At 42.6% G+C, this 288358-nt stretch overlaps 2 protein-coding genes, 1 long non-coding RNA gene and 1 pseudogene across 9 annotated transcripts; 2 read left to right on the forward strand and 2 right to left on the reverse strand.

The window, feature by feature from the left end:
* Window positions 1-287: 287 nt before the first annotated feature.
* ACER3 (alkaline ceramidase 3) lies at window positions 288-159621 on the reverse strand. Of its 3 annotated transcripts, none has more exons than XM_039462270.2 (11): window positions 159436-159621; window positions 85505-85615; window positions 64203-64255; window positions 53059-53111; window positions 42685-42766; window positions 37525-37560; window positions 29406-29464; window positions 15150-15251; window positions 13182-13286; window positions 4564-4609; window positions 288-4061 (listed from the first exon to the last, which is right to left on the reverse strand). In XM_039462270.2, exons 1-11 carry the CDS (start codon window positions 159536-159538, stop codon window positions 4008-4010), a joined length of 804 nt encoding a protein of 267 aa, XP_039318204.1. In that variant the 5' UTR covers window positions 159539-159621; the 3' UTR covers window positions 288-4007. The 3 variants fall into 3 exon arrangements, with proteins under 3 accessions (XP_039318204.1, XP_074256521.1, XP_074256522.1); XM_074400420.1 differs by having other exon boundaries at window positions 159453-159540; XM_074400421.1 differs by lacking the exons at window positions 64203-64255; window positions 159436-159621 and having other exon boundaries at window positions 85505-85594.
* Window positions 159622-165109: 5488 nt separating this feature from the next.
* LOC101047977 (melanoma inhibitory activity protein 2-like) lies at window positions 165110-167019 on the forward strand (annotated as a pseudogene).
* A 51005-nt stretch (window positions 167020-218024) lies between these two features.
* Window positions 218025-232888, reverse strand: TSKU (tsukushi, small leucine rich proteoglycan). 5 transcript variants are annotated; one of them, XM_074400423.1, is made up of 4 exons: window positions 232753-232888; window positions 229041-229417; window positions 228821-228949; window positions 218025-220580 (listed from the first exon to the last, which is right to left on the reverse strand). In XM_074400423.1, exon 4 carries the CDS (start codon window positions 220570-220572, stop codon window positions 219493-219495), a length of 1080 nt encoding a protein of 359 aa, XP_074256524.1. In that variant the 5' UTR covers window positions 220573-220580; window positions 228821-228949; window positions 229041-229417; window positions 232753-232888; the 3' UTR covers window positions 218025-219492. The 5 variants fall into 5 exon arrangements, with proteins under 5 accessions (XP_074256524.1, XP_039318178.1, XP_074256523.1 ...); XM_039462244.2 differs by lacking the exon at window positions 229041-229417; XM_074400422.1 differs by having other exon boundaries at window positions 228821-229417.
* A 193-nt stretch (window positions 232889-233081) lies between these two features.
* On the forward strand, window positions 233082-238274 carry LOC141584807 (uncharacterized). Its single transcript, XR_012518002.1, has 4 exons — window positions 233082-233133; window positions 233285-233496; window positions 237936-238115; window positions 238204-238274. It is a non-coding gene; the product is annotated as an uncharacterized LOC141584807 (long non-coding RNA).
* The last annotated feature ends 50084 nt before the right edge of the window (window positions 238275-288358 follow it).

The raw sequence follows: 288358 nt of genomic DNA on the forward strand, positions 1-288358 counted from the left end.
GAGTTTGAGACCAGCCTGACCAACATGGTGAAACCCTGTTTCTACTAAAAATACAAAAAAAATAGCTGGGTGTGGTGGTGCATGCCTGTAACTCCAGCTACTCAGGAGGCTGAGGCAGGGGAATTACTTGAATCCAGGAGGCGGAGGTTGCAGTGAGCTGAGATTGTGCCACTGCGCTTCAGCCTGGGTGACAGAATGAGATTCTGTCTCAAAAAAAAAAAAAAAAGGAAAAAAAGAAAAGAAAATAAAAAGAAAATTTCTAGTCAGCCGGATCAAGATGACATTCCTTTTCTTTTTTTTTTTTTTTCCCATTTTGCAGCTCCTTCCATAAAGGGGTTTAACTACTTTAAATCAAATTTTAGTCCTTATTTTTAAATAGTTAAAACATAGTGAATAAGCTATAATTGCAGACACTAAAAAACAAGACAAAGTGATCAAACTAATTGTAACACTGATAGGATGCAAAATGGAAGACGGAGGTAGATCTGCAAACAGTCACATAGGTGGAAATTCCAATTAGAAATGGTTCTCTTTGAAATGTCAGTTTTACATAAATGCTTATCCAGCAGCACATCATCAACCACAGGGCCAAAACAATTTATTGTCACATAAATATGGAGTTGGTAGCTAAAACTCAAATTTAACCAGAAATAATTGTTTTCGTGGGACTCATAAGACAACCTTAAATTGTTAGACACTTTTAGGGCATTGGCTAATTTGGAATTGGCTAGTATTATAATAGAACTTAATTTTTGCAGGCATTTAAGGATTTTCATGCATTATGTATTTGAAGTTTTTGTTTCTTAATTTTCTTTGAACTACATCTCTTCTCCTTATTATAAGAAAAACCCTCTTAGGGTAAGGGAAGACCAAATTAACTGTCCTGAAATTTTGCATTATGTTTAAAGCATAATATTTGATTTGCTTTTGTCAAACCAAATAATACTATTAGGGTTTTCATTTGTAGATTATTAAAAAATGTTTTTCCTGTTAATTATAAATGTATTTACTATCACAAGGATTAAAAAGATCAGTTCAGGTAGTAGGGATGTTTCATGAAACACCACAGTGGGGAAGGGGAGGGTAGAGTGACCAATCAGCTTAACCTTCTTTCACTAGCTGTTCCTTAAAAAAACAAAAATAAAAGCCAAATTGCTTTCAGTTTTTCAGAGTGAAAATGGAGGCACAAGGATATTCAAGTGCAAGCACATTGCTTCTTTCACATCCTCATAAAGTATTTTCTTTTTTTTTTTTTTTGAGATGGAGTCTTGCTCTGTCACCCAGACTGGAGTGCAGTGGTGTGATCTCGGCTCATTGCAGCCTCCGCCTCCTGGGTTCAAGCAATTCTTCTGCCTCCGCCTCCCGAGTAGCTGGGACCACAGGCGTGCATCACTATGCCCGGCTAATTTTTGTATTTTTAGTAGAGATGGAGTTTCACTATGTTGGCCAGGCTGGTCTCAAACTCTTGACCTCAAGTGATCCACCCACCTCGGCCTCCCACAGTGCTACGATTATAGGCATGAGCCACCGTGGCCAGCCTCACAAAGTATTTTCTAAAATATAATTTACTGTAGGGTTCACAGATGAGCACTTTTCACATTAGGTGATATGCAAACAAATCATTATTGGCTCAGCAGGAAACAGACTTTTTTGTACACTCTAGTTAACATGAAGTTTTCCACTAAAACAAATGACAGCGGGAGGGGACAGTAAGGAATCCAACCCTGTAATGTCCACCTAGAATCCAAGAAGGAAAAAATAAAGCCATTGAAAAGATAATTTAGCAATATCCTATAGGTCACCAGTGATTTCCATAAAATACTGCACAAAGTCTTGAGTGTTTTACTTAGTTGCTAAAACGAGGCACAGCTGACTTTTATATTAAGGAGCCTGGCTTCCCTTTCTGCTTTTCATTCTCCCAACAAAAACAAGGGTTTTCAAAGAATTGGCCAGTCTTACCCGTCACCTTGGGGTGGAGACAATTTTATTGAACAGGTGGCCACTGGTGGTGGTGAATAAAACACTCATTAAAACAAATTACTCTAAATGGCCTCAGTATCAAGGTGTGTTCTCTATACCCTTAATTTGACTTTAATCCTGCAGAAACTCAGTCTTACCATGTTTAACAGCATTGCCATGTAGGATATACCTTTATCCTACACGGTATATATATATATTATTTATGCCGAAGAATATCTAACTGAAAAGTATAAAAAGATAATGATGTAAAAAAAAATAGGAATTAAAAAATGTATCCTGGCTGATAGCCCAGGTAACTGCAGGTGAAATGTAGCCAGAAGTCAGAATCTTGGGGCAAAATTAAGTACAAAATCGAATGGTTTAGTTTTATACCCTCTTAAGACAAAACCAAAGTTCTCTTAATGTTTTGGAAAGTGTTTTTCTTCCTGGAGGATCATAAAAGCAGACGGAAGAATCAGTCTACTGGCTTGTTGGTGTGCTAAGGGAAGGGTGCCAACTTGATGTCCTTGGATACTTGGTTAATAAAACTGAAGCCAGTAGGTGAAGACAAACAACAGAACAGTTTTTGATTTTAAATTTGTATGAAGGCTACTTAATCCTGGAACAAATGACAAAAGTGTTTTACCATCTTTACATATGAAAAAATGATTTTCCTTTTGAAACTGTAGCTCAGGATTTAATCTTGAGTCATGTCACCATGTGGTAAAAACAATCTGGATTTTACAATAATTTACAAAAAGCAAAAAAAGTAATAAAAATGCTAAATGATGCAGAGCTACAAATATGATGATACATAAGCAGAGGGGTAAAATCAGATTTTTACTCCAGGCAGGTGTTATGTTTGTGAAAAGTGATGAAATTTGTTATACATTCAAATGCAAATTAGAACTAGCTGCCTTACGATGAGATTTTACTGTCATTTCTTAGCACCCTAATTTTTGTGGATTCTGTACAGAAACTTATATCTATTTCCTTCAGAAAATTAAGAAGCAGATATTTTAATATGTTTTATGTAAATAGGATCCTCATCATTTTAGCTTTAGTTAATGCAACACACTTCCCTGGGCACAACCATGACCTCTCTGAGAACTGGAAAATACTGCATAATTTAAAAAGTCAGAAAGTAATGACATTCCCTGACAACTTCAAATAAGTTATGTGAGGAGGATGAACTATGAGCAGTCTAGACCACCAGTTGTATTTGTCTAGTCATAAAAATGGTGACAACTTAAAGATCTGCAAAGATCAGAGGAACAGAGCTGGCTGAAGTTGCAGCATTCTATACATGTCCTCATGGAGCTTCAGAAAGGGATAAGCTGACCTACTCATTCTGGTTGGCTGTGGCCATAAGCAGACACCATAAATCCTGGGATGTGGTTAAGTACTGAACCAGGGGCAGGTCTGAGCTTGCTTATGACACTCCAACTAGCCCCAGAACAGATAGTGAAGAACTACACAGAATCCCACAGCTAGCTCTTTCTTCTTCCTCTTTTTTTTTCTTTAACCTTTGTGAAACATCCATGAGATTAATACAAAAACATTAATCAAATCTGATACAGCTGAGTGCTGGCTCACAGCTAACTATCTGGATATGCTCGATACGGAGTTTTGTTGGCCCTTAGCTGACTGTTTGCATTATTTAATCATATATTAAGAAAGGTATAATTCACATGCAACCCTTGGCAAAAAGAAAAAAAGGTTAATTTCTTATAACCATCACAAACTGTTAACCTGTTAAGAAAAGCCCAATTGTTTCTGCATTTGAGGTTGTACACACATCATCATCTCTGTTTCTTTATAAACTGGAGGGTGAAAGGGGGAGGGTGACAAATGAGAGGAAGCCATGAACGAAACACTCAGCAGGCCCCATTCCTCATTCTCTGTGCGGCTGGCGGCATTAGTCAGAAAGTCACTCCTCTGCTGTGACGGTCGTGACATATTTGAACTTGTAGATCTTTAAGGATTTCCTTATTTATTCTGCCAGGTCTGTGGTAGGTGCTTGTTTGTTTTCTTGGTGGAATGATTCATCAATGCTTCCTGAGAGGCTCAAACAGGATCACTGGCCAGATTCCAAAAAGAAACTGTTTGGGAACAAATTAGGACAGAATGAGAAAATATAAAATGGTTCCATGTTATCCTTGAAAAAGAATGAGAAAGAATACATGGGGCTATGACTATACGTAGGTTTGCTAGTGATTGTCCTGGTATTAGTAGCCTTGGCAGAGTATATTCCTTCTAGACTTGTACCAGATATCAGAGAGTATTTTTTATTGAGTTTATTTAAATTTATTATGCTTTGACTTTGTCAAGCATGAAGCTGAGCATATAAATTATCTCTGATCTTTAAAATATCTCTGCAGTGTAGTTACTAGCAGCTCGATTTTATTGTCAAAGAAGCTAAGGCTTAAAGAGAAGAGACTTGTCCAAGAACATGCAGTAGTAAATGAAAGATTCAATGCCTTTGGTTCCAAAGCCTGTGTTTGCTCCGCTACCTCTCCACACTCCCCTTTCTTCTTCCACCTCCGTCCTATACCCAGTATCCTACCCTCAGCACACACACACAGGATCTAAAAGTGGACTTACCTTCACTTTTGGCCTATATCTCAGGTAAAGTGTTCTTGTATACAAACTGAAAGAAAAGTAGGAGGGGGAAAGCTCTTCAGACTCATTTTTAATTCATGCAAACTGGCTTACTGAAAAACTTAACCATAGGGCTTCTGCATGTACAAAGAAAAAACAACATAAGTATATGCCTCATTTGTTCAGCAACTGTTTTTTTTGAGCACCTACTCTGCAAACTCTTTGCAAGATGCTATGGAACACAGAGAAATACTTAACTCACAGACTGGGACCTCAAGATGTGTGTAGTTTGGTAGTGAGCATTCTACTAATGCTTGATATGATTCATATCACAATTCGATATTCCATCTTTAAAGATACATGGTAGTAAGGATTATAGTATTCTTAGAATATTCTGAAATGTGTATATCAGCTCCATAAGGATTAAATTCAGGTATGAGGAAACCAGGAAGATCACAGAAAGTGATAAGAGAAAGTCTCCTTCATAGTATCCTTTAAAGTGAGTCACATCTGGACATGAAATAAAATTCTAAAATCAGTGCACACAGCAGAGTATAGTTGAATTGATTACTGAAAAATTCATTAAACTGTCCATAACATTCAGGAAAAAATAGTTTTATTATAATATACTATTTACATGTATCTGCATAGTAAAATACATTGTGATTACATATGCAAAACATAATTTTATAGTACCGGTTGAGCATCCCTAACCTGAAAAGCTGAAGTCAAAAATTTGAAACTTTTTTTGTGTGTGTGTGACAGAGTCTCGCCTTGTCCAAGCTGGAAAGCAGTGGTGTGATCTCAGCTCACTGCAAACTCTGCCTCCCGGGTTCAAGTGATTCTCCTGCCTCAGCCTCCTGCGGAGCTTGGACTACAGGTGCCCGCTGCCACGCCCGGCTAATTTTTGTATTTTTAGTAGAGATGGGGTTTCACCATATTGGCCAATCTGAAACTTTTTGAATACTGACATGATGCTAGAAGTGGAAATTCCACACCTGGCTGTATATGCAATCAAAATACTTATTGAAGGACAAGAGCAGTATGCATTCATAACAGAACAAGAAATCGTGTCACTTATACAACCCATGAGAGATGGCTAGGACAAAAACTGTTACTTCTTTTTTTTAGACAGATTCTCACTCTGTTGCCCAGGCTGGCGTGCAGTGGTGTGATCTTGGCTTGTTACAACCTCCCCTTCCTGGGATCAAGTGCCTCAGCCTCCTGAGTAGTGGGATTACAGGCACCTGCTACCATGCCTGGCTACTTTTTTGTATTTTTTTTTTTTCTGAGAAGGAAAAAAAAAAACCCTGTTGCCAGGCTGGAGTGCAGTGGCATGATATCAGCTCACTGTAATGTCCACCTTTTGGGTTCAAGCAATTCTCCTACCTCAGCCTCCTGAGTAGCTGGGACTACAGACACGCACCACCACGTCCAGGTAATTTTTTTTTTTTTTTGTATTTTATTAGAGATGGGATTTCACCATGTTGGCCAGGATGGTCTTGATCTCCCGACCTCGTGATCCACCACCTTTAGCCTCCCAAAGTGCTGGGATTACAGGCATGAGCCACTGTGCCCAGCCCAAAAACTGTTTTTAATGAGACAGATGACTGGAGGAAACATTTTAAAGAGTCACCAAGCAGAATGCCTCCTTTGCCCTAGAGGAGCTACTTCCTAGCCCCTCACCTGCTTCTGATATTTCAGAACATAGCACTGCAGGTGGAGACTGAACCTACAGCCCTTGTTGGTTGCTGCTGTTATCTGACAGCTGGTAGAGGTGTTCTGTGATGCTGCTGTGCTGCTTGGTCACCCTGAACACATTATTTTGTCACTGTATAAATGGTTTGTCATATTTTTTACTGTTATGTACTTATGTGAGAAAAAGTGTATTATGAAAATAATTGCTTATCAGTAGCATATAAGTTCAGTCAGGTATGGTAGTGATGCCAAACAACCACAGATTGTCCACAGGGGTGGCTGAGATAGCGATACCTTTGCTTTCTGATGTTTCACTGTACACTAGCTTTGTTTCATGTACAAGACTATTTTAAAATATTGTATGAAATTAGCCTCAGGCTATATGCATAAGGTATGTATCAAACATAAAAGAAAGTCATAATTAGATTTGGGTTCCATACCCAAGATATCTCATTATGTATAGCAAATATTCAAAAACAAAAACAAAATCCCCCAAACCTGAAACACATCTGGTCCCAAGAATTTTAGATAACGGACACTCAACCGGTATTTTAAACAAGGGAAAGGAAAGGGGAAAAAGCATGAGAGATGAATTTGTATAATTTAGTGTGGCTATAATGCCACTTTACTATACTCCAAACTGCAACTATAAAAAGGAGCATCAAATATTATTTTAGTAAGAATAATCTATTGTTTCAAAATACAACCAACCTTTAACAGTTTTTCACATTAATCCCTAGAATATAGTTGCCATCTTCCTCCTCCTCTTCAGGAAGAGTCCTCAACAAGGGCAGAGAAACCCTGGATTGAGTCTTTGCTGTTACCTCCACCACTCACAACGTTTGAAGTACTTATAAGGTGGGGAGAGGCACTGGAACAAGAGCTCTACATAATTTCATTCTTAAACTACTCTAACTAGGCGGGCCTTAATCCGATTTTGCACATGAGAAATGGTCTCAGAAAGGTCAAATATTTTATTCAAAGGACGATAGCTAGTAAATAATAGAAGCAGCCTTTGAATTGAAGTTCTGTCTAATCTTTTGCCAATATATTATACTTTATCTGGTTGGTGACCTGGGCAAGTCATTTCTCTCTGGGCCCCAGCTTTCTTTACCATCAGATGAAGAAGTTATGTTAGATGATTTCTAAGGTCTCCCAGATTGGTTTGGACAGACAGAAAACTCTGGGCTCAAATCCTGGTGATAACACTAATTGGCCATGAGCTCATGTACAAAGTATGTGACTTCTCTGAGCTTGTCTTTCCCTAAGCATAAAATAACACTGGCCTCATGAGGATTAAAAGAGGTAATATATATAAGGTGCCTAGTCCAGATGTGGCTATGAGCTTAAAATCCAACCTTTATTATGGAGATTTTCAAACATAAACAGAAGTACCCATCACATAAAGTTCAAAGTATCTCATCTTTCTCATATTTTTCTTCTCTTTCTCAGCATCTTTGGAGTTTCCTTTTATATTCCTGATACTGGTTATTTATACTTTTTCCTCTTTTCTTCTTGCTTAGTTGCACCAGATGTGCCAGTTATTAAGTTATTGTATCTCAGTTCCAAATTCACACTCTTTAAAAAAACAGCTATATTGAGGCATAATTGATATACAAAAAAGTGACACATATTTAATGTATACAATTTCATGAGTTTGGACATAAGCATACACTCATGAAACTATCACCACAATAAAGGTAATAAGCATATCCATCTCCAAGTTTCCTCCTGCTTCCTCTATTTTTGTGGTAAGAACACTTAATGTGAGATCTACCCTCTTAAAATCTTTTAAGTGCACAATACCATACTGTTACTTGTAGGCACTAAGCAGATCTCTAAAACTTACCATCTTGCATAACTGAAACTTTATACTAATTGAACAACAATTTCCCCCTCTTCCCAGCCTGTGGTAGCCACCATTCTGCTCTCTACTTCTATGAATCTGACTCTATTCGAGTCCACAGATAAGTGGAATCATACAGTATTTATCCTTCTGTGACTGGCTAATTTCACTTAGCATAGCTAATTTCACTTAGCATAATCTCCTCAAGGTTCATCCATGTTGTTACAGATAGCAGGATTTCCTTGTTTTTAAGGCTGAGTAATATTTCACTATCTGTTTATCCCACATTTTCTTTATCCATTCATCTGTCAAGGGATTTCTAAGTTGTTTCCACCTCTTGGCTATTGTGAATAATGCTGCAATGGAACATAGGAAAGTGGAAATCTCCTTGAGATCCTGATTTCAATTATTTTGGATATATACCCAGAAGTGGAATTGGTGGATCATATTGTAGTTTTAATTTTTTGAGAAATCATACTGTTTTCCATAGTGACTGCAGCATTTTACATTCCCACCAAAAGTGCACAAGGGTTCCAATTTCTCCACATTCTCATCAACATTTGTTATCTTTTATTTTTATCACAGTAGCCATCATGAGTGATATCTCATTGTAGTTTTAATTTGCATTTCCTTGATGATTAATGATGTTGGCCATATACCTGTTGGCCCTTTCTGTGTCTTCTTTAGAGAAATGTCTATTCAAGTCATTTGCCTATTTTTAATTGGTTATTATTTGCTCTTAAGTTGTAGGAACTCCTTATATAGTTTGGATATTAACCCCTTATTAGAATATATGCTTTGCAATTACCTTCTGACATTCTAGAGGTTGCCTTTTCCTGCTGATATTTCTTTTGTTCCTCTTGTCTATTTTTGCTTTTGTTTCCTGTATTTTTAATGTCATATCCAAGAAGTCATCACCAGGACCAAAGTCAAGCAGATTTCCCCTTATGTTTTCTTTCAGAAGTTTTACAGTTTCAGGTCTAATATTTAAGTCATTGATCCATTTTGAGTTGATTTTTGTATATAGTGTAAAGTAAGAGTCCAATTTCATTCTTTTGTATATAGATATCCAGTTTTCCCAATACCATTTGTTGAAAAGACTGTCATTTCCCCATTGTGCATTCTTGGCACCTGTGTAGAAGATCAGTTGAGAATATACGTGTGGATTTCTGGGTTCTATTCTGTTTCATTTGTCTGTATGTGTGTCTTTATGCTAGTACCACAGTGTTCTTTTACTTTAGCTTGGTAATAAAGGCATACCTTGGAGATATTGCAGGTTTGGCTCTAAATTTTAAAATAAGGAATATCACCATAAAGTGAGTCACATGAGTACTTTGGTTTCCCAGTGCTTAGAAAAGTTATGTTTACAGTATACTGTAGGCTATTAAGTATGCAAAAAATGCTAATGTCATCTAAGCCTTTAGCTAGAATCTTTTTGCTGATGGAGGGTCTTGACTTGATGTTGATGGCTACTGACTGGTAAGGATGGTGGTTGCTGAAGGTGGAAGTGGCTGTGCCAGTTTCTTAAAATAATATCACAATGAAGTTGGCTGCATCAATTGACTCTTCCTTTCACAAAATAATTCTTATAGCATGTGGTGCTGTTTGATAGCATTTTACCCACAGGACTTCTTTCAAAAGTGGAGTCACCTGTCAATCCTCTTAAATTCCACCACTGCTTTATAACTAATTTGATGCAATATTTTTAATCCTTCGTTGTCATTTTAACAATGTCCACAGTATCTTCATAGGAGTAGAGTCCATCTCAAAAAGCCACTTTCTTTGTTTATCCATAAGAAGCAAGTCCTTATCCATTAAAGTTCTATCATGAAATAGTAGCAATTCAGTCATATCTTCAGGTTCCACTTCTAATCCTAGTTCTCTTGCTATTTCTACCACATGTATGGTTACTTCCTTCACTTAAATCTTGAAGCCCTCAAAACCATCCGTGAGGGTTGGAATCAACCTCTTCCAAACCCCTGTTAATGTCAGCATCTTGCTCTCCCACGAATCATGAATGTTTTTAATAGCATCTAGAATGGTAAATCTTTTCTAGAAGGTTTTCGGTTTATTGCTCAGATCCATCAGGGGAATCACTATTGCTGGCAGCTATAGACTTATGCAATGTATTTTTTCTTTTTCTTATTTTTTTGGAGACAGAGTCTCGCTCTGTTGCAAGGCTGGAGTGCAGTAGCACAATCTCAGCTCACTGCAATCTCTGCCTTCTGGGTTCAAGTGATTCTCCTGCCTCAGCTTCCCAAGTAGCTGGGATTACAGGCATGTGCCACCACACCCAACTAATTTTTGTATTTTTAGTAAAGACAAGTTTTCACCATGTTGGCTTTGATCTCCTGACCTCGTCATCCACCAGCCTCAGCCTCCCAAAGTGCTGGGATTATAGGTGTGAGCCATCACACCTGGCCGAAATATATTTCTTAAGTAGTAAGACTTAAAAGTCAAAATTACTCCATGATCTATGGGCTGCAGAATGGAGGTTGTGTCATCAGGAATGAAAACAACATTAATCTTGCACATCTCCATTGGAGCTCTTGGGTAATCGGGTGCATTGCCAATGAGTGGTAATATTTTGAAGGGAAATCTTTCTTTCTGAGCAGTATGTCTCAATAGTGGGGTCAAAATATTCAGTAAACCATGCTGTAAATGGAAGTACTGTAATCTAGGCTTTGTTGTCCATTTTGTAGAGCACAGGTAGAATACCTTTAGTATAATTCTTAAGGGCCATAGGACTTTCAAAATAGAAAATGAGCTCTCATTTCAATTTAAGATCATCAGTTGCATTAGCTCCAAATGAGTCACAGCCTGTGCTCTGAAGCTAAGGATTGACTTCTCCTCTCTAGCTATGAAAATCCTAGATGCTGTCTTCTTCCAGTAGAAGGCTGTTTCATCTACATCGAAACTCTGTGGTTTAGTGTAGCCACTTTCATCAATAATCTTAGCTAGATCTTCTGGATAACTTGCTGCAGCTTCACTGTGCAAGTTTATGTTATAGAGATGGCTTCTTTCCTTAAATCTCATGAACCAACCTCAGCTAGCTTCAAACTTTTCTTCTGCAACTTCCTCACTTCTCTCAGCCTTCACAGAATTGAAGTGAGTTGGGGCCTTGATCTGGATTAGGCATTGTCTTAAGGCAATGTTGTGGCTGGTCTGATCTTTTATCCAGACTACTAGAAATTTCCACATATTAGAAATAAGGTCGTATCCCTTTTTTTTTTTTTTTTTTTTTTTTAATCGTTCGTGTGTTCTTTGGAGTAGCACTTTTAATTTCTTTCAAGAACTTTTCCTTTGCCTTCACAACTTGGCCAACTGTTTGGCACAAGAGGCCTACCTTTTGGCCTATCTCAGTTTTCAACGTACCTTCCTCACTAAGCTTAATCATTTCTAGCTTTTGATTTAAAGTGAGAGATATGCCACTCTTCCTTTCACTCAAACCCTTAGAGGCCATTGTAGGGTTATTAATTGGCCTAATTTCAGTTTTGTTTCCTCTTGGGGAATAGGGAGGCTGGAGGAGAAGGAGAGAATGGGGAATGGCCAGTTGGTGGAGCAGTCAGAACATACAACATTTACTAAGTCGACTGTCTTACATGAGTATGGTTTGTGGTACCCTAAAACAATTACAATAGTAACAGCAAAGATCACTGATCACAGGCCAGGCATGGTGGCTGTAATCCCAGCATTTTGGGAGGCCGAGGTGGGAGGATCACTTGAGGTTAGGAGTTTGAGACCAGCCTGGCCAATATGGTGAAAGCCCGTCTCTACTTAAAGCACAAAAATTAGCCAGGTGTGGTGGTGCATGCCTATAATCCCAGTTACTTGGGAGGCTGAGGCAGGAGAATCACTTGAACCCAGGAGGTGGAGGTTGCAGTGAGCAGTGATCATGCTACTGCACTCCAGTTTGGGGGAGACCCTGTCTTGGGGGGAAAAAAAAGATCACTGATCACAGAACCACCATAACAGATATAATAATAATAATATTGTCAGAATTATAAAAATAAGACACAGAGACATGAAGGAAACACATGCTGTTGGAAAAATGTCACCTATAAACTTGCTTGATGCAGGGTTGCCATAAACTTTGAACTTGTAAAAAACACAATACCTAAAATGTGCAAAAAAGTTATGCATGCTTGTTTATTTTGAAATCAAGAAGGGAGATGCTTCATGTCTATTCTTTTTCAAGATTGATTTGGCTACCTGTGGTCTTTTGTGATTCTATATGAATGTTAGAATTGTTTTTTCTATTTCTGTAACAAATGCCCTTGGAATTCTAAATGAGATTGCATTGGATCTGTAGATGGCTTTGGGTAGTATGAACATTTTAACAACTCTGTCTTTTAATCCATGAACACAAAATGTCTTTTCATTTGTTTGTGTCTTGCTTAACTTTTTATGAATGTTTTGACCTAGTTAGAATCTGTTCTTTTTCTTCACAACTCAGTCTTGGTCGGTTTCTAGGATATTGTCCATTTCTTCTAAGTCATCCAATTTGTTGGCATATAATTGCGTGATTCTTCTTATGTCTGTGGCATCATGGCAATGTCTCTTCTTTTATTTTTAATTTTATTTATTTGAGACTTCTTATTCTTTTTTTGTTAGTCTAGCTAAGGTTTGTCAATTCTGGTGATCTTTCAGTATCCCAACTCTTAGTTTCATAGATATTTAAACATTTTTCTATTTTGTTTATTTCTGCTCTGTTATTTCTTTCCTTCTGCCAAATGTGGGCTTAATTTGTTCTTAGTTTCCTAGTTCTTTGAGGTTTAAAGTCTTGTTGAGCTCTCTCTTCCTTTTAAATGTGGCATTAATTTCTATGAACTTCTCTTAGTACTGCTTTTGCTGCATCCCAAAAGTCTTGGTATGTTGTATTTTTGTTTTCACATGTCTCAAGGTATTTTCTAATTTTCTTTTGATTTCTTCTTTGACCAATGGTTGTTCAAGGGTGTACTATATTCATGTTTGTGAATTTTCTAGTGTTTAAAAAATATTTACGTCATCCTATTTAAAGAGTAAAGAAAAAAAAAAAAAACTCTAGTACTAAGCTAAAAAAGTCTCTATTTCCTACCTGAAAAGGATGTGAAGATAGGAACCAAGGCCAGTTAAAATATGCCACCATGCATGAAATTGTGTGGTAATACCTATGATAGGTGGTACCTTCTTTCGAAAGTCCCTGTGTGGAAAGGGGGAGAAAATCATCATGTTAAATAACTAATGCTGATAGTCTTAGAACTTCTATTTTGAAACGTCATTCTCAAATACGGCAGTTATTTAATTGCCTTAAGTTTCCTACAGTCAGCCACATTGTTATCCAAACTACATTCTGGGGAACGGTATTTAACAATGATAATTTATGGTTAATCTGTGTCATCTAAACCCTCATCCACTTCTCTCTCTCATATCTTTTTGAAGCAAATCCCAGATACTATATCATTTTATTTCTAATTATTTTAGTATGTATATCTAAAATATGAAAACCTCCATAAAATATAACCACATTTTCATACCTAAAAATAATAATCATTAATATCATAAAAAATATTCAGTTACCGACCAAAGTTCAAAATTTCTCATACTTTTTTTTTTTTTTAAAAACAGTTGGTTTCTTTGAATCAGAATCCAAAAAAGGCCAACACATTATATCTGGCTGATATATCTAAGTCTCTTAATCTATATGTTACTCCTTCCTCTTTTTTCTTTCCTGCCTCTGCTTTTTTTTTTTTGAGACAGAGTCTTGCTCTGTCACCCAGGCTGGAGTGCAGCAGCATGATCCTGGCTCACTGCAACCTCCACCACCCCAGTTCAAACAATTCTTCTGCCTCAGCCTCCCAAGTAGCTAGGATTACAGGGACACACCACTATGCTCAGCTAATTTTTGTATTTTTAGTGGAGACAGGGTTTCACCATGTTGGCCAGGTTGGTATTGAAATCCTGACCTCAAGTGATCTACCCTCCTCGGCCTCCCAAAGTGCTGCGATTACTGGCGTGAGCCACCATGCCTGGCCATGCCTCTATAATTTATCTGTTGAAGAGATCAGGTCATTCACTCTTTAGATTTCTTACGGTCTGAATTTTGTTGATTGCCTTCCTGTGGAACTGTTCAGTACATTCCTCTGTCCTCTGTTTATGCAAAATTGTTAGTTTACAGGATTTAGAGTTGGAATGATCTGCTAGTTTAACCTATTCAGTATGCTCATTTCATGAAAAATGAGGGCCAGAAGAACAGTGCCTAATGACAGACCAGAATCCAGAGACCTAAGTCTAAGATTCAAACTTCCATCAATATATGATTGCTGACAAGATGGTAAAAGGAACACTTGCTTTCTTAGAAAATAACATTAAGCATATGAAAGTATATATTTACATACATATATTTCTTTTTTCTTTCTTTTTTTTTTTTTTTGAGGTGGAGTTTTGCTCTTGTTACCCAGGCTGGAGTGCAATGGCGCGATCTCAGCTCACTGCAACCTCCGCCTCCTGGGTTCAGGCAGTTCTCCTGCTTCAGCTTCCTGAGTAGCTGGGATTACAGGCGTGCGCCACCATGCCCAGCTAATTTTTCTATTTTTAGTAGAGACGGGGTTTCACCATATTGACCAGGATGGTCTCAATTTCTTGACCTCATGATCCACCCGCCTCGGCCTCCCAAAGTGCTGAGATTACAGGTGTAAGCCACCACGCCCAGCCCTCATACATATATTTCATATGCTTATTACAAATCAGTCTTCTTTATTCAATGAAGCAGATCAGACAAGTTTCAAAGGAACAGCCAACATTTGACTAACTACATAGCTCTATGATGCACACACACATAAAACCCAAACCCTACAGAGGTTATGAAATATCCTCAGGTCCAAAATTTTAGGTAATTTAAACAGGTATTCCAAGAATTTAACTTCATTTTACTGTACATATCTTTTAAATGTCAACAACAGTAAAAATTCATTTCAGGGCACTACTATTTCTACACGTTTATAAAATTCTCTACTTAATAAAATGCTTCCAAAAATATTTCTGAAGTAATGAAAATATCTCTTACCTCAGTGAATCACAAAATATGTTATCTATATTCCAAAACAAAAATCCCAATAAAAATATACCCAAGGATGTGTAACCCAGTCCTCTAAGCCATGGATAAACCCTGTGGAGGGAAAAAAGAAAAGCAAAATAAAATTTTCTCAAGTCATGTCATAATCAGAAATTGAAGCCATCACTTTATTCCTTTTTTATAAGGGCTAGGATCTCACTATGTTGCCTAGACTGGTGTGCAGTGGCTATTCACAGGTGTGATCATAGTACACTCTAGCCTCGAGTTCCTGTGCTAAAGTAATCCTCTCATCTCAGTCTCCCGAACAGCTGGGAGTATAGACATGTGCTACCACGTCTGGCTAGAAGACATCACTCTCATAAGAAGGAAAAGTTTTTGTTTGTAGTAAATGCAGACCTATCAAATTTTCTAATAATTTGCCTACTATATATAGCCATTAAAAGGAGCTGAGAAATAGGCCACCAAGACTTTAATACACGTATTGGGAAGGTAATCTCAAAGCACCTGATAACTTTTTCAGTCTCATGGAATAGGCAGGGGGATAGTGGATTAGAATTAATGTAGATTGAGTCATATGTGCCATGTAAGCCAGTGTTAACACACACACACACACACACACACTCACACTCACTCACTCTCATTCAATAAATCACTTAATAATATATATGGAGTGCCTACTATGTACCAGGCATTGTTCTAAGCATTTCGGAAGGCAGGCCAATAGGTAAAGATTTTGTTCTCAAAGAATTTATAGTATAGTTGGGGGAGGTAAACAATTAAATACATAACTAATTATAATTGCTCTGAAGAAAAATAAGGCCTGATAAGGAGTATATGGAGGTATTATGTGGACGGGTGTGCATGTACACACACACCACACACAAAATGTTCAAATAATCCCTGTGAGGTGGGTGTTATTCTTTTAACTTTACTGATGAGGAAATTAAAGCTTGGTGAGATACTGAAAATAGTATCAGCTTACCTATGTTTTATAGCTTCAATGAGGTATAACCGATGTACATTAAAAGTATATATATTGAAAGTGTCTGTCTGATCAGTACATCTGTATACACCCAGGAAACTACCACAATCAAGATATCTACCACCTCCAAAACCTCAATTTGCATTTTTTAGAATGCTACATAAGTGGAATCATACCATATATACCGCTGATTGTATGGCTTCTTTCATTTGACTTAATTCTTTGAGATTCATTCATGTTATTATGTTATCAATACTTCATTTCCTTTTACTGCTGAGTAGGTACTCCATTGTATGGTCACAGCACAATTTATTTCTCTGTCCAAATGCAGGTTTCTAGTTTTGACTATCACAAATAAAGCAGCTATGAACATTCACAAAGAACAATTTGTATAGACATATGCTTTCATTTTTCTTGGGTAAACAGCTAGAAGAATGGCTGGGTTGTATGGCAGGTGAATATTTAATTTTTCAAGATACTGCTACACTTTTCCTAAGTGACTACCATTTTACATTCCCACTAGGCATGTATAAGTGTTCCAGATGTTTCACATCTTCATCAGCACTTGGTTTGAAGTCAGTCTTTTTCATTTTAGCTGTTTTAGTAGGTGTGTAGTGGTATTCATTGTGGTTTTAATTTGCATTTCCCTAATGACTAATGACTAATGTTTCTGAGCATCTTTTCATGTTGTTATTTACTATCCATATCTCTTCTTTGATACATTGTTGTTTGCCTTCTTATTATTCAGTTGTAAGAATTCTTTCTATATTTTACATGTAGATCCTTTCTTGGGTATATATTTTGCCATTAGTTTCTCCAAGTCTGTGGCTTACCTTTCATTTTCTGAATACTATCTTTTGAAGAACAAAAGTTTGAGATTTTGATGAAGTTCAGTTTTTTAATTTTTTGTCTATAGTTTGTGCTTTTTACTAATAAATCTTTGCCGAACCAAAAATATCTCCTGTATTTTCTTTTAGATGTTTTATAATCTTAGTTTTTACCTTTAGAGATATAATTTATATTTAGAAACAGAAGTCACTTCTATTAAATTTTTATGTTGGTGTGAGGTTGAAGTTCACTTTTTTTGGTCCTAAGAATATTCATTTATTCCAGCACAGTTTGTTGAAAAGATTATCTTTTCTCCACTGAATTACCTTGACATATTTATTGAAAATCAGGCCAGTATAAGTGTGTGGGTCAGTTTTTGGATGTTCTATTGATTTACATGTCATTCTTACCACCAACGCAACATTGTCTTGGTAGCAGCATATAAATCAAGCCTTGTAAGTAATACAACTTTGTTCATTTTCAAAAACTGTTTTGCCTATTCACAATCTTTTGCATCTCCATGTTAATATCAGAATCAGTTTTTCCATTTATACCAAAAAGCCTGCAGAACCTACAAATCAGTTTTGGAGTACAGGCATCTTAACAATATTGAATTTTCTAAACCATTAAGTGGTATATCTGTCCATTTATCTAGCTCTTCAATTTCTCACAACAAAAAACAAATTGTAGTTTTCAATATATAGATCTTACATATTTTGTTAAATTTAATCCTTAAACATTTAATGTATTTTATGTTACTGTAAATTGTACTTTATAAAATTTTACTAATAGTTCACTGCTAGAACACAGAAATATGCTTTTGAATACTGACTAGAATCCTGTAACTCTGCTAAATTTCACTTATTGCTTCTAACATTTTTTTTGTACATGTTCTGTGACCTTTTCCTTACATGATCATGTAATTTGCAAGTAAAATGTTAGGTAATAGAAGTAATTATAGTATATATCCTGTTTTATTCATGATTTTTAAAGGGATTAAAAAAACCATATCATGACTAGTGTTTTATATGCTATAGAATTTATAGGTTAAGAAAGTTCTCTTCTATTACTAGTTTGTAAAGGGTTTTGTTTTGTTTTATAACATAAATAGGTATTGAATTTTACAGAAAGCTTTAGTCTAAATCTTGGTATCATGTAATTTTTCTCTTTAATTTTCAATTTTAATTTTCTAAAAACTGGTCTGCCTCTGCCCTTTATTTTTAAAATATGGTAAATGGCAATAATAATTTTTTTCAAAATTTTCTAACTTAACTATAAGTATTTGCATGTAAGTGAACATAAAAGGTGATTAGTTTAAAAATGATCAGGAAAGCAATAATCTGGCCATGTATGGAAAAGGCATTATTACCACTGATGAAGGTTCTCAAGAGAAGACGAGCTTTAAAGAGTCACAGTCTGGCTTCAGCTTTTCAGAGGGTTTATCATAGTCCCTATTTGGGGAAGGCCAGAATGAGTCCCAAGAAACATAGGCCTCAACACAGTGAAGGCTTCTGGCAGTACAGCCTAGGTACTAAAATATGACAGGAATATGACCATTTGGGGTAGAGTGCTGTCTGTTTTCTGCTTCTAAACTTACTTACCATGGCCAATCTTCAGCTCTCAGGAGCAGTTCAAAGCAAAATTCTTCTGTGGGGGTGAAATGAATGTCTTTGGTTATCCAGGTAGCAGGGCATGAAGGAGAGAGCAAGAACATCAGCACATGGTGCATGCAAGGTTAAGCATAGATAAGATTCTGGGGACTTACTACCCATATAGTATCAGGTGTTAAGAGTGTAGAATACAGAAGGCATTCAACATATGTCTCTCTGTATCTCTCCCTCTCTATTGCACTGATTTGTTTTAGACTGGCTGCCTGTCTAGCATACAGCTTTCATCTGAGAAATCCCTTTCTGTCACCTACACCTTAGAAACTGCCTTTCTAAGGATCTCCTGTCTTGTATCCCATGCACTCCTCCTTTTTGAATTACTCTCATTTTGGTGTAACACATGTTTCAGTACATTTTGAGCAATATTTAATGGGATATAGGTTTTTTTTTTGAGATCTTGAATGTATGAAAAAAATATTCTTCTCTGTATTTTACTGATAGTTTGGCTGCCTGTAGAATTCTAGGTTAGAAATAATTTTCCTTTAGAAATTTGAAGGCACTGGTCTCCTAGTTCCAATGTTGCTTTGGCAAACCCAAAGCCATTCTGATTCCTGGTCCTTTGTATATATTCCTGCCTCTCAACTTACATATTTCTGGAATCCTCCCTTTTTCTAGGACTCTGAAACCGGCATGAGTCTATTTCCATTCATTGTGCTGCATATCCAGTGGACTCTTTCAGTCTAATAATGCATGCCCATCAATTATAGAATGTTTTCTTGAATTATTTTGGTAATTGCCTCCCTTCCATTTTCTCTGTTCTCTGCCTGTCTCCTTTTTTACATTGGTGCTTCTATACTGGCTCAACATTATCTATTCAGTAATATTCTTATTGAGTCTATTATATTTTCCATTTCTTTCTTTTTTTTTTTTTTTTGCCCTATACTGAGAGTGACTTCCTTAACTGTATTTTTTAAACACTTCAATTCAGCTTTTCATTTTATAATATTTTTTATTTTTTAAAAAATTAGAAAGTCTTGCTTTGTTGCCCATGCTAGAGTGTAGTGGTGTGATCATAGCTCACTGTAACTGCAAACTCCAGGGCTCAAGTAATCCTCTTGCCTCAACCTCTTGAGTAGTCAGGACTACAAGAGTGTGCCACCATGCCAAACTAATTATTATTATTTTTGGTAGAGACAGGGTCTCACAATGTTGCCTGCTGGGTCAAACTCCTGGCCTCAAATGATCCTCCCACCTTGGCCTCCCAAAGTGCTGGAATTATAGATGTAAGCTACTACACTTGGCTCATATTTTTAATTTTTAAGATTTTTAAAATTATCTGAATGTTTATTTTGAAAAATACCATCCTATTTTTGACTTATAGGCACAGTATATCTTTAGGAATATTAATAAATTAATGATATTTATTGTTTTGGAAGCTTTCATCTTCCTGCATAAGTTGGTTCCTCCTTACCTTATTATATGTTTTGGCCTCTACCTTTCATATTGGATTCATTCATCATGTGTGACACTGTCTCCTCATTTTTAATCATCTAAAAAGGGAGACTAAAAAGGTGACCATAAAAGCTCTAAGCATATGGTGGAGGTCTTTGGACTAGTAACCTTCACTGTAGGGCTATTTTGCTGGGACAGTTGTTGAGGCAATTCCCAATATCAGTGGTTTTAGGTCGTTTAGGCTGACCACATTCCCTAAAAGAACTTTCCTTTTTTTTTTTTTTTTTTTTGGTGCCCAGAGTTCTTTGGAGTCAGCATTCAGAATGTGTAACCCCACCCAGTTTCCCTGATTTCAGTATGTTATTCATATGCTCAATTATGCCTGGCAAAATTTAGTGTAGACACATTGTTTACCCTTTCCAGGGGATAAACCTTCAGACTTCTGTAATTACTCAGTGCTATGAAATAGATAAGGGGATATGGGTATCTAATAGCTTTTAACCAGTTCTCCTTATTTTAGATCTCTCTTCGATCTCCTTTTCCAAACTGCCTGTTACTGCTAATGCCTAATACTTGACAAAATCCTGTGATATAAACTGAAGGTTCCTGGCTCAGAATTTGGCTTTCTTGGGCCTGTTAAGGCAGTTAGCAGTAGTCCATCTACGTTCCAGCTTCTAAGATTTTATTGAGTCTTCTCCTTGTGGGCTTATGTCTTTTAAGTAAATTCCTTTGTTGTAGTTTTAGTGGAGTTTCAAAAGTGAACAAAATTAGTAAGTGATGTTTAGTAGTATGTTTCTGTTTTATCTTTCATTAATTTCTGCCCTTTATTTCCATTCTTCATTTCTCTTCAGGTTTACTCTATGGATCTGTTTTCTAATTCTTAGAAAAAAATTTTTAAAAGGGGTGATGCTAATCTTCTCTGTATTGTTCCAGTTTTAGTATATGTGCTGCCAAAGTGAGCTTTGTTTTCTAATTCCTGTAACTGAATGCTTAGTTCATTATTTTTCAGCCTATTTCTAATGTAAACATCTAATATTATAAATTTCCCTCAAAGAACCACTTCAACTATATTGTACTTAGAATGGAATCATAATGAAAATTCTACAAATCTAAGTATTTTAAAATTGCCATTATGGTTTCTTTTTTTACTCACGAGTATTTAGACATGTGATTTTAGGTTTCTAAAAATGTGGGCCATTTTGACTAATTCTGTTCTGTTTAAACTAGTTACACTGTAGTCAGAGAACATCTGTGCATGATACCAGTTCTTTTTTTTTTTTTTGAGACTGAGTCTCACTCTGTCACCCAGTTTGGAGTGTAGTGGTGTGGTCTCAGCTCACTATAACCTCCGCCTCCCAGGTTCAAGCAATTCTCCTGCCTCAGCCTCCAGAGTAGCTGGGATTACAGGTACCCACCACTATGCCTGGCTAATTTTTGTATTTTTAGTAAAGACAGCGTTTCACCCTGTTGGCCAGGCTGATCGCGAACTCTTGACCTCAAGTGATCCACCCACCTCGGCCTCCCAAAGTGCTGGGATTACAGCCATGAGCCACTTTGCCTGGCCAATGATACCAATTCTTTAAAGCAGAGGTCCCCAACTACTGGTCTGTGGCCTGTTAGGAACCAGGGTGCACAGAAGGTGAATGGTGGGTGATGAGCATTACTGCCTGAGCTCTGCCTCCTGTCAGATCAGTGGTGACATTAGGTTCTCATAGGAGCACAAACATTATTGTGAACTGTGCATGCAAGAGATTTAGGTTGTACACTCCTTATGAGAATCTAATACCTGATGATCTGTCACTGTCTCCCATCACCCTCAGATAGGAATGTCTAGTTGCAGGAAAATAAGCTCAGGACTCCCAATGATTCTATGTTATGGTGAGTTGTATAATTATTTCATTATATATTACAATGTAATAATAACAGAAATAAAGTGCACAATAAACGTAATGCTCTTGAATCATCCTAAAACCACCTCCCCACCCCAATCCATGGAAAAATGGTCTTTAATGAAACCGGTCTCTGGTGCCAAAATGGTTGGGGACTATTGCTTTAAATTTTGTCGAGCCTTGCTCTAAAGCTAATATCGAGTAGAATTATTAATCTATGCATGCTTGAGAAAGTTGTACATATTTTAAATATTAAGAGTATGAGATCATTTTGTTATTGTGTTACTCAAATTTTATCTATATCTATATTTTTTTGGTCTAAGTTACTCTGTTAAAGTATCTCGGTACGATGGAGCATTATCTATTTATCTTTGTAAATTCTGTCAATTTTTGCTTAAAATTTTCCATAAAAGTTTAGAATTGCCATTTCTTTTTGGTAAATTGAATCTTATTACTAATCTAGTGCACACATTTGTTTTAAATGATGCCTTAACTTTTTGTGGGTTATTAAAAGTTCTAGTCCAACTTTCTTTTGGATTCAGTTTTTAGAATTTTATTTACTCCTCCATGTTTTTGGAAGATATTGTAAAGTCAATTACCATTTTTAATGGTTACCAAAAATGCATATGTAAACATGAAAAGTAATCATTGTATATATTTTCTTCCCAAATAACAAGTTTCTTGCCTTATAAACTATGTAACTTTGATTATCCCCTTCCATTGTACGCTTTATTTTGTCCACTATTTTAGTTCCATTTTATATATTTTTTATTCTCTCAAATGACATATTATTTTAAGCAGTCACAATATTTTGTTCAGATATTACCCTTGGTTTATCATTTTATTCTCCTTTATTGTTCTTTCTTGCATCTCAGCTCTTCTGCCTAAAGAATATCTCTTAAAAAGTCTTTTAGTGGGGTATGTTAGCAAACTCCATTTTTGTTTTTCTCAAATTGTCTTCACCTTACCCTTGTTCTTAAAAGGTATCTGGTACAGAATTCTAAGCTGATGGTTGATTTCTCTCAGTACTTTAAAGGTAACAGTCCATATGTGTTTTGGCTTCCATGGTTGCTGTTGGTAAGTCTACAGACTGTTATTGCTTTGTTGGTAGTGTATGTGTGTGTGTGTGTATGTGTGCGTGTGTGTGTTTAATCTCTGAACGCTTTTAAGATCTTTGTCTTTGGATTTCAGCAACTTCAGTGTGCTTTTTCTACAGGTATCAATCAAGATTCAATTGTAGATAATAGTAACAACTAAATTGTAAGCAGAAAAGAATTTAATGCTTTCAATTTGAACAGAAATGCTGAATGAGCAAGATATAGGCTTTTCAGGAATGACTGATGAACACTAACACAGAAAAATCTTGCCAAAGGAACTTTATTCTTTGTCACAATTAAGAGGCTAGAGAATTGGGAAGCCTGTGGACCAACTTCTGCACCCAGCATCATACTATGTTAGTATAATTCACACATCAGGAAGCTGCCATCAGACCTGTTTGTACCAGTCATGATGCATACCCTAGATCCATACCAGTAAATGGATGTGTTACATACTACCACCTCTCTTCCCTCACTTAACTGGTTCTGAATTCAAGCCTCATGTCAATACATGTGATTGGCAGAAACTGAGTGTTATTTGGAATCTTACCTACAAAGGAAATACGGGAAATAAAGCTTTTATCCTTTTAGCATCTATAGTACTGGAAGGCATACTAGAAGGAGGTTGGAACAATGCTAATCTATCACATCTTCCACACCTGGGAAAGATTTCCATTTATTTGTCCTGCTTGGAATTTCTTGTTTTTGAAGCCGAGGAGTCATGTCCTTTGTCAGTTATAGAAAATTCTCAATTATCTCTTTAAATACCTCTTCTTCCCCATTTTTGCTATTCTCTCATTTTGGAAACACAATTAAATATTATTTCTCTGTAATGTTATCTGGCTTATTTCTTTAGGTCATCTTCCAGTTCCCTAATTATTTCTTAAGTTTTTAATTTCAACTATTTATTTATTTATTTATTTTTGAGATGGAGTCTCACTCTATCACCCAGGCTGGAGTGCAGTGGTGTCATCTCAGCTCACCGCAACCTTCAGCTCCTGGGCTCAAGTGATTCTCCTGCCTCAGCCTCCCAAGTAGCTGGGATTATAGGTGGCCACTATCATGCCAGTCTAATTTTTGTATTTTTAGTAGAGATAGGGTTTCACCATGTTGGCCAGGCTGGTCTCCAACTCCTGACCTCAGGTGATCTGCCCATCTTGGCCTCCCAAAGTTCTGGGATTACAGTTGTGAGCCACGGTGCCTTGTGGGTCAAGATGGCCGGGGGAGACCTATGCTAACTGGATCTAAATAATTATAAGCTTGCTTGGTTCAGAGTACACTGAAGTTTGTACACTGAACTACACTACATTGTTGGTGCAGTTAATTAGAAATCCAGCGGCAACAGGAGGCCTAAGGTAAAGACTATGCGAGTGCACAGTAACACCGGGGAACACCTCGGGGCGGTTGCAGAGCAGGGAATACTGCTCTGGTCCCATGGATGCCTCTTAACATAGAGACTGCATGAAGGCCTTGTAAAGAGGGCTTAGGCAAAGATCTCTGAGAAGGGAGGTGACCTCTGCTCCCAAGATCCGGGAGGGTCTTTGCAGATGGGAGCCGGCAAGGAGAAAAGCCTTGCAGGGCAGAGACCAAGGAACACCTCAGGCTCTGCATAGGTTCTCAGAATATGGAGTGATTTTAATTACTCTATGTCATCAATGCTCAGGAGATAAAAGCCCCTTCATGCACTGGGTATGGTCAGACCTGGTGGCTCCTAATCCGGTATACTTCTGATGCTGCTGTACCCTGATAACAATCAGTGATAAACTCAGAGCACTAGTTTAGCATGTCTTAGAAGGATCTCAAGTGCTCACCCCCACCCCATCTTACCTACCCCTTCACCCTCCACCTTCCACACCCATAAGATCAATGAGATCATGCACACAATAAAAGTGTTTGGAGCCTAGAGCTTGGGCGAACAGGTTCCCATGCTCACGTTGGTCCCCTGGACCCATGATGTAACTTCTACTCTTCTGTCTCTGTCATCATTTCCTTTTCTCAATCCCTCGTCACCGCCAGTACTAAGGGCACCCACTTACGGGGTGGCTGGTACCCAACAGCAACTGACTTTTTTTTTTTTTTTTTTTGGAGATGGAGTCTCCCCAGATGGTGAGAAATTAAGTAATCTTTCCCCTCCCAGATAAAGCTGTGGCCTAGTAAGGACTGGGAGCTCCCATCTCAGCCCAGCAGTTAATGAAGAACCTCTTCTCCCACTGGCTTGCCAACAGAAGCCAAGGAAGAGTACCTGGCAGTAATGAGGCGGTGCTCAGGGACCTGTGGGACTATAATAAAAAGTCTAAGTGTCTTGTTATTAGTGTCCTCCAGAAAGGGAGGAGAAAGAGAGCAGGGCTGAAAAGTATTTGATAAAATAATGGCAAAAAAGCTTCTAAATTTGTTAAAAAACAAAACAAAAGCAAAAAAACTCAGCAATTCCCAAACTAAAAGCAATAAATACACAAATTCATGATGCTGATCCAACCTCAAAACATAATTTTTTAAATTTTGTTTTGTTTTGTTTTTGTTTTTGTTTCCCCTTAAGAAACAGGGTCTTGCTCTGTTGCCCAGGCTGGAGTGCAGTGGCACAATCCTAGCTCACCGCAGCTTCAAACGCCTGTGCTCAAGCAATCCTCCTGCCTCAATCTCCCAAGCAGCTGGAACTACAGTTATGTATCACAATGCCTGGGCAATTTTTATTTTAGTTTTTAGAGGTGGAGTATCTCTGTGATGCCCAGGCTGGTCTCAAATTCCTGGCCTCCAGCGATCTTCCCACCTCAACCTCCCAAGTAATCTGGGATTACAGGCATGAGCCTGCTCAAACATGTTAAACCCAAAGAAATTCACATTAAGACAAACTATAGCTGAACTTATAAAAACTAAAGACAAAGGACAGACAAACAACATCTTACCATGAGGGAAAACATTTCAAATGATAAAGGATTTTTCATTAAAAAGAAATGTGTCAGAAGAAACCAAACCTGCTGAAATCCTGGTCTCAGGCTTCTAGCCTCCAGAACTATGAGAAAATAAGTTTGCTGTTTAAGCCACCCAGTCAAATGGTATTTTATTATATATAGCAGCCCTATCAAACTAGCATAGAGGGCAAATTCCACAACCTAATAAAAAAATCTCTAAAAAACATACAGCTAACATTTAACTTAATGATGAAAGGTTTTCCCCTAAAATTGGGAACAAGGCAAGAAGATCTGCTGTCACCACTCTTATTCAACATAGTCTTGGAAGTTCTAGTCAGGGCAATAAGGCAAAAAGGTACTAAAAAGTACACATATCAGGAAGGAGGATATAAACCATTTCTATTTGCACCAAATCTTAAAAACAAATCTACAGGGTTGGGCACGGTGGCTCACACCTATAATCCCAGCACTTTGGGAAACTGAGGCAGGCAGATCACGAGGTCAGAAGTTTGAGACCATCCTGGCCAACATGGTGAAACCTCATTTCTACTAAAAATACGAAAACTAACCAGGCATGGTGCGGGCACCTGTAATGCCAGCTACTTGGGGGAGGCTAAGGCAGGAGAATCACTTGAACCCTGGAGGCAGAGGTTGCAGTGAGCTGAGATCGTGTCACTGCACTCCATTCCGGGTGACAGTGAGAGACCCCGTCTCAAATAAATAAATAAATAAATAAATAAATAATAAAAAAACAAATCTACCAAAAATGCTCTCTTAGAACTGACTTCAACAAGGTGGCAAATAAAAGACAATCAGGGTGGGGTACGGTGGCTCATGCCTGTAATCCCAGCAATTTGGGAGGCCCAGGTGGGTGGATCACCTGAGGTCATCAGTTCAGGACCAGCCTGGCCAACATGGTGAAACCCTGTCTCTACTGAAAATACAAAAATTAGCCAAGTGTGGTGGTGGGTGCCTGTTGTCCCAGCTACTTGGGAGGCTGAAGCAGGAGAATTGCTTGAACCCGGGAGGTGGAGGTTGCAGTGAGCTGAGATTGTGCCACTGCACTCCAGGCTGGGTGACAGAGCAGGACTTCATCTCAAAGAGAAAAACAAACAAAACAAAAAGATAATCAATTGTATATCTGTATAATAGCAATGAACATGTGGACAATAAATATAATATCACTTATAATTGCTTTAAAAAATGAAAAACTACAAATTAAAGATCTAAATAAATCAAGAGACATACTACGTTCATGGATTGAACGACTCAATATTGTAAAGATGTCAACTCTCTGCAAATTGATATGCATATTTAATATAATTCCTAAAATCTCAACAAGGTTTTAAATTTAGACAATATTATTCTAAACTTTATCTGGAAAGGCAAAGGAACTTGAAAAACTAGAGCAATTTTGAAAAAGAAGGATGAAGTGGGAGGAATCAGTCTGTATGATTTGAAGACTTATTATACGGCCACAGTAATCAAGACTTTGAGGTATTGGTGAAGGGGGAAACATCTCAATCAATAGAATATAACTGAGATCCCTAAAACAGACCCACACAAATATACCCAAATAATTTTTGTCAAAAGTGCAAAAGCAATTCAATGGAGAAAGGACAGTCTTTTAAACTAATGGGTCTTAGAACAGTTGGACATCCACATGTAAAAAACAGAACCTCACCCTATGCCTCACACCTTATACAAAATAAACTGAAAATAAACTACAGACTTAAATGTAAAATCAAAACTGTACAATCTTTTAGAAAAAAACGTAGGAATAAATCTTTGGGATCTATAGGTAGATATAGAGTTTTTAGACTTGACACCAAAAACACAATCCATAAAAGGAAAATTGATAAATTTGACCTCATTGAAACTAAAAATGCTTGCTCATTGAAAGAGACGATGAAAAGTTATAGATTTGGAGAAAATATTCACAAATCACATATTTAACAAAGAATTAGAATCTCACAACTCAACTGTAAAAACAATAGAAACTGTCATTATCTCTTATAAAAAAAGAGAAACCAGGTAAAGACATGAGCAAAAATTTTTACCAGGGAGGACACATATACATATGGCAAGGTATGTTCAACATCATTAAACATTAGGAAAACACAAATTAAAAAAACCTTTATATTAGTACACACCAATCGGAATAAAATAAAAAATAGTGACACCATCGAATTCTGGTGAGGATGCAGAGAAACTGGATCACACTTATATTGTTAGTAGGAACGTAAAAATGGTAGAGCTACTCTGGAAAACAATTCAGCGGTTTTGAGAAAAACTAAAGATAAATTACTACAAATGCTAGCAATTTCATTCTGGGCATTTATTCCAGAGAAGTGAAAACTTGTGTTCACATAAAAACCTGCATTACTTACAACTGTTCATAGCAGCTTTATTCATGATTGCCCAAAACTGAAACAATCCAGATGTTACTCAACAGGTGAATGGTTAAACTGTGGTACACCTATACCATGGAATACTACTCAGCAATAGAAAGGAATGAATTATTGACACATTCAACAACTTGGATTACGCCAGAGAATTATGCTGAGTTCAAAATGCCAATTTCTAGGTTATATATTATATGATTCCATTTGTATAACATTCTTGAAATGACAAATCAGAAATACAGAACAGATTAAATGATCACCAGGGGTTAAGGACAAGGAGTGAGGAGTGAGGTGGGGCAGGAGGAAAGTGGGTGTGGTTATAAATGGGCAACACAGTCATCCTTCTGATGATGGAAATGTTTGTAGTACTTACTGGTTGTGATATCGTACAATAGTTTTGTAAGATGTTACAGATGGAGGATGTTGGTAAAGGATACATGGGATCTATTTTTTTTTTTTTTTTTTAACAAATGCATGCATTTCTACAATTATCTAGAAACTAAAAGTTTAATTAAAAAAAACAAAAGAACAAACTCACAAATCGTACTACTTATTTATTGAACACCTGTTGTATGGCAAGGCCCTATTTAAGGTAATCTCATGAATGTTATTTATTTAATTTTCATGAACTCCTAAAGATTATGCCCATTTCCCAAATACTCTTTCATGAAATACTAATTTTTTATAAAATTAATTGCCCTCCCAGAGAGGTATTATGTAAAAGGAATTCCCCAGTCAAGCAGGTTTAAAAAAACCATTTTTTTTTTAGCTGTAGGATTTTTAAGGTCTCTAATGTCTAATGAACTTTATAAATATTCAAAATGAGGCCATTACAGACAGCTTTCTTTAATTTTTCCACGTCTTTAATTTTGGAACCCTAGTTTTCACATGATGCTCATTAACAATTTGTCTGAAGACCCACTATTCCTTATAATATAACAATAAATGTTGGGTTATAGTTTTCTACCAACATCTCTACTGATGTGAGCTTTTATGTGTTATTTCAATTTAGTCTATAGATTTACTGTTATAGTCTGAATATACTTCAATCATAGTGCAGATGATCCAAACTACTTACCATGTAACGATATAAATAGATCGAAGTACTAATGTAAAGACCAACATTCCATACATGACCTAAATAGGAAAGGAAAATGTGGTTAATACAATCGTTATTCTTTGGCAAAGGAAGTCTGTTTTTCCTACCAAAATAGCCTTTCCAATTAAATGTAAATATCCTTCATTACATTTTAAAGAATAGAATTTTTAAAATGTGTTAAATCACTAAGTCATGCTAACTTCTGAGGAAAAGGGCCTGCTTAATTTTATTAAATAACCAATTAAATAACCAATATCAGAAGTTCTATATCAATTTTAACTCTGACTGGATCCATAAATTTTAAATATCTGCTGAAACCTGAACAAATGCTGTAATTTTGCTTCATATTCTCAAGCTCCCCACTTCTCTTTAGTTTTGCTTTCAGCACAAATACAGTATTTGTGCTTCCCATCTTATAACAGCATAAACCTGAATTCTTTTAACTCTTCTAAATCTGCATTCATATGCATCCTCCCCTGGCATTCTTTCTCATCTCTAGTCTCCAAAAAATAGGTGCCCACTTCTTGACCAAGGTTAATCTATTTTCCTGTGTTCTTTTTTCTATATGTTCCCACATCTTCCTAGCATTGGCTCTTCTTTCTCTTCTGTATTAAGCATTAGGTGAGTATTAGTACCTGGAAAATGGAACCTAGTGGGAAAATATTATTTAGCAAATACATATAAAGCCAGTAGTTGAGAAAGCACCATCCAGATCAAGAAATAAATCCTTGTTAACACCCTAGAAGTGCTGCACGTGTGTCTTCCCAGTCCAACCTTCTCTCTTCCTTCTTAGAGGAAACCACTCTTCTGGTTTGTATAATAAACATTTTCTTGCTTTTATTTATATAATTACTAATTTAAAGTGTCATCTACATATGCATTCCTAAGTAATAATATTGTTTGCTTTTGAGTTAAAATAGAATTTTGATTAAATTTTATTTTATTATTTTTTTTGAGGCAGGGTCTTTTGTCGCCTAGGCTGGAATGCAGTGGCATGATCATATCTTATAGCAGCCTTGATCACCCAGGCTCAAGCCATCCTCTTGCCTCAGCCTCCAAAGTAGCTGGGACTACAGGTGTGTGCGACCACATCCTGGTTAATTTTTTTTCTTTTTAGTATAGACAGGTCTCACTGTGTTGCCCAGGCTGGTCTCAACCTTACGTGGATGAGAGTACAAAAGAAGCTGTGTATGTGAATAGCTCTGGGTCTTCTGATGAGATAAAGATGCTACATCTGCTATAACTCTCATCTCGTGTCCTATAAAGCTAGGGAAACACAGTATTAGATTAAAGCTTATTGGAGTCTTATTGCCAGCATAAATCCATAACCACAGCTATACTGCTAAAAATGGTGAACAAGAAAGGCATAATCCCTATACTCACAGCAATTACAGTAAGGAGAGAGATAAGTAACCAGACAATTATTGTATTATAATTCTATGGCAGGAACTGTACAGAGCACTTTGTAAACACATAGGAAGGCCACCTAATCCAGACTTACACAGTTTAGAAAGTCTTTCTGGAGGATATGGTATTTAAAATTTTATACCTGAAGCTCATGTAGCAGTTAGTTACTTTAAAAGAAAGTGGAAGAGAGTGGTTGGCATAGCTTATATTCTAGAGACAAGAAGGAAAAAAGATCCTTATAGCATATTGTTGGAATATAGAATAGGAAAAATGGAGCCAGAGACCAGAAGTCAAATCTGACCTTTCAAGTCATGTTAAGGAGCTGGACTTTATATATGAGTAACAAAGGCCAGGTGTGGTAGCTCACGCCTGTAATCCCAGCACTTCGGGAGGCCAAGGCCAGTTGGAGAACAGCCTGGCCAACATGGTGAAACCCCACCTCTACTAAAAATGCAAAAATGAGCCAGGTGTGGCGGCAAACGCTGTAATCCCAGCTACTTGGGAGGCTGGAGCACGAGAATCACTTGAACCCAGGAGGCGGAGGTTGCAGTGAGCCAAGATTGCACCACTGCACTCCAGCCTGCGGGACACAGCAAGACTCTGTCTCAAAAAAAAAAAAAAAAAAAAGACTGGTGCGGTGGCTCACACCTGTAATCCCAGCACTTTGGGAGGCTGAGGCAGGCGTATCACCTGAGGTCAGGAGTTCGAGACCAGCTGGGGTGCCAACAGAGTGAAACCCCACCTTTACTAAAAAATACAAAAAATTAGCCAAGTGTGGTGGTGGGCACCTGTAATCCCAGCTACTCGGGAGGGTGAGGCAGGAGAATCACTTGAACCTGAGAGGTGGAGGTTGCAGTGAGCTGAGATTGCGCCATTGCACTGCAGCCTGGGCAACAAGAAAAAAAAGAAAAGAAAAGAATGGAAAGCCAATGAAGGTTTCACCAATAGATAACATGGTCAGACTCACGTATTAGAAAGATGTCCCTGTCCTGCTGAGTGGAGAATGAGAGGGAGGTGAGACTGACAGGAAATAAACCAATGATAACATGTTGCAGTAATCTAAGTGAGAGATGGGGACCTGAACTTGGGTAGTATCAGGGGAGATGCAGAGAAGTGGCTAGATTAGAGAGAGATTTAGGGTTCAGACTAATCATTAATTCGAGTAAGAGAGAGAGGGGAAAGACAAGGATGGTGGCCTGGTTTATGGCATGGACAGTTAGGTACGTGGCAAAATTAATTATTGGATTAGAGAATATATGAAAAGAAAGGGAGAAAAATGGTGAGTTCACTTCTGCAGATCAGAGTTTGATGCGCCAGTGAGATATCTAAGTAGAGATCTCTAGCAGAAGTTGGATACCTAGGTCTATAGTTTAAAAGAAAAATCAGAGCTGAAGAAATAGAACTGTCGGCATATAGGAATCAATGGGAAGGAATTTCTCAGGAAATATGTTGAACATATGAAATGATGGATTGGGAAAGAATCTATGCCTTGGCAATGTCATGGGACTTTTTCAAACTAACTTTCTCTTTCTCCAGAGCACCCCTACCCCATCCTTCTGATGCTCCCCACTGCTAGTGGCCTACCCAGTATTCATTCTCTCCTTCCAACTATAGAGAAACTGATTTTATTTGGCTGGAAGCATTTTCAGCTATATAAGCTTGATTCTCAACATATAGAGGTTTTCTTTTTTTTTCAATAAAAAAGGTGATAAAAGATATACTTTTCTGCTCCTTATAATTTTCATCTAATAATATGTATATTTTTATAGTGAAATTTTATCTTTCTATATTTAATAGTTTTTTTAAGTCTCCAAACTCTAAAGGCCGTAAAAATATTATTAGTGTTTTCTCTGCTAAAGCAACTAATAAGTTAAATCAGGATAACAACACAGAGAAAGATGGCCTGTAAATTTAGACACAGTTGTTAGGTAAGGCCTCTCTGCTAAGTTAACATTTAAGCAGAGACCTGAATGAAGTGAGGATATAAATCATGTAGATAGCTGGGGTACTGGTATCCTAGGCAGTGGAACATGAGTGCAAAAGTCCTAAAGTGGAAACATGCTTGTTGTGTTTGAAATATAAAGCAAGACTCAGTGTGACTGGGGAGAATGAGGGAGAGGCAAGTGGAAGGATATCCACCTACCCTCACATGGTTTTTCTTTTTTATAGCAGTTATCACCTTCTAACATGTTATGTATACTATATAATATAAATTTACTTGTTCTATCTGTAGTGTATTGTTTCATATCATCCTATAGCACTGGTTTTAAAAAAATCCTTTCTCAATGGACTACAGCAATAGAAATCAAACTTGTCTCTTTCCTTGGCGTTTTACTTTCTTCCTCCAGCCCTTAGGTAGCCTTTCAATGAATCTTTCTAAAATGAGAATCTGATTTGGTCGTACTGCAGCTTAAAACTCTTTAATGGCTCTTGACAGCTTATAATTTTCAGCATAGTATAAAGGGTTCCTCATGACCTAACCCCTCACCAGTAATCCATACCCATCTCCTATATCTAGGGCCAGCCATATCAAATATTTATAGTATACCCATGCTTTTAAAACTTTTCTACAAAAGTACTCCTAAATAGCAAAGAAAGGATGACTTATTCCCGACGGACAAAGATGGGAGAGGGACACTGAACACACAAACTTCTTTGAAGTTTCCAATTTCATCCTATAAATTCATGTGGTCATTGTAGTCAATTCTGTAACATAATTATATTTGTTTTAACTTTAAAAAGTTTAATCCCAGCTGGGCATGACGGCACGTGCCTGTAATTCCATCACTTTGGGATGTCAAAGCGGGCAGATCACTTGAGGTCAGAAGTTTGAGACCAGCCTGGCCAACATGGCAAACCCTGTCTCTCCTGAAAATACAAAAATTAGGCCAGGTGCAGTGGCTCACGCCTGTAATCCGAGCACTTTGGAAGGCTGAAGTGGGCGGATCACTTGAAGTCAGGTGTTCAAGACCAGCCTGGCCAACACAGTGATACCCCATCTCTACTAAAAATACAAAAATTAGTTAGCGTGTTGGTGCACGCCTGTATTCCCAGCTACTTGGGAGGCTGAGGCACAAGAATAACTTGAACCTGGGAGGCAGAGGTTGCAGTGAGCTCAGATCACACCACTGCACTCCAGCCTGGGTGACAAAGTGAGACCGTCTCAAAAAAAAGAAGAAGAAAAAGTTTAATCCCTACAATATAGTTGAATAAAATAAATGTTCTAGGAAAACAGGCATGTTCAGATGCAGTCAATGATTTTGTAAACACCTCAGCATGCTACCACAAATCCCTGGGTGAACTTGTACTCCTGTTTCATGTGCAAGTTACCAATTCACACTTCTTTACCTTAACACAGGGGTCCCCAACCCCCAAACTGGTACAGGTCTGCAGCCTGCTAGGAACTGGGCTGCACAGCAGGAGATGAGCTGCAGGCAGGTGAGCATTATTACCTCTTACTAAATCAGCAGTGGCATTAGATTCTCATAGGAGCACAAACCGTATTGTGAACTACACATACAAGGGATCTATGTTATATGCTTCTTATGCCTGATGACATGAGGTGGAACAGTTTCATCCCCAAACCATCCCCTGGCTGTTCCTTGAAAAACTGTCTTCCATGAAATGGGTCTCTGGTGCCAAAAAGGTTGGCGACTGCTGCCTTAACACACGGTTCTCTATGGATGGAATAGCCTTTCTCCACTTCTCTACCTGTGACATCTTGTTCATCTTCAGGACTCTCCTGAAGCCTCTCTCTGAGTCATTTAAGCAGACAGAGAAAATCCTTGTCTATATTACCACTGCTTTTATATATTTATTGTAAGACTTATGTACTGCAATTATTGATTAGACAATGATCTTCTTAAGATTAGTGGTCATATCTTATTTGCCTACGTATATTAATGTTAGTTAACATTATATTGAGTATTTATTATGTGACAAGGGTTTTATATGCATTATTTTATTCAATCCTCAAACTTAGGAGGTTATTATAGAGACACAGTACCGGTTCCTTGAAGGCAGGGCTTATTATTTTATTCACTAGTTTATGTATCTCTTGTACCTAGTACAGCACCTGGCACATTGAAGGCACTTAAAAAGGGTTTGTTGAGGCTGGACATGGTGGCTTACACCTGTAATCCCACCTGGGCCTCACTGATACAGTACAGAGGCTTCACTGATACAGAGGCTGAGGCAAGCAGATTACTTGAGCTGAGGAGTTTGAGAACTGCTGGGCAACATGGCAAAAACCGTCTCTACAAAAGTTGCAAAAGAACCTGTTTTAGTGGTATGTGCCTGTAATCCCAGCTACTTGGGAGGCTGAGGCGGGAAGATTGCTTGAGCCAAGGAGGTCAAGGCTGTAGTGAGCTGTGATCGAGCCACTGCAGCATTCATTACCTGAATGACAGCGCAAGGCCCTATTAAAAAAAAAAAAAAAAAAAGATGGGGAGATTGTTGAACAATGAGGAAACCAAAGTCCAAAGAGGTTAACTAACTTGTCTAGGTGTAAAGCTAGTAAGTGGAGGAGACTAGATTTTAAATCCAGGTCTGCTTGACTGTATGTAGATCATAGTCTTTGCTTTGCTGCCTCTCTGTCTCCAAATTCCAGCTCAGAATTTGGTACAGAGAAGATAGACAGAAGACATCTGTTGAATGAATGAATGTACTTTACCTTTAGATTACTTATTTGCTTCACCCTAGCATTCTCTTATTTCTTCATTTCTATATCCTGATTTTTAATCTCTAGGCCTAGGACACAAGCCACAGTGGGCATGGGTAGACCTAACTTTCATCCTTCTTCTCTTATCAGTAAATATTACTGCTATATACAGAGAAGAAAATATTTATTACTGGAAAAACACATGGATATTGCTCTAGGGGTAGTTACATTAAGAGTTGTTTTTTATTACATAGTGTCGAACAGTTCTAAAACACAAAATGAAAAATAGATGGTCATAAAACTTGTAAAAATTAACCCAGAATTTCCAAATTTTATATTTTTGTGGTCATGATTTTTCTTAGTAAAGGTAAACAAGAAGCTTATGAAAAGTATTGATACAAATTAACTTCTTTTATTATTATTTATCATTATTTTAAGACATAGTCTCACTATATTGCCTGGGCTGGGGTACAGTAACACAATCATAGTTCACTACAGCCTCAAACTCTTGGGCTCAAGGGATCCTCCCGCCTCAGCTTTCTGAATAGTTAGGAATACAGGCATGTTCCGTCATGCCCAATTAATTTCTTCTTCTTCTTCTTTTTTTTTTTTTTTTTTTTTGCTATGTTGCCCTCATTAGTCTTGAACTCCTGGCTTTAAACATTCTTCCCACCTCAGCCTCCCAAGGCACTATTATAGGCATAAGCCACTGTGCCTGGCCAACTTTGTTTTTTATACTGTTAATAAAACTTTCCAAATAAAAGAGCAATTACATACTGGCATCATTTCAAGTTACAATAAACAAGAAAGTGATGTCTTTTCTTTTTTTGAGACAGAGTCTCATTCTGTCGCCAAGGCTGGAGTACAGTGGTGCAATCCCAGCTCACTGCAACCTCCACCTCCTGGGTTCAAGCGATTCTCCTGCCTCAGCCTCCCGAGTAGCTGGGATTACAGGCATATGCCACCACACCCAGCTAATTCTGTATTTTTAGTAAAGATGGGGTTTCACCATGTTGGCCAGGCTCCTGCCCTCAAGTGATCTGCCTGCCTTGGCCTCCCAAAGTGCTGGGATTACATCATTTCTTTTCTATAGCATTTACTTTAGTTCATCTACCTGCAGCTGACCTGTAGAAAGGCAAGGCATAATAATGTGGTTATAGAATACATTTCAATAGCCAGATTCCAGTTAGATGATTATTGTATAGCTTGAATTGTAAAAGTTATAAGAACATTAGTAAATGTTTATATAAGCACAAAATACTTTAAAACTCTGGCACTTCTGCATAGTGTGCCTATTTATTCATTTTTGTTTGCTAGTTTGTTAAGAATGGTGAAAAGGAGTCAGACAAATTTAGGTTATAATCCTGGCTCTCCCCCTTAATAACTGTGTCACCCTAGGGCAAATTACTTAATATTTCTGAGTTCATTTTCCTTGAAATGTATATAATAATTCCCAATTAGTAGGACTATTGGTGAGATTAGAAGTCTGTGTAGTAATGAGCATAGTACCAGGCACATGGCAGCACTCAAAGACCCGTTTCTTTGTTTCACTCTGGTTTCATAAAGGCATGCACTTAAATCACTATTTACTACAATAAAGTTTCCTATGTCTGCTTCCTTCAATGTAAATCACCTCCCATGTCAAAAAATGCATTAAAATATATTAGGGGGAAAATATTCAAGGAATTTTCAGTCTATCTTTTCTAGATGTCATAAAAAGGCTTACGTGTATGTGCATAATGCTTCCTGTTCTTTCTGCTTATAATAGCAATGTTGCATCTGTTGCATTACTGAATACCAACAGCCATCTGGACCTGTGCATTGGCTATCCCAGGTATATTCCTGTTACCTACACTTGCGTCCTGTAGGCATTTGACTTTGTAACCTCTCTTTTAAACACTGAACTTCCTTAGAATGTCTACCATTTCATTTTAAAACATTTTATCTGCATATCATTTCTTAGACAAGGAAATCACAAAGCAGGCATTTATTATTAAACAATCTAATGTGTAATAATTTACAAAAAATTACCTGATGGAATATCGGCTCTTTTACCTTAAGGTAAACCTGCAAAATATTAGAAAAAACACATGTGAATGAAGTACATTATGAAGGGGGAAAAACCTATTCCAACTACTCTGTAAATCCCAAACCTCTCCTGCTTCCCCCATCCTACTTAGATTTGAATCTAGCCACGTAAAAGCAATCAGATCAAGTGGCATGCCACAGTGGGGCTAATATCTATAGGTAGACCTTAGTGCTAGCCCTGCTATGGTCAGTAGAGTGTTTTAGATCTGTTGTGGACTACTCCAGACTCTGCATCAGTATCAAGGAGGGATAAGGATACAAGGATACTCATGAGGAGTGAAGAGGTTATGCTGGCAATCCCTATAGCAGATCTGTTCTACAACAGAGAGAACACCAGACTGAGATATAGGAGTAAATTTCAAACTCTGCCACTTGCTTGCTACAAGCCTTGGGCAAGTTATTTAACTAAAAGATTCATTTATTCTCATCTGGATAATGAATAATAATAGTGGTGAGGAATGATAAGCTAAAATACCTGAAAGTATCTAGCACACAGTAGGCTCTCAGTAAGTGAAGACATTTAAAACAAATTTATTGTGCTTTCTTATGCTTCTGGAAATCTCTAACTAAACTTTCTAGATGTATTCACAGTTACACAGACCCTAGTTGTAGGTTCCAATGTCATGTGGATGATTAGGCTCAATGCCTACTCAAGATTTAACATGCATGTACTGCCCTGCAGGGACACAATTTTTAAATAATATGGTACAGGGGAATCAAAATTCAAGTCAACCCTGCTATGACTCTCATCACTTGCAAGACAAAGTTTACATTTCTTAGCCTAACATTCAAATCCTTCCATGACTCCTGCCTTTCTGTTTGGTCTCACTACTGTTTTCTTGTCTCCTCATCCAAGAGGCCAGAAAGTACTGTGCTTCCTCAGATGTGCTAGTTTCATGCTTCCATATCTTTAAACATGCTGCTCTCTACTTTGTTCAGAAATCCTCCTCTACTCATTACTCATCTTTTAGGATTCAACTAAAACTATACCTCCTTCTTGAAGCCTTTTCTGATCCTTTCTCTACATAGCAGAAGCCATTCACCCTCCTTTCTACCATTACTCTTCATGTATAAACTTTGTGGCATTTAATAGTTTGTTTCTCTCCCTACAAGACTATAATATCTTTGATAGTAAGTACTGGATTTAGATATTTCTACATCCTCATTTAATGTGGCAATTTCATAAAATTTTATTATTTGGCTATAAAATTTCTTACTTCTGGAGGAAGTTTCTACCATCAGTACAAAATAAACAAAAACCCAGATTATTTCCTTTAAGCACTATGAGCTTTAAAAGTATGATGTGCATGAGACATTATATATCTGTAACTCTAAACCCAGTAAGGGAGAATGCTTTTAATCTCTGAAATTTCTTGTTTCAAAATTTCCATTCATATAGGTAATGCTATCAGATTCCCATTGTTACCAATAAAAGAAATGCAAAAGGACATGCCTCTTAAAGACATTTTTTTAAGGCAAACAATTATGAAGTCCTTAGTATGTGTTAGGTATTAATTTTCACAACTATCATAAAATATATACTATTATTTTCTTCATTTAACAGATGAAGGAAACTAAGGCTGAGAGAGATTAAGTAATTTGCAAGGTCTCAAAGTTTCTAAGTAACCTGGATCCAAACTTAGATCTGATTTCAAAGTCTGTCTCTGCCACTAATTCTCTATATAAAGTTGATTGGCCAGGCAAGTCACTGAATCTCTGGACTTGATTCTCGTCTTTCATATTATAACAAGACTTCATTTCACCTCTGAAATTCTAAAATTCTTTAATGATTAGCCAGTATGTAGTTGATAAGGTTTGACTGTGTGCCAATCCAAAATCTCATCTTGAATTGTAATCTGAATTGTAATCCCCACGTGTTGCGGGAGGGACTTTGTGGGAGGTGAATATATCATGGGGGTGGTTCCCCCATGCTGTTCTCATCATGGTGAATGAGTTCTCATGAGATCTGATGGTTTTATAAGGAGCTTCTTCCTCCTTCACTCTACACTTCTCTCTCCTGCCACTATGTGAAGGACAAGGTTGCCTCACCTTCCATGATGACTGTAAGTTTCCTGAGGCCTCTCCAGCTATGCGGAACCGAGTCAATTAAACTTCCTTCTTCCTTCCTTTATAAATTACCCAGTCTTTTTGTTTGTTTGTTAGTTCGTTTTTGTTTTGTTTTGAGATGGAGTCTCCTTCTTTTACCCAGGCTGGAGTGCAGTGGTATGACCTCGGCTCACTGCAATCTCTGCCTCCTGGTTTCAAGCAATTCTCCTGCCTCAGCCTCCTGAGTAGCTGGGACTACAGGCATGTGCCACCACACCCAGCTAATTTTTGTATTTTTTTTTTTTCCAGTAGAGACAGGGTTTCACCATGTTGGTCAGGCTGGTCTTGAATTCCTGACCTCACAATCCTCCCGCCTCAGTCTCCCAAAGTGCTAGGATTACAGGCGTGAGCCACTGTGCCTGGCCTTGGATATTTCTTTACAGCAGCATGAGAATGGACTAATATAGTAGTTTAGGCTAAAGTAATAAGGAAACAAGTAAATAGTGTATATGTGCCCTGTCAACCTCCTATTCAACATCTCAAATAACTGAAATCTAGCTTCTGCCTCCACCAATTTACTACTGACAGCATCCTCATTAAGGTTACCTGGTCTTCTAACTGAAAATCTCTATTAGCATTCAATCTTCATTGTACTCATCCTTTCAGAGGCAACTGTTCTTCCATTTTTTCACTTCTAGAAATCTTTGTACTCCATGACATCAGGTTTTCCTAGCTTTCTTACATACCTGATTACTTGTTCTCAGTCTCTTTTGCTAGCTCCATTTCTTCCACCTTGTCCTCAAATGTGAGCATTTCATTAGGTTGTACTTTTAGTCTTTGTTTGTTTTAAGACAGGGTCTCGCTCTGTCACCCAGGCCAGAGTACAGTGGCACAATCATGGCTCACTGAAGCCTTGACCTCCTGAGCTCAAGTGATCCTCCCACCTCAGCTTCCTGAGTAGCTGGGACTATAGGTACATGCCACTACATCTGGCTAATTTTTTAAAAAGTTTTTTGTAGAGACGAGGTCTCACTATGTTGCCCAGCTGGTCTTGAACTCCTGGGCTCAAGCAATCCTCCCATGTAGGCCTCCCAAAGTGCTAGGATTACAGGTGTGAGCTACTGTGTCTGACCCTTTAAGTCATCTTAATGGTCCATGCTCCTTTTTCAGGTCATCTATTCTCACATTTTTAGTACTATCTATACTCTGACAGTTCCCAAATCTCCATCTTTAGTTCAGCTTAACTGTTAGGCCTCAGATGTCATTAATGTCAGGCTCCTCAATCTTAACACATTTCACATTGAATTTACCTTCACCCCTACCCCAGGTGCAAACATTCTTACTATCTGTCCTGCAGAAGACGTTCATCCTCCAAGTTTCCTGTTTTCATTAAGGACATGCTATCTATCCTGACAACCAGGTCAGGAGTCATTCTAGACAACTCCTTTTTACTCTACTTTCACCCCATCTACTATAAAGTGGGTCACATGTCCTGCAGTTTGTTATTTATGACAGTTTCTTTTCAACCCCACAGCTATATTACTTTCACCTGAGTCTCATATCTTGCTAAAGCAAATACAAGAGTCCCTGGGTCTAGCCTCATACTCCTCTAATCCAGCCTCCATAACCAGAGCAATCTTTCTAAAACACATATCTGAATATGTTTTTTCTTTAAACCAGTTCATGGCTCCACACTACTTTTTCTTTCTTTCTTTTTTTTTTTTTTTGAGACAGAGTCTTGCTCTGCCGCCCAAGCTGGAGTGCAGTGGCAGAATCTCAGCTCACTGCAGCCTCTGTCTCTTGGGTTCAAGCAATTCTCCCACCTCAGCTTCCTGAGTAGCTGGGATTACAGGGGCATGCCACCACACCCAGCTAATTTTTCCATTTTTAGTAGAGACAGGTTTCACCATGTTGGCCAGCCTGGTCACAAACTCCTGACCTCAAGTGATCCATCTGCCTTGGCCTCCCAAAGTGCTGGGATTACAGGAGGGAGCCACCGTGCCTAGCAGCTCCACACTACTTTGAGGATAAAAATTTGCTTAAACAAGTCATACAAGCATATTATAATCTGATATTTGTCTAATTCTATAGACTCATTCACTGCTCTTCCATTACCCTATGTTCTAGCCATATTAAATCTGGCCCAATTCTACCAGTGGTGATGACTTAATGAGACAGTAAAGGTACAGTACTTAGTTACAATATCTGGCATATAGTAAGTGATTAAAATGGTAGTTTACTATGTTGTTCCAAAGTTCTCTACTTATGAACAAACAATAGTGCTATCTACAAATGTTTCACCACACTCTTGCCCAGGGGCCTGATGAACTCCTAATCATCAGTTAAATTCTAGTTCAAGTGCCTCCTCTCTGAAGCTTTCCTTGACACATGCATGCGACCTTGACTGAACCACCTTTATCTCATCATTGTATGAGTAGTTTTTATCTCTATTATTGTAATTAGTATCTTTTGATGTAATTTTTTGTGTACATGCTTAAATTCTCTAATAGAATGAGCTCCTCACAGATAAGCAACTGCTTTTTAATCATCTCTGTATTTCTAGTGCCTGACATGGTAGGTTTTCAATATATGCTTGTTGAAATAAATATTTTCACAATATAAAATGCAATTTCCTTGAGGGAAAAAAGCATTAATGTAGGATTAGAAGTGACTAGCTGTCTCAACTTATTAGGGAAAAGTTAACCATTAAAATAGTCACATTAGGACCAATGGAGCTGAGCCAATCTCTCATTTTTAACAAATAGATGTGTCCATCTATGAGAAAAGTTAATTTTCTCCTATTGCTACTAAATATTTGCTTTTTTGCTTTCTCTCTTTAAAAACTAAACAGATTTTTAAAAGTTATTTCAATGACAGTGAGAAATAACATTTGAACAGGGAACAAGGCAGCAGTATTTGTCAGTACAATATTCTAGTTTTGTATAGAAAGATTTCAGTTTGATATCATGAAGCAAATACTGAAAGTAATATATGCCAAACTCCATAAATGGCAAATTTACATGCTTATTAATCTGTTAGAAACAAAATATGACTTACTGTGGTTACTATTAAACTGAATAGAACTAAGGTAAAAAGCAGATGGTAGTTTACTGAGTTCTTGATCTTGAAACATTCAAACCTTGAAAAAAAGAGAGAAAGAAACTTTTTAAAGAATATATAAGTAGGAACATAAATAGAATGCTGCTTTACCACTTGCCTGTATCTCTTGATGATCGGGTGATACCAATCATTTCTTTCCACTCATATTCTTTCTTTCCACTCAGATTCTTAGAAAACCTGTACTGCCTATTATCCTTTAAGAAGCTGGAAGGACTAGGAGTAGACACATGATGTAAACTGGGACAGTGAAAGACTCTCACCTGAAAGTCTGGAGTTTGGGAGCTAAGACTGAATCAATTCAGTATAGAGAGTCAGCTGGGTACAGTGGCCCATGCCTGTAATCCTAGAACTTTGGGAGGCCAATGCAAAAGGATCACTTGAGCGCAAGAGTTCAAGACCAGCCTGGGCAACAAAGTGAGACCCTGTGTCTACAAAACATAAAATAATTAGTGGGCATTGTGAAGCATGCTTCTAGTCCCAGCTACTTGGGAGGCTGAGGTGGGAGGAGAGTTTGAGCCTGGGAGAGAGAGGCTCCTGCCTGGGTGACAGAGCAAGACCCAGTTTAAAAAAAACACAACACTATAGCGAGTCAGTCATATGGACTCAAAGTCTTTGAGGCTGATGTTGGAGACAGCCAAATTGAATGAACAAGTAGGTGAATAAGCAGAAGTAATTTGCAGGGAGAGAAAAACATAGCAGATACAAAGATGTGAAGCCATGTGGAGAGGAAGGAATGGCAAAAAGAGGAGGAAAGAACCTGCCCTTCCAGTTCTAGTAAGGTGGGGCTGTACTTCCTGCTATTGGGTTCCATATAATTTCCTCATATCCTTACAGTAAGTAAATAATCTCTCCTAATTCAAGCTAGCTTGAATAGGTTTCTATATCTTGGAACTAATGATTCCCAAGAAACATTATTGTAGAAAATACCAATCTATTATAATTGTCTCTTTCCTTATCAGTCTCCCCAACTAGCCTGTGAATTCCCTGTGTGCAGGAATAAATCTTATTTTTTTCATATATCTAGCACAAAGATAGTGCTTGATACATAGGAGGTATGTGGTAAATAAGGAAATATGAACAAACAGTTGGCCGTCAGTGAGTACCCAATCCAACGTTTGAGTACTATGGTATAGGCAGGAAGAATGTTCTCTCAATTTACTAATTGGCTGTGGGAATTGGACCAACTTTTTTTTTTTTTTTTTTTTTTTTGAGGCGGAGTTTCACTCTTGTTACCCAGGCTGGAGTGCAATGGCGCGATCTCGGCTCACCACAACCTCCGCCTCCTGGGTTCAGGCAATTCTCCTGCCTCAGCCTCCTGAGTAGCTGGGATTACAGGCATGCGCCACCATGCCCAGCTAATTTTTTTTTTTTTTGTATTTTTAGTAGAGACGGGGTTTCACCATGTTGACCAGGATGGTCTCGATCTCTTGACCTTGTGATCCACCCGCCTCGGCCTCCCAAAGTGTTGGGATTACAGGCTTGAGCCACCGCGCCCGGCCCTGGACCAACTCTTATTTTCTTATTTGTAAGGAAAGGTTGTTAGACAGGCATTTTCTTTTTTTTTTTTTTAGACAGGCATTTTCTAAGATCTCTTTTACTTTTAAATTTTGTGACTTGGACAATGATAAAAATATTAAGGTGAAATATTAAGTTTTCAATTTTAAACTCTATTATTCCAAATTCTTAAGCAAGTTTATCTGTTAAGAAACCAAAGGTCTTTAGGAGGCCTGGCTTGTATTTATTACCATGGTTATTTCACTTTATTACATATAGTCACTTTCTTATCTGTCCCCTTTCTCAGACAATGAGTTCCTTGACTCTGTATCTACAGAGACTAGGATCATGCCTAAAATAAAGAAGGTTTTCCAGTACATGTTTCACAAACGAACAAGCATAAGCACACAGAAGGCAAGACAGATTTAAAAATCATTAGATGGCTTCGCATATTAGATATGTTCAAAGAATATCCTAAGGAATCAACAGAAAAATGAATAAGTTAGCAAGGTCATGGGATAAGAGGTCAATACACAAAAATCACTTGTATTTCTAAATGCTGGCTACAAACAACTGGAAAATACACCTTTTAAAAAGCAATACTATGGTAGAGTGTGGTGGCTCATGCCTGTAATTCCAGCACTTTGGGAGGCCCAGGTGGGCAGATTGCTTGAGGTCAGGAGTTTGAGACCAGCCTGGGCAACATGGCGAAATCCTATTTCTAAAAAAGTTCAGAAATTAGCTGGGCATGGTGGAGTGCATCTGTAGTCCCAGCTATTTAGGAGGCTGAGGTAGGAGGATAAGCTTGAGCTTGGGATGAGGAGGTTGTAGTGAGCCGAGATGGTGCCAATGCACTCCACCCTGGGTGAGAGCTAGACCCCGTGTCAAAGGAAAAAAAAGCAATACTATTGAAAATAGCATCCTAATCATGAAAAACATAGGGTTAAATTTAACAAAGATCTATTAACTAAAACATCACTGAGAAAAATTAAAGAAAACTAAATAAATGGAGAAATATACCACATTCATGGTTTAGAAGACGTAGTATTTTACAGTATTAACTGTCCTCAAACTGATCTATAGAGTCAATGAAATTACAATCAACCTTCTAGCAGGCTATTTTGTAGAAATTGACAAGCTGTCTCTAAAATTTATGTGGAAATGCAAAGGACCTAAAATTTCCAAATCTATATTGCAAAAGAACAAAATTGGAGGCCTTACTCTAACTGACTTCCAGATTTGCAATAAAGCTACAGTAACTAGACAGTATGAGGATACATGTAGTGATCAATAAAATAAAACAGAAAAAAGTATCAAGAAAATTTAATGTGGAAATAATAACATTCTCAAAAGATGGTTCTGGAACAACCAGATACTAGTAAGGAAAACATGATCTTTGACAAAATTAACTCAAAATGGATCATGGACCTAAATGTAAAATAAACAAACAAACAAAATATCTTTGATCCTGGGAAGGCAAAGATCTCTTAGCACACAAAAACACTATTCATAAACATTTTAAAAATAAATTGACTTTCATAACAATGTAAACTTCCGTTCTTCAAAAGACAATAAATGAAAAGACAAGTCACAGACTGGAAAAACATTTAAAATACAAACTTCTGACAGGACTTGAACCCAAAATGCATAAAGAATTTTTACAATTCAATACGAGAAAAAGCTACTTTATAAAAATGGGAAAAAGGTTTGGATAGTTAACACATACAAATGGACAATTAGCATATAAAAAGATGCACATCATCATTAGTCACTAAGACAATACAAACGAAATCACTACAGAGATAGTATATTATACTCACTAGAATGACTAAAATAGAAAAGACTGATAATACCAAGTCTTCGCCAGGATATGGAGCAAATGGAACTTTCATATATTGCCAGTTGTACCATAATAAGGTACAACTAAATTGAAAAACAGTGTGGCAGTTTCCTATAAAGTAAAACATATACTTACCATACAACACAGAAATTCCACTTCTAGGTATTTACCCAAGAGAAATGAAGACATAAATCCATATAAAGACTTGTTAACAGATGCACACAGTCCTTTTATTCATAGTAGCCCCAAACTGGCAACAACCTTAATGTTCAATATTGGTCAACAGTGTAATCACATAATGGAATACTGCTAATGATATATGTAACAACATAGGTGAATATATTCATCAAAAATAACTGGCAGATTAGTGCCCTCAAAAAATATTATACTGAATAAAAGAACCTGGTTACAAAGTGCACATATTGTATAATTTTTTTATATAAAATTCCAGAGCAGACAAACTAATCTATATTTATAGAAAGCAGATTGGTGGTGGCCTGGAGCTCAGGGTAGGAGTCAGTATTAACTGTAATGTGTCAGAAAAGAATGTTCTAAAGTGACAGAAATGTTCTGTTTCTCTTTTTTGACATAAAGGTAAATGGGGACACAGGAGTATACATTTGTCAAAACTCATCAAACCACACACTTAAACTGGGTGCATTTTATTACCTGTAAACTATGTGTCAATACAATGGATTAAAAATTAGTTCAACCTTTCATTTCCTTCTAAGTGTCACTTAAAGTGTACTATAGCAGGTTCTCTCTGAATGGGGGAATACCAGCATAAACAGATACTGCAGAAGATTGCTGAAAAAAGATTAGAATCCAGAGACAGTCTGAGAAACAAACGCTTTGCATGCTCTTTCTGTATATTCCTTTTTATACTCTGAGGTGGTAGCAACGATGAAACTTATGTTTTATTCTGTTTTATTCACTATGACAGTCAGGACACCATGCCCCGTTTTCATAGAATGGCAAGCTCTATCCTTTTCTACTCCACTCAACTTTGTATGTCTCAGGTGTAGTATTAATCATATCACATGAAAGCTGCTTGTTTCTGTTCTGTTTCCTTTACCAAACTATAAATTTCTTGAGGCAAAAGGACTATTTCTTACTTCATTTCCCAATCCCAGTGCCCATTCACAGTGCATGATACATGAATAACTTACAGTAAGTTTGTTTTATAAACAAATAAATCATTTATTTTAATCTTCGTGGGAAATTTATAAGTACTATAACCTCCACTTTTACAAGTGAAGGAACAAAGATTAAGTGACTCACTTAATTAAGCTCATTCAGCTAATAAATATCAGAGCTGAAAATTGAACTATAGCATCAGTATCCTTATCTTCTAAGTAATATCTGCTGTTCCCTAGCACTAAAACCCCCTTTTATTAGACAGAGTTTTGTTCTATCCCCCAGGCTAGAGGACAGTGGCAGCACAATCAGCTCATTGCAACCTCGACCTCCAGGGCTCAGGCAATCCTCCTGCCTTAGCCTCCTGTATAGCTGGGGCTACAGGTGTGCACCACCATGCAAGCTAATTTTTAAATTTTTTTTTTAGAGATAGGGTTTCACTATATTGCCTAGGCTCGTCTTGAACTCCTGGGCTCAAGCAATCCTCCTGCCTTGGCCTTCCAAAGTGTTAGTATTACAGATGTGAGCAACTGTGCCTGGCTCCTAGCACTAATACTTAAGAGTTCTTTGAATCCATTATATGATGGTTATCTAATTCTTTTCAATATAGTCACAATTGCTAACTCAAGAATATCTTCTCCTAAAGATATCTAAACATCAGAATAGTTTTTAAAATATGTTATTGCCAGGCATGGTGGCTCATGCCTGTAATCCCAGCACTTTGGGAGGCTGAGGCAGGCAGATCACCTGAGGTCAGTTCAATACCAGCATGGCCAACATGGTGAAACCCTGTCTCTACTAAAAATACAAAAATTAGCCGGGTGTGGTGGTGCACACCTGTAATCCCAGCTACTCGGGAGGCTGAGGCAGGAGAATCACTTGAACCTGGAAGGTGGAGTTTGCAGTGAGCTGAGATCACGCCACTGGACTCCAGCCTGGGCAACAGAGTGAGACTCCATCTCAAAAAAAAAAAAAAAAGTTATCAAAAGGAGTTTACCCCAAAGTATTTTTTTAGATCAAGGTAACAAACTGTGGTTCAAGAGCCAATCTCTTGGCCTGAGTCTGTTTCTTGTTAGTTTTTGTTTGTTGTTTTTCTTGAGACAGGGTGTCCCTCTGTTGTGCAGGCTGAAGTGCAGTAGCACAATCCTGGGAGCATGATTGCACAATCAGACAGCCTTAGCATCCTGGACCCAAGTGAGTCTTCCACCTCAGTCTCCCCAAGTAGGTGGGACCAGAGGCATGCACTATCATGCCTGGCTAATTTTTTAATTTTTGTAGAGATGAGGTCTCCCTATGTTGCCCAGGCTTATCTTGAACTCCTGGGCTAAAGTGATCCTCCCGCCTTGGGCTCCCAAAGTGTTGGGATTACATGTATAAGCCACTGTGTCCAGCTAAACCTGGGTTTTTTTTTGTTTTTTGTTTTTTGAGATTGTACTCTCGCCCAGGTGGGAGTACAATGATGCTACATTGACTCACTGCAACCTCGGCTCTCTGCAACCTCTGCCTCCCAGGCTCAAGTGATTCTTCTGCCTTAGCCTCCCTAGTAGCTGGGATTACAGGCATACGCCACTGTGCCCAGCTAATTTTTGTTTTTTGAGATGGAGTTTTGCTCTTGTTGCCCAGGCTGGAGTGCAATGGCGCAACGTCGGTTCATCACAACCTCTGCCTCCTGGGTTCAAGCAATTCTCCTGTCTCAGCTTCCTGAGTAGCTGGAATTACAAGCATCTGCCACCATGCCTGCCTAATTTTGTATTTTTTACTAGAGACAGGGTTTCTCCATGTTGGTCAGGCTGGTCTAGAACTCCCAACCTCAGGTGATCCACCCGCCTCAGCTTCCCAAAGTGCTGGGATTACAGGTGTGAACCACTGTGCCCGGCCTAAGTTTTTTTTTTTTTTTTTTTTTTTTTGAGACGGAGTTTCGCTCTTGTTACCCAGGCTGGAGTGCAATGGCGCGATCTCGGCTCACCGCAACCTCTGCCTCCTGGGCTCAGGCAATTCTCCTGCCTCAGCCTCCTGAGTAGCTAGGATTACAGGCACGCACCACCATGCTCAGCTAATTTTTTGTATTTTTAGTAGAGACGGGGTTTCACTATGTTGACCAGGATGGTCTCGATCTCTTGACCTCGTGATTCACCCGCCTCAGCCTCCCAAAGTGCTGGGATTACAGGCTTGAGCCACCGCGCCCGGCCCGGCCTAAGTTTTATATTTTTAGTAGAGACAGGGTTTCACCATGTTGGCTAGGCTGGTCTTGAACTCCTGACGTCAGGTGATCCACCTGCCTAGGCCTCCCAAAGTGCTGGGATTACAGGTGTGAGCCACCGTGGCCAGCCTAAACCTGTTTTTTAAAATAACATTTTACTGGAACATAGTGACATTCATTCATTTACATATTATCTATGGCAGCTTCCAAGCTACAACAGCAGAGCTGAAGAGTTGTAACAGAGACTCCTGTCCCATAATGCCTAAAATATTTACCATCTGGCACTTTACAAAAAAGTTTGCTGATCTCTATTCTACATCTTTTTTTCTTTTTTGAGACAGGGTCTCACTTTGTCACCCAGGCTGGAGTGTAGTGGTGCCATCTCAGCTCATCGTAGCCTCCACCTCCCGGGTTCAAGAAATTCTCCCACTGCAGTCTCTTGAGTAGCTGGGACTACAGGCACACATCACTACGCCTGATTAATTTTTTGTATTTTTAGTAGACATGGGTTTTCACCCTGTTGGCCAGGCTGCTGTTCTACATCTTCTTACCTAACTTTGAAATAGGGCTTGACACCATATAAATCATAGCAGCTAGATGGGCGTTCTTACTTTTATTGTTTCTGGCTAAAGATCAGTCTTAGTAAAGGTAAGAACCAACAGTGATATAGTGGTTATAGATCACTCAAAATAAAAGATAAAAAACTTTCAATTACTTTAGTGTGTACTATTAACTTTGTGAGTGGTATCATGAAATTCAAGTCTGATAAGAACTGCTTCAAATTGTGGCTCCACCACTTAAAAGTGTCTCAGGATCCTTAGGGTGTTGCTTTTCTAGCTGGAAACCTCTGTGGCTGATAGCACTTTTGCCTGAGTTTTGTTCCAGCCCACTGGGTTCATTCCACCCACTTGACCTTGCAGGCTGCATTTGGTTCATGCTACCAGCCTGTATCCCATGCCTGCCAACGGAAAGCCAGGTGTGTAATGGTCAGGAGTGCATGAATGAGCAAGGTTGGGGTCTGGCCACCATGCCCAGTCAGGCATACCAGCTGTTGTAGCAGGGTGGGCGGTTCCAGAAGCCAACACAGGCACTGGCTCCGTGCAACCCTGTGGTTTGATCAGATACACCATAAGCATCTTCCACTATGGGCACCCACATCTGGACAAGGGGAATGTGGTAGCACCTGGAAACCTGGAGATGCCAGAAACCAAAGAGCTCCAAAAAGGGTGTCACAGCCCTGTCTTGTGGAGCCCCTAGGTCTGGGCTCCCTGAAGGGCCACAGCTCATCTCTCCTTCTTGTCACCTGCAATGGGGCAAGAAGGGGAGAGGGGTATGTTTCAGCCCTGTTTGTGTTACAGCTCTTTCAGCCCACCATTCAGCACGTCCTGAGTTCTTGTCCTGTATCCAGGAAGGATGAGGTGTGCAGACAACTGAAGGCTGAACAGTCAGAGAGGAGCTTTATGAGTGACAGAAGAGCTCTTTGGAGACCTGAAGTGGATAGCTCCTATCTGCAGGCAGGTCATTCCAACAAATGTTCAGCTCTCAGTAGAGAGGAGACCCAGAGTGTGTAGCTCCTATTTGAGGTAGGTCCTCTGGTCATCTGTGTGAGTCTGCCTGGGTCTGGGGTTTTTATGGGCTTAGAAGGGAGGAAGTGAGTGCTGATTGATCCATGGCATGGTGGCCATGGAAGGGTTTGGAAAAAGCACCATAAATTCTCACTCTGGGCCACTAACTCCACCCAGAACTGGCAGCCTGGGTCTCAGGCTTCATGCTGTACCCAGCTTGAAGATGGAGCTTCACTAGGGATCTGCCCTTTTCTGCCCAGGAACCTGTCTGCCCCCTGCTGCCATCAACATATGGCCCATGGTGCCCAGGTTGTTCTTGCTGAGAAGTGCCTGCAGGCCCATGCCAAGTTGCCCTCAGTACCCCCTCAGCCCCCCTCTCATGCTAGTCAGTGCCCAAAGTCCAGAGGGGGCTGAGGTTGCAGGGGGCTGGCATGGCAGCACCACCCCAAGCACATGCACACCTGGCCAGGTTGCTACAGCATCTGGGCTCAGTCACAGTTTTGCTGTGCCCTGGAGTGGGCGCTGGGAGTGGAAAGAGGCCAAGCAGTGGGAGCAGGTACTTTCAAGCCTGCAAGGGTAAGGGGCTTCCTGGACCTCCAAGAGTGCAAGGATGCCCAGGTCCAGAGCTGTGGCTGGGGAGCTGTAGCTATGCCTGGGAGTGTGGGACTGCTGCCCCACCAACTCAGTAGTGGAGGGAGTTCCCACCTGTTCCTGGACCCTGCCAGCTTTGCCTCCCCTGCTACAGCTGGCATCTTTGCAGTAGCCGCTCCACCTTGGCTGCTGCTACCATCAAAAGCCTTGTTACTAGGGCCTGACTCAGGTATGCGGGTCCTTACATAAGCTAGTAATTTGTTGCCCCTCCAAACACATATTCTTAATATACTTGTCCAACATTTAGAGAAGGCTTATGCTGCAGGGTGATGGGTGAAGGCTTTCCTCTAATGTTCTCGGTGACTTATCTAGAGCCCAAACCTGCATACCCTAACTTACTCAAATAGAAGGCCTATAGCCAACCTCACCTTCCCTCCTTAGAAGGCACATTATTTGATCATGCACTACAGGAAGGGTCCCACTTCTGTACTTCTACCACATACCCAGGCAGCCTATTCAAAGTGTTCTTCCAACCTCTCCTTGAGAGGAGTTGTGATCACTGTAATTTTCTCCATCATGATATATTTCCAGGGATATTTTAGTGTTCCTTAGAGACTGTTTACCTGGACAATGGCCTGGCCAGTATGCTTTTAAATCAAACTCTGTTATTGTCCATGGACAAGTCACTACATCTCTCTTTGCTTTACTCCCTTGTCTATAAAATGGGGACAATATCCATTTATCTTGCACAATTGTTGAAAATTAGAGATGGCATTGTACACTGCCTAGCACAGTACAAAGTAGATAAATATTAGGATTTATTAATGTTACCATCATAATCATTTTTATCTTTCAAGATTGATTTGTTTTTCTTGAGATTCAGGAAATGCATATTAACTTGGTAATAAAGTAAGAATTAATACAGTAAGAAAACTTTGGAATGGGAGTGGTCTGTAAACTGTTTCCATATTTGTAAATAGCCAATCAAGTATATTCTCAAGTATATTCTTGAGAGCATTTAGTCTACCTTGGAATAAGAAAACAAGTATCTATTTAAAAGATAATTTCAAACAAAAAGGAGATTAAGTTGACGCAATCACTATACAACTAGAAGTGTACCTCACTTTTCTGGTAAGCTTCTTGTTAAACTATATTGTAGAATACAGAAACTTTATCTGAAAACTTTTATGGCACAATATGAAAATCTTTAAATTTGTACACACTGTTCACTTGGGAAAGGCAATTTACACAAATCAAGTTATTTAGATTCTATCTAAATTGGCTACAGGGTTTTGAGATCACAAAAGTTAATAACATTATTATAACTTCCCAGAAATTATACTCTACATTGATATCATAAAAGGTATAATCTTCTACATTATTACAATCTCCTAGTAATAGAAATGTGTTAGTTATATTACTCTACTATGAGGTGAATATAAATTTTAAAATATATCAAACAATGAAACTTTAAAACTACTTACATGCAGTAAACAAATATGCAACAGCTGTATATCATTGGGAGTTCATCCAATAGCTATAAGAAACAAAGATAGATAACAGGCTTGAATATCATGGAGTAGCAATCATTATGCAAATCAAAATAAAATATCAAAATGATGAAGATTTTCAGCTGTTATGCCAGGCACAGAGGCTCACACCTGTAATCCCAGCACTCTGGAAGGCCAAGGTTGGAGGATCACTTGAACTTAGGAGTTTGATTAACACAGTGATATTCTGTCTCTACAAAAACTTAAAAAAAAAAAAAAATCAGCAGGGCATGGTGGCACGTGCCTGTAGTCCCAGCTACTTGGGAGGCTGAGGTGAAAGGATCACTTGAGCCTGAGTGGCTGAGGCTGCAGTGAGCTGTGATTGCATCACTGCACTCCAGACTGGGCAACAGAGCAAGACCCTGTCTCAAAAAAAAAAAAAATGTTTCAGCTCTTATTTCATTTCTTTTACTAATTCTTTTTCACATATGTATCATCCAATTTACTCTGAGTGTATGTAGTTTACTGTTTTTGAACAAACAAGGTTATCATCCGAGCATCCTAACCTAAGCAGGGTGCCTGACTCACTAGTGCTGAAGGGCAGACTTGTCACCGTGCTGCTCGTATCATCTGGTATTATAAACTATGATACTGCACCTCCAGAAAAAAATGATGTCCATCATCTACCTATCAGTATTCTTTTGCATCTCCATCCTTCTTATATCATGTCAAATGGATAAAGTGTCCACTAACATACATAAAAAGAGATATTAATGGCCAGGGAAATAATTTTATTAATCCAAGTAAAGTATACCTCTTAAAAATAACATTTATTATTATTAGCAATGATAATAATAGTAATAATAATTATAGTCCTTATATGTTAAACTGCAAGCTGGACACTAAGCTAGGTATTGTAGATACCAATCTTACAGTCTATTTATCACTAGATATACATTTAATTAATTCTTTAATAGAATATCCACTACATGCCATGTAGTGTGTCAAGAGCTGAGGATACAATTTTAAGACACAGTTACTGCCCTCAAGGAGTTCACATTCTAATTAGAGGTTAAGGAATGAAAGCATGATTGAATATAGAGTAAGGATTGCAACAAAAGGGGCACACAGAAGCCAGAGAAGGTGATGGCAGGAATGAAATGAAATGGGGTAGTGGAGAAAGACATTCTAGGAAGTAGGAAGAGAGCTTATGTAGAGTGAATGATGTATTCTGGTAAATTATTAGAATAATGAAAATAACAACATTTATACAAGATCTTAAAGTTAACTGCTTTTAGTCATTATCTCATTTAATTTTTACAGTTCTAAGGTAGGTGCTATTATTATCTCCATTTCAAGATGAGAACACTGAAGTTGATATAGTTTCAGTAACTTGTCCAAGATCACAGAGGTAATTAGTAGCAGAGCCAGAATTTCAGTGGACTCCGGAGCATACCCCTATATTATGTTGCCTCCAAAACCTTTCCCTTGAATCACTTTTAAACATTCAAAACAGCTGGCAGAGAATCATGGTATACTGTAGCTAAATCTACCACAAATTTTATGATATGCAGAACATTAGTCTTTTGTCTTCCTTATTTTTCAGTTTTCATGTGTTAGCAGAATCTTACTACAGCCATTTGACATTTCCAGAATTTACTGAGGTAACTAAAGGGCCGGTTTTTGCAGACTTTCTATTTATTTATTTAGAGGGTAGGATATTAAAAGATCTACCTTCTCTGTATTATCTCATAGGCTTATCTAAACAGCCTATGAAAAGTAGCTGAAACAGTTGTTATCATCCTTTTTTATTCAGAGAGTCAACAAATATTTATTAAGCACTTACTAGGTGTCTGGCATTATGCAGTGCTGAAGACAGAATGGTCCTTAGCCTCATGTTGCTTTATAATCTTTCCGTAGAGAGAGACATTAAGCAGTTAATTGCACAAATACATATTTACTTATAATTATAAGTGCTATAAAGGATAAGCACAGAATATCACAATCATAAAATAGGCATCCTAACTTAGGGAATCATGGAAACCTTCACTGAAGAAGTGACACATAAAATAAAACCTCAAAAATGTGCAGAAGTGATTAAGGTAAAGCAGGACTGAGGGAAAAGGGGAAGCTGAAGTAAAGGAAACAGCACATGCAAAGGTCCTGTGGTAAGAACAAAATGTGAAGAACTGAAAGCCGAACAGTGTTGAAACTTATTTAGTGAGGGAGAGAAGAGATATAAAATGAGGGTGAAGAGATAAGGAGCAAACAGGTCAGGCAAAATATTTTAGATGGAAAGGAATTCCTAATTTCATCTGAAAAGCAATGGTAAGCCATTGAAAAGGTTTAAACTTGGTCATGGTGTGTTTTAAAATGTAGGTTTTATTATTATTCAGGTATGGTATGGCCAATAGATGAAGAGACAATTGCCATTGAAAAGACAGTCTGTTATTCACACTTCCAAGATGAGGGGGTAAACCATTCCATGTCACACATCATTACACAGGGAAGGACTGGGGAGGTCAGGAGGCAGAATAAATAAGGAAAAAGCATGGGTGAGAGCCTTTATTATGGTTTCCATGGGAATGGCAAGGCAAAGCAGGGTAAAGAGGTTTAGGATTGGCTAGTTTGAATAATTTCAGCAGGCTCTAGAGTATAGGCGCTATCTCTAGTTGTCTGGTACCTGTGATCAATTTAATATAGAGGTGAGGGGAAACAATTGTAAAGGATGGCTCCAGGTTTTTTGCCTAAACAGTTCAGTGGATGGTAACACAGTTTACAGAGATTATGAAAACACTGGCCGGGCATGGTTGCTCACACCTTGAATCCCAGCACTTTGGGAGGTCCAGGTGGGTGGATCATGAGGTCAGGAGTTCAAGACCAGTCTGGCCAACATGGTGAAACCCTGTCTCTACTAAAAATATAAAAATTAGCCAGGCACAGTGGCAGTTGCCTGTAATCGCAGCTACTCAGGAGGCTGAGGCAGGAGAACTGCTATGGCTTCCCCAAAATGCTGGGATTATAGGTGTGAGCAACCATGCCCAGCCCAAATATGAAAGTCTTATTTTAAAAGCGTAACCAACAAAACTATGACTGGTAAAAGAGGAGAGTTCAGGGAAAATAGGGTATGTGTCTGAAGATGAGTCTGGAGAGGTTGGCAGATACCAGATCACAAAGGTTGTGGTTCAAATTTATGAACTTGAACTGTGGGAAATATTAAAGTGGTTTAAAAAGTAACAAGCCATCTGGAGAGTGGGAACTATGTTTTACACAACTTTTACACAGCTCATCCATAACACATGTATAAGGTCTAGCAACACTGCTCAAAGAATGAAAATAATTAATTTTGTTTGTAGGAAAAGTAGTTCTGCTCCAGTGTGACAAATGGATGCAGGAGGCAGGGACACCAATTAGAAAGCAGTTACAGGAATCTGAGTTAGAGACAATGGTGGAGATGATGGATTAAGGTAGTGACAGTGGAGACAGGTAGAGATTGATGGATTCAAGCGTTATTATGAAAGTTGAATTAAGAGGTTTTAGTGTTGCAGAGGTGAGAAAGTAGGAAGAATTAAAGATGAGTCCCAGGTTTTTGGGCTTTGAGTATAAGGTGATTCCATTCACTGGAACAAGGAGTAAAGGAGAAACAAAGGTAGCATTTATAACTAAAACATTTATTATTTATATTATGTGTATATATAATAAAGTCCAAATTAGCTTATATTACTACCTAACATTTAAGCTATTTGTGTTTCATATTATAAACAAAGTTACAGGTGAACAAACATTTATCTTTGGTTTTCTTTTTTTTTTTTCTTTTTTTTTTTCTTTTGAGACAGAGTTTTGCTCTTGTTACCCAGGCTGGAGTGCAATGGCGCGATCTCGGCTCACCGCAACCTCCGCCTCCTGGGTTCAGGCAATTCTCCTGTCTCAGCCTCCTGAGTAGCTGGGATTACAGGCACGCACCACCATGCCCAGCTAATTTTTTGTCTTTTTAGTAGAGACGGGGTTTCACCATGTTGACCAGGATGGTCTCGATCTCTTGACCTCGTGATCCACCCGCCTCAGCCTCCCAAAGTGCTGGGATTACAGGCGTGAGCCACTGTGCCCGGCCTTTTGGTTTTATTTTCTAGGACAAAAGTATTTATTTTTACTTATGAATAATAGATGAATACATTCTTTTTTCACTAGCATTATTTTTTCTAATATCAAATATATTATTTGTTTAGAAAAAGTAGAAAAACACCAAGAGAAAAAATTAAGAATTGTTTTAATTTCAACTTCCCCGGGATTACCAGTAACCATATATATATCAGTTAATGAAAGTAAAAAAGAATTAGTTGAATAAACGCAAAGGAAATCCAGGAGAGGTCTACCAAAAACGTAAACCTTTTAAATTCCTAACACCATCAGTGCAAAACAAAGCCCTAAGATGAGTGAAGGAAACAAAAGAATACTAAACATGATATCAAAAAATTCAGATTCTATTCTTGTCCCTAACTTTCTATGTAACTTCTAGTCAAGTCACTTCCACTCTCTATGCCTGTTTTTCCATTTATAAAATCTGTGGATTGGAATAAATTTCAAAAATCTTTTCTACTATTAAAATTCTATGATTCTAAATTGTTATTTGAATGGAAAATGAAATTGTTAGGGAAATGTAATAATATTCTCTTGTAGCATTGAGTGAATATTTGAGATATTCGTTGCTATGAGCAATATTAGCCAGTTCTGGCACAAGACAGGTAGATAATTTTCATCTGGAATGAAATTTCTCAGAAAGTAAGGGGCAAGGGCTTTAAAATATTTGTGTGGGTGAGAGATTTTACAATGTTGGGCCATAGATTTCAAACTATGCAAGACAGGAAGAGAAGATGTGAGGCAAAATGTACTTCCTTTCAGTAGTTTTTCTATTGCTTATAAAATTGGGATCATATTACATAATGCTTTTATGTCATAACAGTTTTCTATGCCAGCAATCTTCAAAATATTATTTTTAAATGACTACAGTATAACTCAAAGATATATCATAGTATATTTAATAATCTCCCAATTGTTAAATATTTAGATAGTTTAAAAAATCTTTATCATGTGAAATACTGTGATAAATACCTTTGTAAAACATCTTTGTCCTGTCTCTTATTACTTCCTTAGAATGCAGTCTTAGGAGTATAAGTACTGGGTAAAAGAATATATATACTTTTTTTTTTTTTTTTTTTTTTTGAGATGGAGTTTCGCTCTTGTTACCCAGGCTGGAGTGCAATGGTGCGATCTCGGCTCACCACAACCTCCGCCTCCTGGGTTCAGGCAATTCTCCTGCCTCAGCCTCCTGAGTAGCTGGGATTACAGGCATGCGCCCCCATGCCCACCTAATTTTTTGTATTTTTAGTAGAGACGGGGTTTCACCATGTTGACCAGGATGGTCTCGATCTCTTGACCTCATGATCCACCTGCCTCAGCCTCCCAAGGTGCTGGGATTACAGGATTGAGCCACCGCACCCGGCCTATATATGCTTTTTCTATTTTAAAAATATTGAAATAATTTCAACTTACAGAAAAACTTGAAGTATAGTACAAAGAACTTTTTCCCCCTGAACCACTTGAGCAAGTTGCTGACAAGTGGTCCCATTAATCTCAAGTACTTTAGTGCATGTTTCCTTCAAGCAGAGATACTTACTTGTATTATAAGCCTTGACCAAATGGGATTTATCTCAGGAATGCAAGGCTGGTTCAACATGCAAATCAATCAATGCAATAAACCATATTAATAGAATAAATGAAAAAAAAAAAACCATGATCATTTCAAGAGATGCAGAAAGAAACTTTTGAAAATTCTAACATCTTTTAATAATTAAAATACTCAAATATCAGGAATATAAAGGAACTTCTTCAACCTAATCAAGAGCATCTACAATAAACTTCATAACCAACCTTATAATTAATGGTGAAAGACTGAAAAGCTTTACCCCTAAAGGAACAAGAGAAGGATATCTGCTCTTTCCAATTCTGTTCAACAGTTACTGGAGGGTCTAGCCAGTGCAATCAGGCAAGAAAAAGAAATAAAAGGCATCCGATTATTAAGGAAAAATTCAAACTATCTCTATTTGCAGATGGTATGGTCTTTTACACAGAAAACCCTAAGGAATGAACACACAAATGTTTTTAATTAGAGGTTAAAAACAAAAAGCCAAGTTCAGCAGAGTTGAATACAAAAAATAAAAGATCAAGATGCAAAAAATCATTGCTATTTCTATAAATTAGATAGGAGAAATCTGAAAATGAAATTAAGAAAACAATTCACTTGACTATAGCATCAAAAAGAAGAAAATCCTTACGAATAAATATAACAAAATAAGTCAAGACTTGCACACTAAAATGATAAAACATTACTTAACAAATTAAAGATTTAAATCAATGAGAAGACATCCTGTATTCATGGACTGGAAGACATAATATTAAGATGTCAGTACTCCCCAAAGTGATCTATGGATGATTCAACACAATTCCTTCAAAGTTCCAGCTACCTTTTTGTAGAAATTGACAAGCTAATCCTAAAATTTATATGAAAATGCAAGGGATCCAGAGTAGCTAAAACAATCTCAATAAAGAACAACACACTTGGAATATTCACACTGTCCAATTTCAAAACTTACTACAAATCTACAGTAATCAAGGCTATGTGGTAATAGCTTAAGAATAGATACATAAGTCAATAGAATATAATTGGGAGCTGATAAACTCACACATTCATGATCAGTTGGTTTTCACTAACAGTGCTAAGATAACTCAATAAGGAAAGAACAGTCTTTTCAACAAATGGTTTTGGGACAATAAGATATCCAAGTGCTACAGAATGAAGCTAGACCCCTACCTCACACCACCATAAATAATTAACACAAAATGGACCAATAACTAAATGTAAGAGCTATATTCTTAGACAAAAACACAGATATAAATCTTTATGACCTTGAGTTAGGCAATAGTTTTTTAGCTATGATACCGAAAATATAAGCAACCAAAGAAAAAAACCAGATAAAATGTACTTCGGCAGAACTGAAAACTATTTTTTGTATCAAAGGACACTACTAAGAAAGTGCAAAGACAGGACATCCATGCTGTAAGCCTGGCAAGCTGCAGGGCCCTGCTTGCCTCTGTCCCATGTGGTAGAACTTGGCATGTACAGGGGACCTGCCAAGGGAAGGAAGGGACTGGCACCTGATCCTGAGCTGGGGGCTCATGCTTCACTGGAGCTGGATAGAGGAGCTGAGGGTGTGGACAGGCATGAGGTATGGGCATGTCTGTCCCTTTGAGGACCAAGATCATGACCACCACGGAGCAAGCATCCCTGGGGTTCTCAGATAAAAGGTCCAACAGCCACCAAGGATCCAGTCAGGCTCAACAGGCTACTGCATCAGTTCCAGCAGAAAGCAGGGCTCGGCTGAAGGAGTGACACCACAGACTTGGGGCTCAGGAGGGTGTCTTAGTGTCTCACAGCTGCTATCACAAGTCATGCAGTGACTCAAAATGGCACAAGCTGATGACAACTGTGGAGGTCATACATCCAGAATGGGTCTCACTAGGCTGAAATCAAGGGGCTGACTTCAGAGGAATCCGTTTCCTGCCTTTTCCAGCTTGAGAGGCCCCACTCATGGCTGTCACCTGGGCAGGTACTCTGCTCCATGGGCCTGGCCTCACTTACAGGACTCCAAGAACAGCGCCAAAATCATCCTGAGAGCCCCCTGTGGTGTCACCATCACAACAAAGGAAGATTTGGGATGCACTGTAAACCCAGAAGCCCAGAGATGGAGATAGGAACCATCAGTCACTGCAGGGAAACTTGGGGGTCCCACACATACCTCTACAGGTGTCAGACCCTCAGATCGTCACCATCTTGGGAAGGGGATCAACAGTTAGCAGAGGACTCTGGACGACAGCAAGGAGCAGCAATGACACGGGTTCCTCCCAACCCCCTACCCTGTTCAGCCCCTCACCCCCGGCACATGGAGGAGTTGCCATGCCCCTGCCTCAGGAAGCCTCAAGGGAGACACACGTGCCCTCAGGATGCCCAGTTGGGGGCTCTCCACTGGAAAGCACTGGCAGAAACTGGTATCACCATGATAGTTCCAGGAACACCTGTATTTGATGTAAAAATGGCTGGCACCACGGTTCTTATAAATCTCTGCCTTTTTCCAGGAATTTTCATGAATATTCCATTCCTTGGTTAGAGGAATAAAGGTAGCAGCCCCAAACCCCACTGCATGACCTTCTCTCAAGTACACTTGCACTTCTTTTTCTTGAGTGTGTACCCAGGAGGCAAAGGTTGCAGTAAGCCGAGATTGTACCACTGCATGCCAGCCTAAGTGACAAGAGCGAAACTCCATCTCAAAAAAAAAATAATAATAATAATAAAATAAAAATATTTGACAGGGTTTGGTTTTTCCATTGTCATATATAATTTTGATTTGTCCCGTTAGTGATGATTAGCTTGCTTAAGATGTTTTCCACTAGGCTTCACCACTGTAAAGGTATTCTTTCTCCCCTTTTTAAGTATTTTGTGGAGAGGTACTTTGAAACTATGTAAATATACTGTTCAACATCAAACTTTTTCTTTATTCATTTATTCATACTCATGTATTATTTCATTTATACATCATTTATTTATTTATTAAAAACCACCGTGTTGGATAATAATACATCATTTATTATCTTAGTATGGACTCAGATTTCCTATATTACTCATTGGGTTATATTATTGCTATTATAACCCATTATTATTTATTTTGATGCTCAAATTGTCCCCGATTTGGCCAGCAGGAGCCCCTTCAAGTTGGCTTCAGTGTCCGTTTGACGTATTCCCGTAATTTTTTGAGCCATTCCATGTTTTTCTGTCATAAAAAGATGACTTAGGCTGATATTGTCCTTTTTTTTCTGCCCCGGCCCTTGGAATCAGCCCTGGTTTCTTTTAAAGAAGAATGACTTTTAGAAAACAAGATCTGAATGTTAGGTGTATTCTTTGGCTTTGGAGTTCCCTGTTCCCAGATCCTCTCATGGACAGAGCTTAAGAATATTATGTACATACATGTGCATTAAAATATTTAAGTATGTATACACATATATATAATATATACATAGGCATATCACATATATTTTCATATCTATATTTATGTCTATTATATATGTATGTATTAAACATACGAGTTTGCCCTGTTAAGTCGAATTTCAATTTGTCACCACACAGTACATTCTACTTTTCATCTTTTCCATATTTGCAACCAAACAGTAAGAAAACTGGCTCCCATTCTCCTTAATATATTTATTTATTTGATTAATTACCCTGTATGTAACAAGGAGTCCATTGCTACCTCTCCTTCTCCTAAGCAATGACCTTCTCACTCAATTCAGGCTTCAATACTTGGTACTGGGCTGCTGCACCTCCACTTAGATGGCCTCTTGACTATGCTTATGCTCTCAGATCCTGTACTGGGCCACTCTGCCATGGAGAAGTCACCCTCACCTTCCCAAGGTACCAAAACATGGCACAAAGCTGTCCTCACCATGTGGCACTCTCCCTGTCCCACTCAGATTCCAACTGCATGTCAAATGACCTCCCCCACTTATGGGGACACCCTTCTTATTCCTCATTGAGCTGTCCCCTTTGCATCAATACCTTTTCGACTCTGATCTCTAATACACTGTCCTAGGCTACCTTGATGTGCAAGTACCCACCTCACTCCTAATTAGGCTCTGACATCCTACACTGGACTATCTCCCTATGTTGACACTCTCTTTACCTGGCTCAAGTGCCAGTGTTCTGGGATGGATGGTCCCCACCTCATGTGTCTATCTATAAGTCACACACAGGTTTTGACACTCCAAGGTGGCTACTGAGCACTTGAAATAAGCCTAATTGAACCAAAATATATTGCAGGTATAAAATATAACCAGATTTAAGAATATGAAATACTTTATTCATAAATTTTTATATTGTTGATATATACTGAAGTAATATTTTAGATATACTGGGTTAAATAAAATATATTATTAAATTAATTTCACCAATTTCTGTGTACTTTTTTCGGTGTAGCTACTAGAAAAATTTAAATTACAAATGTAGCTCACATTTTATTTCTATTATTGTTCTAGAAGTCTCTACATTAGTGATGAGGAATCAAGAGATCAAAAAATTGAGGACTTGACATATAGGCCCTCCACAGAATAAGGGTGGAAACTAAAAATCTTCGGCTAGCTCTACAGGGGAGTCCAATCTTTTGGCTTCCCTGAGCCACACATAAAATGAACACTAACAATAGCTGATGAGCTTAAAAAAAAACCCTCATAATGTTTTAAGAAAGTTTATGAATTTGTATTGGGCTACATTCAAAGCCATCCTGGGTTACATACAGCTCAAAGGTTGGACAAGCTTGCCCTAAAGTCTTGCTGCCTAGAGGGACCCAGACCATTCAAATGGATGCCATAGAGACATGAAAGAATGCAGGTATCTTGGAATAAGAATATATTGTTCTGGTGAATTGATTATGTCTGTTTAAGATGTCTCCACATGACTCTACTCTCTAATGCTGCTCTCAATTGTATATGCCTGCACAGAGATGGTCAGAAAGCCCTATACTATTTGTACTTGTTTTCTTTTTTTTTTTTTTTTTTTTTTTGAGACGGAGTTTCGCTCTTGTTACCCAGGTTGGAGTGCAATGGCGTGATCTCGGCTCACTGCAACCTCCGCCTCCTGGGTTCAGGCAATTCTCCTGCCTCAGCCTCCTGAGTAGCTGGGATTACAGGCACGCGCCACCATGCCCAGCTAATTTTTTGTATTTTAGTAGAGACGGGGTTTCACCATGTTGACCTGGATGGTCTCGATCTCTTGACCTCGTGATCCACCCGCCTCAGCCTCCCAAAGTGCTGGGATTACAGGCTTGAGCCACCGCGCCCGGCATGTACTTGTTTTCTTTATGGACTCACCTGCTTATTTCTTTACTTCACTTAGTCAATTTGGATCCTCAGACTTGAAGTAAAAAACTCCAGAGATTATAAATCCCATCTTTTAGCCATAGTTATGTGCTTTTCTCAAATCTGAATTACCTCTGAATTAAGAGAAATAAGTATTTATCAATTTTGTCATTACTAACCTGCATTTCATATTTCAGAGTCATGTGGAAGCACCAGGATCCCATTCCTACCACTGAAATTAAAACAAACAAATAAAAAAACAATTAGCATGAAATTCTTTGTGGGTGGCCAAAGCGACTTGAGAAGATAAGACATTACAGCACTGAGTTAAGGATAATGAAGGTTATAAAGTCTAGTGGCAAGGTATAGCTGACTCCTGAGTAACTGCTGTAATTGATGAAATTTTGGTGTAGAAAAGAAGTACAATATAAGTTCTCTTAAATTCCCTCTACTAAGTGACTTTTACTAGACTAAAAATACTCCATTATTTCTGTAAAATATATTATCTGATGCTCAGAATAAGTTTTTTTTTTTTTTCTTTTTTTAAGACAGAGTTTGCTCTTGTTGCCCAGTCTGGAGTACAATGGCACAATCTTAGCTCACCACAACCTCTGCCTCCTGGGTACAAGCGATTCTCCTGCCTCAGCCTCCTGAGTAGCTGGGATTACAGGCATGTGCCACCATGTCTGGTTAACTTTGTATTTTTAGTAGAGACAGGGTTTCTCAATGTTGGTCAGGCTGGTCTCAAACTCCTGACCTCAGGTGATTCACCCGCCTTGGCTTCCCAAAGTGCTGGGATTACAGGTGTGAGCCACCATGCCCAACCTTCTCAGGATAAATTTTAATGCTCATAGCTGGTTAGCTACTCCTTTGCACTTCCGATCCAAATGGCTAAGGCGTATGCTTACTAAGAGCCGGTCAGTTTGTTCCTGAACCTGTTGATACCACTGTATTTGCTTATCAGAACTATGACTGCACAAAGAGTTGTTTCTCCAAGAACTATTTAAAATGTTTACAATAGACTCAATAAAAATGAATTGCTAGCTGGGTGTGGTGGCTCATGCTTGTAATCCCAGCACTTTGGGAGGCTAAGGCAGATCACCTGAGATCAGGAGTTCAAGAGCAGCCTGGCCAACATCATGAAACCCTGTCTCTACTAAAAATACAAAAATTAGCCAGGCGTGGTGGCAGGTGCCTTGTAATCCCAGCTACTCCAGAGGCTGAGGCAGGAGAATCATTTGAACCCAGAAGAAGGAGGTTGCAGTGAGCTGAGACTGGACCATTGCACTCCAGTCTGGGCAACAAGAGCAAAACTCTGTCTCAAAAAAAAAAAAATTATTGTTGAATTAGGTGTGACTGGATATCTATTACAGATTGGGAAAAATAGTAAAAATCTAAAAAGATTCTGTAGGCAGGGCACATTGGCTCAGGCCTGTAATCCAGCACTTTGGGGGGCTAAGGCTGAAGGATTGCTTGAATGCAGGAATTTGTGGCCAGCCTAGGCAACACAGCGAGACCTTATCTTTATTAATACATTTAAAAAAAAAATAAAAAAAATAAAAAGATTTGGTGTTCATGTCCTAAGTTCTTCCGAAGTGCCTCCATTTTAAATAAACTATTTTCATTTTAGGGCTTTATGTTTGTTTTTAAGGCAAAAAAGAGTAAGTAGAACTAAAATTAGGGTCTCTCATTCAAAGGTCATGCCCTATGTTAAATAATTGTCAAAGATTATATACAATAATATGTTTTAGCAAAAATAAAACTTCAGGCCATGTGCAGTGGTTCACACCTGTAATCCCAGCACTTTGGAGGCTGAGGCAGGCAGATCACTTGAGGTCAGGAGTTTGAGATCAGCCTAGTCAACATGGTGAAACCCCATCTCTGCTAAAAATACAAAAATTAGCCAAGCATGGTGGTGCACAACTGTAGTCCCAGATACTCAGGAGGCTGAGGCCGGAGGATCACTCGAACCTGGGAGATGGAGGTTGCAGTGAGTTGAGATTGTGCCACTGCACTCCTGCCTGGATGACAGAGTGAAACTCTGTCTCAAAAACAAAACAATAAAAATTAAAAACGAAACTTCATGTATATATGTATTCAATAATTCTATGCTTCAATATATCAAAGGTTTAATACCCAAAATTTAAAAAAATTCTATGCTTCAGCTTAAAAAAATTAACTGACCAAGTATCAGTCCCTACAACATCTAATGAAACTTTTTCTGTGATTCCATTTAGTTCAGAATTTACTGAGCACATCCTATTTCCCAAATTCAATTATAGATGCTGAGGTACAAAGATAAGATCCAGTCATTGGCCTTAATGAAACATACAGTCTAATAAAAGAGACAGTTAGATAAACAGACGGTGCCAGTACATGGAGATATGTGTTCAGTACCATGGAAGCACAGAGGAGGAAAGCTTGTGAAGGAAACCAAGAAGGCAAGCATGATGGTACAGATTAAACTTAAGGATACATAGGATTTAGCCCAACAAACATGGTAAGTAGGGGTGTCATTAAATAATTTGCATGAAGCCACCTGAGAAAAATTTCAAACTATATGTTATTCTTGCTTTTAAAAAAATCACTATATAAATTGTTATTGCATAATTTTTACTACTCAAAATGAAAAGGGAGAAATAAGATAGTTATTGCACTCATCTCATTAGAGAAATAAGGAAGTGGGGTGGTTTGTATCTTTTTTCCCAAAAAAAGTAATTAGAAAGAACAAAGGTGGATACATTATTCAATGTAAAGGAAAAAAAAGTTTAAGTTATTTAAAGTCACACTGTAACAACATATTATAAAGTTAAAAAAAGTGAAATGGGATGGTTATTCATCTTGAAAGCTAGAATGCCCTTATTCAAAGACTGTTTTCATCAAAATCTTTTCAAAATATTCTCTTGCTACTGTTAAATTATATAGCATGAAAAGTCTGATTATTTTCCCTGCTTTTGCTCACAGAACCATTAAATGTACTTTATAGACATCTCTACAATTTATTTCCTTTCAACAATGTGGGTAACATATAAAAAAGTATTCTGATGGAAAATCTATTCTGGTGGCTCCTAGGTTTACTCTTCCCTTTTCTTTGTTATTTTCCTTTCTTTTAAAAAGTACTCTCCCACAACTGACATTTCTAGACATTTAGAGTCCGAAAACATGTAAAGAATAGCATTCTCTATGCAATATTTTATATTTTGCCCCTTTAAAGCAAACCACCAAGTTTTGCTGAAGTTTATAAGGTTTATTGAGATATAATTCACATAAAATTCATATGTCTGGCATACAATAGGTATCAATGAATTTTATTTTCTGGTCTCTGACTCAAGCTATGAAAAATTCATGTACAAAGATGATATAACTAGATTTTGGGAGCAAGTTAGCTTATTTGCCAAGACAGAAAATTAAAAGCCCAAGAATTACAAGTTCCTTTTAAATCACATTATGGTTTACCATAATGCATAGAAGGGACCTAGAATACATGATACAAGGAGCAGGTCATGTTTCTATAAAGTGTCAAGGCATCAGCAGCCTGGTATATGACATAAAATCCACATAGTCAGAGCTTTTAGTGTTATTAGTACTGTCAAAACAATGCTAACTATGACTTCCAGGGCATGTGTGACTGTAGCTTTCCAAGTGAAGACAGCAGTCATAATAGAAACAAAATACACTATCATATTAGAGGGGAAGTAGAATACAGTGATTGAAAGCATGAGCCTTGGAAAGTTGTCCTAAGAAGTTTGGACTTTATGCTTATACTGATAAGAAGCCATTTAGGCCATTTAAAAGGAGCTTTTAAAATTGTTCCCCACCTACCCTCAGGGAACTGATCATTCTCTAATCTATCTTTTAACTAGTATGTAACCTTATTGTAGTAACCTACACACACACACACACACACACACACACACACACACAGAGCCAGAATGTAGCTACAGCAATAACAGACATGGTAATAGCAAAAATGAGACCAGATGTTATACTCTTGTATACCTTTTTTCTTAGAAAATAATTTGTTACTCAATTATCGTCTTATTCCGCTCCAGCCTAAAACCCTATGAAACATAAACCACAACTGAGGCTCACAGGAACCACATGAAGAGCCACTGCAGCTGCCTGCTTTCCACCTTAGGGAATTCTACCAAGCTACATACCTGGCAATCCTGTTCACTGACTACATGGACTACGCAGCTATCTGTGATTTCTGCATCTCTGGTTGGTCTTGTCCCTGAGTTTGGGCTACTAGGTTGAACATGTTTACTCAAAATGTAGTCTGAAAATCATACTTGCATATGCACAAGTACTAGAAACTATTAACCAAAAAATCAAAATCTTAGTTCTGCTGGATGATGGTATTATGAATATTTTTCATTGTTTTCCCAAATTTTTCTTCAATGTTACTATTTCATGAACTAAAAAGGAGATCACTAATATTTTTGGCAAACTGGACTAAAAAAGGGACAGGGGAATAAATGAGCTAGTAAGGAAGCTATGAAATGATTTCCAAAAATCCTTTCCATGGCACATTGATTTGATGCCTATTTCAATACTGGTATAATTGCTACAGTTTAAAAGGTTATTAGTCCAGCTTATAGTGTGCTAAAGCATCCACTCAATTTCTCCTTGATAAGAGGTATAATGTTGTTAAGATCACTTAAGGTGACTTGTATTTAGTCTGGAAGTGACAGGCTATAGATACGATCACACTAAACTTAATTAAGGTTGCTCCATGCAAAGAATTTCCAGTAGTCCTTTTCTTAGGAAATTGACTTTGGGTACCGGTGCTTCCCCATGTAGCCTTGCATACTGTAGTGTGCCCTCTCCTCATGGGAAGTTTCATAAATTCCTCTGGCTCTGGGAAGGTGTGTTGTTCCTCTTTTCATTGCCAGTACCTAAGAATATCAGGCACTTTGAAGGAAAAGAGGGAGAAATGGCTGACAAGACACAGTGTGTGTCTCCTCCACAGAGAGGAACCAGAATAGTAAGCAGATACATTTTTAAAAGATCATCTAGGAAAGAATACTAGGATTCACCATAGAAGTGCCAAGATGCAACAAAAGTAAATAAAGAGGGGTTCAAGGCAACTTGCCCAGCCGGGGACTGACTGAAAGCCTGGAGAGGCTCCTGGATATAAAAAAAACAAGAAGAGGGAAAGCCCCAGAGTTCCACACTCCAAAATGGGCTTTTACGATCTCGGCTAGGGAGAACCCCTCAACCCTGTGAACCTCAAGCCTGACACAGAAAGCTGTCTGGAGATTGCCCAGAGATGTTGCTCCAGAAAGGAAATCAACACAAAATCCCACAGGCATCTAAGACTAGAACAGTGTTGGCTAAACGCCATTGTGACAGCCTAGATACCAGGTATCTACAGATGAAGCTGCTGCTGCTACACCGCTCCAAGAAGGGGACGGGACACTGGGTGCTCCCATGTACCCCTGGGAGTGTCCTTACTGCCCTGCTTGGAGCTACTGTTGAGACTGAGATGCGAGTGGACCACACTCTCCAGAGCCTGTAGCTCACAGTGCTTACCTGGGAGAGGCCCAACTCTACCTAGTTCTGACCCTAAGCACCACATTGAGAGTTTAATGCTAGGCTGTGCCCCCGCCCTCAGGCTGAGTTTGGGCTGATGTGGCTGCAGCCACCACCTGGCCAAGGAATGACAGAGAAACTAAACTCTCCTACTCATCCTTAGGACAACACTCACCACCCTGCTATGGATTGCTGTGAAACTGAGACTCAAGCAGATTGTACTCCCCACAGCTTCTTGCCCATGCTCCCTTCCTGGAATGCACCCTTCCCTCCCTGGTCACAGGTCCAAGGCATTATTTAGAAAGTTTAATGCTGGGCTGTGCCTTGCCCTTGGGCTCAGTTCAAACTGATAAAGCTGCAGCTGCTGACTTGCTGAGGAGGGACAGGGAAACCAGGCTCTCTTAAATATAACAAGGATAATATCCACTACTCTGCTATAGACTGCTGTAAGACTGAGACTTGAGCAAACCACATTTCTCATGCTTGCCCATGCTATACACCTGAGAGGGGCCTTGCCCTCTCTGGTCACAGGCCCCAGCTAGCACCATTTTGAAAATTTAATGCAGGGCTATACCCTCAGCTTGAGTTTGAGGCTACCCAGCTGCAACCACCACCCAGCCAAGGGAGGCACAGGGAAACCAGACTCTCCTGCTCATAACTACGACAATACCTAACACCCTGCTTCAGGCAGCTGTGGGACTGAGGACTAGCCTGCCCAACCCATCACAGCTACCAGCAACGCCAACACAGATCACTTGGCTCCCGGTGGATTGCTCTAGTCCAGGACTAGATGGATTCACAGCCGAGTTCTACCAAGCATACAAAGAACTACTACCAATCTTTCTGAAACTATCCCAAAAAATTAAGGAGGAGGGAATTCTTCCTAATTCTACAAAGCAAGAATCATTCTGATACCAAAACCAGAAAAGGACACAAGAACAAAAAGAAAACTAAGACCAATAATGTATCTGATGAACATAGAAACAAAAAAACCTCAATACTAGCAAATACTAGCAAATCAAATCCAACAGCACATCAAAAACATAACACACCATGATCAAGTGGTATTTATCCCAGGGAGGCAAGGATAGTTAAACATGCAAATATGCAAATCAATAAATGCAAATCATCACATAAAAAGAACGAAGAACAAAAACCATATGATCACCTCAATCGATGCAAGAAAAGTATTTATTAAAATTCAACATCATTTCATAACAAAAGTCTCAACGAGGTATAGAAGGAACACAGATCAACATAATAAAGGCCATATACAACAAATCCATAGCCAACATCATACTTAATGGGGAAAAGTTGAAAGCATTCTCTCTAATAACTGGAACAAGACATGGATGCCCGCTTTCACCACTCATATTCAACATAGTATGAAAGTTCTAGCCAGAGCAATCAGGCAAGAGAAAAAAATAAAAGACATCCAAATTGGAAAAGAAGAAGTCAAATTAGCCCTATTTACTGACTATATGATCTTATATCTAGAAAATCCGAAAGACTCCACCAAAAAAAAACCTCTTAGATTTGATCAATGAATTCAGTAAAGTTTCAGGATACAAAAATCAATGTATATAAATCAATACTATTTCTATAAACCAACAATGATCTATTGGAGGGCCAAATCGAGAAGGCAATCCCATTTATGATAGTTAAATAATAATAATGATAATGATAATAAAATACCTAGAAATATATTTAACCAAGGAGATAAAAGATCTCTACAAGGAAAATTACAAAACACTGATGAAAGAAAACTGTAGAGGACACAGTTTCTTTCATCCCATGTTTGCCAATGGAAAAACATCCCATGCCCATGGATTAGAAGAATTAATATCATTAAACTGACCATACTGCCCAAATCAATCTACAGGTTCAGGGAAATCCCTATCAAACTATCAACGTCATTTTTCACAAAATTAGAAAAAAACTATCCTACGGTTCATATGAAACCAAGAAATAGCCAGAATAGCCAAAGCAATCCTAAGTAAAAGTGAAAAGAACAAGGCTAAGGCATCATATTACCTCAAGTGAAAAGAACAAGATTAAAAGCATCATATTGCCTGACTTCAAATTATACTGCAAGACTCTGTCTCAACAAATAATAATAAATATAAAATAAAAAATTAAAATTATCTAATTAATTTCTGTCTCCACTGCTAGACTATAAGCTCCAATGAAATTTGGTTTTGAGAATTATAACTGGAACATAATAGATAGTAAATATTTTTTAAATAAATTTTAAAATGACTAAATTCTTAGTGGATCTAGGCTCTAAACCAGAAACCTGATAAATTATTGTCTGTTCCTGAAATACTTCTCCAAAGAGTGAAAATTCCTACTTTTTTCTGCAAAATCTCTATCAACACCAACAACTAAATGCATAGTTAAGTGGTTGTTATGGGTTTTGGTCAAAAAATAAAAATACTGAAAATCTTGTTATGGTATTCAGCAAATATCCATGATTTGAAATAAAATCTCTGTTTCCAGGTAAAGTTGTGTTTCTCTCTTCTGCCCTTCTCTTCCCTCCTTTCTGTGTGTGTGTGTGTGTGTGTGTGTGTGTGTGTGTGTGTGTGTGTGTGTATGTGTGTGTGTACCTCCTTTCTGTGTGTCTGTATTCATTTTTTTCATTCACTTATCTATTGAACATTCCCATATGTTTAGTTTGTACCAGGTCTCACTGAATGCAGAAAGTCCAGAATAATAAAACTTAACCCTACTTTTAGGAAGCTTCATCTTACAGAAGGGACAGACACTTAAAAACAGATTATGACAGTACCACATACAGTGATGTAAGTGCAATCCAAAAAGTAAGAATAAGGTACAGAAGTAGCACAGAGGAAAAGGTCATTTACCACCAGAGTTGGTGGATAAGAAGAGAAGTCAGATAAATACTCCTGTAATTGCTACCCACTTCTGTTCCTAGCTTTACTTATTTCAAACCTCTTATTTATTAAGTTGCTTGGTATGCTATAGACTACACATACTATTGTCTATATATACTTATAGTTGATGATAGTATATCAATAAATCTTTTTAAATGCTCAGTAAATCTTTTAAAATAATTAAACATTTTTAAAATATTTTAACCCATTTCCCATTTAGAAAAAAATGTTACGAAAATATTACAGTGAACTCCCATACACCCTTAAATTAGATTTACTCATCATTAACATTTTACCATATTATCTTTATCTCTCAATATATTAAAAAAGTTGGCTGGGCACAGTGGCTGATGCCTATAATCCTAGCACTTTGGGAGGCTGAGGCGGGAGGATTGCTTGAGGCCAGGATTTCAAGACCAACCTTGCCAACCCCATCTCTGTATTAAAAAAAATTTTTTTTAAGTATATAAAATAAAGCAATAAACACATTGTTATGTTCTCAACTATTTGAAAGTAAGTTGTAGAGAGCATGACCCTTGACCCCTAAATACTTCAGCATGTATCTCCTAAGCATGGACATTCTCTTCTATAATCATAGTACAATAATCAAATTCAGAAAATTTATCATTAATGTATTATTATCTATTATAAAGTCTTTATTCAACTTTCACTGATTCATGCAATACTGTCCTTTAGAGCTTCTTCCCCTCGTGCCCCAACCCAGAATCTAATCTATGATTACATATTGCATTTAGCTGTCATGTCTCTTTTTAATCTGGAACAGTTCAAGATGAATTATTTGCTTTTCAGGACACTAACATTTTAGAAGCACATGGGACAGTTGGTTCATCAAACGCTCCTCAGTTTGCTTTTTTCTGGTTATTTCTCTTAATTTCATTCAGCACTTTTGGCAATAATACTGTATGATGTTTCCTTTTCAGTATATCACACCAGGAAGAACCTGCTGTCAGTTTGTACCTTTATTTTTGTTTTTTGTTGTTGTTTGTTTTTAGAGATAGCATCTCACTCTGTCACCCAGGCTGGAGTGCAGTGGCACAATCCTGGCTCACTGCAGCCTCTACCTCCTTGGCTCAAGGAATCCTCCTGCCTCAGCCTTCTGAGTAGTTGAGACTACAGGTATGCACCACCATGCCTGTCTAATTTTAAAGATTTTTATTTTGCAAAGACAAGGTCTCCCTATGTTGCCCAGGCCGGATGTACCATTATTAATGCTGTTAACTTTGATTACTTGAAAACCAGGTGGTATCTGCCAGATGTCTCCACTGTTAACATTCTACTCATTGTAAATAAAGAGTAATCTGTGAGGAGATACTGTGAAACTGTAATTATCTTGTTGACCAAACACTCTGACCTAATAGTTTTATATTCACTGATAACTCTTGCCTGAATCAGTTTATCATTCTGTTTACATTTATTAGTTGGCATTCTACTGTTTTGTTTTGTTTTTTTTAAGCTTTCTCTTCTCCATTTGTTTACTTTTTTAGAATCTTAGGAACTCATGGATTATTTTTATACCACGTGTTAAAATCTATTACTGTTATTTTTCAGATTATTAAGTTCAGATTGTCCTGGTTTGGCCAAATTGCCTTGTGTGTCACTTTGACATGAGTCTTTTTTTTTTTTTTTTTTTAAGCACTTTCTTACTTTCTGATAAGATGTTCCAGGCTCATCTTGTACTTTCCCTGCCTTAGCCCAGAAATTGGCCACTTCTCCAAGAAATTTTGGTTCCTTTCAGTGTGGAAAGACTTAAAAATCAAAGCCTAGCACTATTAATAGGTATGTTCATTGCTACTAAGGAGTCTTTGCTCCCAGGTGCTTTCGGACAATAGACCATTTGAATCAATTAAAAAAAAATCATGCTGCTTCCTCTAAGTCCAATCCAATACCACAGGATTTTTCCTTGCCTTCACTCATCCAAATCTGTATTTCCCTTCTTCCACAGTGAGAATCCCAGCTCCCAACAATATCAATATAGTTTTTCAAGGTCAGACACACTGGCTTATGCCTGTAGTCTGAACACACTGGGAGGCTAAAGCATGAAGATTGCTTGAGGCCAGGAATTCAAGACCAGCCTGAGCTATACAGGGAGACCCCGTTACTGTAAATAAATACATACATACATACATAAGCAAGCCAGGAATTCAAGACCAGCCCAGGCAACATAGGGAGACCCTGTTTCTACAAATAAATAATAATAAATAAGCAGGGTGTGGTGGTGTGCACCTGTAGTTCCAGCTATTTCAGAGGCTGAGGTGGGAGGATTGCTTCAGCCTGGGAGTTTGAGCCTGCAGTAAGCCGTGATAGCACCATTGCATTCCAGACTAGGTGAGAGAGCAAGACCCTGTCTTAAAAAACAAACAAACAAAAAAAAAAGTTTTTCATTTTATTTGCTTTTCTAATGCCATGGTTCAGGCCTGTAATCTTAGCATTTTGAGAGGCCAGTATGGGCAGACTGCTTGAGGTCAACAATGGGCAGATTGCTTGAGCCCAGGAGTTCCACACCAGCCTGGGCAATGTGGTGAAACCCTATCTCTAAAAAAAAAAAAAAAAAAAAAATTAGCCAGGCGTGGTGGTGCATGTTTGTAGTCCATTCACTTTTTTTCTTTTTTCTTTCTTTTCTTTCCACTTTTTTTTCTTTTTAAGAGACAGGGTCTCACTATTGATGCCCAGGCTGGTCTCAAATGCCTGGGCTCATGCAATCCACCTGCTTTGGCTTCCCAGGGATTACAGGCATGAGCCACCGCCCTCCGCCCCTTTTCACTCTTTAAGATAAATTCTTTTCATATGTAGGAAATGGGTGTGAAATAGTTTGGCTGTGTCCCGACCGAAATCTCATCTTGAATTGTAACTCCCATAATTGCCGTGTATTGTGGGAGGAATCCAGTGGGAGGTGACTGAATTATGGGGGCAAGTCTTTCCCATGCTGTTCTAATGATAGTGAATAAGTCTCACAAGATCTGATGGTTTTAGAAAATGGGAGGTTCCCTGCACAAGCTCTCTCTTTGCCTGCCACCATCCATGTAAGAAGTGACTTGTTCCTCCTTGCTTTCTGCCATCATTGTGAGCCCTCCCCAGCCATGTAAAACTGTAAGTCCAGTAAACCTCTTTTTCTTCCCAGTCTTGGGTATGTCTTTATCAGCAGCATGAAAACAAACGAATACAGGGTGTTTTGTTGTTGTTTTAGGAATTACTTTTCTATTAAGCCTTTTTCTGTACTCTTAGCCTCCCTCCTTTTTTTTTTTTTTCCTTACTTAAGCTTTTACTATCTGGTTTATTACTTTTAAATCATATTCTTATTACCTGCATAGTAACCAATGAATTTATTCTGCTTTGCCCTTTTTCTCTCTCCTTCTTTCATTTTAAAGATTGTATTCTTCCTGTTTTATCAGAACATATAGTTCACATACACTATTCTTTAGCCCTTAACCCCCTTCTGTTTTAGTTTTAGATCTATAGTTAAATATAGTAAACGTTCACCATTAGACATTTTGCCAACATTTTCCTAGTCTTCTCTTGACTGGACAGACGTTATCTCCTAGTACAGTGTGGCTGGTAGAGCTTTCTGCAGTAATGAAGATGTTCTATATTTGCACTACCCAATACAGTAGTCACAAGCCACATGTGGGTACTGAGCACTTGAAATGTGGCTAGTGTGACAAAGGATCTGAATTTTACATTTTATTTAACTGTAATTAATTTAAATTGCAACATGTGACTAGTAGCTACTAAACTGAACACTGCAGCAACAGTGAATTCATCAGGAAGGAGTCATGTGTACAGTATTCAATGAGTATTTGTAGGTTTAAAACTGTTTTTCTATAACTAGAGTACCTAGAGAACAACCTGGATGGAATATAAAATGCTTATACTTCCTCTTCATGTTTTAGAAAGTGCTGCTCCACTGGTATTTTCTTTGTATATTGCTGATAAGGTCTGATGCCAATCTAGTTTTTGGTCCCTTGTAAGTAATCAAGTCTTATTTCCAAGAGCTTTGAGAATATTTTCATTTTGCAATACAATAGTTTTACTAGGCAATGTCTCAAAATTGATCATTCTGTCATTTACCATGCAAAATTGCACCTGGTAAATATACAGACTATATACGTATATTGGATAAATATACATATGAAGGTCTTTTTTCATTTCCAGAAAGTTGTCTTGAATTACGCTTTTAAATATAATTTTGTTCCATTGGTTCCCCCTACTTCACCTGGGGACTCAAATTATATGCATGTTAGATCTTTTTTGCCTGTCTTCCATTTCAATCATTTTCTTTCTGACCCTTTTTATTTCTTTATCTGCTTTTAATTCTCTTGCTTGTGTCTCTGCCTTTCTACAACAGCCCTTATTAAATATTTAGTAGACTCCACGCTCCCTCAAGCACACTGTAATTTAGTCTTAATTTCTTTCCTAGGTTCAATGAATTCTAATTTTGTTTCTTCTTTTTTTTGAGGGGAGGAATGGAGCTATTTCTGTTATTAGTTTTTAAATTTTTGATTCATTTCACTGTTTGAGGCTAATTCAGTAAGTGTTGTATTACATCTTCCTTCTGTTTCATGGTTTGTTATGGGGAAGAAATTCTATCAGGCAAATGGTTTTGATTCTCATTTCTTGTTTTCATTTTATGCTAATTTTGTATGGAAATAGGTTGCATTTTGGGGAGTCTATTTTATAGAGAGAGTAAAGATTTTAAGTGCCTTACAAGATTCCTAATTCAAGACTGTCCACTTCAGTCAGAAGAGTGAAGTTTCATGTATATATATAATATGTATATATTCAGGGACCAAGGAAGGGAGAAGAGGTTCATATATTTTTAATTCTTTGTTTACAGTATGATTTTTTTTTCTTTTCTACACAGAAGTAAACTATTTATTGAAGTAAAAAGTATTCACACAAGTTTTTGAAACCAGGGTTGAAATAAAAGCATTTCTTCATGACACCAGTAATGCCTTGCTTTCTTTTTTTGGTTATACTTTAGGTTCCGGGGTACCTGTGCAAAATGTGCAGGTTTGTTATCCAGGTATACATGTGCCATGGTGGTTTGTTTCACCCATCAACCCATCATCTACATTAGGTATTTCTCCTAATGCTATCCTTCACCCCACACCCCTCCCCATGCAGGTCACAATGTGTGATGTTCCCCTCCTTGTGTCCATGTGTTCTCATTGTTCAACTCCTATGAGTGAGAACATGTGGTGTTTGGTTTTCTGTTCTTGTGTTAGTTTGCCAAGAATGATGGTTTCCAGCTTCATCCATGTCCCTGCAAAGGACATGAATTTGTCCTTTTTTATAGCTGCATAGTATTCCACGGCGTGTATGTGCCACATTTTCTCTATCCATTCTATCATTGATGCACATTTGGGTTGGTTCCAAGTCTTTGCTATTGTGAACAGTGCAGCAGTAAACATACGTGTGCATGTGTCTTTACAGTAGAGTGATTTATAATCCTTTGGGTATATACCCACTAATGGGAGTGCTGGGTCAAATGGTATTTCTGATTCTAGATCCTTGAGGAATTACCACACTGTCTTCCACAATGGTTGAATTAATTTACACTCCCACCAACAGTGTAAAAATTTTCCTATTTCTCCACATCCTCTCCAGCATCTGTTGTTTCCTGACTTTTTAATGAACGCCATTCTAACTGGCATGAGATGGTATCTCATTGTAGTTTTGATTTGCATTTCTCTAATAACCAGTGACGATGAGCATTTTTTCATGTCTGTTGGCCACATAAATGTCTTCTTTTAAAAAGTGTCTGTTAATATCCATCACCCACTTTTTGATGGGGTTCTGTTTTTTTTCTTGTAAATTTATTTAAGTTCCTGTAGATTCTGGATACTAACCCTTTGTCAGATGGATAGATTGCAAAATTTTTCTTCCATTCTGTAGGCTGCTTGTTCACTCTGATGATAGTTTCTTTTGCTGTGTAGAAGCTCTTTAGTTTAATTAGATCCCACTTGTCAATTTTGGCTTCTGTTGTCATAGCTTTTGGTGTTTCAGTAATGAAGTCTTTGCCCATGCCAATGTCCTGAACGGTATTGCCTAGGTTTTTCCTACAGTTTTTATGGTTTAGGGTCTTACGTTTAAATCATTAATCCATCTTGAGTTAATTTTTGTATAAGAAAGGAATTGTTTCAGCTTTCTGCATATGGCTAGCCAGTTTCCCCAACACCATTTATTAAATAGGAAATCCTTTCCCCATTGCTTGTTTTTGTCAGGTTTGTCAAAGGTCAGATGGTTGTAGATGTGCGGTGTTACTTCTGAGGCCTCTGTTCTGTTTCATTGGTCTATATCTCTGGTTTGGTACCAGTACCATGCTGTTTTGGTTACTGGAGCCTTGTAGTATAGTTTGAAGTCAGGTAGCATGATGCCTCCAGCTTTGTTCTTTTTGCTTAGGATTGTCTTGGCTATGCAGGCTCTTTTTTGGTTTGATATGAAATTTAAAGTCATTTTTTCAAATTCTGTGAAGAAAGTCAGTGGTAGTTTGATGGGGATAGCACTGAATCCATAAATTACTTTGGACAGTATGTCCATTTTCACAATATTGATTCTTCCTACCCATAAACATGAACTATTTGTTTCCATTTGTTTGTGTCCTCTCTTATTTCCTTGAGCAGTGGTGTGTAGTTCTCCTCAAAGAGGCCCTTCACATCCCTTGTAAATGGTATTCCTATGTATTTTATTCTCTTTGTAGCAACTGTGAATGGGAATTCACTCATAATTTGGCTCTCTGTCTGTTATTAGTGTATAGAAATGCTTGTGATTTTTGCAAATTGATTTTATATCCTGAGACTTTGCTGAAGTTGCTTATCAGATTAAGGAGATTTGGGGCTGAGACGATGGGGTTTTCTAAATAGACAATCACACCATCTATAAACAGAGACAATTTCACTTCCTCTTTTCCTATGTGAATATCCTTTATTTCTTTCTGTTGCCTGATTGCTCTGGCCAGAACTTCCAATACTATGTTGAATAGGAGTGGTGAGAGGGGATCCTTGTCTTGTGCCAGCTTTCAAAGGGAATGCTTCCAGTTTTTGCCTATCCAATATGATACTGGCTGTGAGTCTGTCACAAATAGTTCTTATTATTTTGAGATATGTTCCATCAATACCTAGTTTATGGAGAGTTTTTAGTATGAAGGGATGTTGAATTCTGTCGAAGGCCTTTTCTGTATCTATTCAGACAATCAAGTGGTTTCTGTCCTTGCTTCTGTTTATGTGATGGATTACACTTATTGATTTGCATATGTGGAACCAGCCTTGCATCCTGGGAATAAAGCTGACTTGATTGTGGTGGACAAGCTTTTTGATGAAGTGCTGGATTAGGTTTCCCAGTGTTTTATTGAGGATTTTCACATTGATGTTCCTCGGGGATATTGGCCTGAAATTGTCTTTCTTTCTTGTGTCTTCTGCCAGGTTTTGGTATCAGGATGATGCTGGCCTCGTAAAATGAGTTAGGGAGGAGTCCTTCTTTTTCTATTGTTTGGAATAGTTCCAAAAGGAATGGTACCAGATCCTCTTTGTATCTCTGGTAGAATTCAGCAGTGAATCCATCTGGTCCTGGACTTTTTTTGGTTGGTAGGCTATTAATTGCTGCCTCAATTTCAGAACTTGTTATTGGTCTATTTAGGTATTCAACTTCTTCCTGGTTTAGTCTTGGGAGGGTGTGTGTTCAGGAATTTATTAATTTCTTCTAGATTTTCTCATTTATTTGCATAAAGGTGTTTATGGTATTCTCTGATGGTAGTTTGTATTTCCGTGGGATCTGCGGTGATATCTCCTTTATCATTTTTTATTGCATCTATTTGATTTTTCTCTCTTCTTTATTAATCTAGTTAGCAGTCTATCTATTTTGTTGACCTTAAAAAAAAATAGCTCCTGGATTCACTGATTTTTTTGAAGGGTTTTTCATGATCTTAGTTATTTCTTGTCTTCTGCTAGCTTTTGAATTTGTTTACTCTTGCTTCTCTAGTCCTTTCAATTGTGATGTTAGGGTGCTGATTTTAGATTTTTGCCCACTTTCTCTTGTGGGTATTTAGTGCTATAAATTTCCCTCTACACACTGCTTTAAATATTCCCAGAGATTCTGATATGTTGCATCTGTGTTCTCAGTGGTTTCAAAGAATATCTTTATTTCTGCCTTCATATTATTATTTACCCAGTAGTCATTCAGTTTGTTCAGTTTCCATGTAGTTGTGTGGTTTTGAGTGAGTTTCTTAATCTTGAGTTCTAATTTGATTGCACTGTGGTCTGAGAGCCTGTTCGTTATAATTTCCATTCTTTTGCATTTGCTGAGGAGTGTTTTACTTCCAATTATGTGGTCAATTTTAGAATAAGTGCAATGCAGTGCTGAGAAGAATGTATATTCTGTTGATCTGGGGTGAAGAGTTCTGTAGATGTCTGCTAGGTCTGCTTGTCCAGAGCTGAGTTCAAGTCCTGGATATCCTTGTTAATTTTCTGTCTTGTTGATCTGTCTAATACTGACATTGGGGTGTTAGGTCTCCCACTATTATTGTGTGGGAGTCTGAGTCTCTTTGTAGGTCTTTAAGAACTTGCTTTATGAATCTGAGTGCTCCTGTATTGGGTATAGATATATATTTAGAATAGTTAGCTCCTCCTGTGGCATTGATCCCTTTATCATTATGTAATGCCCTTCTTTGTCTCTTTTGATCTTTGTTGGTTTAAAGCCTGTTTTATCAGAGACTAGGATTGCAACCCTTGCTTTTATTTTTTTTTTAATTTTATTATTATTATTATTATTATTTGATTTCCATTTGCTTGGTAAATCTCCCTCCATCCCTTTATTTTGAGCCTATGTGTGTCTTTGCATGTGAGATGGGTCTCCTGAACACAACACACCAATGAGTCTTGACTCTTTATCCAATTTGCTAGTCTGTGTCTTTTAATTGGGGCATTTAGCCTGTTTACATTTAAGGTTAATATTGTTATGTGTGAATTTAATCCTGTCATGATGCTAGCTGGTTATTTTGCCCATTAGTTGATGCAGTTTCTTCATAGTGTCAATGGTCTTTACAATTTTGTATATTTTTGCAGTGGATGGTACCAGTTGTTCCTTTCCAACTTTACTGCTTCCTTCAGGAGCTCTTATAAGGCAGGCCTAGTGGTGACAAAATCTCTCAGCATTTGCTTGTCTGTAAAGGATTTTATTTCTCCTTTGCTTATGAAGCTTCGTTTGGCTGGATATGAAATTCTGGGTTCAAAATTCTTTTCTTTAAGAATGTTGAATATTGGCCCCCACTCTCTTCTGGCTTGTAGGGTTTCTGCCGAGAGAGCCGCTATTAGTCGGATAGGCTTCCCTTTGTGAGTAACCTGACCTTTCTCTCTGGCTGTCCTTAACATTTTTTCCTTTATTTCAACCCTGGTGAATCTGATGATTATGTGTCTTAGGGTTGCTCTTCTCAAGGAATATCTTTGTGGTGTTCTCTTCATTTTCTGAATTTGAATTTTGGCCTGCCTTGCTAGGTTGGGGAAGATCTCCTGTACAATATCCAGAAGAGTGTTTTCCAACTTGGTTCCATTTTCTCCATTACTCTCAGGTACACCAATCAAACATAGATTGGGTCTTTTCACATAGTCCCATATTTCTTGGAGGCTTTGTTCATTTCTTTTCACTCTTTTTTCTCTAATCTTGTCTTCTCCCTTTATTTCATTGAGTTGATCTTCAATCTCTGATATACTTTCTTCTGCTTGATTGATTTGGCTATTGATACTTGTGTATGCTTCACGAAGTTCTTGTGCTGTGTTTTTCAGCTCCATCAGGTCATTTATATTCTTCTCTAAGCTGGTTATTCTAGTTAGCAATTTGTCTAACCTTTTTTCCAGGTTCTTAGCTTCCTTGCATTGGGTTAGAACATGCTCCTTTAGCTTGGAGGACTTTGTTATTACCCACCTTCTGATGCCTACTTCTGTCAGTTTGTCAGACACATTCTCTGGTCAGTTTTGTTCTCTTGCTGGTGAGGAGTTGTTATTCTTTGGAGGAGAAGAGGTATTCTGGCTTTTGGAATTTTCAGCCTTTTTGCCCTAGTTTCTCCTTATCTTTGTGGATTTCTCTACCTTTGGTCTTTGATGTTGGTGATGTTGATACTATTCTTTTCTGTTTGTCAGTTTTCCTTCTAACAGTCAGGCCCCTCTGCTGCATGTCTGCTGGAGTTTGCTGGACGTCCACTCCAGACTCTGTTTGCCTGGATATCACCAGCAGAATTTGCCTGGATATCACTAGCAGAGGCTGCAGAACAACAAGGATTGCTGCCTGTTCCTACCTCAGGAAGCTTCATCCCAGAGGGGCACCCGCCAGATGCCAACAGAGCTCTCCTGTATGAGGTGTCTATCGGCCTCTACTGGTAGGTGTCTACCAGTTTGGATACATGGGGGGGTCAGGGACTCACTTGAGGAGACAGTCTGTCCCTTATCAGAGCTTGAACACTGTGCTGGGAGAACTGCTGCTCTCTTCAGAGCTGTCAGTCAGGGACATTTAAGTCTGCTGAAGCTGCATCCACAGCTGCCCCTTCCCCCAAGTGCTCTGTCCCAGGGAGCTGCGGTGGGCTCCACCCAGTTCAAACTTCCTGGTAGCTTTGTTTACATTGTGAGGGTGAAATCACCTATTTAATCCTCAGCAATGGCAGATGGCCCTTCCCACACCAAGCTGACATCCCAGGCCGATCTCAGACTGCTGTGCTAGCAGCAATAACTTCAAGCCAGTGGATTTTAGCTTGCTGGGCTCTGTGTGGGTGGGACCTGCCAAGCCAGGCACCAGAGAGAATCTCCTGGTGTGCCGATTGTGAAGACCATGGGTAAAGCACAGTATCTGGGCTGGAATGCACCGTTTTTCCTGGTATAGTCTCTTGCAGCTTCCATTGGCTAGGAAAGGGAAATCCTCTGATCCCTTGCACTTCTAGAGTAAGGCAGCACCCCACTCTGTTTTGGCTCATTCTCCATGGACTGCACCCACTATCCAACCAGTCCCAATGAGATGAACTGAGTAGCTCAGTTGGAAATGCAGGAATCACCCACCTTCTGTGTCAGTCTTGCTGGGAGCTGCAGACCAGAGCTGTTCCTATTCGGTCCTCTTTCCCAGATAGCTTCCATAGGATCTTAATTCTCCCAAATTTTCTTCTTTCCTCTCACTAACATATCTCCAAAGGCACTTCCCCTTTTCTACTTCTCTCTTTCCCAGAAGTAATGCCTTTCTAAAACTGCCATCTTTGGTCTGACACACTTTTAGGTCTTTTACCTTTAGACAGTACTGTGATCCACCAGATCTTAGATGCCTTTCATAGATTCTGCCTTTATTGTGGAGTTTTATCTTTCTATTGCTCTTTTTGTCAGAATTAGGCCCTTGAGTTCTCTGTTCTTTTTTCCATATAGTTTTTCAAACATCTCCAAGTCTGAATCATTTAAAACAGTTCTGTTGGCATCTGGTGTTTATTTCTTATTTTAAAATAAATTAAAGTTCATAATATTCTTTCTCCTAGTAAGGCTGAAAGTGTGGGTTGTATGTAGTTCTATTTGTTTTTCTTATTTATCTGTATGGTTTTGTGGGAGAGTAAGTGGAAAAACTCTAACTTAGGAGGTCACCATTATCCTACGGCAATTAGAAGTATCTTAAATCTTTTTATTTTTATTGTTATTACCGATTGTGATTTGTTTATATTTTATAAACATCATGAAAACACCCAAGAAAAAAAGCAAAGGGATAAGTTTGTAGACTTAGATTATCTTCCTTTTGAAGATAAATCAAGTAACTTTCTTAAAATGCATATGAGTAACAGATTCTGAAATTAAATTCTCTCATATCTAATAAATAATCTAAGGTAGAATTTGACATGATTCACTATAGCTTACAGTTTTGGGATAATTAGAAGTCCTTTCTTTCAATGTGGAAATACTCACTATGAGGGAAAAAAAAAGAGCCTTTAGAGAATTATAAAAAAGAAATAGGGCCTGGACAGTGGCACACACCTGTAATCCCAGTACTTTGGGAGGCCAGGGCAGGAAGATCTTTTGATCTCGGGAATTTGAGATTAGTCTGGGCAACATGGCAAAATCCTGTCTTTACAAAAAAATACAAAAATCAGCCAGGTGTGGTGGCATATGCCTGTGGTCTCAGCTACTTGGGAGGCTAAGGTAGGAGGATCACTTGTTCCTGGGAGGTTGAGGCTGTAGTGAGCTGAGACTGTACCACTGCACTCCAGCCTGGGTGACAGAGTGAGACTCTGTCTCAAAAAAAAAAAAAAAAATAGAAAAGGAAAAAAAGAAACAATCTACTTTATTTGGTATTTTTTCTTTGTTATGATGATATAAGAACATGACAAAAGGCAGAAGTGATTTAACTACATTAAGCTCTGGTATAGCTGATTTACTCATCCATCTAGTACTTATTGAGGACCACTAAACTGCCAGACAATGGGGATGCAAAAAATGCTTAAGACACAGTCTTCTACCTCACAGACAAGTAGAACACATGTAAATCGCAAAAGGTTAGATGGCATCCTTTCCAAAAGGTTTAAAACTATGCAAAAGTATACTACGTATACTTTTAAGGCTATATACACACATACTATAAACATGAAAACATGAGAAAATGATAAGCATCAAATTTAGGATTTAGGTTAGCTCTTAGGGGATGGACTTTGAGGCTGAGGGGGATCCAATCAGGCAGGAATACAAAGGAGTTTCAATTTTACCTCTACTAATTTCCTTTAAAAAGAAAAATATCTGAAACAAATATTATAAACTGTTAGGATCTGACAAAGCTAGGTAGTAAGATATATGGGTATATGTTATATTATCTCTATTTTTTGTATGCTTAAAATATTTCCTAAGTTCTAAAATATTTTATTCAAAATGCAGTTCAATTCACTGGCAAGGTTTTTGGAGTTTCAACTAAGAAGCTTCAGAATATATTCAAGTTATGTAATAACACAAAATTGAAAACTGCTTTTAGAAATGCATGAGAAAAATGGACCATTTGAATACTGTACATTTCTTTAGATATAGTGTTATACATACCTGTGAGTGCTAAATAAGAAGCAATGTACCGTTTTTCCAGACCGTCTCTAACACTCTGAATTGCACCAAACATTGGAGGTATAATCATGATCAGGTTACTCACTGTATTCCCTTTAAGAGAAAAACACAAGAAGATATTTAGGTTAATTAACAGCACTTTAAATAAAGATACATTCATGTAGCCTTTAACAATAATTAAACAAGTAACTTCTCAGAAAGACATTGGAAAGATATTTTCAAGGTGCTGAAAAAAAAATTCTGTACTCACCAAAAATGTCTTACAATAATCCAAATAAAATAAACATACTTTCAGACAAATGAAACTAAAAATTTTCCACCAGCAAACCCACTAAAGGAAATTCTAAGTTCTAATGACAAGCAGGAAAAGGATCTCAGGAAGAACCTTAGAGATACAGTAAAAAATGAGTTGGGGAAGGCAGCCTACACCGATGCACTGAAACTGTGGTCCACGCATGCAGTATGACAAAATGAATATATAATTGGCTTAATTTTGTCACTGGGATAAAAAAGCAACAAATTGCAGTTTACATTTTGTATGTATCTTTTAACATTTCATTTTTCTAGTAATGTTTTAATTTCTAGTTTCTGTTTCTAGTAAAACGTAAGAGGCTTAGTCAATGGAACTTCATTTGATCTTTGCTCCTGTCTTCATAAAAACAAAGTGCAAACATGAATAGCAAATGAATAGCAAAAACCCCAGTAGAAGATATAAGTAGGTAAAATTGAGAAAGAAATGGCATTTTTTTTTGTTTATAAATTTGATTCTGAGTAGAATAAAGTGGCACAATATTTTCCAAATTTCAAAAGAACGATTTTCAGCAGAGATGCTAATATCAAGACAAATAATCAATTAACTGAGAGGTTGGAGGAAAACATTTTCAAACAGCCAAGGATTAAAATAATATACTTACAACATATATATTTTCTCTAGAATCAACTGGAGAATGTAATGACCTCAAACAAGGAAATTAACCATGAGAAAAGACACGAGTGCTAAGAAACATGGGCTGCAACACAGGAGAGAGGTAAAGAAAAGGCTCAAGACTGCAAAAGGACAAGAGACCACACTGTCCAAATTGCAGCAGAAGAACCAAGAACTGCAGGAAAGAAATTTCTGAGAAGAAAAAAGAAAAGGACAGACAATTTGATAGATTTAAAAATTTGTAAACAAACAAACAAAAAAATGCCAGTGGGCATTTGAGAGAAGTGTTGGAAAAGTTGTACTATAGCTCATTCAACCAGTCCTCTGTTACCATAAACATTCAGGTTATTTCCCGTTCTTACTCTCACATGCAATACTGCAATGAAGGTACAAGTGCAGGTACATCCGTAAAATAGATACACAAAAATGAGACTGCCAAGTCAAAAAATAAACACATCTATTGGCCCAAAAAGTAGTGAAAGGAAACATGGATGCATGATTCTTTTACAATGAATGAGAATGGGTATAATTTTATGTTCTTAAGGGCCATCTGTATTTCTTTTCTTATGAAATGTATTTCATGCCCTTTGCTACTTTTTCTATTGGTCTTTCCTTTTTCTATAAGAAGGAACCCTTCTTCTAAAAGGAATATTAATATTAGCCCTATGTATTTGCTGTGGACAAATTTTTGGAGATTTTTTTTAAATACAGAGTCTCCTTCTGTTGCCCAGGATGGAGTACAGTGACATGATCTCAGCTCAATGCAACCTCCGCCTTCTTGGTTCAAGATATTCTCCTGCCTCAGCCTCCCAAGTAGCTGGGAACATAGGTGCTGCATCATGCCCAGCTAATTTTTGTATTTTTAGTAGTCTGCATAGAAAGAAATATTACCATAGAGTACACTATTTGGCTTAGCAGTGCACATTATTTATATAGCCATATTGATATTATTGATGTTACAGCCTACTTATTTAATTTAAAAAAAAACTATGCTCTGACTTTATTGAGAAAATATAGCAGAGAAAGCAGGGATGGTATAGAAAAGCAAAATCCCCAACCACCATAACTAGAAGACAACAGACAATATCTTAAATTTACAGATCCAGAAATAGCACTATAATATAGTTATTTAGAAATCTGGAGCCAAATTATTAAAAAAATAAATAGTTGGCCAGGGACAATAGTTCACACTTGTAATCCTAGCACTTCAGAAGGCTAAGGTGGGAGGAGTGCTTGAGGCCAGGAGTTCTACAGCAGCCTGAGCAACATAGTGAGGTTCAATTCTACATACATACATACATACATACATACATACATAAAAACAAAGTTATTGTCAGACTTCTGTTTCCACACAAGATGAAGAAACAAGAACCAGATTTATCCTCTTACCTGAAATAAGGAGAAGAGAGGCAAAGAGGGAAGGGGAGGGGAGGGGAGACAAAATATATGAAACAACTATTTTCAAGACAATAGACATCAGGCAACAATTCCCAAGAAACCAAGAAACAAATGGAGGCCCCTAAAATTGCCCCTAACGTACTGCCTGGAGTACTCAAGCCACAGAATAAGGAGGGAGTACCCAGGGGGAGCTTGGCAGGCTCCCTGATGAGGAAACAAAGTGGAGACTTCAGGAAAACCAAGGTGACTAGATTTCATGGGCTACAGTATATGAGAGACAACTTCAGAGAGAAAGCACTCAGGAAATCTATAAAGGGTCCCCTAACTATTCAGCAGAAGATTGGTCAACAGATATATATGAGCAAACTACCTAAAGCCAGGAAAGAACCATAGTGAAAATATTAGAGGGAACAGTACCAGGTGCTCACACATAGCCAGAAACACTGCCTATTCCTACAAGCTGAAATAGTAAAATTTGTATCTTGCTGGACATTGAATAAAACAATCAAGAAGGCCTGACCTCAGTAATAGGGAATAGCTAGTACTAGACTGAACCCTGTTCCTGACGTACCTAACAAATCACAAAAGCAGAATCCAAAAGGATCAAACTGTTTCCAAGTAGCTTCATGAAATCCAGAACAAAATTCAAGACTATTTATAGTAATAAAAAATTATTCAGCACCTAGCAAAGCACATTGCCTCATATCCAATCAAAGATTACCAGGCTTACAAAAAAGCAGGAAACAGGGTCCATGAGGAAAATAATCAGTTGAAATCAACACAGAACAGATGTTGGAATTAGCAGACCAAGACTAAAACAGTTCATATAAAAGGCTAGAAAATGCAAACTAATCTATAGTGACAGAAAGCAGATCGGCGGTTGCTGGGGGAGAAATGGTGGGACAGTTTAATGGAGGAGGGCTCACAAAGAATAAAATAAAACTTGGAGGTGAAGGATATGTTCTATCTTGCTTGTGATGGTTTCAGAGGTATAAACCAAATGTCAAAATTTAATGTGTACACTTTAAATACGGTGCAGTTTTGTATACCAATTACCTCAATCAAGCTGGGTTTTTTTGGGTTGTTGTTAATTTTGCTTCTGGGACTAGAAATGGACACTGGGAAGGAAAGAAGGGTTGGGGAAGAGCACTGTCTTCTGGTTTTGTTAAAGTTATTTAGCATTATCTAGATTTTTATCTATTTGTTAATGTATTGCTTTGATAAAATAAAAATTAATACAGAAACCATTTAGGAAAGGGAGTAAGATCATTGGGAATAGTTTCATAGACATAAGATTTGAGCTAGACTCTGAAAGGAGAGAAAAAAAAGAAAAACCTGCTGAGGCTATTAAGTACCAGGTACTGAACTTCATATTTTACATGTGCTATCCTACTTGCTTCTCACAACCAATCTTGTGAAGTATTATTGTCCCTATTAAAAATAAACAGTAACAGTATACAATTCCAAGTTCTCACAATAAGCAAAAGGTGGAGGCAAGATTTTATTCCAGGTCTATCTGTCCTTATAACCAATGTTACTCTCACTAGATGTACTAGCACACTGTTCACACAGAGGGTGCTTATTAATTGTAATGTTTTAAAAATTATATCAAAGAGTATTTTACTCAGAATGTACTAAATGAATTCCAAACTGTACAAAGAATAAAGTGATTTGCCCAGGTGGAGTATGAAAATGTAAGGTGGGGAGCCAGACAGATTATACATATATATATATATATATATATATATATATATATATATATATATATACACAAACAGCAGTTATATATACAAACAGCAGTTATCAATAGCTTTAAGTAAACCTGTAGGGGATGTTGAATATTTTGCCATTCAGGAGTGCCCTAAGATTCAAACTAATGAAAATCTTTACTGATGACTAAGATCAAGCAATGGAAGCATGCCCAAATATACAGATAATATTAAATTTAGCTGAAATGTCAACTGCAAACCACAAATACAGTATTGTTAGAAAGAGTAAGGACAACCCTCAGAGAAAGTTCCAAAGACAGAGAGATGACAGTAGGCTATTCTGGGAGGAAAATCTCAATATACTACACCTCAAAGTAGTACTTAGAGGTAAAAATGGAAAGAGCTAGATAGTGGTCATCCTACTTTTATCTTCTTTAATTCAGCTTCTCCTATAATTTGCGGCACCCTAAACAAAACAAACATTAAAGCAGAGTAGAGACTAATTTAAAGGCATAGTTTACTAGATAAATAAAACACAATATATAAGGAATGGAATGACTGCTATCTTCAAATATCTGAAGGATTTTTAAGCTAAAGGTTAATGAGGCTGGTTATGACTCTAAAATATAAGAATTAAAATCAGTTAAGGTACAGAGAAGCAGATTTCTACTCATTATAGAGCAAAACATTCTAAAATTAAAGCTGTCAAAAAATGGAAGGCTGGATGTAGTGACTCACACCTGTAACCCTGGTACTTTAGGAGGCCAAGGCAGGAGGATCTCTTGATTCCAAGAGTTCAAAACCAGCCTGGGCAACATAACAAGACCATGTCTAAAAAAAAAACAAAAAACAAAAAACAAACAAGTAAACTACTTTATTAGACTATCAGCTATAACTATGAGGAATCATTTCTTATTCATCCTTTTATCCCTATCATTTGGCACATTACTAAGGACAGAGCAGGTACTCAGTAAAGTCTGGTAAAAATAATATATACTCATGCATGTATGCTTGCTTACACCTCTCAGGTAGAAGTTTCTCTTTTATCCTCTGGTTTTACTCAAAAAATTATGTGCTTCTTACTTTTTACATTTAATGATGGGTATAGTAGATGGCAGATTATTTATTTTAGAATGACCTCACTCTTTTCAAAAAGTGGCATATTTATTGAAAAAAAATTTAAGCAATTCAAAAAAAAAGTGTAAGAAGAGTTAAATAATTAAATATTCCAAAGCCCAGAAATTGTTATCATTAATGTTTGCTAAGCTTAACATGTACAGAGATGAATGGATGGATGAATTAAGAAAGAAAAGACGAAGTTTTATAGGAAAGAATTAAAAATACCTAAATTTAACAAAAGAAAGGGAAACTGAATATGAAAACTACTAAAAAGATTATAGTCCTGATTTTTACATGTTTAATTTTTGCAGCAAATGCTTCCTTGCTGTGAAACATGAAGAAATTCAGTCTTATATTTTCTCCCACCTCCTCTGCCTTACTTACAGATTTTTATTAGTAATTTCCACATTGTCAAGTAGTTTATGTTTCACGTTATCAAAGAACTACATTTTTTGCTTGCTTGGTTCATTATTTGTTTTGAGATAGTCTTGCTTTCTTGCCCAGGCCGGGGAACAGTGGCACAATCACAGCTCACTGCAGCCTCAATCTCCTGGGCTCAAGCAATCCTCTCACTTCAGTCTCCAGAGAAGCTGGGATGACAGATATGCACCATCACAGGCAGGAGATTTTTTTTAATTTTTTATAGAAATGGGTTTCCCCATGTTGCCCAGGCTGATCTCAGATTCCCGGCCTCAAGTGGTCCTCTTGCCTGGGCCTCCCAAGCACTGGAATTATAGGTGTGAGATACTGTGCAAGGCCTAAGGATCTATGTTCTGTTCTGCAAACCACATTTTCCATGCTTATTTTTTCTTCTTTTTTAAAAAAATATACCATAAAAGTCACCCTTTTAACATGTACAATTCAGTGTTTGTTTTTTTTTTTAACATATTTAGACTTATCACTTCTATTTAATTTTAGAAAATTCTCATCAGCCCCCAAAGAAACCCCAGACCCATCAGCAGTCACTCTCTATTGCCTCCTTCCCATAGCCCCTAACAACAAGTAATCTACTTTCTATCTCTAGAGATTTGGCTATTCTGGACATTTTACACAAATGAAAGTATCCAATATATAGTCTTTTTTGTCTGTGTAGCTTCATTTAGCATACTGTTTTCAGGGTTCATCCATGTAGCATGTATCTAAGATAAATTCTTTTTTATTGCCAAGTAATAGTCCATTGTATGGATATACCATATTTTGTTTACATATTAGTCAGTTGGTTGTTTGGATTGTTTCCATTTTTTGGTTATTATGAATAATGCTGCTTTAAAATGTCACATACATGTTTTTAAATGGACATATGTTTTCAATTCTCTTGGGTATATACAACCAGGAGTGAAATTCCTAGGTCATATGGTAATTCTATATTTCATCTTTGTTTTTAGCCTCTGTTCTGTATTTTAACAGCTACAGTATCTACCTCTAGTTTTCTCCCCATGGAGTTTCTTTTCCTGTTTTATCTCTCTTTTTAATCAAGTTTTAATTGTTTGTATTTCATCATCCATCTTCATGGTTGTTTCAAAGATTTATAGGTACTGTATTCTCTGACTTTCCTTTTCCTTTTTTTTTTTTTTTTTGAGACGGAGTTTTGCTCTTGTTGCCCAGGCTGGACTGTAACAGCATGATCTTGGCTCACTGCAACCTCCGCCTCCCGGGTTCATGCGATTCTCCTGCCTAAGCCTCCCGAGTAGTTGGGATTATAAGCATATGCCACCATACCTAGCAAATTTTTGTGTCTTTAGTAGAGATGGATTTTCACCACATTGGCCAGGCTGGTCCCGAACTCCTGACCTCAGGTGATCCATCTGCCTCAGCCTCTCCAAGTGTTGGGATTACAGGCATGAGCCACCACACCCGGTCTCTGACTTCAAGTTCTTGAGAATATTGCCTTTGTCTTTATACTAAAAAATGACAGCTATAAAATGTTTTGGTTACCTGGGTGCAGTGGCTCATGCCTGTAATCCCAACACTTTGGGAGGCTGAGGTGGGAGGACTGCTTGAGCCCAGGAGTTCGAGCCCAGACTGGGCAACATAGGGAGAGACCTTGTCTCTATAAAATGTAAAAAATTTAGCAGCTGAGGTGAAAGGATTGCTTTAGCCTGGGAGATAGGGATTGCAGTAAGCTGTGATTGTGCCACTGCACTCCAGCCTGGGCAACAGCAAGATCCTGTCTCAAACAAAATACAATAGAAAACAAAAGAAAAACAAAAATTAAAATATTTTGATCCCCTTTTCCTTCAAAAGTTTGTAAGTACTGTGCTGTAGTCTTCCAGACTGGCTGTTACTATGAAGTTTGAAGCAGTCTATATTTTTCCCTTTTAGATGACTCGCTTTTTTTCACCTAGATCCTGGAGGAATTCTTTCTTTATACTTCATGCTATATATCTGGGTAGCAATTGGGCCTCCAGATCAAATGAACATGCTATACCCACTGTATCTCTCTATAAAGCTAAGTAAACATATTATTAGTAACATTTTTTGATTCCTGGGTCAGACTGACAAGTTGAACCTATAACTGCAGCTTTGATGTTACAGATGTAATTTACAATATCATCAAAACACATCAGATATCTAGGAATAAATCTGATGCGTAAGGCATAACACTAATAAAACTCCCAAATGGTTCAGGTACAAACTGAAAAGCTGATTCTAAACTTTACATGAAATACAAAAGGCCAAAAAGAGCCAAGAAAATCTTGAGTAACAACGAACCTGGAGTATTTATCCTACTAGTTATCAAGGCCTATTAACAAGGTTAAATAGAACAGGTGAGATTATAGGAACATACTAACATTTATAGTCACCTGATTTATGACAAACATAACCTTGCAGTGTATTAGGGAAAGGATGGTCTTTTCAATACAGGATACTGGATGATCAACTGCATATTTATAGGAAAAAAATTAATCTGGATCCCAGGTTCACAATCCTTACACAAAAATAAATTCCAGATGGGAGCTTCTCTGAACCCATTCTGGTTCAGGGGCTGCCCAATTTGATAAACAATTAAAAATTTTAATTAAAAATAAATTCCAGATGTACTATAGATCTAAATGTAAAAGGTAAAACAATAAAACTTTCAGAAGAAAATATGGGAGAATATCTTTATTACCTTGGAGAGGCAATTATTTTTTTAAATAGGACATGAAAAGGATTAACTACAAAGGCAAAAAATTGATACATCAGGTAAGACTATAAAATCAGGAAGAAAGAATAAAAGGTTATTTTTTCAAAGCTGATTTAAAGAATAATAGATATGTAATTGTTTTGTAAATAAGCAATTTAGCTCATATGGCTATAAATGTTAGCTAATTTAATTTGATTAAGCAAAACTAATGCACGTAAAATGATCGTGGACTTAAAACTTTTGGTAAAAAAATGGTTTCGGCCCAGGCATTGTGGATCATGGCTATAATCCCAGCACTTTGGAAAGCCAAGGTGGGTGGATTGCTTGAGCCTAGGAGTTCAATAATAGCCTGGGCAACACAAAGAAAACCTGTTGCTACAAAAATTTTTTTAAATTAGCCAGTCATAGTGGCACTTGCCCGTGATCCCAGCTGCTCAGAAGGCTGAGGAGGGAGGATCGCTTGAGCTTGGGAGGTCTGAGGCTGCAGTGAGCCATGATCACACCACTGCACTCCAGCCTGGGTGACAGAGCAAGACCCTGTCTTAAAAAAAAAAAAAAAAAAAAAAAAAAAAAAGTTTTAAGTCAGAGTTCAATCAGAAAAGATAAACCAGAGTAATTTGAATAGATAATTATTATATTAACTTATAAGAGTAAGAAGAATAAAGGAATAGCAGATGTAAGGAGCAGCTACTACCCCTAAGGCTGAGATAGAACATGAAAAAAGAGGTTTCCCCAAGGCCGAGATGCAAACCTTGTTGGAAAAGGCATGACCACGGTTCAATGAATAGCAGAGAAGTTGCTGTGATGCTATACCGGCAGAGCTTGCTGAAAACCTGCTGATCAGAAATCTGCCCTCTAGGGCAGATTAGCTAAAGCTAATCACATAGAGTAGGGAGGCAGGTGGGCTGAGGAAGCTACTGACCACTAAGTGCTGCTGACTGCCACGTTCTGCAACAGCCTGATATCCGAAGATGACCAAGCTTTAAGAGCTGGGCACTGGGGAAGCCTTAGCATTGTAGGAGCCAGAGGCTGTTAAGCCACTTGGACTACAAGAGCTGGCACTAGAGAAGTTGCCAAGCCAGTATACCAAAACCAGGAAGGAAAATCTCTTCCTCTCGCAATGCCTCTCTAGCGCCATCTACTGACAAAGTCATAACATGCAGCCAGCTGTCAAAGGAAAATACTCAAAAGGGCTCAGGTCCATTTTCACCCACCATGCAATGAATGGCGAACTCAGAGCTAAAAAGTACTAAATTGATGGCTAGCACAATTATAAAACTATGTTTTCATCAATCATGACTTGGCAAAACTATAATTGATGAGGGTTCCCTAACCAAGAAATTAAGAATAAACATTTAAGCTCGTTAAATAATGGATCTTTTTCTCCCTTTTTTTCCTCCCATATTTTCTACAGTGTGGCTATATTGCCTTTATAATTGAAGACTGAAGTATTCAAAAAGATGAATGATAGAAATTTAAATTACTTCTACTAAGAGTTTAATTGGGTTTGAAATTAACTGTTTCCAGAAAATTCAGTTAAAATTTCTATTCTGGAAATTAAAACTAGACATTCATTCACACACCACACAATAGTGTACTAAAATATTTTTTAAAATTTTTTTCTAGAGGGAAAGTCTTATTTCGATATAGATTTAGATTTTTGAAAACTATGATATTTTCATACCCTCAAACACATTCTCCTTTTAATATAAATTACAGACAAGATTGACAACATTATAGTAATTTCGTGATTTCTTAATAGGTAAATTTATCTCTTGGCAAGTGAAAGGAAACTCAAATATCAAAAATATGAGAAAGTAAGTTTAGGGAAAAGCACAATGTACAAAAGAGTATGAAGATACAGTAGGAAGGTGTTTTCTCAGATGACAGTATATGGAGCCAGTGTGCTCCACAATCTAAACAGTTTTCCAACATTTGTCTGAATATACAAGCCCCAAGGTGACTGGATAGACAATATAAAGCTCAGTTGTATTTACAACTATAAAACCATCACCCAGAGTTAAAGATTTTTAAAAAAAAAAAGCATTAAAATCTAGTGAAGCTGAAAAAATGATCTATAGTGCTTCATTGCCACTGTGAAAAGCCCTCCTGCACAGTTAGCAAATGAGCTAGATGAAGGCTGTAACTGATTTGAGCCTGAAAGCAACCCAGCACTTTCCCCAATGCAAGTTCATTTTGCCAGTTATCTTACTGATTATGCAGATGTTCAAATAACGCTAAATATTCCCAGAGCTTCAGAGACTTCCAGCTTCAGAGCTGGAAGAAGAGGGAGATCATCTAAATTCATCTCCACAATTTAAAGTAGGCATCATTGTGTTCATATCTACTACCACCTTCTAGCTGGGTGAACTTAGGCAACTAACTTAAACTTAAGCCTTAGTTTTTTAACCTGAAAAATGGGTAAAAACAATTATATTTAAATTATTTAAATTATTTAAAATGATAAATATGACCAAACAACATATGTAAAGATTATTTGATATGAGAAAAATCCATAAACTATTATATAGGAACTTCCATAATCCTGCTGTGTTAAGAATTAATGTCTATATAACAAACCTGCATATGTACTCTTGAATCTAAAATAAAAGTTTTTTAAAAACTCACATAATTACTTATGTATAAATAAAAAGAAAAAAAAAAAGGTGCAGTCTGGGAATTGTCTTGGTACTTGCACCAGCTCAAGAACAGTTACCACAAGGGAGAAGGTAAATCCAAGCCAGTAACAAAGAAAGTTACAGGATACTCTGGTGCTCACTAAGCTTAAAGAAAAAAAAATATAGCCATCATATAAATATATATTACAGTACAAGGGGCTCCTTCAAGTAGCTTTAAATTAAGACAGATATCAGAAGGGGGAAAAAAAAACAGGAAACCAATACACGTATGTCTTACTTTAAAAAATTAAGATAAACACAAATGTAATTCAATTTGACAAATATTTTTTTATTTTCTACGGGCAAGGCGCTGAGCTGGGAGCTAGAAGAAAAATTAACAAGTGAATAATCTTGGTTCCTGTCCTGAAATATTGTATATAAATGTAGTGGGAAAGACAGATAGGTAAACAACTAGCAAAAAAGAGTGATAGGAACAAAGAGTACAAAGAAACCCCACATACTTAGGGGGAGGGAGAGAATCCAAGATGGGCTTCAGTAAGAAAACACTTAAGCTATGCCTTGAAAGATAAAAAGATATGCAGAAGTGCAGTATTTTTACAAGAGTCATTCTATTTTCTTTTCTTTTTCTTTTTCTTTTTTTTTTTTTTTTTTGAGGCAGGGTCTTGCTCTGTCACACAGGGTGAGTTCAGTGGCACAATCATGGCTCACTGCAGCCTCGACCTCTTGGGCTCAAGTGATCCTCCCACCTCAGCCTCCTGTGTAGTTGGGATTACAGGCACATGCCACCACTCCTGGCTAATTAAAAAAATTTTTTGTGTGTGGAGACGAGGTCTCATTATGTTGCTTATGTTGGTCTTGAACTACTAGACTCAAGCAATCCTCCTGCCTTGGCCTCCCAAAGTGCTTAGATTACAGGAATGAGCCACTGCGCCTGGCCAATTATACATATTTTGATTTTTTTTTTTTTTTTTTGTAGGGACAAGGTATCATTATGTTGCTGAGGCTGGTCTCAAACTCCTAAGCTAAATGAGCCTCCCACCTTGGCTCCCTGAAGTGCTGGGATTACAGGCATGAGCCACTGTGGCTGGCCTAAGTCATTCTATTTTCTTTGAGATACATCTAATAGTTTCCAAAAATATTTAATTTAGGAAAATTAGTTTTTTCACATTATTTATAAAAATACATATTATATGTTCACTTTATTGCATGTGAGTTATTACTAAACATGTTTTTAAACCACTAGTATTACCCAGAAATATTGCCTGGGCAAAGGGGAAATTGTGCAGATGGCTTCTGGAAGACCTCCAGTCTAAGTAGGTTTATGGTGAAACATTTCATCTAGAAATCTGGGCTTTTTGTCTTCAGTTTGCTGGAATCCATATTCACTGAGCAGAGCTTGTACTGATCATTGGGACCCAATAAAAATGGAAAAGTTCATGTTAAATTCAAGAGGAAGTACATTGCAGGTTTGGGAAGAAAGGCCAAGTACACAGAAGTAAAGAGCTAAGAGAAGAACCTGGGAGCTCCATATCAGCTATGGCTTAGGTAAACTCTCGCCTAACAAGATGGAGGTTACAGGAGAGAGAAAAGACTCCATATAAAGAGCATTTATAAGTCTAAAATGCTGCTTTGGAGAAGGATCAAAGATGAGCACCCAATAGGGAGAAAGATTTAAAACAGATAAGCAAGATGAAGCCATGAGCCAGAGAAGAACAAGGGAAGTAACAGGGTCTTGAAATCCCTAGAGAAATATTTGGTGAAATGAACCTTTTTGATTTATCTGAAGGTCGAAAAGGGAAAGTTTCCAAACTATGTTCAGGAATGAAGAGGCATTATTGAAATGACATAATCTGAAAATGGTTACTTTGATAATCCCTTCTTTTTCTCCACTTTAATTGAAACTTCTTTCAGGGCCTAACTCAAATCCTACCTACATTTGGTGAATTTTTCTTAATCATCCTGCTGAAAATGACCACTCTTCTTACAGCATTTGGCATTCTAACCTCTCACCTGGCATTTAGTACAGACTGCCTTGCATTGAAAGATCTCTTTTCACTAAATCTGATCAACTGATATTTATGACTTACCTCCTCAGTTACATTTCTTGAGGGCAGTGGCCTTATATTCATTCAATAGCAAATACTCACTGATCATCTACTACAAAAGGCACTATAAAGGAATACAAAAGAAAACCAGACAGACTGCCCTCATGCAAATTAAAGTAGTACCAAATTTTCAAGAGTGCAGATATTAAAAATCTAATAGATATTATTTTAGATGTGGTTACGTTATAATGTAATGAAGTCATTCTTTTCCCCAAAATTAAACAGATTCATCCTTCACCCCAAACTTCAGTATAATTTTTCATTTGCTCTTCATTTACTTAGAATTGAAATGCATCAGTCAAAAATCATGAATGTATAAGACCTTTAAAAATGCATTTTAAATTTAGACTAAATTAACCTTATTAAAAATACAGATGATTTATTACTGCTAAAATCTCAGAAAATATACCTTTTATATTTGATACGACTAGGTTTTGTGACCCCACCCAAATCTCACCTTGAATTGTAATCCTCAGGTGTTGAGGGACCTGGTGGGAGGTGATTGGATTATGGGGGCAGTTTCCCACATGATGTTCTTGTGATAGTAAGTGAATTCTTACAAGATTTGAGGGTTTTATAAATGGTAGTTTTTCCTGCACTTGCACACACTCTCTCTCCTGCTGTCATGTGTAAAGGTCCAAGTTTACTTCCCCTTCACCTTCTTCCACGACTGTAAGTTTCCTGAGGTCACCCCAGGGAACTGTGAGTCAATTAAACCTCCTTTCTTTATAAACTACCCAGTCTCAGGTATTTATTTATAGAAGTGTGAAAATGAACTAATACTGTTACTGGTAGTTAGGCATGAGTGGGGTAGAAGAGGGCTCTCCCTGCACCCACTAGAAATGTCAGATGATAGTTCAGCAATTATCACATTGCCTCTCTAGGAAGTGGGGGCACCAGGGAGAGGCCATTTCCAGATGGTCCACACCTGTTAACATCAAACTGTTAATTGAATGTAGACCCCAGGGAGAAGCAACTTCTTGGGCATCTGTTAAGAGACAAAAATGGTAGGCTGGGCTTGGTGGCTCACACTTGTAATCCCAACACTTTGGGAGGCTGAGGCGGGTGGATCAAGAGGTCAGGAGTTCAAGACCAGCCTGGCCAAGATGTTGAAACCCCGTCTCTACTAAAAACACAAAAATTAGCCGGGCGCAGTGGCAGGCACCTGTAATCCCAGCTATTCGGGAGGCTGAGGCAGGAGAATTGCTTGAACCTGGGGACGGAGTTTGCAGTGAGCCAAGATTACGCCACTGCTCTCCAGCCTGGGTGACAGAGTAAGACTCTGTCTCCAAAAAAATAAGGTGAAGTATGATTCTGTGGGGGCGGGCACACTCCATCAGAAAAGGGAAGAAAGCCTCGGGTGGGCATGTGTATAACTCCCTGAACACACTACATGTGCTCAATTCCAAAAGGTAAGGAAAGCCCTGGACATGAGAAAGCCCACCCTAAGGGAAGAATCATGGGGAAGAGGTGAGACCAAAAAGTCCTAGGATCAAGGGTAAAGGGTCTTTTTTTTCTGTCTGTCTTCTTTTGCTCTCTTCTCTTGAATCTTCAGGCACCTGCTTGCATCTCTTTCAAGCAAATCTTCCTTTCTTTCCACTTCTAAAACCTTTTAAATAAACTTCCACTCCTGCTCTGAAAATGGCCTCAGTGTCACTTCACACTTTGCGGCCCTCGGCTGAATTCTGTCTTCTGAGGAGGCAAGGACTGAAGTTGTGTGGACCACATGGATTCACTGCCAGTAACTCGGATCTCTTCCACTGCTAACAATAGAATATTTTTATGATTTATTGTCATTAAATGGCATAGAAATTTCCTCAATTGCCTTAATACATGCAAAAAATGTTTTTCAAACAGCTCTTTATTATATAAACACAAGAGGAAAAAATATTTTTTTCTGACAACTGCACTGCCTCCACGCGACTCGGGATTCCCAAAAGATTAGTGATCTCGGTTCTGTAACCTTTTTGAAAACAGTATGTCATTGTCATCTTTAATCTATAAATAGAGACCACCATTTTTTAAAAAGGAACACACAGCATTACATAGTATGGATATATTATAATTTGTGTAATCCCTTACTGGCAGACAGTTGTGTTATTTTCAAGTTTTCACACCAGAAAAAAACAATACTATGAACCATCTGTATTAATTTCCTAGGGCTGCCAGTAACAAATTACCGCAAACTGGGTGACTTAAAAAAATCAATTCATTAGCCGGGCACAGTGGCTCAAGCCTGTAATCCCAGCACTTTGGGAGGCCGAGGCGGGCAGATTATGAGGTCAAGATATCGAGACCATCCTGGCCAACGTGGTAAAACCCTGTCTTTACTAAAAACATAAAAATTAGCTGGGTGTTGTGATGCATGCCTGTAATCCCAGCTACTCGGGAGGCTGAGGCAGGAGAATCACTTGAACCAGGGAGTTGGAGGTTACAGTCAGGCAAGATCTTGCCACTGCACTCCAGCCTGGGTGACAGAGCAAGACTGTCTCAAACAAACAAACAAAAATTCATTTTCTTAATATTCAGGATGCCTAAGTTAGAAATCAAGGTGTCAGCAGGGGTAGTTCCTTCTAGAACCCCTGAAGGAAAAATCGTGCCATGCTTCTCTCTCAGCTTCAGGTGCTTGCTAGCAATCTTTGGCATTCCTCACCTTGCTATCTTCTCTCTATGACACTGTGTTTTCTTCTAAGGATACAAATCATTGAACTTAAGAAATACTCTAATTCCAGTAGATTTAATCTCAAGATCCTTAATTATCAATATATCGGTGAAGACCTTATTTTCAATTAAGGTCACATTCTGAGGTTCTTGATGGATATGAACTTTGGGGAGACATTATACAACCACTACAACATTCTTAAAAATGTTCATACATTTTATTATGTTCACAGGATGAATTCTTAGAGTGAATCTCTTCTTGGAGAAACTGCCCAGCTTCCTTTTAAGAATATTCTCCTTAGCCTCTATTTAGGCAGGAAATTATAAGACCTTCCCCATTCCCTCACTCTGCTTGCCAAATCTCACACTAATCCCAGATTCTTTGTCTGGAAAATTAGAATTAGGACTCAAGGGCCGGGCGCAGTGGCTCACACCTATAATCCCAGCACTTTGGGAGGCCGAGGCGGGTGGATCACGAGGTCAAGAGATCGAGACCATCCTGGTCAACAAGGTGAAACCCCGTCTCTAATAAAATATGCGCGCACACACACACACACACACACACACACAAATTAGCTGGGCATGGTGGCATGCGCCTGTAGTCCCAGTTACTTGGGAGGCTGAGGCAGGAGAATTGCTTGAACCCCGAAGGCAGAGGTTGCAGTGAGCCGAGATCACGCCATTGCACGCCAGCCTTGGTAACAAGAGCGAAACTCCGACTCAAAAAAAAAAAAAAAAAAAAAGAATTAGGACTCAAATAAAATGACACTTTTTTTTGATACTTGCACTGAAGGTAGTATAAAGCTAAAGCCGAGGCTTCCATATTTAGGCGAAGTATATAATGAATGAGAGAAAGCTGTTCTATTGAGTAAGAAGAAAAAGGCAGATGAGGCAGACGATACCAGACATGAAACACAATATGGTAGTGTCAGAGGCATTAGAACCAGAGCAACTCTATCTTGAATAGTGGCTGGGTAAAATGAGGCTGAAGCCTGCTGAGTTGCATTCTCAGGAGGTTAGGTATGCTTAGTCACAGGACCAGATAGGAGGTCAGCAGAACTGGATTTTGGCTGATAAAGAAGCTAGCCCAAATCCACCAAAACCAAGATGGCAAAAAAAAAAAGTGACCTCTGGTCCTGGCACTGCTAATCACATGCTAATTATAATGCATTCGTATGCTAAAAGACACTATCACCAGTGTCATGACAGTTTGCAAATGCCATGGCAACAGTCTGGAACTTAGACTATATAGTCTAGAAAGGGGAGGAGCCCTCAGTCCCAGGAATTGCCCACCGCTTTCCTGGAAAACTCATGAATAATTCACTCCTTACTTGGCATATAATTAATAAATAACCATAAAAATAGCCAACCAGCAGCCCTCAGGGCTGCTCTGCCCATGGAGAAGCCATTCTTTTATTCCTTTACTTTCTTAATCAACTTGCTTTCAAATCACATGGACTTGCTCAGAATTCTTTCTTGTGCAAGATCCAAGAACCCTCTCTTGAGGTCTGGATCGGGTAACAGTAGCAGAGACTGTAGAGAGTAATCTTAATAACTATAAACAATTTTCATCTCATTTTCTTCAGAAAAAATGGTCATTGTTTCTGATTTTCCTATAATCACATAAGTATTCATCCATGTAATTTAATAATCTTTGAAAATCTCATTTTGATGGCAGCATAATGTTTTACCATATAATAATCACTTTACTTAATCATTATATTTGTGGGTACATTACATAGTAAAACCAAACTACTTTCCAGAATGGTTGAACCAATTATAATCCTATTAGCAGTATATAAGGGTGATTGGTTCACATATTAACTTTAGTAACATTGAACAATACAATGTCTTATTTAAGAGATGGAAAATTATATATTATTATTGTTTTAATTTACATTTCTCTGGGTTACTGAACTATTTATATGTTTATTATTTTGTTTATTAATGGTATATTTTCTTTTGTGAAATGTTTTTCAGTTTATTTAACCACCTTGAGCCTTAATTTTCTCCTCTGTAGATTAGGCATAATACCTAACATGATAATGAAATATTGCAAAAGTGAATTGAGTAAGCAGGAATATATGTTAGTTCTCTTTTAAAGAGTTTATTCTATAATGAGATAAAATAGTTTTATTCTAATTGGGTGAAATATTTTAGAAAAATATACTGTCTATATCCATGTTAGAAAAAATAATAGATTAACTGGATTATATGTAGTCTTTTTTTAAAAAGCAGTAAGAAATAGTTACTCTAAGACTTATCTGTGACAATTATAATTTATTATTATTATATATTAAGTTCTGAGATATATGTGCAGAACGTGCAGGTTTGTTACATAGTTATACATGTGCCACGATGGTTTGCTGCACCCCTCAACCTGTCATCTACATTAGGTATTTCTCCTAATGCTATCCCTCTCCTTGACCCCCACTCCCTGACAGGCCCTGGTGTGTGATGTTTCCCTCCCTCTGTCCATAGGTTCTCATTGCTCAACTTCCACTTACGAGTGAGAACATGTGGTATTTGGTTTTCTGTTCCTGTGTTAGTTTGCAGAGAATGACAGTTTCCAGCTTCATCCATGTCCCTGCAAAGGACATGAAGTCATTCCTTTTTATGGCTGTATAGTACTCCTTAGTGTATATGTGCCACATTTTCTTTATTGACTTATCATTGATGGGCATCTGAGTTGGTTCCAAGTCTTTGCTATTTTGAATAGTGCTGCAGTGAACATACGTGTCTTTATTGTAGAATGATTTATAATCCTTTGGGTGTATACCCAGTAATGGGATTGCTAGGTCAAATGGTATAGTTCTACATCCTTGAGGAACTGCCACACTGTCTTCCACAATGGTTGAATTAATTTACACTCCCACCGACAGTGTAAAAGCATTCCTATTTCTCCACATCCTTTCCAGCATCTGTTGTTTTTTGACTTTTTAATTATCACCATTCTAACCACCATGAGATGGTAGCTCATTGTGGTTTTGATTTGCATTTCTCTAATGACCAGTGATGATGAGTTTTTTTTTTTCATGTTTTTTAGCCACATAAATGTCTTCTTTTGAAAAGTGTCTGCTCATATCCTTTGCCCACTTTTTGATGTTTTTTTTTTTTTCTTGTAAATTTAAGATTCTGGATATTAGCTTTTCGCCAGATGGATAGATTGCAAAATTTGTCTCATATTCTATAGGTTACCTGTTCATTCTGATGATAGTTTCTTTTGCTGTGCAAAAGCTCTTTAGTTTAATCAGATCCCATTTGTCAATTTTGGCTTTTGTTGCCATTGCTTTTGGTGTTTTCGACATGAAATCTTTGCCCGTGCCTATGTCCTGAATGGTATTGTCTAAGTTTTATTCTAAGGTTTTTATGGTTTTAGGTCTTACATTTAAATCTTTAATCCATCTCGAGTTAATTTTTGTATAAGGTGTAAGGAAGGGGTCTAGTTTCAGTTTTCTGCATATGGCTAGCCAGTTTCCCAACACCATTTATTAAACAGAGAATCTTTTCCCCATTGCTTGCTTTTGTCAGGTCTGTTAAAGATCAGATGGTTGTAGATGTGTGGTATTATTTCTGAGGCCTCTGTTCTGTTCCATTGGTCTATATATCTGTTTTGGTACCAGTACAATGCTGTTTTGGTTACTGTAGCCTTATAGTATAGTTTCAAGTTAGGTAGCGTGATGCCTCCAGCTTTGTTCTTTTTGCTTAGGATTGTCTTGGCTATACGGGTTATACAGGCTCTTTTTTGGTTTCATATGAAACTTAAAGTCATTTTTCCTAATTCTATGAAGAAAGTTAATTGGAGCTTGATGGGAATAGCACTGAATCTCTAAATTACTTTGGACAGTATAGCAATTTTCACAATATTGAGTCTTCCTATCCATGAGCATAAAATGTTTTTTCCATTTTTTGGTGTCCTCTCTTATTTCCTTGAGCAGTGGTGTATAGTTCTCCTCAAAGAGGTCCTTCACATCACTTGCAAGTTGTATTCTGAGGTATTTTATTCTCTTTGTAGCAATTGTGAATGGGAGTTCACTCATGATTTGGCTCTCTGTCTATTATTGGTGTATAGGAATGCTCGTGATTTTTGCACAATGATTTTGTATCCCAAGACTTTGCTGAAGTTGCTTATTAACTTTAGGAGATTTTGGGCTGAGACAATGGGGTTTTCTAAATATACAATCATATTATTATTTTTTGAGATGGAGTCATTCTCTGTTGCCCAGGCTGGAGCACAGTGGCACAATCTTGGCTCACTGCAACCTCCACCTTCCAGGTTCAAGTGATTCTCCTGCCTCAGCCTCCTGAGTAGCTGGGATTACAGGCGTGCACCACCATGCCCAGTTAATTTCTGTATTTTCAGTAGAGACAGGGCTTCACCATGTTTGCCAGGCTGATCTCTAACTCTTGACCTCAGGTGATCTACCTGCCTTGACCTCCCAGAGTGCTGGGATTGCAGGCATAAGCCATTGCATTTGGTGAAAATTATAATGTATATATAATGACAAGCAACAATAGCTTTATAAAACTGGAACTTATTGGCTTATTATTATTATTTTTTTTTTGAAACAGGATCTCACTGTGTCACCCAAGCTGGAGTGCAGTGGTGGGATGTTGGCTTACTGCAAGCTCTCCCTCCTGGGTTCAAGCAATTCTCCTGCCTCAGCCTCTCAAGTAACTGGTACTATAAGCATGCACCAGCATGCTGGGCTAATTTCTGTATTTTTTGGTAGAGACCAGATTTCGCTGTGTTGGTCAGGCTGGTCTCAAACTCCTACCTCAAGTGATCCACCTGCCTTGGTCTCCCAAAGTGCTGGGATTACAGGTGTTAGCCACTGTGCCCAGACTTATTGGTTTATTTTATTCAATTCAAAAATAATCTTGTAAATCTAAACAGTCAGAAATCAAGGTAAAAACAATGAAAGCACTCAAGAAAATCACATACATACATATTATTTAATGTACACATGAGTTTAACAGTCATCCTATTGCAAACAATATGAAAGGGAACCACAGAAATAGAGATAAAAATACAAACAGCATGTCCACTAAGAACAAATCAGCTAAGTAATACAAGTTTCACAATAAATTTGTTTGAAATAGTGTCTAGTGAGTTGCAATCTACAGAAGACTTTCAAGTGCAGAAGCAATAACCAGATGACAATACAAAAGCTGCTGTGATGGGGCCCCTGATCACACTCATAAGAACTAGTTCCTGGCCCTATCATAAAGAATGCTTATTTCCTGAATTTGTACCTCATTGGATGGATTCCCTTTAAAGTGACAGGAGAAGTTTTAAATAATTGGTGTATTATACTGGCTGTCTAATGTAAGTTGATGTCCAATACTGTAGAAAAAGGTGAAAAAAAAAAAAAAAAACAGGGAGAGAACTGAATTGATTAAATATCTGTTTTGCACCAGATGCTATACAACATGACCCTTTTGTTTTTGAGAAACTGTAAAATTCAGAATAAAGACTAATGTAACAAACAGGCTCACACCTAAGAATTTATCATTGTTTATATTTTGTTATATCTCTATCAACTTTTATTTTAATAAAGACAAAAAAACTACCTCAGATAAAGTCATGTCCAGGTATGGTGGCTCATGCCTATAATCCCAACACTTTGGGAGGCCAAGGTGGGAGGACTGCTTGAGCTCAGCAGTTCAAGATGAGCCAGAGCAACATAGTGAGAGCCCATCTCACTATTCAAAATAAAAATAAAATAATACCCAAAAAAAAGGTCAAAGGGTAATTGCCTGAGGAGTTCTTCTTACCGACGGCACAGAGAAACCAGTTCACTGAGACCATGGCACTACAGTACAGAAAGATTTTAACTGACCTGAGGCTGGCCACACAGAAGACAGAGTTATTATTCAAATCAGTCTCTCTGAAGGCTTGGAGGTTAGGGATTTTCAAGAATAGTTTGGCGGGCAGGGAACTAGGGAATGGGTGCTGCTGATTGGTTGGAGATACAATCATAGGGATGTGGAAAACAATTCTCTTGTGCTAAGTCTGTGTCTGGGTAGGGGGGCCACAGGACCAGCTGAGTTATGAATCTGACTGCCAGAATGAGAAAGTCTGAATCTCAAATACTAATCATGGGAGTAGTCAGAAAAGTCACAAATCTGTGTCCTCTGGCCACATGACTCCTGAGCAGTAAGGGATTATAGAAACTACATCTACACTTTAGCAGAATTCAGGTCCCTCCCATAATCCTAATCTTGTAGCCTTTCATTAGTCTTACAAAGGCAGTTTCAGCCCCTGAACAAGCAGGGAATCAGTTATAGGGGAGGGAATATTATCATCCTTGCTTCAAAGTTAAAAACTATAAACTAAATTCCTCCCATGGTTAGCTTTGCCTACACCCAGTAATGAGTGAAGACAGCCAATCTGTGAAACTAGAAGCAAGAAGGAGTCAGCCACGTTCGATTTATCTCACTGTTATAATCTTTGCAAAGGCAGTTTCAAAAGTCAACCATCTGTCCAGCCAATTCCCCTTTATGCATTTCTAGAGGTAACAGTTAGTGTTAATTTGGTGTGTATTACTATAATTCATTTTTAAATGATTTTACGTAAATATATGTCCACATAATTTTGCTGTTTTCTTGATCTAAATAACTGTACATACCATTTTGCAAATAGCTTTTATCAATAAAAATTATTAAGAGAGCTCTTCGCTATTATATTTAATTCCTTTTAATTTCTGTATAGTATGCTATCACAGAAATATATGCCGCATTTTATTTATCCATTCCCACACTAATAAACATTCTAGACTGTTTCCTATATTGTTGTTAAACAATAAGGCAGTGAACAACCTTGGCTATACTTATGTATATTTATACAAATATCTTGTTTCATGCTTTATATGCATATAGAAGAGTCTTCCTAGTTGGCAGAGAAGGAAAAGAAAAAAAGAAAGAAATGGAAACGGGTCTTGAACTATCACAGAAGGCAGACGATCTAAGGAAAATGGATGGAAATGCTCACTGCAGTAGAGTTCACCCCATTCACCCCATTATCACTGCTATATTTCAGGCCCTCTTTCCTTGACTTGGCATGATAAAAAGTAAAGTGAGAAAAACGTGAAAGAACAACACATGCTAAATATATTTTTTACATGAGGGAAATCAATAGATATTGTTTCACTTTCGATAGAGAAATGTAGATTCTTTTTTTTTTTATTTTAAAGGTAAGCTCATGTAAAATAAAAAATTTTTATCTTCTAAATCATACTTTATTCAGGCCACAAAATATTTCATAATGCACAATCACATTTTCACTAAAAAAAATACACACACACAGCCAGGTACGATGGCTCACACCTGTAATCCCAGCACCTTGGGAGACCGAGATGGGTGGATCACCTGAGGTCAGGAATTAGAGATCAGCCTGGCCAACATGGTGAAACCCCATCTCTACTAAAAATACAAAAATTAGCCAGGCATGGTAACATGTGCCTGCAATCCCAGCTACTTGGGAGGGTGAAGTAGAAAAATCTTTTGAACCCGGGAGGCGGAATGCGTTGCAGTGAGCTGAGATTGTGCCACTGCACTCCAGCCTGGGTGACAGAGGGAGACTTTGTCTCAAAATAAATAAATAAAAAAAATACACACACACACACACACACACACACACACACACACACACACTTAGAGAGAAGACATATAGCAAATAATTAACTGGCTAATAAGAACTTTTCCATGAGGCCACAGATGTGGGTTGAGAGAGGTAGTGAAGCAGTAGGAAGTGGTACCATGGAGTCTAGGTCACCTGCCTGTGCAGTTTAATTGTGCCTTATCTCCATCCGGGTCCCAATTTTACCCATTTTATTTTATTTTATATTTTTATTTTAATATTTGAAAAGGTTTATTCTGACCCAAATATGAGTGACCACGGCCCATGACACAGCCTCAGAAGGTCCTGAGAATATGTGTTCAAGGTGGCTGGGTTACAGCTTGGCTTTATACAATTTAGGAAGACGGAAGTTAAAGTCAAAGACATAAATTGATACATGTTAAGGTATACATTGGTTCGACCCATTAAGGTGGGACATCTTTATGGGGAATGGCAGGGAAAGCTTACAGGTCATAGGTAGATTTACAGATTTCCTGATTGACAATTGGTTGAAAGAGTTGAGATTTTCCTAAATAGTTGAAGTAGGCAGAAAGAAATGCTTCAGTTAAGATAAGGGGAATTGGACAGAGCATAGTGGCTAATGCCTGCAATTCCAGCACTTTGTGGGCTGAGGCAGGATCACAGGTGGGGATCTCTTGAGGTCAGGAGTTAGAAACCAGCCTGGCCAATATGGTGAAACCCCATCTCTACTAAAAATACAAAAATTATCTTGTAGCCGGGTGCGGTGGCTCAAGCCTGTAATCCCAGCACTTTGGGAGGCCGAGGCGGGTGGATCACGAGGTCGAGAGATCGAGACCATCCTGGTCAACATGGTGAAACCCCGTCTCTACTAAAAATACAAAAAAGTAGCTGGGCATGGTGGTGCGTGCCTGTAATCCCAGCTACTCAGGAGGCTGAGGCAGGAGAATTGCCTGAACCCAGGAGGCGGAGGTTGCGGTGAGCCGAGATCGCGCCATTGCACTCCAGCCTGGGTAACAAGAGCGAAACTCCGTCTAAAAAAAAAAAAAAAAAAAAAAATTATCTTGTAGTGTGGTGGTGTGGGCCTCTGATCCTAGCTACTTGAGAGGCTGAGGCATAAGAATCACTTGAACCCAGGAGGCAGAGGTTGCAGTAAGCCAAGATTGCACCACTGCACTCCAGCCTGGGTAACAGAGTGAGATCTCATCTCAAAAAAATAAAATATTAGGAGAACTGGAAGCCAAAGTTCTTGTTATGTTCTTATTATATAGATAAAGTCTCTAAGTTAGAGACTTTAGAGAGAGTAATAGATGGTAAATGTCTCCTAACAGAACTTAAAAGATGTCAGACTCTCCTGGATCAGGAAAGGACCTCAAAAGGAAAGAAGATTCTCTACATGCAAAGTTTCCCCACGAGAGATGGCTTTGCAGGGCCATTTTAAAATATGTCAAACAAATATTCTTTTGGGGTAAAATACTTTTATTTCCTTCAAGGCCTGCTATCTACCATGTGATGCTATAAGAGAATCAGGTAGGAGCTGGGTATCTTATTGCAAAAAGAATCTGGTTTTCAGTGTTTTATGATCTCTATTTTAATGTTGACACTGGTCAGCTGTGCCTAAACTCCAAAGGGAGGGGTTATAAGCAGACATGTTGGACCTCTCTTTTCCTGTCAGGGTCTGAACCAGTTTTTTGGTTTCTTTGGGATCTTCTTGGCCAAAAAAGGTTTTTTTGTTTGTTTGTGGTTCGTGTGTGTGTGTGTGTGTGTGTGTGTGTGTGTGTGTGTGTGTCTGTGTGTGTGTGTTGGGGCAGGGGGTGTGCAGTTTCCATTTATTTGGTTGAAGGCAATTTCACTGTAAAATTGAATGCTGGGCAAAAGGTGTTACATTTCCTTTTTTGTTTCTTTGGCTTGGTATAGTTGATGAAAATTTCACTGAAGCGATAATATTTAAACATGCTTTAAAGGATGCGTAGGAGAAGAGAAGAGTATTCAGGGTACAGATAACATATATAGTTGACTTTTGAATGACATAGTTTGAACTGCACAAGTCTACTTCCATGTAGGTTTTTAATAAATACATTGGAAAGCTTTTTGGAGATTTGTGACTATTTGAAAAAAAACTTGGGGACAAACTATATAGCTTGGAAATATTAAAAAAATAAGAAAAAGGTATGTCATATATGCATAAAACATGTAAATACTAGCCTATTTTACAATTTACTAACATATACACAAATCTATTATAAAAAGTTAAAATTCATCAAAACTTACACATACACTTAATGGTACACAGCACTAACCAGTCAAGAGAAATAGAAACAAACATAAAGATGTAGTATTAAATCATATAAGATTAACCTACTTCATACTGCAACTACTGTAATAATTTCAGAGCCACCTCCTGTTACTACTATGGTGAACTCGAGTCTCAAGATCATCTACTTAAAACACCAAATGATGCTAGAGCAGTTTATCTCTCTAGTAAACTGCAAATAGCAGTAAAAAGTGATCTCTTATGATTCTCATGTATTTGTATCATGCTAAGTGTAATATTGTAAACCTTGACTAATGCCATGGATAAAGGGCCACTAGTGGTGCTAGAACTGCTCCCAAGAAGCAGAGAAAAGTCATTACATTACCAGAAGTTTAATTATTTGATATGTACTGTACTTTGAAGTCTGCAGCTATGGTTGCCAACCATTTCAAGATAAATGAATCCAGTGAAAGGACCATTGTAAAAAAAAAAAATGAAAAGGGAATTTGTGAAGGCATCACTGCAGCTATGCCAGCAGGAGCAAAAACTTTGCACTTTTTGTGAAATATCTTTTATCTCCTATTGAAATGCAGCTTTTTTATGTGGGTCCAAGATTGCTATAGGAAAGGCCTATCTATAGACTCTCATATGATTTGAGAAAAAGCAAAGTCATTATATGATGACTTAAAGCAAAAGGAAAGTGAAAGATCTAAAGCTGGAGATTTAATGCCAGTATAGGATGGTTTGATAATTTTAGAAAGGGGTTTGGCTTTTTAAAAAATGTCAAGATGGCAGGAGCAGCAGCTTCTGTAGACCAAAAGGCAGAAGATAAGTTCCCAGATGCCATTAAGAAAATAGAGGAGAAAGAATATCTGCTTGAACAGGTTCTTAATGCAAACAAAAGTATCCTATTCTGGAAAAAAAAAAAAATGCCACAAGAGACATTTATTAGTAAGGAAGAGAAGAAAGCACCAGGATTTAAGGCAGGAAGGGATAGGTTAACTCCACTACTTTGTGCAAATGTGGTTGGATTTATGATCAGGACTGCCCTTATCTATAAAGCTGCTAACCTCTGAGTCTTGAAGGGAAAGACAAAACCAGCTGCCAGTCTCTGGTTATGCAACAAGAAGGCCTGGAAAACAAGAACGCTTTTTCAGATTGGTTCCAATGATGCTTTGTCTCTGAAGTCAGAAGTAACTTGCCAGTAAGAAGAAACTGCCTTTTAAAGTTTTTTTTTAAATGTCAGACGATGCTTCTGACCACTGAGAACCCCATGAGTTCAACATCAAGGACCCCATGAGTACAATGCCTCTGGTCACTGAGAACCTCTTAAGTTCAACTTTATTGTAAGAAGAAAGTATCAAAGTGATCTACACCCTCAAATGCAGTATCTCTAAATCAGGGGGTCATAAGGACCATTAAGGTTCATGTAAACATAGTACTCTATGAAAAGGATTGTCAACACTATTGAAAGAGAGGCTCATAGGGAGATCATGAAAGTCTAGAAGATTACTACTATAGAAGATGCCACCATTATAGAAAAAAGTCATGAATACCATTAAGCCCCAAAACAATAGATTCCTGCTGGAGAAAATTGTGTCCAGATGTTGTACACATGACTTCGCAGGATTTACAACAGGGTCAGTCAAGGAAATCACGAAACATTGTGAATACGGCAAAAAAAAGGTAGAGGGTGAAGGGTTTCAAGATACAGATCTTGGAGAAATTAAATAGCTAACAGATACTACATCACAGGTATTAGCAGAAGATGGCTTGATGGAAATGAGTGCTTCTGACCCAATGCTAGAATGGGGAAGAAGATGTAGAAGATGCAATGTCTAAAAGCAAACTGACATTAGGCAATCTGGCAGAAGGGTTCCTATTATTTTATTTAGTATTTTGTTTAATTGAGACAGAGTCTTACTATGTTGCCCAGGCTGGTCTCAAATTCCCGGCCTCAAGCAATCCTTCCACCTCACCTTCCCAAAGTGCTGGGATTACGGATGTGAGCTCCCTCACCCAGCCCAAAGGGTTCCTATTATTCAAGACTGCTTTGACTCCTCTTATGACATAGACTCTTATATGAAACTAGCACTGAAACTAAAGCAAATAGTGGGATAACGCCATTATAATATAGAAATATTTTTAGAGAAATGAAAAAGCAAAAAAGTCAGACAGAAATTACGTGTCCCCATAAAGTCACACCAACTGTACCTGCCTCTGCTACCTCCCTTTCCACCTTCTCCACCTCTTCTACCTCTGCCACTCCTGAGACAGGATCAGCTCCTCCTCTTCCTCAGCTTACTCAATGTAAAATGATGAGGATGAAGACCTTTATGACAATCCACTTCTACTTAGTGAATAGTAAATATATTTTCTCTTCCTTATGATTTTCTTAGAGACAGGATTTTACTATGTTGCCCAGGCTGGTCTTGAACTCTTGGCCTCAAGCAATCTTCCCACTTGGCTTTCCAATGCACTGGGATTACAGACGTCAGCTACTGCCCCTGACCCTGATTTTCTTAATAACATTTTATTTTCTTTCACTTACTTTACTGTAAGAAGAATACAGTACATAATACACACACAAGATATATGTTAATGGTCAACAGTTTATGCTATCATTAAGCTTCCAGTCAACAGTAAGCTATTAGTAATTAAACTTTTGGAGAGTCAAAATTGTACACAAAGTTTTGACTGGGCTCAGGGGTTGGACTCTGCACCCCAATCCCTATGTTATTCAAAGGTCAACCACATATGTGCAAAAACAAGAAAGAAAATGGTGTGCCTAGGGAATCTTGAGAAGTAACATGTCTGGGCGAAAGGTATGCCAAGGGATAAAGCTACTTAGATAAACTAGAAGATAAACATGGATAACATGTCTGTGATCTCCCTAACAAATGGAGAGCAAATGATAAACAGGAAGGATAAAAACACAATTAACTTTAAGATAGCCTGATAGTCTGGACATGATAGCAAGAGGATACAAGAGGACAAAATCGGATAATACTGCAATAGTCCATATAAATCACAGTGGGGACTTGAATTAAGATGGCTGTGACATACAAAAAAATGGAAGACATGAAAGGCATATATTTGACTAAGATTTCTATGATGAAAGAATATGTTTCCAACTGATATTCCAAATGGGTCACACAGAAGACAACCAAAAGTATGCAATATAATGATTATGTTGCTGAAAAACTATAAAATGTCAGAAGTATTAAGAAAGTTATCTGCTTTCTTTCCACAGAAGACAGGAAGAAATAACTTTAAATATGCAGGGCATTCATCATAAATATTCCCCAAGCAGATTTTTCATTATAATAAGGTGCTTAGCATGATGGCTGCCACATACAAATTACCAATAGATATGGGTTATTATATTAGTGTTGTTGTTTTTAATATTAGCAAAAAGGGCACAAAAGGAACTCGTTTTCCCTAGAAATCTGTGTATTCTTTAATTAACAAATAGTGTTTTCTCCTTGAAATCTTGGCATGCGTTCTCAGAATTTAAAGTCTTTCCTGATGCCAGGGTTATAAGGCATTTCATCAGATCTAGTTGTTGAAAAAGCTTTTAAATAGAAGAAAAAACATATAAAACTTCCTCTGGTGGTAGGAAGATCACCAACAAGGATTTTGAACAAGTCTGTGCATAGAGTAAGGCCTATTATCTGAAATGAGAAACTAATTATATCATTTTACTTACTGCTAAAATATATGCTATTAAAACTCCTCTGTAAGTTGGGCATGGCAGCATGCACCTGTAGTCCCAGCTATTCAGAAGGCTGAAGTGGGAGGATCACTTGAGGTCCCGGAGTTTGAATCCAGTCTGGGCAACATAGCAAGACCCTGTCTCAAAAAACAAACAAAATCTTCCTCTATAAAGTAGCAGACTAAAAAAAGTGAAATGTAAATACTATGTTTGGGTAGACAAATCTTTTTTAGTAGGTTAAAGCAATAGTTCTCAAACTGTGGTTGGTATACACTTCTTAGAGCCTTTGAGGTCAAAACTATTTCATAATACTGAGAGTTATTTAACTTATGTGCTGTATTGACATTTACACTAATGGCACATTTACACTAATGGCACAAAAGCAATGGTGGGTACACTTTTGCACAAATTAGGGCAGTAGCAACCAATCTGTACTATAATTATTGTATTCTTCTCCACCACCATAAATTCATAGTTAAAAAAAAAAAGCCAGCTTCAATTAACAGTGTCTTTGATGAAGCAATAAAAATTACTGATTATATCTCAACTCTTGATTGCATATCTTTAATACTCTCTATCATTAAATGGAATTTGCATGAAGAACTTCTGCTATATACCAAAGTCTAAAGGAATAGCATGTGTATGTCTGTTTTGAGATATGAGCTCACCTTAGCTGCTTTTTTTCATGAACTGCATTTTTACCTAAAAAACAAACTGACAAGTAAATATGATTATTCATTTCTGGGTATTTGGAAGATGTTTTCCTAGAAATAAGCAAACTGAGCCTTGTCCCTTCAAGAAAAACAACCAACTTTTTTTTTTTTTTGCCAGCAATAAAATTTGAGCAAAAGTAAGAATTGCAGAAAACTTGCATCTACCAGTGAGCTTGACAGCTTCCCAATCCTTAAAGACATCTGATGACATTAGAGATGATAATAATAAAGTGTGATTTTTAAAAAATATTACATAAAGAAATATCTCAACATCTAGAAGATCTGCAGCAACAGCAAACCACTATTTTCCAAATGATCTATGCACGGTGCTATAAAATGAAGCATGGGTAAAAGTCCATTCAAGGTCCAAGAGAGGCCAATGGATCTTAATGTATGATGGCAAGAAAAATTTAATATGATCTCAGACTCCACATTCCAATTAACCTTAACACTATGACTTGTCAAGTTTTGGTATATGTAATCCACAGTTACCTAGAAAGGCTATTAAAATGCTCCTTCCTGGTCAAGCATGGTGGTTCATGCCTGTAATCCCAGCACTTTGGGAGGCTGAAGTGGGCAGATCACTTGAGGCCGGGAGTTTGAGACCAGCCTAGCCAACACGGCAAAACCCCGTCTCTACAAAAATACAAAAATTAGCCAGGTGTAGTGGCATACACCTATAATCCCAGCTACTTGGGTGGCTGAGTCATGAGAATCACTTGAGCCCAGGAGGGTAGAGGTGAGCCAAGATTGCACCACTGCACTCCAGCCTGGGTGACAGAGCAAGACTCTGTCTCAAAAATAAACAAACATGCTCAAGAATGACTTCCTGGGAATGAAAAATAAGAAGATTAAAAAAACAAACAAAACAAAAACAAAAACAAAAAAAAACTCCTCCCTTCAACAACTACATATAACTGTGTAAAGCCTAATTTTCTTTATACACTTCAACCAAAACAACAGTTTACAACAGATTAAACACAAAAGCATATATGAAAATCCAGCTGACTTCAAAAGATGAAATCCACATATAAAGCTCTTCAAGGTTCTCAATAATTTTAAGAGCACAAGGTGGTCCTGAAAGCAAGAAGTTTGAGAAAAAGAGGGTACAGCACTAGTCTAACATACCTCTCAAAGTCTATCACAAGATCAAGCCAATCTATTCAGAGGCTGCCAGCGTTGGGAGAATTTAAGCACGTAGAGGGGTCTTCTTTAGCAAAGTTCCCATAATATAGTTCTGTTTCAAAGATTTCTAATTAGTGAGGCAGTAGTGAGAAAGCTTGGAGGGGCGGGATTCCACTAGTCTTTTTTTTTTTTTTTAAGACAGGTTTCACCATGTTGCCCAGGCTGGTCTCCAACTCCTGAGCTTAAGTGATCCCTCCCAAAGTCCTGAGATTACAGGTGTAAGCCACCAACCCCACCCCGCTAGTTTTTTTAATGCCCCTTAACTATGGCACAGGAGGGCAAAAATGAAGAATAAAACTTCATGAAAGCTCCTGATGCAATTCTGGAAGCATGGGCTTTTGTACAACAGTAAGGATCCAATGAAAAGTACCTGTATAAAGATGTTTCAAAAATTTGAACAGTTGAAAAATCCCTTTTCAGAATCCCTTTCATATACAAACAGCAAAGAAGTTTTCCTATTCTAAACAGCAAAAAGTTAAAGGAGCAATTATTAAAAATCAGTTTAAAATTGGGTGTTCCAAAATGTTTTCATATATGAGAACCTTTTTATTGCTTAACTCCAGGGTTTTCAGTTGGTGATTATGGTTGTCCAGCAAGATGACAAACTGGAAATACACAAGGAAAGAACAGGGGTACTAACAGAAATGGAGCTAGAGCCCTGAATTATGTTTCCAATACATATAATTTCAATCCTTTTGTTGGTGACATAGTATTCTAAGACCACGTCATATTTTATATACACAATTGTCTATTAAGTAACATTTAGCTTATTTCCAATTTTTACTGTCAGCCAATGCTATAATAAACAATGTACAAAAAAAAAACTTCCATGAATATTAAAAAAATATTTTTTACTTATGACAGGCTGCTTGCAGTTTCATCTTCACAAACAGTTACGCGTTTTCTTTTTTCTGCCCCTAAGGGGGCTTCAGTGGAAAAATTTAAAAAGCAGTGACCTCGTCAATTTTCCTCATTTTGCAAATAAGGGAAACAGAAAAGCTTAAAGGTCAACTGGCTTATCTACATGTACACAGTAAGCATCAGAAGCAGACTCAAATCAGAGTGTCCTGGTTATAGGCTAAATACTTCCTTCCCCAGCCCTATTATATCTCTCTCTATTTTTTCTCTTCCTGGTACTAGAGAATACATTAAAAAATTATTTTCTTCTATTCCTGGCCCTAAACCAAAATACAAAGTCCTTTAAATGTTGTGCAGTGTTTCCTGCTAGCGACATAGAGAACCTGGGTACAAGGGGAATGTAGAAAATGTAACTTCATAATTGAGGCAAATGTGAAGTTACAAAAAAATCATTAAAATAATATGATATTGCCATGTAAGAGAGATCAAGAAAACAGGCTAGAAACTCCAGATATCTGTCTGAATACATATGGGCTTTAGTATATAATAATGCTGACATTTCATATCATTCAAAGTAGAGAGGAAGTATTCAGTAAATGATATTGAGTCAACTGGATAAAAATCATCTTGAAAACAATTAAGTTGAATCTTTTCTCCACATTATACATTAGGCTATATTCCAAATACATTTAAAAATATAATAATAAAGTATTAAAAGTACGAGGGGGGAAAAAAACACTCCATGACCAGAGCAACATAAAATATCTCATTGGGAATTTCTGCCTTGAGCTATCCTGAAGGGAAGATTTATCAGACAGATCTTGGTGATTCAATCCAGAAATGAAGCAGGCCTCAGTGCAGATTAAGATCCTAAGAGAGTTTACTCCTTGATTATCTTCCCTACCCTCAATGCTTGCCTGTCCTCTTCCTTCTTTTGCTTACTGTTTCCTTTGCCTTTAAATAAAAGGTAAATATTCTCTAAGGAGACTTTCAGTCCTTTCAAATATACAAACTTCTGAAATTTTTGCAATATTTTCTATACACGCTCATGAATGTAAAAAATCAGTCATATGGCCTAGCTCATATTCTTGTCAACCTTAATAAAATAAAAACTTCTATATTTTATGCCACTTTATGGTTTATAAGTACATCCATTAACATTTAATTCCCAAAGTAATCCTATAAGGGAGTAGTCTCACCATTTACTAGAGAAACTGAGGCTCAAAAGATTAAATGACTTACCAACAGCTGCTCAACCAGTAAGGGGCAGAAATAGATTCAAGCCTAAGTCTAAGAGTATTAATTATACTATGTGGCCTCCAACATCTGTGACAATTACATGTCTATGATATCTCTACAGTAAATTTGAAAGTTTAAGGTAACACCTCTCAATCCCGATGAGGCTTATTGACACAATGGTATCTGCATTTATCTAATTATTAAAGAGGTAACTTAGTTTTGTATTTGTTTGTTTTTGAGACAGGGTCTCGTTCTGTCTCCAAGGCTTGAGTGCAGTGGCATGACCACGGCTCACTACAGCCTCGATCTCCTGGGCTCAAGTAATCCTCCTACCTCAGCCTCCCATGTAGCTGGGACTAAAGGAGTGCACCACCACACCCAGCTAACTTTTTAGTTTTTTGTTGAGATAATCTCCCTATGTTACCTAGGCTGGTCTTGAACTCTTGGGCTCAAGTGATCTTCCCACCTCAACCTCCCAAAGTGCTGGAATTACAGGCATGAGCCACCATGCCTGGCTGGTAATTTAGTTTTTAATAGTAATATATAATGCCGATGCCAAGAGGTTGAATATACTCATTCCTTCACTCCACAAACGAATGAGCACCTATGGTGGGGCTTAGGCACTGTGTTCGGTAAAGCTCAGTTTTAGTTAAAATGTCAGATATTTTAAAGCAGAAAAATAAATAACTTTTCAGTTCAAGGACAAAAAAGAAGGTAGTTTGAATTTAATTATATTATCTGATGTTATACATTCTTAAGAAAGCCATTAACTAAAATTTACATGGTACTTTAGAGTGTATGAAATCATTATGTTGTCTACTTTGATACTCAAACAAATCTATGAAGTATTTTCTCTTTCTCTTTTTTGAGATAGGGTCTTGCTATCTTGCCAAGGCTGGTCTCAAACTTCTGGGCTCAAGTGTTCCTTTGTCTCATCCTTCCTGGTAGCTGGGATTACAAGCACAAGCTACTGCATCCACCCTATGAGGTATTTTCAATCCAATTTGACAGCTAAGGAAGGTGAAAATCAAAACTAAGTAATTTGTATAAATATATACAAGATCACACAGCTTATAAATGATAAAGTCAGGATTCAAATATAAGGATATTGATTATAAACTTTATTTTCTTTTACTTCCTTATTTTTTTAGAGATGGGGTCTTGCTTGGTCACCCAAGCTGGTATAGAGTGGCATGATCATAGCTCCCCTCCTGGGCTCAAGTAATCCCCCTGCCTCTGCCTTCTAAGTAGTTGGGACTATAGGCACGTGTCACCATGCCCAGCTAGTACTATCATTTTAGCAATATTAATTCTTCCAATTCACGACCATGGGATGTCTTTCCATTTGTTTGTATCCTCATCAATTTCTTTCATCAGTGTTCTGTAGTTTTCTTCATAGAGGTCTTTTACCTCCTTAGTTAAATTCATTCCTATATAATTTTTTTGTAGCTATTTTAAACAAGATTGCATTCTTGATTTATTTTCAAGCTATTTCACTGTGTATAGAAACACTACTAATTTTTGCATATTAATTTTATATCCTTCAACTTTACTGAATTTATTAATCAGTTCTAACAGGCTTTTGGTAGAGTCTTTAGGGTTTTCTATATAAAGGTGACATCATCCACAAACAGGGACGATTGGACTTCCTCAGTTCTAAGAGGCTTTTGGTAGAGTCTTTCGGTTTTTCTATATAAAGGTCATGTCACCCACAAACGGACAATCTGAGTTGCTCCTTTTCAATTTGGATGCTTTTTAGTCCTTTCTTTCTCTTGATAAACTGCTCTAAGACTTTCTGAATTATTTAATTTAACTTATTAAACCATGTTTAATTTATATCAAGTTCCTCAGCAGTAAGACAAAAATTAAAGGCTAGAAAACACAAGTTTAAAATATTTTTAAAATTCCCAACTCTCTCAAATGAATTATGCTAGTTCTACCAGAATCCTTTGGGCCAAGTTCTACTGGAACAAGATATTATTTTCCAGGGTACTCACTGCCCGAGTGTCAGCTTTTAAAGGTCTGAAAAAAACGGCTTTAAAGAAAACCAGAGAAAATAGGTTCAGTCAGCCAAGACAAGTGTGCCACAGCAGCAAACAGAGGTTTCTCTGTGATCCAACTAAAACAGTAGTGTTGTTAAACCCACACACACATATAACTGGAATATTTCCATGGTCTTTCCTGTTAAGCTTCAATCTAAATACTGAATTTATTATTTTAAAACCTGGTTTTTATTTTTTAAAAATAAAGAGAATGAAAGTGGAAAAAAAAGATAGATAATAAAAGACAGAATAAAACAGAAAGGAACCAAGATTTATTAAGTGTATATTTCTACAAGATTAAGAAATTTTTTCAGTGTAAAATAGATCCTAAATGGGAATATCTGGATTCAATCTTATGTTATGTCCCTTTAACAAGAGGCTGTGTTCTTCATATTGAAAAAGCAAAGGACAAAAAAGAAAATAAAAGAAATACAATCTTCATGCTGAAAAAGCAAAAGAAAAGAAAGAAAACAGAAGAAATACAATCATGAGTGTTAGTCTATACTAATAATTGTTAAGAGGCAATCCAACTATATATTCTGGCAACTATAACTTGTGAGTGTGAACAAAACAACACTTGATGTGCTTTTTCCTATTTTAATCACTCCACAACAATCATTAGCATAGAAGATTCTGTGATCTAATATGTGTGGGTTTCTCCCACAAACCAAGCAAGCAATCAATTCTACAGCAGAAATCAGCTAGGTGTTCTCCAATTCAATTCAGTTCTGAAGCTATCTATTTGGAGATAGCCTCAGAAACCACAGGTTAAGAGCTCGGTCCCACAAAACAGCCTCCTCTTTCCACCAGTCACAAGTCCAAACCTCCAGACTGACCAACTGGCTTCAAGTTGGGGTTCCTACACTTCCCTATTTGGGTTCAATAAGTTTACTATAATGGCTCACATAATTCAGGGAAATGCTTATTTGTGTTCATCAGTTTATTACAAAGGATATTTTAAAATATTCAAATAAATAGCCAGATGACTCGCCATCAGATTAGAGTCCTGCCTTGGTCAGGTTAACGGAGGACAGGAGAAGATCAGAGAGAGAGGCCTGCCTCTGAGGCCTACAGTGTCCCAACATTATAACAAAAGACTATAACAAGAATTATGAAAATTATAAACCAGGAACCGCAGATGAAAACATATATATTTATATATAATATCACAATACTGGATTAATTGGAGCCTCTATAACATTTATTCAATTGTATTCTATAAGGTTAAAGAAATGATACTGTTTTAAGATAATTCTTTTATTACTGTAATGAATTTTTTTTTTTTAGACCGAGTCTCTCTGTATCATCCAGGCTGGAGTGCAGTGGCACAATCTTGGCTATGACCAAGTGGGTCATAGTGGCTCCTGGGTTCAAGTGATTCTTGTGCCTCCGCCTCCCGAATAGCTGAAACTACAGGTTTGTGCCATTATGCCTGGCTAATTTTTGTATTTTTTTTGTAGAGACAGGACTTTGCCATGTTGGCCAGGGTGGTTTTCAACTCCTAACCTCAGGTGATCTGCCTACCTCAGCTTCTCAAAGAGCTAGAATTACAGGAGTGAGCCACCACACTCAGTGATTACTATAATAAATCATTTATCTTGTGTTCTATTTACCTTTTCACAGTTTTAAGTTTACACTTTAGCTAGCATATAATGTACTGGTAAAAAAATATATCACATAACATTGCAAACTAACATACATATAGTAGATGTTTAGTACATATTTACTGGCTGAACATTCTGTATACTCACTATGCCTGGAAATTTATAAGTACCAGAATAGAAAATGTGATTAGCCTTCAGTGACATTCAACTTAAAGTTCTGATTTTGGAGTTCAGTCTGTAAATGGTTCTACTTTAATCGATCATGACCAACATGCACCCTAGTTATGTGAGCTGATTCATCATTTCTCTAGTATCCTCCATTTTGTTAAAATTACTTTACAATGAAAAACAGTCAAAATAAGTCTTATTTATTCTGTAGATTTCGTTGAGCAGAATATGCCAAGCAATTCCTCATTCATTCAACAAATATTTACTGAGAACTTAATCTATATTAGACGCTATGCTAAATGCTGGGGATATAGCATTAAAGACAAAAAGTTCTTTAACGAGGTATTATCAATATAGTAGAGAAAATAAATGTATATATAATTATAGTACTATCTGTAAGATATGGGCTCATAATTTATTCATCCAATAAATATTTATTGAGAGTCTCATGTACTAGTCTCACGTACTAGTCTCATGTAATAAGCCCTGGGATACAGGAATGAACAAAACCACAGGGTCCCTCCCCTCATAGACTTTACAATCCAAGATGTTCTCAAAGATTTCTCAAAACTCCAAAACAATGAATTCATGGTAAAAAATCACAAGAATACATGAGGAAACATGCAGCCATAAACAAGAATCAGCAAAACAATAAGCAACAGAATTAGACAAGCAAAAATGAAATATACTGAAATGATTGAATATGAAATATTATAAGTGTTTTCAAAATGTTTAAGGAAATAAAAGATAGTAAGAAAAAATAACCAAGGAAGAAAAAAAGTAACAAAAATGGCCAGGCAGATTTGAAAAAAGAAATAATATCCCTAGAAATGAAAAACAGAATAACTTATACGAAAAAGTGAATTTAGAAGAAAAAAGAAATAGGCTGAGTTAACTAAGTAAAGAGAAATGGGAGGCATAAAGCAGAACATTCCAGACAAAGACAATAATGTATGCAAATACATGAAACTGTGAGCTGCATTCTGTGTTCAGGAACACAAAAGCAGTATCATACAAAAGTACAAGTGTCTAGAAAGGCCATTCAAGAGAGAATCTAGGGGCAGATTGTGAAAGTCTTCATATGCTATACCTCTCAACTCTGTATTTCCAAGTATGCTAATGCTGATTATCAAATGCACTTATATATTTGTAATTACACGTATGTGTATATAGCATTTAGTATTTCCAGTATTGAAATAAACCCTTAGCTAAAAGAATACAAAGAAATAGCTATTAAGCAATGTGACAGAAAGCCCAAAAATTGTTATTACAAATAGATGACTTATAAAAATTTAACAAATATTTTTAAATGCACAGCTGGGCTCTAAAAAAACTAAAAGTACTTCTTAGAAGGGGGAAAAAAAAAACAAGAGGCAATAGAAAACTAATACGGTAATAATTCAGTTATAACCACCCTACACAGGGTAAGAGATAAGGCAGTGAGTCCCTGTCTCAGTACTATAGAAGGTTGGGTTTCAGTGCTCACACAGGAATGAGAGATGAGGCCTTGGACCACACAAGGATAGGAAGTGTGATCTGAGATCGCTATATACAGCTGAGATGCTTGTGGGGCTACTTAGTAGAAAATGAAAGAGAAAGTAAACACCCACCAGCACAAAGCAACAAGAAGACCACTGGTCTTTATTGACCTGATTACAGGACAAAAAATAAAATGAAAACAATAACTGCTTCACTTGGAAATATAAAATTAAGGTATGTGAAACACAGATTTCTAAAGGGGCCCCCAGATCCTCATTCCCTGGTATCCATAGCCTTGTGTAACTCCCTCCTCTTGTGTATAAGCAGAAGCTGTGACTTGCTGCTAACCAAGAAAATAAGGCAAGGTGACAAGAGATACATGATTATGTGTATGTAATGACATTACCTAAGATTGTAGCACTAATCTTGCTGAAGTCTCTCATTCCCTTGCTAGCCTTGAAGAAGCAAGCTATCACGTTGTGGTCTGCCTATTTTGGTAGTCCCACACGTGCAGGGCAGCCTCCAGTAGCTTCCATCCAAAAGTCAACAAGAAACTGAAGCCTCTCAGTCCTATAACCACAGGAAACTGAATTCTGCTAATGGATTCTTCCATAGTTAAGCTTCAATTGAGACCATAGCCGCAGCTAACACCTTGATTGCAGCCCTGTGAGTTCATAAACAAAGGACTCAGCTAAACTGAATCCAGACTTTTAACACATAGAAACTGAGACTATAAATATGTGTATTCCCATATATAAATATATATGGGAATATAATTACTGAAAGTAAAAGACTGGGGAAAAAATATGCCAGGTAAAAGAAACAGAATAGATTTTAAGGAATACATTCAATATATAGCTTAAATTTCAGATCATTTTTAAAATTAATGTCATGTTTTGTCTAGTATCTTAAGCAAATTATTTATTGATTGATTATACACAACAGCTTTGTACTATTTTCACAGCTGGTAGAGCAATTTAAGAAGATAGCTATACAGCATGCTTACCATATATATATAACCTAAAAATGCTTTTCTAACAGAGGGCAATAATAAGCAAGGCAGGCTATAATCCCAGCACTTTGAGAGGTTGAGGTGGGTGGATCACTTGAGCCCAGGAGCTGCTAAGACCAGCCTGGGCAACATGGCAAAACACCATCTCTACAAAAAAAATATAAAAATTAGCCAGGTGCGGTTGCATGCACCTGTAGTCCCAGCTACTTGGAGGCCCAGGCAGGAAGATGGCTTGAGTCTGGGAGGTTGAGGCTGCAATGGGGTGTGATCATGCAATTGCACTCCAGCCTGGACAACACTCTATCTCAAAAAAAAAGTAAGTTACCTATAGTAATTAACATCCACAGACTCAAAAACAGCTTCAATTAGTTATAGTAATATCTAGAAATGTAGAAGTTTGGTTTTTTTTCTTTTTTAAGTTCAACTTTTAATTTTGAGATTACTATAGATGCACATGCAGTTGTAAGAAACAATATAGAGAAATCCAGTGTACCCTTTACTCATTTCAACCAACAGCAACATCTTGAAAAACTACAGTATGATGGCAGACCAGGATATTGACAAGATACAGGACAATATCATCACCACAAACATCCTTTTATTATACTTTTTTTTTTATTGCCTTTCAGGTTTTGGGGGTACATGTGAAGAACATGCAAGATTGTTGCATAGGTACACACATGGCAGTGTGATTTGCTGCCTTCCTCCCCATCACCTATATCTGGCATTTCTCCCCATGCTATCTCTCCACAACTCCCCAACCCTGCTGTCCCTCCCCTATTTCCCCCAACAGACCCCAGTGTGTGATGCTCCCCTCCCTGTGTCCATGTGTTCTCATTGTTCAACACCCACCTATGAGTGAGAACATGCAGTGTTTGATTTTCTGTTCTTGTGTCAGTTTCCCGAGAATGATGGTTTCCAGGTTCATCCATGTCCCTACAAAGGACACAAACTCATCGTTTTTGATGGCTACATAATATTCCATGGTGTATATGCACCACATTTTCCCTGTCCAGTCTATCATCGATGGGCATTTGGGTTGGTTCCAGGTCTTTGCCATTGTAAACTATGCTGCAATGAACATTCATGTGCATGTGTCCTTATAGTAGAATGATTTATAATCCTTTGGCTATATACCCAATAATGGGATTGCTGAGTCAAATGGAATTTCTATCTCTAGGTCATTGAGGAATCGCCACACTGTTTTCCACAATGGTTGAACTAACTGACACTCCCACCAACAGTGTAAAAGTGTTCCTATTTCTCCACAACCTCTCCAGCATCTGTTGTCTCCAGATATTTTAATGATAGCCATTCTAACTGGCGTGAGATGGTATCTCAATGTGGTTTTGATTTGCATTTCTCTAATGACCAGTGATGATGAGCATTTTTTCATATGTCTGTTGGCCTCATGTATGTCTTCTTTTGTAAAGTGTCTGTTCATACCCTTCGCCCACTTTTGAATGGGCTTGTTTTTTTCTTGTAAATCTGTTTTAGTTCTTTGTAGATTCTGGATATCAGCCCTTTGTCAGATGGGTAAACTGCAAAAATTTTTTCCCATTCTGTTGGTTGCCAATTCACTCTAATGACTGTTTCTTTTGCTGTGCAGAAGCTGTGGAGTTTGATTAGGTCCCATTTGTCTATTTTGGCTTTTCTTGCCAATGTTTTTGGTGTTTTGGTCATGAAATCCTTGCCTATGCCTATGTCCTGATGGTTTTGCCTAGATTTTCTTCTAGGGTTTTTATGGTGTTAGGTCTTACGTTTAAGTCTTTAATCCATCTGGAGTTAATTTTAGTGTAAGGTGTCAGGAAGGAGTCCAGTTTCTGCTTTCTGCACATGGCTAGCCAGTTTTCCCAACATCATTTATTAAACAGGGACTCCTTTCCCCATTGCTTGTTTTTGTCAGGTTTGTCAAAGATCAGACAGTTGTAGATGTGTTGTGTTGCCTCCAAGGCCTCTGTTCTGTTCCATTGGTCTATATATCTGTTTTGGTATCAGTATCATGCTGTTTTGATTACTGTAGTCTTGTAGTATAGTTTGAAGTCCAGTAGTGTGATGTCTCCAGCTTTGTTCTTTTTGCTTAGAATTGACTTGGCTATGTGGGCTCTCTTTTGGTTCCATATGAAGTTTAAGGTGGTTTTTTCCAGTTCTGTGAAGAAGGTCACTGGTAGCTTGATGGGGATAGCACTGAATCTGTAAATTATGGTCATTTTCACAATATTGATTATTCCTAACCATGAACATGGAATGCTTTCCCATCTGTTTGTGTCCTCTCTTATTTCGTTGAGTACTGGTTTGTAGTTCTCCTTGAAGAGGTCCTTTATGTTCCTTGTTAAGTTGTATTCCTAGGTATTTTATTCTCTTTGTAGCAATTGTGAATGGCAGTTTGTTCTTGATTTGGCTCTTTTTAAGTCTGTTATTGGTGTATAGGAATGCTGGTGATTTTTGCACATTGATTTTGTATCCTGAGGCTTTGCTGAAGTTGCTTATCAGTTTCAGGAGATTTTGGCCTGACACAGTGGGGTCTTCTAGATATACAATCATGTCATCTGCAAATAGAGACAATTTGACTTCATTATTTCCTATTTGAATACCCTTTATTTCTTTTTCTTGCCTGATTGCTCTGGCTAGAACTTCCAATACTATATTGAATAGGAGTGGTGAGAGAGGGCCTTCTTGTCTAGCGCCAGATTTCAAAGGGGATGTTTCCAGTATTTGCCCATTCAGTATGATATTGGCTGCTGGTCTGTTGTAAATAGCTTTTATTATTTTGAGATACGTTCCGTCAATACCTAGTTTACTGAGGGTTTTAGCATAAAGTGCTGTTGAATTTTGTCAAAGGCCTTCTCTTCATCAATTGAGATAATCATGTGGTTTTTGTCTTTGGTTTTGTTTATGTGATGAATTACATTTATAGACTTGTGTATGTTGATCCAGTCTTGAATCCCCAGGATGAAGCCTACTTTATCATGATGGATAAGCTTTTTGATATGCTGTTGCAATTGGTTTGCCAGTATTTTATTGAAGATTTTTGCATCTGTGTTCATAATGGATATTGGCCTGAAGTTTTCTTTTCCTGCTGAGTTTCTGCCAGGTTTTGGTATCAGGATGATGTTAGTCTCATAACATGATTTGGGAAGGATTCCCTCTTTCTGTATTGTTTGGAATAGTTTCAGAAGGAATGGTACCAGCTCCTCTTTGGATGTCTGGTAGAATTCGGCTGTGAACGTATCCTGGGCTTTTTTTGGGTGGTAGGCTCTTAATTGCTGCCTCAACTTCAGACCTTGTTATTGGTCTATTCAGGGTTTTGACTTCTTCCTGGTTTAGGCTTGGGAGGAGGCAAGTATCCAGGAATTTATCCATTTCTTCCAGGTTTACTAGTTTATGTGCATAGAGTTGTTTGTAATAATCTCTCATGATGGTTTGTTATTTCTGTGGAATCTGTGGTGATATCACCTTTATTGTTTTTTATTGCATCTATTTGATTATTCTCTTTTCTTTTTTATTAATCTGGCTAGTGGTCTATTTTGCTGATCTTTTTGAAAAATCAGCTCCCAGATTTATTGATTTTTTGGAAGGGTTTTTTGTGTCTCTATCTCCTTCAGTTCTGCTTTGATCTTAGTTATTTCTTGTCTTCTGCTAGGTTTTGAGTTTTTTATCTTGCTCCTCTAGCTCTTTCAATTTTGATGATTGGGTGTCAATTTTAGATCTCTCCTTGCTTCTCATGTGGGCATTTATTGCTATGTATTTTCCTCTAGAGACTGCTTTAAATGTGTCCCAGAGATTCTGGTATGTTGTGTCTTCATTCTCATTGGTTTTGAAGAACATCTTTATTTCTGCCTTCATTTCATTGTTTATCCAGTCAACATTCAAGAGCCAGTTGTTCAGTCTCCATGAAGCTGTGTGGTTCTGAGTTAGTTTCTGAATTCTGAGTTCTAATTTGATTGCACTGTGGTCTGAGAGACTGTTATGACTTCCATTATTTTGCATTTGCTGAGGAGTTATTTACTTCCAATTATGTGGTCAATTTTAGAGTAGGTACAATGTGGTGCTGAGAAGAATGTATATTCTGTGGATTTGGGATGAAGAGTTCTATAAATGTCTATTAGGTTCACTTGGTCCAGGTCCAAGTTCAAGTCCTGGATAATTTTCTGTCTTGTCGATCTGTCTAATATTGACAATGGGGTGTTAAAGTCTCCCACTATTATTGTATGGGAGTCTTAGTCTCTTTGTAAGTCATTAAGAACTTGCTTTATGTATATGGGTGTATATTTAGGATCGTTAGCTCTTCTTGTTGCATTGACCCTTTCACCATTATGTAATGTCCTTCTTTGTCTCTTTTGATCTTTGTTGGTTTAAAGTCTATTTTATCAGAGACAAAAATTGCAACTCCTGCTTTTTTTCTGCACTCCATTTGCTTGATAAATCTTCCTCCATCCCTTTATTTTGAGCCTTTGTGTATCCTTGCATGTGAGATGGGTTTCCTGGATACAGCACACCAATGGGTTTTGGCTTTTTATCCAATTTGCCAGTCTGTGTCTTTTGATTGGGGCATTTAGCCCATTTACATTTAGGGTTAATATTGTTATGTGTGAATTTGATCCTGCCATTTTGATGCTAGCTGGCTGTTTTGCCCATTAGTTGATGCAGTTTCTTCATTTTGTTGATGCTCTTTACCATTTGGTATGTTTTTGGAGTGGCTGGTACTGGTTGTTCTTTTCTATGTTTAGTGACTCTTTCAGGAGCTCTTGTAAAGCAGGCCTGGTGGTGATGAAATCACTGAGTACTTGCTTGTTTGCAAAGGATTTTATTTTCCTTCACTTATGAAGCTTAGTTTGGCTGGATATGAAATTCTGGGTTGAATTCATCTTTAAGGATGTTGAATATTAGCCCCTACTCTCATCTGGCTTGTGGGGTTTCTGCTGAGAGATCTGCTGTGAGTCTGATGGGCTTCCCTTTGTGGATAACCCAACCTTTCTCTCTGGCTGCCCTTAGCATTTTCTCCTTCATTTCAACCCTGGTGAATCTGATGATTATGTGCCTTGGGGTTGCTCTTCTTGAGGAATATCTTTGTGGTGTTCTCTGTATTTTCTGGACTTGAATATTGGACTGCCTTGCTAGGATGGGAAAGTTTTCCTGGATAATATCTTGAAGCGTACTTTCCAGCTTGGAATCATTCTCTTCATCACATTCAGGTACACCTATCAAACGTAGATTAGGTCTTTTCACATAGTCCCATATTTCTTGGAGACTTTGTTCATTCCTTTTTACCCTTTTTTCTCTAATCTTGCCTTCTCATTTTATTTCATTGAGTTGGTCTTCGACCTCTGATATCCTTTCTTCTGCCTGGTCAATTCAACTGTTGAAACTTGTGTATGCTTTACGAAGTTCTCGTGTTGTGTTTTTCGGCTCCATCAATTCACTTATATTCCTCTCTAAGTTGTTTATTCTCATTAGCATTTCATCAAATCTTTTTTCAAGGTTCTTAGTTTCTTTGCATTGGGTTAGAACATGTTCTTTTAGCTCACAGAAGTTTCTTATTACCCACCTTCTGAAGCCTGATTCTGTCAATTCATCACACTCATTCTCCATCCAGCCTTGTTCCCTTGCTAGTGATGAGTTGTGATCGCTTGTAGGAGAAGAGGCGTTCTGGTTTCGTGCGTTTTCATCCTTTTTGCACTGGTTTCTTCCCATCTTTGTGGATTTATACACCTGTCGTCTTTATAGTTGTTGTCTTTGTAGTTGTTGACTTTCAGATTGGGTCTCTGAATGGACGTCCAGTTTGTTGATGATTAAGTTATTTCTTTCTGTTTCTTAGTTTTCCTTCTAACAGTCTGGCCCCTCTGCTGCAGGACTGCTGAGGTCCACTCCAGGCCCTGCTTGTCTGGGGATCACCTGCAGCAGCTGCAGAACAGTAAGGGTTTCTACCAGTTTCTTTTTCTGCTATCTTTGTCCCAGAAGGATAGCTGCCAGATGTCAGTCTGAGCTCTCTTTTATGAGGTGACTCTTTGGATATACAAGGGTCAGGGAGCTGCTTGAGGAGACAGTCTGTTTGAGCTCCATTGTTCATTCAGAGCTGCTGGGCAGGTATGTTTAAGTCTGCTGCAGCAGAACTCATAAACCACCCCCTTTTTTTTCTCCCAGGTGCTCTGTCCCAAGGAGTTAGGGCTTTATTTATGAGTTTCTGTTGTGCTGCTGCCTTTTTTCAGGGCTGCCCCACCCAGCGAGGAGGCAGCCTAGTCACTGTCTGCCTGCAGAGGCTTTGCCGAGCTGCTGTGGGCTCCACCCAGCTGCCGTGTGAACTTCCCTGCAGTCCTGTTTATATGGGTGTAGTTAAAACTGCCTTGGCAATGGCGGCCCACCTCTATAATGGCGGACTCTCTCCATAATGGTGGGCTGCCTTGACAATGGCGAGCTTCCTCAGCAATGGCAAACTGCCTCCATAATGGTAGACTGCCTCGGTAATGGTGGACGCCCCTCCCCCACAGAGCTGGACTGTCCCGGGTTCAGTTGTGCTTGCTGTGAAACTCTCAATCCAGAGCGTTTCCGATTGCTGTTTTTTTGTGGGGGTGGGACCAACCAAACCTGATCACCTGGCTCCCTGCCTCAGAGGCTTTTTTTTTTTTTAAGTTGAACGGTCGACTGTCTCCCAGGTGTTCCAGTCATCTGTTGAAAAGGCCCCAGGATCTGTGTTATTTCCTGTGTGGTGACCCACTGCACTGGGTGAAACAGCTGCACTGAGATTTGTGGTGCTTTTTTGCCCAGGAATCTCCTGGCCTGGCTCCCTGTTTCAGTCCCCTTTTTAATCAGTTAAATGGGCGACTCTGTCTGCCAGGAGCTCCAATCGCCAGCTAAAATGGCAACTGGACCCGTATATTTTGTACAGAGAACTGCTGCACCGGGGTGCAGGCCAAAACAGCCACGCCAGCCCAAACAGCCACGCTGGCGACCCATGGGTCTCCTCCACCTGGGAATCTTCTGGTCTGTGGGCAATAAAAATCCATCTGGAAATGCAGCATCCACTCACCCTCCGCACTTTTGCTGGGAGCTGCAATCCCAAGCTGCTCCTAATTGGCCATCTTAGATCCCTCAGACATGTAGAAGTTTTATGTAATTTATGCACATATGTGGGCATCAGAAAAACTCACATATATACTTCTGAATGGTAGCACTTTTAAAGTAAGGTTTGAAATACAAAATCAATTTGTATTAATTTCCTCATTTGACCTTCACAACAATGCTAAGCAGTACAAATATTTTATACTAAAATATTAATTTTATACAAATATTCGTATATAAATATTTTATACAAATTATAAAATATTTTTTATTTGTATATAAAGTATTTGCACTGCTTATGTAATAAGCATGCTTGTATATATAATATGCTTATATAATAAGCAGTACAAATATTCTATACAAATATTTTATCTATTATATTTTATAACAATGTCTTTTCTTAATGTTTTAAATATATATATATATATTTTTAAACTATATACTTTAAAAAATGCTAGCTACCAATTATGATTTTCTTTATGAAGATCATTCTCTTGATCCATCTAATTCAAGGCATATAAATTTACTGCAGGTAGTCTTGAGTTTTCCTTTGCTTTCTCACTCACCAACTTTTATAACCTTTACCCCTCTTAAAACCAACCTGTCTTTAGTTTTCCAGTCTCTGATTGAAAATATTTTCTAGAAAGTTAAAGACAAAAAGCCTTATCTGCCATATATAGACATTTTGAGATAGGGTCTTGCTCTGTTGCCCAAGCTATAATACAGTGACGTGATCATGGCTCACTGCAGCCTCAGTCTCCCATGAGGCCCTCCAATCTCAGTAGCTAGGAGTACAGGCATGTGCCCAGCTAATTTTTGTATTTTTTGTAGAGACAGGTTTTCACCATGTTGCCCAGGCTGGATTTATAGCTATTCTGTATCTATTTTCTCTTATCACTTATTTCAGCCATTCTTAAACCATATATATTGTTCTCAACAGTAAGTTCTTATACTTAAAAACCCATGGTGGTATGGCTCGTAACTGTAATCCCAGCACTTTGGGAGGCCAAGGTGGGAGGATTGCTTGAGTTCAAGAGTTTAAAACCAGCCTGGACAACATGGCAAAACTCCATCTCTACAGAAAAATTCAAAAATTAGCCAGGTGTGGTGCATGCCTGTAATCCCAGCTACTTGGGAGGCTGAGGCACAAGGATCATTTGAACCGGGGAGGCGGAGGTTACAGTGAGCAGAGATGGCACCACTGCACTCCAGCCTGGGCCACAGAGTCAGAACCTGTCTCAAAAACGGCAACAACAAAACCCTCATGGTACCTTGAGTACCTAGGCCTGCTTTGTATGATCCCTCTCCTTTGAAATTCCATTCTCATTCTTCATCAATCCTAGTCTCCCACTATGATCAAAATCTTCCTTTGCAGCCATTTGTTTCATGAAAACACTTCCAATTTAATAACATCTTCCTTTTTAATCATACAATTGTACCATGCTAATATATCTCCCAAGTGTTATACTGTCACTGGTATTTGCACCTGACTTGTTCTGAACTGAGTGTAAAAAGCTTACTCTCCTGGCTGAAAACCTTCCAAAGGCTTTCAACTGCAAATAAAATAAAAGCCAATCTCTTCACGATGGTCTACAAGGCTAACACAATCAACTCCTGCCTATCTCTTCTAATTACTCTCCTTCTTGCCCATAATTCCCAGAACACTAATCTCAATGTTTCTAGACCAAACCAAGTCCATTCCAGCCACAAGGCCATTTGCAGTACTGCCTGGAACCTCATTACCCCAGATTACCACATGTGCCATATCATTCTTCAGGGCTTATGACAGATGCTACCAACTCAGAGAAGCCTTCCTTAACTACCCTATCTAAAGAAGTCCTCCAGCCATTCTCTATCATACTACCTAGTTTTATTTATAGCATTTATCACAATTAGAAACAAATATATACACTTATATACTTGCTTGTTTGTCCTCTTTTCTCATTAGAATGCATGCTCACCACAACAGCTTTCTTATCTGCTTTCCTCACTGCCATGATCAACAAGTACCTAGAATACTGCTATAACCACATTTTCTGGTTTCTGTATTTCATGCTTTGGCATCTGGGGCCATGCTTACCCTGGTGGAAATGCTCTTCCCAGAGCTAGCCAGACAGCAAAGAAGTATACCTTCCATATGCAAACCAAACAATCCAGAGCCCACAGTCCCAACTACCTCATTTATCAGATTCTTACACTCTAGGCCACTATTACCCTACATAAATCACCCAAGGCCCAGGTACCATACAACTAGTGGCAGCCCCTATGTCCCAGTGCCCACTGAAATTACTCAGAACTAGCCAAGCCTAAGCCTATGTATAATGTCTTGCCTGTTCCTTCCTGCAGAAACCACAATAAAACTGTATGCTCACATTTTCTCCCACTTCCTCTGCCCCCTGAGTGATGCTGGTGCTTTCCCAAGTGGTCCTATCTGGTGTGTTATGCCTCCTGTTTCTAGGAAACTAAGTATAAAAAATTATTCCTGGGCAAGGGCAAGGAGAGCATTAGAACAAATGCCCAATGCAGGTGGGGCTTAAAACCTAGATGACAGGTTGATAAGTCTTCCTTCATGACAGTCATTTCTGTGTCTCTGTGTCAAACCATATCTGATTAAAACAAACCCCAGGTACCCTTAAAATAAGTGCCCTAGCATATAGTACATGCTCAACAAATATCTGTTAAATGTATCACTTCTGTCTTCTTCCAGTTCCTAACATACACTGGATATACTCACCATTCCTCAATATGTTTTAATAATTAAATCATTCATAAAACTTTGCTTAATAAGTAACAGCTACTATGTTAAGTTCTAAAGATAGAGGATAAATTAAAAAGTAGATATTTTCTGTTCATTAGCATTTCAAGTAACATATGAGAATACAGAAAGGTTGTAAGTAAAGAAAAAAAAAAGATAATATAAAAATACTTCAAACCAAAAGAACTTTAAAACAAAAAGCACTAGAAAAAGAAAGATCTGACTGGGCTTGGTGGTTCATGCCTATAATCCTAGCACTTTGGGAGGCCAAGGCAGGTGGATTGACTGCTTGAGCCCCAGAGTTTGAGACAGCCTAGGCAACGTGGCAAAACCCCATCTTTACTAAAAATAAAAAAAAATTAGCTGGGCATGGTGGCACCTGCCTGTAGTACCAGCTACCACAGAGGCTGAGGTGGGAGGATCAGCTGAGCCCAGGAAGTCAAGACTACAGTAAGCTGTGATTGTGCCATTGCCCTCCCGCCTGGAGGACAGAGTGAGACCCTGTCTCAAAAAAAATTAAAAAAGAAAAATAAGAATCCAATTCACCAGGAAGATACCATAATCCTAAACATATTTGTACCAAATTACATAGCCTCCAAATACTTAAAGCAAAAATACCAGAATAATAATAAAGAAAATAAACAAATCCACTAACATGATAGAAGATTTTAATACACGTATCTTAACATTTAATAGATGAAGCAAACTTCACATGCTCCCACTGCCCAAATCAGTACAGTTACAGAAGACTTTAATATCACAATGGGCTTGATCCAGTAGATATTAAAACTAATGAACATAAGAACACTACAATGATTTGGGGGACTTTTACTGCTAGCCATAATAGAGTAACTAAGACTGGATTTTTCCTTCGCTGTTAACAAGTATAAAAGAGGGCAAATTCTATGAAAAAATTATTTTCAGGCATTGAACAACTAGGTAGCATACCAATGTGACCCCTGAGAAAAGGGAAATAAGTGAGGTAAACTCAACTTTCTGGAGGAAGTATTTCCAGACTTCAGTGCAAGGAAGAAAATCCAAGCATGGCACAACAGTCTTGCAGAGAAAGAGCTCCCAAAATTTGCAAGGAATCTTCCAGTCTACCACCAAATAATAAACTAATGAACATCCTCAGAATCTCTTAGGCTGACTAAAGAACTGCTAGGGGAAGAAATAATTACTGTAGAGCTGCAAACTGAACAACTACCATAGCATACAGGATTTGAGACCTTCACACTGTGACTAGAGAGAACAGTGATCACACTGAACACTTTGATCCAGTAGAGATCCTAGAACCCTTTGATAATGAAGCAAAACTAGCAAAAGAATACGGACAACAACTCTAGAACCACTCCCAAAATATGCTTTAAAACAAACCTTGAAAGGGATCAGCTGATCAGAATCTAACTGCTGGCTAGAACAAAGTCCAACAGAATTTAAGAGAAGACAACAAAATCTATTCACTCAACAACATCATATTACCATGTCTGGCATACAAACAGAAACTGCTAAACAAGTTAAAAAGCAAGAAAATCGGCTGGGCATGGTGGCTTATGCCTGTAATCCTAGCACTTTGGGAGGCCAAGGTCAGGAACTCGAGACCAGCCTGGCCAACATGGCAAAACCCATCTCTACTAGAAATAAGAAAATTAGCCAAGTGTGGTAGCGCATGGCTATAATCCCAGCTATTAGGGAGGCTGAGTGAGGCAGGAGAATTACTTGAACCCAGAGGGTGGAGGTTGCAATGAACCGAGATCACACCACTGCACTCCAGCCTGGGCAACCAAGCAAGACTCTGTCTCAAAAAAAAAAAAAAAAAAAAAAAAAAAAAGGCAATAAAATCATTCAAAAGAAGCAACACCAAAATGACAGTGATGAAACTGACAGATTTTAGATCAGCTATTACAAGTATATCCAAGAAAACATGGACATAATGGGCAGATAAATTAAACATAGTAAAAAGGTCCATATATACTTCTGCTTCCAGCAATGATAGAATAAGGTTCTACTATCTAACTCCCCCTCAGAAAAATATGGTAAAATCTAGGATAATACAAAAAGAGGTTATCTGGAAGCACGGGAGAGTAAGAAGCAAACGAATCCTAATGCAGAGTACAAATTTCAAGAAGGGGAGTTGCACAAAGTGAATTCCCATTTTCACATCTTTTAGCCTTGGGATAAGTGCAGCTGACATAGTACATAAGAAACAGGGAAAAGTAACACTGCAGGCTTACTGGTCTGGGGAACCAGAACCAGAACACTGAAGACAAAAAAAACAAAAAAAAACAAAAAAAAAAACATATATATATATATATATGGCATTAAAGAGAACTGAGGCATCTTGAAAGGGAAAACAAAGAAGGGATCCCTAAATTCTGACTGCCCATGTCTCTGATTGAACCATGAACCACATGTGCATATCAGATTGAAAGAAGTTCAGCTAAAGACAAATGAGATGCTGGCCAAGAAACAAAAGAGTATACTGTTCAAGTCAAGTCAGTAAAGACAACTAAATGCCAGTTAAAACAACAGAAACAACACTCATTAGAAACAAAGGTAACAGAATCTCCACAATTTAACATTCTTTATATCCAGAATAAAGTCTAAAATTACCTAACATATGAAGAACCAGGAAAATGGTTCTTATTCTAAAGAGAAAAGAATATCAATTGAGACTGATCCCAAGACCATCTAGATGTTAGAGAAAGCAGACAAGGATGTTAAAAAAACTGTTATAACTATCCTCAAGGAATTAAGATAAAATATGCTAACAATAATTTTTAAAAAAGATAGGAAATCTCTGGAGAAAGATAGAAATATTAAAGAAGAACTAAGTGGACACTCTACAACTGAAAATGTAATATCTGAAATAAATTATTCACTAGATAGGCCTAACAGACAAAAGAGATGATAGAGAAAAAAGTAAGTATACATAAAGATAGATCAATCAAAACTACCCAATTTGTACATGCACTGAGAGAGATTTCTTTTTCAAAAGATTTTTTAAAAGACTTTTTTAAAACTTTTTTTTAAACAAAATAATCCTAAACAGATCCTAATGAACCTGTAAACTATGCAACATATCTGTAATTGGAGCTAAAGGACAAAAAGGAGAGAATGAAGCAGAAAAAAAATTTGATACATAATGACCAAAGTTTTTCAAAATGTAACAAAGTATAGAAATTTATAGATATGAGAAGCTCAACTTGCTGAAGGAAAATGATACCCGAGGAAAATGCAGATCCTTAGACAAGGGTGAAGAGCATCGGAAATGGTAAGCTACAAAAGACAATGTTTCGTTTTTCTTTTAACTTATTTATAACTTATTTACTTTTAGTATGCCAATATTTGGAGGTTTATAACATATAGATATAATACATATAACAATTATAGCATAAAGAACAAGGTAGGTTGGATATGGTCCTATATAGTTGCCTTACTCTGCAAGCTTCTACACTTTTCATGAAGTGGTCTGCAAAGTGGGCTGCAAAAAGTCAAAGACATAAACTGTAATCCCTAGAGTAACCACTAAATTAAATAATGTAAAGAAGAATGGCTAAAAAGGCAACAGTAAAATATTTTAGTTCTAAAATAATATTTAAATAATTGTTAAAATGCAGGAGAAGAACAAAAAAAAAAAGCTAGTATAATAACAACAATAAAATGATATACCCAAACCAAACCATATAAAGCAAAGATAAACCTGATAATTTGTGGCCCTGTTAATAACATTTAAATTGTTATCTGCTCAGGAACTCTACTTATTTATTTATTTATTTATTTTTTTGAGGCATCGTCTTACTCTGTCACCCAGGCTAGAGGGCAATGGTGCAATCATAGCTCACTGCAGCCTTGACCTCTCAGGTTCAAGCAATCCTCCCACCTCAGCCTCCCAAGTAGCTGGGACTACAGATGTGTGCCACCATGTGGGGCTAATTTCTTTTATTTTTGTAGAGATGAGTTTCACTATGTTGCCCAGGCTGGTCTCACACTCCCAGGCTCAAACAATCCATCTACCTCAACCTCCCAAAGTGCTGATATTACAGGTGTGAGCCACAACATCAGCCTTGGCATCTTCTTATAAGGGCACTAATCCTAGTCATAATGATTATGAACTAATTATGTCTCAAAGGCCCCACTTGCAAATACCAGCACAATAGGCTTAGGAAGTGCTATGATAGTATACATACATAACATATATATATATATATATATATATATATATATATATATATATATATATATATGTTTTCACCCACAGTTCCTGGCTTATAATTCCCATAGCCCTTGTTATTTCTCCCCATGGCAGGCCATAGAAACTAAAAAATATACTCTAATCATCCCTCACCTTTCTGTCTAAGAGCTGGACATAAAGAAATTCTCTGACCTACTGTATCTAATTGCAGATCACAAGACCCCCATTTCAGAAGGGGTCCCATCCCATACCCTGGAGGAAAGAATGCTGCACAGAGAGGCCAAGAAGAATCTGAATGTGATCCAATTCATAGCAGGTTAGTCAGAAACACAGGTAAAACAACATGGGGCTTCCAACTGGCATGGGAAGTGGAGGGCAGTCTTGCGGGACTGAGCTCTGAATCTGTGGGATCTGATACTACCAAGTAGATAGTGTCAGAATTGAATTGAAAGATATCCAGCTACTGTCCACTGCAAAACTGATGGCTTGTCTGTTGGTGGGGAGAAATCCCCACACATCTGGTCACAGAAATCTTTTGTGTTGATTGTGTTGTGAGCACAGAGGAAAAATCATTTGTACGCCAAGAGGAAAATTTACAACTTTAAATGCTTCTATTAACAAAGAAAGATATAAAATCAGCATTTAAAGTTTCCATCTCATGAAACTAAAAAAGGAATACATTACATAAAAGTAAGCAGAAGGAAAAATAAAGAACAGAGTAAGAATAAAGTAGAGAAAATTAACAAAGCCAAAAATTGTTCTTCTGACATAATTAATAAAATTGAATAGGCCGAGCACAGTGGCTCATGCTTGAAATCCTAGCACTTTGGGAGGCCAAGGTGGGTGGATCACCTGAGGTCAGGAGTTTGAGACCAGCCTGACCAACACAGAGAAACCCCGTCTCTACTAAAAATACAAAATTAGTTGGGCAAGGTGGCTCATGCCTGTAATCCCAGCTACTCAGGAGGCCAAAGCAGGAGAATTGCTTTAACCCGGGAGGCAGAGACTGTGGTGAGTTGAGATCGTAGCATTGCTCTCCAGCCTGGGCAACAAGAACAAAAACTCCACCTCAAAGAAATAATAATATTAAAATAAAATTAATTAATAAAATCGAATAAACCGTTAGGATTGATTATCAAAAAAGAGAGAATATACAAATTGCTTATTTCAAGAATTAAAGAACAGAGTTACCCCAGATTCTACAGACATTAAAAAAGCAATTAGAAAATATTAGACATAATTTATGTTAATATATTCAACAATTTAGAGGAAATAAACAAATTTCCTTGAAAAACAACTTAAAAACTTGATATAAGTAACCTAACAAAAAAACAAATTTCAGAAAAAAATCTCTTATAAACAAAGATGCAAAAAATCCTGGCAAAAACCCTGCCAAAAATACAAGCAAATCAAATCCAGCAATACATAAAAAAGATAACATATCACTTTTAAGTGGGCCAGCAAAATAAAGTTAATCCAACATTCAAAAATCAATCAACTAATTAGTTATATTAACAAAAGATAAAATCATATGATCACTTCATACAGAATAACATTTGACAAACCCAACACCTATTCATGGTAAATCTCAGCAAGTAAACAACTTCTTCAATCAAATAAAGGATATCTAAAAAAAAAAAAAACAAAAAAAAAAAACCTATAGCTAATATTATACCTAATAATGAAATACTAAATTATTTGCTTTTTAGATCAAGAAAAGGCAAGGATGTCCACTCATGATATCATTCCCACTCAACATCGTCCTGGAGGTCCTAGCCAGTGCAATAATGCAAGCAAAAGAAATAAAATGCATAAAAGATTGGAAAGGAAGAAGTGAAACTTCTATTTGAAGATTACATGATTAAATGATACTAAAATAACTGGATATGCCTATGAGGAAAAAATAAACTTCAATCCCTACCTTACACCATATGTGATAATAAATTTGAGATGAATATAGACCTGAATATAAGGCAATTAACTATAAAGCTTCCAGAAGAAAACATGGGAATAGACAAGCTATGAAAAGCAATAACTGGTGGGGGCGTGGAGGCTCACGCCTGTAACCCCAGCACTTTGGCAGGCTGAGGCAGGTAGATTATGAGGTCAGAAGATCAAGACCATCCTGGCCAACATGGTGAAACCCTGCCTCTACTAAAAATCCAAAAAATCAGGCAGGCTTGTGGCGCATGCCTGTAGTCCCAGCTACTTGGGAGGCTGAGGCAGGGGAATTGCTTGAACCCGGGAGGTGGAGGTTGCAGTGAGCCAAGATCATGCCACTGCACTGCAGCCTGGTGATAGAGTGAGACTCCGTCTCAAAAAAAAAAAAAAAAAAAAAAAAAAAAAAAAAAAAAAAGCAATAACCATAAGAGGAAAAAAACTGATCAATTAGACTTCAGCAAAATATACAACTTCTCGTCAAAAAACATCTTTAAAAAAATGAAGTAGGCAAATGATAGACAAGGAGAAAATAGTCACAAAATATCCATCTGGCAAATGGACTTATATTCAGAATAACTAAGGAGCCCCTATTACTCCATAATACAAAGACAATCCAATTTTTTTAAACGGGCAAAAGATTTGAAGATACTTCACAAAAGAAGATATACAAATGACCAATAAGCATAAGAAAATATGCTCAACATCATTGGACATCAGATAAATGCAAATTAAAGTTACAATCAAATACTACTATACGCACTCCAGAATGAATAAAATTAAGAAGCATGACAACACCAAGCATTGTTGTGGATGAAAACTTTCATGATGAGAATGAAAAATGATACATCACTGTGGAGAAAAAGTCTTACAGGCTCTTATAAAACTAAACATAAACCAACCCTAACCTGGCAATACCAATCCTAGGTATTTATTCAAGAAAAATGAAAATATACAACCACAAAAAGACTTGTATAAGAATGTTCAACTTTATTAATAATAGCCAAAAACTGGAAACAGTCCAGATATCTGTCAATAGGAAAATAGATAAACAAACTATTTACATTCATACAATGGGACACTACTCAGTAATCTAAAGAAACATACTACTGATACAAGACAAGGCATAAATCTCCTTTCTCACAGGCACAAATCTTAAATGGATAAATAAAGATTTAATTTTTTTTTTCAGCTTTAACTTCTAACACAATAAATACCAAACAGATTTAACTCACAGAGCTATTGCAGTCCTCAATAATTTTTAAATGTGTTAAGGGGATCATGAGACCAAAAAATTCAAGAAATTCCATTTGGTTGTTGCAAAAGTAATTGAAGCTTTTGTCACTGAAAGTGATGGCAAACACCGAAATTACTTTTGCAACAACCTAATAAAGTTGAATATGATCATGACCTATATTCTAACAACTACATTCTTAATTATACAGAAACCCTTACATTTCTGTGTACCAGAAGATGCACAGAAATGTTCACAGCAGCCTTATTTATAACAGCAGAAACCTGGGAACAAAATGTCCAATGATTAAAGAATGGATAAATCAATATATTCCTACAGTGGAATACTAAACAACAGCAAAAATAAATGAACTATGTCTATATCCATTAACACAGTCAATTCTCAGGAACACGAATGATACTAACAAGCACAAGTTGTGTTACAAAAAAAATAAAAAGCAAGTTGCAGAAGAATCTACATATAGTACAATTCCACTTATGTAAAATATAAAACAAGTAAACCTAAACAGTATATTTTTAGGAATGCAAAGAGGTAAAAGCCAGGAAATGGTAAACACTAAATTAAGTATACTGTTTATCTCCAGAGGGTAGGAATCTACATATAGTACAATTCCACTTATATAAAATATAAAACAAGTAAACCTAAACAGTATATTTTTAGGAATGCGAAGAGGTAAAAGCCAGGAAATGGTAAACACTAAATTAAGCATTCTGGTTATCTCCAAAGGAAGAAGATGGGATCAGGGGAGAACACAGAGGGTGCTAAATGTTTCTTTAATGATGACTGCTCTGAACCAAAGGAGTGTCCTTCTTTATCAAGGTCATAATTATCTTCATTTATCAACCTTTAGGCTGGACTTCCTGAACACAAAACAGCCATCTGAATGGCAAGATTAACTGAATCAACTCTAGTGATCAATGGGATTTCAGAAGACAAAGTCAGATTGCCCTCATATCTGCTTAAAAAAAGAAAGGGGGAAAAAGGAAAAACTGTTACTCAGAAGGTGAAATAGCTTGGAAACTATAACGTTGCATTTCAGGAAAAGTATCTTAGCTAGACTCTCTCCTTATCATTTTGTGTAAATGAATAAGTGAGTGAAGATCATAAAAACACAGCTTTTATGGCAGCATCAAGATTTTAACATGCATAGTTTTGGAGTTCTGCTGTTCGCTGACTCTAGCCAGTCTTTCTACTTGCTATTAAAAGCAGTATGCTCTGAGAAGTTAAAAAACATACGTTAGAACAGGAATCTATACCTATGATGAGTCAAAGATTTTTTTCCAGCCTCACAACTGAATTATTTCAACCCTGGGGTATTTACTTGCTTTCACTGGTTAAAGTGACTCTTTTGAGTCGAGTACATTACAGGTATAAATAAAATGATGCTTATAAATTGTTTTTTAATCTTCAGATGGGCTAATAAAAGCACTAACCTTTATTCTGTAGGCTCATCTTCTAAAAATAAAAGGCATGGTATAAGATGACATACTCTGAGTTTTCACAACAGAAAATCAAAATTTCTCAAAACTCAACTTCAGACACAGTTTTCAGTTATTTATTGCTGAATAACCATCACAAACTTCATAATTTTAAAACAAATTTATCATTACCTCTATGGGAACAATATGAACAATAAAAAGTACATGGGATATTAATCTATATGTAAATAGTTTGTTTTGGCAAGAGTGAAAGAAGGGCAAGGAAATGAAAGAAAGACTGAAGAGTTAAAAATAAACTGGATAGCACAATGAGATACAACTATGCATCCATCACAATGACTAAAATTTGAAAGACTGACACTAAATATTGACAAGGATATGGATCAAATGCTCTGTGAAATGGTACAACCACTTTGGAAAAAGGTCTGGCAGCATCTAATAAAACTAAACATACACATATTCTATGACCCAATTATTCCAATCCTAGGCATTTACCTATGAGAAAAGAAAATATCCACAAAAAGATCTGTCCAAGAATGTAATAACAGCTTTACTTATAATTGCCCACACCTAAAAACAGCCACATGTCTATCAACAGGAAAATGAGTTAACAAACTGTGGTATATTTATACAGTGGAAAATACCACATAGCAACATGGATGAATCTCAAAAACAAGCTGAACAAAAAAGCCTTCCCAAATGGTAAATACTAGATTAGTCCAATTCTATGCAGTTTTAAAACAGGCAAACCTAATCTATGGTACGGAAAAAAAAAATCAGAACAGTGGTTGTGCTGGAGAGAACGGGGAAGATGGAGGCAGGGATTAACAGGCAAGGGGCATGAGAGAACTTTCCTGGCTGATGCTAAAGTTCTACATCTTGATAGAGGTTATTATATGTGTGTATGCATTTCTCAAAATTCAGCAAAAGTAATTTAAGATTTGTGTATTACAGGCTGGGAGTGGTGGCTCACACCTGTAATCCCAGCACTTTGAGAGGCTGAGGTGGGCAGATCACCTGAGGTCAGGAGTTCGAGACCAGCCTGGCCAACATGGTGAAACCCCATCTCTATTAACAATACAAAAATTAGCCTTGCATGGTGGTGCATGCCTGTAATCCCAGCTACTCAGAAGCAGAGGCAGGAGAATCGTCTGAACCTGGGATGGGAAGGTTGCAGTGAGCCAAAATTGCACCACCGCACTCCAGCCTCAGCAAAACTCCATCTCAAAAAAAAAAAAAAAAAAAAATTATGTGTGTATTACATTGAATGTAAATTTTACATCAAAAGAAAAACACAAGGAATTAAACTTTAATGATATGAATGCTGAAGTATGTAGAGGAAAGCAAACAGATGTCTGCAATTTACTTCAAAATATGCCAAAAAATAAAATGAACTGATGGAGAAAGGAATGGAAAAATATATCAGTATGTGATAAAACAAGTGTAATAAAAGGTTAATGGTAGAATCTAGGTTGTGGGTAAATGGATATTCACTGAAGAATTCTTCCAACTTTGTTAAATGTGTAAAAAATTTCATTTGATAAAAATGAGGTGTTGGCCGGGTGCAGTGGCTCACGCCTGTAATCCCAGCACTTTGCAAGGCTGAGGAAGGTGGATCATGAGGTCAGGAGATCTAGACCATCCTGGCCAAGATGGTGAAACCCCATTTCTACTAAAACTGCAAAAATTAGCTGGGAGTGGTGGTGTGTGCCTATAATCCCAGCTACTCGGGAGGCTAAGGAATCAAGAATCGCTTGAAGCCAGGAGGTGGAGGTTGCAGTGAGCTGAAATTGCACCACTGCTCTCCAGCCTAGCAACAGAGCAAGACTCTGTCTCAAAAACAAAACAACAACAACAACAACAACAACAAAAAGTACTTTTCATGCCATGTTAGAATTTGGTCTTTATCCTTTAGTCAATAAAAAGTAACATTGGATAATCCAATTGAACCTCCTAGAGAAAACATCTAAAAATCCTGAATTTAAAAACAAATCAAAGAAGGAAGAAAAAAGGGTAGGAGAAAAGGAGAAATGGAAAGTCCACCAAAGTAAGGAAGCAAGTACACCTCCCAAAAGGAAGGTTTCACTGCCCCGTCCCTATCACCCATGCCCTGTACACTCAGGCAGGAGTTGATGCTGCAAACTTATGGCAGAATTTCTTCTCCTGGAAACCTTAGCATTTGTGCTTAATGCCTTTTAAATGATTGGATGAGGCCATTCATGTTATGAGTGTAATCTCCTCTACCTAAAGTTAATTGATTATAGATATTAACCACATTTACTGTCATAGTAACACCAAGATAAGTGTTTGACTAAATAAGTTGTATACTATAGCCTAGCCAAGTTCACAAATAAAACTAATCAGGTAAGGAAGCCACAACTATAATAAAGTATGGGTTAATTTTGTTTTTTTAAAACTTATTTTGATTAGATTCCTATTCAACTAATCTTTATTGAGTACCTAATATCTGCCAGGTACTTCATGGTGTGTTTTCACATGGATTATACCATTTAAATCTCATAAACTTTCTTTTTATTAGTTTTTATAAAATGAGAAAAATGATATTTGATGAGGTTAAGTCATAGGCTCAATGGAGTGAAGTCCAGATAGGAATCTTGATTCTGACTCCAAGTCCAATGGGCAGCTGTTCCATTATAACATGTACTTTCCTCAAAGTAAAATAATCTAGGACTTTTCTGCCACCATAAAATGCCTTTACTGTCCCTTTTGGGATCTATCATTTGCTGGGTCCTAAAATGTTTCCTCATGCCTTTCTTTTGAGTGTTCTGCACTACCTAAAACTCTCCAGGTTTTTTTCCACTGTTGGAAATAGCTGGCAAAGGAACAAAGGTAGATTCTGAAAACTAAAAGAAACAACTTAAGATTTTAACCTGAAATAAGAATGCACTAGACAAGACTTTTATTTAAATGTTTACTATATTATGTATTCTATCTCAGTGAAGTTTCCCAAATTACTATTTGAGGAATTGTACCATTCTTATTTACACACACACACACACACACACACACACACACAAATTACTGTTCCACTTAAAAAAATAATCAATCATTTCTTCCAAAAGGTGCCACCAAATGACAATTCTTCCCAGTTAATATCTTTGAAAGTCTAGGCAAATACTAAGATTAGACTTCCAAACGTACTCAGCCTTCAGGTACATACTAAGTTCTAACTGCTAACTATAGACTTCAGCCTAAAGGGTGATTTCATTTAAGCTTGGGAAAGGCACTAATTAAAAATAGGGATGAAAACTGTTTCTGAAATTAAAAAGTTCAATTTAGCTCATTACCCAGAATGATCCTTTTCAAGCTTTCCTTCACATATAGGTTTTCAGCCTACTGTTATCATGCAGGGTAATCAACACCTAACTTGGTTTGCAAAGTTAGAAACCCAGGTTCCAGTACCAGCCCTGTGATCTTTAACAAACTGCTTAAACTTTTGAATTTACTTTCCTTACATAAAAACAGGGATAACACCTACATCTCATAAAAGATATAAAAGTGCTTTGTGTATGTTAAAGCCTTGCTTCTCCTAGTGTAGTCTCCAGACCAGCAGCACTGGAATCACCTGATAGCTTTTAAGAAATGCAGACTCAGCCAGGCATGGTGGCTTATGCCTACTATCCCAACACTTTGGGAGGTTTGCTTGAGGCCAGGAGTTCGAGACCATCCTGGACAACATAGTGAGATTCCCAGCATCTCTATAAAAAATAAAATAAAAAATTCACCAGGCATGGTGGCACACAACTGTAGTGCTTAGCTATTCAGGAGGCTGAGGCAGGAGGTCCCTTGAACCCAGGAGTTTGAGGTTACAGTAAGCTACAACCATGCCACTGAACTTCAGCCTGGGCAACAGAGTTAGACCCTGTCTCAAGAGGGAAGGAAGGAAAGAAGACAGGAAGGGAGGGAGGAAGGGAAGGAAGGCTCTAAGGCCACATTCCAGATCTACTAAGCCAGAATGTGTTTTTATAAGATTCCCAGGTAATTCACATACACATTAAAATCTGAGGCCCACTGTTATAAAACACTTCATAGATGTTAGGTATCTTCACCATAATAAAACAGTTCATTAGAAACTTTTTGTTTGTTGGAAGTCCTGTGATCTGGTAACCCATTATCAGTATGACATCAACAATAATGACATCATTCTCCTCAGCTCTGTCAGTTCCCAGACTGAGAAACTACTATATGCGGATTCTGATCTAGGCTTCGCCACTAACTTTCAATGTAATTTTAGGCAGATCACTTCTTAAGGTCTTTTTCCTTACTTGTAAAATGAGAACATTAGATCACTAGTTCCCACCATAAGGTCCCTGGACTCACTGGCACCTAAAAAAGTGGTAAGGGAGGAAGGCAAGGTAGTATAGTAGTTAAGTACATCATTTTGGAATTAAATGGCTACTTCAAGGCTGGGTGTGGTGGCTTACACCTGTAATCCCAGCACTTTGGGAGGCCAAAGCAGGCAGATCAACTAAGGTCAGGAGTTGCAGACTAGCCTGGCCAACATGATGAAACCCTGTCTCTACTAAAGATACAAAAATTAGCTAGGCAAAAGGTGCCTGTAATCCTGACTATTTGAAAGGCTGAGGCAGAAGAATCACTTGAACCCAGGAAGCAGAGGTTGCAGTGAGCCGAGATTGTGCCACTGCATTCCAGCCTGGGCAACAAAGCAAGACTTAGTCTCAAAAAGAAAAAGAAAAAAGAAAAAAGTTCAGCCCATACCAGGGTTTCGGGGGTAAATTTGAGGAATGAAGGAGGATAGGGTGGGGTGGTAGAGAGAGGGGTCAGATATGCCTCATTATACTCTTTGGAATTCAGGCATACAATTGGCCAGCATTAACATTAAAAAATAGAGAGCCTAAGACTGACAGAACAGACTTTTTGTAGCAACGAGATACCAAATTCCAACCTGACTCTAGTATACCATCACATGATAAATAGCGAGGCTCTGAAAGAAATCAAAGTACGTTACCCAAAATATATTTCTTTGACATAATTTGAAACGGCCCTGCAAAGCTGACTCTTGCAGAGGAAATTTACATTCTATAGAGCATTCTCAACCCTTTCCAGGTCTTTTTCTGATCCTGAAGAGATTAGCTGAGAGTCTAGCATCTTTTAAAAGGAAAACATTTGCCATCTATTGCCTCTAAGGGCAGCCTCCAATGAGACTTAATCTACATAATAAGAACCTTGGTCTCTACAATCCCTTCTCTTAACCCACATACTGATTTCTATTGATTCCAGGGCTTTAAATAACAACAACTCTTTCAACCAACTGCCAATCAGAAAATCTTTAAATCCACCTATGACCTGTAAGCTGTGGCCCCTACTCACCACCTCAAGTTGTCCCACCTTTCTAAACTGAACCAATGTATACCTTACACATACTGACTGACATCTTATGACTCCCTAAAACATGAAACCAAGCTGTAACCCTAACCACCTTAGGCATGTGTTCTCAAGACTTCCTGAGGCTGCGTCACAGGTCATGATCCTTAACCTTGGCAAAATAAACTTGTAAGTTGACTGAAACTTGTCTCAGATACTTTTTGCTTTACACTATTTACTTAAAGCAGATGCATTTTACTGTAAGTAAATTATACCTCAAAAAGCTAACTGCAAAAGTAAAACAAGAAGAGAGAATGAGAATGCACCCTGGAAGTCACACTGAATGAGTTTAAATCTTTGCTTTGCCACTTGCAAAGTGGAAAACTTTAGACTGAGTCTTGCTCTGTTGCCCAGGTTGGAGTACAGTGGCGCAATCTTGGCTCACTGCAACCTCTGCTTTCCAGGTTCAAGTGATACTCCTGCCTCAGCCTTTCAAGTAGCTGGGATTACTCTCTGCCCTAATTTCCAGGTCTTTAAAACAGGACTACAGGACCTAATTTAAGAGTTGTTGTAAGGATTGTAATAAGAGTTCTTATCAGATAATATGCTCATAAAACTTTGTATATTAAACCCCATAAGTGTTAACTATCGTTATTTCTGTTGGCTATTTTTAATGTTTCAAAAATCACATTTATCCACAAGAAGACTGTAATGAAAATATTATACTGTTTTGTTTTATATCAATGCATTAAAGTAATTAGTGGCTGTATCTCATATGAATCATTACAACATGGTAACAGTATCTAGAACTTGTCTTGGTGAGTTACATGTGCCTTTGATTAATTAAAATGGGGATAAAGTACATTAACAATTGTAATTTATGAAGGAGTAATAATAAATCATAATTTATGTAAGAGTGATAACAAATTCATGGCACTCACGAAAGAAAATATTTAAAAGCCTTCTTTATAATGAAAAGGTTAAAACAGCTACTCTGTTACCACATGGTCCAGAGTCCCACCTTTGGGGGCTTGAAGAGATATTTGTACACCCATGTTCACAGCAGCATTATTCACAATAGCCAAGAGGTATAAGCAACCCAAGTGTACACTAACAGAAGAATGAATAAAAAAATGAGGCAGGGGTATGGTGGTTCACACCTGTAATCCAGCATCTTGAAAGGCTGAGGTGGGAGGATCACTTGAGCCCAGGAGGTCGAGGCTACCATCAGCCATGATTGTGCCACTGCACTCCAGACTAAGTGACAATGAGACCCTATCTCAAAAAAAACAGAAAATGTGGCAAACACATATAATAAAATATTAAACAGCCTTAAAAAGGAAGGAAATTCGGATACGTGCTACAACATGGATGAACCTTAAGGACATTAAGCTAAGTGAAATAAAATACTCACAAAAAGACAAGTACTGTATGGTTCTACTTATAAGAGGTACTTAGAGTAGTTAAATGTATAGAGAGACAGAAAGCAGAAGCGTGGCTGCCAGACTAGAAGGAGGAGGGAATGGGGAATTGTTTAATGGATACAGAGTTTCAGTTTTGCAAGATGAAGAGTTCTGGAAATTGATTGCACAACAGTGTGAATGTACTTAACACTACCGACTACCAAACTATGTACATTTAAAAAGGTTAAGATGATACATTTTATGTTATGTGTATTTTTCCACAATTAAAAATGAGTAAGTAGCTGATATGGCAGCTCTTGCAGCATGAACTCTATAAAAGCTTTATGAACCTATCTATGTTTTAAATTTGTAATAAGCACCCTTTCCTTGCATTCCAGTGTACCATACACATATCACAGCACCTAAAAAAATTAACTGGCAGTCTGACTTGGATACTGTCTGCAGAAACCAACTCAAACTGTGTTTTTCCTCTATTCTCACAACACAATGATCATCACAGAAGACTTTTGTGACCAAGTGTGCGTAGGGAAACCCAATCAGTTCTACAGCAATCAGTTCTGCAGCAGAAAGCATCTGGGTGTTCTCCAATTCAATTCCAACATTACCTACCTGGAGACAGTGTCAGATCCTACAGGTTGAGGGATCAGTCCCCAAAACTGCCCCCTTCCTTCAGACACCTGTCCCAAGTCCGGGGCTGGGACAAGTACAGCTTACAAAACCCAGGGAAATGCATTTATTAGTTTCTTATGAAGGGTATTTTAAAGTTTACGAATAAACAGGCAGAAGAGGAGATACACAGGAGCAGGTCTGGAAGGGCCCTGAGCACAGGAGGTTCTGTCCTATGGATTTGGGGTGCAGCATCCTCCTAATACATGGATGAGTTCTTGTTCACCTTTCTGTCAGCCTTCACATGTTCAGCTATCCAGAAGCTCTCCAAACCCTGTCCTCTTGAATCTTTTATGCAGACTTCATTGGATAGGCATGATTGAAGTATAAACAGCCATGTGGAAATATGATTGGACAAAAAGGGTATAATCTAATATTAACAGACAGAATGGAGAAATCCAGCAAAGCCTGTCTATTCAGATTCCTCTGTGCAGCATTCTTTCCTCCAGGGTATGGGGCAGGACTCTCTCTGTAATGAGGGTCTTGTGACCCACAGTCAGATTAGAGTCCTGCTTTGGGCAGGTGAAAGAAGGGCAGGGGAAGATCAGAGAGACAGAGATTCTGTTTCCTGAAGCCTAGTTTGAGGCTTATAGTGCCCCAACGTTATAATAAATGACTCTAAAAAGGGATATGGGAATTATGAGCCAGGAACCATGAGTTATTTACACACACACACACACACACACACACACACACACACACACACAAAGATATATTAAACCTAAACTCTTTTGTACACTCAATTTGTCCTTTCATTTGGCCTTCATTCTTCAGTTGACTTATGATGCTTTTGAGTTATAATTTGGAGGCAATGCTGCTTGCCTGTCAATAATCTTCAGAGAAAGGAGCATCTTTCTTAATGTGACAGGGATGTCACCTCTACCAGGCCACAGAGTTCCAAGACCAAAAAAGAAGCCTGATGTGTGCTCACTAACTTGAGGTTGTTCTTCAGGAAGGATGGTAGGAAGGAACCTGAGAAAAGGAAAAGAAACAAAAGATAGCAAAGGGCTACAAGCAGTCAAACGCCTTTCATCATATACCTGTATGGCAGAGGCAGCTGATTAAAGCTTTTGTCTTACGCTGCAGCAGCAAGGAAAAAAAGACCTCATTCCCTCATCCAAGTGAATCCCATAGTAAAGGTATAAAGACTCAGGGTTGCTCTACTTTCATTCTGCCCACTTCCTATGAAAAGCATGGGGAGAAGGGCAGCAAACCTATGAAAAGGAACAATACCTGGCTTGAATCATTCTCACTCATAGACAAAAGGATATGGCAAGATGATCATACAAGATCGTAACAGTCATTCTTCCCATCATGAAAGTCATACCAACTAGGTTACCTCCTTAGACTCAGGTAGGCCCTATAAAAATCATAACTGGGAATTTTCAAGTATTTTTTAGCTTGCTTTATTTTTTTTATTTATAAGCTCTCTGATAAACCCTTTCTCATAATATGTCAATTCTTGGACATTCTTTGATCAAATACGTTTTCAGGAAGGCATTTCAACTGAAAGAAAGAATGTGCCTGTTTGTACTTATCTGTTCATACTCCTGCTGGCCTCTGAGCTACTTTTTTTTTTTTTTAAAGACAGAGTCTCGCTCTGTCACCGAGGCTAGAGTGCAGTGCCACAGTGTCAGCTCTCTGCAATCTCTGCCTCCTGGGTTCAAGTGATTCTCCTGCCTCAACCTCCCAAGTAGCTGGGGCTACAGGCACACACCACCACACCTGGCAAATTTTTATATTTTTAGTATAGATGGTGTTTCATCATGTTGGCCAGGGTGGTCTCCAACTCGTGACGTCAAGTGATCCACCCACTTCGGCCTCCCAAAGTTCTGGGATTACAGGCATGAGCCACCACATCTGGCCTCTTGGCTACTTTGAACAGAGAAGCTGTCTTCCAATATGAAGTTTTATAGTCTTAGTCAGTGACAAAATAGGCACTAGTAAATATCTGCTGAATAAATAAAAAATTCTGAATAATTTTTAATTGGGCAATTGTTTTCTGAACACCCATGTTGACAGCAGCATTGTTCACAATAGCCAAGAGGTAGAAGTAATCCAAATTTACACTGTCAGAAGAATGAATGAAGAAAATTTGGCCAGGGCATCATGGTTCGCATCATGAAGCTGTAAGTAAAGCTTAGAATTCCCCTTCATTTCCCTTTTGGTAATATTTCTTCCATTAAATCAACAGCATCTGAAACTCCACTTCCTATAGATAGTATGTCTTGGTAGAAAGGGTTATGAGACCTAAATTTGAATGCCATTTCTGCTACTTAATAGCTGTATGATACTGAACTGCTTACTTAACTTCTCCAAGATTCAGCGCCCTCCTCTTTACAATGGGGTAATAACACCTAACATTCCTTGATAGGAATGTTCTGAGGATTAGAAATATACAAGCATTCTTCAATTTGCAAGCTTCCAGTATGTCAAATTTCAGTTATCTTAGTTTAGTTAAATAACACCAATTACCCATTACACAATTCAAATTTCAGTTACCACTGTATACTAAGTGTGAGTAGCTGAATATGATGAATATAATATAAACTTCACTGCTACATCTTAAATCCACAAATCACTATACAAATAACAGAAGTATATCAAAATCAGTGACCAACCAGGTCACTTCTTTCAATGTCTGTTGGTGATTAGTGACAATGAACGTGATACCTGTTGCTCAGTTCATGCACAGAAAGCAAAGAGTATGTAGCTGAGTTGCCTCCTTGTCTCCTGGTGATAAACTTATGTGCGATGTTACAAAAATGAGTAACAGAAAGAAGCAATTGGCCAAGAATGATGAAAAGGTAGCAGAGAAACAAAAAATAAATAATGTTGGAAGTAAAATTTCAATCAAATGTAAACAGAGCTATAGAAGAAATAGCTGACCATAGCAATGCTGACGCTACTGCCATTCAAGAGACTAAATATGTAGTCTGAGGGGCTGGGTGCAGTGGCTCACACCTGTAATTCCAGCACTTTAGGAGGTCAAAGTGGGCAGATCACTTGAGGCCAGGAGTTCGAGACCATACCGGCCAACATGGTGAAACCCCATCTCTACCAAAAAAATACAAAAATTAGCCAGGCATGGTGGTGTTTGCCTGTAATCCCAGTTTCTTGGGAGGCTGAGGTGGGAGGATTGCTTGAGCCTGAAAAGTGGAGATTGCAGTGAGTCAAGATTGCACCTCTGCACTCCAGTCTGGGCCAAAGTGAGACTTCATCTAAAAAAAACAAACAAACAACAACAACAAAAAAACTGCTGGGCAAGGTGGCTCATGCCTGTAATCCCAGCACTTTGGGAGGCTGAGGCAGGTGAATCACTTGAGGTCAGGCATTTGAGACTAGCCTGACCAACATGATGAAACCTCATCTCTATTAAAAATAACAAAAATTAGCTGGGTGTGGTGGCACACTCGCAGCTACTTGGGTGGCTGAGGCATAAGAATCACCTGAACCCAGGAGGTGGAGGTTACAGTGAACCAAGATTGCACCACTTTACTCCAGCCTGAGTGACAGAGTGAGACTCCATCTCAAAACAAACAAACAAGCAAAAACATGTAGCCTGAGAAACTTAGCGAAGGCAAACTTATCAATATAAATGAATAAAGTCGTCATGGTGAAAAAGATAAAGATGTCCCAGGAGAAATGATGCTAACAAAAAATGTTGCATTAAAGGAACTCAGAGAGATTTCACAATATTAAAAGTACAAAGTATAAATTCTGGAAGGTGGTACAGATTGGAAAAGATAGTACTCATCCTGGCTGGGCATGGTGGCTTATGCTTGTAATCCCAACACTTTAAGAGGCCAAGGTGGGAGGAATGCTTGAGCTCAGGAGTTCAAGACCAGCCTGGGCAAAATGGCAAAACCCCATCTCTACTAAAAATCAAAAAAAAAAAAAAAAAAAAAATTAGCTGGGCATGGTGACACACACCCGTAGTCCTAGCTATGGGGTGCTGAAGTGGCAGGATCACTTTAGCTGGGAGGTCGAGCTGCAGTGAGCTGTGATTGTGCCACTGCACTCCAGCTGAAGCAACAGAGGGAAACCCTGTCTCAAAAAAGAAAAATCCAAAAAACTATGGCCCTCATTAGTGTAGATGTAGCTTGCTAAAAACAAAAAAAAAAAGTTTTAAAAAATGTTTTAATTTAAAAAAAAAAAGACGACTGGGCATGGTGGTTCACACCTGTAACCCCAGCACTTTGGGAGGCCAAGGCAGGTGAATCACTTGAAGCCAGGAGTTTGAGAACAGCCTGGCCAACATGATGAAACCCTATCTCTACTATAGCCAGCCATGGTCGCACGTCCCTATTAATCTCAGCTACTTGGGATGCTGAGGCAGGAAAACTGCTTGAACCCAGGAGGCGGAGGTCACAGTGAGCTGAGATCACACCACTGCATTCCAGCCTGGTCAGCAGAGCGATACTCTGCCTGAAAATAAAATAAAATAAGAAGAAACAATAAAAAATACTCATTCCATATTATAGTTATGTGACGAAAAGGCAAGCACTGTTTAAATTACTCCTGATAAGTGATTTTTATAAAGAAAAAAGTTTATTTCTCAATGTTTTTAATGTTTTAAAGTATACTACATAAACATGCTTACTTTTTTCATTTCCCTATATATTCATAACCAACAGTAAGAGACTACAATGTTTGATAAAAAAATTTTAAAGGTCACAGAACAATCATAATTTTCCCATTGATTTTTAACATAGCGTTACCTGGTTTTAACTTAGTCATTTGTATGGTCCCACGCTACAATGCAAAGCAAGGACTGCCTGTACCTTTAACTTCTGGCACATCAAAGGGCTTATTATTTCACAATGAGATACCTTCTCCCCTGGTCCTTACAATATGCTCAAACAAAAGGAATTTAAAATAATCTTGGCTGATGCAGGAAGACAGTTTGCAGGTGCTGAAAGTGACTGAGAACCACTGCCATATCTGAATATGCAATTCTCTAAACTATTCCTTATTCCCTAAAATACATATATTCTAATGCTGAAAGACAGTTGAAAGATAGTTGAGTAAACTGAATAGTTGTTCAGTTTGTCCTCTGTGATACCACAGTATTTCATATCTGTCTTCCTTTCTTGAATATAAGAGAAAAACAATGAATGTGTGATAGAACTAATGATGGAGAGGTAACATGGATAGTAGCTTTAGAGTCAGACCTCAGTGTGAATACTATCTCTACATCACTTACTCTAATCTTAGGTAAAGTATTTCCTAGAGCTTCAATTTCCTTATCTTTGAAATGGGGACAATAATACCTTCTTTTTGGAATTACTATGAAGATCAAAAGAGATAAGATATATGAAGTGCTTAGCAAAGTGTAGTGCATAGTGACCACTCAGATAATAGCTATTATTGCCATTATTATCCTTGATATTATCATCACTACTATCGTTAATGTAAATACTATCATGATGCTAAAATTGCATTTGCTTTAAATACATTTTAAACATATTATTATTAATAAGCATATTTTTCAAAGAACAAATTCTCTTAGTCCAAGATATACTATTATAGATACTCATGACTTGCTATGGTAAGATGACTTGACCTCAACTTCCTCCAGACGATTTTCTCCCAAGGTACATGTGCAAAGGGCTGCCAACATTTACTCATCCTCTTCTTGCAACCCCCCTGATTCCTCTGTCAAAACTCTCCCTGCAGTCTGCGCAGTTTCCTCTTCTGAGCACACTGAGAACAAATGTCATTTCCCATTTCTCAGAGCTATCTGCCAGAACACAGTATCTTGCTCTCTCATAGTCCACATGACTTAACTGCCAGTTTTCTCTCTTTGCATTTTTAATTTTTTTGGTAGAAACAGGGACTAACTCTTGCCCAGGCTGCAGTGCAATGGCACAATTATAGCTCACTGCAACCTTGAACTCATGGGCTCAAGCGATCTTCCCACCTTAGTCTCCTGAGTAGATGGGACTACAGGCACAAACCACTATGCCCAGCTTCTTTTTAAATTTTATGGAGACAGGGTCTCACTATGTTGCCCAGGCTAAACTCGAACTCCTGGCCTTAAGAGATGTTCCTGCCTTGACCTCTCAAAGTACTGGGATTACAGGCATGGACCACAACACCCAGGCCAGTTTTTTCTTTTGATTTGAATCCAAAACCTTGGTTGTAAACTGAGTCATCATTATCTAGGTAGACCCCTAAAGCTGCAAAGGATCTAAAGACCAACTAAGGCTAGCCCCTTTTCTCTGCTAATTTTTTTCCTCTGAAAATATTCAGGAGTTCGTTGAACAATGTCTGATTTAACACTTTCAGTGACAGAAAGCTCTCTGTCCCCTAAGTCAACCTTTCCCATATCATTGGTTAGAAGGTTTTTCCTTACATTGAAGCAAAATTTTCCCTGTTATAGTTTCTGCCCATAGGCCCTAATTCCAAATTCTTTTTTTTTTTTTTTTGGAGACGGAGTTTCGCTCTTGTTACCCAGGCTGGAGTGCAATGGCGCGATCTCGGCTCACCGCAACCTCCGCCTCCTGGGCTCAGGCAATTCTCCTGCCTCAGCCTCCTGAGTAGCTGGGATTACAGGCACGCACCACCATGCCCAGCTAGTTTTTTGTATTTTTAGTAGAGACGGGGTTTCACTATGTTGACCAGGATGGTCTCGATCTCTCAACCTCGTGATCCACCCGCCTCGGCCTCCCAAAGTGCTGGGATTACAGGCTTGAGCCACCGCGCCCGGCCCAAATTCTAATTAAAAAAAAAAAAAAAAAAAAAAAAAAAAAAAAAATTAGCCGTTCTGTATGATAGCCCACCCAATATTTGAAGACTCTTTGAGTTTCTCGTTTCCATGTTCCACATTTCCAACTCAGAATGCATGGTTTTCATCTCTTCCCTCATGGTCATGGTCCTCTGGATCAGGCATGGACTCGCCAAAGTGATCTAACAACAAACTGGTAAAGTGCTTCCTTTGCCAACATGTGGGCTTCCAAGTAACTGCATTACAAAGGATCCCTTTGCCCATATTTCTCTATTTTTATGTAAAAATTATTCATTAAACTAATAGTTCAAGAAAAGTGAGTCTCAGCCTAAATCATGGTCATAAGAGAATAGTACTGAAGTCCTGAAAACTGCAAAAAGCGTTTTTTCTCTTTTTTTTTTTTTTTTTGGAAACTTAACCAATTACCAGAACAGAATAAAGTAGGACCGCTTGTCATGATATGTTTGCCTCTTTCCTACAAAGCCATGCACAGATGCCTGGGAGCAGGACATAACAATGAGAAGGTTGGGTAATGAGAGTTTCACTTCATGTCCGGAGAAGTAGATCCAACTAAAAGAAGGCAGTGATCGTTGGCCAAAGGATAGTCTCTGCACTTTGCCAGAAGCAGGTACGTAAAAGAAGGATCAGATGATGTGCTCTCAAAACCTGATTAAACGACAGAAAAAGAAGTGGCAGATTTCTCCTAGCCTGGCAGGAAAAATCATCTAGGAAACAGAGAGAGAGAGAGAGAGAGAGAGAGAGAGAGAGAGAGAGAGAGAGAGAAGCCCAACCTAGCCAGCAGTGCCTGACAGAGCAGCAGCTAGAGAAGAATGCTTAAATCCTCGGAAGGTCCCGTCAAAAGACCCCCGACTCCTAGGCGGCCGGATAGGACAGAGTGGGGCAGGGACTTGGTCCCCTGTGCTCTTGGGAGCCCGGCAGGCACAGAAGGTACAGATTAGGTGCGAGATGCCTTCGCCTGCCGGGGCAAGATGACGGCTGAAAGAGGGCGGATGACCTCCGGCACTGGAAGACACCCTGCAGGGCAGGGGGCGGCGGTTCGGACCTCAGGCCGGCGAACCTGTTCCCTGGAGGTGAGCGAGGAGGTCCAGTAAGAACAGAAACGGGAAGGGAAACACGGCAGAATTCTCGCGGATCGAGAAAACGCGGAGACAGGAGCGGTGCCCTTCCGGCCACGGCGGCGGCGGCGACAGCAGAGCAGGTGTCCCGGGCCCTCGCTCCCAGGGGCAGCGTCCCCCGCCCTCCGGCCCGGCCCCGCTCCGCCTCCGACGGGGACCCGCTCCCAGCGCCGCTCCTCGGGCCCCTTCCGCCCGCCCAGACCCCGGCCCCGCTCCCTCGGCACGCCGGACTCCGGCCCGCTTCCCGCAGCCTCTCGCCGGCCCCCGGGCGCCACGCTCCGGCTCCGGGGCCAGGCCCGGCACCTCCCCTCGCGGCCAGGTCCGCCCTCCGCCTTCCTCACATGGCGTCTCCTCAGCCCGGCGCCCTCCGGCCCCCGGCGCCCTCCGGCCCCCGCTCCCCGCCTCCGGCCACACTCACAAAACTCGGCGATGTACCGGGTCACAGAGTAGTTCTCCTCACACCAGTCCAGCGTGGAGGTCGTGGGGCCCCAGTAGCCCTCCCGGTCCGCGGCAGGAGCCATCGCGCCGCCGCCGCCGCCGCCGCCCAGGCGCTCCGCTCACTGCACCGGGCTAGGCTGGCGACCAGGCCGCCCCGGCCCAGCCCGCGCGCTCGCGCCCGCCCCGCCTCCCCGAGGGGCGGGGCCTGACGCCGTTACGGACACGGCCTGGAGGGAGGCCCCGCCCACCGGCGCCGCGGGGCCGCGGGCCGGGCCGGGCCGGACCTGACCTGGCGCAGGGCCCACCCTGAGGGCGCCGACTGGCCCCGCCCCCTTCACCCCGGGGCGGGGCGGGGCAGGGGCGTCGTCCAGGAAGGAGCCGGGACCTGGGTTTCCCGGCCGGTGTAGACCCGCCGATGGCCGTCGGTGGGGGGTTCCTGGCACCCCAGAGGCTGTTCTGTCAGGATGTGTCAGAGCCTCTGATCCTGTGCTTGAGGTTTAATTGGGGCGGGGGTGGGATGAAGCCTTCAATCCAGCCCCTGCTTGATTGAACCTGTGCAGCGCAGCGCCTCTGTGTCTTCCTTTGAGCCACAGGCCTCGATGGAACCCCAAAACAGAATGCTCCCAACCAATCCCGCGATGCTTAGGTTAGGAAACAGACCGTAATTTTCTGATAAAGGTGTAAGTGTCTCTTGGGGACAAAGGGAAAGGATAAACAACCCAGGACAGAAAGAAAAAAAAAAAAAAGTCGGTTCTGAGATCCTAAAAAAAGAATACTGCTAGCTAGAGCACTAAAGCAAAGTTTCCCTGCTTCGTTCGGGCCTCCAAGCGCAGAGGTTTCCACATTCTGTCTGTAATTGTGCACTGCTTTCCAGGCCACCAACAGCCTATCCCTACTTCCAGCTTCAAAAGTTTAATACTCCCAGCCCAGGTCTGCGAGTATCTTAGACGGCGAGCCCCGTGTCTACAAAAAATACAAAACTTAGCCGGGAGCAGTGGCTTGGACCTGGGGTCCCAGCTACTTGAGCAGCTGAAGTGGGAGGATCTCTTGAGCCAGGTAGGTGGAGATTGCATGTAGTGAGCTGCCAATGTGCCACTCCAGGCTGGGGACACAGAGCAAGACCCTGTCTCTAAATAAATAATAAATAAAAAGTCTAATACTCTTGGGGAGGCCAAGGCAGGAGGATCACATGGTCAAAAGATAGAGACCATCCTAGCTAATACGGTGAAACCCCGTCTCTAATAAAAATACAAAAAAATTAGCCAGGTGTGGTAGGACGTGCCTGTAATCCCAGCTACTCAGGAGACTGAGGCAGGAGAATCGCTTGAACCTGGGAGGCGGGGGTTTCAGTGAGCCGAGATTGCGCCATTGCACTCCAGCCTGGGCTACAGAACGAGACTCCTTCTCAAAAAAAAAGAAAGAAAAAGTCTAATACTCCACAGGTCTGCCAGAGAGCTCTTCCTAAAACAGATGCAACCACCCTTGCCCCTTGTGTTCAGCTAGAACAAACTCAAACTTACCCCTCTCCCGGAATGTGCTGGCTCGCCTGTCTTGGCTCCCACAGTTCAACTAGGACAGCCTAACTCTCTTCTCCATTTGGCTAACTGCCCACTCTTCTTTTAAAATCCAGTTCCCTGAAGCCTTCCCAGATGTTCACGCCCTAGAGCTTCCTTGCCTTTTGTTCACTCCTGCTGTGCAACATCCTGATCAGAGACCTTGCTTTCCATTCTTTATGGTCTTAGTATCAGGACTCTGCCGGACCACACGGTATGAAATGAAGAGTATAAATTAAGGATGAGAAAACTGCTGTTTTCTAAATAAGTCAGATGTGGTGCAAGTCAAAGGTAAAAGAGAAGACAAGGAGAGATGAAGAGATCCATAGCCTTTCTACAAAATAACCCTAGCCAATTGGCAGACAATAGATGCAGAACCTTTACTTGCTAGGTGCAAAACTTAGGGATGGAAGCAGTGTATTTTAATAAAAATAGTAAGCTAGCTGAATTTTTTTTTTTTTGACCAGGCTGGAGTGCAGTGGCACCATCTTGGATCCTTGCAACCTCTACCTCCCAGGAATCGTGCCTCAGCACCCTCTCATCCCCAGTAGCTGGAATTACAGGAGGCTGCCACCACACCTGGCTACTTTTTGTATTTTTACCAGAGACAAGATTTCACCGTGTTGGCCAGGCTGGTTTCGAACTCCTGACCTCAAGTGATCTGCCTGCCTTGGCCTCCCAAAGTGCTGGGATTACAAGCCTGAGGTACACCCCACCTGGCCTGAAATTTTTCTTTCAAACATTATTGAGCTTCTGCTGTATACTAGGTCCCTTTGGTTGGCTGGGTGCTAGGACCACACAGAGGTAAACAGGAAAGATCCAAGAGAGCCGTCTCCAGCAAGATAAAAGCCATTGAGAGGTGGGGGACCATCTATTTCTAGTCATCTTATCTCATTTTCTAAAACTTCTCTTTTGTTTATGTGTTTATATAATAATCATGAGCATCTATAACTTATAAATGAAATAGTTATATATTTGTATACTCAAAATGAATATTCAAAAACTCATACTCAAGAGTATGATTTGCCAGTGAGGTGTACAATCAAACAGTACAGAAACCAAAACAATAGACTGTGATAATTCTTAGCTAGCAGTACATAAAAAGTTAGGATGTTGTAAAACCTCCTATGTGAAAATAACCTTTGACCCAGCCAACTGACTCAAGGCAGGATGAGGCTTTGGCTGAGTCAATACTCTGCAGTGTTCATCAGTAGTGAAAATGGAAATCTACCATAACTGGGACTGAACTTAAAAGAGAGAAATTCCCCCATCCAAGAGAAAAAGGGCATTGCAGAAGTATCACTCAGAAAACACAAAATGAATTTCACAATTCCTGCAGTTCCTTTTTATTTTTTTCTAAAAAATTTTCCCCTTGAGGATAAAAGCAATGCCTGGAAATGTGAGGGACCCAGACTAGTCAAAACTAAAAAAGAACAAAGCTGGAGGACTTACACTTCCCAATTTCAACGCTTAATGCAAAACTATAGTAATGAAGTTACTGGTGTGAAGATAGACATGTAGATCAAAGGAACAGAATTGAGAGTCCAGCGATAAACCCTTACATTTATGGTCAATTGATTTTTAACAAGGATGCCAAGACAATTTGATAGGGAGAAAATAGTCTTTCAACAAATAGTGCTGTGACAACTGGATATCCACATGCCAAAGAATGAAATTAGAGCCCTTCCTGTTACAATAAACAAAATTCAACTCAAAATAGACCATAGACTTAAATGTAAGTGTTGAAACTATAAAGTTCTTAGAAGTTTACATAAAAATATATATTTGTAAACTTGGAGTAGGTAATGGCTTCTTACATAAAACACCAAAAACACAAGTGATAAAAGGAAAAATAGTTAAGTTCGACTTCATCAAAATTAAAAACTCCTTTGCTGCAAATGATACCATTAAGAAAGACAAACCCACAGTATAAAAGAAATTATTTGCAAATCATATCTCTTATATGAGACTTGTATCCAGACTATATAAATAACTTGAACTCAATAATCAAAGGATAAATAACTCCCAAAAACCCTATTAAAGAATGAGCAAAGGATCTGAATAGACATTTCTCCAAGGAAGATAGACAAATGATCAACAAAAACATGGAAAGATGTTCAACATCTTAGCCATTAGAAAAATGCAAGTGAAAACCACGGTGAGATGCCAGTTCACACACACAAGGATGACTATAATCAAGTGTGGGGCTGAAGGCCCACAGGGTCATGGGGCGTGCCTTATGCTGTGCTGAGGCGCAGGATGCAAGAAATAAAGAGACAGGACACAGAAGTACAAGGAAAATGCAGCTGGGCTCGGGGGGGCCACGCCACCTATGAGCAGAGTCAGGCGAGGCCCCAAATGTCCAGAAGTGTGAGTATTTATTGTGTATAGGTTAGGGGGCAGGGCAGTGAGTGAAATCATCTTTAAGGATAGTGATAGAGTCATGAGCAATAAAACAAGGAGTCTACCCCCATTAGGTCACCTAGGCTAGGAGGTGGACAGTGCGCAGCAAGGGACCCATTCCCATCAAGGCAAGGGCCATGTGCAGTAAGTGTTCCACTCCCATTAGGTCACCGAGGCTTGAAGGTGGGCCGTTTGCAGTGAAGAGGGTGCAGTGTGCAGTACTTCTAGTTATGGGCAAACTAATTCTAAGAAGATTTATAGGAGGATGCTTTAAGTCACACGGTAGTGACAGAGCTGTTAGAGTCTATGCCACCTGCTGGCAGCTTCCAACGAGTTCTATAGGGGAATGCTTTCTGAGCAGGACAGTAGCGAGAGCAGATAAAGTTCACAGTCACCAAGGTGGATTGCCTGATGTTCTGAGGGCAGCCCTCCACAAGAACTGGAGCAAGGTCCTACAACTCCTTTATCAGGAGGAGTGGCTCTCGCCCCAAGCCTGCCATATAGCGGGTATCTTTACGACACTGAACGCTGCCACCTGGGCCATGGATTCTTGTCCTGGTATAACTGTTTTTCCCTTAAATCATGCTCTGCACTGTGTCTGCTCTAGACATTTCTCCAATTATAAGCTGCTTATTCCTTAATTCACGCTCTGTACCGTGTCCACTCTAGGCATTCCTCCGATTATGAACTAACATATAATTATGTATGTGTAGGGAAATGTTCTTTAGGCACTCATACTATGAACCATTATATGATTATATATAGAAGATTATATAAAGGGATTCTTCAAGCCCTAATTCTATAAACTAATATGTGATTATATAAAGGATTATATAAAAGGAAATAGTTGGGTAGTAACACTATAAACTGAGTTATTCTTCAAGCCCTAACTGTGCCAGGGTTCTGCTCAGGTCTCTTTCCTCAGTGCCTATATGGGGGGTTACCCACAATCAAGCAGACAAATAACAACAAATGTTGGCAAGCATGTGGAGAAAGTGGAACCCTCAAACCTTGCTGGTATGTAAAATGGTGCAGCAGCTTTGAGAACTTTTTCAGTTCCTCAGAATGCTAAATGGAGTTATCACATGACTTAAACAGTTTTACTCCTAGGTATATAACCAAGAGAATTAAAAACATATGTCCACCAAAAACTTGCACAAAAATAATCATAGCAGCATTACTCACAATAGCCAAAAAGTGGAAACACACCAAATGTCCATCAACTGATGGATAGATTAATATGTGTGATATACCCATTCAATGAAATATTATTCTGCAATAAAAAGGAATGAAATGAAATACTGGTACATGCTACAACATAGATAAACCTTGAAAATTTTATGCCATATCAAAGAGGCCAGACACCAAGGACCTCATGTTGTGGTTCCATTTATAATATATGGAACATCCAGAATAGGCAAATCTAAAAAGATACAAAGTAAATCAGTGATTAAGTAAGTCTGAGAAAGGGAGCAGGAACGGGAGGTGACTGTTAATGGGAATAGGGTAACTTTTGAGGATAATGAAAACGTTCTAAAGTTAGATTGTGGTGATAGTTATACAACTCTGTGAACATGCAAAAAAAAAATGCACTGAAGTCTATACTTTAAATGGATAATATGTATGGTGTGTAAATTATATCTTAAAACTTTATTTTGAGATGGGAGTTTCACTGTTTTTGTCCAGGTTGGAGTGCAATGGTGTGATCTCGGCTCACCGCAACCTTCAAAAAGGATACAGTCTCTAGCAGATGAGTCAAAATCCCTCAAATCACAAGTAACTGAAGCCAAAATGATCTTCAAGATATTTCAAATGAATGAAGACCGACTGAAGATAGCAATAAAAGATGCTTTGAATGAAAATTCTCAACTTCAGGAGAACCAGAAACAGCTTTTGCAAGAAGCTGAAGTATGGAAAGAACAAGTGAGTGAACTTAATAAACAAAATAACATCTGAAGACTCCAAAGTACACACAGAACAAGTTCTAAATGATAAGGAAAATCACATTAACACTCTGACTGAACGCTTGCTAAAGATAAACGATTGGGCTGCTATGCTTAGAGAAGATGTAACGGATGATGGTAACTTGGAATTAGAAGTGGACGGTGAATCAGAAAATGGTGCTTACTTAGATAATACTCCCAAAGGAGCTTTGAAGAAACTCATTCATGCTGCTAAGTTAAATTATGCTTCTTTAAAAGCCTTAGAAGGAGAAAGAAACCAAATTAATATTCAGTTATCTGAAGTTGATGAAACAAAGGAAGAGCTTACAGAGCATGTTAAAATCTTCAGACTGAACAAGCATCTTTACAGTCAGAAAACACACATTTTGAAATGAGAATCAGAAGCTTCAACAGAAACTTAAAGTAATGACTGAATTATATCAAGAAAAAGAAATACCACAGGAAATTAACAGTAGAGGAAAAGTACTGGTTAGAGAAAGAAGAGAAACTTTCTAAAGTAGATGAAAAGTTCAGCCATGCCAGTGAAGAGCTGGAGACCTATAGAAAGTGAGCCAAAGATCTTGAAGAAGAATTGGAGAGAACTATTCATTATTATCAAGGACGGATTATTTCCTATGAGAACAAAGCACATCATAATTGGTTGGCAGCTCGGACTGCTGAAAGAAACCTCAATGATTTAAGGAAAGAAAACGCTCACAACAGACAAAAATTAACTGAAACAGAGTTTAAATTTGAACTTTTAGAAAAAGACCCCTATGCACTTGATGTTCCAAATACTGCATTTGGCAGAGAGCACTCCCCATATGGTCCTTCACCACTGAGTCGGCCTTCATTTGAAACGAGATCTTTTCTCTTTCCTCCAACTTTGTTCAAGGGTCCACTCAGACTCTCACCTTCGCTTCCTGGGGAAGGAGGAAGAGGCTCAAGAGGCCCAGGGAATCCTCTGGACCATCAGATCACCAATGAAAGAGAAGAATCAATCTGTGCTATGTTAACCGATCCTCACAGGGCTCCTTCTGACACTGTGTTCGTGTCACCTCCGTAGGAACAGGACCATAGGATGATGTTTTCTCCACCAGGACAATCATATCCTGATTCAACTCTTCCTTCATAAAGACGAGACAGATTTTATTCTAATTCTTGTAGACTATCTGAAGCAGCAGAACTCAGAAGTTTTAATATGCCTTCTTTGGATAAAATGGACAGATCAATGCCTTCAGAAGTGGAATCCAGTAGAAATGATACCAAAGATGATCTTGGTAATTTAAATGTGCCTGATGCATTTTTCTCTGCTGAAAATGCAGCAACTGGCCCTGGCTTTGTTCCTCCACCTCTTGCTCCAATCAGAGGTCCATTGTTTCCAGTGGATACAAGGGGCCCATTCATGAGAAGAGGACCTCCTTTTCCCCCCACCTCCTCCAGGAACCATGTTTGGAGCTTCTCGAGATTACTTTCCACCAAGGGATTTCCCTGATCCACTACATGCTCCATTTGCAATAAGAAATGTCTATCCACTGAGGGGTTTTCCTCCTTACCTTCCCCCAAGACCTGGATTTTTCCCCTGACCCCCGTATTCTGAAGGTAGAAGGGTTAATTCTGCCTTCAAATGAGCCTGCTACTGAACATCCAGAACCACAGCAAGAAACCTGACAATATTTTTGCTGCTCTCTTGAAAAGTAATTTGGACTGATCTCATTTTCAGTTTAAGTAACTGCTGTTACTTAAGTGATTATATTTTTGCTCAAATTGAAGCTTAATGGAATTACAATTCTCAGGATATTATTTTGTAAATAAAGATGATTTAAATATGAAAAAAATACTCATAAATATCACTTTAATAGTTACATCAGGGAAGGTGCAATGGATCATGCCTATAATCCCAGCACTTTGGGAGGCCGAACTGGGAGGACCTCTTGAGCTCAGGAGTTCAATACCAGCCTGGGCAACATAGTCAAACTATGTCTCTACACAAATTTTAAAAATTAGCCGGGTGTGATGGTGTGTCTGTAGTCCCAGCTACTCAGAAGGCTTGAGCCCAGGAGTTTGAAGTTACAGTGAGCTATTATGTGTCACTGCACTCCAGCGTGGGGAACAGAGTGAGACTCTGTTTCTTAAAAAAAAAAAAAAAAAAAAAAAAGTTACATCATATCCAGTTTTATACATAAACCACAATTTACTTAATTGTGATATATTACTATTCCCTTACTACTGAGTATTTAGGTTGTTTCTAATGCCATTATTTATTTGAACTAACAACTCAAATTTTGAAAGCTTTCAACCAGATTCCTACTGAAAATTCTCTTTACCAGTTTTCAATGTGACAAAAGAAATCCAAGCTATAATTAATTTTTCCATATGAGATATGTTGTACCATTTCACAACTGCGAAGAAAAATTTGAAACCACAAAAACCAAATGTGTAGGCTCACCGCAGAGTAAATGATCTTACGATCTACAAGTTACCTCTTGGCCCCTCTTACGGCTCAGTGCATTCATGGCAGCCCCTCACCACTATCTAGCCACCTCTCTGTGGGAGACATGGAGTGTCACCAAAACACAACAGACCTCAACCTGGGGACAGAACCCTAGCTTTTCTGGGAAGGCTCCCCTGAACCCCAGACAGGGTTGATGAGCCTCCTTTGTTCTCCTGCAGACCCCTGGTTTCCCTCCGCCATAACGCTCTCACTTTTGGCAATAGTCTGTTTAGGAGTTGGTCTTCCAGACCCTCTCCCACTCTATCTCTGAGTCTTCTTCTGGATCTGACACAAGATTGGCACTCAGGAGATATTTATAGAACAATCTAACATTAATGTTTTTTGAATATCTACCATGGGCTAGACCCTGTTTTCTGTATTTATATATATGTAAATTCAGTTAAATCTTACAGCAATCCTATGAGGTAGATACTGTTCCTTTTCTCATTTCACGGTTAGGGATATTAAACTACAAACAGGTTAAGTTACTTGCCCGAATATAGATAACTAGTTCATAGCAGAGCAAGGCTTTGAATCTAGCAGGCTGGCATTAGAGCACAGGTGCTTAATAGCTACTTTAAGAAAAAATGCTAATGGATTTGTGAAATATTGATAACGAAGCCTACTCAGAGGATTTTACAGGGATATAGAGAGCACTCATGAGGATAACTGCCATTAGGATAGAAATCATATGTCACCCCTGTATGCCTAGCACCTAGCTTGCTACAGATTACATCAGCAATTAATACACAGTGAATGAGTGCTACAGAAAGCCAAGGATGAGAAAAGGCACAAGAGAATACAAATTTTAAAATGTTATTACGTTTATTATTTACTTTCTCTGTTCAATATAACTAGTAATGCATGTTCCTTATGGAAAATTTTAAAAATACAGATGAGAAAAAATAATTTTATTATGAAATACATAATATACTAAAATAATATATATAACATATGTAAAGTATTCGGAAAAATAATGAAATGAATGTTGACATAGCCATCACCCAGTTTAAGAGATGGGACCGCCGGGCGCGGTGGCTCAAGCCTGTAATCCCAGCACTTTGGGAGGCCGAGGCGGGTGGATCACGAGGTCAAGAGATCGAGACCATCCTGGTCAACATGGTGAAACCCCGTCTCTACTAAAAATACAAAAAATTAGCTGGGCATGGTGGCGCGTGCCTGTAATCCCAGCTACTCAGGAGGCTGAGGCAGGAGAATTGCTTGAACTCAGGAGGCGGAGGTTGCGGTGAGCCGAGATCGCGCCATTGCACTCCAGCCTGGGTAACAAGAGCGAAACTCCGTCTCAAAAAAAAAAAAAAGAGATGGGACCTTAGCCAATTCCTTGAACCCTTGTGTATCCTTCTTCAATCTCATCACTTTCCTCTGTCCATAAACAACCATCCTCCTGAATTTTGTTTTTATCATGCCTTTACTTTTCTGTATACATTAATCATATGACTGTATCTCTGGACATACGTTTTGCCTGTTTTTGAGCTTAATATAAGTAGACTCGCATGAAATGTATTATTTGGAGAATTGCTATTTTTTTCGTCAAAATACTATACTTTTAAGATTCATCTATGTTGTTCCATAAGCCTTTTGTTTATTTATTTTTACTCTTATTTTTATCTTTTTAGAGATGCGGTCCCCCTCTGTCCTCCAGCTAGAATACAGTGGCACATCATCACTGTTACCTTGAATTCCTGGGCTCAAGGGATTCTCTCACCTTAGTCTCCTGAGTAGCTAGGATTACAGGCGCACCATCATGCCTCAGTAGTTCTTATTTATTTTTTTTATTCTTTGTAGAGACGGGGTCTGGCTATGTTGCCCAGGGTGATCTCAAACTTCTGGCCTCAAGTAATCCACCTTGCTCTTCAGAATGTTGGGATTACAGGTGTGAACCACTATGCCTGGTCAAGTTTTACTCTTGTATAGCCTTCTTTTGTATGACAATACCACAATGTATTTATCAATTCTCCTAAGATGAATATGAAGCTGTTTTTCACTTTTGCTGTTACAACCACTGCTATCCTGACGCTTATTTTTACATACCTTCTGACACATGTACAAGCATATTACCTATGAATGAAAGTTTGCACATTTTCAACTTTAGTAGACAATGCCGAAGTTTGTGCCAATTTACATTTTCACGATTAAATTATATTTCGCACCAAAAAATATAGTTATACAAAAAATCTAATCCACAATGAAAAAAATGCATAAAGAATCACCTGAGGCACAGTGGCTGATGCCTGTAATCTCTGTGCTTTGGGAAGCCAAGATGGGACGATTGCTTGAGGTCACGAGGACAGAGTAAGCCTAGGCAACATAGTGAAACCCTGTCTCTACAAAATAATTAAAAACCCAGTCCAGTGTGGTGGCACAGGCCTATAGTTCTAGCTACTTGAGAAACTGAGGTGGGAGGACGTCTGGAGACTGAGAGTTCAAGGCTGCAATAAGCCATGATCATACAACTGCACTCAAGCCTGTGCAACAGAGCAAGAGCAAGAGTCTGTCTCTTTAAAAAAAAGAGAAAGAAAGAAAAAGGAATCAAGAACCACCTGGAATTTCATCACTTAGTAAACACTGGTAATATTTTGGTGTATAACTAGCCAGATATTTTTCATACATATACATGTTTTATTAAAATGGTTATAAAATACAAATCATTTTGGAGCTTTCTGTTTTTACTGAAAATGTGTAACAAGCATTGAAAAATAAATTTTTTATGAGCCTGCTGATGCTTATGCTTCTAGAAACACTATTAGACGAATCATCACTCCCAATTCCAGGCATTGAGACTCTACTCTGATGCCATTCTGATGACCCAGGAAGGCATTAGACCCCAGCTGGACCCCAAGCCCCACTCTCCAGGCAGCATTAGTGCTAGAGCCTGATTTTTTCATAAGGCCTGATTCTCTCATAAGACTTATTTTCTACACTTGATCTTAGCCAAAAGGCCGAGAAGCGATAAGACTTATTTTCTAAACGCAGAAGAAACTTGGATTGTAGAGAATAAAAGTCCATTTCAAGCTCCTTGAGAGAGCTAGACTTCCTGGGCCCCTCATCTCCCAAGATCTCCCCTTGCAACCCTCTTCTGTACCTTGGCCTCAGGCCACCTGCTGCCATGTCTCCTGCCAGTGCCACATGTTCTCTCCCGTTTACTCCTGATGGGAGTCTCCTCTAGTTACATTACATCTTTCAAAACTTTCCATGGGAATCTGCAAAATGAACTGAACATCTACTATCAAGCAAGATTTAGTGTTGGGAATACATAGCAAGATAGCATAGCTCCCAGTTTTGACCTGGTAATAAATGAAATATGACAAAACACACACAAAACAACTTAGTAAATTCACTTTCTAATAAATATTTAAGGAACCCCAGCTGTGTGTCAGGCACTCTTCTAGGCAATAGAAGAGGAAAACCAGACAAATCTCAAAGGTCAAAATGGGTTGTTTTTGTTTTTGTTTTTGTTTTTGTTTTTTTTTAAGAAAGAATCTTGCTTTATTGCCCAGGCTGGAGTGCAATGGTACAATCTTGGCTCATTGCAATCTCTGCCTCTCAGGTTTAAGTGATTCTTCTGCCTCAGCCTCCCAAGTAGCTGGAATTATAGGCATGCATCACCATGCCCTGCTAAGTTTTTATTTTTAATAGAGACAGTGTTTCACCATGTTGGCCAGGCTGGTCTGGAACTCCTGACTTCAGGTGATCCACCCACCTCAGCCTGCCAAAGTGCTAGGATTACAGGCATGAGCCACTATGCCCAGCCCAGGATTACCTTTTAAAATCTTTCTAGCAATCCTGTGAATTAAGAACTAGTTTTAGGTGTTATTTACAGATGATGAAACTGACAAAGTGAGGTTAGATATTTCACCCAACAGCAGCCAGATCATAAGCAGCTGAGCCTAGGCTGGAACCCAGGCAGTCTGGTGTCAGAGGCTATGTTCTTATTTGCTGTGCCACTCTGGCCGTGCGAACTTGGAAGAAGGGGCTATGCTGGACAGAGAGAACTGGAGATCTCTTTAGAGGCCAGCACTGTGTTTGGTTTCAGTTTGTATCTAAAGTGTAGGCAATGAGGCTTAAGAGGTCGGCAGGGAGAATGCCATCAAGGGCCTACAGGCTTTTAAGCAAGAGCTTGATGTGCGTTACATATGCTGAGGCGAGGACAGATTGAATTGGGAAAGACTAAAGACATGGGGTCTGCAGAACAGACTATTGCAGTGATAGCGCAAGTAGCGATAATGATGGAGAGGAAAGGACAAATTCACAGATGTTTAGAGGGTAGAATCAACAGGATTTGGAGATAGACTGTGTGGAAGGGTTGAAGGAGAAGGAAGACGTAGGTTTCCAGCCATTCCTAGCTGCTGGACAAGCCAGAAAATTAATCTGGCTGCAGTCGGTCGTCCAGGGTGGTTGGTCAGAGCAGAAGGTAGAGAAAGCATTTCTGGGCAAGAAACAGACTGCAAGGGCTTGAAAGGGCAAGAGAAAAACAGGCAGAATGAGATGTTCAGAGTGGCTGAGTTGTGTGCAGAGAGGAGGGAGGAGTCAGGACAAATATCAGTGACTGAAGATGGAAAGGCTGGGGCTCAATATGCTGTGATAACGCATTTGGGGTTTATCAGTGTTCAGGAAAGGGAATAACATGCTTAAATCCATGTGTTAGAGGAAGTAAATTTGGATTTGGGATTTTTTTTTGTAGTAGGGCAGGGCAAAGAGGAGCGGGGAGATCAGGAGAATCATTTGGAAGGCTGTGGCAAATAATCTTGGCAAAAGATAGAACAAGTCAGATTAAACTGCAACATAGGTCCTGGGCAGTCCTTGCACTAGCTTTCCCAGAGAGAACTTCCGGGCTCCTTGCTTGGTGGAGAAGAGCTGAGGTTTACCAAGTCATCTCCTGAGCCCAAAATACCCGAGCCACACCCTGGGAGGTAAGTCACCACACAAACCAGCAGAGTCAACAGCCTTTTTCCACCTAGAAAGTTGTTACAAAATAAATTTCATGAAGAGAAGTAGTAATTGAATAGCTCTAATTTGATTATCTTGCTTCAACTAAGGTTATGGAAACATCAACAATTTAAAAAGTACCTTAAAGACACTGGCCTTGTGAACAGGAATTCCTTCCTTTCAACATTGCCTGTAAGCCAAGCCTTCTCTTTCCTTTAACTCGTAATTTCTATCTGACATACGTGGTGCCTGATTTTCTTGTATCTACCCTAGCACTCTTACCGTCTGGAGGCTGACCCAGATCTCTATGTCTAACCCAGATCAGTCTCCACAGCTTCAGCTCTTCAATCAATCAGAATCATGTTTTGCTGCAGGTGACAGAAAACCAGCTCCAGTGCCTTATCCAAAGAAGGGTTTATTTTTCTCAGGCAGTAGACAGCCCAGGGCCCTGCAACAGCTTCACGGTGCCAGAGCCCTCCTCTCTGCTCTGCCCCCCTTAGGGCATGGTCTTCATCCTCATGGTCACAAGATGGCTGCTTCTTGTCATCTTGTTGAAACTCAACATCTTGAGAAACTCAACTCTGTTTAGGCAGGACAAAGGAAGAAGGGCAAGGGTAAAAAGCAAATGCCAGCCAGGATCAAGAAAACAATAGCCAGGCCAGGCACAGTGGCTCACACCTGTAACCCCAGGACTTTGGGACATTGAGACAGGAGGATCACTTGAACCCAGGAGTTCAAGACCAGCCTGGGTAACACAGAGAGACCCTGTCTCATCTCTGAAGAAAGAAAGAAGGAAAGAGAGAGAGAGAGAGAGAGAAGGAAGGAAGAAAGGAAAGAAGGAAGGAAGGGAGGGAGGGAGAAGCAAATAGCCTCTTCAGAACCTACACTGATTAATATTCACTTAGAGCTCTTTGGTCAGAACAGGGGTCTCATGACCAACCATAGATAGTCTGGGAACACTGGCAAGAGAGTCTAGGTGAGTGGATGTTTTAGCTGGGCACGACGCTGTCCAACAAAATTGGCTTCTGTTAGGAAAAAAGTAGGGGGACAGTATATTCAGCAAGCATCGGACAGGATCTCCCATAGACCAGCATTTCCAACTATCTACTAGACAGCTCTCCTTGGATACTTCTTTTTCTTTTTTTTTAGATGGAGTTTCACTCTGTTGCCCAGGTTGGCGTGCAATGGTGCAAGCTCAGCTCACTGCAGCCTCCACCTCCCGAGTTCAAACCATTCTCCTGCCTCAGCCTCCTGAGTAGCTGGGATTACAGGTACCTGCTATCATGCCCTGCTAATTTTTCTAGAGATGGGGTTTCCTTCCTTCCTTCCTTCCTTCCTTCCTTCCTTCCTTCCTTCCTTCCTTCCTTCCTTCCTTTCTCACTCTCTCTTTCTCTCTCTCTCTCTCTCTCTCTCTCTCTCTCTCTCTCTTTCTTTCTTTCCCTTTCCTTTATTGGCAGTCTTGCTCTGTCACCCACGCTGGAGTGCAATGGCGCAATCTCGGCTCACTGCAGCCTCCACCTCCCAGGTTCAAGCAATTCTCCTGCCTCAGCCTCCCAATTAGCTGGGATTACAGGTGCCTGCCACCAGGCCCAACTAATTTTTTGTATTTTTAGTAGAAATGGGGTTTCACCATGTTGGCCAGACTGGTCATGAACTCCTGACCTCAGGTGACCCACCCACCTCAGCCTTCCCAAGTGCTAGAATCACAGGTGTGAGCCATTAGGCCTGGGCAAGAGATGGGGTTTCATCATGTTGGCCAGGTTGGTCATGAACTCCTGACCTCAGGTGATCCACCCACCTCAGCCTCCCCAAGTGCTAGTATTACAGGTGTGAGCCACCATGCCCTGCCAGATATTTCATCAGGATCTCAGATTTGCTATGTTTTAAAGTCATCGCATTTTTCCTCCACGCTGGCTTCTCTTCCACTGTTTTTTGTTTGCTTGTTTGTTTTGTTGTTTGTTTTACAATAGTGAAATTCACAACCATTTACCCAGTTGTTAAAGAATGAACCTTGGCTGGGTGCAATGGCACATTCCTGTAACCCCAGCACTCTGGTAGTCTGAGGAGAGTGGATCTCTTGAGCCCAGGAATTCAAGGTCAGCCTGGGCAATATGGTGAAACCCCTATCTCTACAAAAAAATTAAAAAATCAGCCAGGTGTGGTGGCATGCACCTGTAGTCCCAGCTACTCAAAGAGCCTGAAGTGGGAGAATCATTTGAGCCCAGGAGGTTGAGGCTGTAGTGAGCTGTGGGCATCAGAGCAAGACCCTGTCTCAAAAAAAAAAAAAGAAAAGAAAAGAAAAGAAAAGAAAAAGAAAAAGAAAGAAAGAAAAAGAAAAGAAAAAGAAAGCAGCGACACCTCCCTATCTCCATGCAGCCTTATCCAGTGATCAGACCCTGTGGATTCTTCTATCTGTCCATTTTCCTCTCTCGCCTACTACCATTGTCTCTGTCCAAGTTGTGATTGCCTCTGAGAGCCCTGAGGAAAGTCTTGCCCTCCTGCAACCCCACAACTATTTATTCTTCACACTGTGGCTGCCAGAGGGCTCTATCCATGTCCTCCTCCAAACAACAAAATAACTTTCAGTGATTTTCCGCAACCGGTGGGATAGAGTCCAGACTCCCTGAAATGACCTGGTCCCTGCCCACCTCTCAAGCCTTGTTGCGTTCCTAAAATACTTTCTGTTCCCTAAAAGAGCCCCTTCTCTCACTCCTGGACTTTTGTGAATATTTTCCCTTCAGCTTAAATCTCCCCTTCCCTTTCTGCCACTCTGGCTGAGTGTTTTTTGATCTTTCAAGTCTCAGCTCAAACCAGATTTTCTCCAGACTCTTCCTGATAGTAACATCACTCTGCATTGTTATCATCTGTCTGCTTGTCTTCCCCACCCTCAAGATCTGTGGCTCTCAAACTTAAGAGAGTATCACCATCGCTGCTTGTTATGTTCCAGCTGAGACCTAAAGAATCAGAATCTTGGCCAAGCACGGTGGCTTATGCCTCTAATCCCAGCACTTCGGGAGGCCGAAGCAGGTGGATCTCTTGAGGTCAGGAGTTCAAGACCAGCCTGACCAACGTGGTGAAAACCTGTCTCTATTAAATACAAAAAATTAGCTGGGTATGGTGGTGCACGCCTGTAATCCCAGCCACCTGGGAGGCTGAGGCAGGAGAATTTCCTGAACCCAAGAATCAAAGGTTGCAGTGAGCCGAGATTGCACCATTGTACTCCAGCCTGGTCAACAAGAACAAAAACTCTGTCTCAAAACAACAACAACAACAACAACAACAAATCAGAATTTCTGGGGGCCTGGGTCTGCAAGCTTGGGTCATTGTGAGGCAGGACTCACATCTTGAGAAACTGAGGCAGACTCCAGGTAGCTTCAGGGCAAGGAAAGTGTCTGGGCTCTCAGTGTGTCCCTAGTGCCTAACACAGTGAGCCATCTGTGTAACTCAAAATCCATTCTCCTTCCACTACCTCTCTACAAAAAATACAAAAAAAAGTAGGATAAAGTCCAAACTCCCTTACATGGCAGGTAAGGCTCTTTGTGACCCAGTTCCTGCCCACCTCTCAGGCCTTGTTGCTGCATATGTGAATGGGGTAGAGTGGCATCATTCACTTAAAAGAATGATTACTAGTGATAGGGTAGACAGACTTTGATGTCAGATAGGTAAAGCAAGCAATCGATCAATCAATCTTTGGTGATTCTCCGTTGCCCATGGGATCAAATCCAAACACCCTGACAGATCTCGGATCTGAAGCCAGCAATGCCTCTTATTATTTCTGTGACTTTGAGTTATTTTCTTACACTGTATATGCCTAGGCTCCCTCACCTGAAAACTAAGCTAATACTTACCTCAATCTCATAACGATAACGGTGCTATTAGAAGTAAATGAGACAATGAGTTTAAAGCACTTAGGGTAATGTATTGGAACACAGCAAAAATTCAACGCAAATTGACCATTTACTACTGCAACTACCACCACCACCACCACCACTACTACTGTTATTTATGAAGTGCCTGTTTAATTCCAGCCAAGCATTTAAAATTTTTATTTTTATTTTTTTTTTTTTAGAGACAGATTCTCTCTACATCGCCAAGACAAAACCTGAACTCTAGGGCTCAAGCAATCCTCTCTCCTCAGCCCTAAGTTGACTTGGGCTACAGGTGTGTACCACTGCACCTGCTAGCCAGGCATTTGAGTAAGCATATGTATATTGAGATGGAGTTTCACTCTTGTTGCTCAGGCTGCAGTGCAATGGCAGTGTTGGCTCGCTGCAACCTCCCTTTCCTAGACTGCAGTGATTCTACCACCTCAGCCTCTCAAGTAGGGACTACAGGCACACACCACCATACCTGGCTAATTTTTGTACTTTTTGTAGAGAGGGAGTTTTGCTATGTTGCCCAGGCTGGCCTCAAACTCACAGGCTCATGCAATCTGCCTGCCTGGGCCTCCCCAAGTGCTGGGATTACAAGTGTGAGCTACTACACCTGATAAGTAAGCATTTTTATATACATTATTTTATTTAATTTTCCCAGTCACTTAGCAAGATAAATATCACTATCCTCATTTTATAAATAAGAAAACTGGACCAATTGAACAATTTGTCCTTCCAATGGACTCAACTGAAAAACTTGTCTCTGGATATTTGTAATAAAACATACTAAAACCCTAAGTCAAAACATGATGCTAGTTAAAAGGAAATTGTTCTGATACACACAGCAAAAGACAATTGAAGGCATTATTTACAAATTGATTGTGCCACATAAATTTGCCTGTGTATGAATCCGTCATATAAAGACACACTCCTCTCATGGTGTTGCACTTTGCTCTACAATTTGTTCCAATGGACTTCAACGTTTCGGGTATGCACACTAACAGGTGACACAAAACACAAGTTGGGACCATTATGGGTAAGCTGAGTGTGTTGGAAACCAAGGGGGTGCTGAATACTATTATGTGAAGCTTATGAATTGAAGTGAATGGTAGAACCAGGCCAAACCACACATTGCAAAACAGGCAGCAAAGTTTGGGCCAAACGTGACCAAGAATTTTCAAATAACCCATAGCTAGTTAATAGGTGTATCTACAATATCACAGACCCACATTTTCTTCTCCAGAGCATAGCCCTGATGAAACTTGATTGTGTGGCTAAAACAGAACCCATTGATTTACAAGTAATGACCCCAAAACTAAGTGTATGCAGTTCAAAGTAATGCTTGCATACTCGGAGACAGAGATTGTAGCTCTTGACCATAGTATGTGTGTATGTGTTACTGGTGTAGCATGTCCAGGTTCTTGGTGTTTTGAACAAAGAACTGGACAAACACACAAAGAAAGGAAAGAGTGAAGAATGGGTAAGCAAGCACCAACCAGCTCTGTATCTGTGTGCATTCTGTCATATATATGTATATATGTGAGTATATACTCATGCCATTGGATGTGTATTGATTCAGAATTGTTTTTTCCTTCTGCCAATTTGAACATTTTATCATACCTAGGGACCCTCTTTAATTCTGGTAATGCCCTACCCTTAAAACCTCTTTTGTCTAACATGAAAATAGCTATTATACCAGCATTATTTTGTTTGATATTTGCCAGGTATAACTCTCTTTACTCTTACTTTCACCTTTTTCATATGATTTTATCTTAGATTTATATTCAGAAAACAGCAGATAGCTGGTTTTAAAGACTCATTTGAGGAAGATGGTATTTTCCAAAGATGGCTGCACCAGCCTATGCCAGTCCCAGGGTAACACTGATCCTCCTCCTTTGAGCAGTAGAGTCTACCTTCACTGCCCTTTGATCTGGGAGGGCCTGTGGAAGTGACACTCAATGAGGCTAAGTCAACAAAGGCAGTATGTTCTTAGAACACACATCTTTGGAGCCCAGGGCTGGCATGCTGGAGACACCAAGGGGAAGGAACACAGAACTCGAGGAAGAAGCTTGAGGAACCCTGACTACTAGAGTCTTAGTGCAGGCAGGAGAAATGCAAATGAGGAAGGCTTTAGGACGCTCCATTCCCAGCCACTGCCTGACTGCAGAATGAGTAGGAGACTGAGGGTCAAAGAGAAGCGGAGGCTGAGAGTGGGAGAGGGGAGAGCGAGCAGCAGGGAGGAAAGAGTGAGGCGCGAGAGAAGATGAGACCAAAAGGCATGAGAAGAATGAAGTTATTAGAATATGAGCATTCCAGAATATATTTATGAACATGTTATTCATGAATATATTTAGGAAAAGGAAACATCACTGATAAAGTCTTATTCAGGAATAACAATATATTCTTCAAGAATATATTTACATTAGCATAATACATTCTGGAATATAAAGAATTCTTCCGGATATATTCTTTTCTGGCCCCTGCATTTCCCCTTCTTCCCTAAGGCTTTCCTGCTCTCTGCCCCTCCTCAGCAAATTCCCCTCTCTCTCTGTCCCTCGATCTTCTCCCTTTTGATGACTGTGTGTCCTCTTGGGCTTCCAGCCTCCCTCTCTCCCTGGATGGGGCCAGTGTCTGCTGGTACTGACTCCCCGCTCCTCACAGGGGGTCCCTCCTGTCTACTCCAGATCTCTCCAGTTGCAGCCGCTGGGAACTGAGCACAGTCTGAGCCCAGTGAGCATTCCTCAAAACACTGTCCTGAAGATAAAGTAAAGGCCAGTCAACTAAAGGCAGCTAGAAATCTTAAAAAGTTGTTAAAGCCCTCCCATCTGATGAAAATCTCCATTTACTTCTTTTAAATAGTTTAAAAAAAAAAAAAAAAAGTAAATTTGCTCTTCGGGACTTAGCCATGCAGTAACTTACTCATTCCGGGCAGTGTCTTTGAACACACTGGCCTGCCTCCCCAGACGGGGCGCTTCTCCGGAACAGGAATCTGGTCTAGTTTATTCCTTTGTCCCCAGTGCCAAGCACAAAGGAGCCATCGGCAAGGCTTTTTTAAAGGGAAGAACAGACACACTGAATTTGCACATTTGAAGCCAAGGCCAGAACTTACTTCCTGCTACCCGGATGGTAACAAAGATGCATTTTGCCCTGTGCTGGGCTGCCAACAGCCTGTGTAACCTGTTCATTGATCTAACAATTTGGGGGTTGTATGGCTTTTCTTGCGGACTTTGCCACTGAGAACCACTCAATGGAAGCCAGGGCACTGGAGCCTCAGAACAGCAGAAGCTGAAGTATCTTTTTGCTATTGATCAGTAGGATTCTGGGCTCTAAAATAAGATGTGAGACACCCTGTCAGCCTGGGGTCGGACCTTGGCAGCTGTCCCGCTCTGGTTCCCACTTGATCTCCTCCCTCCCTCTCCCCTGCACACAATGTGGTTCATTTATGGTTCTCTGTGTGAGGACTCAGTGATGACAGTCAGGGTAGCCCCTGACCTCAGGGCTCCCAGGCTAGGAAATGAGGTAGGTTTGAACCCGTTCATGTCCATATGGGGTGATGGCTGCAATCATAGCAACCTGACCATTCAAGCACTGCCTAGAGGGAGTGTCTGGAGCCTAAAGAACGCCCAATAACCTTTGTCAGGTGCAGGTATGGCTAGCGCGGGTTGCTCTTCCTGCAGTCAGCCATCTCCTTCACAGAGCAGGTTTCCATTAGAGCCAGGTTGGGAGGCATGGACAGCTGTTGGTCAGATGATGTGGGCAGGAAGTGGAGGTGGGGGTGTCATTTGAAAAAGAGGGGGCAGTAGGTTCCTACACAGAGAGATCTGAAACACCATAGGGCGACTGTGGCATTATAGGTAGCTCAGGAGGAATCCAAGGAGGTGTCTCAGGGGAGATGGGGCAGAGGAAAGCAAAAGATCAAGGTATAGAGGGAAGCAGCTGAGGCTTTTCCTTGTGGCAATGGGGAACTCATGACAGGTTGTCAGCAGAAGAAAGACATGATCGGATTTTCATTTTTGAAAAATCATTCTGGTCATCTATGTGGGGCTTAGACGGAAAGAGGGGAGACTTAAGAGGATATTGTCACAGTCCAAGTGAAAGCTGATGTGGCCTGGCGTAAGGGGAACAGGAGACTTATTCAAGACGCCTTTACAAATTAGAACAGACAAGACGAGGTGACTGATGCGTCTCTCAAATATGTATTATATTCCTGCTATATTCAAGAAAACATGAGAGGTTCCGAGATGGAGGAGACACGTCCCTCCGTACAATGGGGATAGGCATTCTCCTCCTCCGTACAGATAGGAGAGACATGCCAGCACAGTGGGGACATGCATTTGTGATTGTGTTTACGGAGTGCCCACTCGGTCACGCACACAGGTAAAACACAAGGTTCACAGCAGCAAGTGTGCAGGAAGCAGGACTGCGAAGTGCTGAGATGTAGGAAGGACCTTGGAATATGGAGTGTATGATGCTCACGGGAGGCTGCTCCAGGCAGGGGAACAGTGTAAGCAGAGGCACAATGATGTCAAAGCCTAAGGAACTGTGGCTTGCGGGGGGTGTGGGGCAGAGGGTTAGAGGGGTGAGAGAGAGAGAAGACATAGCAAGGACAGCCAGGGGTGGACTGTAGTGAGCCTCAAACAGCAGCCTAAAGAGCAGCGGTGAAGAGGGCCAGTCGTAGGGGTCACAAAGGCTTCTGAGCAAGACAGAGGCATGGTCCAAGCTGTGTTTTACTAAGACAAATCTCATACTATGCTCAGTATAGCTGGAGGGGGACAAGCCCTTCCCTGAAGGGAACCACCCGTAGGTGGCCATTGGCATGGCTTCCATAAGAGTTGATGCTCTGGGGGACATTTCTGGCAGAAAAAATGAAACTGAAGGGACAGATACGTGAAATATTGCAAAGGCAGCCTCAAGACTCTGCACATGTTTGTTGTTTGTTCACTGGGCTCTGTGCCTGGTGCTGAGGGTGTGGGCAGATTCAGGCACCATTAACAAGATCCTGTGCCTGGCAAGCTCACAGGCCAGTGGGGAGAAGAGAGAAAGGAAGTAACATTTGCTGCCTAAGGATTAGGTCTGGGTACTATGCCAGCAGCTTGGCATGCATTATCTCATTTAATCTTAAAGCTACAGTCTCTGGAGGGTAAAGTGATTAGTCCAAGGTCATACTAATTACGGGAACCCTCCAAAGATGGTGTTTTGCCTCCTATACCAGGAGTCCCCATGGAAGCCATCCAGGTCTTTCTCACTTTCACTCTTTCATGGCATAAGTAGACATCGCCCGCCGGCTTCCATCCCATCAGTGACTCTGCTTGCTAAATTCCGTGCCATGCCCCCATGTGATCCCACTTCCCTCTTATCTGCCATGTTTACTGCCACTTTCCATGTCTTTAATCTACGCCAGCCACACTGGCCTCCTCTCTGTCCCTCAAATAGTCAAGCTTCTTCTTGCCTCAGGGTCTTTGGCACCTGCTGTCCCTGAAGCTTAGGAAGCGCTTTTCCTATATCACTGCATGGCAAGGTCCTTCTCAATCTTTTCATCTCTGCTCAGATTTCACCTCCTCACAGAGGCCATTTCTGACTCCCTTAACTTACACAGACCCCTCAATCACACCAGAGTACTTCTAGTTTGTATTTCTCCTAGAACTTATAATAAACTGAAATCATCTTATTGAGTTGTTTATATCTTTACTGTCTCTACATAAAGTTAAAAGATCAGCCAGGTGTGGTGGCACTCACCTGTGGTCCCAACTATTGGGGAAGCTGAGGTAGGAGGATCACTTGAGCCCAGGAGGTCAAGGCTTCAGTGAGCCGTGATTGTGCCACTGCACTCCAACCTGGGCAACAGAGGAAGACCCTGTCTTCAAATAAATAAATAAAAATTAAATTATTAAAAGCCCAGATCTAAGGAAGGAAAATAGCCATGTGTTCTCCTGACTTAACCTTTTTAATTTTTTGAAAAATCATGGAATTACAAACTGTTCGGGTTGGGTGGGAACCATTTCAGTCTTTAGAATCAGACGAACTTGGACTTAAATGCCAGCTCTGCTATTTGCTTCATGAGCACAAATAGGTTACTTAGCCTCTGGAGCCTCAGTTTTCGCAGCTGTAAAATGGGAGATAATAATGTCCACTTTGCATGAAGCATTTAAATAGATATGGGGGTATAAATTGCTGCTATGCACTTGGTGCTCATTAAATCTTAATTCCTCTTCTCTCCATCAAGGGACTTTGTGAGTGTGAGCTCGTTTCACTTTCCAGGCTGTGACCGCCGGAGGACAGCTTTGTCTTTCATCATTTCCCTGCCAAGGGGAGCCAGTGTGTCACAAGGACCTTAAGACGAATATATTTGTTGAACAAATGGTGAAATGTATTCCAAGGCTCTCGGTTTAGTTCTGGCTGCTATTTTTTTTTTAAGTACTATAGACTAGCGGTTTATGAGCCATAGAAATTTGTTTCTCACCATTTTTGAGGCTGGAAGTCCAATTTCAGGCTGCTAGCATGATCACATTCTGGTCAGAGCCCTATTCCAGATTACAAACTGCCTTCTCCTCCTTGTCTCCTCACACGGAGGGAAGAGGGCAAGAAAGCTGTCTGGCATCCCTTTCATAAGGGCACTAATCCTCCATTCATAGAGGGGCTCCACTCTCATGGCCTGATCACCTCACAAAGTCCCCACCTTCTAATGCTATCACCTTGGGGGTTAGAGATTCAACATATGGATGGGTGCACTGGCTCAGGCCTATCATCCCAGCACTTTGAGAGCCTAGGTGGGAGAATGCTTGAGCCCAGAGTTCGAGGCCAGCCTGGGCAATATGGCAAGACCTCGTCTCTACAAAAATTTTTAAGTAAAAACTTTTTATTTAAAGAATGTATTTAATAAAAGAATTTCAACATATGAATTTAGGGGGACACTGACATTTGTCCATAACAGGCCTCATTCTATAGATGAGGAAAGTATAGCTCAGAGAGGCAAAGTGACTCTCCAGGCGACACAGCATGTGAATGGCAGAGCGCAGCTTAGAGCAGGACTTAGTAGCGCAGTGCTTTCTGATGCCCCCTGAATGCTGCCGCTTTGGTTTTTCCCATTGTTCACACGTAGCATTCTGAGTCCTGTACTAGGTTTCACATGCGTCCACGCGGCTCCCGAGGCTCCGGGGGATTTTTGAGCTGTGAGGAAGCCTGTGCCAGAGCTAGTAAACAAAGCTGAAATATTTCACAAGCTTTATAACAAGTGTTTATATACAGGCTTACTAACTGGCCTGCAGGCAGGCACACCATTATAGCCACTAGCCTCCAATCTGCTGCTGGATCGTTCTGTTCAGTTCTCAAGGCTTCCTGAAGCCACCATTGTGCCTGGCCTTGTGCCCTGGCCTGGGTGCTCTGGACTGTTAAAGACCAGTGAACCCAGGCTGAGGGGAAAAAGAAAACCAACTTTTCATCAGAGAGATGTGAGCCCACTATAATTATCCGGCCCAGCGAGGCACTGAAATGTGGCAGCATGTGACAGCAGTCATATTTTATCACTCCCCTGAGCTAAATACTTATCTCTTGAAGCCACTTGCTATGCGAGCTCTAGACTCACTGATGCCAAGTAGCCATAAAACGCCATACACTGGATACCATAACTCGTATCCTATAGTTCAACAATTATAGCCAATCACTAACCAGACTTATTTCTGTAAGCCAATGAGAATCCCTGTCAAGTGACTTTGTTTTGCTGGGGCTTTTTGCCTTTTTTGTTTCTTTTTTTGAGTTAAGAGTCTTGCCCTGTCCCCCAGGTTGGAGTGCAGTGGCATGATCTCAGCTCACTACAACCTTTGCCTCCGGGGCTCAAGTGATTCTCCTGCCTCAGCCTCCCTAGTAGCTCGATTATAGGTACATGCCACCATGCCCAGCTAATTTCGTATTTTTAGTAGAGATGGAGTTTTGCCATGTCAGCCAGGTTGGTCTCAAACTCCTGACCACAGGTGATCTGCCTGCCTGGCCTCCCAAAGTGCTGGGATTACAGGCATGAGCTGCATCGGCCCTTGTCAAGCGACTTTGTATCAGCCCATTTCTTGTTCCCTTGTGTCTTTAGAGCTTGTGTGTAACAAAGGTGGAAGAGAGCACTCCCCAACACAACTGTCCCCAACCTTGGCCTGAATAAACTCTCTAAATAAATTTTGCCTCAGCCTTTTTCCTTAGGTCAACAAGGATGTGTTAGCCCCTTTGTGTTCCTATCAAGGAATATCTTAGACTGGGTAATTTATAAAGAAAAGAGGTTTATTTGGCCCATGGTTCTGGGAACTGTACAGGAAGCATGGCAGCATCTGCTCCTGGTGAAACCTCAGGAAGCTTACAATCATGGCAGAAGGCGAAGGGGAGAGCCTGTGTGTCCCATGGCAAGAGAGGAAGCAAGACAGATAGGAGGGCTGGCTGCAGTGGCTCATGCCTGTAATCCCAGCACTATGGGAGGCCAAAGCAGGTGGATTGCTTGAGCCTAGGAGTTCAAGACCAGCCTGGGAAACATAGTGAGACTCTGTCTTTACCAAAACAAACCAAAAAAAAAGCCAAGCATGGTGGCATGTGCCCATGGTGGCATGTTCCAATTACTCTCCAGGTGAGATGGGAGGATCCCTTGAGCCTGGAAGGTCAGGGCTACCGTGAGCCATGTTCACGCCGCTGCACTCTTGCCAGGGTGACAGAGGGACACCCTGTCTCAAAAAAAATTTTAAAAAGAGAGAAAGGAGGAAGGCACCAGACTCTTTTCAGCTACCAGCTCTCATGTGAACTTATTGCTGTGGGGAGGGCACCAAGCCATTCATGAGGGATCCTCCCCATGAACAAAATCCCTCCCCCTGGGCTCACCTTGAACATTGCAGGTCATATTTCAACATGAGATTTGGAGGGGATAAAACATCCAAACTATATCAAGGGAGTAGGAACAGACGTGGACATGGGGCAATGACCACATGATATAATGTGGGCTGAGCCAAGACAGACATAAATGCAGAAAGCTGAAGGATCCTCTAACCCAGTCTGGTGGAAACCTGCAGGGAGCACTTTCTGGAGGAGGGGACATCTGAATTTCATTTTTTTAATGGAAAGGGTATTTTCTTCTCCTGGTAACATGGCTTTCAATGGAAAACTTGTGGTTGAGGAGAAAGGAACTAGCCCCAAAGTACTTTAGTCTTGCATCTTAGAAATTTGGGACATTCAGATTTGTCCAGGGAATCCTGATGGATGCATTTTTGTCTTGACGCCATATATGTCATCCTGAAAACAAAACAAAGCAAAACAAAATCCTTTTGCAAAACACTGTGATGTAAAAATTACAGGGCTTAACAGCAACAACGAAATTTGGAGCAGGTCATTTAAAACCTATGGTCTTTGTAAGCACAGCTCGAACAAAAACAGGACCAATCCTAGTGAAACAGCCACAGGGTGAAATCACCAGCATTTGCACCCAGCATCATAGTCACTTCATCCTGGCAGCTTTAAGCCTTTGGTTTTTGTATTTTCTCCTAGACGTGGGGCCTTTATGGCATACGTTTGTAGTGGATATTGGATTCATCAAGGTGAAAAATACGATCTAAGGTTTATATTTCTTCAAAAACTAAACTTCTTTTTTTTAATACAAGAGGAAGTCTCTTCACAGCTTCTTCATCTGCACGCTTTGCTTCCCCCAACGAGCCTAATACAGTGGAAAGGGTAGTGGGTTCTTTTTTTTTTTTTTTTTTTAATTAAAAAGACTTTTTTGTAGAGACAGGGTCTCACTGTGTTGCCCAGGCTGGTCACAAACTCCTGGGCTCAAGCAATCATCCTGCCTTGGCCTCCCAAAGTGCTGGGATTACAGGCATGAGCCACTGCACCCAGCTGATACTGGGTTCTTAAAGACACCAAATCAGCAGCTACCAGTAAAAGGTGCTTCTGCAGGATTTTCAGTGTTTTGGGTTTTGTTTTTTTTTTTCTCCTTTTTGTATTCTGATTTTCAGTTTTTATAAGGCCTTCATAATTCCTCTTTCATTAAGAGAAAGTTTGCTTCTGATTGCTTCAAAACATGAGCTTGCTGGAAAACATTGCATGTGAACCAACATGGCTTTCATAGAATATGGACCCTATGGCTTTCTTTACCTCTAGGGTGGGAGCTATTCCCACAAAAGCAGCACACATTTTGGTAGATTAGGGTTAGGAATCTTCCCTGGGGATGGGCTGCTTCTTCAAGAAGTTTTCCCAGAACCTCTGGCCTCTCCTTTTTCCCTGCTAGTGATCAGAGCCCACTTGCCCTTCCCCTCTCCTCCCCCTCTACAGCGCTCATACCTGCACACTCAACCGTTTTGTGGATTAAGACGTGGAGAAGGCAGATGCCATTCCCGGCACTCCCTCTTGTGGGGCAAGGTGCCAGACATAGGCCATATGTCGCCTAATTTCTGTCTCACAACAGCCTGGTGTGGCCAAGGAGTGATTATTTCTGAGGCAGTTTGATATTATCCTCTCTTTTCAGGGGAGGAATTCGGAGCTCAGAGAGAAGCAACAGGGCAGAATGGGAACCTGGCTCTGTATGAAGATTAACACCTGTGGTGTTTCTCCACTACACCTCAGGGAGCCAAACTAGCAACTCCTAGCATAAAGGATGAGGTTATCCCACTGCAGAACAGTCCTTGAAAACCTGTCTCCCTGGCCAAGAGCAGCAAGCCCACATCTCAGCAGGAGCATAAGAGTAATGATTCCCATTTGGTGAACATTTGCATAAGCCAGGCACCACGCCAAACACTCAGCAATATTCTCCCTCCAAACTTCTCCCAGACTCTGTGAAACAGGATTCTAAAACCCAACTTGCAGGTGAGGAATCTGTGCCCAAGAGAAGTTCAGCAGCTTGCCGAAGGTCATGGGACTTGGTAAGCAAAGGACCAGGGTCTGAATCCACATCAGACTGACTCTATGTGAATCTAAGGGGAAGCTGAGGGCTGAGACAATTTCCTGTTTGGTTCAGAGTGTCCCCATTGGCAGAAGAGACCCAAAACAAGACAACCTCCACAGGACAAGCTCAGAGACTAAAGCCCCACTGGGAAGAGAGAAGGCTGAGAATTTGCACTGGGCTGTAATCCCAGCACTTTAAGAGACTGAGGCGGGCAGATCACCTGAGGTCAGGAGTTCGAGACCAGCCTGGCCAACATGGTGAAACCCTTCCTTTACTAAAAATATAAAACGTAGCTGGGTGTGGTGGTGCATGCCTGTAATCCCAGCTGCTCGGGAGGCTGAGGCACGAGAATCACTTGAGCCTGGGAGGCAGAGGTTGCAGTGAGCCAAGGTGGCGCCATTGTACCCCAGCCTGGGTGATAGAGTAGACTTGGTCTCCAGAAAAAAAGAAGGCTGAGAATTTGGTGGATTAAGAAGGGAGTGGTGGGACTTTCATTGAAGAGTGGACAGTATTGTTCATTGCTCTGCTTGCCTGTGCCTTGTCCTGACCCTGACCAGAGGAGGGGGGAAGGGAAGCTTCTTTTTCACTTAGGCCAACTGAAGGGGGCTCCCAGCTAACCGTCCAGAGAATGTAGCTTGTGTGCCTTGACATTTAGCGAGTATAGGGTCTGGTCACAGATGAGGTACTTCGGGAATGGTCTATAGTCTGGCTGGGCAAGGATGCCTGAGGATTTCCATGGCCCAGATGGGTCCTCATGGCAAGAAGCAGAATTAAAATGGTCACAACACAGTTCAAGAGGACTCCTAGAAGGAAAGATGACCACTCAGAAGGGATAGATGAGAGCCAGGCTGAGGGCAGAGGCAGAGCACCCAGCCAGAGAAGCCAAAGCCAAGTCAAAGGACCGTACATAGAAGATCTCCAGTGACAGGGAAGGGCTGTGGGGGGCCCAGGCACCTTCACGCAAGATGAATGCCAATAACCACATAGCAGTATTGAAGAGGGCCCCAGTACCAAGTTATGCCTGCAGCGGTCAAGTGAGGCCTTATCTCCTTCCTGTCTCTCCTGTCTGCCTGTACCTGATGGAAGTGGTAGTGAGGGGATAACAGCAGCTAGAGAATGGGGGTGGAAGGGCCCAATCCACCAAGAGAACCCCTTGGAGACCACTGAGCTCATTGCCACTTTGACACTCGGTTACTTGCTTCTGATGCAGAAGAACAATCATTCAAAATGGTTAATTTTCTTCTAGAGAATACTCAACATCTAGAATGAATTGTCAGCTGGGTGCGATGGCTCACACCTGTAATCCCAGCACTTTCAGAGGCCAAGGCGGGAGGATTGCTTGAGCCCAGGAGTTGGAGACCAGCCTCAGCAACATCGTGAGACCCTGTCCGCAAAAAAATAAAATACATTTAACATAGACTGAGGCCGGGTACTGTGGCTCATGCCTGTAATCCCAGCACTTTGGGAGGCCGAGGCGGGTGGATCACGAGGTCAAGAAATCGAGACCATCCTGGTCAACATGGTGAAACCCCGTCTCTACTAAAAATACAAAAATTAGCTGGGCATGGTGGCGCACACCTGTAATCCCAGCTACTTAGGAGGCTGAGGCAGGAGAATTGCCTGAACCCAGGAGGCGGAGTTGCAGTGAGCCGAGATCGCGCCATTGCACTCCAGCCTGGGTAACAAGAGCAAAACTCCGTCTCAAAAAAAAAAAAAAAAAAAAAAAACAACATAGACTGAATTTCTTTTTACACTTGTAAGTTTTCGATCTAATATTTCTTTAATTATTGCCATTCCTTTGCCCTCGAATAAGGGGCAGGAGATGGCTGGTGCTTTACATTAACATCTGGCTGCACGTTAGCTACTCACTTTCATCCCTCACCTGCTGTGAGCACGGGTGTTCCCTGAAGGGAAAGTCTTGCTCTGGGCAGGAATCTCCATATGCCGTAGATGGCAGGAGAAGGGCGGGACAAGAACCCAGCACTGAGCATCCACTTTGTGCCAGAAACTTGCTCATGCTTCTGGGGAAATGGCTGGGGAGGGCTGGTGCATAAAGAAATGAGGGAGAATGCCTGGCCCCTGAGACAGGGCTCACAGGCCACAGTGTCTCTGCAAGGTCCCCAGGGCTCCTGATTAGCTTTGCGCTTCTTATGGTTCCCAAGGAGTCCCTGGGTGTCAACCCGCCCAAAGGAGATGCAGCACTTACTCAGGGATGAGATGGGAGGCACGTTGTTCTTACAGAAAGGTAGATACTATGTTTTTCATTTTCATATTGTATTTATTTATTAAAAATATTTATTAGCGACAAATGCTACGGGCCAGTCACTGTGCTCCATTCTGTGTATAACTTGCAGATTTAATAAGAGGCTTTTGGACCAACAAGAAACTTTACCTCAGTAACTGTCCATTACCAGATACATCCCAATTCAAGAAACACTGCAAGGAGACCATGTCTTTGAGGTGAGGAGCTCTGGCAGCTCTCTGGCGGGAGTGGGGACTTCTCTGGTGCCACCCTGGCTCTCACTAGGCCTCTCTCCAGAGCTGGGCCCTCCACCTGTTTCCCCACCTTGGCCAAGATCTGGCTCCACAGCTGCCTGGAGCCCTGCAAATCAGATGCTCAGGACCCTGCCAAGACCCTACGAGGCCATCCGGGCCAGCCCTGGAGGCCAGAGCAGGGTGAGGCTGGTGTCTCTAGATCACACCTCCAAACAGCTACATTTTGGAAGCTGCCCGTGCGCCCTCTCCCACAACATGTTACGCTAAGATATAGGGTGTTCACAGGATTTGATGGGACTGAAAGACTCAAGATGGACAGTGGAATATAGTGAATTCCTTTTTGGATGTATTGAATAAATCATACATGTGTCTAGTAGAAAAAAATAGGTAAGGCAAAAAAATAGCTATAACTCCACCACCTAGAGATAAGCACTTTTATCATTTTGATCCGTAGTGTGAAAAACAGACCTTCCTTCCTGCTACCTACTGACTGCCCTCCAACACACACACATACACCATGCACACATACAACACAGTCACACACATATGCACATATCACACTTACGCACAACACACACACCCCACACCACACACACACTACACACATATACACTACCTTACACACACACCACACAATACATGACCACACTCATGCTTACACCACCACACACATACACGATGCACACACACACCACACCATACACAACCACATCCCTCACACACACACCACGCTATACACAGGAGCACACCCCTCAACACCACACCACACCATACACACGACCATACCTCACAGCCCTCCCACACCACAGCACACACACACACATCTCACAGACCACAAACACACACCATGCCACACCATCCACGTACAAACACCCCACACCTCACACAGCGCAAACAGACTTGAGACACCATGTGACAGCCCTGATGAGCGCCCTGCTGATCAGCAGGTTGCTGGGAGAAATGTGCTGGGGAATGGGTCCAGGGAGGGAGACCCTCACCCTGTGGAGGAACCAGTTTTCAGTGGGACTGGAGTGGAGGCCAGCGGAGAGGCTTGAGAAAAGGAGGCTCCCTCTCTTGGAGGAAGAGAGCTGTGACTCTCAGGCTGTGGGAGGGAGGGTGGAAACCGGGGCACGCCCTGAAGGGACTGGTCCCCCGTGAAAGACCCCTTCTGTACCTGGGAAATGTCAGGAGAGTATGAGCTTTCATCTTCCTCTTGGACATTGTAGCCCCTCTTACGATGGTCCCAGTACCCTGTGAAGAAAGGTTCACCCCTGCCCAGTTGGCTGTGGCATCTCGGAGGAAACCAAAGGGACAGAGCGGTGGCGGAAAGGACCCCTGCTCCCGCCTGCCTCCTCCAGGGCTTGGTGGAGAAGGGCCCACAGTCCAGGTCCCTAGGAGAGAGCTAGAGCCAGCAGGCAGCGGCCCCCGACAGCAGGGAGTGCTTCCGAGGGGACCATGCAGGAGGAGCAAGAAGACCGAACTCCTCTGACCCCTGCCTGCTAGAAGAAGTTTCACTTTTGAAAGGAGAAAGAGGGAAAGGAACATGGGTACTGGGCCACCTGTGGCCCACTTAATGCCTCCGTGCGAGTTAGAAAAAGGCATGCTTCTTCAAGACACTTGAGCGGACGCACACTGTCCTAACATTCAGAAAACAAGCACTTCACGTTGGTCCACTGGAGAACTGTCATGAGAAACTCTCGGCGGCAAAGGGCACCTGCTGAAGGAGCCCTGTGCCACAGACTGCATATGACAGTCCTGCTCATAGGTGTCTGTGAATTTTACAGACAAGAAGGCTGAGCTGAGAGAGGATGGAGATCTCAACCAGGTCTCACAGACCCAGCCAGTCTGACTCCAGAGCCCAAGCTCCTCACTGTTAGGTCACTGTGTGTTTGCTGGAAGTGCTTGTTTCTCCATGATGCCTTCTTCCACCTCACCAGATCGAACTGGCCATTTCCTCCTCCATTCCATGCTACCTGCTCCTGGACTTTCTGCAGCCCTCCACCGAAGCCTTGCTCTATCAAGTGCGTTTAGTAAGTTTCACTCTGTCTCTATGCCTCAACTGTGAGCAAATTCTTCAAGGGCTGTTGGGGAGAATGTGGGGTGCCATCTGTGTGTCCAGAGTTTGGCACAGAGTCTGGCACGGAGAAGCACCTCAGTAATGATGGATGAAAAGAAATGAAATGAATTTGCACGAGAGGATTGGACCGACTGCTCTCACAAGACCCTTCCAGCTCTGACCTTCGTGAATCCATGACTCAGGGTTGGATTCTTAGACCTCTGCCAATGCTGGGGAACAGAAACCACAGCGACTGGGCCAGAACAAGGCAGGATAATGGGTAAGTGACAGAAAATAGCAATGGCATCTGCTCAGGAGATGTCAGAGTGATTAAATGGGAGTTGGTCTAGCATGGAGTTTCTTGGAAGGCTCACACAAGCCCATTAAATCCCACTGAATGCCCAAGAGTTCCCTAGGCAGGGCAGCTGGAGAAGCTGTCAAGGTCATCACTGACGTTGGAGTCCCCCAGTGCTCCTACAGCAATATGTTTTCGGTAAAGAAGGAAAAAAAAATACCAATGGGCTGTCATTCTGGAATTAGAGCACATTAACAACATTCTCACTGGGAAGAGGTCTGGGGCTTTTTGCCAGTTTCAGTAGAGTCCAAGGATGCTCCATGTGCACAGAACTTCTATAGCGAAATGTGAGCATGAGCTCATGGGAGTGACAAGATACAGTAAGCGAGGGCCCTTCTCTTCACTTTAATGGTTCTATCCCCTTTTCTTCACTTTAATGAACTGTAACCAAGCTGCCACCACAGACTGGACCCTGCCATGGTGGCAGAGAGAATTCGGCTGGACCTTGAAGGGGCAATGCTGTCTCTTGTCGCTGGATCTTACGAGTATCTGAGCTGATCTGGAGCCACTGATAGTCTATGACTGGCATTTGATGTTGAATATAATTTCCTTAAATTCTATTTAATTCACTCATTGTTTGAAAAAATAATTCGCAGTATTTTCAAAAGATCTAAAGTTGATCTCCTCCCTTCATTAGTTAACTCAGTCATCCAATATGTTTTTACTGAACATCTACCATGTGCCCCTGGGCCAGCTCAACATCACCTTTGCTTTGGCTTTTCCTCTTCCAGACTTTTGGCCTTGGCAGGTTGACCTCACTGTACCCAGTGAGGTACAAAACATGGTAATTTATGTTTTGTACATCCAGTTCTTGGAAAGCTCACATGAGCCCATTAAATCCCACTGAAGAATCCCTCTTGTTCCTCGCAGAGGACATAGATAAGTAATGATTGCTGTTACTCCTTAGAAAAGCACGAGGACAGTACGCAAAGAAAACAGTAAAAATCACCAGTGATTCCTTTTAACATTTTGGTCTTTATTATTTCCATTTTTAAAAATTCATATCTAGATATAGACATCTATCTTTACAAATACAGCAGTGAGCTTTCTGGGCCATCCTAGGCCACAGGTCCTGAAGCAATCTTTCACTGCCACTGACCTGTCTGGACCAAAACCCAAGAATCAAGCAGGATTGTGCCTCTCAGAATCTGGAGACAGGGATGCTCAGCTGCTGCTGGGGGACAAGGGGCTGCTTCCTGACAGGACAGCACATATAGGATGGGTACACACACCAGGGGCAGGAGGACCTTCAGAAGCTTTGTCATTGCTCCAAGGACTATCAGCTCAGACTCCACATCTTCTTACTCACAGAGGACATAGAAAAGTAACATTTGTTGTTACTCCTTAGAAAAGAATGAGGAAAATATATAAAGAACATAGTAAAAATTACCAATGATTCCTTTTAACATTTTGGCCTTTATTATTTCAGTTTTTTAAAATTCATATATCGACTTATACATGTTTCTTTACAAATATAGGTATATTTCATAGTATTGCCTAGTATGGATGTAACAGTATACCTAACTTACCTCTCTATTGACTCTGGTTTTTTTTGGTTTTTTTTTTTTTTTTGAGACAAGATCTTGCTCTGTCACCCAGGCCTAGGTGAAGTGGCACGATCTCAGCTCACGGCAACCTCCACCTTCTGGGTTCAAGCAATTCGTCTGTCTCAGCCTCCTGAGTAGCTGGGATTACAGGCATGTGCCACCACACCTGACTAATTTTGTATTTTTAGTAGAGACGAGGTTTCTCCATGTTGGTCAGGCTGGTCTTGAGCTCCTGACCTCAGGTGATCCACCCACCTTGGTCTCCCAAAGTGCTGGGATTACAGGCGTGAGCCACTGTGGTTGGCTATTTTTGTATTTTAGTAGAGACAGCGTTTCACCATATCGGCCAGGCTGGTCTTAAGCTCCTGACCTCAAGTAATCAGCCCACCATGTCTCCTCAAAGTGCTGGGATTAAAGGCAGGAGCCAGCCTTCTATTGACACTTAAATTATTTATAATTTATTTTTTCTTTTTTACTATGCAAAAGGTGAATTTTAAAAAGAGATGATGGTCATTTCCTGCATATTTCCTGACTTATTTTATATACCTCTTCCCTGATTTTTTTCTTCTATGTTTCTACGACCTACATGCCAGCCAAGTCAGAATTCTGGAGTCCACCCTGACCCCTGTGAACCAAAACATATCCGCGACAGGTTTCAATCAACTCAGGTTTATTTTGCCAAGGTAAAGGACTATGACCCATGACACAGCCTCGGGAAGTCCTGAGAACACATGCCCAAGGCAGACAGGTTACAGCTTGGTTTTATATGACGCATTTTAGGGAGACAGAAGTTACAAAGACATAAATCGACACTTGTAAGTGATACATTGATTCGGCTCGGAAAGGTGGGGCATCTCTGAGCCAGGGAAGCTTACAGGTCACAGGTGGATTTAAACATTTCCTGATTGGCAATTGGTTGAGAGTGGAGCTTTTCCTAAAGAATCGAAGTCAGCAGAAAGAGAGGATCTCACTGAGATAAGGGGGACTGGAAGCCCAGGTTCTTGCAATGTTCTTGGTACACAGACGAAACCTCTAAGTAGTGGTAGATGATAAATGTCTCTTATGGAATCTTAAAAGGTGTTAGACTCCCTGGAAAAGACCTAAGTAAGGGAAGGAGAGTCTCCACAGAATGCACGTCTCCGCAGCAAGAGACCAGCTTTGCAGGGTCATTTCAGGATATGTCAAAGAAATATATTTGGGGCTGAAATACTTAGATTTCTGCCAGGGCCTGCTGTCATGTGACGCTATACCAGAGCTAGGCTGGAATTTGGTATCTCATTGCTGCAAATAGTCTGTTTTGTCAGGCTTATGATCTCTGTTTTAATACTGACATTGGTCAGCTGTGCCTAAATTCCAAAGGGAGTGGTTATAAGGAGATATGTCGCACTTCCCTCTTCCTGTCATGGCCTGAACTAGTTTTTCAGGTTTTTGGAGAGTCCCCTTGGCCAAGATGGGGGTCCATTCAGTCAGTTGGGAAGCTTAGAATTTTACTTCTGGTCTGCAACCCTCCCTATCTCTCACTTCCCCATCCAATCAGTCACAGAGTCCTGGGGTCTCTCTTCCTTTCCCAATCCTCAGCCCAGCTCAGACCTCAGCCACTGTCTCTGGGCCATCACAGAGGCCTGGCCTCCTAGAGATCACCCTCCAAATTCCTCTCCCTCTCCATGCTGAGTCAGCTTGAGCCAGGATGCTACTCAGTTTACTCAGCTACTGTCCTTGAGGGCAGAGAAGGAAGCCAAAAGCTCCCAGTCTTGACAGGGGAGGAGAACAGTACTTAATGGGGATCACTGGACCTGTGTTTTCAGGTGGCAGATCTCAGAAGAGTTGGGGAGAAATTGATTAGTAGGCATCCGAAGGAGAAAAAAACCTCTGTATCACTGAGTGCTAGTTGGGAGTCCTCAGAGGTCAGGATGCTGGCGGGGCTGCCTCTGCTGCTGGGAGTGCAGGCACTGGCCATTTCATCTTGGCCTTTCCACATGGCCCACACCCAGCCCACATATGCTTTAACAGGTTTTTACTCAGGCTACAGGCCTGGAGCCCAGGCTTTCCAACTCAGAATGGGATGCTAAGACTTAATTATGAGAAGATGAAAGCCCTCAGGCCCCTGGCAGGAAAGGCTGTGTGAGTTTCAGGTTGCCTGCCAGAGCATGCAAACCTTACTTGTGAGTTTGGTAATAGTGTGACCATGGCTCCAGATTTTTCTTTTATTATTTTTTTTGAGACAGGGCCTCGCTCTGTCACCCAGGCTGGAGTGCAGTGGTGCCATCATGGGTCACTGCAGCCTCAACCTCCCAGGCTCAAGCAGTCCTCGCACCTTAGCCTCCTGAGTAGCTGGCACTCCAGGCATGTGCCATCTCACCTGGCTAATTTTTTTTCTTTTTGGTAGAGACAGAGTCTCCCTATGTTGCCCAGGCTAGTCTCAAACTCCTGGGCTCAAGCAGTCCTCCCACTGCAACTTCCCAAAGTGCAGGGATTACAGGCGTGAGCTGCTGTACCCAGCTCAAGATTTTTCTTTCGTTCTGAGATGTGGCATTACCTCTTGGGTGCAGAGGCGTAGCAGCCTTGTGTTTTCTCTCTAATCAGGGTTAATTCAGAGCTTGGACCTAAGAAAGCCCAAAAGGCCTTGTATTCCAGCCTCTCCGTGCTCCATGTAATGCTGACTCCCCAGAGCATTCCGAACAAAGCTGGCTCCTTCACGTGCCCTCCCTTTCCTAGAAGTCTTTCTCCATCTTTGCACGGATCTTTAGAAAGCTCTTCCTGGAATCTGTCACGCACTGTGAGGGGGCGGTGCTTTTTCATATCTATGCCTTTGCTTTGTAAGTCTGCTACGCCCTTCCCCATCTGGTCCATCAGGGCAAACTCTTATTCCTTCTTCAAATCCCAGCCCCAGGTCACTTTCGCCATAAAGCCTTCCTTATGTCCTGAAGACTGAGTTGATTCCATTTCTCCCCTCCCCACCCCACATCACTACCACCACAGATACTTCTGAGGGTGCTACCCTGGCTGACTCATCTCTCCATCGCTAGTGCCTGGTTCAGGGCTTGGCCAAGACAGGAGGCATGAATGAATGAATGAATGAGAAGGGAAGGAAGGAAGATCTCCGATCACTTTATACAGCAATAGCCCTTGTACCACCCTCTGCTCTCTGACCCAGGTTCCTGATGTTTCTAAGCTCTTTTCTATTCCTGATCTCACTGGATTCTCACGGTGGCTTCCCTGTGGTTTAGGGTAGGGACCCACACCCTAATTGGCAAATGAGGAAGCTGAGGTTCCAAGAGGAGAAGTGACTCGCACAAAGTCACCTCAGAAGTCCTGCGGGAGACCCGGAACTGCCTCCTTCCTTCCTCTCTTTGTTTTCCTCAGCTCCTCCCACTGACTCATTTCCCTTAGGGCTACAAGAGCAGGACTGAAATTCCTGTTGGGATCTGAGGGCTTAGGGAGGCCTGGAAGTCGTTCCTGGGCAGTGAGGTGTGCGGATGAATGCATGCAAGCTCCTCTGTGTGTGTGCGTTTTGCGGGGCTTGGCACTGAGACGTCTCCTATGTCTCCCTCCCACCTCCTTCTCCTGAAAGGGGGAGGGGTGCCGTGTGTCCCCGCAGTGTCCAGGCGGGACTAGTCATTAGTCATATCAGCAGATATGGGAGGAGGGGGCGCAGGCTGCAGTGAGTGGAGATCTCACCTCTATAGTCCAGTCTGAGTGACAGAGCAAGTCCCTGAATCAAAAAAAAATTAAAGAATATTATATATTCTTGAAATTATATGGTATGTATGATTGGAATGTTACATACCATTCTTACAGTGTGTAAGGATCGTATAATGTATTTCTTTGATTACGCTATTATGTAAAAAATACACAAAAGTATATATTTCTTTGACTATATACAATTTTTTGTAACATACTATGTGATTCCAAGAATATTATTTTGATATTACTATACTGATTATTAATAATATTACATACTATTTATATATAACTATATAACATTAATATATGATATTATATAATATTAATGTTAATATATAATATATATTCTTAGAGTCATATGGTATGTAACATTTCGGGATTGGATACATTTCAGAATTTCTTTGAAGCCTTTTCAAGTGTCAGTAATGTGTTCCTTTATATTGCTATGAAGGATTTTATGGTATGGATATTCTATGGTTTGGATACCTTTCACCTGTTGGAGAGCATCAGAGTTGTTTCCACTTTTTGACCATTACAGATGACTATCATGAAGGTTTGTGTCCGGGTTTTGTGTGAATGTCTTCATCTCTCTGGGATGAAAGCCTAAGAGTGTGACTGCCAGGTTGTAGGATGAGTGTATTGTTTATACAAATTATCAGACTGTTTTCCAGAATGGCTGTGCCCTGGGCGTTCCCACCGGCTCTGCACAAGTGATTCACTTTCTCCACATTCTTGCCAGCGTTTGCTGTTGTCACTATATTTTAGCCACTGTGGTAAGTATGTAGCGTTATATCACTGTGGTTTTAATTTGCATTTCACTGATGGCCAATTATGTGGAACATCTTTTAATGTGCGTATTTGCCTTTGGTGTATTTTATTTGGTGGAATGTCTGTTCATGTTTGTTTGCCCATATTCTGAGATTTTGACTGAGATTTTGTTTTTACTGCTGAGTTTTGAGAATTCTTTATACATACTACATATAAGTTCTTTGTTGGATATGTGGTTTGCAAGTATTTCAACCCAGCCTGTACTTTAATTTTTTATCTTCTTCACAGGTTCTTTTACAAAACAGACTTTTAAATTTTGATGAGGTCCAATTTATCAATTTTTTTCATTTGTGGAGTCTGCTTTTGATATGAAATCTAAACATCCCTTTGCCTTGTCCTTGATTTTAAAGATTTTTCTCCGATTTTTATCCTAAAAGTTGTATCATTTTGTTTTACATTTAGATCTGTGATCCATTTTGAGTTAATTTTTATATAAGACGTGAGATGTGAATCAAAGGTTTTTAAAATTGTTTTTGCCTATGTGCAACTTAATTTTTTTTTCTCTTTCTTCTTCTTTTTTTTTTTTTTTTTTGAGATGGGGGTCTCACTGTACTGCCCAGGCTGGTCTCTAACTCCTAGGCTCAAGAAATCCTCCTGCCTCCACCTCCCAAAGTGCTGGGATTACAGGTGTGAGCCACCTCGCCTGGCCATGCAATTGAATTTTTAATGGCTGCCAATATTCTGTCCTGAGACATGTCATAAATTACTTGCAGCCACGCCACTGATGAATCTTTAGAATGTCTTCAATATTTTTGTGCTTGTAAGTAGCAAAATAAGGGTTACTGTAGCTAAATCTTTTATATATCCATGATTGTTTCCTAAGAAAAGTATTACAGCAATGGAATTGCTGAGGCAATTTTTAGGGCATAGGGAACAGATTGCCAAATTGCTCTTCAGCAAGGTTTGTGCCAATGCTGTGTTTCAAGCTGGGTATGAAACAGCCCGTTCTTCTCCAAGCTAGAGACTGCCTCCTACATATCAAACAAAACAAAATCCTTAGTATTTAAATGTGTATTTCTTTGGTTACTAAGGGCCAGTATGGGGGCAGCCACAGGGGTATTTTGGGTCCCTGATGCTCCTCTGTGCTTCTGAGGCAAGGGGAATAGGGTCTGGAGGCAGACAACCTAAGGCTGATTCAGGCTGACTTCCTAGAACTAAATCAGATGGAAACACTTCAGCTAGGACAGGAAACATCCTCTCCATTTACACAGGGCATACAACAAGTAGCCAATGGAAACCTCTAAAGGGTATTTAAATCCCAGAATATTCTGTAACGGGGCTCTTCAGCCCTATGCTTGGGCCCGCTCCCACACTGTAGGGTGTACTTTCATTTTCAATAAATCTCTGCTGTTGTTGCTTCATTCTTTCCTTGCTTTGTTCATGTGTTTTGTCCAATTCTTTGTTCAAGACATCAAGAGACTGGACACTGGTAACATATTTTGGTGAACCAGCCAGGAGGTAAGCCCAAAGTTTGGGATTTATTTTTCTACTTTCTCCTTTCCTTTCTGCTCTGTATTGGGGAGTTTCTCTCTCGTTCTCTCTCTCTCTCTCTCTCTCTCTCTCTCTCTCTCTCTCTCTCTTTCTCTCTTCCTTTCCAATTCAGGACCCTTGGTGGGCAGCACCTAAACACAGAGGCAACTGCAGGCTTCTGGCCAGGGCTACTCTGAAGAACAATTTTTTATCTTTTCCAGTTGTGGTCCCTGATCCCAGGTGTGGTGCAGCTCAGGGCGAACTCACAGGAGTTTCAGGTGACTTAAACTTTCTTTTCTTATGCGAAATTCTCCCCTTCTCCTACTCAACTGGCTAAGGGCCAGTTTCACCAAAGTTTTAGGTTACTAAGGATAAGAATTCTAGTCAACACATAATTCTGTATACAATATGTGTCAGAAGGATAATGCTATTAGTGAGAAAAAGATGAAATTTTGTGTAATTCAGACGTTATCTAAATGTTGATTCAAATTATAGATTTGAAAAGGTTATTTATGAAACAATGTAGTAAAGAACTAGTAAGTAAGGAAGAAAGATGTGGATCTGTTTAGATAATAAAATATTCTTTAAAATCTGATAGAGAATTGAAGACTTTTGGCTAATTAACATTTTCATAGTTAAAGCTCTTAGTCTTGATTAAAATAAATATTTTAAAGAAATGCACTGGCAGTTTGGCAATTCATTTTTTAAATATAGTTAAGCATGAAGCTGGATTTAGTGTGGAGCCAAATTTCACATACATGCTTGCATTGCTTCACACCATGTTTACTGTTTGCATGGATAGTGCTGCTACTGGAGTGGTCATGTGCCTAAAGTGAATTTCTGGATTGCGCAAGATGTATGATGATATTGGTGAAGTTAAGGATACTGAATTGTGTATCAGGAATACAATATTCTTTTTTTGGTTTTGGGGGGCTCTGGATAGCACTGTAGCCTCCAGGGTAGATTGAATAGGAAAAATTCCGGGTTGGTTTCCTGCTAATTTGTTTTTGCTTCTAATTTTCCTTTGTTTGCTGTTGATTCTCCTTTGGGCTTTGCTTGTGTATGCATATATATAAAACCAGGATTTATTTAGTTTCTAATGGAAGGCTTTTGTTTGATTTTGTGAATAGTTATTTTGTTTCCTGTGTGTTTCTAGCAAGCCATCCTTGGTTCCATTTACCTGAAATTCCTAGGCTACCTTTGTTGAGCTTGCAGGAATTAATGGAACACACCCGCTTTTTAACCTTAAACTAACTTTTTAGAGTTAGGCTTCCTGATATGTTAAGTGTGTTGAGTATACTTTCATAAATAGCATTTGAGTCATATTTCTCTCTCAGCCTATTTTTTCAAAATTTGTTACCTATCTGTGAATATTCTTAATTCACAGCTATATGTTTGTTAGCATACAGTTAAGCGGGACCCCTAAGGCTGCTCAGGGAGAAGGAACTCAGAAGTCTGACATGCAGGCAACAGGGTAAGAATTTCTTACCAGTCAGATTCTGGCCTCTCAGTCTCTCTCTGTGCAAACTGGTTAAATGGATGGTAAAAGTTACTGTTTATCTCCTCTGTAAAGTTTTGATTACACAAAAAGAATTGTGAGGCTGGTCTTAAACTGTAGTGAACCTGGTATGCTTTATGTGTCTTTCTGCATTGTTCTGTTATAAAGAGGGGTACCTTAGGATAAAATGTGTGCCTAGGATCCCATAGGCTCACTATTGCAGGCGTGACAGCAAACTGATCAGTCACGTCCTTGCGAGGCTGACTTTGTAACCACATGGCCATACTTTCTCTTTTCACAATGGTGGCCTGGGTTTAGGGTTCAATTCCTGGCTTAGGGAATGAGTCCTTTATCTTCTGTCTGTCTGTGTTTATATGTGTTTTGTGTATAATATAAAAGAGCTTTAATTATTGGTTTAATGATAAGAGTTTAAATATTTTGTCAGAAAATTTACAAGTGTAATGCCTTTTAATTTTTATGTTTTTTTTGAGATGGAGTCTCACTCTGTCACCCAGGCTGGAGTGCAGTGGCACAATATTGGCTCACCGTAACCTTCGCCTCCTGGATTCAAATGACTTTCCTTTCTCAGTCTCTTGAGTAGCTAGGACTACTCAAGTGTGAGTCACGATGCCTGGCTAATTTGGTAATTTGAGTAGAGACAGAGTTTTATCATATTGTTCAGGCTGGTCTCAAACTCATAACCTCAGGTGACCCACCTTCCTTGGCTTCCCAAAATGCTGGGATTACAGGTGTAAGCCTCCATGCCCAGCCATCCAATGCCTTTTATTTTGTTCATGTGACTTTAAGTAATCTTTGGGAAACAAGGCCAGTTTTAAAGATTATTGGTAAAATAAAAATATCTCCAAAAATGTAAACATTTGGCTTAAATTATGCAGATCAGATATAAGGTTTACTTTAGGTCATAAACTGCTTCTTTGACTTTTAAAAATTGTTCAATTTATTTTGAAGCATTAGATTCTAAATAAGGCCTGGGGATGTGTGATATTAGCTATACTCCCTAGCTATGCAAAGAAGGTTATAAAGAAATTTTATATATTCATATTATATATGTGAAAGGATGTTATATGGTAAATTCTTGTCCTAAAGTAAAATAATAGGCTCTTTAAAAGAGGGATGTTTAGGATAACTCATACATGGTCTCTCTATGTCATGAAAGAATTTATGCAAGAAATATTGTAAAATTTAAAGGTGATCGAGTCACCTAAATATATCATCAAATGCCACCAGGATTCTTAATTGTAAAACTTGCCTGCTTTACAGTTAGGTAAGGCCTGGGACACATGTAGTTAGACACTGGGAAGAGTCAGACCTTAGTAGCACTTCCGTGTGGGTGTTAGGCTCCACACCTTATATATAATTAAAATCCTAAACTTACCAAAGTTTTCACTAAAAGTAAAAGTTGCTAAAAGTTAACGTTATAACATGTAATTGAGACCACTGAAGAAACTGTTTTACATGCAAGATATGTAAGAAGGGTAAAATATGTTTGTGGTAAAAGATTATAAGAAGGTATGGGAATGTGGATTTGTGTGTGTGTGTGTGTGTGTGTGTGTGTGTGTGTGTCTGTGTGCCTAAAGTGCTAAATAATTGTTTTGAGTTAAGATAAAGGTTTGAACCTTCAAACCCTAAAGTGTTAAATAATTATTTTGAGTTTAGATAAAGGTTTGAACCTTCAAACCCTCAAGGTTTGAACAAGTTGTGGAAGGTTTATAAAAAATAAATCTTATAAAAAATTCTGTGCTTGCAATATTAATATATATTCCAAAATTATATGGGATTTCTAAAATTCTAATATGTCTGAGTTTATGCTATCAATCATAATTATAGTTATTATGTTAACTGATTGTAAACCACAGAAATAACCAAACTGCCTTGTACAAAGTTACTAACCCAAATAGGGCAAAAAATTAATTAAATATCAAGAAAACATTTTGTCAGATTTTCACATTAAACCAGCTGATACTGAAATTGTTTAGATACACAATTTGCATGAACCCCGTGGTCTAAGTCAAATTACCTATGATAACCCATTAGTTACTGGTGCTATTCACCTAATTTCAAGAAACAACTGGTATTCAAGAGGACATAAGTCTAATGTTAATTAAGCATGAACTCATTGAGAACCAGAATGACCACCTTGTCCTTCCTGAGTCCTTCAAGCTTTTATTATTAAAAGTTCTGCATTTCACAACTCATCATGGAAAAGATAAAATGATCCAAATTGAATATATTGGTGTGGTGACTTCCAAATTGCTAAAATAGTTTATAACCAATGTTTGGTCCCATATTCTTGGGAAAACAATCAAAGCTTCAGGTACATTTGGTCACCTGATGGGTCATTTAAACATTTTATAAGGGGATTTCATTCAATTGTTTGTTTGTTTTTTCTTTTTCTTTTCTTTTCTTTTTTTTTTTTTTTTTTTTGAGACAGAGTCTCTCTCTGCCACCGAGGCTGGAGTGCAGTAGCATGATCTCAGCTCACTGCAACCTCTGCCTCCCAGGCTCAAGGGATTCTCTTGCCTTAGCCTCCAAGTAGCTGGGATTACAGGCATGAGCCACCCAGCTAATTTTTGCATTTTTAGTAGAGACAAGGTTTTACCATGTTGGCCAGGCTCCTCTGAAACTCCTGGTCTCAAGTGATCAGCCCACCTCTGGCTTCCAACGTGCAGGGATTACAGGTATGAGCCACTGTACCTGGACTGGATTGTTATTTTCAATACATGTTTTCTGGTTGTATAAAAGCTTTCCCATGCAAGAAGACTGATGTTATAAAAGTAGATTATTATGCTATGGTGTATTTTCACCAGGTAAAGAAAGCTTTTTATGGTTTGAATCTTCTGAGAACATCAGAGAAAGACTGTCCTTGCCACCCACACTACAGCAAAACTTTGGGATCTTAAACTTTGGGTTTATAATCTCACAACTGAGAATGGTCCCGCCACACTCTTGGAACTGTACACTCATTGGAACCCTTAAGGTAAAGCTTAGGGAAATTTCTCCCCAGAAAAAAAAGGCATCCTTGATGTGAACAGCTTTTCCCAAGATCATGAATCAAGACTTCTCTACTATCATGAGACTCTTAACTTTGAATATTTTTTTCTTACTTATGCCTCTATGAACAACAGAAGTGGCAAAGGGGTTTGTGTGCACTTATGGGATATATGTTTATTTGTGAAGGAATTTGCAGTCAGTCTTATACATAGATAACCTTGAACTTTGACAGATAAAAGATGGAAGTCCAATGTAGGCAGGAAACTTTAATGGTACTCATAATTCAATCAGAAACAGAATACTGGTTCACTGCTCTTAATGCATAGCAGGTGTTAAAGAGAGCATTGTCAGGAAGCCTTCATTCTTCTAGAGGAGCATTATTAGTTAGGTCCTTTTTCCATGGTTTGGAGTAAAATAAGCAACGATTAGAAATGTATCCCTCATGATAGGCTCTATAGCAAACTCTACTGTAAAGTCTACAGTTACACAACAGATTTTAAATTCTCTTGTGAAGGTTGTGATAGAATTGGCTGAACAGAGAAGTATCTGCAGCTACTGGTACTCATAGCCTATGGAGAAAATATTAGGTATTATAGAGATTCAGCTGTAGCAGATTGAAGAAGAGACTGCTTAGTTCGGTGAGGAGATTCTTTATGTAGCTCATTCTTTAATCTATTTAATTTCAGGAGGTTTGGTTTATGGAAACCCTGGTAAGGAGCATACTCCAAACTCTTGGTATTATCCTCCTGATAGTCATGATTATAGTCTCCCTGGTGCACTATATTCTTTCAAATGTTTTCAATGTTTGCATGTAGCCGTCCCCAGAATGTCAGATGGTCTTTCTTCAACTGAAATGACAAGAGCTGAAAGAAATGTGCAACCGTGAGGACACTGTAACCTGTGAATGACAAGCTGAGACAGGAAACCCAAAATTATGGTAACTGAGCATGGTGCTAAGGCCCTAAGTTTTGGTCACATGCTCCTCTGAGAACCTGACAATAAAGGGGTAATTTTTTTTAAACAAAATTACTGGAGGCCATTGTTTTAGACTAAACTTATGCATTAGACCCCCAACAGATCAAACCAAACCAAAATGGAGTCGCTTTTGCTAAGGCTTTACGGAAACACACAGATCCCAGAAGAGATCACAGACCAGGTTTTGTGTTTCTCCTGCAAATCTCCATAACGCACATGCCTGACAGCATAGGTATCTTCCCCCTGAAGTTCCCATTAAATCTTTTAACCAAATGCATTTCCTCTTAGAGACCATCAAACTTCAGATGGTCATGCAACGTGGTTTCCAGCCAGTTTCAAGTGAAGAGACTGCTCCCAGTCATTAAAGAACTACCCCGCCTCCACTAAACAGAGCAGGGCAAGTGTTCCAGGATCCTCAATAGATAGGGACTATGCCCTAAGCCAGCAAGAAGTGGTTACAGAAGAAAGACCATCTGTTCCTCTGCTTCCTATAAAGATTTATGGGGTCACATCTCTTGGGGGGAAATGAGGCAGGAGAATATGGTCTGGAGGCAGGGGACCTAAGGCCAATTCACGCTGACTTCCTAGAACTGAATCAAATGAAACACTTCAGCTATGACAGGGAATATCCTCTCCATTTGCACAGGGCGTAACCGAGTTAGCAGCGGAAACCTCTAGAGGGCATTTAACCCCAGAAAATTCTGTAATCCTGGGCCTGCTCCCACCCTGTGGGGTGTACTTTTATTTTCAGTAAATCCCTGCTTTTGTCGCTTCATTCTTTTTGCTTTGTGCGTTTTGTCTAATTCTTTGTTCAAGACGCCAAGAACCCGGACGCCCTCCACCAGTAACACTCCCACCTCCTGGCTTCCTTCCTGGTGCCTTCCCAGTGCCCTGCTGTCGCCAGGCCAGGGGACAGGGACAGGGTCAGGGCTCTCCTTTCCGCTCTGTCCTCATTTGTACAAGGAAAGGACAGTGCAAACAGTGCAACCTCCTCACTAGGTTTTTGTGTAGATCAACCATATCTGGGACATCCAACGGCTTTGAAACGTTACCTGCCATTCAGATGGTAGACAGGAATTACTCACGGTATAGTTGTCACTTTTAGTTTCTTTGCCTCCATCATTTCTGGCTACACTTTGCATTCGTTTAAATTGTTTCATCAGCGCCCCCTGCTGAGTGCTAATGAAATAACGACTCAATCCCAATTTGGGATGGATTAGACCTGTGGAATAGGGGCAGAGAAGGCCAAAGGATTGACGTACCAGCATCACACCGGTACTGACCAGTCAAAACCGACACAGGGCCATGTCCTGGGATGTGCCCCCTGAACCCCAGCCTCCGGGAGCGGAGGAAGGCACCCCTCAGTGTGCCAGGCCCTGCGATGGGGGATCTAGCTGATTACCTTGGTAACTCTTTGAGCAGGCTGAGCTTGTTGGAAATGGGTTGTAAACAGGGTTCATGTCCGCACGCTTCTGTGCCGCAACTTGAACATGGTAGGAGTGATTGAATTCAAGGTACCCCAGCGCTCTGCCACCCCAGTTTGAGGGGCAAAACCTTTCCTGCTGACCTACCTTTATGCCTGGGTGCCTCCACATACATAATAATTTTTTTTTTTTTTTTTTTTTTTTTTTTTGAGATGGAGTCTTGCTCTGCCATGCAGGCTGGAATGCAGTGGTGTGACCTTGGCTCACTGCAACCTCTGCCTCCCAGGTTCAAGCAATTCTCCTGCCTCAGCCTTCCAAATAGCTGGGATTACAGGTGTGTGACACCATGCCTAGCTAATTTTTTTTTTTTTTTTTTTTTTTTTTTTTTTTTTTTTTTTTTAGTAGAGGCGGGGTTTTACCATGCTGGCCAGGATGCTCTTGAACTCCTGATCTCAAGTAATCTACCCACCTCAGTCTCCCGAAGTGCCGGGATTACAGGCATGAGCTACTACACCTGGCCTCATAATCAAATATTTTTAGTTAAAGCTCTGAGCTCCGTGTTAAAAAAAGCCAAGGACTCAGGAGGGGAATATGTGGTGCCCACATCTGACATGAGCAGTGGCCACACCATGTTCTTGATTTTGCCTTGGGCTGAGCAGGGCCCTGGGGGGACAGGTAGGATGCCTGAACAGGAAGGTCAGAGGACAAGGATTTAAACTGGCTGGGTGACCATGAGCCGGTTACCCAAGGAGGGAGAGAATGCAGACGTGGGCTCTTGGGAGCTTTCTCTGATGAGCTTCTGTATCCCAGGGCAGTGGCCCTTGGGCAAAAGGGACAACCGAACAAGTTGAGACACGTCGCCGGTCTGGGCTGGAGCCTGCGTCAATGTTATTGGACTAGCATGCTCGGATTCCATTTCTGATTCCGTATGGTTGATCTTCTGCTTTCCATTCTCTGCATCGAACAGGGCATTTATGGGCTCTGGAATCAGACGGACTTGTTTTTAAATGTAGAATCTAGGCTGGGCATGGTGGCTCACGCCTGTAATCCCAGAACTTTGGGAGGCTGAGGTGGGTGGATCACTTGAGGTCAGGAGTTTGAAATCAGCCTGGCCAACATGGTGAAATCCTGTCTCTACTAATCCAAAACTTAGCCAGGCGTAGTGGCGCGCACCTGTAGTCCCAGCTGCTTGGGAGGCTGAGGCATGAGAATTGCTTGAATGTGAGAGGTGGAGGTTGCAGTGAGCCAAGATCACGACATTGCACTCCAATCTGAGTGACAGAGAGAGACTCTGTCTCAAAAAAAAAAAAAAAAAAAGTAGAATCTGTCACTTATTGGCTGTAGGACCTTGGGAAAATTACTTAACTTCCCTCAGCTTCAGTTTTCTCCTCTGTAAAACAGCTTTATAATACAGTGAGAATTAATAAGTTAATACATATACGCAATGTGTACATCTCAGTGCCTGGCACCAAATAACCTGTCATTTCATCAGCAAGTCTTATTTTTATTTAAAAATATAACCAAATTCCTACTTTTCTTCCTATCTCCACTGCTACCATCAAGCCACTCTCACCTCCCTCCGGGTTTATGGCAAGGACCTCCTAATGGATCTGTCTGCTTCTGCTCTGGCACTCACAGCCAGGGCAATCTCTGGCACTGACAGCCAGGGCAGTCCAGAGCCCATGTGACCTCCAAGTAAAGGCCTCTAACTGGCTTCCTGCTGCGACCGGAGTAAACCTGCAGCCCTGACAGGTGCTTATCCAGCCAGCCTCAACGCCTTCAATTCTCCCCTCAAGCCCCTGCCAGCTGTGCCTCCTGCTGAGCAAGCCAAGCTCACTCGCTCCATGAGGTCTTTGCACTGAGATTCCCTCTCTTGGAAAAGGCTCCTCACAGGTCCCTGCAGGGTTGGCTGCCTCCCTTCATTCAGGTCTCAGCTCAATCGTGAGAGTAGCGCCCACCTGTGTCACCTCTGCTGGCACCCCCCAAAATCTCCACTGTGCCCCCATTTGCCCTCTTCATAGCATTGGCCAGCTCCTCACTTACTCAGATGCCCAGCCACCGGTTTCCCGTTGGCCCTCCTCAGAGACGGCCACCTCCATGACCACAAAGACCAAGGTGGTCTGTGGTCACGGCTCTTTCCCCAGACCCTTGTCCCTGGTCCCGGATACAGGAGACCCTCTAATCTATTCATTGAACTTTATTTTACTTTTTCAAATTATTTATTTATTTATTTAGAGACAGGGTCTCACTCTGTTGCCCAGGCTGGTCTCGAACTCCTGGACTAAAGTAATTCTCCCATCTGAGCCTCCCAAAGTGCCGGGATTACAGGTGTGAGCCATCAGACCTGGGCTACTGAATAAACATTATTTTTAAATGGTATAAAACACCAGGTTGAAAGTGCTTTTATTGGAGGGGAAGATGTGAAGGTGCTGTTCCTCAGACTTCTGTGTCTGAGTTTGTCCTCTACTTTCCTCTTGTGGGGACCCCTCTCACAGCCACCGCCACCCCCTGCCCCCGGCACCCCCACCACCCCCACCCCCCCCACCCCCACCCCACCCCCACCCCCACCAAACCCCACGCCCGCCGCCTAATCAAGCGGGTGGGGGGCAGGGAGAAAGGAACGGGAGTGCCTCAGCAGCGCCCTCTGGTGGGCGCAAACTCCTTGACGAGGAGACCTGGAATCCCTGTCCTGCAACTCTGCCTGCAAACTCCATTCTAGCGAGGTCTCCCCTAGTTTGCCCCTCTTGTCTGATGGGAACTCAAGTCTGTGCCCTGCCTATGCAGTCACTTGCCACCTTGGATTGCAGTCATCTGGCTCTCCCATGTGGAAAGCCACTGGGGCCGGGGCTGGCTCTGGTCCATCTCGGGGTGCCCCATGGGTAGAACCGGGGTGTCTCTGCCAAACACCCGGCTTTCACGTGTATGTGGGGACGAATCCTGCATGCTGAGACCCAGGGGCCTACTCCTTGGGCTGAACTAATCCTTTGAGTCACGCAGCATGCTGTTGGCTTTGTCTCTGAGTTTTATTATTCTTGTCATCTCTCACCCCATCCCCTAGAGAAAGGGCTTCCCACCAAACGGCTTAGCCTCCTGCCAGGGCTAAGCAGGCCCCTTTGGCAGGTCTATCAACCAAGTTACTATACGCAGCCTTTTTTCCTTCTTTCTTTTCTTCCTTCTCTCTCTTTCCCACCCTCCCTCCCTCCCTTCCTCCCTCCCTTCCTCCCTCCCTCCCTCCCTCCCTTCCTTCCTTCCTTCCTTCCTGCCATCCATCCTTCCTTCCTTCTCTCCAGTGGCATGAAGATTGCCGCAACCTCCACCTCCCGGGTTCCAGCAATTCTCCCACCTCAGCCTCCAGCGGAGCTGGGACTATAGGCGTTAGCCACTGTGCCCAGCTATTTTTTTTGTATTTTTGGTAGAGACGGGGTTTCACCATGTTGCCCAGGCTAGTCTCGAACTCCTGAGCTCAAGCAATCCTTCAACCTCAGTCTTCCGAAGTGCTGGGATTATAGGTGTGGCCCACCGCATCTGGCCTCTTCCTCCCTCCCTCCCTCCCTCCCTCCCTTTCTTTTCATTCCTTCCTTCCTTCCTTCCTTCCTTCTTTCTTTCTCTTTCTTTTTCCTTTCAACTCAGATCACTCTGTGGCGAGCAGGAAGCAGACACCGTTTGAGACAGGGCCTCTGAGTAGAAGCCCCAGGTCCTGCCACCTACTCTCTGGCTATTACTCTCCCCGACTGTGAAATGGGCTGGTGCCAATCCCTGCCCTGCCGTCCTCACAGGAAGGCTGTGGAGAGCAAGTGAGGTCAGGTATGAAACGGAAGATCCACGTCAACTTTAAAATGTGGCCCAACCCCGATTAGGCAGTAAGATCATCTGGGTTTGCTTGTTCTGAAAAACTGAAAACGATGACTCCCTGCTCCTACTGCACACACATGGGGAAGTTTTAAACCCATGTGATGTGGAAGTCAACTTCTGGAACATCTGGGAAAAACGTAGATTTCTGGGCCTTTCTGAGGCTTGGTGAAGGCTTGTGCTTTGAGCCCCGCTGCAGGTAGCACGGAGCCGGCCTCAGCCTCTTCCGTCTTCACGGGGTATCCTCCCCAAATGAAGAAGTCTCGGGATCTCCTAGGCTGACTGGTCTTACGGCTGGGGAAGAGAGCAGGCTCAAAGGTGGGACTTGCCCCCGACAGGCAGCAGGGCTGTGTTGGGCTGGGTGAGGTGGCGCACACACTTAGTTGCCAGCAGGAGTTGGAGCAGAAGCGTGTCCCGGCCAAGCAGCTGGAGAGGCAGAGGTGGAACCTCACGGGGGACTCCAGCCCAGCTCCAGGCCTGTCTGTGCACACGCCTGCTCCCTGCGAGGACAGACGGGAAGAAGAGGGAGTGCGGAATGGAGGCTTCCCTTGCAGAGGAACTCAAACAAATGCTGGAAGTCTCCAGAGCTGGCTTCTTTGTGGTTCCCTCCACGAGCTTGCTGTGCAGCCTTGGAAAGGCCACTTACTTTCTCCGGTCCTTCATTTCACCATCAGTAAAACGGATATAACAGATCCATTTGTTAATCCTACAGACATGAATTGACAACTAACTATGCGCTGGGTGCCAGCCTAGGTGATGCGGACCCTATGGGGAGCAAGGCAGGAAGAGTTCCTGCCTCTGGGAAAGAGTGGAAGCTGGGAAAATAAACACAGAACAAATGTGATGAGTATCACTCTGAAAGGAAGACCAGGTACTGGGCTGGCACAGAAGAGGCGCACACAGGAACTCTGCCTGTGGTAGGATGGGGGGAGGTGGTCAGAGAGGGCTTCCCAGAGGAGGTGGCATGGCAGCTGAGGCAGGAAGGATGAGTGGGAGTTAATCAGGCTGGTGGGTGTGAGGACAGGGAAGCATTCATTCCTCCCCCTCTCCTCTCTACCCTTGAGGTCACCTTTCTTTAGAACACGTTAGCAAAGGGACGTCTGTGTCGTCACTCCTGAGGTCTGCTGAGAACCCGGACCCACTCCCACATGCCCACCACGCACCCATTCTGTCCCCTCCCCACCAGCCCCGCATGTCTGAGCAGGGTGTTGAATGTTACCGACGGGTGGGGCAAGTCCAGGATGACAATGTTTGTGTCTGTGTGTGGGGAGAGTATTTAAAGCTTGCGCTAAGTATGGCTTTGCCCACAGTCTGCAGGACGCGCCCAAAAGCTATGCCTTTCCCAGGGTCCCCTGGGAGTGCTGGTCTGTGCCCTCCACCTCCTCCCCTCTGAGAAGCTCTCACCTGCCCCTACCCAGGGACAGGCTTCATTCAGCCTCAGTTCCCCTCCTGGGAGTCCCTAGGTCTGAAGGAAACAGGGCAGTGAGCCAGGCTTGGTGGCTTACGCCTTTAATCCCAGCACTTTGGGAGGCCGAGGTGGGTGGATCACCTGTGGTCAGCAGTTTGAGACCAGCCTGGCCAACATGGTGAAACCCTGTCTCTACTAAAAATACAAAATTAACTGGGCATGGTGGTGGGCACCTGTAATCTCAGCTACTTGGGACGCTGAGATAGGAGAATCTTTGAACCAGGGAAACAGAGGCTGCAGTGAGCTAAGATCACGCCGCTGCACTCCAGCCTGGGCAACAGGAGTGAAACTCTGTCTCAAACAAACAAAAAAAAACATGACAGTGAGTTCAGGTCTTTATTCTTCCTGATCCCAATGGCAAGTGGGAGAAGGGACCCATGGAGAGTCCAAGAGAGGGAGGTGGGTCTGTCGGGGGACTGGGGAGAGGTCCAGGAGGAGAGTGCAAGGTTACCTGGAGGTGCCCCGCCTGCTGGGTGGTATTGAGACAAGAATGTAAGGAGATGCGCTCAGGGCAGCCCCTCATGCTCTTTTAGACGCCAGGCAGCATGCTGCCTTCACCTGCCCCTCTCCGCCCTCTCCCCTCAGCTGGGCTCTTATCAAGGAGGGTGGCTTTTTCATTTGGCATCTTTTCTGCATCTTCAGCTGCCCATGTCCTAGGGCTCCAGCGGGGTTAGCAAGTGGGAAGGAGTGGGGGAATGGAGTGGGGGGAGGTGGAGGCTGTGGCTTTGCTTCTTTCAGACATCTATTGCGTATAAGAAACTGCTGCAGGCCGGGCGCGGTGGCTCAAGCCTGTAATCCCAGCACTTTGGGAGGCCGAGGCGGGTGGATCACGAGGTCAAGAGATCGAGACCATCCTGGTCAACATGCTGAAACCCCATCTCTACTAAAAATACAAAAAATCACCTGGGCATGGTGGCGCGTGCCTGTAATCCCAGCTACTCAGGAGGCTGAGGCAGGAGAATTGCCTGAACCCAGGAGGCGGAGGTTGCAGTGAGCCGAGATTGTGCCATTGCACTCCAGCCTGGGAAACAAGAGCGAAACTCTGTCTCAAAAAAAAAAAAAAAAAGAAAGAAACTGCTGCAAAGCATGATGGCTTAGAACAGCAGCCATTTTATTTACTCAAGATTCTGCAACCAAAGCTGGGATGGGCTGGTTGGTTCTGCTGGGTGTGTTGTGGGCACTCATGGGCATGAAGCTGGTGGCGCAGCTGGGGCCTGAAATCTGCTGGGTTATTGGAAGGTTGAACTTTTCTTTCTCTTTGTTGTCTTAGAATTGGCATTGAACCACATCTGCATTGCACTGATTAAAGTCACAGGCCAGCCCAGGTCAAGAGGAGCACAAATACAAGGCCATAAAACCCCAGAGGCATGGATTCACTGGAGTCTCCAATATAAAAGGATATCACGTCAGTGGGTGGAGAAGGGGGCATATATGTGAATAAAAGGCCCTACCCTTCAGCTGCCTTCTCTAGGGAGCTCACAATCTTGTCTCTAGCATCATGGGCTTAACAACTGTTGTATCAACCCACCGCTTTAAAAACATGTTTTAGGGTATAACACATTTAGAGAGCATGCTCAGGTGCCCCTCACATCCCATTAGTTAGTAAATGCCCCACTCCTGCATCCACCCCAGACATCTCACCTGATCTTGCCTATCTAGGATGGGGCTTTAGACAACAATCATCGCTTAAGCCAAAGGGAAATGGTGGAATTGCAGGCAGAGACTGAAGCTATTAGGGTGAGTAAGAAGAGCGGAAGGTTTTCTCCCTACCTCTCAAATCACAGCAGGTCAGTGACTGCCGTCTGTGACTGCCAGGCCCGGGGAAACAGTGGCGAACCTGCCTCAGGAAACGGTTGTGAGGACATTTCCTAAGCACTGTGTCTTTAAGACTGATGGGCCCGAAGGCGGCTGTGTGGCTGGGCAGTGTGGAAATGTACTGGGGCACAGGGCAGGACGTCTTTTTCAACAAATTCCTGAGCATAACAACTTCCATGATATCACCCGCTGGGAGCTGACGGCCACTGAAGAAACCCTGCTTGAGAATATTTTGAGCCACGGAAGGCTTCTAAGTTTGACTAAAAGAAGAATGTTCAAAAGAAAGAGAAACAGTGTGATGTCTCTGAACATTCTCACACAGGGCACTGCTCTAAGGGTTGGAGGTGCCTTGGCTTAATTTCCACAGTTGCCCTGTGAGGTAGCTAATAAGCCTCCATTTACAGATGTGGAGCTGAGGCTGAACGAGGGGCTGAGCGGCTCACCCCGGGACACCCAGCTGCCAGTGGCAGGACTGGGCTTGGGCCCAGGCAGCCTCCCTTTGGAGCCTATGCCTCGGCTACTAGTTACACTGCCCTAAGGAGTCACTGCCTCAGGCCCTCACCTGATTAGGGAGCCTGGCCTTTTTCAGCCAAAAGCAGGGCTCTTAGCCTTTCTTGGCCTGAGCAGGAGGGCTGGCACGTCCATGCATCACTTCGCTTTGAAAAAGTTGCTGTTTCTTTAACTCAGCAAATCAGAAAATTGTTCCTGAGTTGATACTTCTGGTATCAGACCAGTTTCCCTTTTTCTGTGTCTTCCTGTATCATATATATAATTATTTCTGTGTCTTCCTGTATCACGTATATAATTATTTACATATTACATATACATATGTGCATATATCAAGAAACATGGCAGGGCACAGTGGTTCACTCATGTAATCCCAACACTTTGAGAGGCTGAGGTGAGAGGATTTCTTGAGCTCAGGAGTTCAAGACCAGCCTGGGCAACAAAACGAGACCCTGTCTCCTAAAAATTAAAAAATTAACTGAGCACGGTGATGCATGCCTGTAGTCCCAGCTATTGGGAGGCTGAGGCAGGAGGCTTGCTTGTGCATGGGAGATTGGCTACAGTGAGCTATGATCACGCCGCTGCATTCTAGCCTGGTGACAGAATGAGACAAGAAGAAAGAAGGAAAGAAGGAAGGAAGGAAAGAAGAGGGAGGGAGGGAGGGAAAAGAAAAAAGAAACATCAATGTGTTTCTACCTCCAAGTCAGAGCACTCTGACTATGTAATGGACATGCAAAAGAAAATAATAAATATCTTTGAGAATTAAAGAATAAACACAGGAGGGATTTCCCTCCAAGCTCAACAAACACAGTAATCCTTGTAGACAGAACCACTAGTACTTAAATAAACAAAGAGAAGAATAAACACAGGGCATGTGACTTAACTGGATAGACATTTGCTGCCGTTAGAAGCTGCGCTATGGACCGGCATTGGGTATTGATGCACAGAGCAAGTATAATTGCAATTAGCTACTAGAACACTGGGCACTGATATACAGTGGACATTACCTCCAACAGACGTTTCCCTTTGTGGATATTGGTCATTGGTGGAAGCTGTCATTCATATGATAAATATTAGATATCAACCGACATTTGCACCCTGGTGAACGTTAGCCAACAAGGAACACTCAACATTGATGGGCAAGGGCGGTGTGGGGGAGAGGGAGGTCAGGGTGAGACCCGGGTCCCACAGTCCGGCTTCTTCTCACCTCCCCCACATTCCCTGGGACTGGCGAGGCTTCGGATGCAGGTAGGGCTCACGGTACTTTCACCCAACGAGTCAGTGTCTTTCTTTCTTTCTTTCTTTTTTGAGACGGAGTGTTTCGCTCTTGTTGCCCAGGCTGGAGTGCAATGGCGCGATCTCGGCTCACTGCAACCTCCGCCTCCTGGGTTCAGGCAGTTCTCCTGCCTCAGCCTCCTGAGTAGCTGGGATTACAGGCACACGCCACCATGCCCAGCTAATTTTTTTGTATTTTTAGTAGAGACGGGGTTTCACCATGTTGACCAGGATGGTCTCGATCTCTTGACCTCGTGATCCACCCGCCTTGGCCCCCCAAAGTGCTGGGATTACAGGCTTGAGCCACCGCGCCCGGCCCGAGTCAGTGTCTTTCTAAGTCCCCGCATGCGCTGATGGAAGGAGTCCTTGCGGGAGCACCGTGGAACTAAAGGCCTTAAAGACAGGGCCGAGGGCAGAGGGCGCTTCTGCGGGCATCAGCTCTGGGGCAGCTCACCTCCGCCCGAGCTCAGCTTCCACTGCAAAAGCGGGCAGGGTGAAGGCCCCGTGAAAGCACCGGCGCGCATGCCACCAAGCTGCGTGGGCTCGTCCTTCCCGGTGGGGATCCTGCACCCGCAGCCCCGGCCTCCCACCAGCCATAAGCAGAGCGGAAACCCCAGCCGGCCTCGGCGACCCGCGAGTCCCCTCCCTCCCCGTGCGGAGGCTCCCGGCCTGCAGAGCCACCTCGTGCTCGATTATGGCCAGACACCCCCGATCCCAGCGGAGCCGGGAGCCAGGCGCGGCTGGAGGCGAAAGTTGGCTTCGCCGTTTGCTTCCTGCGGCCAGTCCCTCCCTGCCCGCCAGACTACCCTCGCCCTGCAGGACTCCGCCCTCCAGGAACCCTGACGCCCCGGGTGAGGACTTTCGACTCTTACGCAATCGCGAAAATCAGTGCAAAGAATCCGTTTTGGAAATCACAGAAAAGGGTTGAAACCTTGGGTTCATCACTAACCAATTGTGTGATTTTGGCCAGTTCACTTTACCTCTCTGAGCCTGGAAAATAGGGATGAAAATATCTCCTTCAAGGCCCGCCCGATGGCTCATGCCTATAATTCCAACACTTTGGGAGGCTGCGGCAGGAGGATCACTTGAGCTCAGGAATTCAAGACCAAGAGCAGCCTGGGCAACATAATTAAAAAATTAAAAATTAAAAAATTAACTAGGCATGGTGGTGCCTCTAGTCCCAGCTACTCGGGAGGCTAAGGTGGGAAGATGGCTTGGGCTGGGAGGTTGGGGCTGCAGTGAGCCAAGATTGTGCCCCTGCACTCCAGCCTCCAGCCTGGGGGACAGACCTAGACCCTGTAAAAAAAAAGGGGGGGGGGCGGGCGAAGAAAGGAAAGAAAGAAAGAGAAACAAAGAGAAAATAGAAAATCTCTCCCTCCCCAGGACTGTATGAAGAAGAAATGAGCATTCCTAGAGAACCGAGTTACTGTGCGTGGCACAAAACAGCCACCTGGAAGTGCTGACCTCCCCCTCCCCAACACCGCCCAGGCCACCCTCTGCTCTTTCCCGCCTTGAGTGCTGGGTGCCAGCCTAGTTGATACTTCGCCCTGGGGAGGCCTGATTACAAAATGGGCAGGCTCCCCACCAGTGCCTATGGCCTGAATGTTCTGGGGACAGAGGAGGTATCAGGAAAAGCCTGTCGTGAGTGATGGCAGCAGACATTCCCTGTGGACTGGCCAGTTAGGAGGAACCTGGTGACGGCGGTACCACCCAGATGAGCTCCCAGTGTGATCTGTCAGTGGAAGTGTGCAGACAGGAGCCGGGGAACCACAGCACCTGAAATGTCAGGGAAGAACAAAACACTGCTGCTGCTCAGAGGAGGGACCGGGACGGGGCCAGGGAAGCCTCTGAGGTCCGGCAGCAACTAGGTCTACTGGATGGGAAGCAGGCTGAGAGACAGGGGTGAGGGCCAGGGCAAGGCCCCATGCTAACGCCTGAGCAAGAGAACAGGGGTGCAAGGGCCTGCCTGGCAAGCTCATGGCTATGGCTGGAGTTGGAGTGGCAGGAACAGTGGCACAGGGTGTGGGGAGATGAACGAGGTGAGCAGGATGCAGGAACTCCCTCCCTCACCTCACTTTACTCCCCAAATCCTGAGATTATCAGACTTTTCAGGGAAAACAAGCTGCCCAGGGCAGGACCTAACCTGATTCATCTTTGTGGCCCCAGAGCCCGGCCGAGGGATTGCCAGTGGACACTAGTTGAGTGAAGCAAAGAACTCTTTATAGTATTTATTAAATCAAGGACCAGTCAGATAGATGCTGGGCTAGGCAGGTGGGAGAAGACAGAGCTGACTGCCCTGTGGGGTCTCTGTGGGGCCAGCCCCTGATGCCCACGAGGCTACTGATGCCCGGCTTCCCCCCAACACCACCAGCACAGGCCCAGGACAATATTACAAAAGTGAACAAATGCAACCCTTTTCTTCTTTTACAAATGACATGTCTCCATCTCCTGCCAGCAGGGGTGGGGGATGTGGGTTGAAAGTGACAGTCCATTAAAAAGGCAACAACTTTTATAAAACGAAGACTAAGCAAAGAGCCCAGGGCTGGGAAGCTGAGATGCTACCCTGGGGGTAGAGAACATGGGTGGGGGAGACCCTGCCTCCTTTCACAGCCTTCCTGGGAGGGTGAGAAGGGCTGATGCCAGTGGGGACTGAATCCAGGAGGCCCCTCAGAGCTCCCGGCCGGGTACTCTCTGGAAAGGCAGCAGCTCCTTGGGGGAGCATCTCGAGGACACTCGGGAAAACGGGTAGGTTTCCAGTATGGATGCTGGGGGGCCCCAACAGAGTGAGAAACTGGCTAGGCTGGATCCGGTGTGCCCTAAGCTACCAGAGGCACCAAAGGAGAGTGACTTAGCCCAGGCCCCAGAGCTGGTCGCCAGGCCCAGAGTGCCACTGGTGGGGCGCCTGCCTGTCCTGCTGCTGCTACTCCTGGGCTAATGGGGAAAGGGCAAGAGCAGCAAGAGGAGCCCAGGTGAGGAGGGGAGGGCTTATCGGAAGAGACAAGAAAGTGCAGTGGGCGGGACTGGGAGGAAGGAGGCTGTGCTCCAGTCATGCCACTGCCCCATAGGAACTCAGATTAGACTTTTTCCTTCTTGAGACCTCAGTTTCCCCATCTGTCACATGAGGAGGGTGGACTTGATTCTTTGCAATTTCTTCTACCATAAGGTTCCAAGGAAATAGACAAGGATGAAGTGGGCCTCATGAGGGGCCCATGGCAAAGAAAGGGCTGTGTCCGAAAAGAAACTCATGCCCCTGAGTGACCGGGCCATGGGCCCAAGGGGACACTCAGCCCAGTGGACCTGAACTCTGCCCTGCAGCGGGGGTTCTTACCCACCCTCTGCCTGTCGAGGGTCAGGCCGGCCCGGGCATGAGGGAAGGCACTTGGGGGATAAGCGGGGAAGGGAAGCAGGAGGGGACCACAGTCTGGTTTGGCATTGAAGTCCCTCTGCTCATGGTTTGGGGGAGCAACATAGACAAAAGGGCGAGACTTTGCTCCCGGGCGTGAGTCCCAGGTCCAAAGCCTCCCCTCAGTCCATGACTCCTGCGGTGACGCCACCACATAGGCCTGTGGGCTCCCCACTGGTGTCGGCACATTGAACATAAGTTACTCGGGACCTGAGGCAGCCCAGGACAGCAGTCTGTTACGTGGCCCCGGGCCACACCATTCATCACAAGGTGTTGGGGCCCTTGGCAGCAGATTCCCGGGTGTCTACGCAGTGCAAGGCCACCTTGGGGCTGGAGCCAGGCCTCCGGGGGTAGGTGCCCTCCCGCACCACGCGCCGGCACCGCACATCCTGGCTCACGCTGATGCTCTGCAGTGCCGGGAGGCGGGGGAGCAGCGCCTCAGGCAGGGGGACCAGGTTTGTATCTGAAAGGTCCAGCTCCTGCAGGGAGCCCAGGCCTGAGAACACCTCAGCTCCTGCCCAGTTGAGCTTGGGGTTGCCGGACAGGTCCAGGACCTGCAGGCCCGGAAGCTCCCGGAAGCCATAGGGCGCCAGCTTGGGGAGCCCCTGCAGGCTGGCCAGAGACAGGTGTGTAAGGCCTGCCAGCCCCGCAAAGGCACCCGGACCAAGGACAGCCAGAGGGTTCCCATCCAGGCTCAGGTAGCGCAGGGGCAAGTCTCGGAGGTTGGGCACGGCATGGAGCTGGTTCCAGGACAGGTTCAGGCTCTGAATGGTAGGCATGGGCAGGCTGGCACTCCTGGGGTGGGGCACGAGGCGGTGAATGAGGTTGTGGGAGAGGTCCACATGTAATGCCCGGCCCTGACTGTGGGTCGTGAAGGCGGACACTGAGACCTCCCGGAGCCAGTTGTGGCTAAGGTTCACGTCGCTCAGGGGCGAGCTGGTGAAGCTCTCGGCTGGCAGGGCCGTCAGGCCATTGTGGCTGAGGTCCAGTGATTCCAGGTAGCGAAGGCGGGAGAAGGCAGTGGGTGAGATGCTGGTGAGCAGGTTGTGGCTGAGATCCAGGCCAGCCAGCGTCGTGTAGCCCGGTCCTGCCAACACTGACTCGTTCACCATCTCCAGCCGGTTAGAGGACAGGTCCAGGTGGGCTGTGTCCAGAGGAATGGGCACTGGCACAATGTGGGGGCCCAGGCCGCTGCAATCCACCCGAGTCAGGCTGAAGCTGTCGAAAAGGCCGAAGGTCTCCACCTCACACTGGCACCCGGGAAAGCATGGCCGTGTTGTCTGGGCCCTACTCACGGTCAGCAGCAGCAGCAGCAGCAGCAGCAGCAGCAGGGGCCACGGCATGGTGGGGGCTAGAAAGAGAGCCACAAGTGAGGACTGAATGCACCAGAAAGTCTAAACCCACCGTACAGGACATGAGCCCAGACATGAGCCCAGTCTAGACACCGCTGGAAGGTGTCACAGTCCCTGACCTCCTGGAATGCTTCCTGAACACTCCTCCCCAGAGTCCCTAGTCCCCGCGCCTCTCTGGCCTCTGCCTCTCCGTCTGGTAATGAGAGTGAGGCATGGTGGTGAATTTTCAACTAGAAGCAGCAGATGAAGGCAGGCCTGGTCCAGCTGAAGTGAGGACCTACAGCCTTCTACTTCTGCCCACTATCCCTGCCTAGGGTGTTAGGAACCCAGTATGAAACCCACTGGTCTAGATGGTTTTTCAGGCTGGCCTCTCCAGCTCTGACAGTCCAGAGTCTCTGGGTTGGTTTAGACCTGGACCCCAGGGGAGAGGTTTATCCACAGGGCTGAGGGGAGGGTATGCCCAGGGTGCCCCATTCTCTGCTGAGCAAGTGTTACGCATCGGCTGCTGTTCTGGCTGCCCCAGAGCACGGTTGCATCTGACCCTCACGACCACCTTGCCAGGCAGAAAATTCTCTCTCTTTTACCAAGAGGGACTGGGCCTTGGGTTAAGGTACTTTTGCACAGCCACACAGCTGAGTGGACTGGCACTCAAGGGATACTGACAGAGAAAGCATGATCCACTGCTGTGGTCTGGCCAGGGCTGAGCCAGGCCTGAGACCCACACTCCAGCCTTCAAGATCAAGGCTCTCTCCCTGCAATGGGGCCTGCAGTGACTGCCCCCCTGCACCCCTACTTCACCTGCCCCATCCCCCTAGCCTGTCGTCCAGAGGCAGGATCTTCCCTTCTCATTGGACACCCTGGTGTCCAACCTGGGTATCTAGACTCCCAGATGGGTTTTGGGGACACCTGTCCCGAGCCCCTTTCCCCCTTACCCTGCCCCTTGCCCACAGCAGATTAAGCTACTGCATCTCTTTGGTGCTTCCTTTAACCTTAGGCAGGCAGTTAGGCTGTTTCTCTCATTATGCAGATGAAGAAACAGATGCTCAGAAAGAAAAAGGGCTTTACCCCAAATTAGTAAAATGCAGGGCAGGAATGGGACCCAGGCCTGGCGCACTCCAATTCCTCTAGTCACATGCCTTGCTTCCGGCGGGACTGGAAAAGTAGCTGGTGGAGAGGCAGGAGGGGCTTTTCCCACTGACACATGCTATGCCGTGAGCCACTTCCTCTCCCCAGATCTGTCTCCCTCTGTATAATTACAATGGTGGCTGCCACAGATGCCAGGAACTACATACATGTTATCACATCTCATGGGCACACCACCCACAGCTGTTGGATTCAAAGGCTCTGTTCATGTCCACTGTAGCTCCTGGGATGGTTGTGGCTCAGTGGTGCCAGCATGAGGACAAGTTGGGCAGTGGGAGCGTCTAAGTTGACCAATTGGATAGTCTGTGGTGACCCCTGGCCTGCAAGGCATCCTGCAGCCTGGGAAACAGAAGGCACTAAGATTCCTTCCAGCAGGGCTCTTCATCTGGGTGGCCCTGCTCTGGGCCCCCTGTCCTGCCCATCCCTCCCTCTGGCCTTCAGGAAGCGGGTGGGAGAGGGGGTGGAGATGGGCCAGGGACCTGCCCACCTTCCAGACTGGCGGGTGGGTGGGGAGGGAGCAGCAGGATTGTATTACCAGCCCTGCGTGAAACTTTAAAGGGCTAGCCACTTGTTCTGCACTCTGGCTTTGCCCAGGGGCAGGGAAAAGTGGGGCTCCTCTCCCCTGCTCCCCTCCCCATGTGGGCCCCTCCTCTTCCACCCCTTTCTTTGTAGAGGCCAATTTGAGGATTAAATCCAGCCCAGGTGCATCCTGGGCATGGTCCCAGCTGAGGCAAGACAGAGTGTTCCAATGTCTGGAACCAAAAGGAAAATATTAAGTTGCTTCAGGCCCCCTTTGTTCCCCTGGGTGAGTTCCTCACTGCAGGGCTCATTACCACCAAAGGCCCCACCTCCCTTGCTAAGCTGATCTGCTCATACCCACCCTTCCTGGGGTTTAAACAAATACCACAAAGGCCCCGAGATTACCCTTTGATTCCCAGAGGTGATTATACAAGGGGTCTGTGAAATGCCAAGCGGCCTCTTATGAGCTCCCACTTATGTAACCAGCAGCTCAAACACAGCCCAAATGCTGACTCGCCAGAGGGGACCTCTTGCTGCCCCTTTTAGGCCTCAGCCTCATCCTCTGCACTACGGGGTGGCAATTTCAACCCTGCCATCTTCACCTAAGTTGATTAGTCCTCACTGCAAACTGTCAAGGGCCGTGCACATGCGCAGGGCAGTCATCACCAAATGGCCAGAAGATACGGAACTGAGGTAATGGTAGTAAAAAGGCAGGAGTTACCTGGGTAACTGCCTGCAGATGCTCCCAGGGCACTGGACTAGACTCCCTGCTCAGCTCTGTACAGTGGACACCTCTCCCAGGGTCCCTGCTCTGTGCTGGGCCAGGGCTGGGCATTCACAGTGGGAAGTGCCGACAGTGACAGTCAGGGCCAGCCCTCACTCTCTGCTAGTGCTAGACACACATGCTTTCATTCAGTCCGCACGGTCACTCTGTGAGCCAGCAGTCTCATCCCCTTTTGACAGCAGAGGAACTGAGGATTGGAAGAGGAAGGTGGCTGACCGTCCTTAGCAGGAGTGACTTGTTACGCTGTGCAATTCTGGAAAGTTGTATTAGTCTGTTTTCACGCTGCTGATAAAGACATACCCAAGACTGGGCAATTTACAAAAGAAAGAGATTTCATTGGACTTACAGTTCCACATGGCTGGGAAAAGTCTAACAATCGTGGGAGAGGGTGACAGGCACTTCGTACATGGCGGCAGCAAGAGAGAATGAGGAGGAAGCAAAAGAAACCCCTGATAAACCCATCCAATCTCGTGAGACTTACTCACTATTATAAGAATAGCTTGGGAAAGACCGGCCCCCTATGCTTCAATTACCTCCCACTGGGCCCCTCCAACAACACGTGGGAATTCTGGGAGATACAATTCAAGTTGAGATTTGGGGGGCAGCACAGTTAAACCGTATCATTCCACCCATGTTCCCTCCCAAATCTCATGTCCTCACATTTCAAAACCAATCACGCCTTCCCAACACTCCCCCAAAGTCTTAACTTATTTCAGCATTAACCCGAAGTCCACAGTCCAATGTCTCATGTGAGACAAGGCCCTTCTGCCTATAAAATCAAAAGCAAGTTAGTTACTTCCTAGATACAATGGGGGTACAGGCATTGGGTAAATACACGTGTTCCGAATGGAAGAAATTAGCCAAACAAAGGGGCTACAGGCCCCAGCAAGTCCAAAACCCAGCAGGGCAGTCCAATCTTATTCTAAAATGATCTCCTTTGACTCCATGTCTCGCACCTCGGTCACGCTGATGCAAGAGGTGGGTTCCCATGGTCTTGGGCAGCTCTGCCCCCGTGGCTTTGCAGGGTACAGCCTCCTTCCTGGCTGCTTTCATGGGCTGGTGTTGAGTGTCTGCAGCTTTTCCAGGCACAGAGTGTGAGCTGCCATTCTGGGATCTGGATGATGGTCCCCCTCTTCTCACAGCTCCACTAGGCAGTGCTCCAGTAGGGACTCTGACCCCACATATCCCTTCTGCAGTGCCCTAGCAGAGATTCTCCATGAGGGCCCTGCCCCTGCAGCAAACTTTTGCCTGGGCATCAGGCATTTCCTTACATCTTCTGAAATCTAGGCAGAAGTTCCTAAACCTCAGTTTTTGACTTCTGTGCACCCACAGGCTCAACACCACATGAAAGCTGCCAGTGGTATTGAGCTTTGGTTTGGGTTTTGCAAAATGAACAAAAGCTACACTTTGGATTTTATAAAACGAACAATTATCCCCTTCTGTGGATGCTCAGAGATTGGGTCACCTGCCCAGGGCCACTGAATAATGGTTCTGGAACCTGCCAAGGCTTGGGGCTTGCACTCTGTGAAGCTATGGCTTGAACTGTACCTTGGCCCCTTTTAGTCGTGGCTGGAACATCTGGGATGCAGGACACCAAGTCCCTAGGCTGCACGCAGCATTGAGACCCTGGGCCGGGCGCATGAAACCATTTTTTCCTCCTATGTCTCCAGGCCTGTGAGGAGAAGGGCTGCCCTGAAGAACTCTGACATGCCCTGGAGACATTTTCCCCATTGTCTTGGGAATTAACATTCAGCTCCTTGTGACTTATGCAAATTCCTGTAGCTGGTTTAAATGTCTCCTCAGAAAACTTGACTTTCTTTTCTAATGCATCGTCAAGCTGCATATTTTCCAAACTTTTATGCTCTGCTTCCCTTATAAAACAGAATGCTTTTTAACAGCACCAGGTCACATCTTGAATGCTTTGCTGCTTAGAAATTTCTTCCACCAGATACCCTAAATCATCTCTCTCAAGTTCTAAGTACCATAAATCTCTAGGGCAGAGGAAAATTGCTGACAGTCTCTTTGGTAAAACATAACAAGAGTCACCTTTGTTCCAGTTCCCAAAAAGTTCCTCATTTCCATCTGAGACCACCTCAGCCTGGACTTTATTGTCCATATTGCTGTCAGCATTTTGGGCAAAGCCATTTGACAAGCCTATAGGAAGTTCCAAACTTTCCCACATCTTCCTGTCTTCTTCTGAGCCCTTCAAACTGTTTCAACCTCTGCCTGTTACCCAGTTCCAAAGTTGCTTCCAGATTTTCAGGTATCTTTTCAGCAACGCCCCACTCTACTGGTACCAATTTACTGTATTAGTCCATTTTCATGCTACTGATAAAGACATACCTGAGACTAGCCAATAGACACTAGAAAGATTTAATTGGACTTAACAGTTCTACGTGGTTGGAGAAGATCTCACAATCATGGTGGAGGGCAAAAGGTATTTCTTAAATGGCGGTGGCAGGAGAGAATGAGGAGGAAGCAAAAGCTTCCTCCATTAAATTACCTCCCACTGGGCACCTCCCACAACACATGGGAATTCTGGGAGATACAACTGAAGTTGAGATTTGGGTGGGGGCACAGCCAATCCATATCAGATGTCATGGGGAGTTAAAATGGAGTTAACAATCCCTTCCTCAAGGAGTTGCGGCAAGAGCTAGAGATCACTCGTGTGAAATGCCTAGTACAGCTCCAGGACATTAACAGGTGTGCAGTCAATGTAAATGAAGTCCCCCCAGACACAGTCACCCACTACCTCCCTCCCCACACTCTGGAGCACTGACAGGGAGGTGACAGGGCAACTGTGCATGGTGACGAGAGAAGTCCTGCAGGACTATCAGGAGCCCTAGGTCTCCGTGCCTGCTCTGCCATGGACTGTCCTCATCTCATCTCTGGACAAGTCTCTTCCTCTTTTTGTACCTCAGTTTCTCCAGCTTCACAGTAAGAGGTTCAGTTTAGATAATCCAACTCTAGAGTTGCAGGATTTTGAAGTTTAACAAAAACATGGACTAAATTTCTACTAAGTATATTCAAAGCACTAGGCTAGACCAGGGGGGGGAGTGTCGGGGGTGGGGGCAGGGGGGTTGGGATAGATAATAGGGTCCCTGTCCTCATGGGGCTTACAGACCAGCAATGAGAACAGAAGGCCAACTTAAAACAAGATCACTAACATCAGCTTTGGACCCAGGGGACTAGGGCTCTAGTCCCACAGCTGCCACTATCTACGTGACCTCCCCAGTTTTCTTTATTTCTTCGAGCCCTGGTTATCTGATCTGTGTAACAGTATTCACACTGCCTCCCTTTGGGACCCGTATTGTAGCTACCCCCAGGGGAAAGAGAAGCGAAGACAGGCAGCCACCAAAGAAGGCTGAGGGAGAAAGGGATCTTTGGGCCAAGATTCCACACTTTTTTCCAAACCCTGACCTGAAGATAAGAGATATCCACTGATTGACCAGGTTACATAACACAAGAACAGGAAAACATGCGCTTAGAAACCGCATCCATGTGATTTGGGGATATACTGTAAGGTTTCCAGTGCAGGCACCATGAATCATGCATTGTTGGGCCAACACGGCCAGGTCCACAGTGACTCTAGGTTTGCTGATGGCCTACAAGGACAAAGAGTAAATGGTATGTCCTCAACAGGCTCCAGGCAGGTCTCCCCAGGTGACACCGTACACACTGCTATGAGACCCTCTCACACAGCTTCGGCAACATCACTCCCTTTATCAAACCTCTTGGGTTCTGCTTTTTACCCACAGAAATCAAGTTCTCCCATGCACGAGGCACCTGCAAGCTGTCACCACCTTCTCCCCTTCCCACCTGTCCCCAGCCCCCTATCGAGATTTGAAACTCTCCTTGATAGCCAGAATGGGAACAGCCTTCACCTTACTGGACTCTGAACAACTCTCAGTCTCTGCTAACACATCTCCAAACTTGGAGAATTCCAGGGCCTGGGAGCTGGAAGGCCCCGTAGGAATCATGGGCAACTGGGGCCCAGAGAGGGGCAGTGACAGCAAGGAATGGCAGTGATAGCAAGGAGTGGCAGAGCAGGGCCCGGGACCTGGGACCTGATGCCTCACATGACTGCCAGAACTGCACGCAGCCATCCCGCCTACCCCTGGCCTGCTCCCAGCAGAACAAAGCCTGTTCTGTCCACTTGGGCCCCAGGCCACCCTCGCTCCTGGCCTCTCACCCCACAGGCCTCCTTCAGTAAATTCTCTGCTGTGAGTTACCTGCTGTTTTCCTACTTGATGTGTGAGCAGCTTGGGGCAGTGCCCTGCCTACTTCACCTGTGTGTTCTTTCCCCCACCTGGGATCAGGGCCAGGCCTAGAGGGTGTGTGGAATAAGAGCAGGATGAACAGGTCAACTGCAAGACCCAGACCAGGTGTGAACCTAGTTCTGTACCTACTAGGTACAGTTCTGTATGCTCCGAGGCTCCTCAACAGGGCGAAGAACACGGCGTTGCTAAAAGGAGTAAACGACAGAATGGCAAGGATTCCACTCACTATCTGCCATACTAGTACTCAACATGTGGCAGACAGTGACAGTGATTTGCCAAGCCTGCTGAAGGCAGTCGAAATGTGATTCTTCATGTTCCTCCCCACTCAAGTTCCCAGTGCAGTGCCAGGAGTGCAGCAGGTCCAAGACTGCCTGTGCTAACATTCTCCAGGCACTTCCCTGGTGTCTGCTGGTAAAGCTGTGAACTCTCTTCTCCAAAGAGAGCTTTCTGGGTGTTGGGTTCAAGCTTGAACCCACCTGGCCCCAGCTGCCTGCCCCTAGTGCTACACTACGGCATCTCTGGTCTGTAACATCTTTCAGCTCCCTCTGCCACCCTCGACAACTTCCACAGGGCGCTGTTGGCACAGGGCCCCAGAACCCACCTAAGACCAGCCTTTGTCTCGACCAGTTGTTCCTCAGAGCCTCGCTGCCTCTCACCCCGCTCCCCTCAGTCATGAGCTCACTCGGGCTGATGCCAAGGAAATCCCCAGGTGGACGGTTCAGAAACGTCCTGCCCTCCAACCACTTTGTCAGCTCTGGAAACGCAAGGCAGAAAGAATTTCAAGGCCAGACTCCTGGAGCCCCAAGGGCCGGCTCTTGCAACAGACCCACTAATGCAGCACATCTGGACAAACACAGCAGCCTACCATGTGCTCTCTGCCAGCATCTCACTTCTGCCTCACCATGGTCTTGACTCGGGATTACGTCCCTACTTTGCAGACAAAGAAATGGATGTTATGCAGCTGGGAAGGAGAGGACCCAGGACTCAACCCCAGATGTCTTAGCTCCAAATCCACTCTGCCTTAACTTACAAATGAGTACACGTGCAAGACAGCTTAGACCTGGTCATGCTGGACTGTACTTACATGTTTACTTGTCTGACCTACTGTGGGCAGGGATGGGATCAGGTACTGTTTTATGCCCTTGCAGCTGAGCACTGAGCCTGGTACAGAGCAGACACCCTGTAAAGATGCACCAGGTACCACCTAGAATTCTGCCACCCCACCAAAGGACACCTCTCACCCTCTCCCTTGCTTCCTCAACTACCGTCTGTTTAGTCACCCTGCAGGTTCAGCAGGTTAGATGGCATTATATCTACTTTACAGCTGTGTAAAGAAGCCCAGAGTGGTTTGTAAGCCCAGAGCTGTGTCGAGAAGCTGAGAGGTTCTGTGATCCATCCAGAGTCGCATAGCCAGAGAGGACTGGGGCTGGACCCAGGACCCAGGTATTCTGACATTCAGTATCTGGCCTCCTCCATGACATGATCCCAGGGATCTGTAAGCCTAGCAACTTACCCCAGGAGGATAATCTACAGGGAGATGGGCAAGGTTCCCAATACGATTGTCTCCTTCCAATGTCTTCTTCCCGAAGATTTTCAAGTTCCCATCAACCCGAGGCAGCGTACATGGTCACAGGAGGAGGCGCTATGGGGCAGAGGACAGGAGTTTTGTAGCTAGGCAGTCTGGGTTCCAACTCTACAGGGCCTTCACTGCTGAGGCTTGCCTGTGCCCTCACCCTCTGAGTCCTCAATTGCAACATGGAGATAATCCTAGCGCTGGTCCCAATGGGTCGCAGTGATGATTACATGAGGCAAAGTGAAGACCCAGACCCAGCCTGGCACACACTGGTATTCACTGAATCTTGGTTCCTGTCCCCAGTGGGTGATTTTGGGGACGAAAAAAGGAGCTGTGATCCCCGCAAATCCTGAGGCAAGGCAGGGGCTGAAGATGGAGAGGATTCCACAGTTCATCCCAGAGGCCTTGGATCCTCTTTCCCGCACCGTCCAGGGTCCCGGTGTGGCTACAAGATGCTGACCAGCCACTCCCAAGAGACTGGGAAGGGTTAGCTGGAAAGGTCACAGAGGTCAGAGGAGGCAGAAGCTGCTGTGTTACCTGTGACAGAACGAGGGCGGAGCATCAAATCTGCAGCTCCCCCGGGGCAGGTGGGGTCACCGTCTTCCCTCTCCCTCATCCCTAAGCCGGGCAGTCCTCCACCTGTCCTGGTTGGGCTCAGGAGGCCTGCTGCAACAGCCTCACTCCTGGCCCTGCCTCCAACTGCCAGCCGTGCTGGGTACCAGAATGCACTTCCCAACAGAAGACTGGGACCCCACCACAGCTCCCTCTTTAAACCCATCCCACAGAGACAGCTTTCTAGTCCAGAGGCCTGACTCTTCTAGAGCCACCTACCTTTTTGCGCAGGCTGTTCCCTCTGATGAAAAACAAAGATACCCTTCTGTCTACCAGCAAACTCTCACATGTGTGATTTAAAAAGCCACCTCTTCTGTGAGGTTTTCCCAGTCCAATCTGTCCCTCATCCAGGAAAGGCCACCCACACTGTGAGCTCCCATGGCCCTTGGGCTGCCCCTGTCAAGGTACTGGCCCACTTCTGTGACCATCTATGTATGTGTGTCTACCTCCTTGCCTGCATGAAGCCTGGCCACATGAAGGGGAGAAGTCAGATGAATGAAATGTCATGGACAGAAAGCATCCTTCTGCTTTGTGGGAAACGTAACAATTGGTGCAACCTTGCAGGATGCTTAGGGCTCTGCCCACTGGTGAAATCAGGTTTAGGACCAGAGTCAAAGCTGTCCCTGCCTTCTATTGTTCATGCAATCCAACAAATGTTGGCACAATGTAATACACACTACAAACCACTTTTCATTTATTTGCACATGTAATTCATTATCTTATTTAACGCACCAGATCAGTGAAGCAGGAGTTAGTATCCTCACATGTTAAGTAAGTTACTTGTCCCAGGCCACAGAGGTAGGAAGGAACGGAGTGAGAGTAAAATCCAGATTGGTCTCCCAGCCTCCGGCACCACCCACAAGCCAGAGAAGGGTTTCATAAATCACCAACCCCATCCTGCTGGGCCGGTTTAAACCCTCCAGGAGCTCTCCATTGCCTACAGGCTCAAATATAGCTTCTCAGCCTGGCATTCAAGGCCTTGGTGATTTGGCCTCTGCCTTCCTTTCCAGCCTCAAGTTCAATTCCAATTCACCACCCTCGAGACCTTGCATCTGACAGTCTACCATGCTGACCACCTGTGCTGTTTTCACGCATAGGTCCTGCACATGCTGCTCCTCTTGTGGGAGACACTTCCTGCCTCCCCTGTGTACCACTAACTTCAAAACCGTGAGCAGGAGTAACCTCCGGTCAGGCCCCTCCCTCCGGGGTTATTCCCACAGAACCTCTTAGGACTTGTTTCCGCCAGTGGACTTTCAGGGAGGACCCAGCCCTCTTTAGGAATTATCCTTAGTGCCCACGCCAGCTTTGCTCTTCGAAAGGATGCAAGAACTCTTAAGTGCATCCCCTGTGTTGACCCAGGAGTTATGATTAAGAAGAAATCCAATCTGGACTCTACCACCTACAAACTGTGATTTAAAAGGTAAGAGGAGAAAAGGTCAACCCCCCGCCCTTCACTCCATTTTTGACTCATTTATTCGTTTTTGTCTTTCAACCTGATGTTGGAGGAAGGGTAGGTGGAAGGCTGGTGGCCGATGGCCCTTGCAGCCTTCCTGGGAAGCAAAGTAGTGCCTCGGAATAGGTCAGGTCAGAATGGGGGTGTCGGTTAAACATCAAAGTGTTTCTAGGTTCTGGGATCTGAAGCAGTCAGCAGAACAGGAGAGGCTATTAATACCTCCTCTACCAGAAGGGAAACTGAGACCAGAGAGGAAAAGGAAAATGCCCGCGGCTTTCGCTTTCCCGGGTTAGCGGCCTGTGTCCTCCCATCATGTCTGCAGCATCCGACAAAGTTCTTGGTTAAAGACTGGAGTGAGCGGTGGGGAAGAGGGTGTTTAGGGTTATCTCTGCGACTTAGGCTCAAAAGTTCCGTAGGCTCCTGACGCTCTCCGTCCCTCCTCTCCCGTCAGTCCGTCCCTCCTCTCCCGTCAGTCCGGCGCTGCAAGTCTAGACTTACCCGAAGGGTAGAGCGCGCAAGGATGAAAAAAGGATCGACGGACCTGAGTCACCTCCTCGAAGGGTGCCGCTCTCCGCCCGGCTCCAGAAGCGCTGGTTATTCCCATCGCACACCCCGAGCCGCGAGGGAGTTCTGGCCCTGTCCGTACCAGAGTGACCGCGCCTCTGCGAAGCTGAGCAACTTGCCAGCGCAGTGCAGTGGGCCAGTGGCCGTCCCAGTTGAAACCTAAGTGTGCAAGGCTCCCACTGCCCCCAGCCGCGGGCATGCCCGGATCTGGACTGGCGGTCGCCCTCTCGCCTACCGCGTCAGAGGTCTGGTCCCCCTACTCTGGGGTTGGGCTGCAAACGGAGAGCGGGTCTCAAAGCGGGGCGGGTCTCCCCAACAGACATATCTCTCTGGGTCACACTCTTTCCAAGAAGCCAGGGAGGGCAACGCCAGCCGCCCAGTCCCTTCCTCTTTTCAACCCCGAGCCCGAGCCCGGGACCGACCGCTCACCTCCGCCTTCCCGCGGGGGTCTGCCGGGGAGTCCGCACTCTCCGCCCAGCCCCGGCCCGGCCCGGCCCGGCCAGTCCCAAGGCGCTGCCAATCCCTGGATCACCAATCCCATTGCAGCCCCTCGCGGTCGTGGGACCTCAGGAGGGGGAGGGGGAGGGGGAGAGGGAGGGAGAGGGGCGGCCTGCCTGCGCCCCCGGCCGAGCTGCGGTGGGGAGGACGGGGGCTGTTGCCCGAGGAACCGGGAGAAAAGTTTGGAGCCAAGTCAGGGGCCCGGGCGGACAGCGGGGGAGCGGGGAGGTGGGGCGGCGTCGGCCTCTCGGCGCGCACACCCTCCGCGGACACCCAGCCCAGACACGTCGGCAGGCACCGACCACGTACGCGGACACACGGGATGCGCCCACTGACACCCTCCGCCAAACGCAGGCCCGCAAACGTGGATACGGGTGCGGAGCAGCCACGCAAAGCCGCGGACACACAAAGGCACCGGCAGCGGCGCGTCCCCGACCGCAAATCCACAAAGACCCACAAACGTGAGGTGCACGTGTCCGCACAAAGACCCCAGAGGCGCCGACCCACGCGCCCCCCGCCCGGGAGCGGAGCCTTTGTCTCCCGAACGCCCTCTCCCCTGGGTCGGCGTCCCCCGCTCCCGCCCAGCCCCAGGCGTCCGGCGAAAGTTGAGCGGCCTCGGCGGGACCCAGCCCCGCCCCTGAGCCCGGCGCCCCCGTCCGCTAAACGGGCGGCGAGGACGGGGTCGGAGGCTCGGGGGCTTCGCCCACAGCGCGGACGCCCGCGCCGCCGGGGGACCCGCACCCACCTGGAAGCCGGCGCCGCCACCGCCTCGGCACGCTCACCCCGGCGGCCCGGCCGCGGGCCCTGAGGCCGGCGCTTTTCTCCGCTCGACGCGGCCCGCCCCCTGGTCCCCGCCCGCAGCCGGGCTCCCCACTGCCGGGCGCCGGGTGGCGGCTCAGGGAATGTCGCCAAAGTGCCAGCCTCTCTCGGAGCGCGCCCCGCCCGCGGAGCCCGCGCCGAGCCGGGGTTCCACCCTAGGGAGCGTCTCAAAAGTGCGTAGCTCCCGCCCCCTCCAGTCGGCTTTGCTCGCAGCTTCCTGCATCCCGGATCCTTGCCCCCTCCCCCTGCGCGCCCCAGCGATCTAAGCAGATGGCCGCACGGTCGGGAACATCTGGAGGTCGCCGGAGTACGTGCCCGTGTGTGTGTGCGTGTACGTGTGTGTGGAGAAAGAGGGAATCAGTTGCTAGTAAGAAAGAGATTGGGTGGGTGGGTGACGGCTTCCTCTTTGCATGTTCACCGCCCCTCCCCATTTTTTTTTTTTTTTTTTTTTTTTAAAGAATGAAAGAGGTTCAGGGACGACAGTGAGCCAGAAACCAAGAATCTGAAGCAGAGAAAGACTTGGTGAAAGACGAACCCACAGAGAAGAGAGAGCCCGGCTCGGGCAGAAAAGCCGGCAGGAGAGGAGAGAGACAGTCGACAGATCTGAGTTTTTCTTTTATGGAGCGAACCATTGACTTCTGGTTAGAGTTCTAAGAAGGGAAACTGGCGAGTGAGTAGGCAGCAGATTCGGTCTATTCCCCCTGCTGCAGCTCCTCGGTTCTAACCCCTCTTTATGCTAAAAAGGGCAGGAAAGCATCCAAGACACTTTAAAATGAGGGTTTGAAGGAGAAATGACCTGGTGGATGCATTCCCTAGGAGGGGAGAGTTGGGTGTGTGTGTGGCTTCCAGTCTACACACCCAGACAATACCTACCTTGGGAGGGGCAGTTCACAGGTGGGGGAGTTCATAGAGGCTTTGGTCTTGGGCCCTGGACCTCCCTGGAGCTTCTCCTAGACTTTGGAGAGGGCCCCAGGGTGCGGAGATTGGGCAGTGTCCCCCCCTGCAGTGGCTCACACTTGTCAACACACCCTGTCTGTTTGATTCTTCTTTCTTTATTACTTTTTCTTATTCATAGGAAAAAAAAAAAAAAAAAGGAGTTGCTTGAGTCTGTGTGTGCATGCACACTTGTGTACCTTGGGAAGAAGGAGAAAAGTAGGGAGATAGTGATGTAGGAGTAGAGGCCACTACCCCAGGCCTCAGGGCAGCAAAATCAAATTTGCCGCCCAGAAAACAAACTGGTCTTGCAGGTCCTCCCTGCACTCAGAGCCATTTTATGGTCTTGGAAATGGCTTGGGCTGAGACCTGTGGACCCTGCCAGTTAGGGAGGTGCAGAGAAAAGGCTGGGAGTCCGGTCTTGTATGTGTGGAGGCAGGGAGAGCTCTCCTCTCTCCTCTCCATCCATTGTCCTCTCCTGATTAGAATCCCAGCTTCCACAACTAGGAGGCCTGCTGTGATCATCCAGCTCAGACTCCTCCTGAGTCTTTGGGATAGCACCATGGGCCATTTGGTATCCAGTGTCTTCCTCACTGTTGAGCTTAAAAGAGCTGCAGGGACCCCACTCCACACCCCCTGGGGCCTATAGGGAGGAGCCAGACCCCTCCCATTTCCGACCTTCCCATACCCTCCCCTCTCTAAAGGTCCCCCGCCACCTCCCCGCCCCCCATCCCCACCCCCCCCCCCCCCCCCCCCGCCCTTGATGGAAGAGAGACCTGCAATCAGCATCCGGTGAGGGCCAAGCTCGGACAGGATTATTCAGGTTCCAGCCCTGCCACTTACCAGCTCTGGGTAACTTTAGGCAAGTTACCTAGCCTCTCTGAGACTCAGTTTCTGCAACTATAGAAGAGGTTGTTGTGAGGAATCAACAGGGTAATTTAGGTGAAGCATTATTCTGGCTCACAGGAAGCTTCTTTGTGCGGCTGCTAAAGGTCTTCCATCAGGGATTGGTGTAGAAGTTAGAAAGCCCAGCAGGCTTGGGAGGGGAGGGGTGCCCGGGAATGACCTCCGGACTCTCTGGCTTGTCTAGCTTGTATTCTTGCTGCTTCCACCCCTCCCATAGGGACATTTGTTTGAAGGAATGGCCTCCCCACCTTGCTCTGGACGAAGGATTTCCATCCTCCGCTCCATGTGGAATTGTTTAGTGAGTCTCAAGTTCAGCATCTGAGACCTGGAGACGAAAGGACTCATTTCCTGAGAACTCAGGGATGCTAACTCCCACTGCACTGTATGTGCAGGGTCGAGCCAGCGAACTGGAGGCTCCAGCCCTCACATTTAACATAAAAGTCATCAACAGCCCTTCACACTTTGGCTGATAGCTGGCAGCAGTTTCTGAATACTTCCACATTCATCATTTCTCTTGATCTCCCCTTAGCGGGAGGTGACCCTCCGGGCTTCAGCTGGAGGATCTCCATGAACTTTACCCCACTGTGCCTTCAGTTGAGAATCTCTGTGCCTCTAGACTTTCTTCTTCTGCCTGCTTCCCACATTCTAGCAAGAGTGCCCTTTCTAAACTGCAAATCTGCAAATGGATCATGACATTGGCCTGCTTAAAGCCTTTCAGTGGCAACAGCTAAATGGTTGGCGTGGCATTCCAGGCCTATGTGATATGCCCCCACCTCACCTTAACTCTCCAGCATCAGTTCTGGCCACCCCTCTTACACATCCCAAGCTGTAGTCCCCTAGTCACCTAGAAATCAGGGAAAGGAGGTGGACCTTCTCCATTCATCAAGTCTGTTCAGTGTCCTCGCCCCTGGAAGCCCTCTCACTGGCAAAGTTGGCCCCTCCATCTATGATGTTGCCATGCCCTTTGTATATAAGCACCACCATTTTCACCATTCTCTTCCCCTTCTTGTGATCATCGTGGCCACTGTAGCATGTCAGGGACTGTGCTGGGTACTTTTAAGATCATGATGTCATCCAAACAACCACACCAGAGGGATAGTGGTGAGGCCCAGAAAGGGCAAGAGATGTGTCTGGGGTTACATAGCATGTTCTCTGCAGAGCTAGCACAACAGTTAGGGCTCCAGTGCTCTTTCTCTTGCTTTATAATCTCCACAAAGAGCAGAGGTGGTATAGCAGAAAGGCCTGGGAATCTAAGGATCCCAGGTGCAAATTGCTACTCTATCCCTGGCTAGCTATGGACTTTGGGTAAGTCATTTCTTCCCCTAAGCCTCAGTTGCCTTACCTGTAAAATGGAGATAAATAAGAAGCCCTATCTCCCAGGGATATTGGGGTGATCAAATGAATTAGTACAGAGGCAAATGTGTTATAAGCTGTAGGATGCAGTATGCTTTTATTTATTTATCTAGAGAAGAAGTCTTACTCTGTCACCCAGGCTGGAGCACAGTGGTGCAATCATAGTTCACTGCTGCCTTGAATTCCTGGGCTCCGGGGATCCTCCTTCCTCAGTCTCCTGAGTAGCTGGGACTACAGGCACACCACCACTGTGCTTCGATAATTTTTAAATTATTTGTAGAGACGGGGGTCTTAGCATCTTGCCCAGGCTGATCTCGAGCTCTTGGGCTCAAGCACTCCTCCTGCCTTGGCCTCCCAAAGTGCTGGGATTACACAGTGTCTGGCTGTGGTGTGATTTTCATTGACTTACCTGAACAGCCATACTGTGGCTGGAGGTGATCTGTTGAAGATCTCTTTTCTTGAAGTGCTCTTGAGTGGAGGTCAAAAGACACTATTCGTCCTTTCGTTTTGAGAAAGGTCCCATTTCCCATGTTTTGAGAAAGGTCTTTCATTTCCTGTCCATTATAGCTGTCAAGCCCTGTCCAGAAAACCCTTCAGATCCAATATATCTCCTTGAGCCTCCAGGATCTCTATTTATCTTGCTGCATTTTCTTCTTTTCAACTGTCAGAAGCTGGCAGGTCCTAAGTTAGTAGAGCATCAGGACCATGTGTGGAAATAGCAGAAAAGAAGACCTGGAAGAAAAAGAATGAGTCTCCACCCCCACCCCCCGAACCCAACTCTGTAGATGTGGCATGTGGCAGATTATTTTTCTAAAAGTTCCTCTGGTGATTCTGATATTGGTACAAGGACTTCAGGACAGGACAGAATATCTTGGAGTTGGAAGACTTTCCACACGTGTTCTCATTAAACCTCTGAACAGGCTTGTTAGGTGGTTGACTTTCCCCTCCATTTTACAGATGTAGAAACTGAGCTCAGAAGTGACTTACCCAGGATTGCAGCTGGAACGGAAGACTGGTGCACGAACAGAACTCCAGCCATTCCTCTGCAGGGTGGAATTTTGTGCCTGGGCTTTGCTGGTGTCTCAGCAGTCAATGCATGACAGACGCTTCTCCCATCCTGCCAAATCAAAATGCTTCCCTAAATATTTCTCTCCCACTCTTCCACCTCCATGCTTTTTCCCCTGCCTGGGATGCTTTTCTCAGTTCAATCTAGCAGCTGCAGTTTTCGCTGTCCTCCAAGCCCTGCCACCCTGCACAAAGACATTTCCATTTCCCGCAGGTTCTCTTCCTTTGAGCCTGGAAACACCTGGTCTGTGCCTCAGTACAGCTGTCTCTTCAGCCCTGCCTCAGCCTGATGCTCCAACATCCCCAGCTGTTGTGGTTTCCTGCGGCTTCTGGCAGTTCCTTACCACCTCTGGGTCTTTGCTTTTCTTTGCGCCCACAGAAGTGCCCCTTGCCCTGCCCCATCTCCTACTTATTATTCAAAATTCAGCTCAGGTATCACTTCTTCCAGGAGGCCTTCCCTGACGTCCCCAACCCATAATTCTACTATTAGGACCCTTCCTCTGTGATGCAAGGGAATACTGAGGATACCTCTGTAATGAGTAAGATTGTTCATTTGTTCACTCATTCATTTATTATAGCAAGGTGCAGACTTTGGAGCCAAACCTCAGGTTTGAATCCTAGCTTCAAAGTGGGCAAGTTCTTAACCGTCCCCCACCCCCCGAATCTTGGCTTACTGTCTGTAAAATGAGGAAAACCATAGACCCTACATCAAATGTTGTTGCAAAGATTAAATGAATTATCTGTATAGCATGTGTATAACACTGCCTGGAATGTAGTAACACATTACTATATTAGTATTTGATGAATGTTGGCTACTTCTCTTATAATTTGTTAATTCACTTTACAACATAGGAAAAATGTTTGTAAAGCTGGACAGAGAAGAGAATTCTGGGTAGATGGCAGAGTAGGAAGCATCAGGAATCCATCTTCCCACCTAGAAAACAATTGCACTGGCAGAATCTGCCTGATGTAACTGTTTTGGAACACTGAAGTCTATTGAAGGCATGAAACTTCCAAGGGAAGTCTGGGACGGTAAGTTGTGCTTGATTTCAGTCAATTTCAGCTGTTAACATGAAAGCAGTTACAGCCCCATGTTAAGTGGTTGTGTGTTTTCCAGCAGCAACCTGCACACAGCTTGTGAGAGCCAGGGTGGACAAAAAGGACCCTGTAGTGAACACTGGATATCTGAGCTCTGATCACTGATTGTTGCTTCTAATCAAAGAAATACAGACACAGAAACAGGTGGCCATTGTTGTTGCATCTCCCCTGTTGTTGCAAGACTCTCCTCCTCCAGCTGAAGGGACTGCCAAAGGATTTAAAGGGCTAGAGCCCTTCCCTCTCCTTTATTTTTTTTTTCTCTGTTTCCCCTTTGGGAGCCAGACATTAAAGACTAGAACATTTAAAAGCAACTGTATATACAGGAAAAGTTAGAAAGTGACCACATATGTTAAGGGAAACGTTCAGGCTCAGAGAAGACTCCAGAAGACTTTGAATTTACACTGCAAGCTGACATTTACAACAGAGACAGTCTACAACATCAACAGAAAAACAGTACAGTTTATACCTCAAGCTGATCCTGGGCACAGAAACAGCCTACAACATCTATAGATAAACAATAACAAAACCCAGCAAACCCTAGGGAAACAAGAGAATTGGATTTCCAGAGCTACCACATCATTAGAGTCAGATGTTCAGTTTTCAACACAAAGCATACACAGAAAGAGGAAAGTGTGGCCCATTAAAAGGAAAACAAATAAATAAACAGAAGCTGTCCCTGAAAAAGACCTGACAGCAGATCTACTAGAAAAAGACTTTAAAACAATTCTTTTAAATATACTTAAAAAAAAAACTGAAAGAAGATGTAAATAAGGTCAAGAAAATGATGTATGAACAAAATGGATCAAAAAAGAGAGAGAAAACCTAAAAAGAAACCAAAAAGAAATTCTGGAACCATAAAGAACAGTAACCGAAATGAAAAGTTTACTAGAGGGATTCAGGCAGATTTGAGGAGGCAAAAGAAAGAATCCACAAATTTGAAGATAGGGTAATAAAAATGGTCTAGTTTAAGGAACATAAAGAAAAAAGATTGTGAAGAAACATGAACAGAACGTAAGGGACCTTTGGGATACCTTCAAATGGACCAAAATACACGTTGTGAGAGTCTTAGAAGATGAGAAAGAAAGGAGCAGAGAGAACATTTGAAGAAATTATAGCTGAAAATATCTGAAATTAGATGAAAGACGTAAACATCCAAGAAACTCAGCAAACTCCAAGTCAAATAAACTCAGACTCCTATTGAGACTCATTATAACCAAACTGGCAAAAGCCAAAGACTCAGTCAGAATCTTGAAAGCAGCAAGAGAGAAGTGACTTATCATATACGAGGGATCCTCAAAAAGACCATCAGCAGATTTCTTATCAGAAGCTTTGGAGGCCAGAAGGCAGTGGGATGATATAGTTAGAAGACAAACCTGTCAATCAAGAATCCTATATTTGGCAAAACCATCCTTTAAAAGTGAGGAAGAAATTAAGACATTCCCAGATGAACAAAAGATGAAAGACTTTACAAGACCTCTTCTGCAATAACTACTTAAGGGAGTCCTGCGGGTGAAATAAAAGGACACTAGACAGAGACCCAAAGACATTTGAAGAAATGAAGTTCTCAATAAAGATAAATATGTGGGTAATTACAAAAGTTAGTATTATTGTAACATTGGTTTATAACTTCACTTTTTGTTTTCTACATAATTTCAGAGGGTAATTATTTAAAAAGAATTATTAGTATGTGGTTTTGGGCACACAATGAATAAAGATATAGTTCTGTGATAACAACAACCAAAAGGTGAGGGGATGGAATTGTTAAAGAAACAGAATTTGTGGGCTGTGCACAGTGGCTCATGCCTCTAATCCCAGCATTTTGGGAGGCTGAGATGGGAAGATCGCTTGAGGTCAGGATTTAAATACCAGTCTGGTCAACATAGTGAGATCCTGTCGCTAAAAAATAAAATAAAATAAACAGTTTGTGTGTTATTGAAGTTGGTATAGATTCAAATTAGAGTGTTATAACTTTAGGATGTTAACTATAATCCCCATGTTAACAATGACAAAAAAGCTATGGAATATATACAGAAGGAAATGAGAAAAGAATTGAAATGTCGTATTACAAAAAAACAAAACAAAACAAAATACAAAAGAGGACAGTGTTGGAGAAAATATACAGAACTTCTATTGGCCAGGCGTGGTGGCTCATGCCTGTAACCCCAGCACTTTGGGAGGCCAAGGTCAGGAGTTCAAACTAAAAACACGATAATTAACCAGGAGTTGTGGCAGGCACCTGTAATCCCAGCTACTAGGGAGGCTGAAGCAGGAGAATCGCTTGAACCCAGGAGGTGGAGGTTGCAGTGAGCTGAGATCATGCCATTGCACTCCAGCCTGGGCAACAAGAGCAAAACTCCATCTCAAAAAACAAAACAAAACAACAACAACCACAATAAAACCTCTATAAGGCATATAGAAGACAAACAGCAAATAATAGAAGCAAATGCCTCCTTATCAGTAATTACTTTAATTGTAAATGAACTGAACTTTCTAATCAAGACAGAGATAGGCAGAATGGATAGAAGTGAGCAATTCAGCTATATTCTCTACAAGAGACTCATTTTAGATACTTGTAAGAACACAAATAGATTGAAAGCGAAAAGATGGAAAAATACATTTCAAACAAATAGTAACCAAAAGAGAGCAGAACTGGCTGTATTCATATCAGACAAAATAGACTTTACACAAAGATTGCAAGCGACAAAGAAGGGCATTATATAAGAGGTTCAGCTGGGTGCAGCGACTCATGCCCATAATCCCAACACTTTGGGAGGCCAAGGCAGGTGGATTGCTTTGAGCTCAGAAGTTCGAGGCCAGCCTGGGCAACATGGCGAAATCCTGTCTCTACAAAAAAATACAAAAATTAGCTGGGCATGGTGGCTCATGCCTGTAGTCCCAGCTACTCCAGAGGCTGAGGCTGGAAGATCACTCAAGTCCAGGAAATGGAGGTTGCAGTGAACCGAAATCATACCACTGCACTCCAGCCTGGGTGACAGAGTGAGACCCTGTCTCAGGAAAAAAATAAAAGTTTCAATAGAGCAAGAAGATATTATCAGCATTTACACGCCTAATAACAGACCATCAAAATATAAGCAAAAAACTGACAGAATTGAAGGAAAAAATAAACAGTTCTATAATCATGGAGATTTCAATACCCTACTCTCAAAAATGGATAGAACAACCAGACAGAAGATAAGTAAGGAATAAACCAAGCAGATCTAATAGACATACACTTCACGGGTAAAGAGTTTCAGTTTTACAAGATGAAAGAATTCCGGAGCTGGATGGTGGTGGTGGTGGTTGCATAGCATTACGAATGTATTTAATACCACTGAATTGCACACTTAAAATAGTTAAGACAGCAAATTTTATATTACATGTTACCACAACTTAAAAAAACTGAACAACAAAAGAACTGGACAGGAAAACTGAGGCAAGAGCTAGTCTGCAGGGCCCAGGAGGGCACAGTGTGGGGTATGGGAGGCTTGGAAGGCACAAAGAGATAAAAATGGAAAGTGGCTTTGGCCCCTGGCTGGGGGAGGGGACACAGTAGAGAGGTAGGCTCCCTTAGGTGGAGCCATGCGTGGATCTCTGGTCCAGTCTCTGAGAGGGAGATTGTGGCCTGTAAAGAGGCTGTAGGGTGTGAGGTCAAATATCCCAAGCCCTCCCTCCAAATTTCCTAGTTTGGTGGTAGAGGGAGGAGGCCAGGAACAAATTGTCTCCTGAGCAGCTGCCAGAGCTGGTTTCCTTCCAGGAGGCCAGGTCTACAATAGAGGCACTGCCCTTCCCTAGCTTTGCTTCCAGGCTGCCTCCGACCTGAAACCTCAGACCCTGAGACCTCTGTCCCTATCCCTGCATCCAGGAGCTAAGCTGACTTGGCATGTTCTGATAGGATGTGATGCTCCAGCCGCCATGAAACTAGCATGGGAGCTGGAGAGCCCTGGGGATCGGAAAGCAGGTCTTTAACCCCAACACCTTTTTCATTTTACAGGTGGGAGAATGAGATGCAGAGAGAGAGAGAGTTGTCCACGGTCACAGGAAAGCTTCTAGACTCCTGCTCAAGAGCTCTGCTTACTTCTCCACATGGCATACATCACTATGTATTCCCTCTCGCCCATCTCATCCTTCCATCCATGGGTCCTACTGTCTTTACTCTCCATCCATCCATCCATCCATCCATCCAACAAATGTTCACCTGCTGAGCCTCTGACACATGTTGAATCTTGCGCTGGGCTCCAGGAGCCTACAGTAGGGGTGGGCACACTGACACAGACCTACCTTAGTTCCTGAAGAGTTTTGGTGCCTACTAGAAATCTGTGCAGAGCATTCGGAGCAGAGAGGGTCCTGGTGCTGGCCAGCGACCATCAGGGAAAGTGTCCTGAGGGAGGGCCTGGCTGAGAGAGTCCTGCTGGGCACAGGGCTGGGAATGTGGGCTTGGTGAAGAACTTAATGGCCTTCTAGGCAGAAAGAGAAGAGTGATCAAAGACCATACTGGAAGGTGTGAAGCCATAAGTGGTTCAGTGTGGCTGGGTACAGGGGATGAGGAGCCCAGGGACGGATGGGTCTGAAAGAAGGGGAGCAAGTCTCGGGACATGGGGTCTTGTGGGTGGCTGAGGCGACAGGCCTTGGTACCACATGCGTGGGAGTCACAGCTGGTCTCGCCATTGTCAGATGCTCATCTGAGGGAATCCTAGTGTTGGGGACACAGTGAGGGAGGACAGGCGCTGGGGGCCTTTGTGTCCTCCTGTTAGCCTGTTGATCTCCTCCCAGAGGCCTGGCAACTCTTGCCTTCCCTGCTGTCCCCACACAGGCCTGCAGACTCATCCCTTCCCCGCTCCGTCCATCCTCTGCTGGTCTCTCTCCCTCCCTTTAGCCTATCGGCCCTTGCCAACCACACAGACCCTGCTGATTCTCCCTTGCACCATACAAGACACAGAGCCCCCAATTGGAGGTCGGGGCAGGACCCAGAATTCCACTTCTATTTTTGCCAGCAAAATGACCCGAGCAAGAACATCTTACTAATACCAACGTATTTGCAGGATGATTTCAGCTGACAAAGTCCTTCCGACCATCCCCCTGTCCACCCCCCGTTGGGGAAGATGTTACCATGACCCAGAAGCCTCTTGACTAGGTCAAAACATTCTGAGGGCCAGTGAACTCCAGGGAACTTTGTTATCATGCTTGGGTTGTTGCATGATTGCATTATTGTTTGCAAAAGGCTGTGTGCTCAATTTATTACCTTCTGTCCCAAGACAAACAGAACTTGAGAAGTTACCCCACAGAAGGTTACTCGAAGAGCATATTAGAATCAGTCCTGGCCCTGAGCAAGAGAAGTTAAGAGATTTTCAGATTTGTTTTAAAAGTTAGTCCATAGTAAGACAGGCATGTTGTCGTACAACTGGGGAAACATATATATATGAAGCACAAGTTTGGCAGACAGTACTTACCCTTGCTGTGCGCAATATGCACCGGAGTTTTCATATTTACTCTGTTCTGTTCCCTTAGGAATAGCAACGGTGGTCATGCCCCTGTAAATTGATTTCTCATCCCACTAACAGTTGACAGTGGGAAGTGTTCTGGGACCACTCCCCGCTCCCTCCGAATTCAGTTGCTTCCTGATGCCAAAGAACTGCAGATCTTATCTCCAGCTGTGACCTCTGGTATGGTTTAAATCCTAGCTTTGCCACTTCCTGGTGAGTCTCTTAAAGACTATTTACTTTTCTGTAGAATGAAGAAACACTGTCTTGTTACCTTGCAAGTTAGTGGAAAGGCTTTAACAAAATCATTTATGTAAAGTGATTAATGTGATTCTGGATACATAGTAGTTGCTTAGTATTTATTGATAACGATATAACAATAATTATGGGGACAGGTGTTTAGTAAACCTTGGCGAATAACAGGGGTGACTCAGTTCACATAGCTGCCCTCAGGGCTGCGACCTGCAGGTGATGGGGAAGGGGTTAATATTTACAGAGCTCCTGCTGTGGGCTGTGCAAAATGTCACAACTGCCACCTTGGTGAGTACTCACAACAAGGTGGGTGCAATTATTAGCCTGATTTATAGATGGGGAAACTGAGGTTCAGAGAGGGCGAATGCTTGGACCAAGGCTGTATGGCTTGTGAGTGACAAGACAGAGTTGCACCTCAGACTCTTGGACTTGAGAGCCCCTGATCACCCTCACCTGCCTGTCCTCTGCTTTTCTGGGAGGTCCTCGGTGCCATGCCGTTGGGTCATGCTGTACCCTTCGAGTGAGACCTGGTTCCATGAAAAATGCTGACCAAAAAGGCTTTGACCCAGTCCGTTCTAGCCTCCAACTCTTCATGTCCTGGTGGACCACAAAGTGAGGTTCCATATGCCTATCCAGCCTCACTGCCCACCACATGTCGGCCTCCTCCCAGCCACAGCCAATGGTCACCCCTACTAGGCGACAGGCCCAAAGCAAAGCAGTGCTTTCCATCCTGTAAGCTTTAGCTTTGGCTGTCTCCACTGCTCACGTGCCCCTCCCCTTCTCCCCAAAGGCTGAAATCCTGGGTGTCTCCAGTGTGCAGACCCAGGAGCTGGGTGTGTCCTCAAAACCAGGCAGTGAAGAGAGGAAGTGGGGTGGTCTAGTTGAACAGACAGAAAGCAGAGGATAGAAGGGGCGGGAGGAGCGGGGGCGAGGGCAGGAGAGAGAAGAGAGGGTAAGGGCAGGACCAGGCCGAGCACAGTTGTGTAAGCTTGTGCCTAAGGCTACCACATGACCAGAGCCAGATGCCCTGCCAGGGGTGAAAAAAGTTCACCAGCTTTGTGCTCCCCGAGAAGACATTCCAGGAACGATTTTGCAAAGAAGAGATGCTTCAGCCCCGGGTGAGCAGCCAGGGTCAGTGAACTACTCATGACTGAGCTGAGGCCCTGCCTCCCGCCCTAGCCAGCTCTAAGGCCTCCTTTTGGAGCTGCAGGACAGACCCTGCACCAGAATGGAAAAACGATGCTTCGTCGGCATGCTTTCCTTTTCATTTCTGGGGTCATTACAGGGATGAATCACTCCTAGAACATTCCCCAGTGTTTATGCTGTGGTCACATCTGATGCTCAGAGTGACCCTGGGAGGTGGAGCTCCTACTCCCATTTTACAGACTGAAGCTCAGGGAGGGAAATTGGTGGTCCGAGACCACACGGTGAGAGAGAGGCAGCGCTGCCACAGGCAGTTAGTTTTTGTGCTGTTGGCACGTGTGTGGCAGCGGCCCCAGAAAATAAAACGTAAAGTTAACAACTTAGCTGAAGCTCACAATGAGCAAAATAGGGTTCTCATCTTAACTCACTTGATCCTCACCATTCTATGTGAAAGACACTACTGTTATCAGCCCCATTTTACAGAGGGGGAAACTGAGGCATGGAGACATTCAGCAACTTTCTCAGTTCACAGAGTTAGTAAGTGATGGAGCTGACACCCAAATCCAGGCCCTCTGGTTTCACAGCCTGTGCTCTGAATTACTTCACTTTCATAGAGGCTCAGGGTGAATAATAATTTCATGAAGATGAGGTCAGCAGGATGGGCCCTAATCCAGTATGACCATTGTCCTGATAAGGAGACAAAATCCAGACACAGACACACCTAGAGGGAGGACACCCTGTGAACACGGAGCTGGCCATCGATAGCCGAGGACAGAGGCCTCCAGAAGCCAGCCCTGCTGACACCTCCGTCTCTGACTTCCAGCCTCTGGAACTATGAGGAAACGCGTGTCTGGTGTTTAAGCCACTCAGTCTCTGGTACTTTGTTATGGCAGCCCCAGCAAACTAATACATTCATGCAACATCGAGCTGGTGACTTAACTTTCTGTGTGTCACATAGTAGACTCAGTAACACCCAACAAAGCTTGGGCACATAGTAGGCCCTCAGCAAATGCTGGCTTTGCCTCATCTCCAGGCTTGTGAACAGAGGCTGGCTGTCTCAGGGGAGGGCAGTGGGAATGTTACTGAGTCATCCTGCCTCAGCAGGTGGACCCAGGACACCTGACCTTCGATCCTGCCCTCCTCTTTCCCCAGATGGGCCATCCTGCCCTCAGCCCCACCCCATCCTTAGAGTTGAGCAGAGTTCACAGCTTTCTGTGCCAGGCTGTGAGGTGAGCAGAGTTCATAGCTGCTTCACCTCTGCCCGTGTTCAGCAGCACGCCTGCCTTGAGTGGCTGACCAACTTGGCCAGGCACAGAGGGCTGGAGGGGAGGAGCCTCAGGGTGCAGGGGCTGACAGGTGCATTGGGGCATTTCCACAGTGCGTGCATGCTGCACTTTATCTGATGCTCACAGCTACCCTCGGAGAGAAACTGAGGCCCAGAGGAGTTGAGGGACTCCCATTCAGTTCACCTGTGCTGGGATTAGGACCTTGGTGTCCAGGCTCTGGCTGTGGCTGGACCACTTGCTTGCCCTCCAAGGCTTTGGGAGGCTATGGGGAGTGGCGGGAGGCCCATGGGCCCAGCAGTCACCTGACCTGGGCTCAAATCTCAGTGGGGCCAGGGACCAGCAGTGTGACCGTGGGCCCTCCTTCGATGGAGGACTAATCACGCCCACCTCACCAGGCTGCTGGGAGGCTCAGTGAGAGGTAGAAGCCATCTCCAGCCCTGGAGCTCTCAAGGCTGTTCTTGTGACTTTCACAAGCAATTGCTAAGTTACTGTTGCTGAATCAAATTCCTGGAGAGCCAGAAAGTACGTCTGTGGGTGGGAGAAACGTCTGGCACTTCTAGGGGAAGGAACCCCAAGGCTTCCTTCCCACACGCCTGCCTCCCCCAGTGCGTGGCAGCCCTTGAGAAAGAAAGTAACAGAGGGGTCTGAAGGGTCTAGAGCTGAACATGCCCCACTTCCTGCCCACTGTATGTGTCTCAACCCCTGGTTTTCCTGTCTGAAGTTCTGAGTTCAATAAAAATGGTTTTACTTTCTTTTGTTGTTGTTTTGAGACAAAGTCTCACTCTGTTGCCCAGGCTGGAGTGCAATGGCACAATCTCGGCTCACTGCAACCTCCACCTCCCAGATTCAAGTGATTCTCTTGCCTCAGCCTCCTGAATAGCTGGGATTACAGGCGTGTGCCACCACGCCGGGCTATATTTTTTGTATTTTTAGTAGAGATGGGGTTTCACCATGTTGGTCAGGCTGGTCTCAAACTCCTGACCCCGTGAGCTGCCCACCGCAGCCTCCCAAAGTGCTGGGATTACAGGCGTGAGCCACCACCCCCCGAGGTTTTACTTTCTTTATAGCACCTGTCACCACCCAAACTTCTCTTCATTCTTGATTACATTGTCACTATTGTCTGCTTCCTCATCCCCTCCTAGAATGGCCATCACACAGCAGGGACTTCGTTCACTGCCTTTGTATTGTTGACTGCCCTGGCTCCTGCACCTAGAACAGTGCCTGGCACACCGCAGGAGTTCAGTCAGTATTTGTGGCAAGAAGAAAGGAAGGAAGGGAGGGAGGGCTGAAAGTTGTGGATCCTCTGCAGTCAGCCCTTTGCTGCAATTGGGGATGTTACCTTAGGTTAGAGCCCGACCCTGCTTGATAGAGGCTTCCCCTCTGGTGCCAGAGGCAGACACAGACATGGTGACCGAGGATGTGACCTGTACTGTGGCAGAGGGAAGGAGGCACTCTGGCTGGGGAGGCCAGGGCAGATGGCATCTGATCTGCTTCAGGGAGTAGGCCAGGCTGGCTCAGGCAACCTGGGAAGCCTCAGAGAGCATCATCTGAAAGGACAAGGCAAGGAAGAGTCAGGGGGACAAGGGAGGTTCTGCATGCAGGCAGAGGGAGCAGCCCTTGCAAAGGCAGGAAGCCTGTGTGGAGTTAGAAGTGTCTGCTGTTCTCACTGAAAGCAGTGACTGGGAAGGTAGAGGCTGGCGGTGGGAGCCCTCCTTCCCCAGAGAACAGTGGGGCTCTCCCGGAACGCAGCAAATCCAGGCTGTTTCTCTCTGAGTGCTCAAAGGCTCCCTGACTGTTGAGAGCTCGGGCTGCCCGGGGCTGCCTGCATTTGCCAAGTGATGGAGATGTTTCCTCCTTACTGCTCCCACTTGGCCAGATGAGCACATTCTCCTGTCTGAGCTGGCGTCTCTGTCTCCATCTCTCTGTGTTTCTGTCCCTCTCCTGAGAGAGTCCAGCTCCTGGCCAAGGTGGCTGTGGGATCTTGGAGCAGCCACCCCCTTTTCTGAGCCCAGATTCCTCCTCAGATGCACAGTGGGCAGGCTGTCAGCACCTGGCAGGCCTCTCCTCCAGGACCTGACGCTTTCGCAGATGTCAGAGCTAATGTGAGCTTTGGTATCTTTTCCAGCCAGGAGACACTGCTCAATGGCCCCAGGAATGGCCCAGGAAGGATTCATTCCAGCCTTTCTGGGTGTGGAATCAAGCTCCTGGTCCTGCTCCAGCCAGGCAGCCACGGGGCAACCATTAGGCCAGAGAGATCGATTCTGATCTCTCCCATACTCTCTTCGTGACCTCAGCAAGATGTACCTCTCCCCAGACCTCAGCCTTCTCTTTTATAAAACGGTTTTAATAGCACCAGCCCTCGTCCTCTCTCTGCAGAGACAGGAGTCCTGCTCCTCATCCTGGATCTGGCAATGGCTCATCTTAGGCAGATCTGTTCCCTTTTTGGGCCTGTCCCCTCATGTATATGTTGAGGGATTGGACTTTAGGACCTGTGAGACGCCTTCCAACTGAGACATTCTCCCCAGGCGCATAACTTCAATGAATCTACATGATTCTCGGTGATGGCATCATTGCTCAGTATCCAGCCAGCTTCTACTTGAAAACTTCCAGAGAACTCCCCACATCTCCATGGTGTCCTTCCACCTTCAGGTAGCAGGAAGCTTTCCCTTACACTGTACCTTTCTTCCTACATCGCCCGACCGCTGGGATCAGTTCTGCCAGCACAGAACTCCATACAATTCAATAGACCTTAGGTACTGGGCATCCTGGCCAGGCCTCATGCTGGACTCCAGGGTCAGAGAGAAACCAGTGTTGTCCAGCAAGGACTGGAGAAGCATAAATTCCAGGAGCTCTGTCCAACTCCAGACTCAAGAATAATCCCAGCTGCCACCGATAACCCCTTCTGGGCACCCAGCCCTGCTGCCTCAACAAATCCCATCAATATCTACTTCTCTGAATCCCTGCAACAACCCTGCCAGGCAGTAACTCTCATCCCCAGGTTGTAGCTGAGAAAACTGAGGCCCACAGCAATCAGATATCTTCCCAGAGGTCACACGGTTAGTATGCATGGAGCCTGATTAAAATCAATCTGGCTACAAGCCTCTCACTTGGCTCTTCTGCCTCTTGTTTGTCTCTCTGTCCCCGGCATGGCCAGGTTTGGGGGCAGCCTCCTTCCACAGCCTCCTCAGAGCCAGCGCCTGGCTGCTTGTACATTTCCTATGGCGAGGGAGCCTGGGCAGGAGGGTCCCAGGGAGGATGGAGAGGAGACGGTGGGCCTGAACCCAGGGTTCATGACCTGTGCCTTCTGGAGGGATTCCAGGTATCGCTGGCAGCCTGGGGAGGTACACTCCTGTGTGAGGAGGAGGAACTCTTCCCGACACCCTCAAATTATCCCTTAAAAATAGCCTTTGCTGCAGTTAGCCTGGCAGTGGGCAAGGCCCTGGTCTGGGAGCCCAGAGTCTAAGCCGTAGGTTCAGTTGACCCCTGATGGTCAGTGTGACCTTGGATGGGGCCCTTCCCTTTTGGGACTTCAGATTCCCTATTTGCAGATACGAAGAGGGGACAAAATCTCCAAAATCTCCAAAATCTCCAAAAATCTCCAAAAATCTACTGCAATATGCAGTAGCTGGAGCTGAACCAAACCCTATCTCAGACGGATCTAGAAGGACAAATGCGGTCTGAACGCTCTCCCCACCCCTCCCAGGTCTCCTGGCTGCTCCAGCTGGACCCGCCCCACGTTTTCTCAGTGCTGCGTCCTTTCATTTAGAAAGGAGTTTCCTTAGACAGGCAGACAGTGATGGGTGGGAGGCTTGGAAAGGGATGAGATCAGCGTGGCCCAGCTCCCTGACGGGGCGGTGAACAGAGAATGTTCTTGGGTCACACAGATCATTAACCAGCTGTGTGACTTTGGGCAGAGCTCTTAACCTGCCCGAACTTTGGTTTCTGTATCTGTAAAATAGTGATAATAATAGTACTTACTTTTGGAGGTTATTAATAGTGAGGATAAAATCAGGATTAAAGGGAAGCGTGTCTAAAACACTTGGCACAGAGCCTGGTACATAGTCAACACTCAAAAGTGTGGCCTTGATGACAAGAATGATGATGGTGACGATGGCGGTGAGGGGAGAAGGATGACGATGTTGTTGTGTTGAACAGTGTGAGGCGCAGCCTTCTCCCACGCACTGGGTACTTCCATGCTTCCAGGCTTCACACTGGCCATTGCTTCTCCCTTGCCCTCCCCCAAGACTTCTTCTTCCAGCACAAATGCATCCTGAGTCACAGACTAACCAGGCCCTGTGGATCTGGGCCTGGAGGGGTGCGGGGGCAGATTAGCACCCAATGGCTGTGCTCTGCGTGAGGTGGGAGCGCCAACCTTGGAGGAATTAATAGAAGGTTTCCTAGGAGAGGCAGAGCTCAGCTGGAGTCTTGATACAGGATCGGGAATTGGCTGGAAGAAGAGAATAGGGTTTCTTTTTTTCCCATTTAAAGCAGTCCAGGAAGATGAAATAACACGTGCAAAAGCAGAGAGGTGTGAAATCACATGTCGAGCTTGGGAAACTGCAAGCAGCACAGTATGCTTCGAAAGTTGTGCGTGAGTGTGAGCGGGGAGGGGCGAGAGGAAGGCAGAATGGAGAGGATGTTGGGGCAGATCATGAGGAGCCTGTGAGACACCAGACATTCAAAATGTGTCCTGAAGGCAATGAGGAGTTATTCTTTTCATCATGTGGCAAACATTCCTGAGGATCTGCTTGAGCCAGGACATCTCTGTAGCAGGCGCTGTGATGTGCTGCTGACCGCCTGTGCCTCCTACCCCCAACCCTCAGCCGCTGAGAGTGCTGACGGCAGGCAGCCTGCAGTTGAGACTCCTCCCACCACCGCCATCCCTGCCTCACTTAATGCCATGGTCCCTCCAGGGCCAGCCTGCATCCAGAGGCTGGTTCACATGGGGGTATAAAGGCCCCTTGCCCTAACTTGGGACGACGATGAAGAGTCTTTCCAGCTCCACGGCTTCCTGAGGGGCTGGCCGAGGCCTTTGTGGGGTCTGCACTGCAACCCAATCTTTCCCTCTGCCCAGTTTTGCTTCAGTCACTTCCTGCCAGGTATAGACCTTGAAAGTACTCCCCCAATAAAACCCCTGCAAGCAAATCTTCATCTCAGAGTCTCCTTCCCCAGGACCCAGACCTCCAACAATCATTGCTGAGGGATGTCAATGTTGGCTGACTTTTCACTGAGGGTCCAATGAGAGACTCCGCTTTTGGAAGGAGATTCTGTCTATAGTGTGAGAATCATGTGGAAGGACACGCTGGGCTCCAGAGACCAGTGAGAAGGTTGTGGTTGTGATTTAGCAGAGAAATGATGAAGGCACCAGGTAGGTGGGAGCAGGAAGGAGGGACAGAGCTGGGGGACATAGAGGAAACAGAATTGCCAGATAGAGAAGAGACTGGGTAACGCAGGGGTCTCCCGGGCTTGTCTGGCTGCAGCAGCCGGGCAGAGGTGGAGGCAATCCCTGGGATGAGTTTAAGTCGAGAAACTTGGTTCAGTTTGGGAGTCATGAGGGTGCCATGTGCATGAGGTATGCAGGTGGAGGGACCAGGAGGTAGGTGAAGAGCTTCCAGGAGACAGATTGGAGCTGGAAATGTGGATCTGGGGTTAACCAGCACTTTGTAGTTTACAGAGCATTTACTGGCACCCATTTAGTTCAGTATGGGCACAAACCAATCAGAAGAGTTGCCAGGATCTTGGGGACCTTCTGAGGGGCTAGATATTAACCCTTTGGTTGCTGAATCATGGTGGGAAGGTAGCGGGATGTTGGTTTGCAGGGTCACTCAAGGGGCTCTGAGTCATGGCTATTTACCAAGCAGTAAGTTAGAATCTTGGCATGCCTGCTGAGTATCAGCCCTACTGATTCCTGTCACAAGAACCTGTTGAGGCAGATACTGTAATCCCTTTCCTAAAAGAAGAAACCAGGGCTCAGTGAAGTAAGTAACTCACCAGAAACCAGACAGCTTTTAAACAGCAGTACTGGGGTTGAACCCAGGTCTGTCTAACCCTGCATCCCATGCCCATTGAAGTGGGAATCAGAATGCAGAATTCTTGGCTCATTTAACTGGGGGCCTTTCCTCTCATTCAATGGCCACTTCCTGTAGTGAATTCTGGAACTTCTGATCATGAGCCAATTTCTCCTTCCAAGAAACAGGATTGAGAATGACCAGACTTGTGGCGTGTGGGTGGAGTGAGACAACCCTACTGGGGATTTCCAGGCCTGGGGAGCCCCCAGCTCCTAGCTTGGAGCCCAGGCAAGGTTCTGGGTAGCAGCACCTTCTCCAGTGCATGCTACCTCCCATGTCAGAAAGAGATCTAGCCCCTTCTGGCTGGAAGCTTCACTCTTCTTTTGGAGTGGGGGCTAAAAACAGACCCCTATGTGTGCGGGACCATACTTCCCACTTAACAGAGTTCTGCATCTTGCCCACCTGCTGCCCCCACACCCCCCAGCTCACTGGCCAGCAGGTTGAGTTGGGTCATATATTCTTGGCTATGAGTATGTGTGACTGTGGCCTGGGCTGTGAGTGCAAGTGTGAGCAGGGCTTTTGTGTGAGGATGTGTGCATGCGTGTGCCCGCACACGGAACTTCATGAAATTAAGTCAGGTAAGTTTGAATGAAGACCCAGCAAGTGCTACACACTTATCAGCCTCTGAGTCAGGGTGTGCACTCCAATGAGGACCCCAACAGTTAGCCTATTGGTAGGCCAGTTTAGTGGCTCCGAGCCAAGAGACTCTCAGTCTTGTTTTTGGTTTTTTTGTTTGTTTGTTTTTGTTTTTTGCAGGGTTTGTTGGTGTCTCGGGGAACGAGCTCCTCAGGCTCAAAGGTGAGCAGAGGCTGTCAGAGCTGGGGAGATCTGGATGACCCAAAGCAAACATGAGACCTTACTCGGCTCTCACAGCAAAGACCATCCCTGGATCTGTCCATGCAGAGGCCCAGGTCTCTGGTGAGAAAGGGAGAGTGGAGGACCAAGCATGGAAACAGGAGTGGGGAAGGAACAGAACTCGGGGTGGACCGTTGACTCTTAGACACCTGCACTCAGGCCTTGATGTACAGCTCAGTTCATCTTCACCTTTGCCCTGAGAGGTTAAATTACAGGGGAGAAAACGAGCTGGGAGAGGAGGAATGACTTGCCCATGGTTGTGCAGCTGGTAGAAAATTCTACCCTCCATCGTTCCCTAATACAAAACAAAGTCCTGCGTTAGGGAAGTGGAGAGAAATGAGGTAGATCTGGGTTTTCCCGAAGGATAGAGAAGGTGGCCACATTATGACTCCCAGATTCTAAGAGCCTGGGTGCTGGGGAGGCTGACTTGCTGGCAGAAACGCCTAGGCTTTGGGGTCATTGTCTGCAGTCTTCTGGTTGGGGTAATCTTCAGCAAGTCATTTTACTTCCCTGGGTCTCGGTTTTCTCACCTATACAATAGAGGTCATGATAACGCTATTCTATCTTCCTCAGATTGTCGTGAGAATTAAATGAGCAGCTGTGTGGGAACCACTTAACACAAGGCCTGGCTGAATCCTCTGCTGTGGTTGTCATCCTTAGGGTTAGGATGTAGGTCTCCTTGGTATGAGAGAGCCACAGCCAGGGAGAGTAAAGGGCAGGGTGTCCCCAGGGAAGAAAGGATCTGGACAGTGACCAAAGTCTCTTTGTGTTGGAAACGGTCCTTGGGGAGTTCTTTGTTTTCATTCTTATCCCATGAAGCTACTCCTATTTCTATACTCTCTAATCACCCTTAAGCCTCAGATAAACAATGGTAGAGAGAATTGCCTGGCCCTTTTAATCTCCTTGAGTCTCCACCCTACTCTCCTCCTCCGTGATGCACTGGCCATGGGAGACCTTTGCTAGTGGGAATGGCAGACCGGCTCCTGCTGCACCTGGGGGATGGGAGGATGCTGGAGAGGCCCGGCCTCCGCGTGGGCTGACTTCAGTAGCACCAATACGATGCTTCCAGGCTCAGTGCTGAATTCCTAAAGCTCATCCCCCATCTCTTCCTTACTTTGTCCTGTTGTGGCCTGGCACGTACACCAAACCCATGGACCATGCTTTCCTTCAGGTGCCCACAGCCCCCTTGTCAAATCTAGTGAGCACCTCCTGCTCAGTCTTGACTCGTTGGCCCTCTTAGTGCCTCTGGTGCTCTGGGCCTGCCTCTGCCTTCAGATGCTCCCCTTGGCACCCATGTGATTTGCCTCCTCTTCCCTTGCCAGGTCTTTCCTCTTCTCTAGGCTGCACCTCTCCAGTTGCCTCTGAGTGCTCCTCTTTTTTCCATCCTCACCCTGGTCCCTGCCTTCCTCATTCCACACGTTCTCCACCCCCTCCAGACTAGAGCCATGCTGCCCAGCTCCCTGGTTCCCCAGCTCCAGACCCACTGCTCACTAGCCTTCGGAGAGCTTCACTGGGATGTCCCTATGCCCCTTACACTCAGCCTGAGCAGAGAGGGACTGCCGAGACCCAGGCCTGCTCCTACCACCTCCTTGTTCAAAACCCTCCATCTACAAACACTTGAGAGAATTATTTGGCATCTCGTATTCAAGTTGAACATGCACACCCTCTCTGACCCAGCAAGTCTACTCTTGCAAATATACCCAACGGACATGTGTACACATGTGTACTAAAAGCATATGCAAGAACATTCATAGCACTATGCATAAGAGCCAAGAATTGGAGACCACCCAATGACCACCAACAGAGAGTGGCGGATGCACACAATGGAGTGTTACAAGCTACTGAGATAGCTGCAACATTGAGGAATCTCACAGACGTCCTGTCGAACAACTGAAAAGACACAACAGAGTTCATAATGTATACCTGCACATACACAGTTCAAAAACCAGGCAAAACAAACCTGTGGTCCTAGGAGACAGGATAGTGGTCAGCCTTGGGGACACATAGCAACTGGCAGGGAGCTGTGGGGGCTTCTGGGTGCTGGATGCCTTAAAGATTTTGATCTGGATGTTGGCTCCATAGGTATATTCCCTGTGAAAATTTACCAAGAAGCATACTTAACGATAGGTGAATTTTTCTGTATGTGTATTACACTTCAATAAAAAGCTAAACTAAAGCAATAAATAAAATCTTCCATGAGTCTTGACTGCATTTTGGAGGCCGAGGTGGGCGGATCACCTGAGGTTGGGAGTTCAAGACCAGCCTGACCAACATGGTGAAACCCCGCCTTAAAATATATATATATATATATATATATATATGAAGATAAAACCTACAAACTCCTTTCGAGACTGGTAAATACAAGCCCCTTTGTGACCTGGCCGCCGCCTTACCACCCTCCTCTCACTCCACCCACCCCTTTTCCAGCCCTCACAGTACCAAGGTGTTTGCCACCTGAAAGCAAGATGCTGTTTCCAGCCTCTGGGCTTTAGCACAGCTGTTCCTTCTGTCTACAATGCCCTTGCTGGTCTATTCCACATGGCTACACCCAGAGATGCCTCAGGGCATTCTCAGCTCCCCAGACCATGAGTTGCCACCTCAGTTGGCTCCATAGTGCTCGGCTGGAACCTCTGTTCCAGTGTCTGCTCTTTCGCCGGCTAAGGTTGTCGCTCACCTGTCGTCCCGCCCCCATGTCTGAGAACGCCATCTTGAAGGTACTGTGTCTTTGCTCTGGTATCTCCAACACTAGCTCATGGCCTGCGACAGGTTTAGGGGTCAAGAACACGTAAAAATGAAGCCATATGCAGTCACACAGTCAACAAGTCATTTCCTTGAAAAGAACAGGATGATGCATAGGAAGCACACGCTTTGGTTATATAGATATTGGTTAATGCAGTGTTTTAATATTTAGGATCAGGATGTCCCTGGGAAACCTGGGCAGTCTGGTTGCCATGGGCTTTCTTGTCACAAGGGAACCCAGTGATAGGCTAATTCATATGATAGCATGAGGAGCTAAATATGCCTGCATTTCACAGGAAGAGCCTGAAAAGGCAACGTTTTCCACGGTGGAATGGTGTATACATATGGTGGCATTTCAGGCGTAGTGGCTTCTTAGAGAGCACTTTCTTAGGATGAGTGTTGTTCTGAATGGCTGCATGGACTTTAGTGGTTCTCTAAAATTCAGATGAGCCGTGGGTGCCCTCCAAGAAGCGGGGGCCTGTAAGAAATTAAATTGTATTTTATTTTATTTAATGAGAAGCGTAATAGACAGAAAATGACCTTGGAATTCCTGAATGTGGTCTTCCTTACAATGTTGCTGCAGGGGAGGCCCCGCCCCCACTGTCCTAGGAGAGTGAGGGGTCCCTGGAGGAACAGAGCTGGGTCAGGGTTCTTGAGAAAGTAGACTCTGGAAGCAACCTGCATCTTGGACTCTGGGGTTGCCTGGGAATGAAAACTGAGAACGAGATTTCCCCTAATTGCTACAGCACCATGTGCTTAGGCTGTCAGGGTACAAGGGGCTGATAAGGGGTGAAGCTGCTGCGGGAGGATTTGTATTCTTCTCAACTCGTGGGAAACACAGCCACCCTTTGAATGGGGTGGGCAAGGAATCATGGAGAAAAGCCATGCCAGGGTGGGGACGGCAGTGTGGGCAGGAATGGGAGTGTAATTAGAGTGTAATTAAAGTGTTTCGTGGGCTGAAAGGAAAAGCTGCCAGGCCCCTGAGCCGACCTCTAGAAGAAGAGGGAACAGAAGTCTTATCGTAGAGAAAATGGTGGCGCCAGCCTCCACCCGGCCAGGACCACCCACAGCCAGGGGCCATGCAGGCAGAGCTGCCAGGCAAGGAGACCAGGTGCACCCTTATCTGAGCTTGGCATGGAGGTGGTGGGATGATCCCTCAGGGGACCTCGATGGCCTGGCAGAGGGCCCTGCTCCAGCTGGCAGGGCCAAGTTTCCATGCGGTGCTGCTGGTGGCTGGGAGTGATGGCCACAAGGGTTCCTTGGACACAGGTGCTGGCTCACTGGCTGGGAAAGTTGAACTAAGTCCCTTTCCCACTGTGTGGGAGACAACTCATGTGGTCTCTCCCCAAGAGAGATAAGATTGGAGATCTGAGCAAACTTTAATTTTAATTTAGAAAAAAAAAAAAAAAAAAAAACCACAGTGGCCCTAAAGAATTAAGTTAAGCTACATTTGACCACATATCAATTAGGGACTTTTCTTGTAATAAGAGACAGAATGTTAAGACATACATGACAAATCAAGAGAAGTATTTGCCACGTATATAGGAAGAGGTCAATATCCGGAAAATAGAAACAGCTCCTGTAAATCAGTAGGAAATGATGGACCAAATAGAAAACTGGGCGACGTGTTTGAATAGAAAAATTACAAAAGAAATAAAAAGGATTTATACATGCAAAGATGCCCTCTTTGCTGGTCATCAGGGAAATGGCAGTTTAAAAGGAATACGAGCAGGGCATGGCGTCTCATGCCTGTTATCCCAGCACTTTAGAAGGCCAACATGGGAGGATTGCTTGAGCCCATGCGTTTAAGACCAGCCTGAGCAACATGATGAGACTTCATCTCTACTAAATAAATAAATAGATAAATAAATAAGTGAATAAATAAAAGGAACACAAATCAGAAATTAGTTTTCACCCATAACATTGACAAACCGTGAAAAATATTGATGATAGCCAAGGTTGATGAGAGTCGTTGGCAGTGTAAACTGGCATCGCCTTTTTAGAGGCCATCTGACAGACTCTGTTACAAGCTTGTCCAGCCTGTGGCCCACGGGCCACATGTGGTGCAGGACGGCTTTGAATGCCGCCCAACACAAATTCGTTAACTTTTCTAAAACATTTTTGTGATTTTTTTTTTTTTAGCTCATCAGCCATAGTTAGTGTTAGTGTATTTTATGAGTGGCCGAAGACAATTCTTCTTCCAAAGTGGCCCTGGGAAGCCAAAATATTAGACACCCCTGTTCTATCCGAATTTAAAATACCATACCTCTATGTGTTTGACCCAGCAATTCACCTCACGGTATCTAGCCCAGAAAATCATCTGCATATGTGCACAAAGAGGAAAGTACAGGATATTTATTGCAACGCTGTTTATAACAGTGAAAAATGGGAGGAAAATGCACAAGAATACGAAGTGGTTAAAAACTCCATCACAAATTAGCCGGGCATGGTGGTGTGTGCCTGTAGTCCCAACTACTAGGGGGACTGATGGAAGGATGGCTTGAGCATGGGAGGTGGAGGTCTCGGTGAGCTGAGATTGCACCACTGCACTCCAGCCTGGGCAACAGAGCCAGGCCCTGTCTCAAAAAAGAAAAACAGAAAACTCCAATACATTTATGCTGTGGAATGCCATGCAGCAACAGGGTAACACAACCCTATGAACTTAGGCTTACAATGTGGCCCAAAAGAGGGAGGCCTGGGCATTGGCTTCTCTGGGTTGGCCGGTCCCAAGGGGGCCAGGAGGCTGAATTGAGAGCCAGTGAACCAATAGGCCTGGAAGGATAAAGGGCCTGGGCAGCAGAGGCTGATGAGAGCCCTCTGGGCAGGAGGATTCATGGGGACCAGGGCAGAGACTGTGGGTCTGTAAGCACCAGGAGCCAGGTGCAGCCGGATTGGCCAGGGCCACCACTGCAGGAACGGCCTAGGCTAAAGGCAGACCTTGAGCTCATGAGCTGGAGACCCCATGTGAGAAACCAGCCACTGGACAGGCGTGGGATGGCCCTGGAGAGGCAGCGGCACTGACTGCATCTGCCTGTTCAGGACAATCCGCCTGCCTGGCTGCTCCCACTAAGGCCCCTCTCCCCATGCACCCCTGACGCTCCCACACAGCTGGGAGGCAGGCAGAAGGGGAAGCAACCTGAGGGACAGGGTGTTTTTATACAAGACAGACTGACATTACCTAGACAGTTTCAATGATCAGATCAGACCAAACTTTCAACCAAATCAGATGGCAGTATGTAACTTCTTCCTGCTAACCCAGGGTTAGGGAGGGAGGGAGGGAGGAGTTTGGGAGGAAAGTCAGATTAGTAACACGTAAATCACAGCTTCCCTGTGCACTGGAGAGTAAAGTGAATTTTGTGACTCCCCCTGCCAGTGTGACCACTTCGATTATTCAACCTTCCTGGCCTGGCATGCCCTCCCTCCCTGCTCCTCTTGGTCGGTTCAGTTTAGCCCTGGCATCCCTCTTCAGGGAGTTGCCTTTGAATCCTCAGGCTGACCTTCACAGCCCTGAGCTTCCCTGCATGGTGGCACTTGGCACACTGTATAGTTGTGCCCCCCTTTCCCACAGACTGTGGGGTCCGGGGCAGAGACCATCTAATGCTCATCTGTGTTCCCTTAGAACCTAGCACAGTACTGGGCATTTGGCAGGTGCTCAGTTGATGTTTGCTGAATCTGTGAGTACATAAATGAATGAATGAGTGAGAAGCCCTGAAAACTGTGACCTTGGGCCTGTCACCTCCCCCTCTAGGGCTCTGCTTTCCATCTGTACAGAGGTGGGGTTGGGAGCTGGCCTTCTCTCTGACCAGCCCACCCAACCCGGCCCTTCTCCAGAAGAGCCCCAAACTGCCAGACCCTCTCGCTCTTTTCCCCACTGAAAAATTCCAGACTGGAGAGCCCAGCTACTGCAACCTCCCTGACCCCTCTGCCCGCTCACACCTTTTTCAAATCCCGCTGCTTCCTGTCTCTCGACGTGGCTCATGTCTGGCTTCCTCCTCACGCCCTCATCCTCGAGGGACCTGACAGCTTCCAGATGGGTGCGGTCACTGCCTCCTTCCCGGAGTCCAGCAGGCAGGCCGCCCAGTCCAGTGGAGGAGCTGCCCGAGGCCCCTCCCTGCCCCCAGGGGATGTCCCTCTCGCGTCCTTCTCTGCGTCGTCGGGGCCCTCTGACCCCCTGCTTCCCTCTCTGTTCTCTCGTTTTATCTATGTGGCTCTGTCTCTCGGGCTGTGGTCTCTGGCTTTGTCTTTACTGCCTTTTCTTTCTCATCTCTGTCTCTCTACTCACTCCCGGTACCTGTGTCTCCCCCTCCTGCCCTCTCTCCTTATCTTTGCTTTTCTCTGTCCTTCTCTCTCCTCTCCAGACTCCTCCTTCCCCTCCCCAAGCCTGGCTGATGGGTGGTCATTTCTCCAAACCAGGCCCGCCCCAGCCCTGGCCAGCCTAAATCCCCTCTCCCACCCCACCTCCTCCACACACCTCTGTCGGGTGTGTGCCCGGGACAGTCGGGGGAGCGTACTGCACCCCCAACATCCCCGCGCTGCCTTCCTGAGGGAGAGAAGGGACTGGCTGTGACCCCCATGGCCAAGGTCATTTGAGCTTTGCCGGCCTGGAGATGCCCCACCCCTGCCCTGCATGAAGCAGCCTAGTCCCTTCCAGTCCCTGGCCAGGGAGCAGCCCCCAGAACAGGGGCTGCACTGATGCCCCCACCCCCAAACACCCACACACTGGGGACTGCTTTCCTCCGCTGCCTGTCTCCTGCAGAGCCTGTTGGGAGCTGGACTGTTAGATATCCCGCTGCTTCCACTGAGACCGATGAGATCCCAGAACCCAGCCCGAGGGATGTAAGAGAATCCAGACATGAGAGGGCAAGGCAGAGAAAGGAAGAAAGGGACGGAATGTGAACCCTGAGGTGGGAATCAATGGGACTGATTTGAACCCTGTGGGATCATGGGCTCTGCCCCTCGCCAGTGGGTGGCTTCAGGCAAACGACTTCTTTTTTCTCAGTTTCTGTTGTCTTCGCGTAAAACGGGACAGCACATTCCCTCCTGGTACACTCTTAGGGAAATTACATGTTAAGACACGGATAAAACCTTCAACACTGAAGGCTCATGATAAATGTTACTCGGGAGGGAATCTGAGTGCCTGACAAGGGAATAAGCCAGGAATCAGGAGGTCCTTGCTCAAATCCCATGCATGCCTTCTGTGGCTGGCCGGGGGGGATGCTCAAAAGAACTAAACAAAGAGTAAACAAATGAAGAGATGAGGAAGGAGATGGTGTATGACTGAATTTCAGTCACCGATCACCTGTGGCTTTGCGTATATCACAGATTCTCAGAAAAATGGAGACATAAAACTTAATTTGCAAACTTGTCAGGAGAATGAAATTGAATAAAGAATGTGAAAGTGCACAGTCAGTGCTCAATACACATTCACCTTTATATAAATTATGATAATCCTAGTGCATGACTTAAAATAAAAAATTAAGAGTCACAAATTGCTGAGAGAGTGGCCCCACTTAAGACCAAACTGCTAAGGAGCATGGAAAAAGGGCTGGGCTTGCTTTTTAGTGGCCCTCAAGCCCACAGCAGACTGAGTGATGGTGCCTGGAAATTTTTTTGCACAATTGTTTGTTTTAAAAGACAGGGTTTCCTCTGTCACGCAGGCTCAACTGCAGTGGTACAATTATAGCTCACTGAAGCCTCAACCTCCTTAGCTCAAGGATTACAAGTACATACCACCACACTCAGCAAATCAATTTTTTTTTTTTTTTTCAGATGGGCATCTCTTACTTTGTTGCCTGGGCTGGTCTTGAACTCCTGGGCTCAAGTGATCCTCCTGCCTCGGCCTCTCAAAGCACCGAGATTATAGGTATGAGCCAGCATACCCAACTTACTATTGCAGGTTCTGGACCAAGTGGCTAGGGTGACTGCTGAGGAGCCAGAGATGCAAACCTGGGGATGCTGCAGCCGGAAGCAGGCCCGAGGGGGCCAGGGACAGAGAGCCAGTCCTGCCAATGAGAGCCTAGGCCCAGGGGGAGGCTGTCTCCACGACTGCAGGCTTCACCTCATCTCGGCGCTGAGCCTGGGCACACTCTTCCCCAGGCTGCACACCAGACTCTTGTCCCACGTGAGCGTGGGTCCAGGCAGCATAGCAGACAGACCTGCCCTTTCCTGATTCTGGCTGCCCTTAAGCACATCCACAGGTTACTGCATCTGTGCCTTGATTCTGCCATTCCTGCCACCTGGGATGTGCAGTCCGCCTTCTCTTTCTGTTAACACCTCACCTAGCCTTCGGCTAGTTCTACTGCAACTCCCCAAGATCCCCCAGGCCAGGATGACGCCCACACCGGTCTGACCTTGGGCAGGTTCCCTGACACAATGAGCCTCAGTTCACTTGCTTGCATATGGTGCTGTTTGTACCTACCTGTGGGTCCTTTGAGCATTTGGTGAGAAAACTTATACAAAAGTGCCCGGCATGATTGTAGCATATAAATTAACTCCTTATGGTGATACCTTTTCCTCCAATGAAACATTTGTCTTGCTTTCTGTGTTACGTTAGTTGGCACGTGTTGCTCATCAGAAAGGGAAGTCCTTGAGCACCAGGTTATTTTGATCCACAGTACCCAGCACAGGACCTGACCCATCCACCCTAACACATGCAGAGGGGCGTGGCCCGACCTTGACCTTGACAAGCTAAATAGGGCCTCAGTCTCTGAGCCTCCCCACGTGTCAAGCAATGTGGGGAGCATACTCCATGCATCACTCAATCACTCAACAAAAACTTAGTGAGCATCTACTATGTGTCAGGTTCTGTCTGTGGCACTTAGGTGCCATCAGTGACAAATCCTGTCCCCATGGGGCTTGTTTTCTAGCAGAGGGAGCAGATGACAAAGAGCAAACCAGTGAATGTTAGAGGATGACAGCACTATCGATAAAAACAGAGCAGTGTGAAAGGGGGCGTGGGGGGAAGGGGTGGGTTACAATTTTAAATTGGGTGGTCAGTGCAGCCCTCCTTAGGAGGACAGTTGGGCCAGGCCTTGAAGGGCGTGGAGTTCACTGTCCAGATGTGTGTGGGGAGTATGTTTCTGGCCAAGGAGCATCCAGGACAAAGGCTCTAAGGTGGGCCACCTGGCTTGTTGTGGGAGGCGGGGAACAGAAGAGCGTTCGAACATGAGGTCAGGGCGTTTGTTACTGCGAGTTCACTGGGGCTTTATGGGCCATGGTAAGGACTTTGGCTTTTGCGGTGAGTGACTTGGGCCATTGGAGGTTTTGAGCAGGGAAGAGACATGATGTGACAGGTTCTAAAAGGATCACTCCTCATGGCTATTTTGCGGGTTCCGATCCCAGTTGCCCCTCTCTATAGCTTCATCTCTGGGCAAATCATCTCACCACTCAGCTTCACTTTTCTCTTTAAAAAGTAGATTAATACTATGTGTCTAACAGATCCTTGGCAGAAATGTGTGTCTGCTTTTGGGCCTAAGAATAGCAGTCCTTCTGAGCCGTTGGTCTGTTTCAATCTCATGAGAACTGTGGCTGTGTTTCTCATGCTTACGGGCTGCTGGGAGGTGGGAAGCGAAGCGTGTGCTCGCCCCACGGCAAACGCGTTGGTCTTTAGGCAATTCCAGCTTTATCCTTTCACTTGTTTCTTTCACGCCTACTTAAACATTTTGTTTTAAATGTTATGCCCTTTAAACAATTCCTTTAAAATAACAATTTGTCCTCAATTACAAAAATAATACATGTTAGTATTAGGTATTTGGGGAAATGTACAGGAATGGGACCATGAAGAAAATGTTTGTGAACCAAAGTTAAGCACTTTTAATCTTTTTTGTAGTATTTCTCTCCAATCATATACAAAGGTATGTGTGTGTGTGTGTGTGTGTGTGTGTGTATGTGTGTGTGTGGTGTGTGCCCACGAGTAGCTAGAAAAAAAAATTAACAATTAAATATTGTTCCCCTTCCTCCAGAGTTTCTTTTTTTCTTTTTCTTTTTTTTTTTTTTTTTTTTTTTTTTTTTTTGAGACGGAGTCCTGTTCTGTTGCCCAGGCTGGAGTGCAGTGCACGATCTTGGCTCACTGCCACCTCTGCCTCACAGGTTTAAGTGATTCTCCTGTCTCAGCCTCCCAAGTAGCTGGGATTACAGGCGCCTGCTACCACCCCTGGCTAACTTTTTGTATTTTTAGCAGAGACGGGATTTCACCATGTTGGCCAGGCTGGTCTCGAACTCCTGACCTCATGATCTGCCTACCTTGGCCTCCCAAAGTGCTGGGATTACAGGTGTGAGTCACCATGCCCGGCACCCTCCAGAGTTTCTTTAACCCAAGACCTTCCCTCTCACCCTGGCTATCGGGGACCATGACGTCATGCCACGGTGGAACCCCGAAAATAAAGGCCTTTGGCTTTGCGGGTCTGAGTGTAAGCCACAGATTGGGAAGAAGTGGTGAAGAGTCAAACAACCCAGCTTCCAGACCAGCCAGAAAATATTCTGATGAAGGGAAGGGAGAGTTGCAAGGAACTGTGGGTGCTAAAGAGGGGTCCTACCCCACCCACCTCCCCCAGTTTTGTCCCAGGAAGAGAGTGTGTGGGAATCAGCCACACTGAGATGGAGACCGAGGGGTGCTGGGGACTCCCAGAGCAGGCAGGACTTGTGCCCTCCCCCTCAGCAGAGCCTGGGAGGGGACAGGGCACTTGAGTTCCTGACAGCCTGCTGGGGCCCTGACTCTCAGAGCACAGATGCCTCAGAGAAGTCCTGGCAGATGGGCCCGAGAGAGCTTCGCAATATGTCCCATACCCCTGGAGAGGGTCTGGGACAGGAGAGGGAGTCCTGGGCCCCAGGGGATTGCGGGGAGTGATGGAGAGCCTTGGTTGTGGGGAGATTGTGAGAAGTGATGGAGAGCCCCCATCCCAGGTGCCCATCCTTTGTTTATACACACCCAGAAACAATCACTATATGCCAATGTGCAGCTGTATCAGTTTCCTGTGGTAACAAATTGCAACAAACTGAGTGGCTTCAAACAACAGAAATGTGTTTTCTCCTGTCCAGAGCCCAGAAGGCCGAAATCAGTTCAGGGAGCTGAAGTGAAGGTGTCAGCAGAGCCACGCTACCCCCAGGGGCTCGAGGGGAGAAGCTTTCCTGCATCTTTGTTCGTTCCATCTTCACATGGCCTTCCCTGCGAGTTCATCTGATCGCCCTTTTCCTCTTGTAAGAGCACATGCGATTGCATTTAGGACCCATCCAGGTAACACACGACAAGCTGCTGCTGTCAAGATGTTCATCTTCATCACATATTTTGCCCTAAAAGGCAATATTCCTCATTTGCCATAAAAGGCAATAACAGCACTAACAGGTTCTGGGGATTAGGAAGTGAATATATCTTGGGAAAGGGGGATATTTTTTCTGCCTACCACAAGGACCGTGTAGTAGCCAGGAAAGCTGCCTGGAACAGAAGGGCCATGTGGCTGGGAACAAGGCTTGACCAGGCAATGACCAGTGAGGACGGACAGCCAGGGCTCAGGCAAGCTGACGGGCTGTCTCAGCGCACCAATGTAGACAGATGATATTAGAGGACCTACCTGTAGGAACAGGGAAAATGAGGTAGGGGGGGATCCAGAAGTGACTGAGATTCAGTTTCCCTTTCACAGAACGGTAGCTCATAATAGAAACTAAATTTAGTTAGCAAAATAAAATTACCAGTTCTTTTGCACATTTGAGTGCTCTGTGGTTGGAATCTGTTACACATACCCATGTACATACATATTCCCAAAATGAGCTCTTCTTCATAAATGCAATTTTCTCTTTTTTTGAGGAAAAAAAGGAGATATCTGTTTCTGGACTGCAGTGGCATGATCATGGCTCGCTGTAACCTCAGCCTCCCCGGGCTTAAGCCATCCTCCCACCTCAGCCTCCTGAGTAGCTGGGACTGCAAGCTCACAGCACCGTGACCAGCTCATTTTTTTTATGTTTTGTAGAGACAGGGTTTCACCATGTTGCTCAAACTGGTCTTGAATTCCCAAGTTCAAGCAATCCTCCCTCCCTGACCTCCCAAAGTGCTGGGATTACAGGGGTGAGCCACTGTTCCTAGCCTATAAATATTATTCTCTAAGCTAATTTTTTAAACTTAATAAAATGCTGTACGCTTTCTCCTACATCATTGTTTTGATAACTGCCTTTAACATCCCATTGATTAAATGTACAATCATGTATGCACACCATCATGTAATTTTATGAAATCTCATAAGCCATGTTAAATCCTTTTTTTTTAACGTGATCAATATACTTATGCGTATCTTACAAGGATATTCATAAGTCCATGCAACGTATTCATAAGTATATATATAGCCCAGGCTGAAGTACGGTGGCACAATCTCGCTGCAAACTCTGCCTCCCAGGTACAAGTGATCCTCCCACCCCAGCCTCCCAAGTAGCTGGGACTCCAGGTGCAAGCCACCACACCCAGCTAATTTTTGTATTTTTTGTAGGGACAAGGTTTCACTATGTTGCCCAGGCTGGTCTCGAACTCCTGAGCTCAAGCAATCCACCCTCCCTGGCCTCCCAAAGGGCTGGGATTACCAGCGTGAGCCACCATATCTCCCTATAGTTTCCTTCCACAGGAAAGGAGCTGCTTGCATGAGAAACCTGGGTATGACTCTTGCCTCCTCCGTCTTTCTCACCCATCCCCCCATATCTAATCAGTTGCCAGGTCCCACGCATTCTGCTGTTCAATCAGTTCTCTCCACCCTCACAGTCCCTCTCCAGGTTCAGGTCATTATCTTTCCTCTGCACTATGGCTGTCTTTGTTAGGGTTCCCCCAAAAGCAGACCTTGGACTTGAATCGCGTAGTTTATGGGGGGTGGTGGTGATCCTCCTGGAAGTGAAGTGGGCGGTGAGGAAAATGAGGAGAAAAAACAATGAAGAGTGTGTGAGAAACACACTTGGTCTCACTGGGAACCCCAAGGTATCTGTAGGGCTGAACAGGCTCATGTGAAAGCTCTTATCTTCTTGGGCAGAGAAGCAGAGAGAGGGTGGCATGTGGGGTGGGCCGCTGTCACAGCCTGAAAACCATTTCTTGCAGCTGGGGTGGCCTTGGGGATGTAGGGGGCAGGGCATCAGAGCATCTGCAACAATGATCTCCTGCCTCAGTCTCCCCCCTCTCACCTGTCTCTGCCCGCAGCTGGAGGGATGTTTCTGAAACAGTGTCTCAGGTTCCACTGGTAGGAAAATGGGGAAGCAGGCAGAGAGGCAGCAAGACAGACCGGCTCCGACAGGGGTCTGATAGAAGGAATGCAGCGTGGCCCATGGGCTGCCTTGTGTCTGAGTTCACCCCTAACTGAGCTGGACTGGGTTGAAATGGGCCAGGGGTCTGTGATGAAACACCAGGAACAAACCTCAGGACATCAGATTTGATTTTATTTTAAAATAAAATACGATTTTTATTTTAAGCTTATTTTAAACCCTTTTTTTTAGGGTTAGTTAAGGCTAACATTAGCACTGGATGAGAGAGGGAGGTGGCCCAGGAGCCGAGGGAAGCCACCTGGGAGTCTGCGCTGCCATGGGCAATCCACAGACGGAGCAGTGACTTAGTTTCCCTGCACTGTTCGGCTAAGATAGGAAAGCCATGAGGATGTATTTAAGTCAGCACTGATGCCAGTTACTATCCTCATCTATGTCTGCAGATCTTAACAGAAAAAAAAAAATAATAATAACGCTACTACTGGAGTATTGCCAGTACTGGAAAATCAGTGAGTAAATGAGAGTCTCATGTGTGTCATGGGTTCGGCTGAGGAGGCAGCTGTCTGGATGCCAGTGACTTCCCTAACAGCCTCATGGCTCACCACTCTCATGGGCCTCTCAGAGGAGCCGGGCTGCTGGGGTTCCCCGCTGACCGGAAACAGGCTATATGGCCTTCAGCCAGAATCCATCCTGAAGGAACAAGTTTTCTTATGTGCTGATTAAATAATTAGTCCAACAACCATTCCCTGCTGCCTGCTCTGTGCCAGGTCCTGGGCTGGGACGTGGGACACAGAGATGGTTCAGACACGATTTCTGCTCTCACAGGGATCACAGTCCAGGCTGGATGAGCTGGGACCAGAGTTTAGTGCTGTGATGGAGGCCACCAGGTGACTTGATGAGTCAAGGGAGACTTCCTAGAGGAGGTGACATATGAGATGGGTCTTGATGTATAAGTAGAAGTTTGCTGGGTGGGCATAATGGGGCAAAGAGGGGAGAACAAAGCATTCTTTTAACTCCATTTATGAAGCACCTGCTCCACATGTCAGCTCCCCTCACCCCGTCAAGTATTATGTGCATAAAAATGATAAATGCAAGAACCCTGGTACTGAGGAAGCTGAAGCCCAGAGAGGCAAAGTGACATACCCAGAGTCACACAGCACATCAGGGACAGAGCAAGGACTTGAACTCTCCAGGTTGAAACCTTTTCCTACCCTTACTGGGCATGACCCTGGAGGACAGCGCCAGGCAGCTGGTGAGAACACAGTACCTACATGAATTTGCTGAGCCCACCCCTCTATCTCTGACTCTTCAACACAAATAGATGTTGGATATCCCTTAATTTTTTGTTCGTTTGTTTTTTGTCGTTGTTGAGACAGAGTGTTGCTTGGTCGCCCAAGGCTGGAATGCAGTGGCGCAATCTCGGCTCACTGCAGTCTCCACTTCCTAGGTTCAAGTGGTTCTCCTGCCTCATCCTCCAGAGTAGCTGGGATTACAGGCGTCTGCCAACGTGCCCTGCTAATATTTGTATTTTTAGCAGAGACAGGGTTTTGCCATGTTAGCCAGGCTGGTCTCGAACTCCTGACCTCAGGTGATGCAACTGCGTCAGCCTCCCAAAGTGCTGGGATTATAGGTGTGAGCCACTGCGTCCGGCTCAGATGTGCCTTAATTTCTATGTTGTCTCACTCCACCTCTCAGTTTGAGGACTGTGAAAGCGTCTGCCCCCAGGTAGGGCCAAGGCCGTTCCAGGGTAGGTGGACTTGGAGGAAGGTCTTGCTGAGACAGCTGGAAGAGGCCAAACCCAAGCGAACATTGATGTGTCAGGTGGAGTATCAGATCAGGGTGTGAGCCAGAATGCTGCTCTGTGTCACCTGCATAGTTCAGGTGGAGTTGGAGGAAAACAAGGCCAGAGGCAGGGGACGGAGCCTGAAGAGTGCCTCATTTGTACTCAGAAGTCACACAGCATCACTTTGACGGTACCCTACCACTCAGGGCCATCGCACGCACCTGCCCAGGTTCAAGGGGAGAGGACATAAACTCTACCTCTTGCTGGGGAGTGGCAGGGTTCTAAAAGCGCATGTGAGAGGGGAGCTCTTGTCGCAGCCGTCTCTGGAAAAGGCGATTTGTGACACCCACTTTGTAGCTTGTATTTTCACTTTCTTCATGATACATTGTGATGAACAGAAGTTCTAACTCTCAAATGTATTGCAGTTCTTCCTTTATGTTTGCATTTTCTTATGTCTTGTTTAAGAAGTTCTTCCTTGGCTTAAATTCATAAAGGAATGTTCCTATATTTTCTCTTAAAATTAACAAAAAAAGCTGGTTCTCACATGTTAAGCCCTTAATCCATCTGGAATTGATTTTTGTGTGTGGTGTGAGGTACAGATCACATTTCATTTTTTTCCAGAAGTGTTAGCACCATTCAGTGACTAGCTCTTTCTTCATCTGCAATGCAGCTGTCATTTATCAAGTTTCCATATGTGCAGGGGCCTATTTCTGGGGTCTCCATTCTGTTCCATAAATCTATTTATTTGCCACCTCTGCCGGCAGCCACACTTTCTTAATTTCTATGGTTTTATGAGAAATCCCCATAGCTGGCAGGGCAGGACTCCTCACCTTATTTTTCTGTTTCGGGAGTATCTTGCCCTTTGCTCATCTATTAAAAAAATAAAAGTTAGAATCGACTTGCAAAATTCTCCAAGAGAGCTGCTGGAATTTTGACTGAAATAACATGGAATCTATAAATCAGTAATTTAACATTGATCATTTTAATCCACAAATCTAAAATATCTACCCACTTTAAAAGGTCTTCTTTAATTTTTTTCAGTAAAGCTTACAATCTTTCTCCATAAAAGGGCTTGCATGTCTTTTGTTAAATTTGTCTCGTCTCCTATTTTAATTTTTGTTTTAACTGCAAATGCATCTTTTAAAAATATATTTTTTGAACTTTTTTTTTCTTTTTAGAGACAAGGTCTCACTCTGTCACCCAGGCTGAAATACAGTGGTGTGATCATGGCTCACTGCAGCCTCGATCTCCTGGGCTCAAGTGATCCTCCTGCCTCATCCTCCTGAGGACTACAGGTGTGCACCATCGCATCCAGCTAATTTTGTGTGTATGTGGACATGGGGTCTCACTATGTTGCCCAGAATGGCCTTGAACCCTTGGGCTTAAGTGATTCTCCTGCCTTGGCCTCCCAAAGTGCTAGGAGTACAGGCGTGAGCCACTGCACCTCGCCCCATTTTTGAACTTTGTTTCCAGTACATAAAAATGCAACTACTTTTTACGTATATGTCTCATGTTCATGTGTTTTGCTAAACTCTATTATTTTAATTATTTATATATTATTTGTAGACTATGTGGATAATAATATTATGTACAAACAGAGTTTTGTTTTTTTCTTTCATATCTCTATACTTCTCTTCTTATTTTGGTGTGCTGGCTAGGGTCTCCAGAAGAGAATTCAGTAACAGTGGTGACAGAAGGAATCCTTGTTTTGTTTCTGATTTTAAAGAGAATTGAATAAAAAACCAACTCGCTGTTGAATATAATGTTTGCTTTTGGGGTTTTGCAAGTATTCTTATGAAGTTAAGGAAGTTTTTATTCTTGCAAGTTTGCGAAGAGGTTTTTTGTTTTCTTTTTAAATTGTGGATTAACGTTGAGTTTTACTGAGTACCCTTTTTTCATCTATGATAGGAAAATATGGCTTTTCTCCTTTCATATGTTATTATCCAATACTAAGATTAGGTTTGGCTGTAAAAGACAGAAAATCCAACATACTTGTATCTTAAACACAAGAGGAGTTTACATCTTTCTCAGACGCAGGTCTGGAGGAGGGAATTCAGGGGTATTTTGGCAACTCTACTGCAGAAAGTGCCCCAGGCCCCTCCTGTTTTTTGCTCTGCCAGTTCTCCAGGGGCCTCACCCCATTGATCCAGGATGGCGCTGCTGCCAGCATAGCCCCATGCCACAGGGTGAGCAGGAAGGGCCAGGTAGGGGCGCAGGGCTGGCCGGGTGGCGCTCAAGAAAGACTCCCAGAGCCTCAGGCCCTAGACTGCTTAATATCTCATTTGAGATATTTACACACATGTTCATAGGTTCTGTAAACTTGCAATTTTCCTTCACTACATCGACTTTGATTTTGGTATGGAGGAGCTGTATGATTTAGGGCTTATTCATTCCTTGAAGGCTTAGCATTGCTTATTTGAAAAATGTTTTATCTTGGGAGTTTTATTGTGGGCAGATTAAAGACAAACTTTCTAAAAGCAATTTTGAGTTTACAAACACTTGTAAGTAGAATACACACACTTTATATTTTCCTGAATGAATATTTTAATGTTTCCTACAAACAAGGACGTTCCCCTACATGAACACAACACAACCATCAACATCAGGAAATGACCATGGATACATGACTATAATCTCCTCTGAAATCCTGCGTTGTCACGTCTTTTCAGCTCTTTGAGACCGAAACAGTTACTCAGTGCTTTGACCTCATGCACTTTGAAGATGACAGGCCAGTTTTGCTCTGTAGAATGTCTCCCTATGATTAGATTCGGGATTGAAATCTTTAGCAGCAGCAGTACGGGGGTGACACTGTTTTTCTCACTGCGTCCTGTCAGGTGGCATGTGACTTCGGTTTGTCCCATTACTGGTTATCTTTGCTTTGATCACTTTGATGGTGCTTGCCCGGCTTCCCCATAGGAAAATTACTGCAGAAAATGATTCCTTTTCCATGTGTAATGAACATGTATTTTGAGACTATAGAACTATCCCGTTCCTCCTCTAATCCTCCCTTCCTCGCTCCTTCCCTCCCTAACGGTTTGGACTCATGGTTTCTTATTTTATTCAGTGAGTTATAATCTGTCATTACTGTTGTTTATTTTGACGCACAGAGTGATCCAGACATGGCCCTTGGGAGCCCCTACGGAATAACCTCTATGTCTTTTGACATGTCCGCATCGCTCTTTAAGCACTGATCCACTTTCTGGCACAGCAAGCTGTTCCAGGCTCACCTTGTACGATTCCTGTCCCAAGCCCGGAATCAGCCTTTGCTACAAGGGGCCTGGCTTGAACGAGCCAAGATTGGATGGTTCATTGCTATTGGGATGTGGCTTCCAGGCCCTCTCAATGGAGAGAGCTAGAAAGCATATCTAGCTGGAAAACCAGGAGTTCACACGGCTACCTCCGAATCCAATCCAACACCATTGGGTTAATTTTATTGTGCTCTCTTTCCATACTTGTAACTCCCTTCTCTAGCAGTGAGAAACTTGGCTCTATCTAAAATGCATTTAATTTTTTGATCAGATATAACCAGTCTCCCATCATCACCCCTTTCCCCTCTGAGTGAATATCCTCCTCACCCTGCCTATGCTCTGACACCCACGCCACCTGCTGCGGTCCCGGACCTGGCCAGGGTTGCAAAGGCTGACGCTGGTTGAACTGACCCACTTGATGCTCAGTCTTGCTTGCCCAACCGTAACTGCAGAAATTCAAGTCTTATTCTAGGAAAATATCTTTTAATTTTGAATAGTCATGGAAAAAGAAACCATTTGCCTTCACAGCTGGGAAGAGCTCCTTAAAAAAAATGCCAACTCAAAGAAAACCCTCAAGTTAGAAGCCTCATCGAAATCTTGGAACCCTAAGGATACATCATTAAATTCCTGATTGGAGACCTTTTCCTAAAATGCACGTTATACATCCATACCTGTGTGAGCAGAGTTGCTTCAGGGCACTTGAACATTCTCTTATTTACTTGCTTATTTTTGAGACGGGGTCTCCCTTTGTTACCCAGGCTAGAGTGCAGTGGCACGATCATGGCTCACTGCAAACTCAAACTCCTGGGCTCAAGCGATCCTCCCACCTCAGCCTCCCAAGTAGCTGGGACTACAGGTGTATGCCACCATGCCTGGCTAATTTTTGCATTTTTTTTTTTTTTTGCAGAGATGGGGTTTTGTCATGTTGCCCAGACTGGTCTCAAACTCCTGGATTCAAGCCGTCCCCGCCTGCCCCTGCCTCCCAAAGTGCTGAGGTTATAGGTGTGTGCCACTGCGCCCAGCCGCTTGAGCAATCTTGATGTCTGTGAATCACCATTAAGCCCACTCACAGCCCCAGTGCTCATGCCCTGCCCTGCCTGGTCCAGACAGAGAACCATGGTAGCTCCTGGTATCTGTGGCTCACGGCTGTGGATTTCCGTGGCTGACACGTCTGAGACCTGCCAGCATGCTCCCCTCCAGGGTGCTTCCTTCTGACTTACTGTTTCCAATCTGAAGAAGCCTGAGGAACAAATCACTGGCCCCAACAGGAATGTGGGGGTTTAAATGGAACTCCTGTGGCAGTGTTGTTCGGCCTTGCCCCACACCCTAGCCAAGTGCTCTGTTCTTCTTTCCCACCTTCTCTTTCCCTGCCTGCAACTGGGCCCCGGGCCAAGCCAGAGGTCCTGGATTCTGTTGGCCACCGCCATTCCCCGGCTTAGGGAGAGGCAGGGGCTCCCTGCCATGGCCCGCTGCGCCCTTTCCGCTCCCATCCGTCTCTCCTCCTGCGTCTCTCCCCTCGTAACTCTCTGTCCAGCTCTCATCTTTCCTCCAGGGCCCTTTCTTCTTTCGCTATCTTTGTCACCTGTAATCTGAGCCTGATCCTGCCATGATTTGCTGGACCTCAGTTTTCTCACCTGGAAAATGGGCACAGGGTTGATGTGGTAGATTCTCAGGCCCCTCCTGGCTCCGCCCGCTCCTGCCTCCCATCCCTGGCACACATCGTTGTGTTTGCCCCTCTCTGTCCGCCCCTTGTTTGTGGATCACTTATTATTTCCTCCCTGCCTCTGATTCTTTTGACATCTCTCTCCCTCTCCTTCCTCTGTGACTTTGTCTCTCTCTCTACACATCTGCTTCTGTCATAATTTTTCTTCTTGGTGCCTCTTTATATTTTTCTCCCTCTCCCCCTTTCTATGTCTCCATTGCTTCTGACTCTACTGCTTCTGTCTCTCTCTCTCTGCCCCTTTCTCTGGCTACTTCTTTTCCGTCTGTGACAACTTAGCTGTGACTGTTTCTGCTTCTTCTCCCATTGCTACTTGGTCACTGCCTGCCAGCTCCCTCCCCGACACTGCTTTTTCAGTCTGTTCCCAATACCAGTGCTTCTGGGTCCCCACCCACTTCCCTATCCCTGTTCAGAGCCCCCTTCCGATTCCCACCCTGGCCTAGGACTGAGAGCAGGCAGCTGATGCCATGCTGTCTCTACCAGAGCCAGGCTCCTCCCTGGAGTGGGAACCGCAGCTGTGAGGCTGGCTCCAGGAAGCACGCTGGGCCCAGCTGGCCGCCTCTGTCTCACGGAAGCCTCAGAAAGTTAGACGAGCACTCAGAGCGTGGAACTCCTGCTGCAGCCCAAACCCCGAGAGTAGGCGTTGGCGCTATGAGCACCGTCCACCCCATGTGTGGAATGCACGCACACCTGTACACGTGTGCCCCTACATACACATGCATGCAGCCGGGGCACAAGCGCTGGCACTCAGCCCTTGTGGGGAGTCTCTGCTGGCACGCAGGGCCATCTAAAGCTTGCTTCCTTGCTTTGGCATCTACTACAGACTTAACTGCAAAATTGCAGCCCCAGTCTGGCCCTTGGAATGTTCTCCAGATAGATATGGATCAAGACCCAGTAGGAGGCTGGGCAGGTGGCTCACCCTGTAATCCTAGCACTTCGAGAGGCCTAGGTGGGAAGACTGCTCGAGCCCAGAAGTTGTAGTCCTAGCTACTCAGGAGGCTGAGGTGGAGGAATGCCTGAGCCCAGGAAGTTGAGGTGGCACCCCTGTACTTCAGCCTGAGCAACGAGAGTGAGAACCTGTCTCAAAACAAAACAAAACCCAAAGACCTAGTAGGGAGACAGACCTTCTGACCCAGCCCCAGGTTAGGAGCTGGTATAATCCCATCAAGCCCGCAGATTCTGCATCTTGTGGTCTGGCCCCCATGCTTCCCAGGATCTGGATCTAATAGACATTTACTGGGCATCTGCCAGCGCCCTGCGCAGCTGTCACCCAGGCAAACCTCACAGCTGGGGCGACTGTCCTCCATTCACAAGTGAGCAGACCACAGGTCAGTCAGAGGCAGAATTTTCGGCCCAGCACAAATCTGGCCTGCCCATATGTCCTCTACCCACTGTGACAACCCCATGTTGAAGATTTGCCAGTGGCAGGAGGAGCTGAGAGAGCCCGGAGAAGCAGACCTTTGCCAGCGGCCCTAGTCCTGGAAAAGACACCAAAGAAATAAGGCAGATGAGATCTGCCATCCCACTAGGGACCCATCAGAGTCAGATTCTGACCAAAGGCTCTGGGCCTGGCATTTTTAGCGTGGGAGGGGTGGCAGGGCTGAGCCTGTAGAGCAAGGTCTAGGGGGCAGGCACGTTGCAGGTGGCACAGCCATAAAGGAAGCAAGAAGACCCCAGAGCGTGGCCCAAATGTTAGAGTGAGGCGTGACGGGCCTGCCTGTGGGGTATCCCCCTGTAGGTTTATCAGCACAGAGGAGGAGCTGCCTCGTTCCCCACCCCCATGCCCTGGAACTCTGCACGGGGAACCTGCGGGTCCTCAGGTCTGCACAGCCCAGGGTTGGCTCTGCGCCTTCAGTCCCGCCTCCCGTCTGTGGTGAAGGCTGCAAACACCGTGCCAGGTCTGCCCCGTCTGGGCGCTTGTGGGGACTGCTCCATTTTAGACGCTAATCTGCCATGATGGCTTCAGATTAACCCCAAGCAGAGGGTCAGGGAAGGCTTCTGAGATTTCTACTTTATTTACTATTCCTTGTGTAAAAGCCCTACTTACTGTAAAATCCTGCCTTCAGGCCCAAACAACCTGTATCCTAAATCCTGTCCTTAGGCAGATTCGCATGGCATTTTGGCCTTTCCCTGTAACATACACATTTCTTCCCTGTAGTAGATAAGCCGTGGGTCTGGGAGGGAGTGGCTCAGGAATCCACCAGCTTGTCTCTCGGACATGGCTTTTCTTTGGGTCCCTCCAAAATGCTTCTTCTGAGAAACAGGATATGCCAGCCTCTTTCTGCAGCCTCTCAGCTTCCTGGGCCTTTGGAAGTGGGCCTGCCCATGCCTGCCCGCTGTGGAACAGCACTGGGGCCATGGAGAATAAGTTGGCAGTGCTTCAGACTGCAAACTCTCAGCCCCACGCCCTCCAGGGAACTGGCAGCGTCCCCGGGAGCACACGCAGCTCCCTTTCTCATTGCACTGCTGCTCACAGGTCTCTGGATTCTTCCATGGACTCCTTGCTCTTTGCTGCTGGCTCTTTGCCAGCTGCAGGTCCCCTCCAGCCTGCCCTCTGTGGCTTTTGTCTGACCCCACCACCTAGCTGGAGATTGGGGTAAGGTCACAGCAGGCAAGCTCATCAACCTGCACCATGCGTGAGGACAGTGGGGACAGGATTCACCAGCCCACAGGGTCCCCTTCCAAAGCCGGTTGTTCTCACCTCCTGTTGTGCCTCCACCAGGTTGCAAATCTCAGCCTTTCCCATCAGATTATAGCAGTCTCTTTTGTCTTGCAAGTTTCAAAAACAGAGCTGGCACAGAGCAGATCAGAAAATGTTGAGCCCACAGATGCAGGAAGGCATGAGACTCAGTATGCTGGACTAAGGAGCGGAATGCTCCCAGAGGAACTTCATCAGGGTTGAATGCAAAGATCACGTTCGGGCCCAGGACAGGGAGCTGGGGCCACGTGCTGCAGCTGGAGGAGGTAGACCCTCCAGGTGCAGAGGGTGTTCGCTCACTCTGGGCGAACCACACTGGGGGTGGCTGAAACACAAAGGTAGTCTCAGGCGGCAGCCCCAGCAGGAGTAGGTTTAGAACACGGTGGGTCTGTCCCCCTCAAAGCTGCAGTGGCCTGCAGCAGTTCACCAGGTTCTGAACACTGCCTTATGAGAAGAAAAAAGCAAACTGAAGGTACCGTCTCCCTTCCAGATTCCGGTCCTTCTCCCAGTCCCCAGGCCAGCCCTCACCAAGCCAGAGGACCAGCTCTCCACCCAACGCGGCTGTTCTGTGCTCTGGGCTGGACCCTCCCTCCGCTCAGCACCGCTACATGCTTCCGGGGAAACCTGAGATTGGCATTCTCTGCTGATTGTTTGAAGCTGTATGCCACTGGGCCTGGCTTTTTTGCAGGACGCTGCCTGCCGTCAAGCTCATTCTGAAGCAATTCAAACCAGGCTTGGTCCCTGCGATCAATCCCTGGCAGGGGCCAGGAGTGACAGCAACACATAAAATAAATGCCAAAGGGAAAACTCAGCTTCCTGAAACCCTCTATTAAGATGGCAAATTCATATCCAGTCCCTGTGGGAGGTGCAAGTCAAGTTCCACATTAAAATGGTAATTTCCCACATTACCGGCTTGCACCTGGAGCTCCCGGGGTGTATTTGGTGTCCTCCCTGGGTGGCAGCATGGGTTCAGGATGTAACAGGGTCTCCAGTCATCTTTTCCAGCCTCAGAGCAGCCCCCCTGGCCCCACGAATTGTCTCGATTCCCCAGGAACCACTTTTACTCTGATGGAATTTTCTCTATTTTCATAGAAATCTCATTTGGAGCTTCAGAGACTGTCTTGACTTCTCATCTCACACTTACTGGGTGGCCTAGAATAAGTCATGCAAGCCTCTCAGCCTCAAATACCTCACCTGTGTCGGGCCCCGGCACACCAAACTTTCCCCAAGTGTATCTCATTTAATCCTCAACACAAGCCCAAAAGGCACACTTACTTCCCCAAAAGGGATCCGAACTCCAGGCTGTGGATGAAGTACTCTCCCTGAAGCCCCCATTCCAGGAGGCAGATGCCAGGGTCTTTATTTTATTTTATTTATTTTTTAAGACAGATTCTCACTCTGTCACCCACGCTGGAATGCAGTGTTGCAATCTCCACTCACGGCAAACTCTGCCTCCCGGGTTCAAGCAATTCTCCTGCCTCAGCCTCCCGAGAAGCTGGGTTTGCAGGTGCATGCCACCACGTCTGGCTAATTTTTGTATTTTTAGTAAAGACGAGTTTTTGCCATGTTGGCCAGGCTGGTCTTGAACTCCTGGCTTCAAGTGATTTGTCCACCTCAGCCTCCCGAAGTGCTGAGATTATAGGCATGAGTCACTGTGCCCTAAGCCTGTGTTTTTTATGTCCCTGCTCCCCGGGGCTCTAACCCGGTCCTTTGTGTTCTGAGCCTAGCACCTGCCTGCGCTGCCCAAAAGCTACACGCCCGGCCGGTTCGGACTCCAGGTGTGCTCTCCCACAGGCAGCTTTCTACTGCCAATAAACGCTACTGTAGGCCATTTATTGGGGCTTTGGTGCCCTCTGCTGGATAAAAACTAAAATACCAGTCTGAGACCACACCGTCCAGTAATGTTTATTTTACATCCATCCGTCACGATCCTTGCATTTGCTTATCCACCTACCAATCCATCGCCTTCTGTCCACCAATCTAGTTTACCATCCGCTATGGTTCAAATGTGTCCCCCAAAGTCTGTATGTTGGAAATCTGATCCCCGATGTGGAGGTGTTGGGAGGTCAGACCTTAACATGATGAGGCCTTAGGTCATGGGGACTCTGCCATCATGAATGAATTAATGCCATTATCGTGGGAGTGGGTTGTTATTGCAGGAATGAGGTCTTTATTAAAGAATGAGTCTGGCCTCATTTTGCCTCTGTCTCACCTGCATGCTCTCTCTTGCCATGAGATGCCCTCCGCCACTTTGTGATGTAGCAAGAAATCCCTCACCAGATGCCAGCCCCTCGATCTTGCACGGTGCAGCCTCCAGAACCATGATCCAAATAAATTTCTGTTCATTCTAAATTACCTAGTCTGTGATATTCTGTTATAGCAGCACAAAATGAACACAGACACTATCTGTCCATCTACCCATCCATCCATCCATCCACCCATCCATCCACCCATCCACCCATCCATCCATCCACCCATCTGTCCATTCATCTACCCACCCACCTGACCATCTGCCATTCCTTCATCCACTCATCCATCCATCCATCCATTCATCTGTCCATCCATCCACCCATCCATCCATCCATCCACCCATCCATCCATCCACCCATCTGTCCATTCATCTACCCACCCACCTGACCATCTGCCATTCCTTCATCCACTCATCCATCCATCCATCCATTCATCTGTCCATCCATCCATCCATCCACCCACCCATCCATCCACCCACCCATCTGTCCATTCATCTATCCACCCACCTGACCATCCATCCATCTGCCATTCCTTCATCCACTCATCCATCCATCCTTCCATCCATCTGCCTGTCTGTCCGTCCATCCATCCGTCCATCCATCTATCCACCCACCCATCTGTTTATTCATCTATCCACCCACCTGCTCACCCATCCATCTACCATCCCTACATCCACTTATCCATCCATCCATCCATCTATCCATCTGTCCATCCAACCATCTCAATTTTACTCACGTCCTGTAGGCATCATCCTCTCTCTCACTGCAGCATCCCCAGCTCCTACCCTGCTCTAGACCCTGCAGAAGCCTCAGTGAAGGAAACAAGAAAGGCCCCCTCAACCCGTGTGTCCCTTTCCTCTTTGCAGAGCACCTTTACTTCCATTATATCCTTTGTCAAGACAAACACTCTAAGGAGCCTTGGGATTCTTATTTAACTGGTGAGGAAACCCAGAAAGGGCAAGCAGAATGATGCAGTAGAAACAGGTTTTGGGGACAGAGCGACCAGTTTCAAACCAGGGCTTTGTCATTTACTGATTCTGTCACCCTGAGCAAGAATCCGCTCTCTAAATCTCAGTTCCTCATCTGTAAAGTTAACTAATTCGACATATGTTTATTGTGTGTATACTATGCGCCAGGCTTGGCTTTGGGGTACAGCAATGAACAGGGCAGGAAAGGCCACTGTTCCTCTGAGGTTTTGCTGTTGAGGTTCTGACAAGGCTCCAGTGAGATGAGATTATGTTCCAGGGCCATATGTGAGTGCACTTATCTCACGTCGTTGTTAGTACCTACGTAAGAAAACATTTAGAAAAGCTTTCCTGGAAAAAGAAAAGTTGAGGGCATGTGAGGAAATGGTTGACATTATTATTATTATTTTGAGATCTTGTCTTGCTCTGTCGCCCAGGCTGGAGTGCAGTGGCATGATCCTGGCTCACTGTAACCTCCGCCTCCTGGGTTCAAGCAATTCTCCTGCCTCAGCCTCCTGAGTAGTTGGGATTAAAGGCACCCACCATCACGTTCAGTTAATTTTTGTATTTTTAGTAGAGGAGTTTCACCATGTTGGCCAGGCTTGCCTCGAACTCCTGACCTCTGGTGATCTGCCTGCCTCAGCCTCCCAAAGTGCTGGAATTACAGGTGTGAGCCACCACGCCCAGCCAACATTATATTAATTAAAAAGCAGAACATATTGGGGTTGAGGGCATAAGTTTTGGAGCTGGAGTTGCTGGCTCTAAATCCCAGCTCTGCCACTTCAGAGCTGTGTGATCTTTGGCAAGCATAAACTCCTCTGTGCCTTGGTTCTCTCATTCACAAAATGGGGTTAACAATTCAACATATACTTATTGTATACCTAATATGTGCCAGGCAGGGTCTTTGGGACCCAGTGATGCGCAAGACAGGGAAGACCTGTCCTGTTCACAGGAGTCTGGCAGCTGAATGAGTGCGAAGCACCTGGGACAGTCCTAAATGAGGCATGCCCTGGGTGATTGCAAAGGCTCTGGGGCTGTGAATTACTTGTGCTGTATGTTGCTGTTGTCTGACTACCTGTGGCTGACAAGGGGAGTGGGGCAGGCTTGCCCTTTGGGCAGAGAGTGCAGAACAGTGACCAGAGTGTGGAGGTCAGAGTGAGGCCAGTTTCCAACTCCAAGGACAGAAGCCTGCAGGCCGAGGCTCCAGGGCACGGAGCAGTGAGTGGCTCCGCAGTGGACGTGTGCAAGCTTGAGTGCAGATACCACAGGGGCTTCCTGTCCTGTTTCAGCGGTGGCATAGAGGCTACTTAAAACTCCTTCCTCGAGAAGGATGCCCATTTTCCTGGGGAGCAGATGGAGTGGCCTTTAACAACCCCAATGTGGAGTGGCCTTTACCACCCCACCAACCAGGACAGCCCCATCTCCTGGTGACACTCACCAGAGCAATGGCTCTCTGCCTGTGACTCAGTCTCTACAGGACCTAGGAGCTGGTGGCTGGCCTTCCCACCCTTCCTGGGATTTGCCTCCTGGTCCTAGCCATGCCCCACGCTCTACAAGTTGCTTTGGGCAGGCAGCCCCAGCTGATATTGCATGGCATAGAGACAAACCTTCCTTGTCAACCCCTGCCCAAATTGTAGATGCATGAGCAAAATCGACAGTTGTCAATGTGCTAAGTCTTTAAGTTTGAGGTAGTTTCCCATCATTGGAGCGTAACACCATAGTCTGCTGCTCTCCCCAGGAATTCAAAGAGATAAGATGCTTCTAGTGTATATGTCACATGACTTGCACAAGTGATGTCACCTTGCGTAATTTCCTCACCTACCCTGAGTCTCAGTTTCCTCATCTGTAAAATGGAGACAACAATAATAATATCTCATGACTAAGCCATGAACTGTCCAGAGCCCCCTGCTACCTACCTGCCCCTTGTCTTTAGGGTAAAATCTAGACTCCCAAGTCTGGTATTTAGGGGCCTTTTTTATTTGGCTCCTATCAACCCCTCCAGCCTCACCCCTGCCATGTCCCAGCTTCAGGAAACCAGGCGTTTGCTTTTCCTGGCATTCTCCATGCCCGTGTGCCTCCAGACACTTGCTAATGCTGGTCCCGCTGCCTGATATGCCTCCCTCTCCTATGCGCCTGGCGAACGGCTGTGGGCACTCAAGACACAGTCAGAGGACACCTCCTTCTTGACGTCTTCCTTGTCCTTACCCCATACAGTTAGTCTCCTCTTCTGGGCTCTATGCACACCTCGTATTTTCTTCTAGCTGAGCTGTTATTGCCACAGGATTTTATAGTCAAGCACTAGACAGTGGCCCCTTCAGGCCTGGAAACCATGTCTCGCTTACATGGCTGGGCACTCAGGAAAAACTGGCTAAAGATTAAGTTTGGGCAAATGAGCCCTGGTGAGATCAGAACCCTAAAGGCCTTGGGAACTGGGTGGACAGCAGGGTAGAATGTTGGCACTGTGGCCCTAGCCAGCGGCATTAGCCATGCATGGGCCATTGTGGGGGTGAGGGTGGTCTCTCCTGAGTCCTCTGGGTGTCCAGCAGGGGAGGAGCCAAGCCAAGAAGATGAACAGACTGCAGAAATAAGGCCTTTTCCAGATTAACAAAGATCGGGGCCAGGCCTGCCTGTCAGCTTCATGTCTTAATACCCATGTTCCTTGAAGGAAAACAGCGCACACCAGCATGTACCTTGCAGCTTCCAGCCTCTGCACCCCTGCCTGTGCCAAAACTCTCTCCTCGGGTGCCCTGGGAGGCATCTGCTCCTGGGGAAGACCTTCTTTTCCCAAGGCTCAGCCCCTTGAGTCTCCCAGGGAAAGTGGTTATGCTGAGGTCTTCCCTTTACCGGTCCAGATCTACTCCCCACCCTCACCCACCCTTTCTGGGCGCCAGGAGCTGACAGCTATGAACAACAGCAACAGGTCCCTTAGCCCTGGATTCAGTTGAGTTCAGCCAATGAGAAACCCTCACAGCAGATCAGAGGGAGGGAGGAGGACCCAGGATTGGGCTTCCAGTTCCCTGAGTCCCTCCTGTAGGGACGCTGCAATCTAGTTATGCCCTTTCACCAAAGTCACCGCTCCTGTCAAGGGAGTTAACTTTCTTCCCGGCTCCTGAAAACTCCCTCTGCTCAGACCTTTGTGTCCTGCCAGCATCAGCCTGGAGTCACTGCGACATCCTCTGTGCTGCCACTACCCCCACCCTTATCATTGCACTGTGTGAACAGTTTCCCTAGAACTGTCCTAATTTTAGTGTAACCTCAGTTTCTGCTGGGGCCGTGACTAATATCAGAAGTGGCCCTAGGAAAGAGACCCTTCAAACAGGATTCAGGAGCTGCGTTCGTTCTATGTTTGTATGATACAGGGCTTATCTCCTTGCTGGGAGAAACGGGACTCAAGCAATTTATCCCTGGTGGGAGCAGGGGCTGAAGTGCAGGTCGGAAGCCAGACCTTGGGCCAGCTGTGACACTCAGCCCTGGGGCAGCAAGACTACCTATGAACACAGTGGAGACCTTCTTTTGTTTCATTTTGGTTTTTTCTTAGAATCAGGTAAGATAAGCAACCTGGTTGTTTTTGATAGCCATGTATCTATGAAATATGAAATTTAAAATTATGACCATAAACTGAGAACATGTGACAATCAGAAGGCTTCCACAACACCTTGAAGGGGTCCCTCACATCCTGTAGATACAAGTGAGGTATAACGGGGCACCAAGTCCAGGATCCAGCTAAAGGCTGCAGAGTTGCAACACCTCCCTCCTCACAGCCTCTTACCCTAAAGGAGGGCACACACATATATGTGCTTGACACGGAAAGACAACTTGGAAGTGTGCCAAATGGAAACCCACCTTGAGTCATTATAGCAGAAGGTATTGCCTCTTACTAGGTTCCCAGACTGAGCCGTCCACAGACTCAGCGTCCTTGACTGAGGGGACTCCGGGCCCCTTTGAGGAAATTGTAGATCATGACTCTTCCTCCAAGGAAGACTTGTGATATGAACCAAGGTGACTGCTCTCTGGGGAGGGACTCAGACTATCTGGAAAGTTACTAGACACTAGTCCAGAGGGTCACTCTTTCCTGAAGAACCAAAATGCCCTGAGGGCCACTGGTAACGAGTAGCAATATCAGAGAACATGTGCCATCTTGGCCTGAGAGCTTCTAATGGAGGGTCCAGGGCATTCTGTGGCTATCTCCTCAGTTTCAGAATGAATGATGGGATTAGACATGTATAACCACTAATGGAATCCCCATATTTGTTCCCTGGCCTGTGGACTGGGGATTCCATGGGATAAAATGTTGAGCTCTCTACTCAGCTTCCCCTGTCCAGTGAGTACAGCAACAGGAATCCCCCTTGGAGAATTCCAGAAACTGTTGTCTACATCAAAGACTTGAGGGAGGCAGGGGTAATTCCTATCACGTCACCATTTGAATTGCACTCTGGCTGGTGCAAAGACCAGCTGGGCCCTAGAGAATAATAGTATATTATCACAAATGTATTAATTATGAGTGAGTGATGCCAAGTGAGGCCGCCATTACAGCTATCTTTTGGATCAAGTCAATACCACCCCTGACACCTGGTACGCAGCCATTAGCCCAGCAAATATTTCCTTTTCCATTCCTATTGGTAAGGAAAAGCAAAACAAGTTTGCAGGACAACAGGATGCCTTTATTTATTGTTTTGTCCCCAGAACTATGTTACCGCTCTAGTTTGCTATTATAATAGAGCTCAAAGGGACCTTGGATCAGCTTAGTATTCCACAGAACACCATGCTGATTCATTATATTTATGTCCTTTTGCTAATTGGATCTGGTATTTAGGAGATAGCCAGTATTTTAAATATCCTAGTGATACATCCCAGAGAGAAGGAGGTACGCCTTGCAAAAATTCAGGGGGTTGTCATATTGGTGAAGTTCCTAGGGGCTCAGTGGAATACCTTTCCTAATGCGAGAAGCGAGTTGTGGCATTTGTACCAAAATTGCGTAGAAAGGGCCATAGTGATTGATGAGCCTGTTTGGATGTTGGAAGCGATGTATTAGGTTGGTGCAAAAGCAACTGTGGTTTTGCACCAACCTAATAAATACCACAAAAAAAATTGCTTTTGCACCAACCTAATCATATCACATTTAGGAGTGTTGTCCTGATCTATTTATCAGGTAGTCCAGAAAGCTGCCAGTTTTCAGGAGATCCCAGGTCAATAAGGGGGCTGAACAGAAGATGTCTGCAAGTTGCCCTGCCACTGAACCTTATGACCCAACAGACCCCGTGGTACCTGTGGCAGACAGAGATACGACATGGAGCCTCTCCGACTTCCAGCAGAAGAATCACACACAGACCCCTAGGCTTTGGGCACAAAGCCATATATATTATTTTCTGTGAACAACTTTTATCCACTTGAAAAGCAGCTCTGACTTGCTCCTACTCCTGGTAGAGACCCAATATGACAATGAATACCGAGTGACTCTTCCGCCAGAATTGACCACTGAGCCAGGGGTTATCTGACTCACTGGATCAGAAGCCTGGCCATGCACAGAAGCATTCTTTCAAAGAACAGAAGTGGCAAATATGTGGCCAAGCAGATGGCTCAGACTGCCATGGTACATTCTTCTATGTTTTGCCACTTCTCCCTCAACTGATAACCCAATACCAAAATCATACATGGGGAGTTTCTTATCGGCCGTTGGTAGAGGAGGAAGTGTGTCTCTGGTTCATGGGTCGATATCATGGTATGCTGGCACCAGCCAGAAATGGATGGCAGCCACATTACCTCTCCAGTCAAGGCTGGTCCTGACACACAAGTTGTGAAAGGAAATCTTCCTCTTGGGCAGGATTTCAGGGAGGCACAGCCAGTTGTCCATTTTGTGCTGAAATGTACCACAGAGGGTGAAATAAGTACCACAGAAGGTCTGTGGTCCTTATTTACTTTGACTCATGAACGGTTGACAATGAGCTGTCTGGATGGCCAGAATCTTGCTATAAACAAAATTGGAAATTGGTGTCAATGAGGTATGTGCCTCTCAGAGCAGTCACAGGGTGTGAAGATATACGTGGTCCACATAATGCCCAACCAGTGGGCATTTATGATGGAAATCCTCAAGATTAGTGGACGACTTGTGGCTATCAGTCAGCTTCCTTCCACGATCCCTTCAGTGCTTACTTATTGGACATGTGGCCATGGTGGCCAGAATGGTGACTTGCACTGCTTCCACAACATGGGCTTGCACTCACCAAGGCTCATCTGGTGACTTCCACAGCTGAGTGTCCAACCTGCAGAGAGCAGAGGTCACTGCTAAGCCAAAAACTGACACCCCTTTCCTGGGGGGTCAGCCAGTTACTTGGCGACAGTTTAATTATATTAGATCTCTCCCTTCATAGAAGCAGCAATGCCTTTTTTCTACTTGTAGAGATAGAAATAGAACTGTGTAGAGCTGCTTTTCTTGCCTACAGTGCTTTTTCCAGTACCATCATTTATAGTCTCATAAGAGTGCCCTGTATCTTATTATGTTGTCCTATACAACATTGCCGCTGACCAGGGGAAGCATTTTACTACAAAGGAACTGAAGCAGTAGGCTCATCTCCCATCGCCCAGAAGCATCTGGCTTGACAGAAACGTGGAATGGTCCATTAGGGAATAGCTCAGTTGCCAAATGAGCTAGGAGATGGCATCCCGTGCTTCCAGGATGCAGCATATGCCTTGTACCTAGGGGCCAAGTGGGCCGTCTTCCTGAAGTCAGAATGGATCGGCTGGGAACCAAGGAAGAAAGATAGGAGTGGCATCTTTTACTATTACCCACAAACTCACTAGAAGAATCTTTCCTGCCTGTGCCCGTGATCTTGGATTTGGTGGTTTGGAGCACCTAGCTCCCAGGAGAGAAACACTCCCTCCAGAGAATGCAGTACTTTTTCCAATGAATTGAAAACTGAAACTATTCCTTGGCCACTCGGAGATCCTCAGGACCCTAAATCAACAGATAGAGAAGGGAATCACTGCATAAGCCCAAGTAATTGATCCCAATTATCACAAGGAAATGTGGTTGTTGCCTCACAATGGGGTCAGGGAGAACCATGACCAGACCCCATACACTAACTGGGGAGCCCCTTAATACTCCCTTGATTAGTCATGGTCAATAGTAAATGGGGAAACTCAGTAAAGACCAGATACTGAGGCTTCAGTTCCTTCCATCCATACCAACTAATGACACATCCATTCAATGTGTTCTTTGACCACTGAAATGATAACAATTGTGTAGCAATATGAAAAATACTTACACAGAGTTATAATATGGCATTACTACCCTTCTTTTTTTAATACCGCCTATCACTTTCTAACACTAAAAATACCTCTACTTACTTATTATGTTTATTGTTTGTTTGCTAACACACCCTTCCCTATCCCTGCTAGAAAGTAAGCTCTGTGAGGAGGAAAAAAATCTTTATTACTATTTTTAAAAATTTGTTTGTTTGTTGATTTAGCTCAAGTGTTTAGAACAGTGCCTGAAACACGGAAGGGAGCAAGAGGGAAACAACAGGCATTAGGGGCGGGAGGTGGGGGTGGACGGAAGGCTGGCCCCTTGGCAGAACCAGGATGAGGATGCTCAGTAGACATTTACTGAATGAATGAAGTGACATGAAGAAAGGAAACATAGTACTCACCTCACAAGGTTGCTGTAAAGGTTAAATGAGATGGGGTATCCATAACCCCAGCACAGAGCGGATGCTTAGTGTGCCTAGTAAAAGCTAACTTCACTTAGAAAGCAAGTGGAGGAGGGAAGGTCTCTAGCTCCACCTGCGCTCACCCCAGAAGGGAGTGGCCTCCATTCTAGGTCACCATGTGAAGTGAAATAAGCCCAGAACAGAAAGACAAATATTATGTGTTCTCACTCATATGTGGGAGCTAAAAAAGGGAATATCATGGAGGGAGGAGGTAGAATGATGGCTGCCAGAGGCTGGGAAGGGAAGTGGGGAGAAAGAGAATGAAGAGAAATTGGTTAAACAGTACACAAATATGGCTATGTAGAAGGAATAAGTTCTGGTGGTCAATAGTGCAGTAGAGAAATTACAGTTCACAGTAATTTCTTACATATTTTGAAATAGCTACAGAGAAGAATTGTAATGTTCCCAACACAAACAAAAGGTAAGTGTTTGAGGTGATGGATATTCCAGTTACCCTGACTTGGTCATTACACATTGTACCCATGAGCAAAGCCCAGACCTACAGTCAGCCCTGCCACTTACCAGCTCTGTGCCTTGGTCAAATCACCTAACTTCTCTGGGCCATACTTTATAAGGTGAGGATAATAGTCATGGCTGTCTCCGTGGGTTGTGTGAATGGTGCCTAGCACGGGGACTGGCACACGGCACAGGTTCAAAGAAACTAAGGGTTTCTTTAGTGCTTGCCCATGCTTCCTCCTGGGTGCTGCCCCCAACCAGGTCTGGAGCTGTCCGGAGTGCTGAAGACCTCCCCTCTCTTTCTCCATC

Source organism: Saimiri boliviensis, chromosome 6 (genome assembly GCF_048565385.1).
Source record: "Saimiri boliviensis isolate mSaiBol1 chromosome 6, mSaiBol1.pri, whole genome shotgun sequence".
NCBI classification, from domain to species: domain Eukaryota; kingdom Metazoa; phylum Chordata; class Mammalia; order Primates; family Cebidae; genus Saimiri; species Saimiri boliviensis.

Coding starts and splice junctions, on each gene's coding strand:
- ACER3 (XM_039462270.2), bottom strand. CDS start 159,538: ATGGCTCCTGCCGCGGACCGGGAGGGCTACTGGGGCCCCACGACCTCC. Junction 29,465..37,524: donor AAGAGCCGATATTCCATCAG/GTAATTTTTTGT, acceptor TTTCCTATTTAG/GTCATGTATGGAATGTTGGT. Junction 15,252..29,405: donor TCTATTTATATCGTTACATG/GTAAGTAGTTTG, acceptor TTCCCTCCACAG/GGTTTATCCATGGCTTAGAG.
- TSKU (XM_039462243.2), bottom strand. CDS start 220,572: ATGCCGTGGCCCCTGCTGCTGCTGCTGCTGCTGCTGCTGCTGCTGACC.